General features: G+C 42.6%; 8 protein-coding genes across 14 annotated transcripts; 5 read left to right on the top strand and 3 right to left on the bottom strand.

Moving 5' to 3' along the window:
* Nucleotides 1-45,751: 45,751 nt before the first annotated feature.
* Nucleotides 45,752-61,920, bottom strand: LOC124147696. Its single transcript, XM_046518436.2, has 9 exons — nt 61,832-61,920; nt 57,144-57,353; nt 55,080-55,171; nt 53,836-53,947; nt 53,305-53,399; nt 52,326-52,384; nt 51,655-51,732; nt 49,022-49,106; nt 45,752-48,420 (listed from the first exon to the last, which is right to left on the bottom strand). The coding sequence occupies exons 2-9, from the start codon at nt 57,322-57,324 to the stop codon at nt 48,199-48,201; spliced, it is 924 nt and encodes a 307-aa protein (XP_046374392.2). The 5' UTR covers nt 57,325-57,353; nt 61,832-61,920; the 3' UTR covers nt 45,752-48,198.
* A 7,170-nt stretch (nt 61,921-69,090) lies between these two features.
* On the bottom strand, nt 69,091-105,833 carry LOC124147694. Of its 5 annotated transcripts, none has more exons than XM_048380705.1 (10): nt 105,682-105,833; nt 95,086-95,444; nt 94,473-94,630; nt 93,116-93,207; nt 90,415-90,526; nt 76,784-76,881; nt 75,641-75,702; nt 75,090-75,167; nt 73,951-74,035; nt 69,091-72,861 (listed from the first exon to the last, which is right to left on the bottom strand). In XM_048380705.1, exons 2-10 carry the CDS (start codon nt 95,436-95,438, stop codon nt 72,652-72,654), a joined length of 1,248 nt encoding a protein of 415 aa, XP_048236662.1. In that variant the 5' UTR covers nt 95,439-95,444; nt 105,682-105,833; the 3' UTR covers nt 69,091-72,651. The 5 variants fall into 5 exon arrangements, with proteins under 5 accessions (XP_048236662.1, XP_048236661.1, XP_048236663.1 ...); XM_048380704.1 differs by lacking the exon at nt 105,682-105,833 and adding an exon at nt 103,688-104,020; XM_048380706.1 differs by lacking the exon at nt 105,682-105,833 and adding an exon at nt 103,794-104,020.
* LOC124147693 (serine-protein kinase ATM-like) lies at nt 101,978-213,303 on the top strand. Of its 3 annotated transcripts, none has more exons than XM_048380700.1 (59): nt 101,978-102,074; nt 118,600-118,689; nt 119,864-119,992; nt 122,428-122,572; nt 123,354-123,518; nt 124,092-124,257; nt 126,143-126,305; nt 128,417-128,521; nt 129,583-129,659; nt 134,169-134,229; nt 135,610-135,764; nt 137,648-137,755; nt 139,364-139,498; nt 140,403-141,009; nt 148,519-148,851; nt 149,525-149,774; nt 150,743-150,963; nt 151,852-151,934; nt 152,694-152,852; nt 153,581-153,650; nt 154,284-154,426; nt 155,619-155,727; nt 156,409-156,579; nt 156,969-157,129; nt 158,059-158,311; nt 158,978-159,072; nt 159,309-159,435; nt 160,838-161,052; nt 161,557-161,659; nt 162,035-162,271; nt 162,821-162,956; nt 164,328-164,586; nt 165,460-165,607; nt 166,846-167,034; nt 167,485-167,665; nt 168,800-168,884; nt 170,085-170,219; nt 170,592-170,807; nt 171,458-171,560; nt 173,368-173,513; nt 174,489-174,590; nt 176,559-176,675; nt 183,129-183,354; nt 186,439-186,597; nt 186,854-186,976; nt 187,635-187,828; nt 188,968-189,178; nt 196,730-196,843; nt 197,259-197,423; nt 198,977-199,121; nt 201,446-201,528; nt 202,059-202,199; nt 204,299-204,415; nt 204,883-205,029; nt 206,665-206,833; nt 207,006-207,092; nt 207,729-207,843; nt 210,128-210,351; nt 211,937-213,303. In XM_048380700.1, exons 2-59 carry the CDS (start codon nt 118,618-118,620, stop codon nt 212,119-212,121), a joined length of 9,240 nt encoding a protein of 3,079 aa, XP_048236657.1. In that variant the 5' UTR covers nt 101,978-102,074; nt 118,600-118,617; the 3' UTR covers nt 212,122-213,303. The 3 variants fall into 3 exon arrangements, with proteins under 3 accessions (XP_048236657.1, XP_048236658.1, XP_048236656.1); XM_048380701.1 differs by lacking the exon at nt 101,978-102,074 and adding an exon at nt 115,611-115,749 and having other exon boundaries at nt 167,485-167,659; XM_048380699.1 differs by lacking the exon at nt 101,978-102,074 and adding an exon at nt 115,611-115,749.
* LOC124147695 (c-Myc-binding protein-like) lies at nt 110,015-115,441 on the bottom strand. The gene is made up of 5 exons (XM_046518432.2): nt 115,325-115,441; nt 114,395-114,467; nt 113,994-114,042; nt 112,509-112,638; nt 110,015-111,369 (listed from the first exon to the last, which is right to left on the bottom strand). Exons 1-5 carry the CDS (start codon nt 115,337-115,339, stop codon nt 111,322-111,324), a joined length of 315 nt encoding a protein of 104 aa, XP_046374388.1. The 5' UTR covers nt 115,340-115,441; the 3' UTR covers nt 110,015-111,321.
* Nucleotides 213,304-217,277: 3,974 nt separating the features above from the next.
* On the top strand, nt 217,278-228,325 carry LOC124147692 (cytochrome P450 27C1-like). The gene is made up of 10 exons (XM_046518422.2): nt 217,278-217,399; nt 219,210-219,393; nt 220,386-220,608; nt 221,665-221,846; nt 222,343-222,541; nt 222,843-223,017; nt 224,803-224,969; nt 225,472-225,553; nt 226,286-226,498; nt 227,074-228,325. Exons 1-10 carry the CDS (start codon nt 217,388-217,390, stop codon nt 227,188-227,190), a joined length of 1,554 nt encoding a protein of 517 aa, XP_046374378.2. The 5' UTR covers nt 217,278-217,387; the 3' UTR covers nt 227,191-228,325.
* A 1,331-nt stretch (nt 228,326-229,656) lies between these two features.
* LOC124147642 (acetylcholine receptor subunit delta-like) lies at nt 229,657-230,250 on the top strand. Its single transcript, XM_046518320.2, has one exon. It carries the CDS (start codon nt 229,657-229,659, stop codon nt 230,248-230,250), a length of 594 nt encoding a protein of 197 aa, XP_046374276.1.
* Nucleotides 230,251-244,142: 13,892 nt separating this feature from the next.
* LOC124147641 (neuronal acetylcholine receptor subunit alpha-6-like) lies at nt 244,143-244,862 on the top strand. The gene has a single exon (XM_046518319.2). The coding sequence runs from the start codon at nt 244,143-244,145 to the stop codon at nt 244,860-244,862; it is 720 nt and encodes a 239-aa protein (XP_046374275.2).
* Nucleotides 244,863-263,577: 18,715 nt separating this feature from the next.
* LOC125371950 (neuronal acetylcholine receptor subunit alpha-6-like) lies at nt 263,578-264,171 on the top strand. The gene has a single exon (XM_048380653.1). The coding sequence runs from the start codon at nt 263,578-263,580 to the stop codon at nt 264,169-264,171; it is 594 nt and encodes a 197-aa protein (XP_048236610.1).
* The last annotated feature ends 24,187 nt before the right edge of the window (nt 264,172-288,358 follow it).

The following is a 288,358-nucleotide window of genomic DNA, read 5'->3' as shown; positions in this document are numbered from 1 at the left end:
GGAGGAGGAGGAGGACACGGAGGTGGTGGCCATGGAGGAGGAGGAGGACACGGAGGTGGTGGCCACGGAGGAGGTGGTCACGGAGGAGGTGGTCATGGAGGTGGTGGTCATGGAGGCGGACACCACGGTTAAAAGATTCAAGGATCATCATATTCACATCAAATGCTGGACATTTGATATCATATTTGTCGATTGCACTCACCATGCTGCATCCATCCATTCTGTCTATTTCTCAACGAGTACAAATAAAGCTGTGATTTATATTGTAAATATATCTTTGGTTATATTTTCTTCAAGTACAATCAAATTCAAGATTGTATGAGCTAGTTTCCCTACTTACTTTTCAGTGTCCTGCATAGTGATTGTCACTTTGGAATCATTGCCCACAAAGGTTAGGAACCTCGGAGGCCTGACAATAAACCTATACACATGTTGAACAAAGCAACTAGACTGTTTCTGTCCGAAAATGCATGAAGTCCCATTTAGTATCGTACTATTATTATGGCCTCTAAACGTCCACCTGGCTTATAATTACAGCCGTGTGCATGTCCAAATAAAACTGTGGCACGTGCCTCAATGCACTCATGCAATGCCGATAGAATTAAGAGCTTATACAGTTGAGCAGCGCTCCACCAATACAACGGCACGTTCTCAAGAGAAAGCCCACTCTAAACCAAAACCAATTGGTTTGTTTTCTGTTTTTTCAAAAGTCCAGCGCAATATGAATGGTCAAGGAGCAGATTCACTCTAAGATAGACTAGGCCCGAGGCCACAGTTACGTCCCCTAAGTTTTACCATGACCCGGAAGGTAAATAGGAGAATATAGTCCCCTGTTTGAATGGGTTGTTGAGTCTGTGCCAGATATGTTTGGAGTGACTTGTGATTGCTTAAATGCAAGATTGGACATTGTTTTGTGTTGGTAATTTGTTTTGATCCAAAATGTGTGCATGATATTGACTCGAACTTCCTATGATTTGACCCCCAGTTGAAGGCCGATGGGTGTGTTTCGGCTCGATACTTCCAGTGACCGTTGTTGACAGCGTTTACTTGGAAGTCGAGCTGGTGGACCCAGACTGGTATTTTGCTGTTCAAATGATAAGTAACAGGTTAGTCAGCATGGGCGATATTAATCAGTATGAGTTGGCATGCCACTGTAGATAGCAAAGAATGACGAATAATTGTTCTCTGAGGCCAGATGAATGTTCATCTCTGGTGCTGTAGTTTGGTGGGTGGGTGTGGGTAATGGTTGGCAGGAAGGGGCTCATACATGGGTAATAGATTGACGGTTGAAGCCCCTAGTGCCTGTCATAAACTACCACCACATCCATGTTCCTGCGGAGACAGTGGTTTCATCAGGTATTCGTGTGATGGATAAGTATATCCTGTCCACATGTGGTGTTCGAAAGCTGAGATTTTACCACTCTTTAGAAAATGTTCATGCATTTCATCATTGATTAGTGTTTGGGCCAGTTACGAAATAGCATAAAATGTGACGTGAACTTTCTCACCCAAACACTCCCAAACACACACATATACACACACGAGATAAACTTAGATGGAAGAGTTCCTTTTAAAAGTAATATGGGCAGGGATGACATGATTTCCCTGTGTTCATTCATATGTTATAGGCCAGAAAACCAAAGAGCGTATATCATCAGCTTTCACCCTGTTTCATTGTAGAAAGTAATGAGACTTTGAAATTATTAGGGCAGGTATTCAAACTTTGAAATATATCACACACTTGAAAAATCCAACTTCACATAAAGTTTGATTATGAATAGATGAATAATTAGCTTCCCACAACCTCTGTTTTTAAACACGTATTTGACATACGTTGATAAACGTCCTTTGACTCCAAGTCATGGTAGCTTAGTGGACTCAGTACTTGCACCCAACGAAATTCTAAAGGTCAGCATTTATCCTTCATTTAAAATATTCTATCTCCATTCAAGTTTTTCACAAAACGGTCTGTAGCTGTAATTGCATTGGATGAACCACTAAATCTATCATGCTTCCCGGCAGTGAGATAGCCACAGGGTGCCAGGTTAGGTCACAAATACACAGTTTGCATTTAATAATTATGCAGGAAGATATGCATAATACAGAGAGGCAGGTGACAATGTCCCATGTGATATTACATAATAGAGATTCATTCTTCACGCTCTAAAGTTGTAAAAACTCTCATTGGAATTTTATTTACTCAAATCTTCCAATGTGGGCATTTACATTCAACATCCTGATTTCCTGTACCACATGTATATAAGGCGGTGTGAATCCCAAAAGCGACATTCAAATTGTTTATTCTCTCGTGGATAAACAGCGTAACTGACAGGATGCGCCTTCTTAACGTTGCAGTTGTTGTAGTCTTGGGTAAGTGTGCCTTATCTGATGAGAATTCGCAATCTTAAACTTTGTAATAATCAACTTTATTAGCTCTTGCTGAGTTTTAAGTGGCTTTTCGATTTGCTGACAACGTAATGAATAGGATAGTTTCTACCATGGTCTAAACTGTATCAGGAATGGTGGACGGATTTTGTGTGTGTGTGTGTGTGTGTATCCTGTCATATATGACCACTTATGTATTGTTGTTTCTTTACATTCTTCACAGTCTTCCTTGGCTCCGCCCTTGGTGGCCATGGTGGTGGTGGTGGCGGCCATGGAGGCGGAGGCCACGGAGGCGGAGGCCATGGAGGTGGCGGCCACGGTGGTGGTGGTCACGGAGGCGGCGGTCACGGTGGCGGAGGTCACGGAGGTGGTGGCCATGGAGGAGGAGGAGGAGGAGGACACGGAGGTGGTGGCCATGGAGGAGGAGGAGGACACGGAGGTGGTGGCCACGGAGGAGGTGGTCACGGAGGAGGTGGTCATGGAGGTGGTGGTCATGGAGGCGGACACCACGGTTAAAAGATTCAAGGATCATCATATTCACATCAAATGCTGGACATTTGATATCATATTTGTCGATTGCACTCACCATGCTGCATCCATCCATTCTGTCTATTTCTCAACGAGTACAAATAAAGCTGTGATTTATATTGTAAATATATCTTTGGTTATATTTTCTTCAAGTACAATCAAATTCAAGATTGTATGAGCTAGTTTCCCTACTTACTTTTCAGTGTCCTGCATAGTGATTGTCACTTTGGAATCATTGCCCACAAAGGTTAGGAACCTCGGAGGCCTGCCAATAAACCTATACACATGTTGAACAAAGCAACTAGACTGTTTCTGTCCGAAAATGCATGAAGTCCCATTTAGTATCGTACTATTATTATGGCCTCTAAACGTCCACCTGGCTTATAATTACAGCCGTGTGCATGTCCAAATAAAACTGTGGCACGTGCCTCAATGCACTCATGCAATGCCGATAGAATTAAGAGCTTATACAGTTGAGCAGCGCTCCACCAATACAACGGCACGTTCTCAAGAGAAAGCCCACTCTAAACCAAAACCAATTGGTTTGTTTTCTGTTTTTTCAAAAGTCCAGCGCAATATGAATGGTCAAGGAGCAGATTCACTCTAAGATAGACTAGGCCCGAGGCCACAGTTACGTCCCCTAAGTTTTACCATGACCCGGAAGGTAAATAGGAGAATATAGTCCCCTGTTTGAATGGGTTGTTGAGTCTGTGCCAGATATGTTTGGAGTGACTTGTGATTGCTTAAATGCAAGATTGGACATTGTTTTGTGTTGGTAATTTGTTTTGATCCAAAATGTGTGCATGATATTGACTCGAACTTCCTATGATTTGACCCCCAGTTGAAGGCCGATGGGTGTGTTTCGGCTCGATACTTCCAGTGACCGTTGTTGACAGCGTTTACTTGGAAGTCGAGCTGGTGGACCCAGACTGGTATTTTGCTGTTCAAATGATAAGTAACAGGTTAGTCAGCATGGGCGATATTAATCAGTATGAGTTGGCATGCCACTGTAGATAGCAAAGAATGACGAATAATTGTTCTCTGAGGCCAGATGAATGTTCATCTCTGGTGCTGTAGTTTGGTGGGTGGGTGTGGGTAATGGTTGGCAGGAAGGGGCTCATACATGGGTAATAGATTGACGGTTGAAGCCCCTAGTGCCTGTCATAAACTACCACCACATCCATGTTCCTGCGGAGACAGTGGTTTCATCAGGTATTCGTGTGATGGATAAGTATATCCTGTCCACATGTGGTGTTCGAAAGCTGAGATTTTACCACTCTTTAGAAAATGTTCATGCATTTCATCATTGATTAGTGTTTGGGCCAGTTACGAAATAGCATAAAATGTGACGTGAACTTTCTCACCCAAACGCTCCCAAACACACACATATACACACACGAGATAAACTTAGATGGAAGAGTTCCTTTTAAAAGTAATATGGGCAGGGATGACATGATTTCCCTGTGTTCATTCATGTGTTATAGGCCAGAAAACCAAAGAGCGTATATCATCAGCTTTCACCCTGTTTCATTGTAGAAAGTAATGAGACTTTGAAATTATTAGGGCAGGTATTCAAACTTTGAAATATATCACACACTTGAAAAATCCAACTTCACATAAAGTTTGATTATGAATAGATGAATAATTAGCTTCCCACAACCTCTGTTTTTAAACACGTATTTGACATACGTTGATAAACGTCCTTTGACTCCAAGTCATGGTAGCTTAGTGGACTCAGTACTTGCACCCAACGAAATTCTAAAGGTCAGCATTTATCCTTCATTTAAAATATTCTATCTCCATTCAAGTTTTTCACAAAACGGTCTGTAGCTGTAATTGCATTGGATGAACCACTAAATCTATCATGCTTCCCGGCAGTGAGATAGCCACAGGGTGCCAGGTTAGGTCACAAATACACAGTTTGCATTTAATAATTATGCAGGAAGATATGCATAATACAGAGAGGCAGGTGACAATGTCCCATGTGATATTACATAATAGAGATTCATTCTTCACGCTCTAAAGTTGTAAAAACTCTCATTGGAATTTTATTTACTCAAATCTTCCAATGTGGGCATTTACATTCAACATCCTGATTTCCTGTACCACATGTATATAAGGCGGTGTGAATCCCAAAAGCGACATTCAAATTGTTTATTCTCTCGTGGATAAACAGCGTAACTGACAGGATGCGCCTTCTTAACGTTGCAGTTGTTGTAGTCTTGGGTAAGTGTGCCTTATCTGATGAGAATTCGCAATCTTAAACTTTGTAATAATCAACTTTATTAGCTCTTGCTGAGTTTTAAGTGGCTTTTCGATTTGCTGACAACGTAATGAATAGGATAGTTTCTGCCATGGTCTAAACTGTATCAGGAATGGTGGACGGATTTTGTGTGTGTGTGTGTGTGTGTGTATCCTGTCATATATGACCACTTATGTATTGTTGTTTCTTTACATTCTTCACAGTCTTCCTTGGCTCCGCCCTTGGTGGCCATGGTGGTGGTGGTGGCGGCCATGGAGGCGGAGGCCACGGAGGCGGAGGCCATGGAGGTGGCGGCCACGGTGGTGGTGGTGGTGGTGGTGGTCACGGAGGCGGCGGTCACGGTGGTGGAGGTCACGGAGGTGGTGGCCATGGAGGAGGAGGAGGAGGAGGACACGGAGGTGGTGGCCATGGAGGAGGAGGAGGAGGACACGGAGGTGGTGGCCACGGAGGAGGTGGTCACGGAGGAGGTGGTCATGGAGGTGGTGGTCATGGAGGCGGACACCACGGTTAAAAGATTCAAGGATCATCATATTCACATCAAATGCTGGACATTTGATATCATATTTGTCGATTGCACTCACCATGCTGCATCCATCCATTCTGTCTATTTCTCAACGAGTACAAATAAAGCTGTGATTTATATTGTAAATATATCTTTGGTTATATTTTCTTCAAGTACAATCAAATTCAAGATTGTATGAGCTAGTTTCCCTACTTACTTTTCAGTGTCCTGCATAGTGATTGTCACTTTGGAATCATTGCCCACAAAGGTTAGGAACCTCGGAGGCCTGCCAATAAACCTATACACATGTTGAACAAAGCAACTAGACTGTTTCTGTCCGAAAATGCATGAAGTCCCATTTAGTATCGTACTATTATTATGGCCTCTAAACGTCCACCTGGCTTATAATTACAGCCGTGTGCATGTCCAAATAAAACTGTGGCACGTGCCTCAATGCACTCATGCAATGCCGATAGAATTAAGAGCTTATACAGTTGAGCAGCGCTCCACCAATACAACGGCACGTTCTCAAGAGAAAGCCCACTCTAAACCAAAACCAATTGGTTTGTTTTCTGTTTTTTCAAAAGTCCAGCGCAATATGAATGGTCAAGGAGCAGATTCACTCTAAGATAGACTAGGCCCGAGGCCACAGTTACGTCCCCTAAGTTTTACCATGACCCGGAAGGTAAATAGGAGAATATAGTCCCCTGTTTGAATGGGTTGTTGAGTCTGTGCCAGATATGTTTGGAGTGACTTGTGATTGCTTAAATGCAAGATTGGACATTGTTTTGTGTTGGTAATTTGTTTTGATCCAAAATGTGTGCATGATATTGACTCGAACTTCCTATGATTTGACCCCCAGTTGAAGGCCGATGGGTGTGTTTCGGCTCGATACTTCCAGTGACCGTTGTTGACAGCGTTTACTTGGAAGTAGAGCTGGTGGACCCAGACTGGTATTTTGCTGTTCAAATGATAAGTAACAGGTTAGTCAGCATGGGCGATATTAATCAGTATGAGTTGGCATGCCACTGTAGATAGCAAAGAATGACGAATAATTGTTCTCTGAGGCCAGATGAATGTTCATCTCTGGTGCTGTAGTTTGGTGGGTGGGTGTGGGTAATGGTTGGCAGGAAGGGGCTCATACATGGGTAATAGATTGACGGTTGAAGCCCCTAGTGCCTGTCATAAACTACCACCACATCCATGTTCCTGCGGAGACAGTGGTTTCATCAGGTATTCGTGTGATGGATAAGTATATCCTGTCCACATGTGGTGTTCGAAAGCTGAGATTTTACCACTCTTTAGAAAATGTTCATGCATTTCATCATTGATTAGTGTTTGGGCCAGTTACGAAATAGCATAAAATGTGACGTGAACTTTCTCACCCAAACACTCCCAAACACACACATATACACACACGAGATAAACTTAGATGGAAGAGTTCCTTTTAAAAGTAATATGGGCAGGGATGACATGATTTCCCTGTGTTCATTCATGTGTTATAGGCCAGAAAACCAAAGAGCGTATATCATCAGCTTTCACCCTGTTTCATTGTAGAAAGTAATGAGACTTTGAAATTATTAGGGCAGGTATTCAAACTTTGAAATATATCACACACTTGAAAAATCCAACTTCACATAAAGTTTGATTATGAATAGATGAATAATTAGCTTCCCACAACCTCTGCTTTTAAACACGTATTTGACATACGTTGATAAACGTCCTTTGACTCCAAGTCATGGTAGCTTAGTGGACTCAGTACTTGCACCCAACGAAATTCTAAAGGTCAGCATTTATCCTTCATTTAAAATATTCTATCTCCATTCAAGTTTTTCACAAAACGGTCTGTAGCTGTAATTGCATTGGATGAACCACTAAATCTATCATGCTTCCCGGCAGTGAGATAGCCACCCGGTGCCAGGTTAGGTCACAAATACACAGTTTGCATTTAATAATTATGCAGGAAGATATGCATAATACAGAGAGGCAGGTGACAATGTCCCATGTGATATTACATAATAGAGATTCATTCTTCACGCTCTAAAGTTGTAAAAACTCTCATTGGAATTTTATTTACTCAAATCTTCCAATGTGGGCATTTACATTCAACATCCTGATTTCCTGTACCACATGTATATAAGGCGGTGTGAATCCCAAAAGCGACATTCAAATTGTTTATTCTCTCGTGGATAAACAGCGTAACTGACAGGATGCGCCTTCTTAACGTTGCAGTTGTTGTAGTCTTGGGTAAGTGTGCCTTATCTGATGAGAATTCGCAATCTTAAACTTTGTAATAATCAACTTTATTAGCTCTTGCTGAGTTTTAAGTGGCTTTTCGATTTGCTGACAACGTAATGAATAGGATAGTTTCTGCCATGGTCTAAACTGTATCAGGAATGGTGGACGGATTTTGTGTGTGTGTGTGTGTGTGTGTGTGTATCCTGTCATATATGACCACTTATGTATTGTTGTTTCTTTACATTCTTCACAGTCTTCCTTGGCTCCGCCCTTGGTGGCCATGGTGGTGGTGGTGGCGGCCATGGAGGCGGAGGCCACGGAGGCGGAGGCCATGGAGGTGGCGGCCACGGTGGTGGTGGTGGTGGTGGTGGTCACGGAGGCGGCGGTCACGGTGGTGGAGGTCACGGAGGTGGTGGCCATGGAGGAGGAGGAGGAGGAGGACACGGAGGTGGTGGCCATGGAGGAGGAGGAGGAGGACACGGAGGTGGTGGCCACGGAGGAGGTGGTCACGGAGGAGGTGGTCATGGAGGTGGTGGTCATGGAGGCGGACACCACGGTTAAAAGATTCAAGGATCATCATATTCACATCAAATGCTGGACATTTGATATCATATTTGTCGATTGCACTCACCATGCTGCATCCATCCATTCTGTCTATTTCTCAACGAGTACAAATAAAGCTGTGATTTATATTGTAAATATATCTTTGGTTATATTTTCTTCAAGTACAATCAAATTCAAGATTGTATGAGCTAGTTTCCCTACTTACTTTTCAGTGTCCTGCATAGTGATTGTCACTTTGGAATCATTGCCCACAAAGGTTAGGAACCTCGGAGGCCTGCCAATAAACCTATACACATGTTGAACAAAGCAACTAGACTGTTTCTGTCCGAAAATGCATGAAGTCCCATTTAGTATCGTACTATTATTATGGCCTCTAAACGTCCACCTGGCTTATAATTACAGCCGTGTGCATGTCCAAATAAAACTGTGGCACGTGCCTCAATGCACTCATGCAATGCCGATAGAATTAAGAGCTTATACAGTTGAGCAGCGCTCCACCAATACAACGGCACGTTCTCAAGAGAAAGCCCACTCTAAACCAAAACCAATTGGTTTGTTTTCTGTTTTTTCAAAAGTCCAGCGCAATATGAATGGTCAAGGAGCAGATTCACTCTAAGATAGACTAGGCCCGAGGCCACAGTTACGTCCCCTAAGTTTTACCATGACCCGGAAGGTAAATAGGAGAATATAGTCCCCTGTTTGAATGGGTTGTTGAGTCTGTGCCAGATATGTTTGGAGTGACTTGTGATTGCTTAAATGCAAGATTGGACATTGTTTTGTGTTGGTAATTTGTTTTGATCCAAAATGTGTGCATGATATTGACTCGAACTTCCTATGATTTGACCCCCAGTTGAAGGCCGATGGGTGTGTTTCGGCTCGATACTTCCAGTGACCGTTGTTGACAGCGTTTACTTGGAAGTAGAGCTGGTGGACCCAGACTGGTATTTTGCTGTTCAAATGATAAGTAACAGGTTAGTCAGCATGGGCGATATTAATCAGTATGAGTTGGCATGCCACTGTAGATAGCAAAGAATGACGAATAATTGTTCTCTGAGGCCAGATGAATGTTCATCTCTGGTGCTGTAGTTTGGTGGGTGGGTGTGGGTAATGGTTGGCAGGAAGGGGCTCATACATGGGTAATAGATTGACGGTTGAAGCCCCTAGTGCCTGTCATAAACTACCACCACATCCATGTTCCTGCGGAGACAGTGGTTTCATCAGGTATTCGTGTGATGGATAAGTATATCCTGTCCACATGTGGTGTTCGAAAGCTGAGATTTTACCACTCTTTAGAAAATGTTCATGCATTTCATCATTGATTAGTGTTTGGGCCAGTTACGAAATAGCATAAAATGTGACGTGAACTTTCTCACCCAAACGCTCCCAAACACACACATATACACACACGAGATAAACTTAGATGGAAGAGTTCCTTTTAAAAGTAATATGGGCAGGGATGACATGATTTCCCTGTGTTCATTCATGTGTTATAGGCCAGAAAACCAAAGAGCGTATATCATCAGCTTTCACCCTGTTTCATTGTAGAAAGTAATGAGACTTTGAAATTATTAGGGCAGGTATTCAAACTTTGAAATATATCACACACTTGAAAAATCCAACTTCACATAAAGTTTGATTATGAATAGATGAATAATTAGCTTCCCACAACCTCTGCTTTTAAACACGTATTTGACATACGTTGATAAACGTCCTTTGACTCCAAGTCATGGTAGCTTAGTGGACTCAGTACTTGCACCCAACGAAATTCTAAAGGTCAGCATTTATCCTTCATTTAAAATATTCTATCTCCATTCAAGTTTTTCACAAAACGGTCTGTAGCTGTAATTGCATTGGATGAACCACTAAATCTATCATGCTTCCCGGCAGTGAGATAGCCACAGGGTGCCAGGTTAGGTCACAAATACACAGTTTGCATTTAATAATTATGCAGGAAGATATGCATAATACAGAGAGGCAGGTGACAATGTCCCATGTGATATTACATAATAGAGATTCATTCTTCACGCTCTAAAGTTGTAAAAACTCTCATTGGAATTTTATTTACTCAAATCTTCCAATGTGGGCATTTACATTCAACATCCTGATTTCCTGTACCACATGTATATAAGGCGGTGTGAATCCCAAAAGCGACATTCAAATTGTTTATTCTCTCGTGGATAAACAGCGTAACTGACAGGATGCGCCTTCTTAACGTTGCAGTTGTTGTAGTCTTGGGTAAGTGTGCCTTATCTGATGAGAATTCGCAATCTTAAACTTTGTAATAATCAACTTTATTAGCTCTTGCTGAGTTTTAAGTGGCTTTTCGATTTGCTGACAACGTAATGAATAGGATAGTTTCTGCCATGGTCTAAACTGTATCAGGAATGGTGGACGGATTTTGTGTGTGTGTGTGTGTGTGTGTGTGTATCCTGTCATATATGACCACTTATGTATTGTTGTTTCTTTACATTCTTCACAGTCTTCCTTGGCTCCGCCCTTGGTGGCCATGGTGGTGGTGGTGGCGGCCATGGAGGCGGAGGCCACGGAGGCGGAGGCCATGGAGGTGGCGGCCACGGTGGTGGTGGTGGTGGTGGTGGTCACGGAGGCGGCGGTCACGGTGGTGGAGGTCACGGAGGTGGTGGCCATGGAGGAGGAGGAGGAGGAGGACACGGAGGTGGTGGCCATGGAGGAGGAGGAGGAGGACACGGAGGTGGTGGCCACGGAGGAGGTGGTCACGGAGGAGGTGGTCATGGAGGTGGTGGTCATGGAGGCGGACACCACGGTTAAAAGATTCAAGGATCATCATATTCACATCAAATGCTGGACATTTGATATCATATTTGTCGATTGCACTCACCATGCTGCATCCATCCATTCTGTCTATTTCTCAACGAGTACAAATAAAGCTGTGATTTATATTGTAAATATATCTTTGGTTATATTTTCTTCAAGTACAATCAAATTCAAGATTGTATGAGCTAGTTTCCCTACTTACTTTTCAGTGTCCTGCATAGTGATTGTCACTTTGGAATCATTGCCCACAAAGGTTAGGAACCTCGGAGGCCTGCCAATAAACCTATACACATGTTGAACAAAGCAACTAGACTGTTTCTGTCCGAAAATGCATGAAGTCCCATTTAGTATCGTACTATTATTATGGCCTCTAAACGTCCACCTGGCTTATAATTACAGCCGTGTGCATGTCCAAATAAAACTGTGGCACGTGCCTCAATGCACTCATGCAATGCCGATAGAATTAAGAGCTTATACAGTTGAGCAGCGCTCCACCAATACAACGGCACGTTCTCAAGAGAAAGCCCACTCTAAACCAAAACCAATTGGTTTGTTTTCTGTTTTTTCAAAAGTCCAGCGCAATATGAATGGTCAAGGAGCAGATTCACTCTAAGATAGACTAGGCCCGAGGCCACAGTTACGTCCCCTAAGTTTTACCATGACCCGGAAGGTAAATAGGAGAATATAGTCCCCTGTTTGAATGGGTTGTTGAGTCTGTGCCAGATATGTTTGGAGTGACTTGTGATTGCTTAAATGCAAGATTGGACATTGTTTTGTGTTGGTAATTTGTTTTGATCCAAAATGTGTGCATGATATTGACTCGAACTTCCTATGATTTGACCCCCAGTTGAAGGCCGATGGGTGTGTTTCGGCTCGATACTTCCAGTGACCGTTGTTGACAGCGTTTACTTGGAAGTAGAGCTGGTGGACCCAGACTGGTATTTTGCTGTTCAAATGATAAGTAACAGGTTAGTCAGCATGGGCGATATTAATCAGTATGAGTTGGCATGCCACTGTAGATAGCAAAGAATGACGAATAATTGTTCTCTGAGGCCAGATGAATGTTCATCTCTGGTGCTGTAGTTTGGTGGGTGGGTGTGGGTAATGGTTGGCAGGAAGGGGCTCATACATGGGTAATAGATTGACGGTTGAAGCCCCTAGTGCCTGTCATAAACTACCACCACATCCATGTTCCTGCGGAGACAGTGGTTTCATCAGGTATTCGTGTGATGGATAAGTATATCCTGTCCACATGTGGTGTTCGAAAGCTGAGATTTTACCACTCTTTAGAAAATGTTCATGCATTTCATCATTGATTAGTGTTTGGGCCAGTTACGAAATAGCATAAAATGTGACGTGAACTTTCTCACCCAAACACTCCCAAACACACACATATACACACACGAGATAAACTTAGATGGAAGAGTTCCTTTTAAAAGTAATATGGGCAGGGATGACATGATTTCCCTGTGTTCATTCATGTGTTATAGGCCAGAAAACCAAAGAGCGTATATCATCAGCTTTCACCCTGTTTCATTGTAGAAAGTAATGAGACTTTGAAATTATTAGGGCAGGTATTCAAACTTTGAAATATATCACACACTTGAAAAATCCAACTTCACATAAAGTTTGATTATGAATAGATGAATAATTAGCTTCCCACAACCTCTGCTTTTAAACACGTATTTCACATACGTTGATAAACGTCCTTTGACTCCAAGTCATGGTAGCTTAGTGGACTCAGTACTTGCACCCAACGAAATTCTAAAGGTCAGCATTTATCCTTCATTTAAAATATTCTATCTCCATTCAAGTTTTTCACAAAACGGTCTGTAGCTGTAATTGCATTGGATGAACCACTAAATCTATCATGCTTCCCGGCAGTGAGATAGCCACAGGGTGCCAGGTTAGGTCACAAATACACAGTTTGCATTTAATAATTATGCAGGAAGATATGCATAATACAGAGAGGCAGGTGACAATGTCCCATGTGATATTACATAATAGAGATTCATTCTTCACGCTCTAAAGTTGTAAAAACTCTCATTGGAATTTTATTTACTCAAATCTTCCAATGTGGGCATTTACATTCAACATCCTGATTTCCTGTACCACATGTATATAAGGCGGTGTGAATCCCAAAAGCGACATTCAAATTGTTTATTCTCTCGTGGATAAACAGCGTAACTGACAGGATGCGCCTTCTTAACGTTGCAGTTGTTGTAGTCTTGGGTAAGTGTGCCTTATCTGATGAGAATTCGCAATCTTAAACTTTGTAATAATCAACTTTATTAGCTCTTGCTGAGTTTTAAGTGGCTTTTCGATTTGCTGACAACGTAATGAATAGGATAGTTTCTGCCATGGTCTAAACTGTATCAGGAATGGTGGACGGATTTTGTGTGTGTGTGTGTGTGTGTGTGTGTATCCTGTCATATATGACCACTTATGTATTGTTGTTTCTTTACATTCTTCACAGTCTTCCTTGGCTCCGCCCTTGGTGGCCATGGTGGTGGTGGTGGCGGCCATGGAGGCGGAGGCCACGGAGGCGGAGGCCATGGAGGTGGCGGCCACGGTGGTGGTGGTGGTGGTGGTGGTCACGGAGGCGGCGGTCACGGTGGTGGAGGTCACGGAGGTGGTGGCCATGGAGGAGGAGGAGGAGGAGGACACGGAGGTGGTGGCCATGGAGGAGGAGGAGGAGGACACGGAGGTGGTGGCCACGGAGGAGGTGGTCACGGAGGAGGTGGTCATGGAGGTGGTGGTCATGGAGGCGGACACCACGGTTAAAAGATTCAAGGATCATCATATTCACATCAAATGCTGGACATTTGATATCATATTTGTCGATTGCACTCACCATGCTGCATCCATCCATTCTGTCTATTTCTCAACGAGTACAAATAAAGCTGTGATTTATATTGTAAATATATCTTTGGTTATATTTTCTTCAAGTACAATCAAATTCAAGATTGTATGAGCTAGTTTCCCTACTTACTTTTCAGTGTCCTGCATAGTGATTGTCACTTTGGAATCATTGCCCACAAAGGTTAGGAACCTCGGAGGCCTGCCAATAAACCTATACACATGTTGAACAAAGCAACTAGACTGTTTCTGTCCGAAAATGCATGAAGTCCCATTTAGTATCGTACTATTATTATGGCCTCTAAACGTCCACCTGGCTTATAATTACAGCCGTGTGCATGTCCAAATAAAACTGTGGCACGTGCCTCAATGCACTCATGCAATGCCGATAGAATTAAGAGCTTATACAGTTGAGCAGCGCTCCACCAATACAACGGCACGTTCTCAAGAGAAAGCCCACTCTAAACCAAAACCAATTGGTTTGTTTTCTGTTTTTTCAAAAGTCCAGCGCAATATGAATGGTCAAGGAGCAGATTCACTCTAAGATAGACTAGGCCCGAGGCCACAGTTACGTCCCCTAAGTTTTACCATGACCCGGAAGGTAAATAGGAGAATATAGTCCCCTGTTTGAATGGATTGTTGAGTCTGTGCCAGATATGTTTGGAGTGACTTGTGATTGCTTAAATGCAAGATTGGACATTGTTTTGTGTTGGTAATTTGTTTTGATCCAAAATGTGTGCATGATATTGACTCGAACTTCCTATGATTTGACCCCCAGTTGAAGGCCGATGGGTGTGTTTCGGCTCGATACTTCCAGTGACCGTTGTTGACAGCGTTTACTTGGAAGTCGAGCTGGTGGACCCAGACTGGTATTTTGCTGTTCAAATGATAAGTAACAGGTTAGTCAGCATGGGCGATATTAATCAGTATGAGTTGGCATGCCACTGTAGATAGCAAAGAATGACGAATAATTGTTCTCTGAGGCCAGATGAATGTTCATCTCTGGTGCTGTAGTTTGGTGGGTGGGTGTGGGTAATGGTTGGCAGGAAGGGGCTCATACATGGGTAATAGATTGACGGTTGAAGCCCCTAGTGCCTGTCATAAACTACCACCACATCCATGTTCCTGCGGAGACAGTGGTTTCATCAGGTATTCGTGTGATGGATAAGTATATCCTGTCCACATGTGGTGTTCGAAAGCTGAGATTTTACCACTCTTTAGAAAATGTTCATGCATTTCATCATTGATTAGTGTTTGGGCCAGTTACGAAATAGCATAAAATGTGACGTGAACTTTCTCACCCAAACACTCCCAAACACACACATATACACACACGAGATAAACTTAGATGGAAGAGTTCCTTTTAAAAGTAATATGGGCAGGGATGACATGATTTCCCTGTGTTCATTCATGTGTTATAGGCCAGAAAACCAAAGAGCGTATATCATCAGCTTTCACCCTGTTTCATTGTAGAAAGTAATGAGACTTTGAAATTATTAGGGCAGGTATTCAAACTTTGAAATATATCACACACTTGAAAAATCCAACTTCACATAAAGTTTGATTATGAATAGATGAATAATTAGCTTCCCACAACCTCTGTTTTTAAACACGTATTTGACATACGTTGATAAACGTCCTTTGACTCCAAGTCATGGTAGCTTAGTGGACTCAGTACTTGCACCCAACGAAATTCTAAAGGTCAGCATTTATCCTTCATTTAAAATATTCTATCTCCATTCAAGTTTTTCACAAAACGGTCTGTAGCTGTAATTGCATTGGATGAACCACTAAATCTATCATGCTTCCCGGCAGTGAGATAGCCACAGGGTGCCAGGTTAGGTCACAAATACACAGTTTGCATTTAATAATTATGCAGGAAGATATGCATAATACAGAGAGGCAGGTGACAATGTCCCATGTGATATTACATAATAGAGATTCATTCTTCACGCTCTAAAGTTGTAAAAACTCTCATTGGAATTTTATTTACTCAAATCTTCCAATGTGGGCATTTACATTCAACATCCTGATTTCCTGTACCACATGTATATAAGGCGGTGTGAATCCCAAAAGCGACATTCAAATTGTTTATTCTCTCGTGGATAAACAGCGTAACTGACAGGATGCGCCTTCTTAACGTTGCAGTTGTTGTAGTCTTGGGTAAGTGTGTCTTATCTGATGGGAATTCGCAATCTTAAACTTTGTAATAATCAACTTTATTAGCTCTTGCTGAGTTTTAAGTGGCTTTTCGATTTGCTGACAACGTAATGAATAGGATAGTTTCTACCATGGTCTAAACTGTATCAGGAATGGTGGACGGATTTTGTGTGTGTGTGTGTGTGTGTGTGTATCCTGTCATATATGACCACTTATGTATTGTTGTTTCTTTACATTCTTCACAGTCTTCCTTGGCTCCGCCCTTGGTGGCCATGGTGGTGGTGGTGGCGGCCATGGAGGCGGAGGCCACGGAGGCGGAGGCCATGGAGGTGGCGGCCACGGTGGTGGTGGTGGTGGTGGTGGTCACGGAGGCGGCGGTCACGGTGGTGGAGGTCACGGAGGTGGTGGCCATGGAGGAGGAGGAGGAGGAGGACACGGAGGTGGTGGCCATGGAGGAGGAGGAGGACACGGAGGTGGTGGCCACGGAGGAGGTGGTCACGGAGGAGGTGGTCATGGAGGTGGTGGTCATGGAGGCGGACACCACGGTTAAAAGATTCAAGGATCATCATATTCACATCAAATGCTGGACATTTGATATCATATTTGTCGATTGCACTCACCATGCTGCATCCATCCATTCTGTCTATTTCTCAACGAGTACAAATAAAGCTGTGATTTATATTGTAAATATATCCTTGGTTATATTTTCTTCAAGTACAATCAAATTCAAGATTGTATGAGCTAGTTTCCCTACTTACTTTTCAGTGTCCTGCATAGTGATTGTCACTTTGGAATCATTGCCCACAAAGGTTAGGAACCTCGGAGGCCTGACAATAAACCTATACACATGTTGAACAAAGCAACTAGACTGTTTCTGTCCGAAAATGCATGAAGTCCCATTTAGTATCGTACTATTATTATGGCCTCTAAACGTCCACCTGGCTTATAATTACAGCCGTGTGCATGTCCAAATAAAACTGTGGCACGTGCCTCAATGCACTCATGCAATGCCGATAGAATTAAGAGCTTATACAGTTGAGCAGCGCTCCACCAATACAACGGCACGTTCTCAAGAGAAAGCCAACTCTAAACCAAAACCAATTGGTTTGTTTTCTGTTTTTTCAAAAGTCCAGCGCAATATGAATGGTCAAGGAGCAGATTCACTCTAAGATAGACTAGGCCCGAGGCCACAGTTACGTCCCCTAAGTTTTACCATGACCCGGAAGGTAAATAGGAGAATATAGTCCCCTGTTTGAATGGGTTGTTGAGTCTGTGCCAGATATGTTTGGAGTGACTTGTGATTGCTTAAATGCAAGATTGGACATTGTTTTGTGTTGGTAATTTGTTTTGATCCAAAATGTGTGCATGATATTGACTCGAACTTCCTATGATTTGACCCCCAGTTGAAGGCCGATGGGTGTGTTTCGGCTCGATACTTCCAGTGACCGTTGTTGACAGCGTTTACTTGGAAGTCGAGCTGGTGGACCCAGACTGGTATTTTGCTGTTCAAATGATAAGTAACAGGTTAGTCAGCATGGGCGATATTAATCAGTATGAGTTGGCATGCCACTGTAGATAGCAAAGAATGACGAATAATTGTTCTCTGAGGCCAGATGAATGTTCATCTCTGGTGCTGTAGTTTGGTGGGTGGGTGTGGGTAATGGTTGGCAGGAAGGGGCTCATACATGGGTAATAGATTGACGGTTGAAGCCCCTAGTGCCTGTCATAAACTACCACCACATCCATGTTCCTGCGGAGACAGTGGTTTCATCAGGTATTCGTGTGATGGATAAGTATATCCTGTCCACATGTGGTGTTCGAAAGCTGAGATTTTACCACTCTTTAGAAAATGTTCATGCATTTCATCATTGATTAGTGTTTGGGCCAGTTACGAAATAGCATAAAATGTGACGTGAACTTTCTCACCCAAACACTCCCAAACACACACATATACACACACGAGATAAACTTAGATGGAAGAGTTCCTTTTAAAAGTAATATGGGCAGGGATGACATGATTTCCCTGTGTTCATTCATGTGTTATAGGCCAGAAAACCAAAGAGCGTATATCATCAGCTTTCACCCTGTTTCATTGTAGAAAGTAATGAGACTTTGAAATTATTAGGGCAGGTATTCAAACTTTGAAATATATCACACACTTGAAAAATCCAACTTCACATAAAGTTTGATTATGAATAGATGAATAATTAGCTTCCCACAACCTCTGTTTTTAAACACGTATTTGACATACGTTGATAAACGTCCTTTGACTCCAAGTCATGGTAGCTTAGTGGACTCAGTACTTGCACCCAACGAAATTCTAAAGGTCAGCATTTATCCTTCATTTAAAATATTCTATCTCCATTCAAGTTTTTCACAAAACGGTCTGTAGCTGTAATTGCATTGGATGAACCACTAAATCTATCATGCTTCCCGGCAGTGAGATAGCCACAGGGTGCCAGGTTAGGTCACAAATACACAGTTTGCATTTAATAATTATGCAGGAAGATATGCATAATACAGAGAGGCAGGTGACAATGTCCCATGTGATATTACATAATAGAGATTCATTCTTCACGCTCTAAAGTTGTAAAAACTCTCATTGGAATTTTATTTACTCAAATCTTCCAATGTGGGCATTTACATTCAACATCCTGATTTCCTGTACCACATGTATATAAGGCGGTGTGAATCCCAAAAGCGACATTCAAATTGTTTATTCTCTCGTGGATAAACAGCGTAACTGACAGGATGCGCCTTCTTAACGTTGCAGTTGTTGTAGTCTTGGGTAAGTGTGTCTTATCTGATGGGAATTCGCAATCTTAAACTTTGTAATAATCAACTTTATTAGCTCTTGCTGAGTTTTAAGTGGCTTTTCGATTTGCTGACAACGTAATGAATAGGATAGTTTCTACCATGGTCTAAACTGTATCAGGAATGGTGGACGGATTTTGTGTGTGTGTGTGTGTGTGTGTGTATCCTGTCATATATGACCACTTATGTATTGTTGTTTCTTTACATTCTTCACAGTCTTCCTTGGCTCCGCCCTTGGTGGCCATGGTGGTGGTGGTGGCGGCCATGGAGGCGGAGGCCACGGAGGCGGAGGCCATGGAGGTGGCGGCCACGGTGGTGGTGGTGGTGGTGGTGGTCACGGAGGCGGCGGTCACGGTGGTGGAGGTCACGGAGGTGGTGGCCATGGAGGAGGAGGAGGAGGAGGAGGACACGGAGGTGGTGGCCATGGAGGAGGAGGAGGAGGACACGGAGGTGGTGGCCACGGAGGAGGTGGTCACGGAGGAGGTGGTCATGGAGGTGGTGGTCATGGAGGCGGACACCACGGTTAAAAGATTCAAGGATCATCATATTCACATCAAATGCTGGACATTTGATATCATATTTGTCGATTGCACTCACCATGCTGCATCCATCCATTCTGTCTATTTCTCAACGAGTACAAATAAAGCTGTGATTTATATTGTAAATATATCTTTGGTTATATTTTCTTCAAGTACAATCAAATTCAAGATTGTATGAGCTAGTTTCCCTACTTACTTTTCAGTGTCCTGCATAGTGATTGTCACTTTGGAATCATTGCCCACAAAGGTTAGGAACCTCGGAGGCCTGCCAATAAACCTATACACATGTTGAACAAAGCAACTAGACTGTTTCTGTCCGAAAATGCATGAAGTCCCATTTAGTATCGTACTATTATTATGGCCTCTAAACGTCCACCTGGCTTATAATTACAGCCGTGTGCATGTCCAAATAAAACTGTGGCACGTGCCTCAATGCACTCATGCAATGCCGATAGAATTAAGAGCTTATACAGTTGAGCAGCGCTCCACCAATACAACGGCACGTTCTCAAGAGAAAGCCCACTCTAAACCAAAACCAATTGGTTTGTTTTCTGTTTTTTCAAAAGTCCAGCGCAATATGAATGGTCAAGGAGCAGATTCGCCCTAAGATAGACTAGGCCCGAGGCCACAGTTACGTCCCCTAAGTTTTACCATGACCCGGAAGGTAAATAGGAGAATATAGTCCCCTGTTTGAATGGGTTGTTGAGTCTGTGCCAGATATGTTTGGAGTGACTTGTGATTGCTTAAATGCAAGATTGGACATTGTTTTGTGTTGGTAATTTGTTTTGATCCAAAATGTGTGCATGATATTGACTCGAACTTCCTATGATTTGACCCCCAGTTGAAGGCCGATGGGTGTGTTTCGGCTCGATACTTCCAGTGACCGTTGTTGACAGCGTTTACTTGGAAGTCGAGCTGGTGGACCCAGACTGGTATTTTGCTGTTCAAATGATAAGTAACAGGTTAGTCAGCATGGGCGATATTAATCAGTATGAGTTGGCATGCCACTGTAGATAGCAAAGAATGACGAATAATTGTTCTCTGAGGCCAGATGAATGTTCATCTCTGGTGCTGTAGTTTGGTGGGTGGGTGTGGGTAATGGTTGGCAGGAAGGGGCTCATACATGGGTAATAGATTGACGGTTGAAGCCCCTAGTGCCTGTCATAAACTACCACCACATCCATGTTCCTGCGGAGACAGTGGTTTCATCAGGTATTCGTGTGATGGATAAGTATATCCTGTCCACATGTGGTGTTCGAAAGCTGAGATTTTACCACTCTTTAGAAAATGTTCATGCATTTCATCATTGATTAGTGTTTGGGCCAGTTACGAAATAGCATAAAATGTGACGTGAACTTTCTCACCCAAACACTCCCAAACACACACATATACACACACGAGATAAACTTAGATGGAAGAGTTCCTTTTAAAAGTAATATGGGCAGGGATGACATGATTTCCCTGTGTTCATTCATGTGTTATAGGCCAGAAAACCAAAGAGCGTATATCATCAGCTTTCACCCTGTTTCATTGTAGAAAGTAATGAGACTTTGAAATTATTAGGGCAGGTATTCAAACTTTGAAATATATCACACACTTGAAAAATCCAACTTCACATAAAGTTTGATTATGAATAGATGAATAATTAGCTTCCCACAACCTCTGTTTTTAAACACGTATTTGACATACGTTGATAAACGTCCTTTGACTCCAAGTCATGGTAGCTTAGTGGACTCAGTACTTGCACCCAACGAAATTCTAAAGGTCAGCATTTATCCTTCATTTAAAATATTCTATCTCCATTCAAGTTTTTCACAAAACGGTCTGTAGCTGTAATTGCATTGGATGAACCACTAAATCTATCATGCTTCCCGGCAGTGAGATAGCCACAGGGTGCCAGGTTAGGTCACAAATACACAGTTTGCATTTAATAATTATGCAGGAAGATATGCATAATACAGAGAGGCAGGTGACAATGTCCCATGTGATATTACATAATAGAGATTCATTCTTCACGCTCTAAAGTTGTAAAAACTCTCATTGGAATTTTATTTACTCAAATCTTCCAATGTGGGCATTTACATTCAACATCCTGATTTCCTGTACCACATGTATATAAGGCGGTGTGAATCCCAAAAGCGACATTCAAATTGTTTATTCTCTCGTGGATAAACAGCGTAACTGACAGGATGCGCCTTCTTAACGTTGCAGTTGTTGTAGTCTTGGGTAAGTGTGTCTTATCTGATGGGAATTCGCAATCTTAAACTTTGTAATAATCAACTTTATTAGCTCTTGCTGAGTTTTAAGTGGCTTTTCGATTTGCTGACAACGTAATGAATAGGATAGTTTCTACCATGGTCTAAACTGTATCAGGAATGGTGGACGGATTTTGTGTGTGTGTGTGTGTGTGTGTGTATCCTGTCATATATGACCACTTATGTATTGTTGTTTCTTTACATTCTTCACAGTCTTCCTTGGCTCCGCCCTTGGTGGCCATGGTGGTGGTGGTGGCGGCCATGGAGGCGGAGGCCACGGAGGCGGAGGCCATGGAGGTGGCGGCCACGGTGGTGGTGGTGGTGGTGGTGGTCACGGAGGCGGCGGTCACGGTGGTGGAGGTCACGGAGGTGGTGGCCATGGAGGAGGAGGAGGAGGAGGACACGGAGGTGGTGGCCATGGAGGAGGAGGAGGACACGGAGGTGGTGGCCACGGAGGAGGTGGTCACGGAGGAGGTGGTCATGGAGGTGGTGGTCATGGAGGCGGACACCACGGTTAAAAGATTCAAGGATCATCATATTCACATCAAATGCTGGACATTTGATATCATATTTGTCGATTGCACTCACCATGCTGCATCCATCCATTCTGTCTATTTCTCAACGAGTACAAATAAAGCTGTGATTTATATTGTAAATATATCTTTGGTTATATTTTCTTCAAGTACAATCAAATTCAAGATTGTATGAGCTAGTTTCCCTACTTACTTTTCAGTGTCCTGCATAGTGATTGTCACTTTGGAATCATTGCCCACAAAGGTTAGGAACCTCGGAGGCCTGCCAATAAACCTATACACATGTTGAACAAAGCAACTAGACTGTTTCTGTCCGAAAATGCATGAAGTCCCATTTAGTATCGTACTATTATTATGGCCTCTAAACGTCCACCTGGCTTATAATTACAGCCGTGTGCATGTCCAAATAAAACTGTGGCACGTGCCTCAATGCACTCATGCAATGCCGATAGAATTAAGAGCTTATACAGTTGAGCAGCGCTCCACCAATACAACGGCACGTTCTCAAGAGAAAGCCCACTCTAAACCAAAACCAATTGGTTTGTTTTCTGTTTTTTCAAAAGTCCAGCGCAATATGAATGGTCAAGGAGCAGATTCACTCTAAGATAGACTAGGCCCGAGGCCACAGTTACGTCCCCTAAGTTTTACCATGACCCGGAAGGTAAATAGGAGAATATAGTCCCCTGTTTGAATGGGTTGTTGAGTCTGTGCCAGATATGTTTGGAGTGACTTGTGATTGCTTAAATGCAAGATTGGACATTGTTTTGTGTTGGTAATTTGTTTTGATCCAAAATGTGTGCATGATATTGACTCGAACTTCCTATGATTTGACCCCCAGTTGAAGGCCGATGGGTGTGTTTCGGCTCGATACTTCCAGTGACCGTTGTTGACAGCGTTTACTTGGAAGTCGAGCTGGTGGACCCAGACTGGTATTTTGCTGTTCAAATGATAAGTAACAGGTTAGTCAGCATGGGCGATATTAATCAGTATGAGTTGGCATGCCACTGTAGATAGCAAAGAATGACGAATAATTGTTCTCTGAGGCCAGATGAATGTTCATCTCTGGTGCTGTAGTTTGGTGGGTGGGTGTGGGTAATGGTTGGCAGGAAGGGGCTCATACATGGGTAATAGATTGACGGTTGAAGCCCCTAGTGCCTGTCATAAACTACCACCACATCCATGTTCCTGCGGAGACAGTGGTTTCATCAGGTATTCGTGTGATGGATAAGTATATCCTGTCCACATGTGGTGTTCGAAAGCTGAGATTTTACCACTCTTTAGAAAATGTTCATGCATTTCATCATTGATTAGTGTTTGGGCCAGTTACGAAATAGCATAAAATGTGACGTGAACTTTCTCACCCAAACACTCCCAAACACACACATATACACACACGAGATAAACTTAGATGGAAGAGTTCCTTTTAAAAGTAATATGGGCAGGGATGACATGATTTCCCTGTGTTCATTCATGTGTTATAGGCCAGAAAACCAAAGAGCGTATATCATCAGCTTTCACCCTGTTTCATTGTAGAAAGTAATGAGACTTTGAAATTATTAGGGCAGGTATTCAAACTTTGAAATATATCACACACTTGAAAAATCCAACTTCACATAAAGTTTGATTATGAATAGATGAATAATTAGCTTCCCACAACCTCTGCTTTTAAACACGTATTTGACATACGTTGATAAACGTCCTTTGACTCCAAGTCATGGTAGCTTAGTGGACTCAGTACTTGCACCCAACGAAATTCTAAAGGTCAGCATTTATCCTTCATTTAAAATATTCTATCTCCATTCAAGTTTTTCACAAAACGGTCTGTAGCTGTAATTGCATTGGATGAACCACTAAATCTATCATGCTTCCCGGCAGTGAGATAGCCACAGGGTGCCAGGTTAGGTCACAAATACACAGTTTGCATTTAATAATTATGCAGGAAGATATGCATAATACAGAGAGGCAGGTGACAATGTCCCATGTGATATTACATAATAGAGATTCATTCTTCACGCTCTAAAGTTGTAAAAACTCTCATTGGAATTTTATTTACTCAAATCTTCCAATGTGGGCATTTACATTCAACATCCTGATTTCCTGTACCACATGTATATAAGGCGGTGTGAATCCCAAAAGCGACATTCAAATTGTTTATTCTCTCGTGGATAAACAGCGTAACTGACAGGATGCGCCTTCTTAACGTTGCAGTTGTTGTAGTCTTGGGTAAGTGTGCCTTATCTGATGAGAATTCGCAATCTTAAACTTTGTAATAATCAACTTTATTAGCTCTTGCTGAGTTTTAAGTGGCTTTTCGATTTGCTGACAACGTAATGAATAGGATAGTTTCTACCATGGTCTAAACTGTATCAGGAATGGTGGACGGATTTTGTGTGTGTGTGTGTGTGTGTGTATCCTGTCATATATGACCACTTATGTATTGTTGTTTCTTTACATTCTTCACAGTCTTCCTTGGCTCCGCCCTTGGTGGCCATGGTGGTGGTGGTGGCGGCCATGGAGGCGGAGGCCACGGAGGCGGAGGCCATGGAGGTGGCGGCCACGGTGGTGGTGGTGGTGGTGGTGGTCACGGAGGCGGCGGTCACGGTGGTGGAGGTCACGGAGGTGGTGGCCATGGAGGAGGAGGAGGAGGAGGAGGACACGGAGGTGGTGGCCATGGAGGAGGAGGAGGAGGACACGGAGGTGGTGGCCACGGAGGAGGTGGTCACGGAGGAGGTGGTCATGGAGGTGGTGGTCATGGAGGCGGACACCACGGTTAAAAGATTCAAGGATCATCATATTCACATCAAATGCTGGACATTTGATATCATATTTGTCGATTGCACTCACCATGCTGCATCCATCCATTCTGTCTATTTCTCAACGAGTACAAATAAAGCTGTGATTTATATTGTAAATATATCTTTGGTTATATTTTCTTCAAGTACAATCAAATTCAAGATTGTATGAGCTAGTTTCCCTACTTACTTTTCAGTGTCCTGCATAGTGATTGTCACTTTGGAATCATTGCCCACAAAGGTTAGGAACCTCGGAGGCCTGCCAATAAACCTATACACATGTTGAACAAAGCAACTAGACTGTTTCTGTCCGAAAATGCATGAAGTCCCATTTAGTATCGTACTATTATTATGGCCTCTAAACGTCCACCTGGCTTATAATTACAGCCGTGTGCATGTCCAAATAAAACTGTGGCACGTGCCTCAATGCACTCATGCAATGCCGATAGAATTAAGAGCTTATACAGTTGAGCAGCGCTCCACCAATACAACGGCACGTTCTCAAGAGAAAGCCCACTCTAAACCAAAACCAATTGGTTTGTTTTCTGTTTTTTCAAAAGTCCAGCGCAATATGAATGGTCAAGGAGCAGATTCGCTCTAAGATAGACTAGGCCCGAGGCCACAGTTACGTCCCCTAAGTTTTACCATGACCCGGAAGGTAAATAGGAGAATATAGTCCCCTGTTTGAATGGGTTGTTGAGTCTGTGCCAGATATGTTTGGAGTGACTTGTGATTGCTTAAATGCAAGATTGGACATTGTTTTGTGTTGGTAATTTGTTTTGATCCAAAATGTGTGCATGATATTGACTCGAACTTCCTATGATTTGACCCCCAGTTGAAGGCCGATGGGTGTGTTTCGGCTCGATACTTCCAGTGACCGTTGTTGACAGCGTTTACTTGGAAGTCGAGCTGGTGGACCCAGACTGGTATTTTGCTGTTCAAATGATAAGTAACAGGTTAGTCAGCATGGGCGATATTAATCAGTATGAGTTGGCATGCCACTGTAGATAGCAAAGAATGACGAATAATTGTTCTCTGAGGCCAGATGAATGTTCATCTCTGGTGCTGTAGTTTGGTGGGTGGGTGTGGGTAATGGTTGGCAGGAAGGGGCTCATACATGGGTAATAGATTGACGGTTGAAGCCCCTAGTGCCTGTCATAAACTACCACCACATCCATGTTCCTGCGGAGACAGTGGTTTCATCAGGTATTCGTGTGATGGATAAGTATATCCTGTCCACATGTGGTGTTCGAAAGCTGAGATTTTACCACTCTTTAGAAAATGTTCATGCATTTCATCATTGATTAGTGTTTGGGCCAGTTACGAAATAGCATAAAATGTGACGTGAACTTTCTCACCCAAACACTCCCAAACACACACATATACACACACGAGATAAACTTAGATGGAAGAGTTCCTTTTAAAAGTAATATGGGCAGGGATGACATGATTTCCCTGTGTTCATTCATGTGTTATAGGCCAGAAAACCAAAGAGCGTATATCATCAGCTTTCACCCTGTTTCATTGTAGAAAGTAATGAGACTTTGAAATTATTAGGGCAGGTATTCAAACTTTGAAATATATCACACACTTGAAAAATCCAACTTCACATAAAGTTTGATTATGAATAGATGAATAATTAGCTTCCCACAACCTCTGCTTTTAAACACGTATTTGACATACGTTGATAAACGTCCTTTGACTCCAAGTCATGGTAGCTTAGTGGACTCAGTACTTGCACCCAACGAAATTCTAAAGGTCAGCATTTATCCTTCATTTAAAATATTCTATCTCCATTCAAGTTTTTCACAAAACGGTCTGTAGCTGTAATTGCATTGGATGAACCACTAAATCTATCATGCTTCCCGGCAGTGAGATAGCCACAGGGTGCCAGGTTAGGTCACAAATACACAGTTTGCATTTAATAATTATGCAGGAAGATATGCATAATACAGAGAGGCAGGTGACAATGTCCCATGTGATATTACATAATAGAGATTCATTCTTCACGCTCTAAAGTTGTAAAAACTCTCATTGGAATTTTATTTACTCAAATCTTCCAATGTGGGCATTTACATTCAACATCCTGATTTCCTGTACCACATGTATATAAGGCGGTGTGAATCCCAAAAGCGACATTCAAATTGTTTATTCTCTCGTGGATAAACAGCGTAACTGACAGGATGCGCCTTCTTAACGTTGCAGTTGTTGTAGTCTTGGGTAAGTGTGTCTTATCTGATGAGAATTCGCAATCTTAAACTTTGTAATAATCAACTTTATTAGCTCTTGCTGAGTTTTAAGTGGCTTTTCGATTTGCTGACAACGTAATGAATAGGATAGTTTCTACCATGGTCTAAACTGTATCAGGAATGGTGGACGGATTTTGTGTGTGTGTGTGTGTGTGTGTATCCTGTCATATATGACCACTTATGTATTGTTGTTTCTTTACATTCTTCACAGTCTTCCTTGGCTCCGCCCTTGGTGGCCATGGTGGTGGTGGTGGCGGCCATGGAGGCGGAGGCCACGGAGGCGGAGGCCATGGAGGTGGCGGCCACGGTGGTGGTGGTGGTGGTGGTGGTCACGGAGGCGGCGGTCACGGTGGTGGAGGTCACGGAGGTGGTGGCCATGGAGGAGGAGGAGGAGGAGGAGGACACGGAGGTGGTGGCCATGGAGGAGGAGGAGGAGGACACGGAGGTGGTGGCCACGGAGGAGGTGGTCACGGAGGAGGTGGTCATGGAGGTGGTGGTCATGGAGGCGGACACCACGGTTAAAAGATTCAAGGATCATCATATTCACATCAAATGCTGGACATTTGATATCATATTTGTCGATTGCACTCACCATGCTGCATCCATCCATTCTGTCTATTTCTCAACGAGTACAAATAAAGCTGTGATTTATATTGTAAATATATCTTTGGTTATATTTTCTTCAAGTACAATCAAATTCAAGATTGTATGAGCTAGTTTCCCTACTTACTTTTCAGTGTCCTGCATAGTGATTGTCACTTTGGAATCATTGCCCACAAAGGTTAGGAACCTCGGAGGCCTGCCAATAAACCTATACACATGTTGAACAAAGCAACTAGACTGTTTCTGTCCGAAAATGCATGAAGTCCCATTTAGTATCGTACTATTATTATGGCCTCTAAACGTCCACCTGGCTTATAATTACAGCCGTGTGCATGTCCAAATAAAACTGTGGCACGTGCCTCAATGCACTCATGCAATGCCGATAGAATTAAGAGCTTATACAGTTGAGCAGCGCTCCACCAATACAACGGCACGTTCTCAAGAGAAAGCCCACTCTAAACCAAAACCAATTGGTTTGTTTTCTGTTTTTTCAAAAGTCCAGCGCAATATGAATGGTCAAGGAGCAGATTCGCTCTAAGATAGACTAGGCCCGAGGCCACAGTTACGTCCCCTAAGTTTTACCATGACCCGGAAGGTAAATAGGAGAATATAGTCCCCTGTTTGAATGGATTGTTGAGTCTGTGCCAGATATGTTTGGAGTGACTTGTGATTGCTTAAATGCAAGATTGGACATTGTTTTGTGTTGGTAATTTGTTTTGATCCAAAATGTGTGCATGATATTGACTCGAACTTCCTATGATTTGACCCCCAGTTGAAGGCCGATGGGTGTGTTTCGGCTCGATACTTCCAGTGACCGTTGTTGACAGCGTTTACTTGGAAGTCGAGCTGGTGGACCCAGACTGGTATTTTGCTGTTCAAATGATAAGTAACAGGTTAGTCAGCATGGGCGATATTAATCAGTATGAGTTGGCATGCCACTGTAGATAGCAAAGAATGACGAATAATTGTTCTCTGAGGCCAGATGAATGTTCATCTCTGGTGCTGTAGTTTGGTGGGTGGGTGTGGGTAATGGTTGGCAGGAAGGGGCTCATACATGGGTAATAGATTGACGGTTGAAGCCCCTAGTGCCTGTCATAAACTACCACCACATCCATGTTCCTGCGGAGACAGTGGTTTCATCAGGTATTCGTGTGATGGATAAGTATATCCTGTCCACATGTGGTGTTCGAAAGCTGAGATTTTACCACTCTTTAGAAAATGTTCATGCATTTCATCATTGATTAGTGTTTGGGCCAGTTACGAAATAGCATAAAATGTGACGTGAACTTTCTCACCCAAACACTCCCAAACACACACATATACACACACGAGATAAACTTAGATGGAAGAGTTCCTTTTAAAAGTAATATGGGCAGGGATGACATGATTTCCCTGTGTTCATTCATGTGTTATAGGCCAGAAAACCAAAGAGCGTATATCATCAGCTTTCACCCTGTTTCATTGTAGAAAGTAATGAGACTTTGAAATTATTAGGGCAGGTATTCAAACTTTGAAATATATCACACACTTGAAAAATCCAACTTCACATAAAGTTTGATTATGAATAGATGAATAATTAGCTTCCCACAACCTCTGTTTTTAAACACGTATTTGACATACGTTGATAAACGTCCTTTGACTCCAAGTCATGGTAGCTTAGTGGACTCAGTACTTGCACCCAACGAAATTCTAAAGGTCAGCATTTATCCTTCATTTAAAATATTCTATCTCCATTCAAGTTTTTCACAAAACGGTCTGTAGCTGTAATTGCATTGGATGAACCACTAAATCTATCATGCTTCCCGGCAGTGAGATAGCCACAGGGTGCCAGGTTAGGTCACAAATACACAGTTTGCATTTAATAATTATGCAGGAAGATATGCATAATACAGAGAGGCAGGTGACAATGTCCCATGTGATATTACATAATAGAGATTCATTCTTCACGCTCTAAAGTTGTAAAAACTCTCATTGGAATTTTATTTACTCAAATCTTCCAATGTGGGCATTTACATTCAACATCCTGATTTCCTGTACCACATGTATATAAGGCGGTGTGAATCCCAAAAGCGACATTCAAATTGTTTATTCTCTCGTGGATAAACAGCGTAACTGACAGGATGCGCCTTCTTAATGTTGCAGTTGTTGTAGTCTTGGGTAAGTGTGCCTTATCTGATGAGAATTCGCAATCTTAAACTTTGTAATAATCAACTTTATTAGCTCTTGCTGAGTTTTAAGTGGCTTTTCGATTTGCTGACAACGTAATGAATAGGATAGTTTCTACCATGGTCTAAACTGTATCAGGAATGGTGGACGGATTTTGTGTGTGTGTGTGTGTGTGTGTGTATCCTGTCATATATGACCACTTATGTATTGTTGTTTCTTTACATTCTTCACAGTCTTCCTTGGCTCCGCCCTTGGTGGCCATGGTGGTGGTGGTGGCGGCCATGGAGGCGGAGGCCACGGAGGCGGAGGCCATGGAGGTGGCGGCCACGGTGGTGGTGGTGGTGGTGGTGGTGGTCACGGAGGCGGCGGTCACGGTGGTGGAGGTCACGGAGGTGGTGGCCATGGAGGAGGAGGAGGAGGAGGACACGGAGGTGGTGGCCATGGAGGAGGAGGAGGAGGACACGGAGGTGGTGGCCACGGAGGAGGTGGTCACGGAGGAGGTGGTCATGGAGGTGGTGGTCATGGAGGCGGACACCACGGTTAAAAGATTCAAGGATCATCATATTCACATCAAATGCTGGACATTTGATATCATATTTGTCGATTGCACTCACCATGCTGCATCCATCCATTCTGTCTATTTCTCAACGAGTACAAATAAAGCTGTGATTTATATTGTAAATATATCTTTGGTTATATTTTCTTCAAGTACAATCAAATTCAAGATTGTATGAGCTAGTTTCCCTACTTACTTTTCAGTGTCCTGCATAGTGATTGTCACTTTGGAATCATTGCCCACAAAGGTTAGGAACCTCGGAGGCCTGACAATAAACCTATACACATGTTGAACAAAGCAACTAGACTGTTTCTGTCCGAAAATGCATGAAGTCCCATTTAGTATCGTACTATTATTATGGCCTCTAAACGTCCACCTGGCTTATAATTACAGCCGTGTGCATGTCCAAATAAAACTGTGGCACGTGCCTCAATGCACTCATGCAATGCCGATAGAATTAAGAGCTTATACAGTTGAGCAGCGCTCCACCAATACAACGGCACGTTCTCAAGAGAAAGCCCACTCTAAACCAAAACCAATTGGTTTGTTTTCTGTTTTTTCAAAAGTCCAGCGCAATATGAATGGTCAAGGAGCAGATTCGCTCTAAGATAGACTAGGCCCGAGGCCACAGTTACGTCCCCTAAGTTTTACCATGACCCGGAAGGTAAATAGGAGAATATAGTCCCCTGTTTGAATGGATTGTTGAGTCTGTGCCAGATATGTTTGGAGTGACTTGTGATTGCTTAAATGCAAGATTGGACATTGTTTTGTGTTGGTAATTTGTTTTGATCCAAAATGTGTGCATGATATTGACTCGAACTTCCTATGATTTGACCCCCAGTTGAAGGCCGATGGGTGTGTTTCGGCTCGATACTTCCAGTGACCGTTGTTGACAGCGTTTACTTGGAAGTCGAGCTGGTGGACCCAGACTGGTATTTTGCTGTTCAAATGATAAGTAACAGGTTAGTCAGCATGGGCGATATTAATCAGTATGAGTTGGCATGCCACTGTAGATAGCAAAGAATGACGAATAATTGTTCTCTGAGGCCAGATGAATGTTCATCTCTGGTGCTGTAGTTTGGTGGGTGGGTGTGGGTAATGGTTGGCAGGAAGGGGCTCATACATGGGTAATAGATTGACGGTTGAAGCCCCTAGTGCCTGTCATAAACTACCACCACATCCATGTTCCTGCGGAGACAGTGGTTTCATCAGGTATTCGTGTGATGGATAAGTATATCCTGTCCACATGTGGTGTTCGAAAGCTGAGATTTTACCACTCTTTAGAAAATGTTCATGCATTTCATCATTGATTAGTGTTTGGGCCAGTTACGAAATAGCATAAAATGTGACGTGAACTTTCTCACCCAAACACTCCCAAACACACACATATACACACACGAGATAAACTTAGATGGAAGAGTTCCTTTTAAAAGTAATATGGGCAGGGATGACATGATTTCCCTGTGTTCATTCATGTGTTATAGGCCAGAAAACCAAAGAGCGTATATCATCAGCTTTCACCCTGTTTCATTGTAGAAAGTAATGAGACTTTGAAATTATTAGGGCAGGTATTCAAACTTTGAAATATATCACACACTTGAAAAATCCAACTTCACATAAAGTTTGATTATGAATAGATGAATAATTAGCTTCCCACAACCTCTGTTTTTAAACACGTATTTGACATACGTTGATAAACGTCCTTTGACTCCAAGTCATGGTAGCTTAGTGGACTCAGTACTTGCACCCAACGAAATTCTAAAGGTCAGCATTTATCCTTCATTTAAAATATTCTATCTCCATTCAAGTTTTTCACAAAACGGTCTGTAGCTGTAATTGCATTGGATGAACCACTAAATCTATCATGCTTCCCGGCAGTGAGATAGCCACAGGGTGCCAGGTTAGGTCACAAATACACAGTTTGCATTTAATAATTATGCAGGAAGATATGCATAATACAGAGAGGCAGGTGACAATGTCCCATGTGATATTACATAATAGAGATTCATTCTTCACGCTCTAAAGTTGTAAAAACTCTCATTGGAATTTTATTTACTCAAATCTTCCAATGTGGGCATTTACATTCAACATCCTGATTTCCTGTACCACATGTATATAAGGCGGTGTGAATCCCAAAAGCGACATTCAAATTGTTTATTCTCTCGTGGATAAACAGCGTAACTGACAGGATGCGCCTTCTTAACGTTGCAGTTGTTGTAGTCTTGGGTAAGTGTGTCTTATCTGATGAGAATTCGCAATCTTAAACTTTGTAATAATCAACTTTATTAGCTCTTGCTGAGTTTTAAGTGGCTTTTCGATTTGCTGACAACGTAATGAATAGGATAGTTTCTACCATGGTCTAAACTGTATCAGGAATGGTGGACGGATTTTGTGTGTGTGTGTGTGTGTGTGTGTATCCTGTCATATATGACCACTTATGTATTGTTGTTTCTTTACATTCTTCACAGTCTTCCTTGGCTCCGCCCTTGGTGGCCATGGTGGTGGTGGTGGCGGCCATGGAGGCGGAGGCCACGGAGGCGGAGGCCATGGAGGTGGCGGCCACGGTGGTGGTGGTGGTGGTGGTGGTGGTCACGGAGGCGGCGGTCACGGTGGTGGAGGTCACGGAGGTGGTGGCCATGGAGGAGGAGGAGGAGGAGGACACGGAGGTGGTGGCCATGGAGGAGGAGGAGGAGGACACGGAGGTGGTGGCCACGGAGGAGGTGGTCACGGAGGAGGTGGTCATGGAGGTGGTGGTCATGGAGGCGGACACCACGGTTAAAAGATTCAAGGATCATCATATTCACATCAAATGCTGGACATTTGATATCATATTTGTCGATTGCACTCACCATGCTGCATCCATCCATTCTGTCTATTTCTCAACGAGTACAAATAAAGCTGTGATTTATATTGTAAATATATCTTTGGTTATATTTTCTTCAAGTACAATCAAATTCAAGATTGTATGAGCTAGTTTCCCTACTTACTTTTCAGTGTCCTGCATAGTGATTGTCACTTTGGAATCATTGCCCACAAAGGTTAGGAACCTCGGAGGCCTGACAATAAACCTATACACATGTTGAACAAAGCAACTAGACTGTTTCTGTCCGAAAATGCATGAAGTCCCATTTAGTATCGTACTATTATTATGGCCTCTAAACGTCCACCTGGCTTATAATTACAGCCGTGTGCATGTCCAAATAAAACTGTGGCACGTGCCTCAATGCACTCATGCAATGCCGATAGAATTAAGAGCTTATACAGTTGAGCAGCGCTCCACCAATACAACGGCACGTTCTCAAGAGAAAGCCCACTCTAAACCAAAACCAATTGGTTTGTTTTCTGTTTTTTCAAAAGTCCAGCGCAATATGAATGGTCAAGGAGCAGATTCGCTCTAAGATAGACTAGGCCCGAGGCCACAGTTACGTCCCCTAAGTTTTACCATGACCCGGAAGGTAAATAGGAAAATATAGTCCCCTGTTTGAATGGGTTGTTGAGTCTGTGCCAGATATGTTTGGAGTGACTTGTGATTGCTTAAATGCAAGATTGGACATTGTTTTGTGTTGGTAATTTGTTTTGATCCAAAATGTGTGCATGATATTGACTCGAACTTCCTATGATTTGACCCCCAGTTGAAGGCCGATGGGTGTGTTTCGGCTTGATACTTCCAGTGACCGTTGTTGACAGCGTTTACTTGGAAGTCGAGCTGGTGGACCCAGACTGGTATTTTGCTGTTCAAATGATAAGTAACAGGTTAGTCAGCATGGGCGATATTAATCAGTATGAGTTGGCATGCCACTGTAGATAGCAAAGAATGACGAATAATTGTGCTCTGAGGCCAGATGAATGTTCATCTCTGGTGCTGTAGTTTGGTGGGTGGGTGTGGGTAATGGTTGGCAGGAAGGGGCTCATACATGGGTAATAGATTGACGGTTGAAGCCCCTAGTGCCTGTCATAAACTACCACCACATCCATGTTCCTGCGGAGACAGTGGTTTCATCAGGTATTCGTGTGATGGATAAGTATATCCTGTCCACATGTGGTGTTCGAAAGCTGAGATTTTACCACTCTTTAGAAAATGTTCATGCATTTCATCATTGATTAGTGTTTGGGCCAGTTACGAAATAGCATAAAATGTGACGTGAACTTTCTCACCCAAACACTCCCAAACACACACATATACACACACGAGATAAACTTAGATGGAAGAGTTCCTTTTAAAAGTAATATGGGCAGGGATGACATGATTTCCCTGTGTTCATTCATGTGTTATAGGCCAGAAAACCAAAGAGCGTATATCATCAGCTTTCACCCTGTTTCATTGTAGAAAGTAATGAGACTTTGAAATTATTAGGGCAGGTATTCAAACTTTGAAATATATCACACACTTGAAAAATCCAACTTCACATAAAGTTTGATTATGAATAGATGAATAATTAGCTTCCCACAACCTCTGTTTTTAAACACGTATTTCACATACGTTGATAAACGTCCTTTGACTCCAAGTCATGGTAGCTTAGTGGACTCAGTACTTGCACCCAACGAAATTCTAAAGGTCAGCATTTATCCTTCATTTAAAATATTCTATCTCCATTCAAGTTTTTCACAAAACGGTCTGTAGCTGTAATTGCATTGGATGAACCACTAAATCTATCATGCTTCCCGGCAGTGAGATAGCCACAGGGTGCCAGGTTAGGTCACAAATACACAGTTTGCATTTAATAATTATGCAGGAAGATATGCATAATACAGAGAGGCAGGTGACAATGTCCCATGTGATATTACATAATAGAGATTCATTCTTCACGCTCTAAAGTTGTAAAAACTCTCATTGGAATTTTATTTACTCAAATCTTCCAATGTGGGCATTTACATTCAACATCCTGATTTCCTGTACCACATGTATATAAGGCGGTGTGAATCCCAAAAGCGACATTCAAATTGTTTATTCTCTCGTGGATAAACAGCGTAACTGACAGGATGCGCCTTCTTAACGTTGCAGTTGTTGTAGTCTTGGGTAAGTGTGCCTTATCTGATGAGAATTCGCAATCTTAAACTTTGTAATAATCAACTTTATTAGCTCTTGCTGAGTTTTAAGTGGCTTTTCGATTTGCTGACAACGTAATGAATAGGATAGTTTCTACCATGGTCTAAACTGTATCAGGAATGGTGGACGGATTTTGTGTGTGTGTGTGTGTGTGTATCCTGTCATATATGACCACTTATGTATTGTTGTTTCTTTACATTCTTCACAGTCTTCCTTGGCTCCGCCCTTGGTGGCCATGGTGGTGGTGGTGGCGGCCATGGAGGCGGAGGCCACGGAGGCGGAGGCCATGGAGGTGGCGGCCACGGTGGTGGTGGTGGTGATGGTGGTCACGGAGGCGGCGGTCACGGTGGTGGAGGTCACGGAGGTGGTGGCCATGGAGGAGGAGGAGGAGGACACGGAGGTGGTGGCCATGGAGGAGGAGGAGGACACGGAGGTGGTGGCCACGGAGGAGGTGGTCACGGAGGAGGTGGTCATGGAGGTGGTGGTCATGGAGGCGGACACCACGGTTAAAAGATTCAAGGATCATCATATTCACATCAAATGCTGGACATTTGATATCATATTTGTCGATTGCACTCACCATGCTGCATCCATCCATTCTGTCTATTTCTCAACGAGTACAAATAAAGCTGTGATTTATATTGTAAATATATCTTTGGTTATATTTTCTTCAAGTACAATCAAATTCAAGATTGTATGAGCTAGTTTCCCTACTTACTTTTCAGTGTCCTGCATAGTGATTGTCACTTTGGAATCATTGCCCACAAAGGTTAGGAACCTCGGAGGCCTGCCAATAAACCTATACACATGTTGAACAAAGCAACTAGACTGTTTCTGTCCGAAAATGCATGAAGTCCCATTTAGTATCGTACTATTATTATGGCCTCTAAACGTCCACCTGGCTTATAATTACAGCCGTGTGCATGTCCAAATAAAACTGTGGCACGTGCCTCAATGCACTCATGCAATGCCGATAGAATTAAGAGCTTATACAGTTGAGCAGCGCTCCATCAATACAACGGCACGTTCTCAAGAGAAAGCCCACTCTAAACCAAAACCAATTGGTTTGTTTTCTGTTTTTTCAAAAGTCCAGCGCAATATGAATGGTCAAGGAGCAGATTCGCTCTAAGATAGACTAGGCCCGAGGCCACAGTTACGTCCCCTAAGTTTTACCATGACCCGGAAGGTAAATAGGAGAATATAGTCCCCTGTTTGAATGGGTTGTTGAGTCTGTGCCAGATATGTTTGGAGTGACTTGTGATTGCTTAAATGCAAGATTGGACATTGTTTTGTGTTGGTAATTTGTTTTGATCCAAAATGTGTGCATGATATTGACTCGAACTTCCTATGATTTGAGCCCCAGTTGAAGGCCGATGGGTGTGTTTCGGCTCGATACTTCCAGTGACCGTTGTTGACAGCGTTTACTTGGAAGTCGAACTGGTGGACCCAGACTGGTATTTTGCTGTTCAAATGATAAGTAACAGGTTAGTCAGCATGGGCGATATTAATCAGTATGAGTTGGCATGCCACTGTAGATAGCAAAGAATGACGAATAATTGTGCTCTGAGGCCAGATGAATGTTCATCTCTGGTGCTGTAGTTTGGTGGGTGGGTGTGGGTAATGGTTGGCAGGAAGGGGCTCATACATGGGTAATAGATTGACGGTTGAAGCCCCTAGTGCCTGTCATAAACTACCACCACATCCATGTTCCTGCGGAGACAGTGGTTTCATCAGGTATTCGTGTGATGGATAAGTATATCCTGTCCACATGTGGTGTTCGAAAGCTGAGATTTTACCACTCTTTAGAAAATGTTCATGCATTTCATCATTGATTAGTGTTTGGGCCAGTTACGAAATAGCATAAAATGTGACGTGAACTTTCTCACCCAAACACTCCCAAACACACACATATACACACACGAGATAAACTTAGATGGAAGAGTTCCTTTTAAAAGTAATATGGGCAGGGATGACATGATTTCCCTGTGTTCATTCATATGTTATAGGCCAGAAAACCAAAGAGCGTATATCATCAGCTTTCACCCTGTTTCATTGTAGAAAGTAATGAGACTTTGAAATTATTAGGGCAGGTATTCAAACTTTGAAATATATCACACACTTGAAAAATCCAACTTCACATAAAGTTTGATTATGAATAGATGAATAATTAGCTTCCCACAACCTCTGTTTTTAAACACGTATTTGACATACGTTGATAAACGTCCTTTGACTCCAAGTCATGGTAGCTTAGTGGACTCAGTACTTGCACCCAACGAAATTCTAAAGGTCAGCATTTATCCTTCATTTAAAATATTCTATCTCCATTCAAGTTTTTCACAAAACGGTCTGTAGCTGTAATTGCATTGGATGAACCACTAAATCTATCATGCTTCCCGGCAGTGAGATAGCCACAGGGTGCCAGGTTAGGTCACAAATACACAGTTTGCATTTAATAATTATGCAGGAAGATATGCATAATACAGAGAGGCAGGTGACAATGTCCCATGTGATATTACATAATAGAGATTCATTCTTCACGCTCTAAAGTTGTAAAAACTCTCATTGGAATTTTATTTACTCAAATCTTCCAATGTGGGCATTTACATTCAACATCCTGATTTCCTGTACCACATGTATATAAGGCGGTGTGAATCCCAAAAGCGACATTCAAATTGTTTATTCTCTCGTGGATAAACAGCGTAACTGACAGGATGCGCCTTCTTAATGTTGCAGTTGTTGTAGTCTTGGGTAAGTGTGCCTTATCTGATGAGAATTCGCAATCTTAAACTTTGTAATAATCAACTTTATTAGCTCTTGCTGAGTTTTAAGTGGCTTTTCGATTTGCTGACAACGTAATGAATAGGATAGTTTCTACCATGGTCTAAACTGTATCAGGAATGGTGGACGGATTTTGTGTGTGTGTGTGTGTGTGTATCCTGTCATATATGACCACTTATGTATTGTTGTTTCTTTACATTCTTCACAGTCTTCCTTGGCTCCGCCCTTGGTGGCCATGGTGGTGGTGGTGGCGGCCATGGAGGCGGAGGCCACGGAGGCGGAGGCCATGGAGGTGGCGGCCACGGTGGTGGTGGTGGTGGTGGTGGTCACGGAGGCGGCGGTCACGGTGGTGGAGGTCACGGAGGTGGTGGCCATGGAGGAGGAGGAGGAGGAGGACACGGAGGTGGTGGCCATGGAGGAGGAGGAGGACACGGAGGTGGTGGCCACGGAGGAGGTGGTCACGGAGGAGGTGGTCATGGAGGTGGTGGTCATGGAGGCGGACACCACGGTTAAAAGATTCAAGGATCATCATATTCACATCAAATGCTGGACATTTGATATCATATTTGTCGATTGCACTCACCATGCTGCATCCATCCATTCTGTCTATTTCTCAACGAGTACAAATAAAGCTGTGATTTATATTGTAAATATATCTTTGGTTATATTTTCTTCAAGTACAATCAAATTCAAGATTGTATGAGCTAGTTTCCCTACTTACTTTTCAGTGTCCTGCATAGTGATTGTCACTTTGGAATCATTGCCCACAAAGGTTAGGAACCTCGGAGGCCTGCCAATAAACCTATACACATGTTGAACAAAGCAACTAGACTGTTTCTGTCCGAAAATGCATGAAGTCCCATTTAGTATCGTACTATTATTATGGCCTCTAAACGTCCACCTGGCTTATAATTACAGCCGTGTGCATGTCCAAATAAAACTGTGGCACGTGCCTCAATGCACTCATGCAATGCCGATAGAATTAAGAGCTTATACAGTTGAGCAGCGCTCCATCAATACAACGGCACGTTCTCAAGAGAAAGCCCACTCTAAACCAAAACCAATTGGTTTGTTTTCTGTTTTTTCAAAAGTCCAGCGCAATATGAATGGTCAAGGAGCAGATTCGCTCTAAGATAGACTAGGCCCGAGGCCACAGTTACGTCCCCTAAGTTTTACCATGACCCGGAAGGTAAATAGGAGAATATAGTCCCCTGTTTGAATGGGTTGTTGAGTCTGTGCCAGATATGTTTGGAGTGACTTGTGATTGCTTAAATGCAAGATTGGACATTGTTTTGTGTTGGTAATTTGTTTTGATCCAAAATGTGTGCATGATATTGACTCGAACTTCCTATGATTTGAGCCCCAGTTGAAGGCCGATGGGTGTGTTTCGGCTCGATACTTCCAGTGACCGTTGTTGACAGCGTTTACTTGGAAGTCGAGCTGGTGGACCCAGACTGGTATTTTGCTGTTCAAATGATAAGTAACAGGTTAGTCAGCATGGGCGATATTAATCAGTATGAGTTGGCATGCCACTGTAGATAGCAAAGAATGACGAATAATTGTGCTCTGAGGCCAGATGAATGTTCATCTCTGGTGCTGTAGTTTGGTGGGTGGGTGTGGGTAATGGTTGGCAGGAAGGGGCTCATACATGGGTAATAGATTGACGGTTGAAGCCCCTAGTGCCTGTCATAAACTACCACCACATCCATGTTCCTGCGGAGACAGTGGTTTCATCAGGTATTCGTGTGATGGATAAGTATATCCTGTCCACATGTGGTGTTCGAAAGCTGAGATTTTACCACTCTTTAGAAAATGTTCATGCATTTCATCATTGATTAGTGTTTGGGCCAGTTACGAAATAGCATAAAATGTGACGTGAACTTTCTCACCCAAACACTCCCAAACACACACATATACACACACGAGATAAACTTAGATGGAAGAGTTCCTTTTAAAAGTAATATGGGCAGGGATGACATGATTTCCCTGTGTTCATTCATATGTTATAGGCCAGAAAACCAAAGAGCGTATATCATCAGCTTTCACCCTGTTTCATTGTAGAAAGTAATGAGACTTTGAAATTATTAGGGCAGGTATTCAAACTTTGAAATATATCACACACTTGAAAAATCCAACTTCACATAAAGTTTGATTATGAATAGATGAATAATTAGCTTCCCACAACCTCTGTTTTTAAACACGTATTTGACATACGTTGATAAACGTCCTTTGACTCCAAGTCATGGTAGCTTAGTGGACTCAGTACTTGCACCCAACGAAATTCTAAAGGTCAGCATTTATCCTTCATTTAAAATATTCTATCTCCATTCAAGTTTTTCACAAAACGGTCTGTAGCTGTAATTGCATTGGATGAACCACTAAATCTATCATGCTTCCCGGCAGTGAGATAGCCACAGGGTGCCAGGTTAGGTCACAAATACACAGTTTGCATTTAATAATTATGCAGGAAGATATGCATAATACAGAGAGGCAGGTGACAATGTCCCATGTGATATTACATAATAGAGATTCATTCTTCACGCTCTAAAGTTGTAAAAACTCTCATTGGAATTTTATTTACTCAAATCTTCCAATGTGGGCATTTACATTCAACATCCTGATTTCCTGTACCACATGTATATAAGGCGGTGTGAATCCCAAAAGCGACATTCAAATTGTTTATTCTCTCGTGGATAAACAGCGTAACTGACAGGATGCGCCTTCTTAATGTTGCAGTTGTTGTAGTCTTGGGTAAGTGTGCCTTATCTGATGAGAATTCGCAATCTTAAACTTTGTAATAATCAACTTTATTAGCTCTTGCTGAGTTTTAAGTGGCTTTTCGATTTGCTGACAACGTAATGAATAGGATAGTTTCTACCATGGTCTAAACTGTATCAGGAATGGTGGACGGATTTTGTGTGTGTGTGTGTGTGTGTATCCTGTCATATATGACCACTTATGTATTGTTGTTTCTTTACATTCTTCACAGTCTTCCTTGGCTCCGCCCTTGGTGGCCATGGTGGTGGTGGTGGCGGCCATGGAGGCGGAGGCCACGGAGGCGGAGGCCATGGAGGTGGCGGCCACGGTGGTGGTGGTGGTGGTGGTGGTCACGGAGGCGGCGGTCACGGTGGTGGAGGTCACGGAGGTGGTGGCCATGGAGGAGGAGGAGGAGGAGGACACGGAGGTGGTGGCCATGGAGGAGGAGGAGGACACGGAGGTGGTGGCCACGGAGGAGGTGGTCACGGAGGAGGTGGTCATGGAGGTGGTGGTCATGGAGGCGGACACCACGGTTAAAAGATTCAAGGATCATCATATTCACATCAAATGCTGGACATTTGATATCATATTTGTCGATTGCACTCACCATGCTGCATCCATCCATTCTGTCTATTTCTCAACGAGTACAAATAAAGCTGTGATTTATATTGTAAATATATCTTTGGTTATATTTTCTTCAAGTACAATCAAATTCAAGATTGTATGAGCTAGTTTCCCTACTTACTTTTCAGTGTCCTGCATAGTGATTGTCACTTTGGAATCATTGCCCACAAAGGTTAGGAACCTCGGAGGCCTGCCAATAAACCTATACACATGTTGAACAAAGCAACTAGACTGTTTCTGTCCGAAAATGCATGAAGTCCCATTTAGTATCGTACTATTATTATGGCCTCTAAACGTCCACCTGGCTTATAATTACAGCCGTGTGCATGTCCAAATAAAACTGTGGCACGTGCCTCAATGCACTCATGCAATGCCGATAGAATTAAGAGCTTATACAGTTGAGCAGCGCTCCATCAATACAACGGCACGTTCTCAAGAGAAAGCCCACTCTAAACCAAAACCAATTGGTTTGTTTTCTGTTTTTTCAAAAGTCCAGCGCAATATGAATGGTCAAGGAGCAGATTCGCTCTAAGATAGACTAGGCCCGAGGCCACAGTTACGTCCCCTAAGTTTTACCATGACCCGGAAGGTAAATAGGAGAATATAGTCCCCTGTTTGAATGGGTTGTTGAGTCTGTGCCAGATATGTTTGGAGTGACTTGTGATTGCTTAAATGCAAGATTGGACATTGTTTTGTGTTGGTAATTTGTTTTGATCCAAAATGTGTGCATGATATTGACTCGAACTTCCTATGATTTGACCCCCAGTTGAAGGCCGATGGGTGTGTTTCGGCTCGATACTTCCAGTGACCGTTGTTGACAGCGTTTACTTGGAAGTCGAACTGGTGGACCCAGACTGGTATTTTGCCGTTTAAATGATAAGTAACAGGTTAGTCAGCATGGGCGATATTAATCAGTATGAGTTGGCATGCCACTGTAGATAGCAAAGAATGACGAATAATTGTTCTCTGAGGCCAGATGAATGTTCATCTCTGGTGCTGTAGTTTGGTGGGTGGGTGTGGTTAATGGTTGGCAGGAAGGGGCTCATACATGGGTAATAGATTGACGGTTGAAGCCCCTAGTGCCTGTCATAAACTACCACCACATCCATGTTCCTGCGGAGACAGTGGTTTCATCAGGTATTCGTGTGATGGATAAGTATATCCTGTCCACATGTGGTGTTCGAAAGCTGAGATTTTACCACTCTTTAGAAAATGTTCATGCATTTCATCATTGATTAGTGTTTGGGCCAGTTACGAAATAGCATAAAATGTGACGTGAACTTTCTCACCCAAACACTCCCAAACACACACATATACACACACGAGATAAACTTAGATGGAAGAGTTCCTTTTAAAAGTAATATGGGCAGGGATGACATGATTTCCCTGTGTTCATTCATATGTTATAGGCCAGAAAACCAAAGAGCGTATATCATCAGCTTTCACCCTGTTTCATTGTAGAAAGTAATGAGACTTTGAAATTATTAGGGCAGGTATTCAAACTTTGAAATATATCACACACTTGAAAAATCCAACTTCACATAAAGTTTGATTATGAATAGATGAATAATTAGCTTCCCACAACCTCTGCTTTTAAACACGTATTTCACATACGTTGATAAACGTCCTTTGACTCCAAGTCATGGTAGCTTAGTGGACTCAGTACTTGCACCCAACGAAATTCTAAAGGTCAGCATTTATCCTTCATTTAAAATATTCTATCTCCATTCAAGTTTTTCACAAAACGGTCTGTAGCTGTAATTGCATTGGATGAACCACTAAATCTATCATGCTTCCCGGCAGTGAGATAGCCACAGGGTGCCAGGTTAGGTCACAAATACACAGTTTGCATTTAATAATTATGCAGGAAGATATGCATAATACAGAGAGGCAGGTGACAATGTCCCATGTGATATTACATAATAGAGATTCATTCTTCACGCTCTAAAGTTGTAAAAACTCTCATTGGAATTTTATTTACTCAAATCTTCCAATGTGGGCATTTACATTCAACATCCTGATTTCCTGTACCACATGTATATAAGGCGGTGTGAATCCCAAAAGCGACATTCAAATTGTTTATTCTCTCGTGGATAAACAGCGTAACTGACAGGATGCGCCTTCTTAACGTTGCAGTTGTTGTAGTCTTGGGTAAGTGTGCCTTATCTGATGAGAATTCGCAATCTTAAACTTTGTAATAATCAACTTTATTAGCTCTTGCTGAGTTTTAAGTGGCTTTTCGATTTGCTGACAACGTAATGAATAGGATAGTTTCTACCATGGTCTAAACTGTATCAGGAATGGTGGACGGATTTTGTGTGTGTGTCTATCCTGTCATATATGACCACTTATGTATTGTTGTTTCTTTACATTCTTCACATTCTTCCTTGGCTCCGCCCTTGGTGGCCATGGTGGTGGTGGTGGCGGCAATGGAGGCGGAGGCCATGGAGGTGGCGGCCACGGTGGTGGTGGTGGTCACGGAGGCGGCGGTCACGGTGGTGGAGGTCACGGAGGTGGTGGCCATGGAGGAGGAGGAGGACACGGAGGTGGTGGCCATGGAGGAGGAGGAGGAGGAGGACATGGAGGTGGTGGCCACGGAGGAGGTGGTCACGGAGGAGGTGGTCATGGAGGTGGTGGTCATGGAGGCGGACACCACGGTTAAAAGATTCAAGGATCATCATATTCACATCAAATGCTGGACATTTGATATCATATTTGTCGATTGCACTCACCATGCTGCATCCATCCATTCTGTCTATTTCTCAACGAGTACAAATAAAGCTGTGATTTATATTGTAAATATATCTTTGGTTATATTTTCTTCAAGTACAATCAAATTCAAGATTGTATGAGCTAGTTTTCCTACTTACTTTTCAGTGTCCTGCATAGTGATTGTCACTTTGGAATCATTGCCCACAAAGGTTAGGAACCTCGAAGGCCTGCCAATAAACCTATACACATGTTGAACAAAGCAAATAAACTGTTTCTGTCCGAAAATGCATGAAGTATCGTACTATCATTATGGCCTCTAAACGTCCACCTAGCTTATAATTACAGCCGTGTACATGTCCAAATAAAACTGTGGCACGTGCCTCAATGCCCTTATGTGAATCCCAAAAGCGATAACATTTGTCCTTCATTTTATAAATTCTCTCTTCATTCAAGTTTTTGACAAAACGGTCTGTAGCTGTAATTGCATTGGCTGAACCACTAAATCTATCATGCTTCCCGGCAGTGAGGTAGCCACATGGTGCCATGTTAGGTTACAAATACGGTTTGCATTTAAGAATCATAATATTTAGTTTTGTGAGTGGAAGAAGACTTTCACACCGACCGACACACACACACATTCTCTCTCCCTCTCTCTCTCTAGTACATATAATGAATTAACTACAAGAGAGTTTGTAACAAGATAAAACTTTGAAATGAAAACGTTCAAACATGAGGTTATAGTCGCTTGCACACAGTAAACATAGTAATCACATGCAAGTGATTTTGTGACAAGCATGTACGTGTTTGTCAACAAAACATTAGTAGAAATAAGGTGTCTAATTGGCCTGTGCTTGTCAGCATGATTACTAAGGTTCGATTTCCTTCTTTGGTACAACCAGGAAGTCTGTTCTTTTTTTACCCACTGTGAATTTGCTAGAATAGCAGTTTGATAGCAGTATGAAAAAGCTAGAGTTAGGGAATCAGCTCGCTCAGAGAGGTACCACTGTACACTACCAACCCACACAAGACCTTAGTGAATAAACAATCATTTTATTAAACAGCCACAGAATGAATCTAATATTTAATCAAACAACAGAAATGTTTACAATGAGCACGTTTACAATCAGTCATAGAAGTACATATATGCGAGGTACCCGACATAGAATCATTACACAAAAATACATACTACATCAGTCACGACACATATCCCAAGGTACACAACGTAATGCAGCAGTGTACATATGATAGACACACTAATACATTACCTGGGCATTTAAGCAAGCTAATTCTGGTTCAGCCACTATACATATTCAAGAAAGTAAACAACGTAATAAACTTAACAGAATTGGCCTAATGTATTCACCGCAGTATTATTAATGGGAATAGCTCGGATAAAAAAAGTATGACATTTTCATTTACCAAATATATTTGCATGCGTTGCCAAGGGTATAAGCATATAGTTCAGATTTAACATCGTACAAGATGGTAACGTTTGAGTGAATAAACAATCAGTTTATTAGACAGTCCGGATTTATACTTATTCTAGCTTCTACAGATAATCTCATTTTCTGATTAAACTGACGATAATTATAAAGTTATTATTATGAACTTTAATGGCGCAATCTCTACACAAATATATAATATAGTTTGATCGAAGCATTGATGATAAAAGTGTTTATGAGTGAAGTGGCGTAAGAATAATAGCCCACCAGTTACTAGTATGCCATGAATGTATAGGTGGTAGGTGTGATGATGGTGAACGATAAACAGCTGCAGATACAGATAAAGTTATTAACGTCTTAGATTTGTTTGCCTAACTCTATCTGACCAGCACAACGAGAGATACTGGTCCTTGATCATGTCCGAAATGTGTTATCAGTTTGACCCTTGGCAGGTTTAAAATACTGGAACATGGTCTGCAAGTTTGTGATATTCTCTATTTCCAATCCTTAATATGTGGCCTGTAAAGTGATACAATATTTGTGAAACTTTGTCCATTATCCCTATGTTAATAGCAACATAACATTTTCCCACTCAGCCCAACTCTCTGACAGGATGTCTACTTGATATAAACATGAATTTCATTAATGATGCTGTCCACACAACAATATGAATATGGAAAACCTTTGAGTGGAATACTTTAAAAGAAAAGTCATTGCGACTGCTTGAATAGGTTCAGGTTTTGAACATACATTCACACCTGATTTAAGATTTCAATATCGCTTTTCGGGGCGGTCGGGTAGCCTAGTGGCGTAAAACCATATTCACTCACTCAATATCGCTTTGCCTTTATGTAGGTGAGTGTAAAAACTGATGTGCATGCTGTGTAAATCAGGGTAGTGGATTTACGCAAAGTGTGCGCAAATCATAAATATGTCAACAATAATCACATCAGGGTTGCTTATATAATCATTAACACAAAATACTGTACACAACATTAAGGAATCCGTGACATCATTCAGCGCAATACACAAGCCCCGCCCATCCTTTAAGCCAATCAGGAAACAGTAATCCGTCAGTGAGCGTGGCCAGATGGTTTATGGACACATACATGCTCAAAACTGCTTTTTTAGCAAAACAAATGCCACGGAGTCAACTGCATATTTTTGATAAAGGTTTAAGAATTCACAGACTGCATCACGAACTTACACCTGAGGCCAGGAAACACGATTCGACTTCCCGTGGATCGATTCACATTTTAATTCATATTAACCTTTCGTTATGACTACTCGGGCTTGATTACATTACCGCCTATCAAGAAACAAATTGCTAAATCGTGCAAGTTAAACAAAAACTGGCTAACAGCAATCGAAATAGGAGAATTTGTCATAAAACGGCGTAAATTAACTATCGCAAAATATATGGCTATAGATATACCACTATGAAATTGTGACATTTTAACCATAGTAATATAGCAATATGAAAGATGGATGGTCCTTGTCTTTTTTGTAGTTGTATAACTGAGGTTGGCGTATTGCGGTACCCACACAATTTATTACAGCCATTTCCAGTGCGTCGAGCTATTGAAATTAGGTGATTATGCCAATAATCCCCGCGACTTTCAACTGACAGTAGGAGCATGTATATTTGTATATAAATTTGCATCCATTAAATGGATTCACAACCAAACAAAGCGTTCAATTATATGAACTTGAACGTTCAAATGAACAGTTGGCATACACATTGTACCGTGCACGTGCATCTGATTCATTTGTCAAACTAAATGGGTACAATGTGTGAAGCACATTTCTTGTGTCCTCCGCCGTGAAATAGCTGGAAAGGTGTTCAAAGCGGAGTAAAGCCTTACTCACACACCCATCTGTCAAAACTGGTTACAACAATTGACATTGATTGCGAATGACTTAAATATGCGGTAACATAAATCCGTAGCCAAGACACATTATGAGAACAACACTAATCAGGTGAGAATGAGTTCTACCACGTACCATCAAATCTACAGTGTAACAGTTTTTTCTCGTGTTTATCGAGCGGGGCACTTGTAACCGTTGATAATCTGGTTGTAGGGCAGGCCTGGGCAGATGATGGAACAACGGACGCCATTTTCTGGATTCTCTGATTCGGAGGCAATGACCTCTTGGCACAAACAATTGTTTACCAGGTCCGGCAGACTGCTGAAGTGACGACCTTTGAACTCCAATTCCAGACTGAAAGGGTGCATGGTCACAGCCTCGTCAGGGTGACCCTGCGTGAAAAACAGTACGTCAGAAACAGGTCGTCAGAAACAGAAACATGGCACCAGAGGATGTAAGGAACTTAAAGATTATTTAGAAAAATCAATCCTAGTTATACCATTCATATGAATGGTAACGAATGATTGGCCATGTCCGGACCAAGGTTAGAAAAGATACCCAGCATATATTACTTGTTGATGCGACTAACGTTTGTGGTCAGATTCAGTGACTCTGTTCATTGCGTCACGGTACCCCGACCAGGGCGGTGCTTACATCAACCAGTGTTTTGTCTGGCCCAAACTTCATTATTCGTAGGCTGACGTTATACAGTCGGAATATTTCTGACTACAGTGCGAGGTAAGAACAACTGATTGGGGATGAAGATAGGTCTGTCCTGCAGTCACTATATATTGTTGCCTTTTTATAATAAACACTAACATGTTCCAGAAACAAACTAAAAAACATCATTTGTCCTCGGGTGTTTCCAAAACAAACATTCTTTGGCTCCGTTCACAGAAAAAATCCTGTTATGAAGCAATAATTGAAAGAATATCCTGCCTCCGACAAAAATGTCCCAAAAGATCCAGCAGTCAGTTGCCTTGACGACCCTACCTTGATTTGGAAGTGTTCGATGGTGTTGTCCAGCATCACCAGGCCAAGGGCAAAGCACCCAGCGTCCCCTTCTGTCACACTCATTCTGAGACGTTACAAGAAAGGACATGTCAGAGGTCTCGACAAACAACATGTACGTGAAGGCGTAGTGTATGCGATCACTGAACCAATGCAGGCGTCTAACAGCTGCCACTGGCTTTAATGTCAGTCATAAGCCTTCGCAGGGCAAAAGAGCATAACCAAAACAAACTGAATACGCCAAATTAATTATTCCTAAATGTATGTACAATTAACAATGCATGAAAAAAACATAGATTAATTGAAATACGTACTGCCTTTTGAATATGTTTTTATCTGAATTTTATCATTTTCTTAAATCGGAGAACAAATACTTCTAATGGCTTTGTAACATAATGTTAAATTTGCACGTAGAAGTTGTAACTACAAATTGATACTGAAGTAACGTCTATATTACAATGATAGCATTTCACCTACGGGGTAGGTGAGCATATATATATATATATATATATATATATATATATATATATATATATATATATATATATATATATATACTGATCAGCATTGAAAACGCACCACCATGAAAATGGATGTATTTTTATCCGCGCGTAAGTCATATGAAAATATATAAGTGAATGAGTAATATACGACGTTCTGGACGAAGCATGAAGAAGAACAGCTCTTCAAAACACTTTCCTAATTTTTTTGTGAGCGACATCGCAAAAACGGAACAAATTGCGTGCACATCATGGAAAACGTGTTTTGTTTTACGGCAAGCATGCAGAATAGGGCTATAAAAGACAGACTTTTAAAAGCCACATCACTTGTTGCTGCAGACGTAAAGGGTACTGACACAAGAAAATCCAAGATTAACAGCAGAGGAACGTGAACGTGCCTTGGGCACGCTTCAAGTTGGTACGTCAAGTAGAGTCGTTGCACAACGGTTTCAATGCCATCATTCAAAAGTCCTCAGGCTACTGAGCAGATACCAGCAGACAAGAACCACCAGAGATCGATCACGTCCGGGTCAACGTCGTGTAACTACACCACGTCAGGATCGCCATATTGTTCGTCGGCATCTTCGTGATCGTACACTTCCGGCTACCAGGACTGTAGCAACCGTACAAGGCCGCCGGAGTTTGATCAGCGCTGACACCGTACGTCGACGTCTACGCTACGTGCTCGACGTCCATATGTTGGACCCATACTCACTGATCGACATCGAAATGAACGTCTGCGTTGGGCCAAAAGGCATCGTCATTGGAGATTGCGGCAGTGGCATGGTGTGCTGTTCTCTGATGAGTCCCGTTTTCATTTACGGAATGCTGACGGTCGACTGCGAGTGTGGCGTCGACGTGGAGAACGTTACCACAATGACTGCGTTGTACAGACAGATCGATGGGGGGAAGGGAGTGTCATGGTGTGGGCCAGCATCAGTCATAGCCATCGAACAGAGCTCCATGTTTGTCGTGGAAGAGTTAATGCCCTTTACTACAGGAATAACATATTGGCAAATCACGTCATCCCATTCTTTCATCGGCATCAGGATATGCACACCTTCCAGAGCGCACACAGCACGGCTAACCACCCGAACACGGCCATTTTCAATTACACCTTCGACTTTCGAGGAGTGCTCGCAAGCGATCTAATAAGTGTCGTGAGTTTGGTTTTGCGATCAATATTCCAGCAATAAACACCAGAAATTGGGGATGGGGAATCGAACCTAGGACCTCAGAGTGACGAGCGAACGCCTTTACCCAACGGACCTCATGTTAGGACACACCGTGAAGGTTCCTAGTTAGAGCAGGCCCTCTGCAACGTATACGGAGCGTAAGATGCGACTACATGGATCGGATGGTACGGCTTGGCCACTTGCTTTGATTACGTGTCATTGAACCCTGTCGGCGGGTTTGTTGCTCTAAATATCGATTGTCTGGTCGATTATATGGATTGTCTGATCCAGAATGGATTATTTACAGACCGCCGTCATTCAGCTGGAATATTGTTGAGTGCGGCGATGAACAACAAAGAAACAAACGAAATATGTGGGAAAAAAATAAAACATTTTTGTCACGAAGAGTTAGTGAGTTGGGTGTAACGACACTTTCACCAGTATTCCAGTTATATCACGGCTTAATTTGGGAGGAAAGCTCGAAGTGAGGAAGGTCTCAGACTAGACTAACATCTAGTTTCTGAAATGAACATATCGTTACATAACAGTTGTTCAGTTATCTTAATAAAAATATAATTAAAGGGAGACCAGTGACTCTCATTTTCAGATGCAGTAATCTAGACTTGCCAAACATTATAGACTTGTATGGGCTGTATTTGATATATATTTGTATCAGGGCCTGTAAGACAGACTAGTCTCAGACGTTTACCTCTTTGGTGAAACCTACCACATGGGTATGGTGTTGTCATACCAAGGAACATAATCTGGGCGAGTCGGGATTCGAACCCACGAACATAAATTCCCGGCGTGCCCAAGAGACGTAACTCTGCACCGCGAATTGCGGCGCCTAATGAGACGAATGGCGCACCTGTTCCCCCTGTTATAAAGAGTCACTATTCGGCTGCTTTGGGGGTGGACCTGATATGGATGTAGCATCTACCTGATGAGGAACGTCCCTGGTTTCTGGTCCTTCAGCTTTGTCTCCGCCTCCGAGCGTGTCATGTATCCCCCGAACCAGCTGACAATGAGAGACAAGTCAGAGATTGTTGTTCAAATCAGAAAGAAGAATGTCATCTCAAGGGGAGAGCTACAAACGTACACACTGGAATAAGCATGTGGTGATTCGTGGCTCCAAAAGCCTCAACAACTAATGAGGTTCAAGTGGTTGCAGTGTGTGAGCTGGCTGACCTGGGTCATCGTGGCCCAACGGCATGACTTGCTCATGCCATCAACCATCGGGTTACATGTCACAATACCTTAATGGCCTATTTCCAGTCCGTCATCTTTGACGTTAAACCACTCAATAACTAAGACTCGCTTAAGTATGCATGATACTTTCGAGTGGTCGTTCGCTCAAAGAACTTATATACTATTCAAAACAAGTTAATTAAGGACCACCAAGTTCTCTTATATTCCAAGTTCATCGTTCATGCTATGACATTTTAACTGCAATAATATGAAAGAATCAGGAGGTCCTTAACTATTTTGAATAGTATAGTTCATGTGTACAGTGAACGCCGTGAACACAAGCCCATACTTCCTCCAGTGTATCATATCTCCATTCTTGTATTTACAATAAGAGAATGGAACGTTCATGTCCTTAGATCATACCATATCTTGGACTTCTTGTCTTTAGATTTCTGGAACGAGTTTTCGACAAGTTGTTCTATCTGAAAGAAACAAACACTATCCTTGATACAACTACCATTTCTTTACAAATAATAAAACATTTTCATTTGCACAATCTTGATGGAATGTGCATCTTAGCTCAACAGTTAGCAAAGCCGTGCATTGGGAGACTATTGCCAGTAGGACAGGACACAGGGCCCCGTTTAACGAAGCAATCGTAGCGCTGAGTCGATCGTAACTCCAATACTGTAACACAAACTGACGTAAAGCTATGATCGCTTTGTGGAACGGGACCGCAGATGTAACCGTCACGCATTGCATCAACATTGTCATCACTTGCTCACCCTCGATTATCCAGTTTAAAGCAACAACGATGAGTCTGCTTTATGGAGTCATCGAGGTTTCGGGGCGGTCGGGTAGCCTGGTGGTTAAAGCGTTCGCTCGTCACGCTGAAAACCCGGGTTCGATTCCCGACATGGGTACAATGTGTGAAGCCCATTTCTGGTGTCCCCCGCCGTGATATTGCTGGAATATTGCTAAAAGCGGCGTAAAATCAAACTCACTCACTCACTCACTCATCGAGGTTTCAGTGAACAGTCATGTCTTTAGGATCATACCATCTCTTGGAAGCCTCTGTTGCCAATAGGAATATACATAAAGTACAGGACAGTTGTAAACGTCATGCATTGCTTTTAGAATTTGACCGTTACTTGCTCAACATCGATTATCCAGTGTATCATATCACCATTGTGTGTTGATATATACCCTGTACCAATTCGCAACAATATTAATATTATTACTTTCGTGAATTCGAAATACGCGATGGTACAAATAGCCGTCCAATCATATTCCACTCACAAGCGACAATCCAAGTGTGCGAATTTATTGGAGATGGTAACCTTAATTCCTAAAAGAGGCTATGGTAGCGAGATATGATACACTTGATTATCGAGGACATTACCTGTTTGACCACCACACATCTGTCCTCCTCTGCTCTGAACGGACCGAAAAATCTTATCAGTCTGAGGAAATCTTCAACAGCTATCTCTCCAAGATCTGAAACGACAAAACAGTACATGAGACAGAGCTGATAGACATAAGATTACAAAAAAGATTAAAACTGTAATAACGTCCGCCCGGAGAGCGGAAGGTCTGGGGTTCGATCCCCGCCCGCATCATACAAAATGACGTTTCAAGATACCTGTTGTTACCCAGCCTGGCGCTCGGCATTAAGGGGCTAAAACAATGACTGGTTCTCTAGGAGACAATATACTGTGTCTGAGTGGGGTATTCATGTTAAACTGCGACATGATACGTTCCCTAGTGGGTAAGCACTATAAAATTTCCATAGTCCTGACTAGTACAAGCAGACACACACACACAAACCCCACTTCACTTCACCTCACCCCACAATAAGCGAATCAAACGGGACGCAACTCTGGGTGAAGTGATGCTGGAATGGTTGGTTTTAACTGCGCCATTGTTGAATTACCTTGATACTCCACACCGAGGAGACATTTAAAGATGTTCATCACTCGCTTCTTAACTAGCGCCTGTTCTTCAGGGAAGTCCTCTCGAAATGTGTCTATGAAATCTTTCCAGATCTAAAACAGGTTATAACAATATCATCATTTGATTCTTGTTTAACGCCGCACTAAGCAATATTTCAATAATATGACGATGAATGGAAATAATCAAGTCAGGACCAGACAATCCAATATTTCTTAATATGAGTAACTTAATAATACGGAGAACGATGACACGCAAGGAACAAAGTCAGCGACCCTGATGACCAGCAGGTTTGGAAGGAACCTATTCTTACCCTTCAATCCCATGTGTGCACAGTGTCATAACGTTGCACGTGTAACTATAGGCAACAGAAATGTATGTACGCATGCAGCTGTATACTGTACGGTTTGACTCCTACTCTTAAACAAGAAGCACAGGGAAAGTCGAGAAAGACTAGGCCCCTCAAACCCGGTGCTTGTCAAAGAAGGTTATTGAGACCCGGTGTTGATTAAAACAAAGCGATCGTAGCGATACTCCCATAGTATGATGCAGACCAACAGCGCAACGACCACTTCGCATATGAATCCAACGATCGAGCTCAGTGCGTCATAATTAGCGCTGAGACTGTTGTACGTTTATGTTAAACGGTCGTTAAGGCGGAGTTGAGACTACGATCGCTTTTCGAAACGGAGCCGGTCCTGACTGATCTATTTACAGACCGCATTGATCAGGGTGCCGTTGTACAAAGCGGTCTTAGCGCTAAGAGGATCATAACTCCAATACATTGCTATTGTTATATTGCTATAACATTGACTTCATCACTGTCCTGCAAGGATCTTCCGACACAACATCAACTGGCTTTGTACATACAACATGCGTTTCCAAGTGAATTGTTACCTTGACTTTGTATCTTATGAAATATGTTATGTAACTCCATGTATATGGGCCTGTGGCCTTTCATACAATAAAGAATTGAATTGAATTGAATACCTTAACATAGGTTTACGACAGTCGTGGCGCTGATGTTTTAATACAGTAGTGATTAGTAACGAGTATACTCAGAACTCGCTTCTCTGTGAGAAATGAAATGTTTAACTAACTTAATAACCGAAAGCGGCAATTGATAAACAATGATAAAAATCGAAGACTTTCTTGTTTAGAGCTACCATGGTTGCAGCGGCATAACGGACATCACCAGGGATACAGAAGGCAACACTAGGTTCTCACCCTCCTGCAACACACGCTGCTCGGAATCCTCTCCCAGAAGGTCCTGCTCTCCGGGCACAGGAACATCTCCTCTGCCAGAGTACACTTCCTACCTGGAGAAGACAACAAACTACATGTAAACTGCCGGACACAGGAACTTCCCCTCTGCCAGAGTACACTTCCTACCTGGAGAAGACAACCAACTACATGTAAACTGCCGGACACAGGAACATCCCCTCTGCCAGAGTACACTTCCTACCTGGAGAAGACAACCATCTACATGTAAACTGCCGGACACAGGAACATCTCCTCTGCCAGAGTACACTTCCTACCTGGAGAAGACAACCAACTACATGTAAACTGCCGGACACAGGAACATCTCCTCTGCCAGAGTACACTTCCTACCTGGAGAAGACAACCAACTACATGTAAACTGCCGGACACAGGAACATCTCCTCTGCCAGAGTACACTTCCTACCTGGAGAAGACAACCAACTACATGTAAACTGCCGGACACAGGAACTTCCCCTCTGCCAGAGTACACTTACTACCTGGAGAAGACAACCAACTACATGTAAACTGCCGGACACAGGAACATCTCCTCTGCCAGAGTACACTTCCTACCTGGAGAAGACAACCATCTACATGTAAACTGCCGGACACAGGAACATCTCCTCTGCCAGAGTACACTTCCTGCCTGGAGAAGACAACCAACTACATGTAAACTACCGGACACAGGAACATCCCCTCTGCCAGAGTACACTTCCTACCTGGAGAAGACAACCAACTACATGTAAACTGCCGGACACAGGAACATTTCCTCTGCCAGAGTACACTTCCTACCTGGAGAAGACAACCAACTACATGTAAACTGCCGGACACAGGAACTTCCCCTCTGCTAGAGTACACTTCCTACCTGGAGAAGACAACCAACTACATGTAAACTGCCGGACACAGGAACATCTCCTCTGTCAGAGTACACTTCCTACCTGGAGAAGACAACCAACTACATGTAAACTGCCGGACACAGGAACATCCCCTCTGCCAGAGTACACTTCCTACCTGGAGAAGACAACCAACTACATGTAAACTGCCGGACACAGGAACATCTCCTCTGCCAGAGTACACTTCCTACCTGGAGAAGACAACCAACTACATGTAAACTGCCGGACACAGGAACATCCCCTCTGCCAGAGTACACTTCCTACCTGGAGAAGACAACCAACTACATGTAAACTGCCGGACACAGGAACATCTCCTCTGCCAGAGTACACTTCCTACCTGGAGAAGACAACCAACTAAACTGCCGGGCACTTGAAAATTGGATTTGACCAACACATTAGAAACGTGCATATAAAAGCGTTACTAGGCTCTAAACAGTTACCGAAACACGGCAAACTTAAGGTTCAAAATAGAACTGTGATACCCGTGTCAAATACATCACCATCGAATAACCATTTCTTGTTTGTTTCCTTTTTACCCATCATAAAACATGGACACAGTAAACTGTTGCCGAAACACTGTAAACTCAAGGTCTAAAATAGAACTGTGAAACCCGTGTCAAATACATCCACATCGAATAACCATTTCTTGTTTGTTTCCTTTTTACCCATCATAAAACATAGATGTGTACTTGTTTATGCCCTGCAGTTTATGTGAAATTTGAATTTACTAGGATTTAAACAAACGTATGTTAAAGGCATGTTATACTCTCCATTTTAAGAAAATACCTAATTAGCTAATTAGCAAGTATCTCATTAACTAAATCATATCATTTAGATTATCCGGATTTATTGTATTCTTTTCACTTCTTTGGACATTCTTACCCCATAGTCAACTAAGGGACCACATTTTGCATGAAGAGTTGCGTCCCTTAGATGTGCCAGGAACCTATGATTATGTGTTGGAATCCCAGATTCGCCCTGATTATGTTGCCAGGTTCATGAACATTATACCCGTGCTCGCGGGTTTCACCAAATTGGTAAACATCTAATTATCTTGTGCTTTCCTTCCACGTAAGGCTGACACGCCGTCATATAACTGTAATGCTGTTCAAAGCGGCGTTAAACCAACTCTCTCACTTACATGGGGTCTCGGTGATGCTGCCGAATCCAGATTCTACGACGGACTGACCCAGCGACCAGCTCCTGTCCGACATGTCCGAGGCGTCGTCCCACTGAGCTGCCAGCTCCTCGCTCATCATCCTCCGGTATGCCGAGTCGTCTGGCTCGGCGTTATCCGCCCCCTCCTGGAATCCGTCGGCCATTGTGCAGTAGTCGAGCTGGGATAGTATAGCTGCAAACAAACAAACAAGATATATTTCACAATAGAATTAAAAACAATAATACATTATTGTGACAATGTTACCAAAGTCGGATTTTGCTGTGTGGTATTGCGCCCCTTAGTCGCACCAGGATCCGCTGATCAGATCCCAGGATCGTGCACATCTACGACTTGCTTCACTGTTGACCTTCGTGCTACCAGGTGTCTTACTCCCTGGTCCTACATTGATGTGACACGCCGTGAGATAACTGAAATATGTACAAAGTGATGCAGACACCAGCCCATTCGTTGGAGGGGTTGCATGTTTGCACACTCTACTGCTAACACATGCCAAAAATCCCAACGATATCCCCATATCTAACATATTTAGCCAGGTCGTTGAGTTTAACGCCGCTCTCGACGTGTTAACTCCCCAGGGAGATAAGAATGAATATCGAGTTAACGGATAATAATAATGTATCGCCAAGGGCATTCACTTGGATTAAAATGGACCTGTTTTCCTTTTGTAATAATGAATACACAATTGAAGAAGGAAATTTGAGATTACAACACACATTTATATTGCTCAGTGAGGAAGGACATTTGAGATACAACCCACATTTATATTGTTCAGAGCGCCGTTAAACAACAAACAAACAAAACGTGTTATCGAAGGATGAGGCTTGTTATAATACAAATATCTTCTTCCTTGTTCCGTTTTGTGAGACCCGGGAAATAGTGTTTCTCGTACTAAGCAATCACCCCCAGCATAATATATATATATATGCTATAGTATTATAGTATTATCAACATGTGTCTAACGGCAAATCGGCTTCATCTTGATGACAGAAAGTGTGATAGTTCCAAACTATTCCTGAATATTTGACGTGTTTTGATGACACATCGTAATGTCCGTCCAAACACAATCTGTATAGCTGATCAAGGAAGTTTAATTTTTGTTTCGTCGATTCAGGAAGTTGTCAAGTGTTTCTGTGTTTTTTATTGAAACTAAGTAGGTTTAATTGCAGTGTGCAGTTCAGTGGGGACGATTGTGGCGTCCAGCTTGAACAAAACTGAAACATTGTCTCGGGGTCAGTGTAACCATTAACAGCGGGTTGACGCACACCATGGCACAATGTGTCAGCAGTCAAACTGTGGTTGAACGACACCCTTTGAACGGTGCAATCTCGCTCGGACTGTCAATAGGCCCGAGCTTCACTCGCCTCGAAGTTCAAATGATGTGATCACTTACCTGGTAGTAACTGTGAAAACAACGTTTTCCTGTTTTGGCAGAAATGCTGGTTAGTTTAGGTATCACCATGAGACGCCAATGTATGTATATATGTTTGTGATCTATAAATATACTCAGGGATATCCTAAGTATGTGACGTCACGTTACGCACGGCGTGTCACTAGATGGAAATCCCTTTCATCACTCGGCATGGTACGAGTTGGTCCCGAATGTAGGAAAATAGTACATGTATGGTGGATAAACGATGAACGTATTCACGTAGGCGTTCTTTAATTCCCACATACACTTGTACGGGGGAAATTGATGCTCTCCAATTCCGTGTGAAGTTCGCGAACAAGTGAGGAGATATTTGATGTTTTCCCAATTAAAGATCAGACAAATGTTCAATTTCGGATCGCTGACTGCTGGCTTGATAAAGGGAGATATGTGAATCGAATTCGTGCCCATCTTGTGTAAAAGTTTCCTGGCTTTGTTGTCTTTTCGAGCTGACGTGGATAAGCATTTCACATTCACAGCCCTCTTCCTTGGAGGGGGCAGACGCATTAACTATTTCAGGGATGAGTGAGTAAGGTTTTACGGCGTTTTTAACAATATCACTGAAGAGGACACCTGGCTGGGGACTCGAACCCACGCCTTTGGCGTGACGAAAGAACACCTAAACCACAAGGCTACCCCACAAGTAAAACAGGAATGAAGTGTATGTTTGCTATTTTCGCAACTTGAGTTGGCGCAAAATTCGATTAGCGAGGATCTGGTGGCTACAGGGTGCCACTCTACCCGTAATGGTATTCCCTTGATCGCTTGTCCTAGACGCGATCATAACTGGGCCACTGTTTGATAACTGAAATGGTGCGACGCAAAACAACATGCATTCATTCATTCACCTTGTGGGATAGGTCTTCAGCAACCCATGCTTGTCGTAAAAGGCGACTATGCTTGTCGTAAGAGGCGACAAACGAGATCGGGAATATTGCTGAGTGTGGCGTTAAACAACAATATAACAAACAAACCTACCCACTGATTCATTCCAGGTAATACCCACGCAACCATCTTATTCCGAAGTATTCAAGATAACCACACACATCTGTAACTTGACTTGTCCTGTGGCCATGAGTGATTTACGCGTCATACCCGTCATTGCTCTGTCGAATATTGACGTCTGGGTGTGGATAGAAGCCTGCGCACGAGTGATGGTCTATCTGTACGTTTGACAGACCATTAACACACAATCGTAGTGAATACAAAGGCCAGCTCTCACTATCCATAACATTCATCCTGTTTGATTCTCTCTAATTTGGTTAATGAGAACACATCCACCATCCTCATAATATTGAGAAATGCAGAACAGCATGTTAAACGTATTGCAGAAAATGGTTGACTGATAACTTCGGAGCATCAAATAGAACGACTTGACCTAAATACATTAAAAGGTGTTTTTTTAACATAATACTCATCCACATTGCCAACAATGTTGGAGGGATTTTGTCAAGGTTTCGCAGAAGTCCTTCTCTTGGTTGTCCCAAAATGTCTACTGCTGCTATAACGTCATTGTTCGAGTCGAAATGGGTTCTGTCAAGGGCTTTCTTTCAGGAGCCAGAGATCAGGAAAATAAGGTTCTGTGCTGAAGGAAATCAAAGCCACACTCGAGGATTGTAGCCATTTCAATGACCGGTTTGTACACTGGCGCATTGTTCTGATGGAAGAGCGCACATTTTCTCAGCTTCCCACGTCTCTTAGTCTTATTTCGTCACCCTCGACATCCCAGAGCAAAGAGGCCATAACCCTTTCGGCTGATGGAATGTCTTTACCTTCAATGGTGGTTGTGATGTCAAATGCTCCCTTGCTCAGAGCAGGAGCTAGGTTATCACGAGACTGGTGCGTTTTCATCAGTTATTGGAGGCTTTGGAAACCACCGAGCTGATACTTTTTCATTCTCAAAGTTCTGTGATAATAGAAAGTACTCTCTCCTGGGAAATGCCAACTGAGCTAGCAATATGACATCATATCGTGGATTCTCTGGATCATTTTTGGTGTCGCTGACGTCAGAAGCCTTGCAGAACGGGGGTCGTCTTCAAGACTCTCCCTCATTCAGGTGGCATCTGAAGGGTCATCCTTCCCTAGTGGTGTAGTCATATCTTATGTATGGCCTTTGAGGTTCATCCCTTTTTCTGCAAGTACTTGATCACTTCACGCCCAAATGTCACCCCTGCTCATTTTGCTAAATTGTCACATCGAAACAATTTGCTCATTTGACTCACGAATTTTGGGGAATACATCTATGACACCATGTAATGTCCAAAATATTTCACAATTACGCAATTCCTTATATGTGAGGCTCAGAACTTATCACTCAACCCTCGTAGAGCCAAGGTACTGTTGCTCACGCGATACACTCAGAGGGTGCTTACAGTTAACGGCAGTGACATATTTATCAAGCAAGTATATGACGTGTGGCTGCTATGGCGATAATACACTTTTGAAAAATCTATGTATTCTATTTCTAAATTATTTAGTATATGTGTTGTTAGTAATAGATCTCAAGATACGTGTACATGATTTTTGTCACTTAAACCATTGGTCCAGGTGAGCTAAAACATGATGGTTAAAAATGAAAGGATCCCGCAGGAATAAGGTTCATCTGAAGACAAATCTCTGACATTAATATCATACCGGACATACTGTGTTTCAGATGTGAGTGAGTAAGGAGCTTCTCACATTTTACTCGTGTGGGGAACGAACCTAAGACTTCGGCGTGACGAGCGAACGTTTCAACCACTAGGCTACCCCACCGTCCCCCGGGTACATGAATAATGTATACAGTTCTAGTTATAAATGTATAGATACACAACTCAAGGGTTTCGGAATAAGAAACAGTCAAACACCTTTGTGTCAAACGTATGTAAGTCTCGGAGTAAAAGCTTGGTCTCTGCGTATTCCTTATTTATTTACAGTAAAGTACGTTTATAACGAACACGCTTATAACGAACTGACCGATATAACGAACTTATTTTTTAGTCCCGACCATTTGTTGTATAAATGCTGTATATATGCCTATAACGAACTACGGTTATTACGAACTAAAATTAGTTGTCCCTTGGAGTTCGTTATAACCGTAGTTTACTGTATCAGTTTCGGTTCTGTCGAACCTCGGATACCTCGAAGTCCCTTCAAAAAGGTGTTTGACTGTGTATGAAATGCATCATAACTCACATAACACATTTGACATAACATACAATTGATAAACAAAATTAATCCTTACTTGTAAAACTTGTGATGAACAGCTTAAGCCAAATCAAACACCGGCCACAAACACCACAGGTGTTGTATAACAGGCGAGTCACAATGACATATCTGGTTATGCACACAAAAGCTATGGAAAAGATTGTGTCGTAAGGAAAAAAATCATGCATGGCTGTGTCGGGCTACATGGGCATTGATAAAACAATGAAGATAAGGTTCCGTGAGCTAGTCCTATCCTTAAACCTCGTTTAACGATCTCAGCGTATCTGCAGATAGTGTAACATCCGGGTAGAGATTATTGTATTATTCAACACAGTCTTTGACAGAGTGACCTTTTCGCATTCGGAAACATTCGGTTTATTCCGCAACTCCATCCATCCTTGGGCAGCAATGACGTGTTGATACTGCAGGGTTACGGTGTAAGCCGAATTTACCTATCGATCACCCAGGACAAACTGAATGAGTGAATGAGTGGGGTATTACTCTGCTTATAGCAATGCTCCAACAGTATCACGGCGGGGGACACCAGAAATGGGCTTCACACAATGTACCCATGTGAGGAATCGAACCCGGGCCTTCAGCGTAACGAGCGAACGCTTGTACACTTAGGCTACCACCGTCTCCACATAGTCTGTACAAAGTGTCGAGTGAATTGAGGACATGTTTATTGTATAAACGACATAGAATGCACAGTTCATGTTGAGCAGTATTCACACAGGGTATCGACTGCCAGATTGTGTCGTGTTAAAATATATAGTCACGTGAACTAGTGAAACTAGTGGATCCCGTTCCAGTATGGATTCCTCCAAGAGTGGATCTTGCGTTAGACTATGGCAACGTCTTTACCTTAAGGTGTTAAGTTGTCCGTGGGCATTATTTAAGTTTCACCAAAACTGCATGTAAAATTATGATAAATAAAGCAGAGAATATACTCTTTCGGACAATGTAAAGACATGCATATCTTACCCGATGAATATGGCCGAAATATTGACTCGAAATAAAGATGTAGGTCTTCGTTACAGTCGGTTCTTGTGAGTGGGCTGCGTGTGGTAGCCACCATGAGAGGGAAAATAAAGTGGTGAAAATATGTTTAACCTTATCGTAAATAGAATTCAATAATGCTCTCGTCCACAGGCAGAATGTGTTGATCCTATGAGGTCATATTACAGTTTATCTCTAAGTTGTTATATGGCAGTGTATTTTATTGTTGAACAGTGATTCTGTTGGGATTCGGTAGACGTTCATTGCATTGTGTTTGGACAGTAGTCAGTCGTCAGGAAGTTACTACTATATTTAGATGCTAGTGTGGTGTGTAAACTTCCGGTCCGGTATATCGCGGACAGTGATAGTATGTTATGAAAACACGCTAGTCATCTGCAATTAATGCTAAACGATTGCTCGGTTATCTGTAGGAAGTATTCCTCCTTGGCACGGGGCTGCAGAGGTCGAAGGCGCTACAATTCTCTGCCTAAGTAGCGTTCCTTAATCGTGACAGGATCCGCATGTTTTGGGTTCGAATCCCATATATATTTGTCCTGATTATGATCATTGATTTTCAACACATTTCCCTGCTCGTTAGTTTCACAAAGTGAAAGATATACGACCTACACCATCATGGGATTCCATCCCCTGTTACGCTGACACACGTCGGATGAATGAAATACTGTTCTAAGCGGCGTCTTCACGGCTCCAGCTGCTATTACATGTTTACATGATTACCTTATACATTCTGCCATGAGGTGAAATGGGGTTTAACGTTTCGTTCAATAATATAACACTTGTACAACGACGTGCATGTGTGTGTGTGTGTGTGTGTGTGTGTGTGTGTGTGTGTGCTTGTACTAGTCCGTACTATACAGTATACTGTCTCAGAGCCGACCAGACTTTGTTTTTACCCTTTAATGCCAGGGACGTTGATGCCTACTTAGAGCTTGAAACCATTGTCCGCATGTTGTGGCAAGCCCGGTCACCAGGCTTCAACCCTTTCGAACACATGTGCAACGAGCTGCAGATCGCCATCTCACGACTCCCTGTCCTTCCAGCAATTCTACAGGAACTCGGCAATGTCGTTACTGAAGAGTGGAACAATCGTCCCTTGGCAACCTAACAGACACTTACTGAGAGAATGAGACGACGGTGATCGCATTTCGTGGATCGCAAACTGAGAGATGAATTTGTTTCATGATTTTTTTACGTTTCGGTTTCTTGATAACCTGTAACTCCCCTATTACAATTGGAATCAAAGAAGAGGGCAAGGCGGGCGAGTCGTCTAAGGCGCAGCAATTGGCTGTTCGGCTACGCCCGAAACCTACGATCGTGGGCTCGAATCCCGGTTCGCAGAGATTATGTTTTTGGGTTTATCAGCACCATACCCGTGTTCGTGGGGTTCACCGAAGTGGTAAACATCTGAGACCGGCATCACTTTGGTGTTTCCTCCCACATTAAGCTGACACGACGCGAAATACAGTTCAAAGTGAGTGAGTGAGTGAGTATAGTTTTACGCCGCTTTTAGCAATATTCCAGCAATATCACGGCGGGGGACACCAGAAATGGGTTTCACACATTGTACCCATGTCGGGGATCGAACCCGGGTCTTCGGCGTGACGAGTTAACGCTTTAACCACTAGGCTACCCGACCGCCCCCAGTTCAAAGAGGTGCTACACCCAACTCTCTTACTCACTCACTGATTCAAGGGAGCAACTGACAGTTATAAACATTAGTCTAGTTGCAGTATTTATATACGCACTATTTTGCCGTGATATAACTGGAATACTGTTAAAAGCGGCGTTAAACCCAACTCACACACTCAACTGCTATGCCCTACTCGTCTTCAAGGACAGAAATACCGTGTCCTTGACCCTGCCTATACGCTGCAGCATCATCTTCCGTCACACTCTGTTCAAACGCCGCTATCTCTTCGTCTCAGAATTGTCACCGACATGTCCAGTTTGGGTATGGACAGTCTTCGAGCGAGGAACGTCAGTGTGGTTTTGTGTGTTAGCTGACTGAGCGAAATTATAAGTTTGATTTGTTTGCGTAGCCTTGTCTTTCGTTTCCCCCTCAAGCATACTGTTAGTATTGAACGCCATCTAGAATGATTGTATGAAAGAAGACATTACCGAATGCATACGTTTGTGCGCGATAACAAGCTTAAGAAGCTAATGCAGAAGAAGGAGAAGCATATCACCACCACCCCACCAACCACCACCGCTCCCCTCCACACACACACACACACACACACACACACACACACATGCCGTAACCGGGTTAGCGAAGCGTCATACAATGTATATGCAATCGCCTGTTAGTCTAAATCGGCCCCTACCACACCAGTTGATACTATACTGCCTGCAACTTACATGTACGAGTACTTCAGAATGTTTTCTTCAATCTCCTGTTCCCTGTAAGCTTCTCTTGTCTCAAAATTATTCTAACTTCGGACCTAGTTCGCAATTCGAATAATCTCCGAACGCAGATCGGATTTCTCCGAGAATCAATCCAAAGCGATTTGAAAAACCATATATCGATCTTCACAGTGCGTTAAGTTGGTGAATGACAGACACATGACCTGTTGTTACGAATGTAGGGATTGGGTTAACGCCGTAGAAAGATACGTTCTCAGATTACCAGGATGTGTGAATGACTTCCGGGTACGTGTGCATATTCGTTATTGTCCGACAGTATGACACCGCAGTGGAAACAACAACCCTTCCCTTATGTCTAACAACTGTTTATCTCGAATCAATCGGGCAATCCAGTGTTGTACTTGTGAGGTCAGGTGAAATGGAATGTAACGTCACGCGTCGCGTTGCTGTTTGTACTAGTCCGGATTTAAAATGTCGGTTTTATAGTGCTAGTGCCTGAAATATCATGACACAGTATACTGACTCCAAGACGGCTAGTCCTTGTTTTATCCTCTTAAAGCCGAGCACCAGTCAGGGAAACAACAAGTACCATATTTTGTATGACGCGGCCAGGGGATCGAACCACCGACCTTCCGCTCTCCGGCATACGCTCTATCCACCTGACAATTCGGTCTGTTACACATGTACACATTTCCTGAAGCATTTAGTAGCATGAGTGAGTGAGTATGATTTACCCAGCTGTATTTCAGCTAAATCGCGACAATAAATATCAGGAAGGGGTCCCAACATTGTACGCAGTTGAAACCCAGCCGGGTCTTCGGGATGACGAGCTGCGCATTAACCACCAGTCTACCCCGCAGCCACTATATCACAACCTTGGTGGAGAATTATCTTTCATCACATTGCATAACTTGGACTTATAGTTCCAGAATGGAAATTAATTCATCCATTTAGAAAGAGAGTGGAGTAGAGCTGATGGCGAATTTGAATCCACACGGGACATTTACAACATCACATGACTTAAGTTTCTTGGCAGGGGCAAGGGTAGTCAAATGCTTTAAAGAGTCGCAATTTGCATTCATTCGTCTCAGGCGATTCGCTGTGCAGAGTTGCGTCCCTTTGGGTTCGAATCCCGGTTCGCCCCGATTATGTTTCTAAATTTGTCAGCACCATACCCGTGCTCGTGGGTTTCACCGAAGTGGTAAACGTCTGAGACCTGCGTCACTTCGGGCGTTCCTCCCACATTAAGCTGACACGCCGTGATATGACTGGAATAGTGTTAAAAGCGGCGTTAAACCCAAGTTACTCACTCACTCATTTCTTGTAGCCGTTGATGATCGTCAAATGACGAGAGGGTGCCGCCCTTTGCTCAGTTTCCAATACGGTTTGCATACCATGCTTGTTGAAGACGTCCGGCACTACAGTTGTGAAACTTGCATCATTCCGAAACTGCCTTCCTTGTGTATTTAGATGACTATTAACCAAATAACAAGCCAAACAAACAAATTCCTGTTTCAGTTTCATCAATCAAAACGTATCAAGTGACAACTCATTTAAATACCAAATGACGAATATGAACTTTACATCACGAACCCGAGTGAACTTTCACGGGAGATAACTCTTGCGTCCTTCGCTACATGAGCCCCATATCTATTCCCATTCCAAGGTTTCGAAATCGTAACATGATTAATGAATTTCCGAGAATTTGATGAGACTCGAAATGACTTTGAAGGATGCAAATAACGTTATCTGCATCCTACGTTATGGAGTGAATTATTCGACATTGACCATGCCGTGGCCTATTGTATTTCAGAAAATATAGAATAGAAAGTACTTGCATTTCTGTTTATTTAAACATTTGTTTATAACATTTCATATATGGTCTACTTTATCTTACAATTCCCGATATGTTGTTATTTGTTCAGTTTTAGGTTTATTTAGTAATCGTATAGTAAACATGGTGTAAGATGTAAAACTGGGAATGAATTGAAACATATAGTGTTCATATTGTTTGTAAACATGATGGTATTAATTTAACATTTGGGGGAAATTTATTTTATTGTAAATTTATTTTGTTTGCCGTTTATTTTTTCAAATACGGTTGCGGTAGCAAAGATAGGGAGCACTCGAACCTACAATTCGCCATGCAGAGTTGCATCCCTTTGGAGTGCTAGGAACCTGTGGTCGTGGGTTCGAATCCCGGTTTGCCTTGATTATGTTTGTCTAGGTTTGCACAACACCTGTGTGGTAGGTTCCATCAAAGTGGTAAGTATCTAGACCTGCATCACTTCGGGCTTCTCGCTATATCAAGCTGACGCGCCATGATATACTTCAAAGCAGCGTAAAACCCCACTCATGTACACACTCACTCCAAGACCGCCTCCGTGGTCTAGTGGTAGAGCGGCCGCCCGAAGAGCGGGAGGTCCGGGGTTCGATCCCCGGTCGCGTCATACCAAAAGACGTTACAAGATGGTACCCTGTCTGACGCTCGGCATAATGGGCTAAAACAAGGACTGGTCAGCTCGGAATCAGTATACTGTGTCTGAGAGGGGTATTCATGTTAAACTGCGCATGGTATCTCAGTGTGCTAGCACTATAAATCCGAATCAGTCCGGGCAAGTACAAGCAACCACACACACGTGCAATCACGTTGCTATATAAGTGCAATAATCTTGGTGGGAGCGACGTTAAACCCCACCTCACAGAAATCCCTTGTCATCTTGCCAGTAGTTGACTCATAACACGTGTACACTTTTAGCTAATTTGAAGATGAGTTGTTTTTTATAATACCTCAAACAAATGTATGTACGCCGGAATATGACTGATATTTCATCAACTTCCGTGTATGTGTCAGCAAAGGGATAAACAATGAAATATATCTTTAAAGATTTGGTTAAATAATACTGCTTTATTTCACATGGCTGTATGTCGTGACAAAAATGCTTTTTATGATAAATTGGAATAAAATATCACCATCGCCACCGTATACCACGACAACAGGACATGTCATGATTTCAAACAAAGTTCAAGAGATGTTTATCAACATACAGTAAGCTACGCTTATAACGAACGCGCTTATAACGAACTGACTGATATGACGAACGTATTTTTTAGTCCCGGCCATTTGTTGTATATATGCTGCATATATGCTTATAACGAACTACGGTTATAACGAACTAAAATAAATGTTCCCTTTGATTGGTTTGCTGTTAACAATAACACCGGGTGGTTTTGATACCAAGATAAAATTTTGATTTCCTCCTCAAATAACATTAAGGGCGAGATGTGATGCATCCCCGTGTCGCACAACACATGTCAAACTTGTTGTTGTTTTGTAAGTTACAGGATGTGACACCTAGAAGTTTAATTTCAGCAACACAACCAGGATGAGGGATTGTTGGAAGCCTGGGGGAACGTGCAACCACGCCTTCGCCCTTGACCCAAGAAGATTTGTCACCAGCTGGTTTACTGTATGTCTTTAACGTTATGTTGTTTTTTTGTTTGTTTGTTGTGTAACGCCGCACTCAGCAATATTCCAGCTATATGACGGCGGTCTGTGAGATACTCGAGTCTGAACCAGACAATCCTGGGCCTTACATCATGAGAATCAATCTATGCAATTGGGATACGATGGCATGCATCAACCAAGTCGGCGAGCCTGACCACCCGATCCCGCCAGTCGTCTCTTACAACAAGCAGGGGATGCTGAAGACCAGTTCTTACCTGGATCTTTTTGTATGTGTGCGTCCGTAGCAAAACGGCACGGGTCCGTGAAGATCCGGGGTAGAATAGGTCTTCAGCAACCCATGCTTGCCGTAAAAGGCGACTATGCTTGTCGTTAAAGGCGACTAACGGGATCGGGTGATCAGGCTCGCTGACTTGGTTGATGCATGTCATCGATCCCAATTACGTGGATCGATGCTCATGATATTAATCGCTGGATTGTCTGGTCCAGACTCAATTATTTACAGACCGCCGTCATACAGCTAGAATATTGCTGAGTTCGGCGTTAAACAACAAACAAACAAACAGAACACGTGCATTGCTATTGTGTAAATATTACAGAAACGGTTTCCAGATAACATCTAAACTCAGTCATTTTCACAATTAAGTCTTACCTCTACATATTGTATTTAATAAGTCAAAAACTTGAAGTTCACATGAACACGTGATTTCTGAAGGTTTCCCTTATTTTAATTTTTTTCTAACGTAATGCAGATCTACTGGACCGACCGGGGACTTTATCACACCCTGCCCATTACACTACAACGCGCTGTAACTCTTGTCATCTTCAGCGACACGCAGTGTAAATCACACATATTGTTTGCAGACAACAACTAACAAGAAACACATCGTGATGTATGCATGTGACGTTTCCCACAGCAGTGGAAAGAAACAACAGGCTTGCAAATAAATATCGCATGAACAATACACAATGACGACTGATTGTGCATACAAATAAATACTATAGAATTGTAAAACACATGGAAATAATTGTAAAGAAAACACATATCCGTTAGCTTTATAATAATTACATAAACATTGATTCCTCCTTCCAAATATCCCGCTCCACCTGTCCAGCAATATAGTTTTTTGATGATGGTTAATATTTTTCAGACTTATATATCCTACATTTATCCACATTTCCTTTTTTTTAAATGTGACAAACTGCATGCACATGTAGTATAAAAATATAGTGCAACGGCACTGTAGCTCACATGATATGTAAAAACCGTTCTTAAAACAAAGACAGCCACTGAACATATGGGCGGTGGTATTCACATGTGGTCTGCATAAAAGCTGATGACTAACACTGAAGATGTTATGATGTCATCACAAGAGCAAACATACATGCCAAAGGTGAGCTCCCTCAGTCTGGCAATTTCGAAGGAAAGGCATTTTACAGAGTAAAAACATTATGTATGTAGAGGGAATTGAATGGTCTGAGTTTTTAATATAAAGACCTTAATAACTGTTGAACCCCACAAGTAACTAAATTATACCACATTATATAACAATCTGATCAGAAAAGTTTGCAATGGCCATGAATAGCTTTTTCGATATGACATCTTTGCCCGTCACACTGGAATTTGGTATCAAATCTTTTGAACAAATGGAGCGGTCATCCTTTCAGCACGTCAAATTTCAGCGTAACTACTTTCTGAGGAGATGACGTTTACCGTGTGAGGAAACGTGTTTTGAGAGAATTTAGGAATGTGGTCAAAATGGAAAGGCCAAATAAAGGTCAAAAGGTCAAAATGTAAAGTATATTGCGGTTATAAGTGTTATGTTGTGTCCCTCTACGTATACACATACACCAAATGACATTACATTTTGATTGCTGAGTAATAGCCGTGGCGACGATATTGAAAATTGAAAATTGGATTCGAACCTCTTGGAAAATTTTGGGTACCATCATTGGTGGGAGCAAGTATGTGAAGTTTCAGCTTCCTTGGACCAGTTGTTTCGGAGAAGAGGTTTACGACGGACGCTGGACAAATAGGCCACAACATAAAGTCCCTTGATTGAAGTCAGGTGAGCAAAAATATCCTGAACAGAACTCTTACTTTACATATATGTATGCGAGCCTGGGAAATAGATTCCTTTTGATTTCATAGTAAAATGACGATGCACAATCTGGGGCACAGTATAGGACGGTAAACGGTGACACTGTCAATGGTCATGCCAACATAAAGAAAGGTAACATAACTTGTGTTGCACACACCGAAAATACACACAAAGCATAGAATTACATGATATAATTCACAGAGCGTTTCCCAACAGAATAGCTCACCTGAACACAGATGGTGAAGAGTGCATCATAATCTCAGCGGTGTATATATAATAACACAAGATAAGGATTTGGGGATTTCATATGAAAACTGAAATGGTTCATGGCTTCTATTGAACATAAAGTTTATGTCCCGAGTGAATATTTTTACCGATTGAAAAATGAAAATTATTTCACAAGCAAACTGAAAAAAATTCACGAGCGACATAAACTTGATGTAAAATTGAGTGAAATATTCTATTTCTACAGTCTTGATCTTTGGGTGACATAGAAGTTCACTGGTGGGTACGGGGGTGCATGTTAACTGCCCCTCTGCCGAGTCAAGGTATTATGTGCATCCCTCCCCTCCATCTGAAGCTGGCTATGTAACTAATGACAACATGGTATGAGTGATCACTTGGTTACTGATGTGCTAAAAGTCTCAAGGAACATTGCCACAAGTGTGATGAAGAAGCTTATGATTATACTTCCTTGCCATAAGGTATCTAAAGATACACAAATACATGTAACTCAGACATAATTTCAAATTAAATTTCTACTTGGTAATAAATACATTATACCCATGTAAACTGTCTGACTGAGTATGGTTTTACGCCGCTTTTAGCAACATTCCAGCAATATCACGACGGGGGACACCAGAAATGGGCTTCATACATTGTACCCATGTCGAACCCGGGTCTTCGGCGTGACGAGCGAACGCTTTAACCACTAGGCTACCCCGCCCCTACCCATGTAAACCTTCATTCATAATGTAAAACTTTCATCTTTAATTTCTCAGAAAAAACATCCCACGTTCCTGTATCTTTATCATAGTTTTGAAAGTGATGTTTTTTATGTGTTTTTTCCCCCACTTATTATGTCATTATTATAATTTGTATATGTAGTGGTATGAGGATCTCGGTATCCTTATCAAACGTCGAGTAGTATGAATGGAAGAGCGATGGTAATGCTGATGAGTTTAAATTAATGCATCTTTAAAGCGCAAGAAGAGCATCAGTGATTTTTTTCAGACAACAAATATATTCATTAAACTTGCCATGATTTCATTCACCATGAATAACAGGCTTTGCCTTCCTGATTGACAAACATTTATATGTGTGCTCGTTTCTATCTACATGACAAAATATGGTATTATGTTATGCATTATTTTTGTCACTATATGGGAGATGAAAATAATATTGTAACAAATGTCATATTTGGGATAACAATTTCGCGTACTTCTTAGGTTGCGTCCTATCCGAAATTCGAGCCCACACCGCCAGAATGTAACATTTGTTACTTTGGACACTTTGTAAATGACACTGTTTGAAAATGATACTATTTTCATGTCACGTGATGCATTCCACAGAAATATCATTTGTTTACATTTAACGTTGGCTCGTTTTAAACGATTTCGCTTGCAAATGTTAGACTGATATCATAGATAAGTTTGTCTAAAACGAATGAGAAATGCGAATCTTCCTATGAGTTGAGCTTTTCCAAAGAAACAAACAACATGGTCAAGAGTAGCTCAATGCAAATACTTGAAACAAGCTTCCTCAAACTTCTTTTGAAGACAGTTCAGCTACGGTATTATGTAATTATCGGGTGTTCTTTAACTTCATTTGAATAGTATACAGTGGATAATCTCAAGCATGGGAATATATGGTTCAGACAATGACGTCCATTTCTGTAGCATTCCTTCATATCTTGTAGCCGTTGATGATCTGGTTGTATGGTAGGTCGGGACATACCCTGGAGCACCTTGTTGCGATCTCTTCCTCATCTTCTCCTGATATTTCTTCCGTTAAGAGGAACTTGTTGACTAGTTCTGGTAAACTAGAAAAGCTTCTATCGCGGAAAGTGAGATTCAAGTTGAATGGGTTGGAATGAATGGCCTCTGATGGATGTCCCTGGAATGAACGATGTTGGTCAAATTTTAACGTCACAGCAAAGTGCAAAACAGCCTCCTACTCGCGGCTAGCTAAATATTGGTTGGGCCAAAGATTCTGAAAATGAACGTGGCTACTGAGGTTATAACGGTGATTTTTGTATGTACACTTCTTAGTTGATCAAAATATAAACAAAATGTCTTCCGTGTCCGTAGATCAATACACCCATCAAAATGGAAAACAATAAATGAATCGAGGCTGCGAGATCAGATTTATCCCCTTCATAATATTTGATTCATGATTTGCAATTTGGGGTTCATTATTCATACCTTCGCAGAATAGAATTTCTGTAAAAAAAACTGTTGCATATTAAAGCTTGTGAAATTTGAAACTGTCAATTAACTTTAAATGCTAGCAATATGTTGCTACAGTCATCAGTTTCCTATCTATATCAAGAAGTCCTGTGTATGGTCGAGTCTGGACAAGACAAAATCAACTAAAGCTAGTGGTTAACATTATCAGCATCAGGGATACGATGACACATCGGACCAGCATATCCAGTTTAGTCCCTGTTGACAAGCACTGGATTGCTGACGAACTGTTGTAACCTGATATGTCCACCAGGTCAATCAGAGTGTCAGAGAGTGAGAATGGTTTTACGCCGCTTTAAGCAATATTCCAGCAATTGTACGGCGGAGAACACCAAACATTGGCTTCACAGATTGTACCCATGTGGGGAATCGAACCTGGATCTTGGGCCTCAACGAACGAACCATGTAACTACGTATCTACATAAACCGACTAAATGGATCAATAGGAGGCGACTAATGGGATCAGATGATCAGGCTTGCTGACTTGGTTGATGCATGTCATCGTATCCAATTTGCGTGGATCGATGCGCGTGAAGTCAATCACTGGATTGTCTGGTCCAGACAAGGTTACTTGCAGACCGCCGTCATATAGCTGGAATATTGCTGATTACGGCGTTAAAAAACACACAAGACATAATTCCCTCTTCACACACAAATATTTGAAGCCTATGACACGATTATGATGACATATAAAACCAGGCAGAAAAAGACCACACAACATCTTGTAGCCATTAGTTACCTGTATGAGAAAGTGAGAGATTGTGTCGTCCGTCATGACAAGAGATAGTGAAAAACTCCCCGATTCGCGTTCACTCCCGCTCATTCTGTAAGGTGATCAAACGGCATATCATGTTGAAGCATCACCATTTAATCAAACGAAAACCATTAACACAAAGTTATTGAAACATGCAATCTAACTTTTTGGTTATGTTTATGAGGTGTGCACGTATAACCAGAGCCTAATTTGTCATAGTCCGAGTGAGTGAGTGATTATGGTTTTACGCCGCTTTTAGCAATATTTCAGCAATATTACGGCGGGGGACACCAGAAATGGGCTTCACACATTGTACCCATGTCGGGAATCGAACCCGGGTCTTCGGCGTGACGAGCGAACGCTTTAACCACTAGGCTACCCGACCGCCCCCATAGTCCGAACATTGGTAGCAAGATATTGTTATGGTATATGAATTAACACTGGATGAGTGAGTGAGTGAGTGAGTTGGGTTTAACGCCGCTTTTAACGGTATTCCAGTTATTTCACGGCGTGTCAGCTTACTGTGGGAGTAAAGCCCCAAGTGATGCAGGTCTGAGACGTTTACCACTTCGGTGAAACCCACGAGCACGGGTATGGTGCTGATAAACCTAGAAACATGATCGGGGCAACCGGGATTCGAACACACAATCACAGGTTTCTGGCGTGCCCAAGGGAGGCAACTCTGTAAAGGCGAATCGCGGCGCCTTAGACGACTGGGCCACCGGTGCCCCCCGGGGTGGATGAGATGGCGCTGTGACTGTTAACCTTCTATAACTAGCGCCTGACAAGGCAGCTAGGGTTGTATACTACCCGGGGAGATTAGAACAAAAATCGGGTGCACACTTATCCACTGGTGCAGGTAATAATATTAGCGCACCCCGTGGAGTTTACCGCAATATAAGTACACACATTGTTATTACTATTTATATTAGTCAACAGACGTTATATGTGGAAAATATATTGAGTACTCTGCGCTCCGAGACAATCGAAGTGTCGATATTGGAATCACTAGACGTTGTCAACGGTGCCGAGACGATAATGTTACATTTATCAAATGTGTTCTGGATATCATGAGTGTGTTCACCTTGCTCCTATCATTGGTATATAATAATCTGATAGCTCACCGAATCAAGAACGTGCCAGGTGGTTTTCCTTTCAATTTGTTTTCTGCATCCTCTGTTTTCAGTTGCCCAGCGAACCAGCTGGAAGAGGGATGGAATTAGTCTTGGTATTGGCTTCACATTTGGTATTGGGACACTGTGACAATATGTTTTATCTAAATCTGCTGAAATAGATTCTATAGGTCGTAAGTGGCATAGGAATGATGACAATTATATAAATGGATCACTGAAAACATATGATGACACCAGGTGTTCTTGATAATGACCGCCTCCTATGTCTGGTGGATAGAGCGTTAATCCGCACAGCGGATCCGGACCGCGTCATACCAAAAGATGGCACTTGTGGTCACCATTCATGGCGCTCGGCAAAAAGGGGATTCAAGAAGGACTGGTCGGCTTGGAGTATATTGTGTATCAGTGCATGTACATGCACGTCACCACATACGTTCGTCAAACTACGTGACGTCAAACGCCATTTCATCTCACTTGTAATCTTGATGAACGACGTTATCTATGTACATCTCTAACCCTACATACAGACGTGGTGCTCCTACCAGCTCTTTTTCCTCTTGTCTCTAGGATCTTTGATCAGTGAGTGTTGAACCAAGTCTTCCAGCTACAACACGAGAAACACATCATGAACAGTTGTAGTAAATTGCCAAGCAGAATAAGGTATATACTCAGCCCAAAATTGCAAACGTTATCAAAACGCGAAAAAACAAAACGTTACTTGGCTGAAAACAGCCGAAATACATTACCATCGAAAAATCATTTCCTGTTTGTTTCATTTTCAGACACCATCAGACATAGGTGTATACTATTTTTTTCCCGTCAGTTTATATTAGTTATGTTCATCAATGGTAGTTTTACGCTGGGTAGTTTACGCTGTGTTAGGAGGTACCATGTTTTCGTTCCTGTAATACTGGTATGGATATTGAGCGGTTTTACGCCGCTTTCAGCACATCTTCCCCAGGCAAGGGCGTTCACTGACTAAAGAAGTGCAGAGTCCACCCTCTTCGAACTAGGCTGGAATTTCCAGGCTCGATCGTAGCGCCACCAGTGGCTATTACGAGTTATGCACCTTCTAAGTCCCTCCAACTGACCAATCAGATTCCACCTCTCGTATTACTTGCATTTGCTTCAAACAAATTGGCGGCACCCTGTCAAGACGATCTGATCGATAAACAAGACCTATATTATAATAAAACGGGTCTTACCTCGTGAAATGCATCAAATCACTTGAGCACCTTGATGACAAACATAAAAAGATTTACAAAAAGGCTGTCGACACCCATTTGACGGTACACGTGCTTTGCAAAACCGGCAGTCGACCGAAATCTGCACGTTAAAATCCACGTTGTTTGCGGACCGGATGCCCAGTTCGTCACGCGATTTTGATTGGACTATGCACAGACTCCGGAATTCCTAGTTCGGCAAGGGTGGAACCGGACATTTATAGTTAGTTGACGCCCTTGCCTCGGGAACATTCCAGCAATATCATGGGAATTGGCTTCACAATGTGCTCAAGTTGGGAAACGAACCCGGACATTCGATGTGACCAGAGAACGGCTGAAGGCGTCACCACCGCTTTTAATGTGATATAGAGGTTGGAAACATGATGAATGTCAAACCTCATCTCAAACTGAGAGTGAAAGTTCTCTCGTATCATCCAACATAGGGCAACACCAAACTGATACCTGTTTCAGGACCACGCATCTGTCGTCTTCGGCTCTGAAGGGACCGATGAATTTGATCACCGTCAGAAACGCTTGGATGTTCACCTTATCAAGAGATTCTGAAATAAACATTCATCTGAAATATGAGACTTGATTATTTATGCGTTGGGTCATCATTGACATACATGGGGCACTGGGAACCTATTTAGTCCTGGAATTCCCATGAGATGACATACAAAGAACACTGAGAACCTATTCAGTCCTGGAATTCTGATGAGATGACATACATGGGGCACAGGGAACCTATTCAGTCCTGGCATTCCCATGAGATGACATACATGGGGCACTGAGAACCTATTTAGTCCTGGAATTCTCATGAGATGTCACACATGGGGCACTGAGAACCTATTCTGATCTGGAATTCCCATGCGATGACATACATGGGGCACTGGGAACTTATTCAGTCCTGGAATTCCCATGAGATGACATACATGGGGCACAGGGAACCTATTCTGATCTGGAATTCCCATGAGATGACATGCATGTGGCACTGAGAATCTGTTCTACTCTTGAATTAATTCTCATGCGATGACATACATGGGGCACTGAAAACCTATTCTGATCTGGAATTGTCATGTGATGACATACATGGGGCACTGGGAACCTATTCAGTCCTGGAATTCCCATGAGATGACATACATGGGGCACTGGGAACCTATTCTGATCTGGAATTCCCATGAGTTGACATACATTCGGCACTGAGAACCTATTCAGTCCTGGAATTCCCATGAGATGACATACATGGGGCACAGGGAAGCTATTCTGCCCTGGAATTCCCATAACATGACATACATGGGGTACTGAGAACCTGTTCTGCTCTGGAATTCCCATGCGATGATATACATGGGGCACTGAGAACCTATTCTGCCCTGGAATTCCCATGAGATGACATACATGGGGCACTGAGAACCTATTCTGCCCTAGAATTCCCATGAGATGACATACATGGGGCACTGAGAACCTGTTCTGCTCTGGAATTCCCATGAGATGACATACATGGGGCACTGAGAACCTATTCTGCCCTGGAATTCCCATGAGATGACATACATGGGGCACTGAGAACCTGTTCTGCTCTGGAATTCCCATGAGATGACATACATGGGGCACTGAGAACCTATTCAGTCCTGAAATTCCCATGAGATGACATACATGGGGCACTGAGAACCTATTCTGCCCTGGAATTCCCATGAGATGACATACATGGGGCACTGAGAACCTGTTCTGCTCTGGAATTCCCATGATATGACACACATGGGGCACTGAGAACCTATTCAGTCCTGGAATTCCCATGAGTTGACATACATGGGGCACTGAGAACCTATTCTGCCCTGGAATTCCCATGAGATGACATACATGGGGCACTGAGAACCTGTTCTGCTCTGGGATTCCCATGAGATGACATACATGGGGCACTGAGAACCTATTCAGTCCTGAAATTCCCATGAGATGACATACATGGGGCACTGAGAAACTATTCTGCCCTGGATTTCCCATGAGATGACATACATGGGGCACTGAGAACCTATTCTGCACTGGAATTCCCATGAGATGACATACATGGGGCACTGAGAACCTTTTTTGCTCTGGAATTCCCATGAGATGACATACATGGGGCACTGAGAATCTGTTCTGCTCTGGAATTCCCATGAGATGACATACAAGGGACACTGAGAACCTTTTTTGCTCTGGAATTCCCATGAGATGACATACATGGGGCACTGAGAACCTGTTCTGCTCTGGAATTCCCATGAGATGACATACAAGGGACACTGAGAACCTATTCAGTCCTGGAATTCCCATGAGATGACATACATGGGGCTCTGAGAACCTATTCTGCTCTGGAATTCCCATGAGATGACATACATGGGGCACTGAGAACCTATCCTGCCCTTGAATTCCCATGAGATGACATACATGGGGCACTGAGAACCTATTCAGTCCTGGAATTCTCATGAGATGACATACATGGGGCACTGAGAACATATTCCGCTCTGGAATTCCCATGAGATGACATACATGGGGCACTGAGAACCTATTCTGCTCTGGAATTCCCATGAGATGACATACATTGGGCACTGAGAACCTATTCAGTCCTGGCATTCCCATGAGATGACATACATGGGGCACTGGGAACTTATTCAGTCCTGGAATTCTCATGATATGACACTCATGGGGCACTGAGAACCTATTCAGTTCTGGAATTCCCATGAGATGACACACATGGGGCACTGAGAACCTATTCTGCCCTGGAATTCCCATGAGATGACATACATGGGGCACTGAGAACCCTTTCTGCTCTGGAATTCCCATGAGATGACATACATGGGGCACTGAGAACCTGTTCTGCTCTGGAATTCCCATCAGATGACATACAAGGGACACTGAGAACCTATTCAGTCCTGGAATTCCCATGAGATGACATACATGGGGCACTGAGAACCTATTCTGCACTGGAATTCCCATGAGATGACATACATGGGGCACTGAGAACCTATCCTGCCCTGGAATTCCCATGAGATGACATACATGGGGCACTGAGAACCTTTTCAGTCCTGGAATTCTCATGAGATGACATACATTGGCACTGAGAACCTATTCTGCTCTGGAATTCCCATGAGATGACATACATTGGGCACTGAGAACCTATTCAGTCCTGGCATTCCCATGAGATGACATACATGGGGCACTGGGAACCTATTCAGTCCTGGAATTCTCATGATATGACACTCATGGGGCACTGAGAACCTATTCAGTCCAGGAATTCCCATGAGATGACACACATGGGGCACTGAGAACCTATTCAGTCCTGGAATTCTCATGATATGACACACATGGGGCACTGAGAACCTATTCAGTCCTGGAATTCCCATGAGATGACATACATGGGGCAATGAGAACGTATTCAGTCCTGGAATTCTCATGATATGACACACACGGGGCACTGAGAACCTATTCAGTCCTGGAATTCTCATGATATGACACACATGGGGCACTGGGAACCTATTCAGTCCTGGAATTCCCATGAGATGACACACATGGGGCACTGAGAACCTATTCAGTCCTGGAATTCTCATGATATGACACACATGGGGCACTGAGAACCTATTCAGTCCTGGAATTCTCATGATATGACACACATGGGGCACTGAGAACCTATTCAGTCCTGGAATTCTCATTAGATGACATACATTGGGCACTGGGAACTTATTCAGTTCTGGAATTCCCATGAGATGACATACATGGGGCACTGAGAACCTATTCTGCCCTGGAATTCCCATGAGATGACATACATGGGGCACTGAGAACCTTTTCTGCTCTGGAATTCCCATGAGATGACATACATGGGGCACTGAGAACCTGTTCTCCTCTGGAATTCCCATGAGATGACATACAAGGGACACTGAGAACCTATTCAGTCCTGGAATTCCAATGAGATGACATACATGGGGCACTGAGAACCTATTCTGCCCTGGAATTCCCATGAGATGACATACATGGGGCACTGAGAACCTATCCGGCCCTGGAATTCCCATGAGATGACACACATGGGGCACTGAGAACCTATTCTGCTCTGGAATTACCATGCGATGACATACATGGGGCACTGGGAACTTATTCAGTCCTGGAATTCCCATGAGATGATATACATGGGGCACAAGGAACCTGTTCTGATCTGGAATTCCCATGAGATGACATGCATGGGACACTGAGAATCTGTTCTACTCTGGAATTAATTCTCATGCAATGACATACATGGGGCACTGAAAACCTCTTCTGATCTGGAATTGTCATGTGATGACATATATGGGGCACTGGGAACTTATTCAGTCCTGGAATTCCCATGAGATGACATACATGGGGCACAGGGAACTTATTCTGATCTGGAATCCCATGAGATGATATACATGGGGCACTGAGAACCTATTCAGTCCTGGAATTCCCATGAGATGACACACATGGGGCACAGGGAACCTATTCTGATCTGGAATCCCATGAGATGACATACATTGGGCACTGAGAACATATTCAGTCCTGGAATTCCCATGAGATGACACACATGGGGCACTGAGAACCTATTCAGTCCTGGAATTCCCATGAGATGACATACATGGGGCAATGAGAACCTATTCAGTCCTGGAATTCCCATGAGATGACACACATGGGGCACTGAGAACCTATTCAGTCCTGGAATTCCCATGAGATGACATACATGGGGCACTGAGAACCTATTCAGTCCTGGAATTCTCATGATATGACACACACAGGGCACTGAGAACCTATTCAGTCCTGGAATTCTCATGATATGACACATATGGGGCACGGAGAACCTATTCAGTCCTGGAATTCTCATGATATGACACACATGGGGCACTGAGAACCTATTCAGTCCTGGAATTCTCATTAGATGACATACATGGGGCACTGGGAACTTATTCAGTCCTGGAATTCCCATGAGATGACATACATGGGGCACTGAGAACCTATTCAGTCCTGGAATTCTCATGAGATGACACACATGGGGCACTGAGAACCTATTCTGCTCTGGAATTCCCATGCGATGACATACATGGGCACTGGGAACTTATTCAGTCCAGGAATTCCCATGAGATGACATACATGGGGCACAGGGAACCTATTCTGATCTGGAATTCCCATGAGATGACATACATTGGGCACTGAGAACCTATTCAGTCCTGGAATTCCCATGAGATGACACACATGGGGCACTGAGAACCTATTCAGTCCTGGAATTCCCATGAGATGACACATATGGGGCACAGGGAACCTATTCTGATCTGGAATCCCATGAGATGACATACATTGGGCACTGAGAACATATTCAGTCCTGGAATTCCCATGAGATGACACACATGGGGCACTGAGAACCTATTCAGTCCTGGAATTCCCATGAGATGACATACATGGGGCAATGAGAACCTATTCAGTCCTGGAATTCCCATGAGATGACACACATGGGGCACTGAGAACCTATTCAGTCCTGGAATTCCCATGAGATGACATACATGGGGCAATGAGAACCTATTCAGTCCTGGAATTCTCATGATATGACACACACAGGGCACTGAGAACCTATTCAGTCCTGGAATTCTCATGATATGACACATATGGGGCACTGAGAACCTATTCAGTCCTGGAATTCTCATGATATGACACACATGGGGCAATGAGAAGCTATTCAGTCCTGGAATTCTCATTAGATGACATACATGGGGCACTGGGAACTTATTCAGTCCTGGAATTCCCATGAGATGACAAACATGGGGCACTGAGAACCTATTCAGTCCTGGAATTCTCATGAGATGACACACATGGGGCACTGAGAACCTATTCTGCTCTGGAATTCCCATGCGATGACATACATGGGCACTGGGAACTTATTCAGTCCTGGAATTCCCATGAGATGACATACATGGGGCACAGGGAACCTATTCTGATCTGGAATTCCCATGAGATGACATGCATGGGGCACTGAGAATCTGTTCTACTCTGGAATTAATTCTCATGCGATGACATACATGGGGCACTGACAACCTATTCTGATCTGGAATTGTCATGTGATGACATACATGGGGCACTGGGAACTTATTCAGTCCTGGAATTCCCATGAGATGACATACATGGGGCACTGGGAACTTATTCAGTCCTGGAATTCCCATGAGATGACATACATGGGGCACAGGGAACCTATTCTGATCTGGAATTCCCATGAGATGACATACATTGGGCACTGAGAACCTGTTCTGCTCAGGAATTACCATGCGATGATATACATGGGGCACTGAGAACCTATTCTGCCCTGGAATTCCCATGAGATGACATACATGGGGCACTGAGAACCTATTCTGCACTGGAATTCCCATGAGATGACATACATGGGGCACTGAGAACCTGTTCTGCTCTGGAATTCCCATGAGATGACATACATGGGGCACTGAGAACCTATTCAGTCCTGAAATTCCCATGAGATGACATACATGGGGCACTGAGAACCTATTCTGCACTGGAATTCCCATGAGATGACATACATGGGGCACTGAGAACCTGTTCTGCTCTGGAATTCCCATGAGATGACATACATGGGGCACTGAGAACCTATTCTGCCCTGGAATTCCCATGAGATGACATACATGGGGCACTGAGAACCTGTTCTGCTCTGGAATTCCCATGATATGACACACATGGGGCACTGAGAACCTATTCAGTCCTGAAATTCCCATGAGATGACATACATGGGGCACTGAGAACCTATTCTGCCCTGGAATTCCCATGAGATGACATACATGGGGCACTGAGAACCTTTTCTGCTCTGGAATTCTTATGAGATGACATACATGGGGCACTGAGAACCTATTCAGTCCTGAAATTCCCATGAGATGACATACATGGGGCACTGAGAAACTATTCTGCCCTGGATTTCCCATGAGATGACATATACATGGGGTACTGAGAACCTATTCTGCCCTGGAATTCCCATGAGATGACATACATGGGGCACTGAGAACCTTTTCTCCTCTGGAATTCCCATGAGATGACATACATGGGGCACTGAGAACCTGTTCTGCTCTGGAATTCCCATGAGATGACATACAAGGGACACTGAGAACCTATTCAGTCCTGGAATTCCCATGAGATGACATACATGGGGCACTGAGAACCTATTCTGCCCTGGAATTCCCATGAGATGACATACATGGGGCACTGAGAACCTATCCTGCTCTGGAATTCCCATGAGATGACATACATGGGGCACTGAGAACCTATCCTGCTCTGGAATTCCCATGAGATGACATACATGGGGCACTGAGAACCTATTCAGTCCTGGAATTCTCATGATATGACACACACGGGGCACTGAGAACCTATTCAGTCCTGGAATTCCCATGAGATGACATACATGGGGCACTGAGAACCTATTCTGCCCTGGAATTCCCATGAGATGACATACATGGGGCACTGAGAACCTATCCTGCTCTGGAATTCCCATGAGATGACATACATGGGGCACTGAGAACCTATCCTGCTCTGGAATTCCCATGAGATGACATACATGGGGCAATGAGAACCTATTCAGTCCTGGAATTCTCATGAGATGACATACATGGGGCACTGAGAACATATTCTGCTCTGGAATTCCCATGAGATGACACACATGGGGCACTGAGAACCTATTTAGTCCTGGAATTCTCATGATATGAAATACATGGGGCACTGAGAACCTATTCAGTCCTGGAATTCCCATGAGATGACACACATGGGGCACTGAGAACCTATTCAGTCCTGGAATTCTCATGATATGAAATACATGGGGCACTGAGAACCTATTCAGTCCTGGAATTCCCATGAGATGACATACATGGGGCACTGAGAACCTATTCAGTCCTGGAATTCTCATGATATGACACACATGGGGCACTGAGAACCTATTCAGTCCTGGAATTCCCATCAGATGACATACATGGGGCACTGAGAACCTATTCAGTCCTGGAATTCTCATGATATGACACACACGGGGCACTGAGAACCTATTCAGTCCTGGAATTCTCATGATATGACACACATGGGGCACTGAGAACCTATTCAGTCCTGGAATTCTCATGATATGACACACACGGGGCACTGAGAACCTATTCAGTCCTGGAATTCTCATGATATGACACACATGGGGCACTGAGAACCTATTCAGTCCTGGAATTCTCATGATATGACACACATGGGGCACTGAGAACCTATTCAGTCCTGGAATTCTGATTAGATGACATACATGGGGCACTGGGAACTTATTCAGTCCTGGAATTCCCATGAGATGACATACATGGGGCACTGAGAACCTATTCTGCCCTGGAATTCCCATGAGAGACATACATTGGGCACTGAGAACCTTTTCTGCTCTGGAATTCCCATGAGATGACATACATGGGGCACTGAGAACCTGTTCTGCTCTGGAATTCCCATGAGATGACATACAAGGGACACTGAGAACCTATTCAGTCCTGGAATTCCCATGAGATGACATACATGGGGCACTGAGAACCTATTCTGCCCTGGAATTCCCATGAGATGACATACATGGGGCACTGAGAACCTATCCTGCCCTGCAATTCCCATGAGATGACATACATGGGGCACTGAGAACTTATTCAGTCCTGGAATTCTCATGAGATGACACACATGGGGCACTGAGAACCTATTCTGCTTTGGAATTCCTATGAGATGACATACATGGGCACTGGGAACTTATTCTGTCCTAAAATTCCCATGAGATTATATACATGGGGCACAGGGAACCTATTCTGATCTGGAATTCCCATGAGATGACATGCATGGGGGACTAAGAATCTGTTCTACTCTGGAATTAATTCTGATGGGATGACATACAGGGGCACTGAAAACCTATTCTGATCAGGAATTGTCATGTGATGACATACATGGGGCACTGGGAACTTATTCAGTCCTGGAATTCCCATGAGATGACATACATGGGGCACAGGGAACCTATTCTGATCTGGAATCCCATGAGATGACATACATTGGGCACTGAGAACCTATTCAGTCCTGGAATTCCCATGAGATAACACACATGGGGCACTGAGAACCTATTCAGTCCTGGAATTCCCATGAGATGACATACATGGGGCAATGAGAACCTATTCAGTCCTGGAATTCTCATGATATGACACACACGGGCACTGAGAACCTATTCAGTCCTGGAATTCTCATGATATGACACATATGGGGCACTGAGAACCTATTCAGTCCTGGAATTCTCATGATATGACACACATGGGGCACTGAGAACCTATTCAGTCCTGGAATTCTCATTAGATGACATACATGGGGCACTGGGAACTTATTCAGTCCTGGAATTCTCATGAGATGACACACATGGGGCACTGAGAACCTATTCTGCTCTGGAATTCCTAGCGATGACATACATCTGCACTGGGAACTTATTCAGTCCTGGAATTCCCATGAGATGACATACATGGGGCACAGGGAACCTATTCTGATCTGGAATTCTCATGAGATGACATACATGGGGCACTGAGAACCTATTCAGTCCTGGAATTCTCATGAGATGACACACATGGGGCACTGAGAACCTATTCTGCTCTGGAATTCCCATGCGATGACATACATCGGCACTGGGAACTTATTCAGTCCTGGAATTCCCATGAGATGACATACATGGGGCACAGGGAACCTATTCTGATCTGGAATTCCCATGAGATGACATGCATGGGGCACTGAGAATCTGTTCTACTCTGGAATTAATTCTCATGCGATGACATACATGGGGCACTGAAAACCTATTCTGATCTGGAATTCTCATGTGATGATATACATGGGGCACTGGGAACTTATTCAGTCCTGGAATTCCCATGAGATGACATACATGGGGCACAGGGAACCTATTCTGATCTGGAATTCCCATGAGATGACATACATTGGGCACTGAGAACCTATTCAGTCCTGGAATTCCCATGAGATGACATACATGGGGCACAGGGAAGCTATTCTGCCCTAGAAATTACCATAACATGACATACATGGGCACTGAGAACCTATTCAGTCCTGAAATTCCCATGAGATGACATACATGGGGCACTGAGAACCTGTTCTGCCCCGGAATTACCATGCGATGATATACATGGGGCACTGAGAACCTATTCTGCCCTGGAATTCCCATGAGATGACATACATGGGGCACTGAGAACCTATTCTGCACTGGAATTCCCATGAGATGACATACATGGGGCACTGAGAACCTGTTCTGCTCTGGAATTCCCATGAGATGACATACATGGGGCAATGAGAACCTATTCAGTCCTGGAATTCCCATGAGATGACATACATGGGGCACTGAGAACCTATTCTGCCCTGGAATTCCCATGAGATGACATACATGGGGCACTGAGAACCTGTTCTGCTCTGGAATTCCCATGAGATGACATACATGGGGCACTGAGAACCTATTCTGCCCTGGAATTCCCATGAGATGACATACATGGGGCACTGAGAACCTGTTCTGCTCTGGAATTCCCATGATATGACACACATGGGGTACTTAGAACCTATTCAGTCCTGGAATTCCAATGAGATGACATACATGGGGCACTGAGAACCTATTCTGCCCTGGAATTCCCATGAGATGACATACATGGGGCACTGAGAACCTTTTCTGCTCTGGAATTCTTATGAGATGACATACATGGGGCACTGAGAACCTATTCAGTCCTGAAATTCCCATGAGATGACATACATGGGGCACTGAGAAACTATTCTGCCCTGGATTTCCCATGAGATGACATACATGGGGTACTGAGAACCTATTCTGCCCTGGAATTCCCATGAGAGGACATACATGGGGCACTGAGAACCTTTTCTGCTCTGGAATTCCCATGAGATGACATACATGGGGCACTGAGAACCTGTTCTGCTCTGGAATTCCCATGAGATGACATACAAGGGACACTGAGAACCTATTCAGTCCTGGGATTCCCATGAGATGACATACATGGGGCACTGAGAACCTATTCTGCCCTGGAATTCCCATGAGATGACATACATGGGGCACTGAGAACCTATCCTGCCCTGGAATTCCCATGAGATGACATACATGGGGCACTGAGAACCTATTCAGTCCTGGAATTCTCATGAGATGACATACATGGGGCACTGAGAACATATTCTGCTCTGGAATTCCCATGAGATGACACACATGGGGCACTGAGAACCTATTCTGCTCTGGAATTCCCATGAGATGACATACATTGGGCACTGAGAACCTATTCAGTCCTGGCATTCCCATGAGATGACATACATGGGGCACTTGGAACCTATTCAGTCCTGGAATTCCCATGATATGACAGTCATGGGGCACTGAGAACCTATTCAGTCCTGGAATTCCCATGAGATGACACACATGGGGCACTGAGAACCTATTCAGACCTGGAATTCCCATGATATGACACACATGGGGCACTGAGAACCTATTCAGTCCTGGAATTCCCATGAGATGACATACATGGCGCACTGAGAACCTATTCAGTCCTGGAATTCCCATGAGATGACACACATGGGGCACTGAGAACCTATTCAGTCCTGGAATTCCCATGAGATGACACACATGGGGCACTGAGAACCTACTCAGTCCTGGAATTCTCATGATATGACACACATGGGGCACTGAGAACCTATTCAGTCCTGAAATTCCCATGAGATGACATACATGGGCACTGAGAACCTATTCTGACCTGGCATTCCCATGAGATGACACACATGGTGCACTGAGAACCTATTCAGTTCTGGAATTCTCATGAGATGACACACATGGGGCACTGAGAACCTGTTCTGCTCTGGAATACCGATGAAATGACATACATGGGGCACTGAGAACCTGTTCTACTCTGGAATTCTCATGCACTGACATACATGGGGCACTGAGAAACTATTCTGACCTGGAATTCCCATGAGATGATATACATTGGCACTGAGATCCTATTCTGCTCTGGAATTCCAATGCGATGATATACATTGGCACTGAGAACCTATTCTGACCTGGAATTCCCATGAGATGACACACATGGGGCACTGAGAACCTATTCAGTCCTGGAATTCTCATGATATGACACACACGGGGCACTGAGAACCTATTCAGTCCTGGAATTCTCATGATATGACACACATGGGGCACTGAGAACCTATTCAGTCCTGGAATTCCCCTGAGATGACACACATGGGGCACTGAGAACCTATTCAGTCCTGAAATTCCCATGAGATGACATACATGGGCACTGAGAACCTATTCTGCTCTGGAATTCCCAAGAGATGACATATACATGGGGCACTGAGAACTTATTCTGCTCTGGAATTCTCATGCACTGACATACATGGGGCACTGAGAACCTTTTCTGACCTGGAATTCCCATGAGATGATATACATTGGCACTGAGATCCTATTCTGCTCTGGAATTCCAATGCGATGATATACATTGGCACTGAGAACCTATTCTGACCTGGAATTCCCATGAGATGATATACATGGGGCACTGAGAACCTATTCTGACCTGGAATTCCCATGAGATGACACACATGGGGCACTGAGAACCTATTCTGCTCTGGAATTCTCATGCACTGACATACATGGGGCAATGAGAACCTATTCTGACCTGGAATTCCCATGAGATGATATACATTGGCACTGAGAACCTATTCTGCTCTGGAATTCCCATGCGATGATATACATTGGCACTGAGAACCTATTCAGTCCTGGAATTCCCATGAGATGACATACATGGGGCACTGAGAACCTATTCAGTCCTGGAATTCCCATGAGATGACATACATGGGGCACTGAGAACCTATTCTGCTCTGGAATTCCCATCAGATGACATACATGGGGCACTGAGAATCTATTCTGACCTGGAATTCCCATCAGATGATATACATGGGGCACTGAGAACCTATTCTGACCTGGAATTCCCATGAGATGACACACATGGGGCACTGAGAACCTATTCTGCTCTGGAATTCTCATGCACTGACATACATTGGGCAATGAGAACCTATTCTGACCTGGAATTCCCATGAGATGATATACATTGGCACTGAGAACCTATTCTGCTCTGGAATTCCCATGCGATGATATACATTGGCACTGAGAACCTATTCAGTCCTGGAATTCCCATGAGATGACATACATGGGGCACTGAGAACCTATTCAGTCCTGGAATTCCCATGAGATGACATACATGGGGTACTGAGAACCTATTCTGACCTGGAATTCCCATGAGATGATATACATGGGCACTGAGAACCCCACGGGAAGACATGCTGTAGCGGAACACATCTGCCCCGAAATCTACACAAGGAATAAGGTAGCTCTGTGGCTCACCTGATTTTCTTTTATTTTATTATTAAAGATCAAATTGAATTATCATTTATTCTAAATTAAAATATTACAGATAGAAAAGGATCAGCACATAAATATGAAACTATATGTGGTATAACAATCACAAAGGACATTTTCAACATGTCGTCAATGTCGAAACAGTAAATCGGCATTCTGTGATTAAATCACATGCATGAAGTCTTTGGTCATACGCAAAACAATTCCAGGTTCCGAATTAACGAGATATCGAAGATACAGCATCACCACTTCACTGACGTATTACGACAAAGATCATAGCATGGTTCATAATCCAGCTACGGAAGAGCTCGTCCAAAACATTTCTTCATATGAAATGTCACAGTGATCAACACGTATATACTGGAAAATATATGCCGCCGTAGCAGTCGAAGTATCTAGAGCCTTGTGGCGTGTGAGGAGGGACTGAAATGTCAGACCACGTAAGTTAATGATAGCATTTCACACACGTTTATCGGGATACCAGCTACTACCATGGCTACTGACTATGGAGGCCCAGTGGTTTAGGCGATTTCCGGCTGCTTGTCTTGGATCGAACTCCAAATTGACCCGATGCAGGAAGTGTTAAACGTTAAACGTCTATAATTTAACTGAACAATGCTCAAAGCAGCTTTTAACCCAACTCACTCACTCACTCACTCACCACTCACTCCCAACAGAGACTTCATGAAAGGCATAACACGGGCCTTTCCCCCTCTCAGCACTGGGTCTTGGGGAAATGTTGCTTTCAGTTTTTCTTTGAAGTCTGTCCAAACCTGAAAGAGATATCACCTGATATGAACGAATAAACGTATGGTAGTGTTTCACGGAAGCCTGTTAATCGTTGCCCTCGTTTGGGTATAAATTATTAAATTAACGAGAAATATTGTTTCCATTGGTGAAACTTTACAATACTGAAAAGAAATGAGAGGAATTTTAGTATCGCCAATAAAAAATGAAACAATTTAGCTCGTTCACAACAAACACATGACATACCGGGTCACAACAAACACATGAAATACCCTTTCACAATATACACATAACATGCCATTTCTCAACAACAACATAACATGCCATTTCTCAACAACAACATAACATACCCTTTCACACCAAAATCATAACACACCCTTTCTTAGCAACCACACACACACCCTTTCACAGCAAACTCATAATACACCCTTTCGAAACAAATACATAACACACCTTTTCACAGCAAACTCATGACACCCTTTCACAGCAAACTCATGACACCCTTTCACAGCAAACTCATAATACACCCTTTCAAAACAAACACATAGCAGAGCCTTTCACAGCAAACACAGAACACACCCTTTCACAACAAACACATAACACACCCTTCACAACAAACACATAACACACCCTTTCACACCAAAATCATAACACACCCTTTCACAGCAACCACACAACACACCCTTTCACAGACTCACAAACTCATAATACACCCTTTCAAAACAAACACATAGCAGAGCCTTTCACAACAAACACATAACATACCCTTTCACAGAAGCACATAGCAGAGCCTTTCACAGACTCACAAACTCATAATACACCCTTTCAAAACAAACACATAGCAGAGCCTTTCACAACAAACACATAACATACCCTTTCACAGCAAGCACATAGCAGAGCCTTTCACAACAACCACACAACACACCCTTTCACAGCAAACACATAACACACCCTTCTCAACAAACACATAACACACCCTTTCACACCAAAATCATAACACACCCTTTCACAGAAGCACATAGCAGAGCCTTTCACAGACTCACAAACTCATAATACACCCTTTCAAAACAAAAACATAGCAGAGCCTTTCACAACAAACACATAACATACCCTTTCACAGCAAGCACATAGCAGAGCCTTTCACAACAACCACACAACACACCCTTTCACAGCAAACTCATAATACACCCTTTCAAAACAAACACATAGCAGACCCTTTCACAACAACCACATGACATACCCTTTCACAACAACCACATGACATACCCTTTCACAGCAATCACATGACATACCCTTTCACAACAAACTCATATTACACCCTTTCAAAACAAACACATAGCAGACCCTTTCACAGCAACCACATGACATACCCTTTCACAACAACCACATGACATACCCTTTCACAACAACCACTTGACATACCCTTTCACAGCAACCACTTGACATACACTTTCACAACAACCACATGACATACCCTTTCACAACAACCACATGACATACCCTTTCACAACAACCACTTGACATACCCTTTCACAGCAACCACATGACATACCCTTTCACAGCAACCACTTGACATACCCTTTCACAGCAACCACATGGCATACCCTTTCACAACAACCACATGACATACCCTTTCACAACAACCACATGACATACCCTTTCACAACAACCACATGACATACCCTTTCACAGCAACCACATGACATACCCTTTCACAACAACCACATGACATACCCTTTCACAACAACCACATGACATACCCTTTCACAACAACCACATGACATACCCTTTCACAACAACCACATGACATACCCTTTCACAACAACCACATGACATACCCTTTCACAACAACCACTTGACATACCCTTTCACAGCAACCACATGACATACCCTTTCACAACAACCACATGACATACCCTTTCACAACAACCACATGACATACCCTTTCACAACAACCACTTGACATACCCTTTCACAGCAACCACATGACATACCCTTTCACAGCAACCACTTGACATACCCTTTCACAGCAACCACATGGCATACCCTTTCACAACAACCACATGACATACCCTTTCACAACAACCACATGACATACCCTTTCACAACAACCACATGACATACCCTTTCACAACAACCACTTGACATACCCTTTCACAGCAACCACATGACATACCCTTTCACAACAACCACATGACATACCCTTTCACAACAACCACATGACATACCCTTTCACAACAACCACATGACATACCCTTTCACAACAACCACATGACATACCCTTTCACAACAACCATATGACATACCCTTTCACAACCACATGACATACCCTTTCACAACAACCACATGACATACCCTTTCACAACAACCACATGGCATACCCTTTCACAACAACCACATGACATACCCTTTCACAGCAACCACATGACATACCCTTTCACAACAACCACATGACATACCCTTTCACAACAACCACATGACATACCCTTTCACAACAACCACATGACATACCCTTTCACAACAACCACATGACATACCCTTTCACAACAACCACATGACATACCCTTTCACAACAACCACATGACATACCCTTTCACAACAACCACATGACATACCCTTTCACAACAGGTGTCGCTTCTGATGGTGTACCAGAAGTCCCTGCTGTCGCTGCACAGAAACAGCCTGTCCACAACTCGACACTTGTCACCTGGAAAACAGAGTAGGGGTTGTTGTACTGACAGGAACTCAATACAACCATGCAAACATCATGAACTGCAAAACCAAAGATAGCACTGACTCATACCATTACAAAACCTTTGACAGTTGGTATAACCTTAACAGCAGTATGTGTCACACATTATAGTGATGCGACATTATGGGTGGTTACAGCTCGGTTCAGCCACACGCCTTAAAAAAAGTTGATATGATACTATAAAGTGGTTCATCGGAGAACATTGTTAATAAGAATATCAAAACACAAATTCCGTCTTGAGTTACGTATTATTTATGCGGACATCACACAGATTCAGATTTAATTGGTTTTGAAGAAATAGGAATGAATAGATAAAGGGCCAACGCAAACCAAACTCAACCCAAGGCAATCTACTTAGATCAGTCTGTAAGAACGTTTAGAATTAACGTCATCGACTGATTCCACAATAACGTCGATTGTATATGTAACATACCCGTATTATGCTGTATTATATAACGCACGTTATTGTGTTAATATTACATATAAACTGACGTCCAAACGAAACGACACCAAGACGTTGAGAGACGATTGAAGCAAAGCGAAAACATGTTGGAAGTCAAAACATTTAATGAGAGTGGCGTTCGAGCATCATGTGAACAACATTTCACTCCACATAACCAGAAACGTTAACAATGACACAAAGATACAGGGGGTCAAATGAGATTATTCACATTGGCAAGGTCAAACAGATGTGTAGCAACAAACATGTGAGTCACGGCAAAGTCATAAATCACCGGTTTAATATTGAGTGTGTCCAGCAATACATGCCACAATACGTCGCCGCTGCGATGACGTCAAACGCTTGATGACGTTAGCGAGAATCCGTTGTCATGTCTCGAGCTGTCGGAGTTTTAGAATAATCTGTGTCGGTAATGTTCAGTGTGAGTGATCTGATCGTGCAGCCGTAATTCATTCATAAACAAACACTCTCGTTAAAAGGAGCTGGGTCCGGGGTAGAATAGGTATTCAGCAACCAACGTTTACCGTAAAAGGCGACTATGCTTGTCGTAAAAGGCGACTAACGGGATCGGGTGGTCATGCTCACTGACTTTGTTGATGTTGACTTTGGATCTATGCTCATGATCTGGTCCATACTCAGTTATTTACAGACCGCTGTCATATAACGGGAATATTGCTGAGTGTGGCATTAAACAACAAAGAAATAAAGACCTAATGACATAAACGAAATGTCAATGACAGCGTTTGAAGTCCCTGCTTACATGATCTGGGCAGGCTGGAGGACAATGATGACACACTCAAGGAACTGCTGCAGCTTCTGGGCCTCTCAATCACACACAGCTCGCTGGCGGCCTGTTGGAGGTATTCCGTCTCCGTGCTGTCGGAACTCTGCAGAGGGGTCCTCTTCCCACCCTGGGCCCTGTAACAGCGGTACATACTAGATGTATACCACACTGGTAATTAATCAATTTGTAGTCAGGAAGAGGAAATGCCTTCAGACAGTTTAAAAATGCATTGAAAATATCATACTCACACACGCACTCAACCACTCACTCACTCACTCACTCAACCACCAACACACCCACCCACTCACTCACTCACACTTTGATTGTCTTCAAAGCTCCAAACTGGAGTTTAGGGTTAACTTGCACAAAGCGATCTTACAGCGATTGTAACTCCTATACTTTAACATAGACTTAGGTAGTCCTTGTGCTGAAGCCGCTTTGTGCAAGTTGGCCCTGTAACAGAGACTTTCGATAAGATCAGCTTTTCTTGGTATCTTAACACTACGACTGTCGTAAATCTACGTAAAATTATAAGGTAACGATTACTTTGACGCTTTGTGGAACGGACCCTGGTAAGTAGAATATTTACGCGTTCGGGTTGTGTAGTGCAACCTCGCTGAACACCCCGTCAGGCCGTGCACCCTGACGGTCCGCAAGGCCCCCATATCCTTCCGCTCCCAGCCGGCCTTGCTCAGTTGCTACTTCCGCCAACTCCCCATCAGCGTCCAGCCCCGACCCAACAGAAGCAACTTCCTTGGGCACTGTGGCGTCTGTGCCATCACCAGTAGGGATGGGGACCTGGACTGGGGGGTCTGATATAGTGCTGAACTCCCGTAAATTGGGTAACGGCTGATTCTGTTCTAAACTTGTGTGTGTCTGACTGGATTGTTCTTTTGTTCCTTTCTGTTCTTTGTCCTGGGCACAGTCAGTGCTGCTAGCCATCTAGACCTGTAAAATAGTGTGAAACATATACTCAGTGCCCATCAGCTGGAAATTGAGCGAGGAAGATATATCAACCAGCCAAGTTTGTTTGTTTGTTGTTTAACGTCACACTCAGCACTATTCCAGCTGTATGGCGGTAATCCAGTAATTGACATCATGTACATCAATCTTCGCAGATGGCATACGATGACCCGCATCAGCTAAGTCTTTGTGGATGCATCTCATTGTGTGTGTGTGTGTGTGTGTGTGTGTGTGTGTGTGTGTGTGTGTGTGTTGTTTAACGCTGCACTCAGCAATATTCCAGCTATATGACGGCGGTCTGTAAATAATCGAGACAATTCAGTGATTGACATCATGAGCATCGATCCACGCAACCGGGATGCGATGACACGCATCAGCCAAGTCAGCGAGACTGACCACCCGATCCCGTTAGTGGCCTCTTAGAACAAGCATGGTCGCCTTTTACGGCAAACATGGGTTGCGTGAGCCAATGAAATTTGCCTGCTTCATGATAGTTCATGAAAAGTTGACAACGCATGCCAATACAACCCTGTGTAATTAGTGCTGATTGAATGCGCGACCGGAGATCAACATGCATCTTAGAGAAGATAAGAAAGATTACATCTGATAAGTTCTGGTTCCAAATGCAGACCTTAGGTAATCTCGCCCGAGCGTATTTGATATCGAACATATCCACACTCATATCAAATATATCAATACTTATATCAACTACATCAACACATATCCATTATATCAACACTTATATAAAATACATCATCACTTATATCAAATACATTAACACTTATATCAAATACATTTACACTCTTATCATATAAAACAACACTCATATCAAATACATCATCACTTATATCAAATACATTTACACTTATATCAAATACATCAACACTCATATCATATAAAACAACACTCATGTCATATATATCAACACTTATATCAAATACATTAACACTCATATCATATACATTAACACTCATATCATATACATCAACACTTATATCAAATACATCAACACTTGTATCAAATACAACACTTATATCCAATATATCAACACAAATCGATAAAAGTTTAAAACTCTAAGTCTAGCCGAAACTTTTATCGACGAGTGTCGCTATATTTGATATCGATAAATGTTTAAAACTCCTCGGCAAGGAAACGAGGTTGAGGTTATGTTCATCGTCCAAGATCATTATTCCAACTCTTCTCCCCGGATATGCTCTTGATCTCACCCAAGCATATCTCCCGTGGAAGCCAGTTTTTGATGATAACGTACTGTATCATGTACCAGCCAACATAGAGACGGTCATATCACAGGGGGTCTAATAACCCGTATCACACCCCCTACATGGATGATATAGCTTTTCAATGGGCGATCGATATCAGCCCGGGCGGTAAGAAATTGGAGTTACGTCCCTTAGTGCGTCGTCTGCTCGGCCAGCTTTCCCGTGACGCTGTCTTCCGAACAAGGTGAAAATGTATTGCATTTAGTTGCAAATAGATACATTTTACAATTTGATATTATGGTATATGATAAAAGGTTATTATATGCCAGTTTTCATTTCATATCCCATATCAACCCTCGACCCCCACATCAGGCCGAGGGCCGAAGGCTAGTCTGTCCTACAGACCCTGATACAAATATATCAAATACAGCCCATGCAAGTCTATAATGTTTGGCAAGTCTAGATTACTGCAGTATCTGAAAATGAAGAGAGTCTCTGGGCTCCTTTCTATTATATTTTTTTATTAAGATAATTTAACAATTGTTTTTGTTTTGTTTTGTTTTTTTCTGTACGATATGTTCATTTCAGAGACTAGATGTGAGTCAAGCCGAAGGCCAGAGGGGCCATACGGGGGTCGAGGCTTGATATGGGGTATGATATGAAAAATGTCATATAATAACCTCTAAGTATTGCTTCGTCCTCTCCCGGAGTTTAAAAGGACCAGGCATCTTCACTGGTCCATAAACTATAGATATACTAGGCTACTCCAACGAAGTTAACGACCGTCCGATTCTTTCATACCATAAAGACCATCTGTCATCTCCTGTCCTGGCAGATTCACTATAGTAATATGAAAGAATCAGATGGTGTCATGTCATGACAGATTAGCGATAGTAATATTAAAGAATCAGGTGATCCTTTACTTCTTCTGAGTAACATATATGGTTTCTAAACGGGGTTAATTCATTTTTGATTTAGCTGTACCCGTCCATAAGAGAAAATACCATATCTTTCCCGCTGTTGTATTCCTCGTGGGTGCGTCTGTGCAAGAGATTCTAGGAACATATTTGTCATGACGTATGGGGTGTATTCATGTGGCGATTTCATATTATAATTTAATGAATGCTGTCTTAATCCAATGTGGTGTAATCTTAAACGTTTCCCAATGGAAATATTGAAAGCGTTCGGTTTTACAAGGAGCTCAAACGACGAGAGCAATACCGTACTTACCTTGGCTATCTAGTTCAGTAATGGATTCAAATACAAGTAACAGAAACGACGCTTAACAATGTGCACATCTTCCGCGAGGGTAGAACAGGTCCACAGGTATTCCTGTGTCCAAACTAAAGAAGATCTGGACCCTGTTCCACAAAGCGATCGTAGCGCTAAGATGATCGTAACTCCCATACTTTAACATAGACTTACGACCGTCGTAGCGCTGCAATCGCTTTGTGGAACGGGGCCCTGGAGGTTTAACTTTGTGCGACATGGCAAATCGTGTGTCATCCTCCCTATGATCGTTGCTCATTCCAACACTCGTTTGTCTGGTTTGGTTTGTCTGACCCAGACTCGATAATTACCTGATACAGATGAAATATTTGTTAGTCCCGAGTAAACAACATCCATCATTTACTCCTAAAATAAATATCAACACATCATACGAGAGATGAGTTGCACTATTAACTACTTAACAACCGAACATTTCCTGTGTGAACTACATCGTAAAAAATGCAACATTCTTCAAGTACACTCTCGTGGAATACGGACACCATGACAAGAAGAACACTTCGAAGGCAGCACTCTCGTAATGCTAATCACACACGGGTAAATAGTATAAATCTTAGAACATTCCGAAAAGACGTCACACGTAGTGAAACACGTGACAAGTATTACTCTTGTTCACGATTAATTACTTCAGTTACTGGCGGAAACTCCTTAAAATGAATTCATCGAGATACCCTAAGAAATGTTACAATGTGATGATATTATACGATACGAATGGAAATACTAATTGGGTAATTTAGACGAAAAAAATGTTATTCAATAGTGGTTTGGGAAATGTTTGGTATGATCAATTTGTACAATCCGAAAGTGTTAAAAGATATTTATCTGCAATCGTGGTCATTTTCGTTGACATTATCGAATATATTGTTTTATATTATAGAATGTTGAAAATTCATATATACACTGAACAGTATATGTTTTATGTAAATATAAAAAAGTACCCTATTCATTGGCAAGATTCCGATATTCATCCCATGATTTATGCATCGAGAGTGGGAGATACACAAAAACTCCAAGGTCAGAAAGATTAGGTAAAATGTGTAATAGGCAAGATATAGAGGATGAATATCACTTTATACTTGTATGTCCATAGTACTCCACTGTGAGAAAAAGATATATTCCTGTATACTACTTTAATGATTTAAATATTGTTAAACAGTCTAGATAAATTAATAATGCAAAACTTAGCCATGTACATATTCCACGCACTGTTATATGGAACCAAATCTGTAAATAATAGTTAAAATTGTGTGCAACATCTCTGTCACATGTACTATAGGCCTTGGGCCTCTTGAGTACTTGAATAAAGATTGATTGATTAATTACTTGTATTATGGTTATCAAATAACCCTCCACAGATATATAAATAAAGTTCTCCGCAACCTGTTGCAAATAGTGGACTCAACCAAGTCATTTCTTGGAAATCAATATGAACTCTCCCAATGGAGGGGTGACATCTTGTAGAAATAAGGATACAAAGTGCTGAACTTATCTATTTCTACACAAACTTGATTTCATAAAAGGATTATATTAGTAATTTTTAAGTTGTACTCGTGTATCGGTAGGTTTGAAATAACTCCCCAGTAACAGAACAGTAATACAGTCAGAATGACTTTCTCTTCACCCCGAAACTACGACATTCTTGGACTTACTTCCGCTACCCTTCACAGTCATAATTGTTCACAGTGACAGTGATATTTACAAATTTGCATGACCCCAGAGGACAATCCGGATCTGGGGGAAATAAGAAATAAATAACCATGAAGTTAGACAGCAGAGTAGACCCGTCAGAGTCACCGATGCTTCAGTGTCATGCTAGTATTGGGATATAACCTGCTGTGTTTCGAGATTTGGGGTCGTATCACTGTAGATTCGATACTGGTCCTGTTATTTTCAATTTGGATATATGATTGGTTTCGTCTGGTTCGACGTCTGGTATTTTGTCACCTCACTGCGAGTGCTAACGTCCATAAAATGTTGTCGACATCGCCGCGGACTGAATTGCGGGTGATCTTGTGTACTTCCAACCCCCCGCCTCAAAACCAAACCTGCCTCTGAAACATCTACTGAATCATACATCTACCAAATCCCCCTCCGAAATAGGCTCGTAGTGAGTCGCTACGTTCAACCCACATTTAAAAAGATAATCGTTCAATTAAATAAATAAAGAAATCTAATAAAAGACATCGTTCCCACAAACAAACTCTTGGTCCTGCAACATCATGGTTGATGTATGGTCATGCATATCGGTCACGAAAAGGTGTCATAAATAAAGGGTTGTTTTAACACTTTGCTATTGTTTTGTTTTATAAACGTTATCAGTTGTATGCAAACGCTATGCAATGTCGTCAAGTGTTGTCATCTCCAATTCACACCGATCAGGGTTAAGGCCTAGAAGACATAAATCATCGCCAAAAACTTATGATAATGTTCCGATAATGAATGTTTGCAGTTCTGACATTTTTAATGGATCGATATCCAGGCTAGTGAAGTATTCACACACACAGTTTCTGTGTGAAAAGGTTTAATTTAGCGGATCGTGTGGTAAGGTTTGCTGACCTGGTTGATGCATGTCAAAGTATCCCAACTGCGTGGATCGATGCTCGTGATGTCAATCACTGGAATGACTCAATTATTTACAGACATATAGCTGGAATAGTGCTAAATGCGGCGTAAACAAAACACACACATACACACGACAATGAGATGGGGTTGTCTACTATTCACATTCCTGGTGTCTAGAAGCTGATGCTTTGTAAGAAGACACAGACATGATGATCCAGAGTGGATGTTGAAAGGATATGATTTCAGATTAAGAGTACATTTCTTGAACCTACAATGAATTATTTGCATCAAGGTTAAAACATCAGGTTCAATGCTATGTTGCCTGGCAACCACACCCTTATGCTTTTGTAATACATGTAGATGCTTTCTCCATGACTTTGAATGCATTGAAGCTGTATATCTTCTGTCGCTTCAGGCTGATTGACAGAGTCCTGAACAAGATGAGACAAGACAAAATAACAAAAAAACTACGTCCAATTTACGGCGGCATGAAGGAACAAACAAACAAACAAACATGGGCCGCGAGGACCACAGACATGCTAAAAGTAGGTCCCCATGCAGCAACCTATGCTGGTAACGTGGGGCGACCAAATGGATCAGTGTACAGGCTCGGGTGCTTTTTTTATTTATGTGTCATCGTTCCCCAACTCGATCACTCACAGGCGCCGGTAACAACACACAACGCCCACTTGCTAAATAACTAAAACCTTTGGAGGATCAAGAGGATGTGGGGGGATGCCATAACTATGCATGAGGCCCCCGCACGCCCCTCCACCCACTTCCAAAATCCTACTAGATCCGCCTCTATAAACAGGATATTGCAAGGCAGATTTGGTATATTTGAAATGATCCGAGCTTCCTGATTCGAGCTCGTATCTATAGACAGTAATTGTGTTCTGGCAGTACCATGTGTCAACAGCGAGAATGTCCCCTCTGCATGCGTTTCCTAAACAATGGCTTGTAAAAGGAGAATGGGAGTGTTCAAGTATGACGCGTCTCATAGCTCCAACAATATGCGACCTATATACTCAACGAGAACACAAGTTCTCAGGTCGAAGTAAAATTACTTCAATTCAATATTGCACTGATGAAAACGGGTGTAATAATCACAACAAGCGTCACATCCATGCATGCATAAATAATATGGTTGTCTGATGGCCTCCGCTTGACTAAAGATTTACTACGCCGTGCATTCGTGCCAGAACGTTAGACAGTTGAAACTTTGAAACGATACACACAACCCTAATACTACTACTAGGCATGTATAATATCATTTTCACCTACCTAATTGAGGTCAAAGTTCCCCAAATAGAGACACAACAAATTCGTCTCGACCAGAGCCGATGATCTATATCTGCTGTCGCTCAGCCAATCACGCACAGTTCCTGGAAACGCGCTCTCTTGGGGAACTCCCGGATATGATTATATATAGTATCTGGGTTTTTCCGTATTTACTTTCGGAAAGAAGACCATCAGTGTGCCTGTTATTGAAACTCTGCCATTCCTATACGTGTCCCCTCTTCACTGATAGCTGCAGAGAAGCGAGGTATGTATGACGACACATTATGTTGTTTGTTACTGCAACGTGGCATGTTCTATGCACGTGACCTGTGTCCCCCTTCACTGGCACAGTCAGCGGCTGAACACACACACACCTGTACACGTCACACCATGCTCTCGGACGTGATGATATTCTTAGCATGGGAATCTTTTCTGTTTCACTGATATTATCAGCACTGGATTCCACCTGTGGTTGTTTATGAAACATTTCTAAAGAAAGATAGACATATCGTATATCCTCTAATAAGCGCGCCGGTATGATTTATTCTGTGAACAAGCTTGCAACCTTGGCGGGTAATGGAGGCCCGGCGGTGATTAGAGGCCCGGCGCTTAAAATTTCAACTACGGTGTTGCAGCTGGAGTCACTAAAAAAATTAACAAACAATTAAATTTTACATCATCAATTTAACTATGTCTTAAGGGGTGTGTGATAGAATGTATTAGGAAGGTATGTGTAACAATGAGACTAATGATGAATGTATTTAATTGTATATGTATATTTTATTGACCTAAGTGACCAGGTGGGAAATAAATGTAATGTTTATTGATGTATGTAAACGTGACACAAATAAAATAATTTATTTATTTGATATGACTATTATATATTCTAGGGAGAAGTAACTTAAATAAAGCATACCCGGGGCAAGGCTGAGATCACTCTTGGGTGACATGGGCCCAGGCTGAGATCACTCTGCAATGACTTGGACCTAGTTTTAGATCACACTAGGATGACATGGGCCGAGGCTGAGCTCAAACTAGAGTGACATGGGCCGAGGCTGAGCTCAAACTAGAGTGACATGGGCCCAGGGCGAGATCACTCTGCACTGACTTGGACCCATGCTGAGATCACACTAGAGTGACATGGGCCCAGGCTGAGATCACTCTGCAATGACTTGGACCTAGTTTTAGATCACACTAGGATGACATGGGCCGAGGCTGAGCTTTAACTAGAGTGACATGGGCCGAGGCTGAGCTCAAACTAGAGTGACATGGGCCCAGGGCGAGATCACTCTGCACTGACTTGGACCCATGCTGAGATCACACTAGAGTGACATGGGCCGAGGCTGAGATCTCTCTGCACTGACTTGGACCCACGCTGAGATCACACTAGTGTGACATGGGCCCAGGCTGAGATCTCTCTGCACTGACTTGGACCCATGCTGAGATCACACTAGAGTGACATGGGCCCAGGCTGAGATCACACTAGAGTGGCTTGGACCTAGGATGTGATCACACTAGAGTGACTTGGGCCGAGGCCCAAATCACTCCCCGGGCTCAATTCACTCCTCCTAGTATCTCAAATGTCTGTAGTTGATTGTATGTTTGTGTGTACATTTTTAGCTTTACAACGGAGACTTGTGGCTTGTGAGATTGTGTGTGCGTGTGTAACACCAGCAAGCCATATTTGTTATTCAGCGCTTATTAGAAGAATTACGGTATTATATTTACATCTCGCCTCAATGCGAACATTACTATCTATACACAGTGTGTGTGTGTGTGTGTGTGTGTGTGTGTGTGTGTGTGTGTGTGCGCGCGTGTGTGTGCAGAGACACAGACGGAGAGTAATGAGTGACGAAAAGAATAACGGTAGCAACTGACCTCCAAAGTACAAGGTATGTTCATCGGTACTTCATCCATATCATCCATAAACAACTTATCAAGCTGTTGCACAAAGACCTCTCATGTCCATGTAACGCGGGTTTACCTTGCGAGTGGAGCTGTGCTGGGGCACTTCCTCTGTCGGCTCCTGTTGTGTGTGTACTGTGACGATTATAAGGGGGAACACTGAGAAGTGTAGGTTTCACAGTCGAACTCTGTGGGTGTTGCACGGTCGACTTACGTTGTTGTACAGAAATACGTTGTGCAATCAAGTTACAGTTGACACAAAGTTATAAATAAGTAAACAGTTCACATTCCAGACAGGCAGTATGTAACGCAACGGGATAGACTGGCCTGGGGCTCTATTGAAATAAAGAAACGTTTTATCCCTTCTTGATCAGCAAGTGGTGTCGAATCATATTTGGACAATAGGAGAAGGGTTTTATGTGAACAGGCGCTCCAGTAAATAACATTGACTGGGTTTTATATTGTCAGTGGTACACCGTCATTCAAGCGGGAAATGTGGTCAGGTTGATACCGTGAAATACGTGTAATTCGGTGTTCATTTTTAACTGAGGGCAGAGGTGGCCCAGTCGTCTAAGGCGCCGCGATTCGCTGTGCAGACTTGTGTCCCTTGGCACGCCAGAAACCTATGATTGTGGGTTCGAATCCCGGTTCGCCCCGTTTATGTTTCTAGGTTTGTCAGCACCATACCCTTGCTAGTGTGTTTCATCGAAGTGGTAAAAGTCTGAGACCTGCATCACTTCGGGCTTTCCTCCAACATTAAGCTGACACGCCGTGATGTAACTGGAATACTGTTAAAAGCGGCGTTAAACCCAATTCAGTCACTCACTCTTTTTAACTTGATGTTATGTTTTTTTCAGTGTTCTGTTTAATGATGTTCGGCTTTTTAATTGATGTTCTGTTTAAATCGATTCTGTGTTTAATTCTGTTCTTTGAAATCGGTTTTCTGTTTAATTCAGTGGTTGTATGTTCGGTGTTATGTACTGTTTATTTGGAGTTTTGCTTAAGTCGATGTCAACTCGTTCTGTTGACATGAATGTACTTTTTGTACTCGGTGTTCAGTATCTGATCATTGCATTGATTTTCACTTTAACTCTTTTACACGCCTTACAATGCCTTTATTAGTCATCACGTTCTTGATCGGTGTTATATTTGACCGGCGGTGTTTTATTTGACCGTCGGTGTTATGTTTGACCGTCGGTTGTAACGTTTCACCGTCGGTGTTTATCTCTATGTTTGAAACCTGTTGAAATTCTGGGCTAGAATTGGTCCCAACTAACCCAAGATGGTCGTAAGAGGCGACCATGTATCTGGAATATTGTTAACTGCGCCGCTGAACAGCATACAAACAGAGCAAACAAACAATATCGGTGATTGATCTTTGTCGCGAATATTGCCAGTCATTGTGAATCATTGTAACACTGACTTGGAACACAAACCATGATTTGACTTATGCCATTGTGCCTGGTATGTTAGGTGTCGGCGGTTTGATTGCTTTTTTGATAGTCTGTTTGATACTGGAAAAAAAAATCTATTTTGTCCTGAATGTATAGAAAATAATACACGCTGGATATACATAAAAATATGTTTTTGGTGCCCCAAAAATTGTTTCGCTCCTTTTCATAAAGATGTATGTCAGCAATGAAAGAAAAGGCAGTCGGTCACGAAAAAGTCCAGCCATTAATTGACCTAAAGAATTTACTCTTAGTATCAGCAACAGTCGTGATGTTCTAGTAGGGTTTAAGTTCTCACAGTGGAATCATGGTGCACTGTACAAGTGAGTAATTGGACTTAACGCCGCTTTGAATAATAATTGAGTTTTGTCAGTGTACGAGACTCTATTTGATAATAATGTAATTGTAGCTCCGCTTCTGCTTTCCACACTACCACGGGTAGCTGTCAACCGTGATATAACGGAACAATACTGTTCAAGGCGACGTTAAACCCAACTAACTCACTCAGCCACTCACCTTAATTTAAGTCCTGACCAAGAACGCGCACATCCTCTCTCTTGTCAGGTAGTATGACAACAACTCGTAGCTGTTTTTAGTATCTGCCTATTCACCTGCGTAAACTACCAGCATTGATATCGAATGACAAATTCCCTGTTCGTCATGTTCACACATTCAGCGCTTACGTCAGCGCGGACTGGGGGATGGTAATACAGGACACAAGCTGAAAGAAGTCAGTTGAGTGGAGCGCCGCTTTGAACACAGGCAATAAAGAGATAATATATGAAGGGCACAGACTGCAATAAGTTGGAGGTAATAATAGTCTCATGATCATACCATGAATAACTTAACGCTGTTGAAAGCAGGTTTACACTCAAACCCCATCTTACCTGTACCAATTTAATCAGGAAACCAAACCTGTCAGACCATTACTGTCGGGAGCGTCTTCACATACTGTATGTGTGTGTGTGTACAAATGTTTTTATACAAATGTTTTTGGCTTATCAGCAACTTGTTTATCAACAACTACAAGAGTTGCCGATAGAAGTGAATACAGACTATAGTGACCTTGCAATGTCTGTCTACCCATTCTGATATAAGTCTAAATACGCAACTAAACAACAATCAATATCATCCTGACTGAGATAGTTATGCTCTTTTTTAGAAAACAATATAGTCGGCGATATCCATATGCTCTACTTCTTGGTCTGAGAGATAGGGTTGATCACAAGGCCTGTGGCGACGTGAACAGTTATACCCCGCTACGTAAACAGTAATCATCACAATAGACAATCGATCTCTCTCACATCACGGGGTGTTCATCACACGAGCAGGTAACGACAACATGCGTACGTCGTAAGACACGAGTTCAGTATTTAGCAATTTCAAAACAGTTATTCTTGTGCTGAAAGTGTTGATAATCTGAAGCTAGTAACATCTCATAAGGAAGAAATGTTAAAGTTGGATTTCATAGCTTGTTTCACTGATATTAACATGCGGCGACCATTTCTGAAGTTGTGAGCCGTTTTAAGGGAGCTAACTCTTGAAGCCTTCGTCTCGTTCAACGCCGTTGTTCATGTCTGTACAATGTGTGTGCCGAACTCACACGGTCGCGATTCCTTTTCCTCCACGTTTAAAGCGGGGAAAGTAATAGTAAATAAGATAATGTTCAGAGCAGGCTACACATCATTCACGTTGTATGTTGTGTGATGTGAGGAGGCATGCGTGGGTATATTAACGTCCTGGGAGATCCGGGGAAGAATGTCTTCAGCAACCCGTGCTTGTCGTAAGAGGTGACGATAAAGGGATCGGATGGTCAGACTTGGCGACTTGGTTGATATATCTCATCGCGCGCGCGCGCGTGTGTGTGTGTTGTTTAACGCCGCACTCAGCAATATTCCAGGTATATGACAGCGGCCTGTAGATAATCGAGTGACATGCATCAACCAAGTCAGTGAGCCTGACCACTCGATCCCGTTAGTCGCCTCTTACGACAAGCATGGGTTGCTGAAGACCTGCTCTACTCCGGAATCTTCACGGGTCCCTGCAGCGTGCTCGAATATTTATTGGCAGCCGTCGCATGGACCATTGTTGAATACAGCTTCAAACAAAAATCGTATTCAATGTTTAGAGAAAAAGGGGCGTAAAATAGGCTAATTTTTAATAAGAACGGTTACATAACTTGCTATCTCCAGCCAGCTGTTACCTTCCTACAATGTGCAATAGAATTAAGGTGTTATTTTCAGTTGTCTTATGCTCAAATACATATATCTTAATTAAATGACAATAAATGTTCCTTCCAAATAACACAATTTTGTATTTTTTGTCAGTTGAAGTGTTATCACATCTGTAATGTTTCATGTGATTTAATTTATAATTTGTTTATATGTTAAATGTCTCCCATAACCCTGAATGGGTGGCCATGTTTTATCTTGTGGCGTAATGTATTTTTGTGACCATGGGTGAGACAAAAATAAACAATTTTTCTTCTTTCTTCTGTAATTGTTTATTGACAAGTCAAACTGACTTATAACAAATCAGTTGAGTAACATGTTAATGCAAGATTATGATAAGTGGTCTACATATATTTCCTGAATTGATTATATGCTTTTAAAAATAATGGTGTTTGAAATAACGTGATGTGAAATAGGATTTAACGTAGCGTCCAAGATTATTGCACTTATATAGCGACGTGCATGCACGTGTGTGTGTCTGCTTGTACTAGTCCGGACTGATGCCGATTTATAGTGATGGCTCACTGAGATACTATCCCGCAGTTTAACATGGATACCCCAGTCAGACACAACACACTGACCCCGAGTCCACCAGTCCTTGATTTAGCCCTTAATGACGAGTACTATCTTATAACGTCTTTTGTTATGACGCGGACCTTCGCTCTCCGGGCGGACGCACTAACACTAGACCACGGAGACAGTCTTGAGATAACGAGGTTCGGCTGTATATAACAGGAGGTGAGGTGAGACTGTTACCTCCTTTAGCACGAGAATAAATATTTACAGGGAAAAGATGAACAGTGATCGAGTTCGGTTAAAAGCTGCTTTGAACCGTTTTCCAGTTATATCAGGGCGTGTTGACCAGCATAAGGTGGGAGGAAAGTTCAAAGTGATGCAGGTCTCAGACGTTTACCACTTTGGTGAAACCCAGGAGCATGGGTATGGTGCCGACAGACCTAGAAACATAATCTGGGCATATCAGGATTTGAACTTACGATCACAGGTTTCTGGTGTGTCTAAGGGACGCAACTCAGCGAAGGGTTGGTTGTTTGGTTGGTTGGTTTGTTGTTTAACGCCGCATTCAGCAATATTAAAGCTATATGACGGCGGTCTGTAAATAATCGAGTCTGAACCAGGCAATCCAGTGATTAATTTCACGAGCATGGATCCACGTAATTGGGATCGATGACATGCATCAACCAAGTCAGCGAGCCCGACCACCCGATCCCGTTAGTCGCCTTTAACGACAAGCATACTCAGCGAAGGCACTTACACAACTGGGCCTATGCTCCTAAAAGATGAAAGAAACATTTACTCCAGAGCATCGGTTTTTGTTTTTCTGTTTGTTTGTTGTTTAACACTGCACTCAGCAATATTCCAGCAACATGACGGGGTCTCTGAATAAACAAGTCTGGACCAGACACCCCAGTGATTGACATCATGCGTATCGATCCACACAGTTGGGATACGATGACGTGCATCAACCAAGTCAGTGAGCCTGGCCACACGATCCCGTGTGGCTTCCTAGAACAAGCATAATTGCTGAAGACCAATTCACCACCCTGATCCTTAGTGTATAATGAATTGATGGTGACTGCTAGCCATTGGTCCAAGATTACTAGCATGGAATAACAGGGATCAGGCATGCTATATTTCATACAAATCAAAGGTGATTCTGGGATTATGATAGCTTTCATAAATTGTCTTATATATACAGATGTTCAATTCTTTGGCTATTTTGTCTTTCTGAACTATGGGGACTTTAAAATGTCACAAACATCAACCAAAGCTTATTTAACTGTTGGCTGTTGGTGTTATAAGTACTTTGAATGCTTATTTCAAAGCAGCGACCTTGACCTTCAATATCAAGAAATCATTTGCCACAAAAATCACCTTCAAATACATACATTGGCTTAAGAAAATGCCAACTCTGACAAGTAACCGTGGGGGTTCGTCAACTGTTAAAAAAACACTGTGAAATTTATACCAACAAGTTTAAGTGCCATCAGAGAGGGAAAATCCATCACATAAGCTCACACTGACAATGACAAGGTGATCTGAAAACCCAGATGCCAACTGATACAAAAATCCTTTTAGAAGAAAATTAAGTCCACCATTTGTGCACCCAGTTGGTGATGAATCTCTACTCAATGACAACTGCTTTTTGTTGATTTCTGGTCTCACCTCATGACTTTTTGGTATCACATGTCACATGGTTCATAATTGGTTGGTGTGAGTCTATGAGTACAGTTTTATAAAGCTTTTATTCCAGCAACTTCACCACAAGGGACACCATAAATGAGCTTCACACATTGCACCCATGTGGATAATCAAACCCAAGCCTTGGGCATGACAAGATCCCACAATTTGTTGGAAACATCCAAGTTGGGATAAGCAAACACCTCATGTTCCAAGTTATGTTAAAGTAGTGAGTGAGTTTGGTTTCACTCCGCTTTTAGCAATATTCCAGCAATATCACGGCGGGGGACACCTGAAATGGGCTTCACACATTGTACCCATGTCGGGAATCGAACCTAGGTCTTCGGCGTGACGAGCGAACGCTTTAACCACTAGGCTACCCGACCGCCCCTATGTTAAAGTAAAAAGAACAATGAGTCTGAAGTATTCTTTAATGGAACAAACTTGTTGACAATGTACATAAACAGCATAAGTTACTAACAATGGCTAACCAGCGCCTACTACTACCACTGTAACACTTGAACAGTTAAATAATTAGCTGGTAAGAAAGAAACCACCTCAGTATTCAATGCACAACATTAGCATTCTGAGTGCCTCGCCATTTTCAAGAGACCAACCTTTTCAACAGGTAACCATGGTAACATAAGATAAAAACACATTTTGATGGAACACAATCGTAAACAGAAATTGAATCTCTTTCATAATAAGGGGGTGTTCACTTTGAGACATTAAATAATTTAGGCCACAACAAATTAACTATTTGTTCTTTGGAATGTGTTTTCTTGCCAGTTATTGTTTGATTATGACAAAGCAACTGCATTCAAGTACTTCTTCAATGAACCCAAAATTGAGGATAATAAATGGACCTATGAAATACTCTGCTTAGGATAGATGACATTTTTTTTAGCTTTTGAAAAAAAGAATTTGTTGCCATTTAAACAGAAACTGTAAATCACCACTTCATGAAAAAAGAGTGAGTAGTGTTTCAGCCAGTATTAGCAATATTCCAGCAATAAAATTATACTATCTGGCAGGGGACAACAGAAATTGGCTCATCACATTGTACCCATTCGGGGAATCGAAACCAGGTTTTTTGTGCCAAGAGCAAATGCCTTAACCACTAGGCTACCAAGCCACATTGTGAAAAAAGATCAAAGGAACAAATAATCATTTATTGTGGCCCTGACATCCTTCCCTACAGAATATAAAAAGAAAAGAAAATATACCTTAACAATCTTCCAAAGAAAATATGCATTTGTTCACACAAAATATGTACCACAAATAAAAATGGAATCTCAGAGACATTTCAGATATCACAAAGAAATATTGACCATAGATACTTTACTTCTCAAACTTAACCAAATTTATTTACCTTTGCCTGCTCAAACCATGAGACCAAAGCAATGTAAACAACCATGAAACACAAACATCTTGTTCATCCTAGCCAAACAGAGCTCAAAGAGAGAATATATTGCCATTTAGTACTTATTACAACCATTCGGTTGAAAATGCTATTACTGTTGAATAGAAGATACAGCATATTTCCACTTGTGTCAACAGACTGTCATGAGGAGCATGATGGAAGCAGTCATGTAGCCGTATCAAGATGCTGGAACAGTGGCGACTGCAGATGGAATGATTTAATGTTATATACATCTATGTACATTGTTCACTGTACACATATATATATAATCTGGATGGACAGATGGAAGGATGGATGGACTGGCTAGTTTTCCGGCGCCTCCTGCTCTGCTTGTGGCTCATATTGCTGCATCTGTAAAATAAACATTTTTACACTGATATTTTTCTGAGAGAATGGGTTTGTTTTTTTGTTTATAAGGCTATTTACTCGGCAATATTTCAGCTATATGACAGTGGCCTGTAAATAATCGAGTCATCGATATTGTGAGTAACGGTCCATGCCATCGGGGTACGAGGATACGCTATCTTACTAAGTCAAATGCCTGGCCACCTGATCCATTTGGTGGCCTCTTAAGACCAGGATAGCTTGCTTAGGCCCTACTCCTGTTAATATTACACATTCCAGCTATATGACAGTGTCCTGTAAATGTTTGAGTCTGGACCAGACAATCTAGTAATAGACACGAGCAAAGATTCGCGTCTTCAGGACAGATAACATGCAATCAACCAAGTTTCAGAGCATAACAACCTGTTGCCAAGTTGCATCTAATAACAAGCATAGATTGCTGGGGACCAATTCTAACACAGAATATAGTGGTAAGGTGTCAGTACGATGAATAGTATAAATGTCCAGTATATCCTTATCTAGGCTGTTTCAATGCATGAAACATGCAGTCAGCTGCTAAAATCCACTCTGTTGAGTTCTCAAATGTCAATGAGACTATTTACCAATAATAACTTCAGTACCAAACTTGATTCAGCATGTGATTCAAGCAGGTCATTCTGAATGTAAACCATAGCTCCATAAGTAACCCAAGCCTATCTCCAGCAAGCACTGAGACTCACAAGACCTGCTCAGATTCATTTCAACAGTCATACTTGCTATATGACGGCGGTCTGTAAATAATAGAGTCTGGACAAGGCAATTCAGTGATTAATATCATGAGCAACGATCCACGCATTTGGGATCGATGACATGAATCAACCAAGTCAGCGAGCCTGACCACCCGATCCCGTTAGTCGCCTTTTATGACAAGCATAGTCACCTTCTACGGCAAGCATGGGTTGCTGAAGACCTATTCTACCCCTGAATCTTCACGGGTCCATAATTGTAATTGTAATGACAGTGCAGTTCTGTTTATGCCAGAGAAAGAGATTGTAGAATTTGAGTCTACTTTCAGGACTAACAGCTATTGATCCTTGTAATTTTTCATATTAAGCCTTAATTCTGAACACAAGTCTACCATTATCCACGCACGGCTCCCTACCCACCTTAGATTTGAGTTCATTGTTCTCTTCCTGGAGCTGCTCACACTTAGTCCTCAGTTCAGACACCTCGAGCTTGAGGGCTTCTACATCAGCTGTATCTGGACCAGCTGCTCCGATATGCTGACGCAAGAAGCTGTACTGTCAAGGACCATAACCACATGTTGCAGTGGGGGAGTGGGCACAAGGGGCACCTGTACCATGGCCTCTATTCCAGCTACATAATGGAATCTCAGACAAAACAAAGGGTTGACACTGGTCAACATTATCAAGGTACAATGACTCCAAGACCAGTTTAGCCCCCAAAGTTTGTCTACCCCAGCGGTGACCCATTCAATGTATGCTACTCAAAAGAAAATAAGAAGCCGGTGGGCCTTAACTTCTTTTGAGTGGCATATAAAGGTTCACAAGCATGCTTGCTTATGTGACAAATATCTGTCAAATTAGATCCATTTGTAATGGAAACAAGTTATGATCAGAAGAGAACATAACACGTATGCAAGAAGGGTCCTGTTAATCGTACAAGTGACCATCTGAGAGAGGACCACAGATTTCTGTCAATGGTCCATGGAATTCTGTATGTGGCACAAAAACATCCCTACAAGTGTTATTTATGAAAATAATAATCAACAACAGTTATTGATCATTATAATAGTTATTGAATGACATGAAAATTCATATAAACATAATAAACAGTCAAATTTGGAGAAAAATGTGTGACTGATGATGAACTGAACTTGAAAGAATTTGTGTAACCATGGCAACCCATATTCTGGGTGGACAATCTATAACCAAAAGAAAGGAGTGAGTAAGTTGGGTATAACACCGCCTTTAACAGTATTCCAGTTATATCACGGTGTGTCAGCTTAATGTGGGAGGAAAGCCCGAAGTGATGCAGATCTCAGATGTCTACCACTTCGGTGAAGGGGGCACAGGTGGCCCAGTCGTCTAAGGCGCCGTGATTTGCTGTGCAGGGTTGCGTCCCTTGTGCACGCCAGAAACCTATGATTGTGGGTTCGAATCCTGGTTCGCCTCGTTTATGTTTCTAGGTTTGTCAGCACCATACCCGTGCTCGTGGGTTTCACCGAAGTGGTAAATGTCTGAGGCCCGCATCACTTCGGGCTTTCCTCCCACATCAAGCTGACACGCTGTGATATAACTGAAATACTGTTAAAAGCAGCGTTAAACCAAAACTCACTCACTCTGGTGAAACCCACGAGCACAGGTATGGTGCGGATAAACCTAGAAACATAATCTGCGAACCGGGATTCGAACACACAATCATACGTTTCTGGCGTACCCAAGGATCGAAACTCTGCACAGTGATGCACGGCGCCTTAGACGACTGGGCCGTTTTTCACCAATAAAAGGATGCTATTTACAAATATATTCCATTCAACCCTTGACCCTGGTTACTTCAAAATCAAATTTCACTATTCCATATTAGCAATGTTAACTGGTATAAACAGTTCCTCTGATGAGAAAGGATACTCAAGAGCATTGTTTGGTTTCTCTGGCTCTTCATAAAGTCCAACAAGAACTGTGAAAAAAAGAACATGTTTGTAAATAAGAGCAAGTATGAAAAAAATAATCAAATGAACAATGAATTGTTCATTTGCTATGGTGACCATGATAAAGTTTAAACATTGCCACTAAATCTGATCACACAGAAGACCCACTACAAACTCTAAACAATCATATTTTACATGGATACAGTATGTGTCATGACCAACACAATATTCAATTCCTTTGACATTGTTAGAACATGCAGAATTGATAGTATGATAGTAAAATGACACTTGAAGTAACATGACTATACTGCCACGTATCTGTCATGTCTACAGTACCCATAGCATCACAGCACATGCTCCCATATAAGCATTAATGCTTACCTTTTGTGAGAGCGTCCAAGACACCTGCCTTTTCCAGGTATTTCCTGAACTCCTCTCTCTTGGAATCAGCTGCCTGGCAACCAAATACTTCTGGTTATTGTGAGCTTAGTATTTGTAGTAATGGTTACCATAATTCATCTCTACCACCATGATCACTAAGGCAGGGTGAGCTTACTAAATATTCTCACACACACACACACATGAATACTCTACTCGTTTAATATTTATTTGTTGTTGTTAATTAGATTTGCAATTAGATCTAACACATTTGGGAGATGCGTCACTTACAGTCTTTTAGCAATTCATTAGCAATAATATATTCATCATACAGCTTAAAGCAATGTATTTACTGTCTAAAATGCGAGGAGAGATCACAGTTTGTATTCTCTCAAACAGGTGCTTCAGTTGTCATGTCATATATCATGCTTATATGTATGCAGAAGTACACCGTCTACACATCTCATATTTCTGTTGTCTGAAGCACCTTTTCCTGTCAGTCACAAATTGAATTTCCAGACATAAAATACTGTATAACAGTAACATCTGTAAATTTGAAGAAAAAACCCGATATACCTCATAGTTCACCAAGATATATTTGACATGCAACAGTTAGCCTACTGGTATACTGCAGAGGCCCATTAGTTACCATTACGTTGTCGGTTCTTCTTATGGTTAATATTAACCAAACTATAAAACAGCTTGTACGTTAACAGCTACAACTACAGTAGTGGAAGAGCATGAACTCCAACATTACTCATTTGGTCGAAAATGTGTTTTAGAATAAAAACGTGGTAGCCTAACCTAGAGCTGTAAAAATATTTAGATGGTGGTCACGAAACTTGCAGTTAAATTACCAGAGAATAGCTTTCGAATCTATATCTCTTTTCAAGAAACTGTAAATGATTATATCGTGTACAAATACAAACTTACCCTGTAGGTGGTCATTGTGATGGAACGGAGTCCTGAAGAAATGTGATAGATATTAGCGACGGCGAAAGATTTTCAACAACTTTCAGGTTGCTACAGCGATAATGCGCATGACCGGAACTTGAAGGTTTTTTGTGATAAAAATATGATTATGCTTATTTTGTATTTTGTCATATAAAACATATTATAAGATCATTGAAATATGTTTTGTATAACATCACGATAAAAATGTGAATGTTTTTAATGTTACATTTTACAAAGGGAGATAACCGTAAATTTACCGCCATATTTGAACATGTGGGATTGTTTACAAGAGCTTGTCAAAAACGAAAATGGATCTGACAGATATTGATGTGGCACCCTCCTACCTGATGCTAGGATGTGTCAACATCTGAAGGGCAGACGGTCGCATATCATTTTTCTCTTGGGTATAATCTTTTCTCTTGTTTCATGACAATAAGTCTAACTTGACCCATCTTGTGTTGACAGATAAACTGATAATGCAACTGGGAAATCAGTGTATCAACAAATGATCAATGTATATGTAGGTATATTCCTATCATCTTTATAGCTTTAGGTTACAATGTCGTTTTTCTGGCGCATCTTACTAGTGCGAAATTTAACATTATTAGTCCACTAGTCCTTGTGATGATTACATATATAGATCTATAGCAAAACCTTCAAAATGGTAAATTTCTACTAGTCCTTATGATACCTTAACTATTGGGAAGTTTGGCCACGACTACAGGACTAGTGCCAATTTCTAAAGCCTGACTGTGGCTCTCGCTTCGCAGATATTGCTTGCTTCTTTGATCCTTAGGGTTAGTTGTGTTGTGGTGTGGTAGGTTACCCCCAACTCTATCCTTAGCCCTTGGATCCCCTTTCTGATCAAACACCTCTTCACAATTCTTAGGGCTAGGCATACCTTTACGATCCTTAATAGGGTTAGGTCTCAATTAGGGTAAGGGATGTCAATCTCTTTTATCAAATTAATCCAATGTAATTAAAGGAAAATCTGTACAATTTGTGCCCCCAATTTTTATTTAATTTTGAGTTTCACAGAGAAAATGGCCACTGTGCATACACATGAAAGTATAAATTTGGGCGCTGATGCAAGGGTGGCCCAGTCGACTAAGGCGCCATGATTCGCTGTGCGGAGTTGCATCACTTGGGCACACCCAAAACCTATGATTGTGGATTGGATTCCCGGTTCGCCCTGATTATGTTTCTAGGTTTGTCAGCACCATACCCGTGCTCGTGGGTATCACCGATGTGGCAAACGTCTGAGACCTGCATCACTTCAGGCTTTCCTCCCACATTCAGCTGACACGCCCCGATATACCTGCAATACTGTTAAAAATGACGTTAAAACCCAACTCACTCACTCTTCCCGAGGCAAGGGAGTTAACTGACTACAAAAGTCAAGTTTCCACCCTTGCTGAACTAACCTGGAGTATTGGAGTTATATTTTGGCTGGTCCAATGAATCTATTGATAGTCCAATCAGACTGTTGTGACAAAATCAACATCCGGTTCGTAAACTGCTTTGCAGATATCGGTTAATTTGATTTGATTCACTTAGCGAAGTAAGACCTGTTTTATTGCAATACAGATCTTGAGTATCAATCTGTTGGGTGCCGCCATTTTGTTTGAATCAAATGCAATGAATCTGATTAGTCAATGGGAGTGACATGAAAGGGACATAACTCGTAATAGCCACTATCCAGAAATTCCAACCGTGTATGGCAAGGGTGGAAACTGGACTTCAACAGTCAGTTAACTCCCTTGCCTTGGGCAGACAGTCTATCATTTCTGGCCACTGACCACTTATTGTCATTTTCTTGTGTTATATTTATGAAATATCAAAGTATAAAAGAAGTATAATAATAAAAATAATATCAGCTGTAGTACTAAGTTCGATTCTTTTGAGACAAGGAGTAAATACCCTCATTTCAGTGTATGGAAAATGTTTGTTTGATTTTTACCTCGCTGGGAGTGAATGTAAGAACAGTGGAAACAGAGCGTCCCCATTGTCTATAACTCTAACCTAGTTAAGCCTCTTAACCTTGACATTTTTCATAAACATGATGAACTCTGTCATCACATTGTTGTTATTTATTAACATTAATGAATAAGTATGTTTCACAAACCAAGATTCACCAGAATTGACTCTCCATTATGCCTATCATTCACTATAGTGTCATAATCTTTACAGGTTATGCATATCGGTTCATATTGGAGAAACAGTGCTGTAATAAATGACAATAAATGTTGTATATCAAACCTCCATTCACAGAAAACAAAATTGTCCATATCCATTTTATTTTTTTGGCATACACTTCTGCTACATTAGTGCACAGCAATAACAAAGTAACAGAAATATAAAAGTACAAAATAGTCATACTGACAAGATGATAAAGGAGATAACTGTTGTTGTTTATGAAATATAGGAGAGTGAGAAATGAAAAGACAGGACATGTGATATTCCTTGTCTGTGTTTTATTTCCGCCATGTGCTTAATGAGAATGTTCCAGCAAGAATCAGTTTTGCAAGTTACCATGGTTTAGATTTTGGAAATATGAGCCCACCTTCTCATGAACATGAACAAAGTTATTCAGTTCATCGTTTTCACTTGCTACAGTAAGATGTTGGTATAGTGACAATCCTGTACACATCATACACTTTGTTTTGGCAGACACTTCATTGAAAACTAGCCCGTGAAGATCCGGTTAGAATAGGTCTTCAGCAACATATACCATAAACTTGCCATAAATGGTGACTGTGCTTGTCGTAAGAGGCATTAATGGGATCGGGTGGTCAGGATCGCTAATGCATGTCATTATATCCCTATTCTATGGATTGATGCTCATGATGTCAATCACTGGATTGTCTGGTCCAGACTCGATTATTTACAGACTGCCTTCATAAAGCTGGAATATTGCTGAGTGCGGTGTTAAACAACAAACAAACAAACAAATCATTGAAAACTATTATCCTTTCTTTTGAATAACATGAATAAATGTTACATCACATGATCATCTGTAAACAGTGTTCCAAAGACGTTATAAGCAACATAAGGTTTGAGTAAAAACAAGATTTTTTTCTATAAACAACTAGCTTTCTAACTGATCCTTCTAATCAGTAGTTGCTTAAGGAATGTACCTTACTTATGCTTTAGGTCAGGACAGACTTTCTGTTTGGTATGCAGATTGTTTTACCCATCAGTTCTTTTCGTTTTCTTTTTTCACCTTTCACCAACATGTCAAATTCAATATTCAGATCAGCTGCTGACCGTCCATGATGGACAACCTGTCAGATCTGATGAGCTGCTGTCGCGGCCTGGACACGGACAAGGTTACAGAAAGGAAAGTAGGTGGACAAAAGGATTCCTCAACCAATCATTAGACCCGTGAAGATCCGGGGTAGAACATTTCTTCAGCAACCCATGCTTGCCGTAACTGGCCACTATGCTTTTCGTAAGAGGTGGATAATGGGTGGTCAGGCTGTGTTGATGCATGTCATCGTATCCCAATTGTGTGGATCGATGCTCATGATGTCAATCACTGGATTGTCTGGTCCAGACTCGATTATTTACAGACCGCCGTCATATAGCTGGAATATTGCTGAGTGTGGCATTAAACAACAAACATATCTGCAACATGTGCTCATATTTTCAATTTTCTTGTATGGTTTCCAGGGCAGACGGGTCCCAGTTACCCCATGCTAGTCACTATGCTAGTTGCAAGAGCTTATCTCAATGAACATGGGGTGATAAATGTGGATGACCTATGATGTGGATTGTATGATGGCACCCTTCTGGTGCAACAGGCCATATCAGGATTCTGGGTTAGAATAGGTCCCCAGAAACCTAAGTTGGTCGTAAGAGGTGTTAAATTGATCGGATCGTCAGAATCAGTGACTTGGTTGATTGCGAGTTATGTTAGCCATGGGCAGTGAGGTCTTCTCACAATATTGATCACACGATTGTCTGGTCCAGACTCGGGCATTATAGGCCGGTGTCATATAGCTGGAATATTGATGATTGCAGGTTTTGAACAACAAAAACAAACTAACAAAGCCTAGCCCACACTGTCCATAATTAAATCAGGGCCAGGCAAACTTGCATTGATAGCACGAGCAATGATACACACTATCACATCACAGTGACATTCAGCGTGGGCAAACATTGTCATACCCAGATCTGCATTAGTTCTCTCTCACGAGGGGTGTCGGGCGACCAAGTAGTTAAGTGTTCACTCGTAACGCCAAAGACACGGATTCGATTCCCAACATTGCTACAGTGTGAAGCCCACTTCTGTTTTTCCCCACAGGAATATTGCTGGAATGTCGGTGGAATGTTGCAGGAAGTTACATAAAACCATACCCACTTACTCTCTCACTGTACCTTATGACAAGCATGGGGTACGTACTGGAGACCTGTTCTGCTCCAGATTCCCCTGTGCGTATAACAATTGACCATTGGGTGATCAGGATAGTGATTTGTAGGCAGTATTGGTAAATATATCCTTTTCTTTCATTTCAGAAAAGTGTTGAGAAGCTGAGACAGTTGCTCGATAAAAATTCTGTGATCAAGAGTTTGGACCGGAACACAGATGAAAAATGTGCCAGGAACAATAATCGCCTCATAACATGGGATGATGTCTTCATGAAGGTATGTGAGATAACCATATACATTGGGTAAACGTTACTGGCTCTTATAGATTGCCATGAATCGATATTTCACGTTATGAATAAGCTGTGATACATCATATCTGAACAGTCTGTTAATGTGAATTTGAAAATAAATTACATGTTTGCTGTGAAATGTCTTTTTTTTTCTCTCGTGAATTGTTATTATTTTTGTTATCGTTTTTTATGTTGAAAACCGAAATATTAAGCAGTAGATTTGGGGGACAGTTGCCTAAATATATCAAGAAACACCCATGATTGTCTTCTGACGCCCAGGATGATCCATCTGACAAGTTGTCGCCAAGTTTATATGTTGCTTAAGAATTGACCTTCACTTTGTGTGAGTTCATTGGAGTATGAACCTTCATAGAGTGAGGGCCAAACTGTATGAACGTCGGAACTTGCGACAACGTTCATACAATGTTGGGCCATCACTCTATGAAGGTTCATACTCCAATGAACTCGCACAAAGTGACAGTCAATTCTTATGATTTTTTTTCACAATTTCTTACCTCAAAGGATGTAGGCCAAGATCTAAACACAATTTTGTTTAGTACGCGTGACTTCATGTTTACACTGACAGCTATACAACAACCAGGTATATCGCGGAATAAAATAGTTCCTAAAAAAGAGAGGTGACATGAGCGTATGGATGCACAACTTGCTCTTCAGAAACATCTTACACCATGTACACAACACATGTGTTCAAATATCACCATTAGATGAGAAAGGTCTGTAAAGAACTACCTCAGTAAGTCAGTCAAAATGGCCGACACAATGAACATTACGGGAGAGATTTCCGAAGTTGTTAATGAACCTGTGGCGGTTACATGTGTTAGTCATCATTGATCAACTGACCGATCATTGAAAGGTGATTATTGATGCGTCAAACAGACGCTAAGGTAAATTCGTAGATTGCTGGAGACGGTCACTGTCAGCCTAGACACGGATCGAGTCGATACTGACGATAGTTTGGATGTGCATTTCTTCGTTTGTTCATTAGGATGGGCCGTAGCGAGGATATTTGTCAACAATCATGCAGTCAAGCTCTCTGACTTTTCTCAATGCATACTGAAACACTGAGACCAAGATTGAAGGTTCTAAATGATCAGAAGGAACGCTTTTGTGGAAGTAGTCCGTTAGTGTTTACATCATTTCAAGAACACATTCTCGTGAAAACGTATGAACGTCAAATTGTGTCATTCATACACTTATGAACGTCAATATTGCGGTAATGTGACCCACCTCTCGTCCAATGGAAGAGCTGTTTATCCTGTAAACGTCAAATAAAAAGATTATAATAAAATGAGATACTTTATACATGCAAAATCATAAACTTGCTAATATTAGGTTTAAGTCACTATCAAATTGATAAGTAGAAATGAATTAATCCTTGTCTCTATGAAATATGAACATATTTACGAGATAACTATCCGTATTTGTGAAATGTGAAATTAGTAAAGTTCCACAGCACTCTGTAAATTAATTCCTGTGTTATGAGGTGATGAGGTTATGTGCAATGGTTAACCCCGAAATCGGTTTGTACAGATTTAAACTATGAAATCTGTGAATGACCACACAAGAATAAAGCTAGAAAAATAATAGTCTTGGGTCTCAGGCACCGCCAGCATCATCATAAAGTTTGCCACATGTTTCGTTTTTATTTTCATTTAAAAATATTTTTAAAACATCCTTAAATATTCCAAGTCCAACGGTAGTCAAATGCTGTATTCCAGTATTTACTCGTCAATGAATACATTTATGTAGGGAGGCCCTTTCCCAGGTTGATTGTACTCATTTGTTTTATGGTTACACAACTACTTATTTGGTTACGTACTAGTTTGAGCAACAACAACAACAGCAGCAACAACAAAAATATGTCGCCTGCCCGCACTATTTTTTCAAAAACCATTGCCTGAAAATACACTGCCTGCCCACACTATATTTTTAAAAAACATTGCCTGAGAACCAATTCTGAAAGTGCACTCATGAATGTCCAAAATTTTATCACTGCCGAAAGTCTTGAAACAGGATTGTCTCATTGTGTATAATAGTGTTGGAAGTTGGCAGGAATTCAGTGTTCACATAAGTATTGTTGATATGAATGATGTTTATCTGAATGCATTGGGTAAAGGGAAGTAACTCAGTTCTTTTGCTATGATTTTTACTAACTCGGTTTAAACTACAGACACCATGGACACATGAATGAATGTCGTTGAGATAAATTTGTTGTCAACTGATCCCTTGGGGCATACGGTGTGATGTACCCTGTGTGTGAGTCTATGTACCCTGAGCCGTGAGGCTCACACACTGAGTACAACACACCTTATTATGCCTCAAAGTGAGTTTGACAAATCAGAGAGCAGAACTGCTAACCCCATATGAGCCAGTATACCGAGATGGTATGTGTGTCTGCAGGGCGTGGTGTTGTACATCCGTCTGGAAACTGCAGCTCTTCAGAAGGCCAAAGAGAGTGTCAGTGCAGCAGCCAAGCTCAATAAGGAGAAGAAGAAGCAAGAGATTAGTGGATTCTTCAAGTTCTTTGTCAGAGTGGCTGATAAACGTGAGTTTCCTGGTACAGGGGTTGACTTAGCTGCTGGTCCTTTGGCCATGGGTGAGGGCTGGGATGATACACTAACTGTGAAATCCGATATGTATCACGATACCTTGCTCACGATCCGATACATATGATGATACTTGCATGTGCTTTTATGTGTGGTGCGTAAGCCATCTTTTTCACTACTCATTTTGCTAGTAATTAGTGTTTGGTCAACATATATTAAAGAATATTTTCTTTGCATGCGACTCTGATAGATACTTGTATCTAGAAGTAAATAATCGGTGTATTATTCCACTAATACCATGTACCAGCAGAGGACTTGCTGTTATTTAAAAGCCATTTACCCAGTTGACCTGTCAAAAGTCTATATATGCATACATACTTGTACATATTTAGAAAGTGTGAGACCAGTGAAGATCTGGGGTAGAATAGATCTTCAGCAACCCATGCTTGCTGTAAAAGGCGACAAACAGGATCAGGTGGTCAGTCTCGCTGACTTGGTTGATGCATGCCATCGATCCCAATTTCGTGGATCGATGCTCATGTTGTCAATCACTGGATTGCCTGGTCCAGACTCGATTATTTACAGACCGCTGTCATATAGCTGGAATATTAATGAGTGCGGAATTAAACAACAAACCAAACAACCAAAAAAGAAACTGACATCATCCATAGTTTTCGGAGGTTCATGACATTTTCTTGTGTGGATCTTTATTGCTGGATTCATCTGTGCTCGATGATGGAATGAAGTCCATGTCACCGCTGATGTAAATGACTGATGCAGGTGGGCCTCGCCTGAAGTGTTCCAATGTCCTGAGTCACATCAACGAGATCCTGGAAGACGACTACACCTGCGCTGCCTATGGGTTGGATTACAGCACCATCCTGCTGAAGAATGTCCTGCCTGTCCGCAAGTATTGGGTCGACATCAAGTCAAGATCCTGGCATGGTGAGTTCCTTATAGCCTCTTTATGTTGTGAATCAGATTCCTGGAGACCTTGAGGGCTCCCTGAGTTGGGATTTCTGAATAATGGCAAGGTGAGTACCTTGACATTGAAAGTGAGAATCATGGCAAGGAGAGCTCCTTGATGTTGGAGGTAGGATTCCTGACAAGGAGATCTCCCTGAGGTTGGAGGTCAGAATCCTGACCAGGAAAGCACCTTGAGGCGGGCGGCCAGTTTACTTTTAAGCTGAGCTGCTTGAGGTGAGAGGTCAGAATCCTGACAAGTAAAGCACCTTGAGGTGGGAGGCCAGTTTACTGGCAAGCAGAGCTGCTTGAGGTGAGAGGTCAGAATCCTGACAAGTAAAGCACCTTGAGGTGGGAGGCCAGTTTACTGGCAAGCAGAGCTGCTTGAGGTGAGATGTCAGAATCCTGACAAGAGCACATTGAGGTTGGAGGTCAGAATCCTGAGGTAGGGTATGCTTCTTTGATGTTTTATCAAGTATTGTTACCAAATGTATTAAGTGTGGCCAAAATGTCATCATAATCAGCAATATTGACCAGCTTTTTCATCCCCACCAGACTTGCTTCTGCGGTACTGTCGTCTGTACCTGGACCCCGACTGCAGCATCGACCGAGTGGTCCTCGTCAGACTTGTCCGTACCATCATCAGCGGAGTGGCAAGACAGTGTGATCTGCTGCACAGAAACATGCTGGGCTTCTTTACTGAAGTCTTCAAGAACATAAGGTAGGGCTGCCCTCAAGAACATAAGGTAGGGCTGCCCTCAAGGACATAAGGTAGGGCAGCTTTAAAGAATATAGAATAGGGCGGCCCTCGAGAACATAAAGTGGGGCTGCCCTTAAGAACATAAGGTAGGGCTGCCTTCAAGAACATAAGATAGGGCTGCCCTCAAGAACATAAGGTAGGGCTGCCTTCAAGAACTTAAGATAGGGCTGCCCTCAAGAACATAAGATAGGGAGACCTTCAAGAACATAAGATAGGGCTGCCCTCAAGAACATAAGGTAGGGCTGCTCTCAAGAATATAAGGTAGGGCGACTTTAAAGAATGTAAGAGAGGGCGACCCTCGAGAACATAAGGTAGGACGGCCTTCAAGAACATAAGGTAGGACGGCCTTCAAGAACATAAGGTAGGGCTGCCTTCAAGAACATAAGGTAGGACGGCCTTCAAGAACATAAGGTAGGGCTGCCTTCAAGAACATAAGGTAGGGCTGCCCTCAAGAACATAAGGTAGGACAGCCTTCAAGAACATAAGGTAGGGCTGCCTTCAAGAACTTAAGATAGGGCTGCCCTCAAGAACATAAGATAGGGCGACCTTCAAGAACATAAGATAGGGCTGCCCTCAAGAACATAAGGTAGGGTGGCCTTCAAGAATGTAAGAACCGTATACACTTGATACTGTGCCTGTGAGTGGTATGTAGTTGTTACCTGTGTACACCTGTGCTATTATATGCTCATAGTTTCCATGTTGTAAGGACTGAGGGTTGGGTGGTGACAAGGTGCAACCTAGCCGATTGTGTGTCATTTCTACATGTCATGGATCTTTGCTACCATCTTGGATAGGATTCAAAAGCTTACAGATTGTGATTTTTTCACGTTAACCTGGTTAAGGAAGAAAGCATGCTATATGAATGAGTGAATGATGTCATTGGTTTGTTTGTTTGTTTGTTTGCAATCTCATTAAAATCAGATCTGAGTTCTTGCTATCGCTAAACAAAGATCTGAGGACATCCCATTACGGCTTACGTCAGAGCGACCTTTCATACGACCAATCAAAGCATCGCTTACCCGATCATGAAAGTGACAATCGGAATGTGTTTTCTAACCTTGGACACATTAACACCGGGTATTCCGATCGACAGTTACAGCCCTTACGACTGATTCCGTGAAAATTATCGTCTCTCTCTCTCGCTTCCGTGGGATAAACATTTGAATGGAGGAGTATGTGGAAAGCACTGCCATACAATTGCAACCATATGTTAGACATTCCAGAATGTTCTTTTGTTCAGTTTTTCAATATTTTAATCGAGAACTGTGTCAACATATTTTTCAAGCGTAACCTAAAATGGAAGTTGCCAGGTTGAAACGAGTGCCGTAAAGCTGTTTTCTAATTGGCTGATGTCGACTTCTTGTTAGTCGTTTCAGTAGTCGGTTAAAGTTAGTGAAACGTTGCTCTGACATGACTCGTAATTGGATGTTCTCAGATCTTTGTTTAGCGGCATCAAGAACTTAGATCTGATTTTAATGAGATTGGTTTGTTTGTTGTTTAACACAACACTCAGCACTATTCAAGCTATATGATGGCAGTTTGTAAATAATCGGGTCAGACAATCCAGTCATTGACATCATGAGCATTGATCTACGCATTTAGGACATGATGACATGCATCAACCAAGTCAGCGAGCCCTACCACCTGGTCACCTTTCTTGCATCTTACAACGAGCATAGTCGCCTCTTGCGATAAGCATGGGTTGCTGAAGACCTTCACGGGTATTGTCATGAGTAATGGTTGTTGACTGACATTGATTGGTTAAACCTTCAGTAGGTCCAGCATGGATTATATATGTAGGTGATACCAGCGGTGTCACTTGTGTTATTGTTTGTGTGTTTCCCAGACAGGAACCTCGGACCCAAGTGCTGGAGCATCTGTTGTCAGCACTGAATGTGTTCGTCAGGAAGATAGCACCAAGCTGCAGGATCCAGATCTGTAAACTGGGAGAGACCATCTTCATCAACCTCCTGTATCTGTGGAACAACAGGCCCACCGACCTCATCAAGGTACATCATAATGATTCATCTCCGAGGCATGTCGGGTAGCCTAGCGGTTTAAGCGGTCGCTCATCATGCCGAAGACCCGGGTTCCCCACATAGGTACAATGTGTAAAGCCTATTTCTGGTATCCCCTGCTGGAATATTGCTAGAACTGACGTAAAACCATAATCACTCACTCACTAATAGTGAGGAGCCCATTCCTATGGTCACCTGCTGTGCTGTGGCTGCTATATCACTACTAGCAACATTAAACTCAAGTCACTCACTGATTCATCTCACCAAAACAATCAAATAAATGTGAGTGGACTTTGCTCGCATAAATTCAACTTGATTAATTGATGAAATGGCCTCACTGCACACTTTAAATAGCGGAAATACCAACTTGAATATAGAAACAGATAACTATATATTTCCACATCACGGTATCTTGAGAACAATATGTCATTCAAACACTAGAAATGACATAATGGACATCCATTGAGTTATCATTGCTGGGGTGAGGACTTCTACTCACTCGTGTCAAACTAGGCATCAGTGAGAACTCCAGACAGTCCAGTCAAGACAGGCCACCCACGGAACACAGTGTTTCATCAAAGGTCGAAATGACCCAGCATGTATGGATATTCTTCATCACACTTATACTCAGATCTACACCTTTTTACTTGTCGTCTGCCTTCCAGTTTGTTGCATTTATTTGGAGGCGCATTAATATCATTGTATCCTTCTATGTCTTACCACTTCCGTCGTTATTGTTTGTGGGAACTACATCAAAATTGTGCTCAGGAAATTCTATATTTTCTAAGCTTTACATAAAAAAGATAATTTTTAGTGTATGTGTGATTTGATTGTACTAGATGTGTGTGTTTTGTAAGTAGGCATGGTTCGTGGTATTCACATTCCAGGACTTGATTTGCCTATATAAAACATGCACAAGTGCAACCTATTATTGAAAAATGCAACCTACCGGTAACATTTATGTCTACTTGCACCAAGTATATGTTAACACAATCCACACAAAATCTATCTTTGAACACACTCAATACTTTTCTAAAGTTTATTGACCATACTCTATCACTTCTCCCTGCAGTGTGGGATTTGTCATGCTTTCTCAGGCTTGACGTGTTGGTAAGTCAAGATCATATGAAAATTTTCCTGTTACATTTTACAGCAGGCCGGCCAATGTTTTAACTGTGATAAATGTATGAGAAACAGGGTGCAACCTGGTTTTTGTCTGGTGCAACCTGGTTTTCATGTCAACTTGTACTTGGTGCAAATTAAATCAAGTTCCTTTAATCGAGCCCTGCGTTGTTATGTAGGTATTACCTACAGTTTTATTGTTGGACCTCAGAGGCGTTAGTGAAACTGTTTTGTTTTGGCCGCGGAGAGAATGGTCATGAGTAAGTTATCCTCCAATCTGGAAAAGTAAGCTCTTGTTATCTTTCCAATTTATTACATAGTTTGAGCATCACTTCTGACAAAAGTACGGAAACATATATTATGTTCAACTTAAAACTATCTCTAGAATATACATAGTTTTAGATGCTTCTTTCACTCTTCCTTTTACTCTATTTGTGTTCGTCTAGGGAACCTTTCTGAATTGTAATTTCATCCAGGGGACCGGGGATACATTCTGTAGTACCCTACACGACAATCACTCTTTCAGCATCACTATTTGTCTCACCATCAGGATGAGATTGTGGAGTTCTTGGAGTTTTATGAGTAACTGGTGTGTGTTCCTCAGGATGAGATTGTGGAGTTCTTGAGTTTTATGAGTCACTGGTGTGTGTTCCTCAGTATGAGATTGTGGAGTTCTTGAGTTTTATGAGTCACTGGTGTGTGTTCCTCAGGATGAGATTGTGGAGTGTTTGGAGTTTTATGAGTAACTGGTGTGTGTTCCTCAGGATGAGATTGTGGAGAGTTCTTGAGTTTTATGAGTAACTGGTGTGTGTTCCTCAGGATGAGATTGTGGAGTTCTTGAGTTTTATGAGTAACTGGTGTGTGTTCCTCAGGATGAGATTGTGGAGTGTTTGGAGTTTTATGAGTCACTGCTGTGTGTTCCTCAGGATGAGATTGTGGAGTTCTTGGACTTTTATGAGTAACTGGTGTGTGTTCCTCAGGATGAGATTGTGGAGTTCCTGAGGCTACAGATGCAGGCCCATCACCCAGGGGGAGTGAAGACGCCCGAGACTGGGGAGTTCACCCTGGACAAGGAGCTGTGGAGGGTGAGTGGGAAGACCAAGAGATAACCTCAGTTGCAAGCTCCAGATTTTACATATCAACATTATGAGTTCTAGGAGTATCACGAGGGGTACATGTGGTTTATGCGTCCTGCGTGAGACTTGATATCACGAGGTAGATGCGAAAACCACATGTACCCCTCGTGATACTGCAACAACAAATTTATCTTACTGACATGTTTTAATTTGACATTGTAAATGAATTAAAACAATTCAAAATTGATAGAAAACAGCGATTGAGCCGACGTTAACTTTTGCTATGTCACGTGACTTTCATTGACTCAGAAAAAGCGTGCGGCTTTTTACTTCGAAGCAGAGTATCAGGGATTTACTCTCCTCAGAAATCCATGCATAGCCTGTCTGGTTTGTCACTGGCTGTAAGGGATTTATTCTTCCACTGAGAAATTTATGAAACTCCTAGGTGGGCTACATAGTACTTTATCAAGATCATGTGAACCAGTCAGATCTCATCATTCTGACATTGACAAAGTATGTTTCTTACTGTTTTAATAATATTTACTGTGTTAGATAACTGTGATTAACATGCTGAATGCTGACACTAAATATAGCACTGACATCTGCGATTCTCTTTTATACACTACTCAACATTTGCTAAGGTCCACACCTTTGACTAAAGATGGATATTTGGTCCTAAGCAATTGTTGAGTAGTATATTAAAGAGAATCAATTTATCTTTACATGAACAGTGAAGAGTTAACTATTTTGTGCTGAGACACCAACCCAAACTGATAATAATAGTACAGTGTATTATAACTGGTTAGTTCCTCTCCTGATAGTGCCGGGCCTAGATTGATGATTGACAGACTGGGGGCACAGGTAGCCCAGTCGTCTAAGGCGCCGCGATTCACTGTGCAGAGATGCGTCCCTTAGGCACACCAGAAACCTATGATTGTGGGTTCGAATCCCAGTTCGCTGACCTCTCAACCACTGTCACTGACCACTCAGCCACTGTTGCTGATCACTCAACCACTGTCACTGATCACTCAGCCACTGTCACTGACCACTCAACCACTGTATGTTTTCAGAGCCACCTACGGAAGTTGTATGAAGTGATGTACACGGACCTGCAGGAGATGGGAGGACGGAACAGGTTCACAACTGGGTGAGAAGCAGCCTCACACTGACCACATCCTTCTCCTTGTGTGAAGAGCTACTCGCATTCAACAGTTACAAACGCCCTTGTGTTGAACTTTGATGTGTCAAACTTATCGTTGTCTCGAAGTAAAAACTTGTTCCCTGCATATTCCTGTCAAGCCTCGGATAACTCGAAGTATTTAAGTAGTTCCCTTCAACTTCAACACAATGGTGTTTGACTTTCAATATTTATTAATTATGATATTTATTTTTTACTTAAATTGCATTACATGTTGCATGGTGCTCTTACTAATGAAGTCATGAAATGAATGACAATCTATCAGTGTCTTCAGTAACTCTTTTGCCCAACATGACCTCCATGACTCTTGTGACATCTGGTGTCGGAAGACACGCCCCCTATATCTATGTCATTATTCTCTTCTTTGCTGACTTAGCAGGACATATATCTTACCTGGTTTTTTTGTAAGATTCTATTCTTGAATTTCAGTTGTGCAGTTGGCATGTTATCCATCCTCTTTTTCCCGGATGTGCGTCCCTCTGTTATACAGACTTCCTGACCTATATCAGGGTCGTGCCCAGAGGAAATGACAACAGGCATTTTGAAAACTTTCAGGTCACTCCTCCGCCTCATCACCTCGACTGACAACCAAGCCCAGGCTTAAAACATCGACCAAGTCTCCAAGATGCTGTGCCTGATTGGACAACTCCAAACACTGTCTGCTGAGGTGGCAGTAGTTACAACGACGTACAACTCACCGGACAGGTTCAGCCACTTGCCAGTTAGGAGCAGCCACTCATCGGCCATGCACAGCCACTCACTGACCAGGTGCAGCCACTCACTGACCAGGTGCAGCCACTCACCGACCAGGCACAGCCACTCACCGACCAGGTGCAGCCACTCATCGGCCATGCACAGCCACTCACTGACCAGGCGCAGCCACTCACCGACCAGGTGCAGCCACTCACTGACTAGGTGCAGCCACTCACTGACCAGGTGCAGCCACTCACCGACCAGGTGCAGCCACTCACCGACCAGGTGCAGCCACTCACTGACCAGGTGCAGCCACTCACCGACCAGGCGCAGCCACTCACCGACCAGGCGCAGCCACTCACCGACCAGGCGCAGCCACTCACCGACCAGGCGCAGCCACTCACCGACCAGGCGCAGCCACTCACCAGGCGCAGCCACTCACCGACCAGGTGCAGCCACTCACCGACCAGGTGCAGCCACTCACCGACCAGGCGCAGCCACTCACCGACCAGGCGCAGCCACTCACCGACCAGGTGCAGCCACTCACCGACCAGGCGCAGCCACTCACCGACCAGGTGCAGCCACTCACGGAGCAGGTGCAGCCACTCACCGACCAGGCACAGCCACTCACTGACTAGGTGCAGCCACTCACCGACCAGGTGCAGCCACTCATCGGCCAGGCACAGCCACTCACTGACTAGGTGCAGCCACTCACCGACCAGGCACAGCCACTCACTGACTAGGTGCAGCCACTCACCGACCAGGTGCAGCCACTCACCGACCAGGTGCAGCCACTCATCGGCCAGGCACAGCCACTCACCGACCAGGTGCAGCCACTCACCGACCAGGTGCAGCCACTCACTGACTAGGTGCAGCCACTCACCGACCAGGTGCAGCCACTCACCGACCAGGTGCAGCCACTCACCGACCAGGTGCAGCCACTCATCGGCCAGGCACAGCCACTCACCGACCAGGCACAGCCACTCACTGACCAGGCACAGCCACTCACTGACCAGGTGCAGCCACTCACTGACCAGGTGCAGCCACTCACTGACCAGGTGCAGCCGCTCACTGACAAGGCGCAGCCACTCATCGGCCAGGCACAGCCACTCATCGGCCAGGCACAGCCACTCACTGACCAGGTGCAGCCACTCACTGACCAGGTGCAGCCACTCACTGACCAGGTGCAGCCACTCACTGACCAGGCGCAGCCACTCACTGACCAGGTGCAGCCACTCATCGGCCAGGCACAGCCACTCATCGGCCAGGCACAGCCACTCACTGACCAGGTGCAGCCACTCACTGACCAGGTGCAGCCACTCACTGACCAGGTGCAGCCACTCACTGACCAGGCGCAGCCACTCACTGACCAGGTGCAGCCACTTACTGACCAGGTGCAGCCACTCACTGACCAGGCGCAGCCACTCATCGGCCAGGCACAGCCACTCATCGGCCAGGCACAGCCACTCACTGACCAGGTGCAGCCACTCACTGACCAGGTGCAGCCACTCATCGGCCAGGCACAGCCACTCATCGGCCAGGCACAGCCACTCATGGGCCAGGCACAGCCACTCACTGACAAGGTGCAGCCACTCATCGGCCAGGCACAGCCACTCATCGGCCAGGCACAGCCACTCATCGGCCAGGCACAGCCACTCACTGACCAGGCGCAGCCACTCATCGGCCAGGCACAGCCACTTACTGACTAGGCACAGCCACTCACTGACCAGGTGCAGCCACTCACTGACCAGGTGCAGCCACTCACTGACCAGGTGCAGCCACTCACTGACCAGGCGCAGCCACTCACCGACCAGGCACAGCCACTCACCGACCAGGAGCAGCCACTCATCCACCAGGTGCAGCCGTTCCTGTCAGGCACTCATTGGGATCCCATCGATCGTCACCATCTAGGCACATCAGTCTAGAGGCAACTGTTTGTTACACCTCCCCTGGGGCACCATATGGTTGCTCTTGCAATATTTCTGACTGTCATCCCTGGACTCTGAATTGAGGACTCTTCCCCATTTGTTTGTGTGCTGACATCATCCCATACGTCTATGGACGCATGCCTAGAAGTCCATCTGATGAGAAACAACAGCTACAGTCAGTGTTGTCCTGGCATCTCAGCCAAATTGGTTATCTGAGTGACCACCTTCTCCATACTTTGGCCTCACTGACCCTCTTCAGGAGACAGATCCTTGCATCAAGGCATGTTTGGTTAACCAACCTTGGACTGCATCTACCCTTTTTAGTAACCCCACCCCCACCCCCAAAACCACTCCAACTCCAAGATTGTCACATATGTCCAGATGGCATTAGCCTGTCCTCAGTCTGTTCATCAGTGGCAAGTGCTACTTGGCCTCCTCACAGCAGCACAGGACCTCACAGTCAGGGGGAGACACAACATTAGACTTCTACAACTGTGTCCGGCACCTTACTTACAGAGCAAGCAAGACTGGACCATGATCACATTCTCAGACCACCTATGTCAACACCTCGACAGGTGGCTGATCCCATCGAAGGCCTTAGAAGTTCAAAGCGACCCTCACAGCCACCGCCTGCATCCGTCCCCAGAACAGTTCATGCCTGGGTCACATGCATGAGAGCTGGGGCCTGGCCACAGCTATGGCTCTCCACAGAATCTGTTCAATCCAGACCATCATGCAGGGTGCTTTTGGAGCTCTTCCACTGTCTTCACGAGCCATTACCTCCAGGATGTGTCCGTAGAAGATGTGGATGACGTACATAGTTTTGGGATGTTGGTGATCGCCCAGTAGATCACCAACGCCAAGAAACGCTGGTAAATTGCAATGCAGCCTACCCCCATACCCCCTTGGTCAGACTGCTCCAAGGTTTTTACCCTATTTACTGGGTTGCCATGACAGCGTGATTTCGGATTTCTGTTACCCAGCGATTGACCTTGGGTCTCCTTCGAGCACCGAAAGTTGTCTTGTTGTTCACGTTTGCTACTGTTGCAGGCTTTCCGGGAGTAGTGGAGACTAACCATCTCAGGCAAACCCAGCCTTCTGGACCACTTTACGAGATGCCATGACATGTGACAGCTAGCCTAGTACTGAACTGAACTTCCACAGCACCACTACCGTCGGGTAAAGTGCAATATGTAATGTAAGATAAGTTAAAATATTCCATAATCATATATTATATAATATTATGTTTATTTTATATACTTATCCTGCATTACCCTGCCCTCCCTTGACTGATGTCGTCCTCCCTACTGTACCAGCAGCCCTGAGGGACGTTCGAGGACAATTATGACATATAGAGGGCCTGTCTTCCGACACCAGATGGCACGAGTGTCATGGAAGTCATGTTGGGCAAAAGAGTTACTGATAGATTGTCAATTATTTCCAGTTAGCATTTCGGTAGTAAATAAAATGTGCAATATGTAATGTAGGACAAGTATATAAAATAAACATAATACTCTGGTTATGGAATAATGGTATTTTACTGTTAACATGACCAATGAAGAGAGAAATTTTAATGCCTAGTTTTTTTTACATTATTGAGTGTTAAAATACTATGTTGAACTACCTCTGAATTTAATACATGTTTGTTGAACTTCACACTGACCACTACCATCCTTGTGTTGAGGGCCGAGAGTAGCTCAGGTGTCTGAGGTGGAGCTATTCATTGTTGCTTTCCGTAGATGTCCCAGGATCTTGTGTTTGTGGGTTCGAATATAGTTCCAGATTTAAAGAATAGAAACAATTTATGTGTGTCATGTGGAATTACGTTGTGTTCCAGAACAAGGGAAGCCGTGTTGAAGGCAGCGTATGTGGATCTGGCTGCTGATGTCTGCAACCAGGTATACTGCCATCATGATAGTAAAACGATTCATGTGACAAGAAAATACTCTGAATTTGAAGTGCACGGCAAATAATAGACCAGCCGTTGAACATATTGAAAAGCCCAAGTATCAAGGCTGATAGTCGACCCCATCTCTGCAACAAAATGTCAGGAAAAATTCAAGCCCCTACAGTAATTACAGAGGCTTAAGAAAATATAGGAATTGGTTCTCAAGCAACGGCTTTTGAAAATATAGTTTGGGCGGGCGTTTTTTTCTTGGTTGTTCAAAGTATTATGTAACGAAATAAACAGTTGTGTACAATCAACCTGGGAAAGGGCCTCCCTACATAAATGTATTCCTTGATGAGTATATTACTTTAATACAATATTTGACCACTGTACGTTGGACTACCAGTATGTGGTACGCAGGTTAGTCCTGTTCTTTGAGTTTCTGGACTTATGTTTGTAATCCATTATTTTACTTTTATCCAAGATTTTGGATAAAGGACAAGATTTTGTCTACATTAATTTCGGCCCAATTGTGTATGAACAGATCGGCAAATCACATCAACTCACCGTGAACTCGCCTTGAAATTAACATTAGTTGTTTGAGATACATAGTCTTCGGTCTTCCTATCACTGTATGGAAATTTCTTTTCAGTTATGATATTGGCCATGACATTAAGTATTTTCTAAACTAAATGACCCATAGATAGGGGAGAAAATAGCTATTATTAGCTATTTCCAGCTTATTTTACGAGAAAATATACATGCAGTCTTAATCTCTGCGTTGAAACATTGTCCGGCATACAGTTAACAAATACCATGGAATTTGTAAATCATCATGTTTTGTGATGTTTTGTCAGAAATGTTTTCATTGGTTAAATTTGCAAACATCAAAACAAGCACACAAACTCCTATTGCCACCATGACCATAACATTATAGCACAGGAATGTCGTGCGCATGTAAAGGGAAGTAACTGCACGCTATATCTATATTTGTTTGAGACGCAGGGGGAGGGGGGAAAGAGATGGAAATAAAAACGAAATGTGCAGTGCACTGTATGATGATGTTGGCAATGCCTTGAGAACCAAGACTATTTATTTTTTTAGCCTGATGTTACATATTTTCAAAGGTGAATTGTATTGCACTGATAACTTGACTGATAACTTGACTGATAACTTGACTGATAGTGAGCGAGAGGCTTTCATGCATAGTTTTGCATTATTGCATTGTAAGCAATGTTAAAATACCTCTGAATTAAAGAATTTCTTATTTTTGATCATTATTTTGAACAAATTATTTAAAATCCCTGTTAATCTCATTCCTGGCTAACCCGCCATGGTTTTGCTGGAGTACTCCTCGCTCCTCTCACCTTTGTTGTGTTCCCCTCGTCAGCTGTTCACAGAGTCCTCCCAGACCATCGAGGTGACTCAGATGTCCATGCTGGGGGACGGGGACACGCCCAGGAAGAAGAGGAGGCTGGAGAGTGGCTGGACCGTCGTCCGAGACACCATGTACAACACTGGCTGCTCTCACCAAGTCATACCATGGTGCGTAGTGTAGTGTGATTAGTGCTATAGTAAATAGTACCAGCTAGCTTGCGCTATGACGTAGCTGATGATGTCATAACTGACCACATATACTGCGGCCATGATAAGAATAAACTCACGATCATCTGTATCCCCTAGCGATTGTGGTTGTAGGCTAGATACAGAGTAGAGTAGAACATGGATGTAACAAACTACCAGGCACCGGAGAAATCAGTTTGTTATATACGTTGTTCGTTATATACGTTTCCACTTGGAAACGTCCTCTATCGTGGATAAAACAAAACCCAATACACATTATTGCAGCATTTACTTGTATTAGCACTGATCATATCATTCAACTAATAACATTTAGTAACATTCATTCAATAACATTAAATTCATAATATTTTTACAAGATTGTTTTCACGATTTACATACGGGGAGATGTGTAGTTGGTGGTTTTGCTCAGGCCTTGTTTTGCTGACTGCATCCATGAAAATGCGTAGGTTTAATGTTTGTTTTACTGACAGGATTAGTCCAGTTACTTTGTACTGGTAAGATTAACATAAAGCAAGTTGTAACAAGGTTGAATCGTCACAGCTGATTGTGTTGATTCGGCGCGATTGTGTTGATTCTGATTGCATATACCCAATTCTCAGTGACACTTGACAGTGAATGAGATTTCTCAGTTCGCTAAACATGTCACTAAATAAGGTAGTGGTATTTGGGCTTGTCTGTGATCGGTTATCAGTTCACTATTATATACGTTAGTTTGCTGAAGAGATTTTTATATGTACGTAATTTTTATATGATAATATATAGGAGATAAATCAGGGATTTTGTAACAGTTCGTTGTATCCGTTTGTTTGCTCTATTTGTGTTCGTTCTACTGTTGTTCCAAATATGAGAACGATTTGGAAAACATTACACATACACTCTCAGCATGCTCAATATGGTCAAACAAGAAAGATTTTTTAATCAAATATTGAAATATTCATTTATGGAAGTATACACGTAACAAAATGGTGTGCACACTGTGTCAATCAGCGCACAATTCTTTTTAGATTGTTTCCATAAATGCAAGTACATATTGAAGTCAGTTCTTATGAATAAATACGTCAACAGTAATAACCTCACAGAAGGTTTATTTAAACATTAACACAAGAAACTGTAAACAACTGTACAAAATTAGTTACAAATGTGCAATAATACAACACCAGTCCCGCCCATTTTTTTATCATCCAATCAGGAACGGTTGTCTGTAAGTGGGTGTGGCCTGTTTTTTTCTTCAGGTCCTTCAAGATTGCTTTGTTGAATGCCACAGAATCACTTGCAATTTAGATCCATGAAGATCCAGGTTAGAATAGGTCTTCAGCAACCCATCCTTGTCGTAAGAGGCGACTTACAGGATCAGGGGGTCAGGCTCGCTGACTCGATCCAAATTGCGTGGATCGATGCTCATGATGTCAATCACTGTCTGGTCCAGACTGGATTATTTACAGGCTGTTGTCGTATAGCAGGAATATTGCTGAATGCAGCGTTAAACAAACAAACAACACTTGCAATTTCTTTACAACAAAATATCTTTATGTAGGGTGATTTTGCTGGTGTCGTGTCACTTTAGAATTTAAGCGGCTTGTGCACTCAAGATTAAGACTGATCAGTTGGCTTGTATACTGTTGTATTCTGAATGTTACCTGTTGTCAAGATGTTGAGGGGTGGTAGGCTAGCCAAGTGAGTAAACCTTCAGCTCGTCACAACGAATACAAATTGTCTTTTATACATGTGTACTTTGTATGAAGCCAATTCTTGGTGTCCCCAGCTGTGATCGATGTGACTGGAATATTGCATTATTCAGTGTAAATCCCAACTCACTCACTTACACTAGATGTTGGTTTGTTTAGGTTGCAGCTGGTAACACGTCTTGTTGAGAAGTACCCTTCCAGTGTCCCAGAGGATGAGTTACTTCCCTTGCTTCAATGTCTCCACAAGCTGCTGAATGACTGCAGAAGGTGAGGACTAGGGCTGGGACGAGTCCAAATGTACTACACGGGTACCCACCACCCTATTACCCGACCCTACCCGGGTACCCGCTGTAGATATTTAGAGACAGGTACAAAATGTCCGATTTGGAAACGTTTGACTGTAGCCCTGGTAAATTGTACTTAGATACACGTGTAAAAGGATCCGGTCATGCGTACACTGAAGTTTACTGCATGAAGTTTTATCTTCATTCAAACATATAAAAGTCAGAAGGAATGGGTGCATTGTCAGAAAGAAATGGGAACATAAGTGACTTATAGTGTAACCATGAAATTTTAGATAATTTTTGTCATTAAACAATATATCACGTGACTAACCGCGGGTCCGGGTAGTCCTGTAGGTACCCGGGTCCTACTCTGGACCCACCCGACCCAAGTACCCGAGTTACCCGTCCCAGCCCTAGTGAGGACGCATACATGTAGTAACATATAGATCAGCAACTGGTCAGTTGTGAAGATACAATACATGTCAGGATATATAGCAGCTTATATGACACATTAAAACTGATACTTGTCATGTAAAGAGAGACCAGGCGAAATGACTGTACATGCAAGCTTGTATACTGATGTAAGTTCTAGAATGTAGGTCAATCAATCCTAATGGGTAATGTTTAAAATCACACCTGTCATAGTGTCGCACAAGGCGACTAACAGGATCCGGTGGTCAGGCTTGCTGACTTGGTTGATGCATGTCATTGTATCCCTATTGTGTGGGTCGATGCTCATGATGTCAATCACTGGATTGTCTGGCCCAGACTCCATTATTTACGTACTGCCGTCATATAGCTTGAATATTGCTAAGTGCGGCGTTAAACAACAAAGAAACACACAAACAAAAGGCACTATTTACGGGATCTTGTCCTGAAAACGTGAACCATAGCTTGGAGCATTGTCCCTCGTTTAGGAGCATTCTTCAGTCTCAAAGATATAACAGAATGATATACCAAAATATGTGGAGTAACTTGATTATGTTCAGCTTAGGGTCGCTTGGTATACTGTTTGAAAGTAGGGGACACGGGTGGCCCAGTAGTCTAAGGTACCAAAATTTGATGTGCAGAATGGGCACACAAGAAGCCTATGATTAAGTGTCTGATTGCCAGTTTGCCCAATAGTCAATATCTGAGACCTGCTTCACTTCGAGCTCTCCTCCCACATAAACCTTACAGGCTATGATATAACTAGAACACTGTGTAAAGCGGTGTTAAACCCCATTCTCTTTTAGAAAATATTTTTTTACATTTCTTTCTTTACCTTGTACATGAAGTATAGAACCTTGCTAGTGAGTTAACTGTACTCATTTACACCCGGTGTTAGAATTGGTTCTCAGCAAACTATTATGGTCGTAAAGGACGACCAGGTGGTCTGGCGCGGGGATTTGGGTGAGAGCATGTCCTCATACCGCGACAGCCTAGATCAGATGATTGTCTGGTCCAGACTTGATTATGTGCAGGCCGACATCATATAGCTGGAATATTGCTGAGTGCTGCGTTAAACAACAAACACTAACTCCACTTGCATTTCAAATTTGAGAAAGTGACGCCAGTTCAGTGTTAGATGATCCATTTGCCTGTGTTCTAGGAGTGAGATACTCAGGCACATTTTCCAGTGTCTGATTGTATTGGTGAGCAGCTACACATCCTTCACACACATCACCATGGCAACAGTCAACTCAACAAGGGACATCTGGCAGACAATATGGTCGTCAACACTCAGGTAATTGTTGTGACAACCATGATCTATGTTTGTAGCTTGAATTTGACACAGAGAAATCCTTAGCTCACCTGGTTGTTAAACTTAACCTTGCAAGATAATTTTCTGAAAAGGGACAAGCAAAAGAGGTTTGAAATTTGATTTAATTTCGTAGCAACAGTGTTATGCATTGCGTCTTACAATGTTGATATTTGTCCACTAGTGCTTGGTGAATGGTGTGAAAAGAAGTAAAAAATCAAGAAAACATATCTTATTACTGCAGGATTTAAATGGTGTCTGGAATATAGGATCATTTTAATAAATTAGAACATTTGAACCTAATGTGAGTCAGAACTGTGATAACTGTTCTGTATGATTGTTCAATAATGAATTTGCCTTCATTGTGATCCTTCGTCTGTCAACACTAAACCCATGCTTGTGGGTTTCTCACATGTGGTAAATTTCTATGACCAGCAATGTTATATCCCATCTCACTCACACATTTAGCTGACACCATGATATAACTAAAATACTGTCCAAGGCAGTGTTATATCCCATCTCACTCACAGATTTAGCTGACACCATGATATAGCTAAAATACTCTCCAAGGGAATGTTATATCCTATCTCACTCACAGATTTAGCTGACACCATGATATAGCTTAAATACTGTCCAAGGCAATGTTATATCCCATCTCACTCACACACTTAGCTGACACAATGATATAACTAACATACTGTCCAAGGCAATGTTATATCTTATCTCACTCACACATTTAGCGGACACCATTGTATAGCTAAAATACTGCCCAAGGTTTAGCTGACACCATAATATAACTGAAGACCGCCTAAGGCATATAAGATGTTATATCCCATCTCACTCACACATTTAGCTGACAGGTGTTATATCCCATCTCACTCCATGCCAGGTCCATGAGCTCCCACCAGGCTGAAGCAGAGGGCTACCAACAGCCGGGGTTCAACCTCCTCGCTGCCATCGTTCACCAGGAGTTTGTCTGTCCTGAGAAAGACGTTTGGAACCTCTTCCTGCCCAATGTCTCCTCCCCAAACATGGCTTCCATCCACTTCCTGTCCGTCTGTCTCAGTCTTCATGACCTGCCCGAAAACCATCAGCCCAGTATTCTTGGTTCAAACTTCACCGCTGTCAAGGGCTCCTACACCTTGAGAAAGCATCTCTTTGATTGGCTGATTCCAAAAAGAGACGTTTCTGATGTGCCCAAAGTTTGTAAGATTGATCCAGTAGTGATGAGTCAGGTGCTAGTTGCTTTGACTGTCCGAAATCCTGGGTCAGTTATACCTGTTGAGTCGGCATCCGGCGTCCGGCATTGGACAGAGTTGGAGAGGATTTATCTAGAGACATCCTTCGACTGTGAAATGAGGATAGAAAAAGTGTTTCGGGCGTCAGGAGAGAAGGGCGTGAAAGATGAAGTGGCAGTTGTTCCAAGTTTGTTGGAGACATTGAAACAAGTCTTCACAAGAGAAGCGTCCCACTTTCAGACTGTCTTGGAGCCACAGGTAAGTTAGCTGAAGGTGTTAACTAAAAGTTGTGGCCCTTGTGGCGATTCCCATGCAAAATGAGTCACAATGCATCATCCAAGATGGCTAAGTAAGATCAGATGGTCACAATACGTGGACAGGGTGATTCATACCAGTGTTGGGATCCAGCTTAGAAAAGGTTTTGGTACCCCATTGCTGGTCATTGGAGGCAACGAAGTTGGTTTGTGTGGTCAGACAGTGACTTACTACATTTCATCTCTCATCATTGCTCATGCTTAGCCGTTGGTATGACTCGATAATTATGCTCCCGACCTAAAAGGGCGGTGGTATGTAGTTATACAAGGGAATTCTGTCTGTCCGTCCTACCGTCCATCCTTCCATCCGTCCTTCCAAGGACATTTCTTTGTGTGCCTTATAACTTGGAAAAACACTGCATAGATTTTTCCCAATTGGAGGTACAGTTTCTGTACCAATAGGAGAGGTGCAGTGTGAAGTTTGTTTTCAATTTTTGAATTTTCAGAAAAAAAATACAACCATTTTTCACTTAGAATTGTTTTACTGAAACATTTGTGCGACCTAAAACTAGAAATCTACTTCATGGATTCTTTTCAAATTTAGGGAACAGTTTCCACTCGTATAGAAGAGGTGCAGTGCAAAGTTATTCAACCTACTGCCAGTTTTACCTATAGTGTTGTTGGTATCTTGCTATCTCATAGTTACCTTATGAGAGGTACTACTTTCAAGTGAAACTTGCTCAGAGGTTTTACATTTGAATCGTAAGACCTAGTTTTTACATTTGAATCGTAGGACCTAGGTTTCACATTTGAATTGTAAGACCTAGGTTTCACGTTTGAATTGTAAGACCTAGGTTTTACATTTGAATCGTAAGACCTAGGTTTTACATTTGAATCGAAAGACTAAGGTTTTACTGGCAAATTAAATATGCAGCCATTGTATCCAATGTTGTCCAAGACTAGTTAAAAGTCACAATTTTGTTCACATGAATTTACATTTAGTAATGCGTTACCACTGTTATACCGAGGCTGTTGTCTCCCACAACTGCTGCTATAGCGAAATCTACCACAGAGATCTCAATTACCTCATGCAGCACGTGCGTAGCCACCTAGCTGCCATGTGACACCCTTCACTCTTGTCTCCTTTGTCTGCTTAGCAAGACGTGTTTTCTCCTGCTGAAGCGTTCCTTGAAGATTTGGTGATATTTATTATAGTTTATTCTCTAATAAACTGTGCTTTTATGGGGCGTTGCGGTAGCTACGCTTGGTTATAATTTTCCCGCCAAACAGAAAATTTTTCCCGCCCTTTTTTCTATATACTTGAGGGGTTCGCGTATGCACGTTGTGTTTTACGTTTCCCCTGTTCTTGTATGTTTTGGGGGTTAACATAACTTATTTCTTTAATAAAAGTTATATGTGTATGTTATATGTTCACATTGCTCGTTTATTTTCTTGTGAAAATGCTCGTTTGTGAATCATTGTGGTGCGTGCGTTGTAACCATGTTTTGTTCTTTGTTTATAGCAAACAATCAATGTCTGACATGGATATGTCCCCAGTATCCACCCCCTCTACCCCTGCTCCTCGGAGTTGTGGGGTGTGCAGAAAGTTTTTGTCGTCCCGGGATCCCCACGATCGTTGCCCGCGGTGCAGGGTTCCTTGCGGGGACACCCGGTGCACCCTGTGCGAAGGTCTGGGGCCTGCGGAGTTTGAGCGGTACCGGCTGTACGTACAGTCCGTCTCCACCCCTGTGGTTGCCGGTTCGTCCGGTCGGGGTCCCCGTGCGGGTACCACCTCCTCGGCTGCGGCGGATCCCCTTGCGGCCCTCGGGCTGTCTGGGGATTCCGTCGCCGCATTGTTGTCGAAACTTGTGGACTCCAAGCTGGCGGCCTTATCGCAAGATAGGCCGCTGGCTGTTCCGTCCCCGGCCTCTTCGGTGGCCGCGGGTTCGGACGCGGGGTCCACCGGTACGGCGGCGGCTGCCGTGGTTACCGGTCCTTCCCCCGAACCGTTGCTTCCGCTATCGGTTAAGGACCGCGTTGCCATGGTGTATGACCTCTTCGAGGGCATGCCAAAGCCCCTGCCGATACCGCGGGGAATCCACGGTTCCGTGGGTTCCTCCGAGGTATACGACGAGACGTCCGACAAGGCTTTCCCGGCATCAACCTTGCTGCGCGGGATTAAGCCTTCTTTGGAGAAGGCCTTCACGGCCGCCTCCGGTCGGGGTCTCCCGTTACCTCCCCCGTCGTGGAGAAAAGGGTCTTTCCCAGTACATGACCTTGCCTTTCCCGAGGCTGGTCCTTCTGCGGAAGCCCATGTGGAGCGTTTGGGGGTCCGTGCCCCACCGGTTGCCACGGTACCACAAGGTACCTTGCAACAGCTGGACACCCTCGCTCGACACTCCATGCTGGCAATGTCTCACGGAGACACATACCTGGCTGCAGCGGCCAGTCTGGTCGAAGGTTCTCCAACGGACCGAGACCAGCGCATTTACAACTGCTTGCTCGGTTTGAATGCTTCCCTGGAGTACGTTGCCGGGGCTTCGGCCTTTGTTTCCGGCACGTGCCATTTTCTTCGGCGCCAGTCGTATCTGGTTGCTTCAGGGTTGGACGCTGCTAATCAGGAGGTGCTCCTTTTGCAGCCTTGGTCTGCTCGGACCCTGTTTAATAACAAGATCCCTGGGGTTCTGAAGGAACAACAGGCCGCTGTGTCTGCCGAGGCCTCTCAACACACACTGGATCTTGTGGGGTCCTTGCATAGGCGCCTGGGTGCCGCTCCGAAGCGGAGCGCGCCCCAGGATGCTGCGTCCGGCAGGCCTAAGGGGTCGGGTCTTTCTTCCTCCGGGAAGAAGCCCCGCTCTGAGGGCTCCGGTAAGGGTTCTCAGCAGCCCTTTCGCGGGAAGAAGGGGAACTGGGGGAAGCCCAAGTCGTCTAAGGACGGCAAGGGCCCCTCCAGGTGACTCTCATTGGAGGGGTTCGTATGCCGACAGCGCCAACTTCAGTTGGCCCGTAGGCGAACCCGAGTCACTTGGCCCTGGACAGTTGCGCCTGCCGCAGCCCGTCCGGCCCCCCTCTCTTTCCCCAGTCGGAGCCAGACTCCAGACTTACTGGGAGAATTGGGAACAAGTGTTCGACGACCCGTGGGTGGTCAACACGATTCGGTACGGCTATCGGCTCGATCTCAAAGCGAATCCGCCGCTCACCGTTGCCCCGTCGGCAGGTTTCTATTCGGAAACCGATCTTCCCTTCCTCGCCGATGCCATCGGCAGGTTGGTGGAGAAGAGGGCAGTTCGGGAGTTAGCTCTACCAGAAATAACACCGGGGTTTTACTCCAGGATATTTCTCGTTCCCAAGAAGGACAGTGCCGAACTCAGAATGATTCACAACTTGAAATCGTTCAACGAGTTCTACCTGCGCAAACCGCCCAAGTTCAGAATGTTGAGCTTGACGGACCTGAAAGCACTGATCATGCCGGCCGACTGGCTAGCTTCGATCGACCTGAAGGATGCTTATCTGCATGTTCCGATTCACTCGGATCATCACAAGTATCTCAGGTTTGTCTTTCAAGGCAGGCACTACGAGTGGGTTGTACTCCCATTCGGTCTTTCATCCGCTCCCTGGCTGTTCACCCGGTTAACCACCCCCATAGTGGGGTTCCTCCACCGGAGGGGTGTCCGGTACTTCGCGTACCTGGACGACTCGCTAGTAGCAAATCGAATGACGGACACCCTGTCACGCCATCTCGTTTTCGCACGTCGGCTCTTGGAGCAATTGGGGTGGATTGTCAATCTCCCCAAGAGCGAGTTAACCCCTTCTCAGAACTTGCAGTTCCTCGGAGGTCGGTTCAACACGGTGTCCCATCGCCTATTTGTCCCCCCGAGACCGGTGGCACAAAATTCAGGCGATGATTGCCAAAGTCTTAGCGGTGCAACAGACTGTTCACTTTTGGGAACAGCTGTTAGGGCTACTTGTATCAGCCCAGGACTGCACCCAACGGGGTCGTCTCCAACTCCGCCCGCTGCAACGGTTTTTAATCCAGTTGTTAGCAACGGAGGTGAACAGTGCGACCGTCGCCCTCCCGGATCGGCTCCGACCGCATCTGGAGTGGTGGACGCTCCCTTACAATGTCTTATCAGGAGTCTCTATGCGGCCCTACCGGGCCATGTTGAACCTGTATACAGACGCCTCTCTAGTGGGCTGGGGCGCCCATCTAGAGGGGGAGGTGAGTTCGGGGCTGTGGTGCGTAGACGAACTAGGTCTTCACATCAATTGTCTCGAGTTCAAGGCAGTGATCAACGCAGTCAATCACTGGAAGCATCGTCTCGTCGACGCCCGGCTCATGCTGGCGACCGACAACACGACGGTAGTGTCCTATGTGAACAAACTGGGGGGAACCCACAGTCACTCGCTACTCGATCTCACGTTCGAGTTTTACGCTCTGGTGGACAGTGTCCCGTGCCAGATACGCGCCCGTCACATCCCAGGTGTGCGGAACGTACTGGCCGATGCTCTATCGAGGCCTCAGGATCCGAGCCCCACAGAGTGGATGCTGAACCCAGTAGTGTTTCAGTGGCTGTGCGAACGTTTGGGTCGTCCGATGGTCGACCTGTTCGCAACACGGTTCAACAATCAACTCCCGTTGTTTGTATCACCAGTCCCGGACCCAAGGGCCATCGATCACGATGCTCTCGCGTTAGACTGGACGGGCTTGGACGCTTATGCTTACCCGCCGACAGCGTTGATACCACACATTCTAAGCCGGCTTCGAGGAGTTCGCTGTCGAATGTTACTGATCGCGCCCATGTGGCCGAACAGATCGTGGTACCCCGACTTGCTGACCCAGGTCACGCAGTCGCCACTCCCACTGCCTGTGAGACCGGATCTCTTGATCCACCCTCACACCCGTCAGCTTCATCCAAACGCAGGGCAGTTCAATCTGCACGCGTGGATGTTGTCACCGAGCGTCTGAGGAGTAAAGGTTTTTCTCGCCGGGTGTCTCGGGCATACGTTAGTATGCATCGTGATTCTACCCAGAAGGTGTATAATGCACGTTGGGTTATTTTCACGAAGTGGTGTTGTAAACATCACATTCATTCGCCAGATAAGGTATCTGTGCAGGATATTGCTCGTTTCATGTCTCACTTGCGAGAGACCCGGAAACTCTCCGGGGGTTCCATTGCCAACTATGTCTCGTCCGTTGCTACGGTACGGGACGTTGCTATGGGTACCAGTCTCTCCAAAGAGCCGGTGATACGGGGTATTATCAAGGGTTTCAAAAAGCACGATCTTAAGAAGGGCCGCCTTCGGGCACCGGCCTGGGATCTTTCCCTAGTGTTGCAATCACTTACGGAAGCTCCGTATGAACCCTTGCATAGTGCTTCGTTCCGGCATGTGACTTGGAAAACAGCATTTCTCCTCTCCTTTGCCACGGCGGCACGTGTATCCGAAATTCATGCACTCGATGTCGCCAAGGTACGATTCGATAGGGGTGATGAAGGAGCGGTCCGCCTGGGCCTGCTCATGGGCTTCGTCGCCAAGAATCAGAGAGTCGGGCAAACGGAGAGAGAATTCACTGTAAGATCCCTCAAAGAAATCTTACATCCTGCTGATACTGAGGACAGAGCGCTGTGTCCGGTTAGGGCCCTTAAGTATTATCTTAAGGCTTCGAATGAACGTAGACAAGGGCGTGACCGTCTGTTCATATCGTGTAACCCTAATCGCACGGTTGACATAACTCGCAACTCGATTGCGTTGTGGCTTCGTTCTGTCATCAATCTGGCGTACCGGTCTCGGGGGTTACCAGTAGCGGGGTCAAACCCGCACGAGATCAGGGCGCTAGCGGCAACATTTGCCCTACACTCGAATATCTCTGTTCACAGAATATTACGAGGTTGTTACTGGCGTTCTGACTCGGTTTTTGCCAATCATTTCCTCAGAAAGGTTTCTGATGAAGACGTGGAGGGGGTGCACTGTCTTGGGCCGCTGATCGCGGCACAAGCGGTCATCTAGGGGGTGTGTCCAGCGCAATTCCAAACTCCGCAGTCGTCAGTCCTTGCACGGTGGTCAATCTGGGTCGTCTCCAATGTTCCCACGCCGTGGGTACAGGAGTGGGGGTCCTGCAAACCAGCGCACTCACACCACAGGTGAGGCGGCTTTTTGTGTGTTTTGTCCTTATTTGTATTTTGACAATTATGCATTTAATTGTCTGTCGTGTATTCCAACCTTGCGATACATGCTTACGAATACTGGAATTAGGTCACGCGCCTAATGCATACTTTAAGTAGGCTTGCTCTGGGATATACGGTCTGAAGGAAATTAATTTCCCTCTTTTCGACTGTTTAACCTGATCTAAGATTTAGCTCACGCGGATACAGTGTTCTCATCCGCTGCGGCGATGAAATACCTATCCAGTGGGGCCGTTTGGAGTCACCAATCGTTTTGGAATTGACGATTGAGCCTTACGGTATGCGCTTGACAGTGCTTTGGTATTCCTATAGGGTAAGGCCTAGCTAGGTGCATGCGCATCGAGTGCTTCCGCCTTGGTGTTTACTTCCGCTGGTCGGAAGGAACGCTAGCAGTCAGGATTCGGGTTGTAGGTGCTCCCCACCGCCTACTGTGGTAGTCAGCCTCGGTATAACAGTGGTAACGTATTACTTAATGTAATTTGTAGAATTTTCCTATTCGGAATATTCTATAAGTAATACGTTACCACTGGGCTGCTGCCCGCCCGTCCGTCCCCCGAGCACTTGCTCACGCAGGAGACAAGAGTGAAGGGTGTCACATGGCAGCTAGGTGGCTACGCACGTGCTGCATGAGGTAATTGAGATCTCTGTGGTAGATTTCGCTATAGCAGCAGTTGTGGGAGACAACAGCCTCGGTATAACAGTGGTAACGTATTACTTATAGAATATTCCGAATAGGAAAATTCTACAAAATTTCATGATGTAAATTGATAAAAGGGTGTTAAATTCAGTTGTCTGCATGCTGCATATGTTTTTTCTCATTTCCACTGCCAACAAATGACAGTTATACAGCAACTATTGCCCCAATGTTTTCATATTCTTTCTGGTATTTCTTGCCTGTAGACGGTTCATACACTCCTCTTTGGTTTGGATGAAAAATGTTAAACCATAAGCATGTAAAGGGATTTTCTTACATTTGATTGTCAAACCAAACAAATATTTTTTGTATTTATGTTTCCATAAACCCCGAAAAATAAGGCCATGCCCACTAACAGACAACTATTTCTTTTTATTGTTTGATAATATTCATAGAATGGGCGGGGCTTGTGTTGCATTTTTGCTCTGAATGAGGTCGCTGATGTTTTATTGTTGTCTACAGCTTGTTGTGTGTTAATGAATAAATAAGCAGTCTGTGAAGTTATTATTTATTAATAAGGATGGACTTCAATATGTTTTTTAGTTTATGGAAACACAAAAAACTGTGTGCTTTCTGTGCAAATTTTCACCACCTTTTGACAAATACAAAATGAGAGATTAATGATCTTTTGTTTCAGCAACAAACTCTGGATCACATCATTACCTGTTCATCAGTGCTTACGAAATGCATCCACCTCGTCCTTGACACAGGAGTTGCCTCCCCTGCCATGCTAGCCGACACAGGTCTCGAGGCCTGCCTGAAGACTCTTTTGAGGAGGATGGCCTCCTTCTTGTCGGACTATGTGAAGAAAGGCGGGAGTGGCCAGATGCTGCCGATCATTCAGATGCTGCAGACCCTCTTCCCCCGAACTGAGCAGAACACTCAAGGATGTTACATGGTTTCGGAGCTGCTCCGATCTCTGCTTCCTGAGAGCTTCTTTGATCTCATGTTTGAAATTGCATTTAGTAAGGTGAGTTATAAATTTGTGTACCTAAATTGGCTTGTGATTGCGTTTGCTGTGTGGAAATATCCTCAAGAACTTATACTGCACTGATAAGGTTTTTTATTCTTGTACTTGTTCTTGGTGTAAAATGTCTTATCTGCATCTGTATAAAATATGACGAATTCGCAATGTGTCTGGAGCATGTCCAAACATGTTGTGTCCAAGGAGATCTTGGAACAGGGCCCGGACTTTTGAAAGTTTCATAGTGGTGATATGAATAAACATTGTATTTAGCGAGCCTTGGCCTTAGCTACATCACAGTTAGACACAGATTTTCAGTATATTAGACTGTTCTTTTGATAATGATAGCAATTATCACTTTAGTTTATCCAGATTTCCTATAGTTAATTCTGACTCGATCGCCGAATGACGAGGGCGACGCCATGTTTGTTTGTGAACACTGAAAGTAGTCCCTACTTGACCTTTGATATTTGCATCTCTATCCGCATATGACCCCAAGGGATATCGTTTTTATCTGTTGGCTTTATCCTGCCGGGAAAACCTACTCAGTATATGATAAAAGAATATATCTGTAATTTATTTTGATATATTTTGCATGAATTCACTGCCAGAGGTATGTGAACTTCTCAGGAGTAAGGTAGAAACACTCTGCTGACTCAAAGGGCATCTAACGTTTCAGCTGCAACGCTCCAACAGCAACTCCAACAACAGCAGCACACAGCTGGGCAGTCTGCGGAGACGGTCAAGCTTCGAGAGGAGGCCGGGCACCAGCGACAGAGGGCGGTCACGGTATAATGACATTGATGAAATGGATCTGGATTTTGAAGACGTGTCTCGTTCGGCTGGAGGTGACGCAGAGGACATGGATTTTGATGAGGTTGACGACATCGGAGACAGTCAGGATTCGGATGAAACACACAACACTCATGGTAGGTAGATCGGGGATAAGTTTGGAAACCTATGTAAAGTTGATAACGGTGGTCCAGGGTGCTGTGGTGAGTCCATTACGGAGTCCTTGTACAACTGTGGAGCTCAGGTGTCATCTGCAGCAGTCTGTCCAATAGTGATGCCAGTCCCATGATCGTGAGTTCGAATCTTAGATTTTCTTGATTGTGATTCTGGATGTGTCAGATGATACACTGAACCTTTGTTCATAACTACATTTGACCCAACCCATTTCATGTCAAACTGCGGCATGGTATCTCAGTGGGCTAGCACTATAAAACCAGCAATATTTTGGACTACCGGTAGTATAAGCAGCCGCAGACATGAACACACGCACATGAACACACACACATGAACAGACACACCCACACAAAATAATCTTGAACGTGATGTCAAACCCCATTTTACCCAATCTCATTAAAATCAGATCTTTGTTCTCGCTACCGCTAAACAAAGATCTGAGGACATCCCATTACGAGTCATGTCAGACCGACCTTGCGCGAACTTTGACCGACCTATGGAATGACCAATCAGAAGGCAGCTTTCTCGTGCTTTACGGCACAAATTTCAAATTGGCGACTACGCTTCGAAACATATTTTGACAAATTCTCGATTACAAATTGTGGACATTCTGGAATGGCTAATACATGGTCTAGATTGTAAGGATTCAATCGTTAAACCCGTAAACCGTTCAGAATACACCATGTTAAAGTTTTCGAGATTGCATGACTAGAAATCACATTCCGACTGTCACTTTCATAATCTGGTAAGCGACGCACTGATTGGTCGGATGAAAGGTCGTTCTGACGTGACCCCTAATGGGATGTCTTCAGATCTTTGCTTAGCGGTAGCGAGAGCTAAGGTCTGATTTTAATGAGATTGCATTTTAACACACCTCATCTTTATGTGTAGCTGCATGTGCATTAGTTCCCTCAACGTGATCTCTCCTCAGGGTGTCCGAGCCTGGTGAGTGAGGAGGGACTGACCGAGACTTGCAAGCAGCGCCTTGAGGTGGTGAGACTCTTGTGCCTGTGCTGTAACTATGAAAGCAGCGTGGCGCCCTCTGGTGTACCATACAAAGCGGAGATCGAGACCTCCTTCATCAAGAACAAGCTGGCCGAGCTTCTAGATGGTGACATGTTTGATACAGGGAGGGCTGTGGATCTGTTGAGTGTGAGTATCTAGCAGACTCCAACTTTCATCCTTTTCATCTTTTATTAGTATTAAATATATTTTAAAAAATTTAATTGAGATTCCCAGGCAGCACACCAGGTCACCAATTCACCATGCTTATCATGAGAGCTAGTTTTGGGGGATATAGACTAGTAGTATGTCATCATGCCATGACAATATGGATTGTTGGCCATGCTATCAGCCTCTTTGTGTGTAGGATTTTATGTGGGTCTTAGCAATATTCCAGCAATATCACGGTGGGGGACACCAGAAATGGGCTTCACACATGGTACCCATGTGTGGAATCAAACCTGAGTCTTTTGTGTGACCATCGAACACTTTAACCACAAGGCTACCCACTGCCCCCTTCAGCCTATGGAATGTTGTCCATGCTATCAACCACTGATTCCCGGAACCAGACTTTGTTTACAGGTTGACGTGATATCTTTAGCAGCTGCATAAAACAATATGCACTCACTTTCTCAAGGGAATCAGTTTGTTATTTGTTGTTTAAACACCGCACTCAGCAATATTGCAGCTATATCACGCCATTCTGGACCATACAGTCCAGTGATTGACATCATAAGCATCGATCTACGAAATTGGGATACAATAACATGCATCGACCAAGTCAGCGAGCCTGACCTGATCCTGCAAGTCGCCTTTTATGACAAGCATGGGTTGCTGGAGACCAATTTTAACCTGAGTCTTACAGGCGGAGATAGAGAAGTATGAGTTTGGGGATCATGTTTGATTCTTGATTTTGAAAAATGAGGGTTTGAATCATGTTCTAATAGCTTACTGTTTGGTTATGGTGTTTATGGTTTTGTTATCAAAACTGCAGTGGGTAAGAGATTCCTATTGAAATGCTCTTGTTTTCTGTTTTAGATGGATGCCATGGTGAGAGCCTTGACAACACAGTACCATAACGTCTCTGATAGAGATTTGGAAAATATGGTCGATGCTGTCAGGTAGATGTCACATTTGTTACTTCAGTTTTTAGCTATATGTATGATGTTTCTTTAAAATGCTGTGAATTTTATTTGAAAAAGGTACATTTTGTTTCTTGAAATGGGATGGATGTCAAATGGTAAATACATGTGTGGGAGTTGTAATTTCAAAACCACAAATCCATGTGACCTGAGAGAAAACAGACAGAAGAGTATCATGTTAACATTTAACTCACCTTATATGGGGTACTCAACAGATTTGGTACGGCTTAGGTGTAGATAATGTAACAAGTGTAACATGTGCCTTATGTGTAAATTGTAATGCTGATTAGATCAGAATTTCCAGATTTGACTACAGTAAACTACAGTTATAACGAACACGCTTATAACGAACTGACGGATATGACGAACTTACCTTTTGGTCCTGACTATTTGCTGTAGTTATGCTGTATATATGCTTATAACGAACTACGGTTATAAAAAACTAAAATTAGTAGTCCCTTTGAGTTCGTTATAATCGTAGTTTACTGTAATTTACACGGGATCCATACCAGTTTCTACAGCTATTTTCCATAAATGCAAAAAGTCAATTCTTAATTATTTAATTAAGGAAAGGAGACAAACCATTTTTTTAGTTCATCTTTCATATCTAATGAACTGTTTTTGGGGGGTTCCTCAGGCAAATTATTTTTTTCCACATATGTTTTTCCCAAACAATATTGATCTTCTAACTGCAGCCTCTCACTGAATGTTAGTGGCCTATGTTGATTCTCATTTTAGACGCGTGATCGTCTCACAGCGGCATGACCAGGAAGTGTGTTGTCTCTGTCTTGACCTCATCACCCAGCTGGCACCCCATCTCACTGACCCTGACAACCTGCCCTCCAGGGTGAAGAAGGATTGCAGGGAGATAACTCTGAAACTCCTCAGTGCCTTCTGGTCAGTAAACATCAAGTTTTAAGCGCTTTCTCTCACACATATCATCAGCAACTAATCTTTTTGGGATTCTGGGGCAGAATAGTTCCCCAAATGACTTTTCTGATATTTCTTTAATACAACCAACTCTATTTAAATATTGTATTTTTTCGCCCACCGACATTGTAAGAACGATACAAAATTCTGTTAAACAACCGTAAAGCTTAATGTGGGAGGAAAGCCCCAAGTGATGCAGGTCTCAGATGTTTACCACTTCGGTGAAACCCACGAGCACGGGTATGGTGCTGACAAACCTAGAAACTGGGATTCGAACCCACAATCATTCAAAGGTTTCTGGCGTGCCCAAGGGGCGCAACTCTGCACAGCGAATTGCGGCGCCTTAGACGACTGGGCCACCCAAGTCCCGCATGCAATATGAGGGTCTTGTAAATTAAGTATTGAAATGGTGGTAGTGGTGTAGTGTATTGTACATTTTCATAATTACTTTAGATACTAGAATGAATCAATGATCATGTGGACAGTGGTCATGATTGATAGATGAAATAACAGACACCCTTCTCAACTGCTCTTGATGCTCTGTAGCTACAATGAATATCATTGTGCATCCTTTGGGACGCAGTATATTTTTATTCTGCTTCAATTGTCAACATCTGCATGTACTGGTCGCACGTTTGTGCATCAAGTAAATTTCTGCTGTGGTGTTTTATGGCAGCTGTGATGCTCTGTTTTAGCAAACTGCGCAGTGAGTATGCAGCAGCAGTCAGACTGTCCATGGCCAAGTGTATGCGGGGGTTCATGCAGGTAACGTCAAATCTCATTTCAGTCTGTGTCCAAAAAAATTGTCTCTATTTGCCCAAACATATCATATGGTATTTTATTTGCTCATCTTTCTAGACCAAACAAAATGTTAATAGTGGCTGAAGTCACAGACTGTATTTTGCTTCGTATCTTCTTGAGATGAGGTTGGTGGGGTAACCTAGTGGTTACAGCGTTCGCTCGTTACGCCGAAGACCCAGGTTCGATTCCCCACATGGGTACAATGTATGAATCCCATTTGTGGTGTCCCCCGCCATGATATTGCTGGAATATTGCTAAAAACGGCATAAATCTGTACTCACTCACTCCTTGGAGATGAAATACGTTTGAATGTTGCGTTCAAGATTATTGCCCTCCTCTAGCAATAAGTGACAACATACTCACTCCGAGCCGACCTATCCTTGTGTTATCCCCTTTAAGCTGTATGGCAGGCAGGGTCAAAAGTAGTACCGTCTTTTAACGTCTTTTGGTATGACATGGCCTGGGATCTAACCACTGACCTTCTTCTCTCCAGGCAGAAACTAAGAAGATTTGATGTATTGTCAGGTGACAGTTAGATGAAACTATTTTGCATTTATGATTGTCAGTGTAATACATTGGGTGCATTATTTGTTGCAGTGTGATCCCACCGATGAGTGGAGCGTCTTGACGATGAAGAAGGATGAAGACGAGGCTGATGAGAGCATCTCGACAGAGTTTCACAACTGTCTGCTGGACACATGCCATGTGACCTGTTTGTATGTGGCAGAGGCTCTGCAGAAGTGAGTTCTCCACCTCCAGTACCTTGAAGATCCGGGTTAGAATAGGTCTTCAGCAATAAATGCTGGCTGTAAAGGGTGATGATGCCTGTCGTAAGAGGCGACTAACGGGATTGGGTGGTCGGGCTCGCTGACTTGGTTGATGCATGTGATCGTATCCTAATTTTATAGATAGATGCTCATGATATCAATCACTCGATTGTCTGGTCCCGACTTGATTATTTACATATGGCTTGAATATTGCTGAGTGATGCGTTAAACAGCAAACAAACAAACATCTCCAGCTTTATACTACCCATTGCTGCTCATGCCCTATAGCCTGCTGCTATGTAAGCCGTAATTTATAGCAGGGGTGCCATGTTTCACCAATGTACTGTGCATCATTATTCATAGAAGATACAATACGTGATGCATCTGCCCATGTTTCGATACAAAATTTGGCTACTTTGCCTAGTGTTGCTTTGCCTCCTATCACAATACAAAATGGTAAATCTGATTGCAAATACAGGATGGAAATTAGCACTAGGCCGCTAGTCTTGACCAGTTTTGTTAATGTTAAACGTATCCTTAGGGCTAGTAGAACATTTTGTGGGGTATTGCCTTTATGTTATCACTGTTCTTGTACATGTCCTTGGTTCATTTCCATCCCTGAAAATACTTTGTAGTACATGCCTAAATTACCATATATCGCCACCTGTAAGGCAACCCCTGTTGGTGGCAACAACCCCCTGTTAGCCACATTGAACATGGAGAATATCACACCCAAAATGTTCAGATAAAGTACCACAATAGCATTGTATCGTTACTTAAGTATATTGATATGTATTGAAGCTTGAAGTAGTCATGTAGTCAGTTGTATTAGGGTTTGAGAGAATGAATGTTGTTTAACTCTACAGTAAGCATGTTTCGTCTATGTCAATGTGACCTGTGATCAAGTCTGGACCAGGGAAACATGATGCCCATCTTTGGATTGTCTGGTCCAGACTTGATATATTTACAGCTTGCCGTCATATAGCTCTAATATTGCTGAGTGAGGCATAAAACAACAAACCATCATAGCCTACTTGAGATCTGTTCTACCCAGAATCCCCACGGGGATGTACACGGTGGACGCCGGGAGTTATGTCTATCGTGTCCACTACTTATATATTTGTGGTCACTAGTGGTCATCTCCAACTCTTACCTTTGACTGCAGCCTGTTTGTGATTCCCTCCAAGGATGGCCTGCAGCCCAAACCTGCTCAGCAGCAGCATGCAGCCTTCGACCTCCTCTACCAGGACTGTAACGAGCTGATGATATTCAAGGTACAGGATGTCTGTGTGCTGGCTGTCAGTGGAATTAATATCTGCATTTGTTTCCTAACATATGGGGTCGATGGGGTAGCCTAGTGGTTAAAGCCGGCGCTTGTCACGCCTACGGCCCGGGTTCAATTCCCCAGATGGGTACAATGTGTGAAGCTTATTCTGGTATCCCCCACCATAAAGCCTTACTCACTCCTTACAGACATTTGCAGTGTTCCTTCTAGAGCATGCCTCTCATTTATAACACCAGAATTATCACTGTATCACACCATCCATTGATGCAACCATTCACCCAACCATCCATCATCCAACCAACCAACGATCCATCCATCCATTCATCAATCTAACCATTCTTCCAACTATCCATCAACCAACCTACCAACCAACCAACCCACCCTCCCTCCCTCTCTCCCTCAATACATTGATGCAACCATTCACCCAACGATACGTCCATCCATCCGTCAATCCAACCATTCTTTCAACTATCCATCATCCTACCAACCAAACAACCATCCATCCCTCAATACATTGATGCAACCATTCATCCACCCATCCATTTATTCATCAATTCTTGAATCTGATTATCAATCCATCCATCCATCCATCCATTTCCCATCCATCCATCCATTCATTCATTGTCCATCCATCCATCTATTCCTTTGTCCCTTGTTTCCTGGTGTGTAGGAGAGGAAGTCGGTTGAGCGCCAACAGGATGAGGTGCAGTGCCGCACCTCGACTCTACTGACCGTGCTGGCCACGGTGGCCTGCAGCAGCCCGGTCAGCGAGAAGAAGTCCATGTTTGCCCTGTGCCAGCTCATCAAGGAGAAGGGCATCGCCGTGGACAAGGTGCTCAAGGTCGGTCATATTTAATGCAGTACCATAAGAATAAGTGTTCATTTCATTTGATTGTTGTTTAACACAGCACAGCAATATTCCAGCTACATGACAGCAGTGTGTAAATAATCGAGTCTGGATCCCGTTAGTGGTGTGTTACAACAAGCATAGTCACCTTTTCTTCACTGGCCTAAGAATAAGTTACGTAAGGTTGTGCCGTTAGATGGAAATTGATTGGAGTTCAAAAACTGAAATAAATCTACAAGTGCTTTCACTAGAAGATTGTAAATGAATTGACTCTGTATTGTAAGTTTTAAATGATTTCCTGCAGAAATTAGTTTTAAGTGGTACCAAGTTATGAAGGAGTAGCATTCCTTCCTAATGCATATGCATATTGCTGCTTGTGGCAGGTGCTGCGGAAGGTGAGTGTGTTGCTAGGCTACACGGATGTGACGCAGTACATCTGTAGCCACCTGCCGTATCTCCTCAACCAGTGGCTGGAACTGGAGTACCCTCTCTCGGAGTTTCCCTACAGTTTACTGGGTGTAGACAGCTTAGTAACGTTCTTCAGGTATGTGGACATCTTGCATTTAACCCTTTGAAAGCATTTGTTCTTGTAGAAAGATCTTTGGCTTTGGGATTGTTGTTCATTTCACAAATTGCACCCATGTGGGGAATCGAACCCTGGTCTTTGTTATGACCAGCAAACGCTGTAACCACTAGACTACCCCACAGCCCCTATTTCTTCAGAAAACCTTGTTTACACATGAAACATGCATCAAACTGGTGCCTTTTGCTCTTCAGATATTTTTGTTGATATTTTGTGTTTAAAAGTCAACAAAATAGACTAAAGTTCAAATGAAGTTCAGCATAAATCATATACCATTCAATATTTTTTTAATGAAACTTTGTAAGCACATAAAATATACATCATACAACACTATTGAAATTCCAGATTAATATAGGTCCGCAGCAACCTACGCTTGTCATGAGAGGCGAGTGAGTGGATTGGGTGGTCATGCTTGGGGACTTGGTTCATTATGTGACATCGTACACTGATAGAGCGGGATGTTGCTCATGATGCAGTGTTTGGTAAAAACAAGCACAGCATCATTCAGAAAATTCTTTTTTTGAAATATGACATATACTTCTGGGAATTAGACCATGATTTGTTACAATTCTGTTTATGTACGATTCTGTTATTTGCGGTTTTGAAATTTATTTGAAAGCTTTTCCAGTATCAGTGGGTGGATGGTTGGTTGGTTGGACGATGGATGGTTGGGTGAATGGTTGCATCAATTGATGGTGTGATGTAGTGATTATAAATGAGATATGGAAATGGCATCATATTGCTGATGCTACTTTAACAGTGTAGTAGATATAAATGGTCAACTATTATACCGATGTAATTATAAGTCCAGACTATATCAGTGCAATAATCTTAAAACCCCATTTCACCTGACGTCTTGTAGTAAATACCTGTGTGTGAACTCTATGCAGGTCGTATGGCAATGTATTGGTGCCTGGGCTGTTCATGCACGGCCTGCTAGAGGACATCCAGGCGTTGGCCTCAGACACTGAGCAGGGCTGGAAGCAGGTCATCATCGACAGCATCCCCAACATCGTCATCCACATCCTGCCGCTCTTTGCAGCCTCCACGTCAGAGGAGGTCGCCAGTGACCGAGAAGTGAAGAAGAGAACCAATCTAGCTTCGAGGCGTTATGACATGTTGGAGAAGGAGGTGACGAGTGAGGTGGGATATGCTACACACACAGACACAGACAGACAGACAGACACACACACACACACTCTCTCTCTCTCTCTCTCTCTCTCTCTCTATCTAAACAAGAACTTGTTTGAAGTTGATAGTAAAGTATGAGTGAAATGGGGATGCTGTTCTCTTTGAAACTGATGGTTGGGATGGGACATCAAACATCCGGATGACCACGCCCCCCAACCCAAACCTGTAACAAATATTTGGGGATCTATCTGAATACAGTCATTTCCACAAGTGTGGGGGGGATTTAACAAGTGTGGGGGTCATTTAACAATTTGGGGGGTCATTCTTGGAATAGAGTGACTCTCACCTGTGGGAAATACCTGCGTATATGCGCTTCCAAAATTGTGTTGGTATTTTACCTGTGGGGGCATGGTGTCCCAATTGTCTAAGGTGGTGTAATGTGCTGTGTTGAGTTCCTGTTGGTGTGCTAGGATACTCTGATTATGAATTTTGGTTTGTTGGCGCCATACCTGTGCTCGTGGGTTTCCTCCCTCATTAAGTTGTTTTTCAGAGCTTGACACATATAATTTTAAATGTATTTTATCGAGACAAAACATCAATATCATGTCATGGGATATGTTGAAATATTTTTAGATTTTGTCAGCCAATAACTTGATGCTAGTGGCTGTTTGGTTTCAGGTGATAGACCGAGAGATTCATGCTAACCTGGACGTCATCATCGTTAACATCCTCATGTGTCTACACGGAACTGGAAGTGACGAGGCAGACGGCAGGTACAGTACCAGCTGTAATAAATATCTAGAAAGTGTGGACCGAGTGCTTACAGTGTGGGTCCTAGCTATGCTTGCACAAGCTAATGGTTTCAGCCTTGGGGTGCCTGGCCCAGGCTCAATTATTTAGCCATTAAACTCACTCACTCACTCAGTTCATCATAGTAAAGACATTTATTTACAGGCTGGAAAAGTGCGAACTGATTATGAAAGGACAGTTACTCACTGTCTTGTTTCAGCTGCTGCCCGGACCCCAACCCCCCAAGCTACAACAGCTACATCATCAAGTCCACGCTGGACTATCTCACCAACAGCTTCTCCGGCAGCGCAGCAAGGTCCCTGGTGTCTGTACTGGCTAAAACACAGGTGCGTCTGTCAGATCAATTGTGTCTGTACTGGCTAAAACACAGGTGCGTCTGTCAGATCACTTGTGTCTGTACTGGCGAACACACAGGTACGTCTGTCAGGTCTCTGGTGTCTGTACTGGCTAAAACACAGGTACGTCTGTCTGATCACTTGTGTCTGTACTGGCTAAAACACAGGTACGTCTGTCAGATCACTTGTGTCTGTACTGGCTAAAACACAGGTACGTCTGTCAGGTCCCTTGTGTCTGTACTGGCGAACACACAGGTACGTCTGTCAGGTCTCTGGTGTCTGTACTGGCTAAAACACAGGTACGTCTGTCTGATCACTTGTGTCTGTACTGGCTAAAACACAGGTACGTCTGTCAGGTCTCTGGTGTCTGTACTGGCTCAAACACAGGTACGTCTGTCTGATCACTTGTGTCTGTACTGGCTAAAACACAGGTACGTCTGTCAGGTCCCTTGTGTCTGTACTGGCTAAAACACAGGTTCGTCTGTCTGATCAATTGTGTCTGTACTGGCTAAAACACAGGTACGTCTGTCAGGTCCCTTGTGTCTGTACTGGCGAACACACAGGTACGTCTGTCAGGTCTCTGGTGTCTGTACTGGCTAAAACACAGGTAGGTCTGTCTAATCACTTGTGTCTGTACTGGCTAAAACACAGGTAGGTCTGTCTGATCACTTGTGTCTGTACTGGCTAAAACACAGGTACGTCTGTCAGGTCCCTGGTGTCTGTACTGGCTAAAACACAGGTACGTCTGTCTGATCACTTGTGTCTGTACTGGCTAAAACACAGGTACGTCTGTCAGGTCCCTGGTGTCTGTACTGGCTAAAACACAGGTACGTCTGTCAGGTCTCTGGTGTCTGTACTGGCTAAAACACAGGTACGTCTGTCAGGTCTCTGGTGTCTGTACTGGCTAAAACACAGGTACTTTTCATTGCAGTGGAACTTGACTTACGATATTTGACATAATGAGTGGTCACAGTTTGTTGGTCTCTTCTGTTTTGACTGAGTCAAGCTTCCAATTGGATTAAAAAGATACGATCATAGTAATAACTGCAGACAGGGAGGAAATCGGTGTGTGTTATCATGTTGTTTGTTGGTGCAGGTCACTTGATACGTCTGATGTGTTACTTGATTGTTGCCTTCGGTCTTAAGCTTTGAATCAGAAACATGGTTGAGGGTAAGAGAAATGGATATGATCAGTGAAATCAAGCCACACTTAGAATCTGATGATGATGTGACCGTGATGATGATCATGGTGGTGATGTTGGTGTTGGAGGTGGTGATGGGTAAGACGATGATGATGATGATGATGACGGTGATCATAATGATGATGTCAATGATGATGGTGATGATGATATCTGGGGTGATGCTGATGATGGTGATGTCCTTGGTTTTTCAGGACTCTATCCAAAGAGTGCTCCTGAAGCTGGCTACTAGTCTTTCGACAGAGCATCGTATCCAGGAAAAGCGCCGAATTCTGACAATGTACCAACTGTTTGTTGAGATGCTTCTCCCGGAATTTGCCAGCACCCTTTGCGGCAGCTGGGGCTTCATTTTGAGGGATGTCATCCATAGGCTTGTGCATGTGATCAAGGACATCAACACGCAACACAGGTACCGTCAGATATGTACCTTCAGGAACTGAGACAGATGTAGAAAATATTTTTGGCAGATAGTGCCTGAGAGATTGATCGAATAATTGGTTAAACAATCAGTATGGACATTAAAATGATTATCGATTGCCTGCTTAGCTAATTGCTAAAGAAATTCCATGTATACAGTTTACTGTTTCGCAATTAAATAATAGTCTTGGTTCTCAGGCACCGCCTGCATCATAAAGTCTGCTGCACATTTCGTATTTATTTCCATTTTTAAAAAAATCCCCACTGTCTATTAATAATAGATTTGACAGCTGTGATTATTTATATGAATATTTAGGTATTATCCAGCACATATACTGGAGTAGATGTCAAAGTCTTTGAGTAGGGGGATGACCTCCATCCTCTGTCTGTGGGTCATCAAAGGATGGACAGGTGCCAGAGCCCAATGAAGGCGGGAGGGAATGTTTAGCGTCCACCTTAAGAACTGAAGCTAACATGACAATTTTGTTTTTTCCAGAGACATCTTTGTGAGTGACCATGCTTCGAGGCTGTCCATGATGGAGACATGTATTGGTCTGCTGCATAGCATCAGTACAGTGGCCCTAGAGAGTTGTCCAGAGGTAGGTTATCTCCCTTTGAGTCGGGGCAGACTTTGGCCTTTAGTAAATTGAAACGGCTTCACTTTCTCTCTTGTTCAGATTAATCAGAACCCTGGGAAGACCCGGTGTACCAGGCTAAACCTTCCACTGGCCTGTTCTTCCTGTTGTTTAGCCAAGACCAGTTCTTCCCCAGGGTAAGACGGGATAAAGCAAGGTCTGGTTGCCACGGATTCAGAATACTGTGTCTGAGTGGAGTGTACATGTATGCTAAACTCAGGCATGTTATCTCAGTGGGCTTAGCACTGTAGTACAAGCAGATAGGAGGGAATGCAATGTTAAAACCCATTTCACCTCCACCATCACCGCCGTGTTAATCTCACTGCCTTTCCTCCCCAGGAGCTGGGCAAGTACCTGGACTGTATTGTAAGTACGACCCTCCCGTTGATGAGGCGGCGTGGACCCCTCCAGGACAGCAGCCAGACGCTGCTCAATTTGCTGATCATGGAGAACGCCGGTGCCCTCCGCGGCGCCATTGGCCAGCTGGACACATTCCCTGAGGAGTATGAGTTCAGTAATTACAGGAAGGTTCACAGAAAGCTCCAGAAACACGCAGGGAGAGGCTCTTTGATACAGGTTTGTTGACCTGTAAAATAAATGCAAATGTGTTCGGAAATCTGATTGGTTTAAAAACATTGTTAATTGGGATTGGATCCTGGAAATATCTTATCATGACGTCATAGCATTCCAGAGTGTCATCATGTCAGTCTAACAACTGGGAGTTCATATAGAGACAGAGGGCTATAGAAAACTACTGATAACTTTCGTAGTTTACAATGTTGAAAACGCCACATATTCCAAAAGAAGTTTCCTGCCATCAAATATTCAATAACACTCGCAAATCAGAAAACACATCGAGAATCTTTGATAAATGTTTAATGACATGTCATACAGCACATGAAAACTACAGGAACTACTACCAGTTTATTCATGACTGTGTCTGCTTCCTCCGGATGTAGCCTCGTGTCCCTTGACGTCAAAGACCGTATGTGGATTTGTTAGTACAAATGGTGCTAAACCATATTTCTCCTCTCTATTACTACCAAACCTGGATTTGTACACCCGATTCCATTTATATTGTCTCAAGTCTTCAACCAGTCAGCAGTTGTTGTTGATATTCGTCAGGAGATGCAACATACTGTGAAGGTCCTCCAAGAGAAGCAGACAGTCACTGAGGGCTGCACACAAACTCTCCTCTCTCTCAACTCCCTCTTCTGCCAGAGTCGATCGGAGCTTCGCACTTTAACAACAGATTCACAGAGTAAGTCATGCAAAACTTTCAAACTGTCACTGGTTTCAAATCATTATGTATATGTAGCAGGGCAATGAATGAGTGATAGGCAAACACACGCTACGGATGAGAGACGTTATATTTTGCCAATGGATGTTTCATGTATGTATCACACCCCTGTGGGTGAGACATTGGTGTCTTCCCGACTAGTGCCGCAACTTATCATTCCAGATATCTGATTTTAGATGATTTTACTTGCCAACAAATGTGTGCAGACTGAGAACATGCAGTGAGACAAAGGGTCAACTTTGAGGTTAGCTTGGCCAATCAGTTGAGCATGTCATGGCTTGGGTTTGTTAAGGCTAACAACATGAAGGACACATTTGGTACATTTAATCTATCTTAACCAATAATTAAACAAAAAAGTTGACCACTTAAAAGCAGACACTAAAGGTGAATAAAATAAATATGTACAATGTTGTATCTGCCACATATACTACTCAAAAGATGTTAAGCACCCCTCAATTCTTTGAATTTTACTATTCTTAATTGTCATGCAATGACAGATTAACTATTGTTGCAACGTAGCATCATATTACTATTGTAATATGAAAGAATCGGGTGGTCTTTGACTTCTTTTGAGTAGTATATATTGTTGCATTGCTTAAGCAACCAGTAGGAATGTGATGTTGCTGCTATGTTGAGTACAGCGCACATTCTACCCGGATGTTCACAACCAAATATTCTGTTCATTGAAACTTGTAAAGAAAACATGGGTTTTCAGTGAAGCCTCAAAATGGTAAGTTGCATCAAATATGTTGCATGTTGATGCATGTCTTCGTGTCCCAATTGCGTGGATCGATGCTCAAGACATCAATCATGGGATGGTCTTGTCCAGAATCAAATATGTTCAGCTCGCCTTCATATAGCTGGAATATTGCAGAGTGCGGCGTTAAACAACAAACAAACATGCATTTTAGTGATACTCTATGCTGATTGGTCAGTTGAAGTCATATGACGACACAGTGCTTCATTTTAAAAAATAAATGACATATGACATCCACTTTTCATGATGTTTAATTGATAACAATACATCATCTGAATAACAGGCTTCCTTCAGTGAAGTTTCTCTGTGGGGTTGACATTTCAAACAGTTTATATTCATTTTCCTTAATAATATGTCAATGAGTAAATGTCAGTGGATTAACACCTTTCATTCACTCAAGACAGATATTTCCTTGTAATTAGCTCGTTGGTCAATCTCTCCATTGTGTTGAAAATTTTGTTCCAGCTGATTACATTCCTCACATCAAGCTGACACACTTCCAGGTTCCATAATTATTGTTCAGTGCAGTGTTAAATCAAACTCATCACTGATCATCCTGAATGGCTTCATTTCAGACTCAACTGATGGTCCTGTTCTGTGTCAGCTGGTCTGTGAGTTACTCCACTTGACACAGTCACCTTGCCACCAGGTGGCACTGGAAGCTGCATCCTGTCTTGGAATCATTGGACCAATTGACCTCTACACACTGTCCCTCCCGAAGAAGTGTCCCCAGCCCGGACTACAGGACTCCTTGGAAGCATACCAGGACAACTCGGATGGCCAGAAGTACTGCCGGATCTTCCACTGTCTCAACCAGTATCTTGTTGATCCTTGGTGAGTTCGGGCAGTCGGGTAGCCTAGTGGTTAAAGCGTTCGTTCATCACGCCGAAGACCTGGGTTCGATTCCCGACATGGGTACAATGTGTGAAGCCCATTTCTGGTGTCCCCCGCCTTGATATTGCAGGAATATTGCTAAAAGCGGCGTAAAATCATACTCACTCTCTCTCTCTCTCCCTTGGTAGAGTTCTCCCTGCAGATTTGTTTTGTTTGTTTAATTGTTGTTTAACGCTGCACTCAGCAATATTCCAGCTGCATGATGGTGGTCTATAAATAATCAACTCTGGACTAGACAATCCAGTGATTAACATCATGACCATCGATCCTCGTAATTGGGATACGATGACTTGCAGCGATCAAGTCAGCAAGCCTGACCACTCGATCCCATTAGTTGCCTCTTGCAACAAGCAAATTCGCCTATTTCTCTAATCCGGATATTCTCGGGTGTCTCCTTGCAGATGGCAATGGGGAAGCCTAACCTCATCACGCGAAGGCGCGGAGTTCGATTCCCTACATGGACACAATATGTGTACATCTCTGGTGCTGGAATATTGCTAAAAACGGTGTTAATCCAAACTTACTAACTCTTTCAGTAGATTAAGCTGAAAGGATAGTATGCAGTACAAGCAGTGCTTTATTATGAATTGCCTTCGCAAGGATTCTTCAAGTCTTCATTTAGAAGTGGGAGGAAGATGAATACATGCCACTTCTTTTTTTTATGGATAGCAACTTCTTTTATTCTTTGTATGACGTTTCAGAGATACTTCTTGCTCCTTCATACAAAGAGTAATAGAAGTTGCTGTCCATATAAAAGTGTCATGTGTTCGAGGATTCTTCAGTTTGACTTGAGAGCCTGCCTATATGTTGCAGCATCACGGTAGTGCAGAGGTCTGGCGAGGTCCTCAAGTCCATGCTGGCCACAAGGCTTGGCGTAGAATTCAGCAACGACTACAAGGCCAAACTAGCTGACAAAGACTATCTCTTCAACTATCTGCATCCTTTCAAGTGCAAGAAGAAGGTATGGTGCTGATGCTACTGTAGGAAGTCAGGTGCTTCATGTCGTGGGAAAATGTAGATAGTTTAATTGGTTACGTTTAAAGGTCAGTCGGAATGGAATTGAACATCACATAACAACAAGACAATACATTTAGTGTCTTGTAGATATTGTATCTTACCACCTGATTTGATGTATTCATACATATGTTTTTTTGTCTGAAAAGGCTTAAATCGGGGGTATCAATTAGAAAATTGATACCTCATTTGAACTATTCAGAATCAAACTATCTTCAATGTCATGGTAGAATTATTAATCATGCTTCAATGTGATATTCCTTGGGTAAATTAGGTATAAAATACAACTTTTAGTTTGCACATTACAATAAGGAGTTGGGGAAATATACTTTGATGTCATTTTTCATTGTTATGTGTTAAGCTAGTGATGTTGTAAGATGTGTGAGGGCGTGGTGCTTCTAACTAACCTCCTTAACTTTCTTCCTTGAGTGCATCAGGTATTCATGGTGATAGGCCAAAATGAATATGGAAGAATCGTTCTGAAGTCTTTTTTAAATGAAGCATGAAAGCTGATTCTGGTTATGTGAATGTGATGCAAACATGGTTATAGTTACTAAACCCATTGTATTTGGGGTATTGGTGTCTGGGAGGTTGGAATCTAAATTTTCCCTCTTTATGATCCTGGGCGGTGGGGTAGTCTAGTGGGTAAAGTGTTCACTCGTCACGACAAAATTTGATACTCTACATGGGTACAATGTGTGAAGCCCATTTCTGGTGTCCCCAATCGTGATATTGCTGGAATATTAGTAAAAGCAGCGTAAAAACTTACTCACTCACTCACTCACTCACACTTTATGATCCTTGGTTTATTGTGTCTAACCCATGCTGGTTGGTTTGACCAGAGTGATAAACATCTACATGAGGTAGAATGGGGGCCAGCAGCCGTTTTGAGCTCTACAAGATCCATGGTTTCATGAATGAGTTAGGATTTATGCCGCTTTGATCAGAATTTAGTTATGTCCTCGCATGGGAGAACAGCCCATTGTAAAACAGATCATTGCTGTTTATGAATTTGAAGTCCACAATAATGTTGATGTGAAACCAGGGATTATAACAACAGGTCAAATTAGTTATAGAACCATGATCAGCAGATCCTGGCATGGCTATGGGAGACAACTCGTCTCACTTATTGGTTGTCCTTGATGCCAGGACATGGTTGAGAATGTGATTGATGCTGTGTTTCAGCCTGTGGCTAGTGAAGCGTCTACAGGGAATCTGGAGAGGTTCTTCCAGACAGTCAACTCGGATAGTCTGTGGGTGCCAGAACATGGAGACCACAGACGCTGGGTGACGGACCTGACATGTGCACTCCTCAACAGCGGCTCTGTCACCGACGACCTGCTGCGTCTGCTCTCGCCCATATGTGAACTCAGGGTAAGATAGGAACAAGAAGGAGGCTGTTCTCCAGAGGATAGCTTCAATCCACACTAACAGTGATTTTCATGAGTCAGGGTTGCATCACTCTCAGGCTCTACATTAAGATTTCATTCTGGTCTGTTTTCTTTTCTACAAATTTTCCATTATTCATAACTTTGTGATGCTTCTTCTACAATGATTTATAGTCTTTTTCCAGACTGCTCTTTGGCACCAGTTCGGCCTCAAGTCTGCACCAAATGTCTATAAAAATTGCAAAGAGAAATTACAAATGTCCCAATTCATGTTATATAGTAATATCTAATGTTAGAGCTTTGCAGAGGTGACATGTTTGAGCAAGATAACAATTTTTCCCAAATTGCCTACTCTGGACAGTTAGTTTGGCATCCTGGATTAATCCCTGATTTAGGCAGTTGTGATAACTGATATCTGCATAACTTGTTGGCACAGCCCGAGTTCTGTGAGATGGTGCTGCCGTTCCTTGTCCACAACATCCTGGTAGCAGGCATCGACGATCATTGGGAGGTGGTGTCAAACAGGATCTCGGGCTTCTTCCAGACTCACTGTGAGACCGTGTGTGGAGGAGCAGGGAGGGGGGCCTCTTCCGGGGACAGCAAGTCTATGAGTGAGTGTAAGTTGTGGTGGAGCAGGGAGAGGGGCCTCCTCCGGGGACAGCAAGTCTAGGAGTGAGTGTAAGTTGTGGTGGAGCAGGGAGAGGGGCCTCCTGCGGGGACAGCAAGGCTATGAGTGAGTGTAAGTTGTGGTGGAGCAGCGTAGTGGTTACAACAGCATGCCATTCTTGTCATGTGTACATTAACAGTAAATTAATGAAATGCAAGTGTTTCCCTGGCATTAGGCAAATCACACAAATTTCATTTCCCTAGTTTCCATAACCCCATAAAGTTGAACTACGCCCACTAACGGACTGCTCTTTGCTGATTGGCTGATTATAGAATCTGCAGGCTTGTGGTACATTATTGCGCTAATGATGTGACTGATTGTGTAATGTCATCTACATGTAGTACATGTGTTAATGATTAAATAAGCAGCCTGAAATAATATTGAAGTGTTTAAAAAATATAAGAATTGGTTCTCAGGCAATGAGTTTTGAAAATATTGTGTGGGCAGGCAGTGTTTTTTTCTATTTTTTTGCTTGTTCAAACTAGTATGTAATCAAATAAACAGTTGTGTATCATCAACCTCCCTACATAACCAAGTATACAAACTCCTATTGCTGCCATGACCATTACAAAAGATGCGCAATAATACATTGTACGTGTCAAGGTAAGTAACTGGAAGCTTTGGAGCGCATTGTTTTGGGTTTTTTTCTTAAAAAAATAAAATGAAAATATAAATGTAATGTGCGGCACAGACTTTATGATGATGCGGGCGGTGCCTGAGTATCAAGACTATTATTTTTTTAGCCTTATTTGTAAAATTCAGATCAATATGTTTTTGGGTTCATGGAGGTATAAATGTAAAAACAGGTGTGCATATGGATTGTCATATTGTGCAAACATTTGTTTACATTTATATATACCTCCATAAAATGCAAAAAAATATTGAAGTCATTTCTTAAATACTTATTTTTTGTATGTTTATTTTAATATACACATGTCTCAGCTTTTTCAGACGATCTAAAGTATTCAGGTGTTAGACTGGTTTAAATATAGATCTTTAACGTGTTAGTGAGGGTAGGGTGGTAGTAGGAACAGTCCTATAGACGAGAGTGACTTAGGCCTTGCCTTGGTGATTTATTCTGCAGCTGGCGTGTGTTGCAACAAGGAGTCAGTACAGACCATGCTTCACGTGGTGCAGTACCTGCGCCAACAGAAAAGACCAAGGCGAGGGTGAGACAAGATATTCACAAACTTATACTGACTGCCATCACACTATCTTTGCTTTGTGTCTCAAATGATTGCAAAATCGTCTCCCTCGGAAATCGTCATCCTAAGACAAAAAATATTGTTGATAGGATGTATGAAATGAGTTCAAGTGGAGTGAGATTAAATACCATGATTTTATTTGATTGTTTATGCTGTTCATCTATAGAACAAATATGCTACTGTGTAGACAGATGTTTGTGTGTTGTGACAACCTAGTGCCACTATGTTGATCTGTGTTTGTGTGTTGTGACAACCTAGTGACACTATGTTGATCTGTGTTTGTGTGGAGTGACAACTTAGTGCCACTATGTTGATCTGTGTTTGTGTGGGGTAACAACCTAGTGACTCTATGTTGATCTGTGTTTGTGTGGAGTGACAACCTAGTGACTCTATGTTGATCTGTGTTTGTGTGGGGTGACAACTTGGTGACACTATGTTGATCTGTGTTTGTGTGGAGTGACAACCTAGTGACTCTATGTTGATCTGTGTTTGTGTGGGGTGACAACCTGGTGACACTATGTTGATCTGTGTTTGTGTGGAGTGACAACTTAGTGCCACTATGTTGATCTGTGTTTGTGTGGAGTGACAACCTAGTGACACTATGTTGATCTGTGTTTGTGTGGAGTGACAACCTAGTGACTCTATGTTGATCTGTGTTTGTGTGGAGTGACAACCTAGTGACTCTATGTTGATCTGTGTTTGTGTGGGGTGACAACCTAGTGACTCTATGTTGATCTGTGTTTGTGTGGAGTGACAACCTAGTGACTCTATGTTGATCTGTGTTTGTGTGGAGTGACAACTTGGTGCCACTATGTAGATCTATGTTTATGTGGTTGACAACTTGGTGCCACTATGTAGATCTATGTTTATGTGGTTGACAACTTAGTGCCACTATGTATATCTGTGTTTGTGTGGTTGACAACTTAGTGCCACTATGTTGATCTGTGTTTGTGTGGGTTGACAACTTGGTGCCACTATGTTGATCTGTGTTTGTGTGGGTTGACAACTTGGTGCCACTATGTTGATCTGTGTTTGTGTGTTGTGACAACTTAGTGCCACTATGTATATCTGTGTTTGTGTGGTTGTCAACTTAGTGCCACTATTCAGATCTATGTTTGTGTGGTTGACAACTTAGCGCCACTCTATAGATCATTTGTGTGACAGGCGGAAGGTCCTGACCCCCTGGGATGACAACTTCTGGCTGCAGTTGAACTACTTGGAGGTGGCGAGGGCGGCCCTCTACTGCTCCGCTCCGTTCACCGCCATTCTGTACGCAGAGATATGGTCCGACTCATGCAGGTCAGAAACTTCTTCCAGAATAGTATATGTCCCCCTGTCGTAATCAGCCTCTCACAACAACATGGGATAATCACATCAACCACTGGTTTGTCTGGCACAGACTAAATTATTTACAGGTTGTAATGTCAGGAATGTTGCTGACTGCTGCTTAAAACAAACAAACAAACAAACAGAAACTTCTTCAGAAAATGTTCAGTTATCACAATTAATTATTTCGGGATATTGCACATACTTGCAACTTGAGTGGGGAATAAATGACCGCCTCTTTCTGAGCAGCATCTGATGTCCCATGTTCTATGTTCTATCATATCAACCTGAAGCACTATAAGCACAGGTTTTGTTTTTCAATATCATCTTATTCTTTTCTTTCAGTGAGGATGACAAGGATTCATCGTCGGGGAGTCGGTCTCAGCGATTGTCGCAGCCAGTGAGCCAGGACCAGCGTCTCGACACACTGAGTAGCATCACATCCTCCTCCAGTACCCAGCTGAATGTCCAGGAGCTCTTGCTGGAGGCGTACCAGATTGTCGGGGACCCTGACGGGGTGTACGGGTGTGGGGCTGGGAGGCTGGCAGACTCCACGTCTAGGTGAGCAGAGTGGGGGACACTGACGGGGGCCTCCAGATTGTCGGGGACCCTGACAGGGTGTACGGGTGTGGAGCCGGGAGGCTGGTGGACTGTACTTCTAGGTGAGCAGTGTCGGGGACACTGGCTGGGGGTACCCGATTGTCGGGGACCCTGACAGGGTGTACGGGTGTGGAGCCGGGAGGCTGGCAGACTCCACGTCTAGGTGAGCAGAGTGGGGGACACTGACGGGGCCTCCAGATTGTCGGGGACCCTGACAGGGTGTACGGGTGTGGAGCCGGGAGGCTGGTGGACTCAGCGTCTAGGTGAGCAGTGTCGGGGACACTGACGGGGTGTACAGGTGTGGGGGACACCTATGGGTGTATGGATAGGGGGACACTGACGGGGTGTATGGGATGGAGGACACTGATGGGGTGTACGGGTGTGGGGCTGGGAGGTTGGCAGACTCCACATCTTAGTGAGAAGTGATGAGGAGATGAGGTGTCTGGGTGACACTGATTGGCACAGGTGTGGAGGGTCCTGGTGTTGGGGTCTAACATTGGAACATATATGAATAGACTCTAGTTTAGGATGGTCAGTCTATAATAGTGGTGAGGGTTGGATGTTCAGAGGGCTTGTGGAGTCTGGCTGACACGATGGCTTTCTGTTCCTAGGATTAAAACTTACCTTCATGAGAACAGACTTGAGAAGGCGGTGGTTACCTTTGACATCGGAATGAAGATGGGACAGCCAACAGAGGACATGGGCCTCTTAAAGGTGAGAGATTCCTGCGCCAGTTGTAAAAGAGGTAATATGTCTGTATCCTTTAGAAACAGGTTGTCATGGTGCTTTTGGGGAGCAGACTCACTCAAGAAACATTCTCACCTTAATTGAGGCTTTTATGTAGCTGAGTAGCTAAAGCATTTTCGTATCAAACAGAAAAGCCAGGTTTTATTCCCAAATTGGAGACAAAAGGCGAAACCAATTCCTGATGCCCCCTGCCAAGATGTGAAGTATATTTTACTTCAAAAATGTTAAAGAACACCCAATTCTTTCATATTACTATAGTTAATCTGTCATGGAAAAATGAAAAAAATCAATGTTCTTTTACTTCTTTTGAGTAGTATACATTTACTAAACCTGCATAAAACCCATCTTCCCAAAGCAAGCCTGTCCACTAGCCTATATCAAAGCCTAGTTTCTACCCTTGCCACATCAAGACCACTTTTCTTGGCTCAACCCTGGTGCCACCTTGCGTTGATCACGAGTTGTGCCCCTTGTAATGAAAACGCGATGTCCAATCGCTTTTCTTATGTCGAAAAACTTCACAAAGTTGGCGACTACAAAAGGCAACGACTTAGTCGATCTGATAATTAAAACATTCACGATTTCATCCCTGACACAAAAACATAGACAATCATTGGGGGGTTTAAAAGATGAAAAAGACATATTCATGTCAACAATGACAGGCAGTGGTAAATCACTTTCATACGATTGTTTCTAGTCATGGATGTTGATTTTGTGGAACGTTCTCTGATTGGAATATCAATATGTGCGATAGTCCAATCATGTTTAGCACAGGAAAGTGGGCTGGATGTGGCAAGGAAGGAAACAAGACTTTGATAAAAAGGCTAGAGGACACTCTTGCCCCGGGAAGCTGCATAAAACCATACTTACTTCAGTTTGGAATTACCTTAGTCAAGTAATGGAACAAGTGATAACATCAGGGCCCTGTTCCACAAATGGATCTTAGCGCAGTGATGATCGTAAGACTGTGTTAAAGTATGGGAGTTATGATCACCTTAGTGAGTGAGTGAGTTTGGTTTTACGCCGCTTTTAGCAATATTCCAGCAATATCACGACGGGGGACACCAGAAATGGGCTTCACACATTGTACCCATGTCGGGAATCGAACCCGGGTCTTCGGCATGACGAGCGAACGCTTTAACCACTAGGCTACCCGACCGCACTGATCACCTTAGCACTAAAATCACTTTGTGAAATGGGATCCAGATCAATTGAAACTTCCTCACCTACCAAGTGGGGATATAGGGGCAGATAAGGACCACATTCTACAAGTGGTCTCAGCACTACAACTGTCCTAAGTTAATGTTAAAGTATGGGAGCCCTGGTCATCTTGGTGCTAAGGTTACTTTGCGGAATAGGTCCCCAGTAGGTCATCTTGAGCTGGGTAATATGGATCAGCTGGTTACCATGTGTCACCTGGGTTATATAGACAATAATTTACGAGTGACAAGGAATGGCGGATTATCTGTCCTGAGTGAAATTGTGAAACTTGTCATGAGACTTGTTGTGGAAAATGATGAATGAACATGATGAATGGGAAAAGTGGTTCAGGATTTCTAAAACAGCCAACCGGATTTAAGTGACTGCTGTAACCTCCTGTGGATGTTACAGCAAAAATACTACCCTGCATCTCCCTTCCCATCTGTGTAATAAATGTGAGTCATCATTCCCCATTAGTATTGAATGTTGCAGATGCAATCTACTATTTTTTTCCTGGCTCAGACTCATTTTCTTCAAAAGCCACATCGATATGAAACATCCTCCCCTTCGTTTCCAGACCTTGCAGAGTTTCGGAGCTGACTACCTGCTGGAGCTGTGTCTGACGGGGAAGGTGGGTGAGACGGGGCTCTCCCCCGCCCTGCAGGAGGTGCAGTATGAGGCGGCATGGAGGGCGGGGCAGTGGAACCTTGATGTGCCAGCCAGGTACGTTCATGTTGAGCCTTGCTGTTCATGTTCATGCAATGTTTGGTGTGGGAATCTAATGGCAGTGGAGTCTCGATGTGCCTGTCGGGTATGTACATGTAGGTGTCTGTCAATAAGGGTGGATCAAATGAATTGTCAAAGTCTGTTGGTCAAGCAAGTCTTTAAAAATATCAGGATTCCTAAAATCTCTTTGTTATTTTTTTTTCAACTTTTGTATATTTCAGGAAAAATGACTTTTAAAAATGATGGGGATATTTAACTGAGAATTAACCTGCTTTCTTTGTGTACCTGGGCCCATGCATGACAGATTAACTATAGTGTAAGGTGAAATGTGGTTTGACGTCGCGTTATTGCACCATATGCATATATCCATGTGGCTGATTGTACTAGTCCGGACTAATGCCGATTTTATAGTGCTAGCCCACTGAGATGCCATGCCGCTGTTTAACATGAATACCCCACTCAGACACAGTATACTGGCTCCAACCTGACCAGTCCTTGTTTTAGCCCCTTAATGCCAATCACCAGACAGGGTAACAACAAGTACCATCTTTTAACGTCTTGGGGTATGACACTGTCTGGGCTCGAAATTCTTGCTGGGCAGATGCTCTATCACTAGACCACGGAGCAGTCTTAGCATTAGTCATATGAAAGAATCGTGTGGTCATTAACTTTGTCTTTGTAGTGTATTTTATCTGCAGTAATTTCAGTGAGGTTTACAGTATCAGAACGTTACACTTACCATGTTAAATTAGTGATGCCTTAAGTTTGTCAGTGTGTTGGTGGGGCGGTCGGGTAGCCTAGTGGTTAAAGCGTTCGTTCATCACGCCGAAGACCCGACGTTTGATTCCCGACTTGGGTACAATGTGTGAAGCCCATTTCTGGTGTCCCCCCGCCGTGATATTGTTGGAATATTGCTAAAAGCGGCGTAAAACCATACTCTCTCACTCACTCACTCAGTGTGTCGGTTCCCAGGGTTGGTGCTGAGACAGGGTTCCATCAGAAACTCTACTGTGCCATGGATGCTCTCAAGGACGATCAGCTGAAACTGGCTCAGGCCTCGATACACAGTGCAAGGTGGGTAACGGGAATTATCTTTTTCTAAGTGTGATTATAGTTTTTGCTTATATATAGCTTTATAAATTGTACGTAATGGTAGAAAATATGGAATAGACTTATCCATTTGTCTGTCATAATCAAATATCTAAATAAGATTGTATTTGTAGTCAGGTATTGAAATGTGTCTTATTTTTTCAAGGTTTTCTGCCATTGATTGAGACCATGTTTCTAGTGTCTTGTTGATATGTGATATTTATGTGACATGTTTCTGTGACAGGCAGAGCACCCTTCAGGTTATCGACACTCACCTGGAGAGTTGCCGTAGCGTGTATCAGTGTCTTGTTGATATGTGATATTTATGTGACGTGTTTCTGTGACAGGCAGAGCACCCTTCAGGCTATCGACACTCACCTGGAGAGTTGCCGTAGCGTGTATCAGTGTCTTATTGATATGTGATATTTATGTGACATGTTTCTGTGACAGGCAGAGCACCCTTCAGGCTATCGACACTCACCTGGAGAGTTGCCGTAGCGTGTATCAGTGTCTTATTGATATGTGATATTTATGTGACGTGTTTCTGTGACAGGCAGAGCACCCTTCAGGTTATCGACACTCACCTGGAGAGTTGCCGTAGCGTGTATCAGTGTCTTGTTGATATGTGATATTTATGTGACATGTTTCTGTGACAGACAGAGCACCCTTCAGGCTATCGACACTCACCTGGAGAGTTGCCGTAGCGTGTATCAGTGTCTTGTTGATATGTGATATTTACCGTATTTTCTTGAGTATAGTGCGCACCCATGTATAATGCGCACCCCCCTCTAGCGGGTTCAATATTTTGGAAAAAAAGAAATTTGAATATTATATTATATTATAAGTCCGGCAAACGAACGGGTGCTGAGAACTTCGTCAGTACAAATTCGAAATTTGAGATAAAAAATCACCAGACATGTTTATTTACCGTTTAAATAGTATTTATTGTTCTGCTAGGCATTGTTTTATATTTAGGGATTAAGATTACCTTGCGTATTTTCTCGTAAACTAAGCTGGAAACAGCAATCAGCTGTACACACGTTTTCTTGGAATCGACCGGTGATTCGGTCAAGACACACCCAATGATATAACTTTATAAGATTTTTAATGCAAGGATCGGCAACAATTGTATCTGAAACTATTTTATTTATCAGGAATAATATATTCCATTATTTTCTTAATTATATGCAACCTTTAATAAACATATTTAAAATAATAATAACCCTAAGCGAAGCAGCTGATCGCTATTCCCGGGTATTATTTTTTACATGGAACATGTCTGACCAGTCACCGTCAAGGCTCACGCGCACATGATCACGTGATCGCGAGAATTTCATGTTGACATAGAATCGTCAAACAAAAACAAATATGACTTTTAATGAGTCAAAGTATTTCATTTATGATATATGTATCCATTCTCTGTCAACTAAAGTTTGTTTCAAGGCGTCAATAGCGGTATTCTGACCGTGGTTGCTGTTAATAACGGTGAGTTGTGCGATCTTCCAATCGCTTCACACACGATTTCGCCGAAATTAATAAAAACAATATTATAAGGAATTTTGAATAAAATCAATGACATAAGTTACAAACATAAGTTCAGATATACAAAGAACACTTTTTATAGCCAGACAGTGTAATTACATAATTATTTTGCGTACTTCAGTATGGATTTGTTGACATGGTATTCCCGGTGTTTTGTGCTCACAGTAATGTCTTTCCATGGGGGAAAAAAACATCCAAACTCATAATTCGTGTATAATGCGCACCCCCTTCTACAATGCTGTGTTTTTTCGAAAAAAAGTGCGCACTATACTCAAGAAAATACGGTATGTGACATGTTTCTGTGACAGACAGAGCACCCTGCAGGTTATCGACACTCACCTGGAGAGTTGCCGTAGCGTGAATCAGTGTCTTGTTGATATGTGATATTTATGTGACATGTTTCTGTGACAGACAGAGCACCCTGCAGGTTATCGACACTCACCTGGAGAGTTGCCGTAGCGTGTATCCAGTGCTCAGCAGGCTTCACAGCCTCTTCCATCTTCAGCAGATGGTGGACGCTGTTGTCAGGTAAGTCCATCATCCCAGGTGGCGGTGATGTTTGTGGGGTTAAATTACATTAAGTAATACGTTACCACTGTTATACCAAGGCTGTTGTCTCCCACAACTGCTGCTATAGCGAAATCTACCACAGAGATCTCAATTACCTCATGCAGCACGTGCGTAGCCACCTAGCTGCCATGTGACACCCTTCACTCTTGTCTCCTTCGTCTGCTTAGCAAGACGTGTTTTCTCCTGCTGAAGCGTTCCTTGAAGATTTGGTGATATTTATTATAGTTTATTCTCTAATAAACTGTGCTTTTATGGGTCGTTGCGGTAGCTACGCTTGGTTATAATTTTCCCGCCAAACGGAAAATTTTTCCCGCCCTTTTTTCTATATACTTGCGGGGTTCGCGTATGCACGTTGTGTTTTACGTTTCCCCTGTTCTTGTATGTTTTGGGGGTTAACATAACTTATTTCTTTAATAAAAGTTATATGTGTATGTTATATGTTCACATTGCTCGTTTATTTTCTTGTGAAAATGTTCGTTTGTGAATCATTGTGGTGCGTGCGTTGTAACCATGTTTTGTTCTTTGTTTATAGCAAACAATCAATGTCTGACATGGATATGTCCCCAGTATCCACCCCCTCTACCCCTGCTCCTCGGAGTTGTGGGGTGTGCAGAAAGTTTTTGTCGTCCCGGGATCCCCACGATCGTTGCCCGCGGTGCAGGGTTCCTTGCGGGGACACCCGGTGCATCCTGTGCGAAGGTCTGGGGCCTGCGGAGTTTGAGCGGTACCGGCTGTACGTACAGTCCGTCTCCACCCCTGTGGTGGCCGGTTCGTCCGGTCGGGGTCCCTGTGCGGGTACCACCTCCTCGGCTGCGGCGGATCCCCTTGCGGCCCTCGGGCTGTCTGGGGATTCCGTCGCCGCATTGTTGTCGAAACTTGTGGACTCCAAGCTGGCGGCCTTATCGCAAGATAGGCCGCTGGCTGTTCCGTCCCCGGCCTCTTCGGTGGCCGCGGGGTCCACCGGTAAAGCGGCGGATCTCTTGGCGGCCCGTGTGCTGTCCGGGGATTCCGTCGCTGCATTACTTGCATAACTTGTGGACTCCAAGCTGGTGGCCTTATCTCAGGATAGGCCGCTGGCTGTTCCGTCCCCGGCCACTTCAGTGGCCGCGGGGTCCACCGGTACGACGGCGGCTCCCGTGGTCACCGGTCCTTCCCCCGAACCGTTGCTCCCGCTATCGGTTTAGGACTGCGTGGCCATGGTTTATGACCTCTTTGAGGACATGCCCCGGCCGGTACGCGGGGAATCCACGACTGTGGGTTCCTCCGAGGTATACGATGAGTCTTCCGACACGGCTTTCCCCGCATCGACCTTGCTGCGCGGTTTCATGCCTTCCTTGGAGAACGCCTTCGCGGCGGCCTCCGGTCGGGGTCTCCCGTTGCCTCCGACGTCGTGGAGAAAGGGTTTATTCCCGGTACATGACCTTGCCCTTCCCGAGGCTGGTCCTACCACGGAGGCCCATGTTGAGCGGTTAGGTGTCCGTGCCCCACCGGCTGCTACGGTAACGCAAGCTACCTTGCACCAGCTGGACGCCCTCGCTCGGCACTCCATGTCTCACGGAGACACTTACTTGCTGCAGCGGCCCGTCTGGTCGAAGGTTCTCCCACGGACCGTGACCAGCGCATTTACAACTGCCTGCTCAGTTTAAATGCTTCCCTGGAGTACGTTGCCGAGGACTCTCGGCACACACTTGCTCTTGTTGGGTCCCTGCATAGGCGCCTGGGTGCCGCTCCTAACCGGAGCGCGCCCCAGGCTGCTGCGGCCTGTAGGTCTAAGGGGTCGGGTTCTTCTTCCTCTGGGAAGTAGCCCCGCCCTGAGGGCTCCGGTATGGGCAATCAGCTGCCTTTTCGCGGGAAGACGGGGAACTGGTGGAAGCCCAAGTCGTCGACGGACGGCAAGGGCCCTTCCAGGTGACTCTCATTGGAGGGGTTCGTATGCCGACAGCGCCAACTTCGGTTGGCCCTTAGGCGAACCCGAGTCACTTGGCCCTGGACAGTTGCGCCTGCCGCAACCTGTCAGGGCCCCCTCTCCTTCCACAGTGGGAGCCAGACTCCAGACTTACTGGGAGAATTGGGAACAAGTGTTCCACGACCCGTGGGTGGTCAACACGATTCGGTACGGCTATCGGCTTGATCTCAAAGCGAATCCGCCGCTCACCGTTGCCCCGTTGGCAGGTTTCGATTCGGAAACCGATCTTCCCATCCTCGCCGATGCCATCGGCAGGTTGGTGGAGAAGGGGCAGTACGGGAGTTAGCTCTACCAGAAATAACACCGGGGTTTTACTCCAGGATATTTCTCGTTCCCAAGTAGGACAGTGCCGAACTCAGAATGATTCACACGTCCGCTCCCTGGCTGTTCACCCGGTTAACCACCCCCATAGTGGGGTTCCTCCACAGGAGGGGTGTCCGGTACTTCGCGTACCTGGACGACTCGCTAGTAGCAAATCGAATGACGGACACCCTGTCACGCCATCTCGATTTCGCACGTCGGCTCTTGGAGCAATTTGGGTGGATTATCAATCTCCCCAAGAGCGAGTTAACCCCTTCTCAGAACTTGCTGTTCATCGGAGGTCCGTTCAACACGGTGTCCCATCGCCTCTTTGTCCCCCCAGACCGGTGGCACAAAATTCAGACGATGATTGCCAAAGTCTTAGCGGTGCAACAGACTGTTCACTTTTGTGAACAGCTGTTAGGGCTACTTGTATCAGCCCAGGACTGCACCGCACGGGGTCGTCTCCAACTCCGCCCGCTGCAACGGTTTTTAATCCAGTTGTTAGCAACGGAGGTGAACAGTGCGACCGTCGCCCTCCCTGATCGGCTCTGACCGCATCTGGAGTGGTGGACGGTCCCTTACATTGTCTTATCAGGAGTCTCTATGCGGCCCTACCGGGCCACGTTGACCCTGTATACAGACGCCTCTCTAGTGGGCTGGGGCGCCCATCTAAAGGGGGAGGTGAGCTCGGGGCTGTGGTGCGTAGACGAACTAGGTCTTCACATCACTTGTCTCGAGTTCAAGGCAGTGATCAACGCAGTCAATCACTGGAAGCATCGTCTCGTCGACGCCCGGCTCATGCTGGCGACCGACAACACGACAGTAGTGTCCTATGTGAACAAACTGGGGGGAACCCACAGCCCCTTGCTACTCGATCTCACGTTCGAGTTTTACGCTCTGGTGGACAGTGTCCCGTGCCAGATACGCGCCCGTCACATCCCAGGTGTGCGGAACGTTCTGGCCGATGCTCTATCAAGGCCTCAGGATCCGAGCCCCACAGAGTGGATGCTGAACCCAGTAGTGTTTCAGTGGCTGTGCGAACGTTTGGGTCGTCCGATGGTCGACCTGTTCGCAACGCGGTTCAACAATCAACTCCCGTTGTTTGTATCACCAGTCCCGGACCCGAGGGCCATCGATCACGATGCTCTCGCGTTAGACTGGACGGGCTTGGTCGCTTATGCTTACCCGCCGACAGCGTTGATACCACACATTCTAAGCCGGCTCCGAGGAGTTCGCTGTCGAATGTTACTGATCGCGCCCATGTGGCCGAACAGATCGTGGTACCCCGACTTGCTGACCCAGGTCACGCAGTCGCCACTTCCACTGCCTGTGAGACCGGATCTCTTGATCCACCCTCACACCCGTCAGCTTCATCCAAACGCAGGGCAGTTCAATCTGCACGCGTGGATGTTGTCACCGAGCGTCTGAGGAGTAAAGGTTTTTCTCGCCGGGCGTCTCGGGCATACGTTAGTATGCATCGTGATTCTACCCAGAAGGTGTATAATGCACGTTGGGTTATTTTCACGAAGTGGTGTTGTAAACATCACATTCATTCGCCAGATAAGGTATCTGTGCAGGATATTGCTCGTTTCATGTCTCACTTGCGAGAGACCCGGAAACTCTCCGGGGGTTCCATTGCCAACTATGTCTCGTCCGTTGCTACGGTACGGGACGTTGCTATGGGTACCAGTCTCTCCAAAGAGCCGGTGATACGGGGTATTATCAAGGGTTTCAAACAGCACGATCTTAAGAAGGGCCGCCTTCGGGCACCGGCCTGGGATCTTTCCCTAGTGTTGCAATCACTTACGGAAGCTCCGTATGAACCCTTGCATAGTGCTTCGTTCCGGCATGTGACTTGGAAAACAGCATTTCTCCTCTCCTTTGCCACGGAGGCACGTGTATCCAAAATTCATGCACTCGATGTCGCCAAGGTACGATTCGATAGGGGTGACGAAGGAGCGGTCCGCCTGGGCCTGCTCATGGGCTTCGTCGCCAAGAATCAGAGAGTCGAGCAAACGGAGAGAGAATTCACTGTAAGATCACTCAAAGAAATCTTACATCCTGCTGATACTGAGGACAGAGCGCTGTGTCCGGTTAGGGCCCTTAAGTATTATCTTAAGGCTTCGAATGAACGTAGACAAGGGCGTGACCGTCTGTTCATATCGTGTAACCCTAATCGCACGGTTGACATAACTCGCAACTCGATTGCGTTGTGGCTTCGTTCTGTCATCAATCTGGCGTACCGGTCTCGGGGGTTACCGGTAGCGGGGTCAAACCCGCACGAGATCAGGGCGCTAGCGGCAACATTTGCCCTACACTCGAATATCTCTGTTCGCAGAATATTACGAGGTTGTTACTGGCGTTCTGACTCGGTTTTTGCCAATCATTACCTCAAACAGGTCGCTGATGCCGTCGTGGAGAGTGTGCACCGCCTTGGCCCGCGGATCGCGGCGCAAGCGGGCACCTAAGGGGTGTGCCCAGCGCAATTCCGAACTCTCAGGCGTCTGACCTTGCACGGTGGTCAATCTGGGTCGACTCCATTGTTCCCACTGCCGTGGGTACAGGAGTTGGGGTCCCGCAAACCAGCGCACTCACACCACAGGTGAGGGCTGCTTTTTGTGTGCTTTGTCCTTATTTGTATTTTGACAATTATGTCTTTAATTGTCTGTCGTGTATCCCAACCTTGTGATGCATGCTTACAAATACTGGAATTAGGTCACGCGCCTAATGCATACTTTAAGTAGGCTTGCTCTGGGATATACGGTCTGAATGAAATTAATTACCCTCTTTTCGACTGTTTAACCTGATCTAAGATTAAGCTCACGCGGATACAGTGTTCTCATCCGCTGCGGCGATGAAATACCTATCCAGTGGGGCCGTTTGGAGTCACCAATCGTTTTGGCAATGACGATTGAGCCTTACGGTATGCGCTTGACAGTGCTTTGGTATTCCTATAGGGTAACGCCTAGCTAGGTGCATGCGCATCGAGTGCTTCCGCCTTGGTGTTTACTTCCGCTGGTCGGAAGGAACGCTAGCAGTCAGGATTCGGGTTGTAGGTGCTCCCCACCGCCTACTGTGGTAGTCAGCCTCGGTATAACAGTGGTAACGTATTACTTAATGTAATTTGTAGAATTTTCCTATTCGGAATATTCTATAAGTAATACGTTACCACTGGGCTGCTGCCCGCCCGTCCGTCCCCCGAGCACTTGCTCTCGCAGGAGACAAGAGTGAAGGGTGTCACATGGCAGCTAGGTGGCTACGCACGTGCTGCATGAGGTAATTGAGATCTCTGTGGTAGATTTCGCTATAGCAGCAGTTGTGGGAGACAACAGCCTCAGTATAACAGTGGTAACGTATTACTTATAGAATATTCCGAATAGGAAAATTCTACAAAATAGATTCCTTGTTTCTGTGGGGCGCTGGTGGCAAGCTGATTGGTGGAACTGTGTTTGTTCGCGTCTTTATTATGCCTGTCATGGGTTTAAATGCCCAATTTCCCTCAATCAGGATACTTGGTCTGCCATCACTATCCCATGCTTGTCGGCTCCACAAAGTGGTAAATGTTTACAACCTAAAATTGTTTGTCATTTTGTCACAAGTCGTGGGGATTCTTGGTTAGAATAGGACCCATCAATCTTTATATGCAGGTTGTAGTGAGTTTGTACATTTAATGCAGTTTTGAACAGTATTGCAGTTATATCACGGCGTGTCATCTTAATGTGGGAGGAAAACCCAAAGTGATGCAGGGCTCAGATGTTTTCCACTTTGGTGAAACCCACAAGTATGGTTCTGACAAACCTAGAAATATATTCGAAACCGGGATTCAAACCAACAATCATAGATTTATCGCATGCCCAGGGGACGCAACTCTGCACAGTAAATTAAGGGTCTTTAGATGACTGGGCCACCCGTGGCCCCTGCAAGTTGTTAGATGCGACTTTATGGATCAGGTGGGCTGGCTGTAACACAGCTGTGGCACAAAACATCATTCACTCACTTTCTCATTCACCATTCCAGATGGAACTAGACTAAATAGGTCACTTTCATGTACAACCGAAAATTGCTGCTAGTAGCCTGGAACTTGAAAAGCCCAAGACATCCTCTTCACTTTTTAAAAATTATTGCTTCCATTTCCCTTGCAGCCCCGACCCTGATGTACTGACGACACTACTGGAGAAACTGACAGAGGAACAAGAACCGGTGAATGAGTTCGAGTTTCTGCAGCCAGTGTGGGACGTGAAGTGTGCTGCTCTTAAGATCCTGGCCAGGAAATACCAGCAGAGAGATAATGGAGTGTCTGTGTCAAGTGTCCTGTGTCAGCAGCTGCAGAACATGGCCAAGTTTGCAAGGAGGGAGGGCAGGTACCAGGTGAGCTAAAGCAGATGTAGACGGGATGTCTGTGATAGATGCTGTATCCGGAGGGAGGGCAGGTACCAGGTGAGCTAAAGTAGATGTAGATGGGATGTCTGTGATAGATGCTGTATCCGGAGGGAGGGCATGTACCAGGTGAGCTACAGCAGATGTAGATAGGATGTCTGTGATGGATGCTCTATCAGGATGGTGGGCATGTACCAGGTGAGCTAAAGCAGATGTGGATGGCATGTCTCAGATGGATGCTGTATCAGGATAGAGGGCAGGTACCAGGTGAGCTAAAGTAGATGTAGAAGGGATGTCTGATGGATGCTGTATCAGGATGGTGGGTAGGTACTAGGTGAGCTAAAGTAGATGTAGATGGGATGTCTGTGATGGGTGCTCTATCAGGATGGTGGGCAGGTACTAGGTGAGCTAATGTAGATGGGATGTCTGTGATGGATGCTGTATCAGGAGGGTGGGCAGGTACCAGGTGAGCTTAAGTAGATGTAGATAGGATGTCTGTGATGGATGCTGTATCCAGAGGGTGGGCAGGTACTAGGTGAGCTATAGTAGATGTAGATATGACGTCTGTGAGGGATGCTGTATCCGGAGGGAGGGCAGGCACCAGGTGAGCTAAAGTTGATGTAGATGGGATATCTGTGATGGATGCTGTATCGGGATGTTGGGCAGGTACTAGGTGAGCTAAAGAAGATGTAGATGTGATGTCTGTGATGGATGCTGTAACGGGATGGTGGGCAGGTACTAGGTGAGCTAAAGTAGATGTAGATGTGATGTCTGTGATGGATGCTGTATCCAGAGGGTGGGCAGGTACCAGGTGAGCTAAAGTTGATGTAGATATGATGTCTGTGATGGATGCTGTATCCAGAGGGAGGGCATGTACCAGGTGAGCTAAAGCAGATGTGGATGGCATGTCTCAGATGGATGCTGTATCAGGATAGAGGGCAGGTACCAGGTGAGCTAAAGTAGATGTAGAAGGGATGTCTGATGGATGCTGTATCAGGATGGTGGGTAGGTACTAGGTGAGCTAAAGTAGATGTAGATGGGATGTCTGTGATGGGTGCTCTATCAGGATGGTGGGCAGGTACTAGGTGAGCTAATGTAGATGGGATGTCTGTGATGGATGCTGTATCCGGATGGAGGGCATGTACCAGGTGAGCTACAGCAGATGTAGATAGGATGTCTGTGATGGATGCTCTATCAGGATGGTGGGCATGTACCAGGTGAGCTAAAGCAGATGTGGATGGCATGTCTCAGATGGATGCTGTATCAGGATAGAGGGCAGGTACCAGGTGAGCTAAAGTAGATGTAGAAGGGATGTCTGATGGATGCTGTATCAGGATGGTGGGTAGGTACTAGGTGAGCTAAAGTAGATGTAGATGGGATGTCTGTGATGGGTGCTCTATCAGGATGGTGGGCAGGTACTAGGTGAGCTAATGTAGATGGGATGTCTGTGATGGATGCTGTATCAGGAGGGTGGGCAGGTACCAGGTGAGCTTAAGTAGATGTAGATAGGATGTCTGTGATGGATGCTGTATCCAGAGGGTGGGCAGGTACTAGGTGAGCTATAGTAGATGTAGATATGACGTCTGTGAGGGATGCTGTATCCGGAGGGAGGGCAGGTACCAGGTGAGCTAAAGTTGATGTAGATGGGATGTCTGTGATGGATGCTGTATCGGGATGTTGGGCAGGTACTAGGTGAGCTAAAGAAGATGTAGATGTGATGTCTGTAATGGATACTGTAACGGGATGGTGGGCAGGTACTAGGTGAGCTAAAGTAGATGTAGATGTGATGTCTGTGATGGATGCTGTATCCAGAGGGTGGGCAGGTACCAGGTGAGCTAAAGTTGATGTAGATATGATGTCTGTGATGGATGCTGTATCCAGAGGGAGGGCAGGTACCAGGTGAGCTAAAGTTGATGTAGATGGGATGTCTGTGATGGATGCTGTATCCAGAGGGTGGGCAGGTACTAGGTGAGCTAAAGTAGATGTAGATGGGATGTCTGTGATGAATGCTGTATCCAGAGGGAGGGCATGTACCAGGTGAGCTAAAGTTGATGTAGATGGGATGTCTGTGATGGATGCTGTATCGGGGAGGTAGTGTCTGTGTCTGGGTTTGATTTGTATTTGGGCAATTTGCATTGTAGAGTATCCCCAGCCGTTTAACACAGCTTCAGTCTGAAGCTTTAATTATTTTCTTCTTTGCCATGCTGCTGTTTTTATCCCCCGCCGCGCGAAAGCGCGAAGCAGGGGATATAGTATTCACGACCGTCCGTCCGTACGTCCGTACGTCCCACCTGTTTGTTGCCGCGATATCTCAAGAACTAAACACTGGATTGTCTTCATATTTAGAACTATGGTGTATATACAGACTCCGCAGACACCAGTCGGTTTTGGTGACCTTGACCCCATTTTCAAGGTCCCAGCAGGCATATCTGCTTTTGGAGTTGGAAAGCGGTGTTGCCGCGATATCTCAAGAACTAAACACTGGATTGTCTTCATATTTGGAACTATGGTGTATATACAGACTCCGCAGACACCAGTCGGTTTTGGTGACCTTGATCCCATTTTCAAGGTCACAGCAGACAAATCTGCTTTTAGAGTTGGAAAACGGTGTTGCCGCGATATCTCAAGAACTAAACACTGGATTGTCTTCATATTTGGAACTATGGTGTATATATAGACTCCGCAGACACCAGTCGGTTTTGGTGACCTTGACCCCATTGTCAAGGTCACAGCAGGCAAATCTGCTTTTGGAGTTAGAAAACGGTGTTGCCGCGATATCTCAAGAACTAATCGCTGGATTGTCTTCATATTTGGAACTATAGTGTATATACAGACACCGCATACACCTGTCAGATTTGGTGACCTTGACCCCATTTTCAAGGTCACAGCAGGCAAATCTGTTTTTGGAGTTGGAAAACGGTGTTGCCACATTATCTCAAGAACTAATCGCTGGATTGTCTTCATATTTGGTACTATGGTGTACAGGCGGGGGATATTTCGTCACTCTGTGACAAATACTTGTTTATATTTCGAAACATCTTGAGTCATTATTTAAAGAGAAACGTTTGTCTTCAGGTTGCAGAACGAATCATTGCCGAGTTGCGACAACAGGAGAATGAGGACAGGGGATTCAAGTTGCAGCTGGAGATCGAGGAGGCCAGACTCTACTGGGCCCGCGACGAGCAGAACACTGCCAAACACCTCATGAAAAGTCTCATTGGAAAACTGGAGAAGGTTTAAATAAGATCTTCATTATGATATTTGAAAGCAGACCAGTACTTTCATAACAGTATGTTTTCAACCTTATTCACTGACTGCTTTCTTGTTCATTCATGAGAGGCTTTCAGTTGGCGATGTTGATGGGAATATTCTAATGAAACCAAATTGTTGTGTCAAGTTGTTTCCCATTTTTAAATAGTGGAATTAGAGTGAACTATTACACTACAGATGTTTTACTGATTTCAGCTGAACAAGTTTTCCTTGTTTTCAGATCCAAGATGAGTGCTTTGAAGCAGTGAGATTGCTTCCTCAAGCCCTGGGCACGTATGGCAACTGGCTGGCGGAGACCCGTACCGAGAACCCGAGTGTCATCCTAGAGAACTACCTGGAGAAGGTGGGACAGACCACATCCAACAGTGGAAGGCCATTTTATCTATAGGCCAGACTTTTTTATAACATGGTTTATGAATGAGTTTTGTTTTGTTCTGCGGACTCATTTACTGTTTCTATCAATATAAGTGAATTATTTAAAATGCTATGATTAAAATCTGTTTAAAATTTATGTAAAAACTAATGAAAATTTTGAGGAAATATATAAAAATAATTTATTTATTTTTTACATTTCCTTGTGACTTACCACCCTGAATTTTTCAGCTAAAGACTGTAAACCTACAAAATAAGACTCTAATCATCATTGTTTTATGAAATTGTCATATCATTATTACTAAATTAAGAGCCCTGATCCCCTTACTCACTCACTCACCCAACAACTCAACCGTTCTCACTCATTCAACCACTCACTCAACCACTCACTCACCTGTCCACTTACCCACCCCCTCACTCACTCACTCACTCACTCACTCACTCACTCTATCACTCACCCACTCACTCACTCACTCACTCACCCAACAACTCAACCGCTCTCACTCATTCAACCACTCACTAACTCAACCACTCACTCACCTGTCCACTTACCCACCCCCTCACTCACTCACTCACTCACTCACTCGCTCTATCACCCACCCACCCTACTGTACTGACTGCTGCTGCAGACGGTGGAGCTACTGGAGAGCTCGTCGGACGGGGACATGATGGAGGCGTACCTGTCCCTTGCACAGTTTGTGGACACCCAGTACCAGAACATCGTCAACTACATGAAGTCCTCCACGTTCGAGGCCAAGCAGGCGCTCATGAAGAAGGCCAAGATGGACTACGAGGCTTACAAGTACCACCTGTCTGACAAGGAGTGAGTGCTGCAGCTAGAGGACATGAAACTGTGTGGATAACAATTTTTTCACTGTTTGTAGCATTTCAAGGCTACTTCTTCCTTCATTAGGGGCACGGGTGGCCCACTTGTCTAAGGGGCTGCAATTCGCTGTGCAGAGTTGCGTCCCTTGGGCACGCCAGAAACCTATGTCTGGATAAACATATTTTGGGATTAATGAAAGGGTATTGAGTTATGTCTATTCAAGAAGTTCCTGCAAATGTTCAGTGGGCTGGGGTTTCAGTCTAAACAGCTCTGGACTAATTATTGGGTGTCCTTGTAATTGGTTTGAGTGAATTGCATGGTTTTGTCTGAGTCTATCATGGTGGAAGTGAGATCTGAGGTGCCATCCCTCATGAAGTAGTCTCCCCTCTTGATTTTCAGTACGCCAACCACTGTGTTCAGGCTCTGTTGTGGGTCAGTGTGATACATTTAGAATAATGTCTGTCACTGGCCAAAGAAGTATGCAATGTTTAGTGGCATGACAGGGCGGTCGGGTAGCCTAGTGGTTAAAGCGTTTGCTCGTCACGCAGAAGACCCGGGTTCGATTCCCGACATGGGTACAATATGCGAAGCCCATTTTGGTGTCCCCTGCTGGGATATTGCTGTAATATTGCTAAAAGCGGCGTAAAATCAAACTCACTCACTCACTCACTCACTCACTCACTAGTGGCATTACACAAGACCAGTGCATTTCAAATACCCCTAGTAGCCTATGTAGCTCTAGTTATCAGTCTTCCATGTCACAATGTTTCAAGCAGTTTTCATGACTCCTGTCAGGGCTAAAAAAATGTGCAGGGTGAGAAAGAGGTAAACAAACGCTTGTTCTACAGGGCTAGTACATATTTCAATCATATTAATTCATCACTAATTGTTTTAATCAAAATATGCAGGATAGTTTAGAATCTAAAATATGTTATCTTACCTTGTACGAAATACATGTTGCTTTATATCATAGACGGCATACTTTGCAATTGAAAGTGCAAAACAAGTTTTTAAAGGGAGGTTAATTATGTTTTTGTTTTTTTAGGTAAGCGACTTGTTACTGCAGCTCATATGACAAAGCGAACGTAAATGATTTTATGAGGGAAATATTAATGTTTACCTGTGTTTTGTTTCAGTCGTTACCTGCGTGCCCTGGACAAGCAGGGGGAGATTGACGAGCGGGAGGTGGTGGCCCTGGAGGATGACAGACACAAGTTCCTCCTGAAAGCGGTGGAGAACTACATCAAGTGTCTCAAGGCAGGGGACAAGCATGACCTGCGGACGTATCGCCTCACTTCCCTCTGGTTCGACAACGCTGCTTCAGAGGAGGTTAACCAGCTTCTAAATGTGAGTAGCTGTCCATCATGGAAGTTCTGTGTTTTCTACACATCTTTTGTGTGTATTGTTATGGGGGTGATCTGATTACAGTAAGCTACGGTTATAACAAACTCAAAGGGACCACGAATGTTAGTTTGTTATAAGCATTATATACAGCAAATGTCCAGGACCAAAAATAAGTTTGTAATATACATCAGTTCGTTGTAAACATGTTTAGTAAACGTAGTTTACTGTATATGTCTTTCAGTATCTGTTTTATTATCCAGTTCAGAGCTGCAGATAAGCATCAAAACCTAATTACTTTCACTTAACTTGTGTACAGAAACGCATGCATTAAATGAAAACTCAAATATATAAAATTACATTAAGTAATACGTTACCACTGTTATACCGAGGCTGTTGTCTCCCACAACTGCTGCTATAGCAAAATCTACCACAGAGATCTCAATTACCTCATGCAGCACGTGCGTAGCCACCTAGCTGCCATGTGACACCCTTCACTCTTGTCTCCTTCGTCTGCGTAGCAAGACGTGTATTCCTCCTGCTGAAGCGTTCCTTGAATATTTGGTGATATTTATTAAAGTTTATTCTCTAATAAACTGTGCTTTTATGGGGCGTTGCGGTAGCTACGCTTGGTTATAATTTTCCCGCCAAACGGAAAATTTTTCCCGCCCTTTTTTCTATATACTTGCGGGGTTCGCGTATGCGCGTTGTGTTTTACGTTTCCCCTGTTCTTGTATGTTTTGGGGGTTAACATAACTTATTTCTTTAATAAAAGTTATATGTGTATGTTATATGTTCACATTGCTCGTTTATTTTCTTGTGAAAATGCTCGTTTGTGAATCATTGTGGTGCGTGCATTGTAACCATGTTTTGTTCTTTGTTTATAGTAAACAAACAATGTCTGACATGGATATGTCCCCAGTCTCCACCCCCTCTACCCCTGCTCCTCGGAGTTGCGGGGTGTGCCGAAAATTTTTGTCGTCCCGGGATCCCCACGATCGTTGCCTGCGGTGCAGGGTTCCTTGCGGGGACACCCGGTGCACCCTGTGCGAAGGTCTGGGGCCTGCGGAGTTTGAGCGTTACCGGCTGTACGTACAGTCCATCTCCATCCCTGTGGTGGCCGGTTCGTCCGGTCGGGGTCCCCGTGCGGGTACCACCTCCTCGGCTGCGGCGGATCCCCTTGCGGCCCTCGGGCTGTCTGGGGCTTCCGTCGCCGCATTGTTGTCGAAACTTGTGGACTCCAAGCTGGCGGCCTTATCGCAAGATAGGCCGCTGGCTGTTCCGTCCCCAGCCTCTTCGGCTGCCGTGGTTACCGGTCCTTCCCCCGAACCGTTGCTTCCGCTATCGGTTAAGGACCGCGTGGCCATGGTTTATGATCTCTTCGAGGACATGCCAAAGCCCCTGCCGATACCACGGGGAATCCACGGTTCTGTGGGTTCCTCCGAGGTGTACGACGTGACGTCCGACAAGGCTTTCCCGGCATCAACCTTGCTGCCCGGGATTAAGCCTTCTTTGGAGAAGGCCTTCACGGCTGCCTCCGGTCGGGGCCTCCCATTACCTCCACCGTCGTGGAGAAAAGGGTCTTTCCCGGTACATGACCTTGCCTTTCCCGAGGCTGGTCCTTCCGCGGAAGCCCATGTGGAGCGTTTTGGGGTCCGTGCCCCACCGGTTGCCACGGTACCACAAGGTACCTTGCAACAGCTGGACACCCTCGCTCGACACTCCATGCTGGCAATGTCTCACGGAGACACATACCTGGCTGCAGCGGCCAGTCTGGTCGAAGGTTCTCCTACGGACCGAGACCAGCACATTTACACACTGCTTGCTCGGTTTAAATGCTTTCCTGGAGTACGTTGCCGGGGCTTCGGCCTTTGTTTCCGGCACGTGCCATTTTCTTCGGCGCCAGTCGTATCTAGTTGCTTCAGGGTTGGACGCTGCCAATCAGGAGGTGCTCCTTTCGCAGCCTTGCTCGGACCCTGTTTAATAACAAGATCCCTGGGGTTCTGAAGGAACAACAGGCCGCTGTGTCTGCCGAGGCCTCTCGGCACACACTGGATCTTGTTGGGTCCTTGCATAGGCGCCTGGGTGCCGCTCCGAAGCGGAGCGCGCCCCAGGATGCTGCGTCCGGCAGGCCTAAGGGGTCGGGTTCTTCTTCCTCCGGGAAGAAGCCCCGCTCTGAGGGCTCCGGTAAGGGTTCTCAGCAGCCCTTTCGCGGGAAGAAGGGGAACTGGGGGAAGCCCAAGTCGTCTAAGGACAGCAAGGGCCCCTCCAGGTGACTCTCATTGGAGGGGTTCATATGCCGACAGCGCCAACTTCGGTTGGCCCTTAGGCGAACTCGAGTCACTTGGCCCTGGACAGTTGCGCCTGCCGCAGCCCATCAGGCCCCCCTCTCCTTCCCCAGTGGGAGCCAGACTCCAGACTTACTGGGAGAATTGGGAACAAGTGTTCGACGCCCCATGGGTGGTCAACACGATTCGGTACGGCTATCGGCTGGATCTCAAAGCGAATCCGCCGCTCACTGTTGCCCCGTCGGCAGGTTTCTATTCGGAAACCGACCTTCCCTTCCTCGCCGATGCCATCGGCAGGTTGGTGGAGAAGAGGGCAGTTCGGGAGTTAGCTCTACCAGAAATAACACCGGGGTTTTACTCCAGGATATTTCTCGTTCCCAAGAAGGACAGTGCTGAACTCACAATGATTCACAACTTGAAATCGTTCAACGAGTTCTACCTGCGCCAGCCGCCCAAGTTCAGAATGTTGAGCTTGACGGACCTAAAAGCACTGATCATGCCGGCCGACTGGCTCACTTCGATCGACCTGAAGGATGCATGTTCCGATTCACCCAGATCATCACAAGTATCTCAGGTTTGTCTTTCAAGGCAGGCACTACGAGTGGGTTGTACTCCCATTCGGTCTTTCATCCGCTCCCTGGCTGTTCACCCGGTTAACCACCCCCATAGTGGGGTTCCTCCACCGGAGGGGTGTCCGGTACTTCGCGTACCTGGACAACTCGCTAGTAGCAAATCGAATGACGGACACCCTGTCACGCCATCTTGTTTCCCACGTCGGCTCTTGGAGCAATTGGGGTGGATTGTCAATCTCCCCAAGAGCGAGTTAACCCCTTCTCAGAACTTGCAGTTCATCGGAGGTCGGTTCAACACGGTGTCCCAACGCCTCTTTGTCCCCCCAGACCGGTGGCACAAGATTCAGGCGATGATTGCAAAAGTCTTAGTGGTGCAACAGACTGTTCACTTTTGTGAACAGCTGTTAGGGCTACTTGTATCAGCCCAGGACTGCACCGAACGGGGTCGTCTCCAACTCTGCCCGCTGCAATGGTTTTTAATCCAGTTGTTAGCAACGGAGGTGAACAGTGCGACCGTCGCCCTCCCTGATCGGCTCCGACCGCATCTGGAGTGGTGGACGGTCCCTTACAATGTCTTATCAGGAGTCTCTATGCGGCCCTACCGGGCAACGTTGAACCTGTATACAGACGCCTCTCTAGTGGGCTGGGGCGCCCATCTAGAGGGGGAGGTGAGCTCGGGGCTGTGGTGCGTAGACGAACTAGGTCTTCACATCACTTGTCTCGAGTTCAAGGCAGTGATCAACGCAGTCAATCACTGGAAGCATCGTCTCGTCGACGCCCGGCTCATGCTGGCGACCGACAACACGACAGTAGTGTCCTATGTGAACAAACTGGGGGGAACCCACAGTCATTCGCTACTCGATCTCACGTTCGAGTTTTAAGCTCTGGTGGACAGTGTCCCGTGCCAGATACGCGCCCGTCACATCCATGGTGTGCGGAACGTACTGGCCGATACTCTTTTGAGGCCTCAGGATCCGAGCCCCACAGAGTGGATGCTGAACCCAGTAGTGTTTCAGTGGCTGTGCGAACTTTTGGGTCGTCCGATGGTCGATGGTTGTATCATCAGTCCCGGACCCGAGGGCCATCGATCACGATGCTCTCGCGTTAGACTGGACGGGCTTGGACGCTTATACTTACCCGCCGACAGCGTTGATACCACACATTCTAAGCCGGCTCCGAGGAGTTCGCTGTCGAATGTTACTGATCGCGCCCATGTGGCCGAACAGATCGTGGTACCCCGACTTGCTGACCCAGGTCACGCAGTCGCCACTTCCACTGCCTGTGAGACCGGATCTCTTGATCCACCCTCACACCCGTCAGCTTCATCCAAACGCAGGGCAGTTCAATCTGCACGCGTGGATGTTGTCACCGAGCGTCTGAGGAGTAAAGGTTTTTCTCGCCGGGCGTCTCAGGCATACGTTAGTATGCATCGTGATTCTACCCAGGAGGTGTATAATGCACATTGGGTTATTTTCACGAAGTGGTGTTGTAAACATCACATTCATTCGCCAGATAAGGTATCTGTGCAGGATATTGCTCGTTTCATGTCTCGATGGCGAGAGACCCGGAAACTCTCCGGGGGTTCCATTGCCAACTATGTCTCGTCCGTTGCTACGGTACGGGACGTTGCTATGGGTCTCTCCAAAGAGCCGGTGATACGGGGTATTATCAAGGGTTTCAAACAGCACGATCTTAAGAAGGGCCGCCTTCGGGCACCGGCCTGGGATCTTTCCCTAGTGTTGCAATCACTTACGGAAGCTCCGTATGAACCCTTGCATAGTGCTTCGTTCCGGCATGTGACTTGGAAAACAGCATTTCTCCTCTCCTTTGCCACGGCGGCACGTGTATCCGAAATTCATGCACTCGATGTCGCCGAGGTACGATTCGATAGGGGTGACGAAGGAGCGGTCCGCCTGGGCCTGCTCATGGGCTTCGTCGCCAAGAATCAGAGAGTCGGGCAAACGGAGAGAGAATTCACTGTAAGATCACTCAAAGAAATCTTACATCCTGCTGATACTGAGGACAGAGCGCTGTGTCCGGTTAGGGCCCTTAAGTATTATCTTAAGGCTTCGAATGAACGTAGACAAGGGCGTGACCGTCTGTTCATTTCGTGTAACCCTAATCGTACGGTTGACATAACTCGCAACTCGATTGCGTTGTGGCTTCGTTCTGTCATCAATCTGGTGTACCGGTCTCGGGGGTTACTGGTGGCGGGGTCAAACCCGCACGAGATCAGGGCGCTAGCGGCAACATTTGCCCTACACTCGAATATCACTGTTCACAGAATATTACGAGGTTGTTACTGGCGTTCTGACTCGGTTTTTGCCAATCATTACCTCAGAAAGGTTTCTGATGAACACGTGGAGGGGGTGCACCGTCTTGGGCCGCTGATCGCGGCACAAGCGGTCATCTAGGGGGTTTGTCCAGCGCAATTCCAAACTCCGCAGTCGTCAGTCCTTGCACGGTGGTCAATCTGGGTCGTCTCCAATGTTCCCACGCCGTGGGTACAGGAGTGTGGGTCCTGCAAACCAGCGCACTCACACCACAGGTGAGGCGGCTTTTTGTGTGTTTTGTCCTTATTTGTATCTTGACAATTATGCATTTAATTGTCTGTCGTGTATTCCAACCTTGTGATACATGCTTACAAATACTGGAATTAGGTCACGCGCCTAATGCATACTTTAAGTAGGCTTGCTCTGGGATATACGGTCTGAATGAAATTAATTTCCCTCTTTTCGACTGTTTAACCTGATCTAAGATTTAGCTCACGCCGATACAGTGTTCTCATCCGCTCAGCCGTTTGGAGTCACCAATCGTTTTGGCAATGACGATTGAGCCTTACGGTATGCGCTTGACAGTGCTTTGGTATTCCTATAGGGTAAAGCCTAGCTAGGTGCATGCGCATCAAGTGCTTCCGCCTTGGTGTTTACTTCCGCTGGTCGGAAGGAACGCTAGCAGTCAGGATTCGGGTTGTAGGTGCTCCCCACCGCCTACTGTGGTAGTCAGCCTCGGTATAACAGTGGTAACGTATTACTTAATGTAATTTGTAGAATTTTCCTATTCGGAATATTCTATAAGTAATACATTACCACTGGGCTGCTGCCCGCCCGTCCGTCCCCCGAGCACTTGCTCTCGCAGGAGACAAGAGTGAAGGGTGTCACATGGCAGCTAGGTGGCTACGCACATGCTGCATGAGGTAATTGAGATCTCTGTGGTAGATTTCGCTATAGCAGCAGTTGTGAGAGACAACAGCCTCGGTATAACAGTGGTACCGTATTACTTATAGAATATTCCGAATAGGAAAATTCAACAAAACAGCACACGTAAATACCCAATGAAGTTTTTTCAGCATGCGTACAAAGGAGCTAATTTCCGAAACACAATTACGAGCTAATCTACTTTCCGACTCAAGCCTATATATTTAGAAGAGTTGTCATTGTTATATACATCTAAAACATTATTTCATTTTTTATTATCCCCCGTCCGTACGTCCCACCTGTTTGTTGCCGCGATATCTCAAGAACTAAACACTGGATTGTCTTCATATTTGGAACTATGGTGTATATACAGACTCCGCAGACACCAGTCGGTTTTGGTGACCTTGATCCCATTTTCAAGGTCACAGCAGGCAAATCTGCTTTTGGAGTTGGAAAACGGTGTTGCCGCGATATCTCAAGAACTAATTGCTGGATTGTCTTCATATTTTGAACTATAGTGTATATACAGACACCGCATACACCTGTCAGATTTGGTGACCTTGACCCCATTTTCAAGGTCACAGCAGGCAAATCTGTTTTTGGAGTTGGAAAACGGTGTTGCCACAATATCTCAAGAACTAATCGCTGGATTGTCTTCATATTTGGTACTATGGTGTACAGGCGGGGGATATTTCGTCACTCTGTGACAAATACTTGTTAAATGTTAAAATGTTCACTCTTTGGGGAAATACCCATAGAGTGATGAATAGATGAGTGAAAAAATATTGTTACCCAATGAAAAATGTAATAACCCAATTAAAATAGAAACCCTAGAGTAAAAACCCAGTTGCTCAAAAAGTTATCTGGAGCTGTGCCAGAAGGCCAGGGGGTTATGGTGAGTGACTGGGCTGATGGCTGTCACACTGGTTTGCTTGGCCCAGATTTTACTGGCAACAACATTCCTTCTTTCTCTATTTTAATTTGCACCATTGTGAGGAATCCGTTGAAACAGGGCTACTTTACAATGCTGATTTGCCTGCCACATCTGATCAGACAATTGAATACTGCTGCAAAATTTCTGATCCCAGACTATATTGTATTAAACTTTTGTAACCAGTGTTTGAAATAAATGCCTCCAGTGGGCCTATGGTAGGTAGTTCTTCTTATGTATCAATTTGTTGGTCACAATAAGCTGCAGTTGTCTAAATGAGTGCCTGAAGAGTTTAGTCAGGGCCTGCAGCTTCTGTAGCCTGGCATTTGCTTATTTCTAACATTGCTTGTAACCCCACTCACTCATGAACAATGATCCTGTCACTATTTTGTGATTCTTTTTCCAGAGCTCACTTCTCAGCCCTTTCAACTTTCATCTGAATCTTGTGTGTCCAGAGCCACATCCATGCTATCAATCTGTACTAGTTGTTCTAACATGCCACTGCCTTTGTCCCTTCTGTAGTCCGTGATCCATGACACCATCACTATCTCATGACTCTCGTGTTTCAGAGCAACATCGACGCCATCAAGTCGTACAAGTTTCTGCCCCTGATGTACCAACTGGCCGCCAGGATGAGTGTAAAGGAGACTCACTGTTCCCTCTTCCAGCCCACGCTCGCCAAGGTAACAGATTTATCTCATGTCAACATATATTTTGTTATATGTCAAAATTTCATACCAAAATATTTGCTCTAATGAGAAAGCAGAATTTGTTGTTTTTAGAAATGTTTTGAAAGATAACACTGTTATTTATTCTGCCTCCGCTTCACTTCACATGATCTGGTTGTGTCGCCAACTGGGTAGTGCTTTCATTGCTCATGCAAATGGTCTGGGTTTGATCCCAATCTGTAAATTTGGTTTTGTTCATAAAAACATAGTGAGGATGATATGGTCTCAGTCATTGGTTTGCCTGACCTAAGTCAGTTATCTGCTAGCCTCTGTGATATAGCTGAAACGTTGCCAACTGGCGTAAAACAACATCTGTGTGACCGTTGTTTCTGCTGTAAACATAACATATGTATCAAGTGGTGTTGTGTAGATCCTGGAGACTGCCGCTGTGGACCACCCACACCATGCGGTGTCCGTGATCATGGCCCTGGCCCACGCCAACAAGGACATGGAGCTGCTCACACAGGCCCGGGCAGGACGAAGCAGGGCGGGACAACTCGGCAGGACCGTGTCTGACGCACAGCAGCTGGAGGAGGTAGGTGTGATGTGGACATGTGTACAGGATTGCCAGGAGGAGGTGGGAGTGATGAGGTCTGTGTACAGGAATGTTTAGAGGAGATGGGAGTGATGTGTCCTTTGAACAGGAATGTTTAGAGGAGGTGGGAGTGATGTGGACATGTGTACAGGAATGTTTAGAGGAGATGGGAGTGATGTGTCCTGTGAACAGGAATGTTTAGAGGAGGTGGCAGTGATGTGGTCTGTGTACAGGAATGTTTAGAGGAGATGGGAGTGATGTGGACATGTGTACAGGATTGCCAGGAGGAGGTGGCAGTGATGTGGGCTGTGTACAGGATTGTCAGGAGGAGGTGGGAGTGATGTGGGCTGTGTACAGGATTGTCAGGAGGAGGTGAGTGATGTGGGCATGTGTACAGGATTGCCAGGGGGAGATGGGAGATATGTGGGCTGTGTACAGGATTGTCAGGAGGAGGTGAGTGATGTGGGCTGTGTACAGGATTGCCAGGGGAGATGGGAGTGATGTGGGCTGTGTACAGGATTGCCAGGGGGAGATGGGAGTGATGTGGGCTGTGTACAGGATTGCCAGGAGGAGTTGGAAGTGATGTGGGCTGTGTACAGGATTGCCAGGGGGAGATGGGAGATATGTGGGCTGTGTACAGGATTGCCAGGAGGAGGTGGGAGATATGTGGGCTGTGTACAGGATTGTCAGGAGGAGGTGAGTGATGTTGGCTGTGTACAGGATTGCCAGGGGGAGATGGGAGTGATGTGGGCTGTGTACAGGATTGCCAGGAGGAGGTGGGAGTGATGTGGGCATGTGTACAGGATTGCCAGGGGGAGATGGGAGTGATGTGGACATGTGTACAGGATTGTCAGGAGGAGGTGAGTGATGTGGGCTGTGTACAGGATTGTCAGGAGGAGGTGGCAGTGATGTGGGCTGTGTACAGGATTGCCAGGAGGAGGTGGGAGTAATGTGGGCTGTGTACAGGAATGCCAGGAGGAGGTGGCAGTGATGTGGGCTGTGTACAGGAATGATTGGAGGAGGTGGGAGTGATGTGGACATGTGTACAGGATTGCCTGGAGGAGGTGTGAGTGATGCGGGCTGTGTACAGGATTGCCAGGAGGAGTTGGGAGTGATGTGGGCTGTGTACAGGATTGCCAGGAGGAGGTGGGAGTGATGTGGGCTGTGTACAGGATTGCCAGGAGGTGGTGGGAGTGATGTGGGCTGTGTACAGGATTGCCAGGAGGTGGTGGGAGTGATGTGGGCTGTGTACAGGATTGCCAGGAGGTGGTGGGAGTGATGTGGCCTGTGTGCAGGATTGCCAGGAGGTGGTGGGAGTGATGTGGGCTGTGTACAGGAATGTTTGGAGGAGGTGGAGACATTTTAAACCCGCATACACAGGATAAAACCGAGGGGCATCAGCCCCAAGGATAAGGGGTTTAAATATCATAAAAACCCAAGGGGAAGTGTTTCTATGGGATATAACCCAACTGGACAACAATCGGATGACATCACTTGAGGTTTTTTAGTTCTAGTATTGCTAGTTCCTACCCTGTGTTCCATGTGTGTTGCAGGACCGTGTACAGGCTGCCAAGAACATGATCGACACCCTGAAGGAGAACGGGAAAGTGTCACAGATAGTGCGCCACATGGAGGTGTTGTCGGTAGCCTACATCGAGCTGGCCAACACCAACGTGGAAAAGTATAAGACAGAGAAAAGTGAGTCAGCAAGTTCTGAATATATTGCTTCAGTAGGTGTGTCTGCCTGTGAAGATTCAGGTTAGAATAGGTGACCTTGTTGTCGAAATAACGAGATCAGGTGATCAGGCTCAGTGACTTGGTTGGTGCATGTCATTGTATCCCAATTGCGTGGATCGATGCTCATGATGTCAATCTCTGGATTGCCTGGTCCTATTTTTTACAGACCACCGTCATATAGCTGAAATATTGCTGAGTGCAGTTTTAAACAGCAAACAAATAAACAAATAAACAAACAAACAGTAGGTGTGTCATGTGCATTCAGTGGCAGGATTGGTACCAAGTATCCCAAACTTATTATGAGGTCCAGCTAATGAGCCAGGGTTGTTACAATGTGTGACCTGGCTGATTGTGTGTCATTGTACGCTGACAACATGGATTGTAGTTCGTTCAGCAGTAGAAACTGGCACTTTTAGCCCTCTAATCCTTATCATGATAACATAGAGCAAAACCCTTAAAAATGGCAAATGTCTACTGGTCCTTATCATACCTTAACCATTGGGCAGTTTGGCAAGGACTATAGGACTAGTGCCAATTTCTAATGCTCTTCATGCTGTCAACCACTGGCTGGATTGTTAACAGGCTATTGTGATGTGGCTGGAATATTGTTGATGGTTAACAGGCTATTGTGATGTGGCTGGAATATTGCTGATTGTTAACAGGCTATTGTGATGTGGCTGGAATATTGCTGATTGTTAACAGGCTACTGTGATGTGGCTGGAATATTGCTGATTGTTAACAGGCTATTGTGATGTGGCTGGGATATTGCTGATTGTTAACAGGCTATTGTGATGTGGCTGGAATATTGCTGATTGTTAACAGGCTATTGTGATGTGGCTGGAATATTGCTGATTGTTAACAGGCTATTGTGATGTGGCTGGAATATTGCTGATTGTTAACAGGCTATTGTGATGTGGCTGGAATATTGCTGATTGTTAACAGGCTACTGTGATGTGGCTGGAATATTGCTGATTGTTAACAGGCTATTGTGATGTGGCTGGAATATTGCTGATTGTTAACAGGCTATTGTGATGTGGCTGGAATATTGCTGATTGTTAACAGGCTATTGTGATGTGGCTTGAATATTGCTGATTGTTAACAGGCTATTGTGATGTGGCTTGAATATTGCTGATTGTTAACAGGCTATTGTGATGTGGCTGGAATATTGCTGATTGTTAACAGGCTACTGTGATGTGGCTGGAATATTGCTGATTGTTAACAGGCTATTGTGATGTGGCTGGAATATTGCTGATTGTTAACAGGCTATTGTGATGTGGCTGGAATATTGCTGATTGTTAACAGGCTATTGTGATGTGGCTTGACTATTGCTGATTGTTAACAGGCTATTGTGATGTGGCTGGAATATTGCTGATTGTTAACAGGCTATTGTGATGTGGCTGGAATATTGCTGATTGTTAACAGGCTATTGTGATGTGGCTTGAATATTGCTGATTGTTAACAGGCTATTGTGATGTGGCTGGAACATTGCTGATTGTTAACAGGCTATTGTGATGTGGCTTGACTATTGCTGATTATTAACAGGCTATTGTGATGTGGCTGGAATATTGCTGATTGTTAACAGGCTATTGTGATGTGGCTGGAACATTGCTGATTGTTAACAGGCTATTGTGATGTGGCTTGACTATTGCTGATTATTAACAGGCGATTGTGATGTGGCTGGAATATTGCTGACTGATTCTGGCGTGTGGTTCTGCTGAAGAGATTAGTTATGCCTTGTTTTATGGAAGTAAATCTGGACTATTTTACTCATTTGAAAATATCATTGCTTATTGGAAGGATAAATTAAATCTTTTTGTAAATGTGAATCTTGATATTCTCAATATTTTTGTAATTTAAAGTGAAATTTGCCTCGCATGTATTTGGTTTGTGGATAGTAATGACTTATGTTTATTAGCAGATAGCTTAGTTTATTTTGGGGAAAAAAAGTTTTATAAGTATACAATGCACATTGACACATTCCGAAACCATAAGGGGCGGTGCGGTAGCCTAGTGGTTAAAGCGTTTGCTTGTCAAGCTGAAGACTCGGGTTTGATTCCTCACATGGGTACAATTTGTGAAGCCCATTCCGTGATATTGCTGGAATATTGCTAAAAGTGGCATTAAACCATACTCACTCATGCATGCACGCCTTCACTCGCTCACCCAGTACCAGAACATAGTCAACTACATGAAGTCAGTTTGGGATTTCCTCCCACATCAGGCTGACATGACATGTAACTGCAATACTGTTAAATACTCTTATCCCAACTAACTCACCCTTTCAGAGCCCATACCTCTCCCCTCCTCCCTGATGTTGGCGAAGATGAAGAGCCTCTATGATGTTGCTCTACCTACACTGGAGGCCAAGGTCAGGGTCGTGTGGATTCACTTGAGATGAGATTGGTATTCGGACTGTAACCAACTTTGCAGCCTCCTCCCATTTTATGTTACATTTATTCACGCCCCCCGCAAATACACGGATCATTTTTTCATTGTTTCATGACAACCCACTCCCCACCCATCCCAATACATGTAACGTTTTTTTCATTTTTACATGACCCCCCACCAAATACATGTAACAGTTTTTCATGACCCCTCATCTTTCCTACCTTATTATGAATGACCAGTCCCTAAATAATATCCAAAATTATACTATTTTTAAAATATAAAGCTGTGTCACCTTTTCATTGGATGTCATCATATCCAGACAGGATGGGACATTGCTCATGACATCAACCACTGATTTGTCTGTTTTACTTCGATTAATAACTGCTGTCATATAGCTGGGATATTGCGGAATGCAACATTAAACCGCATTCACACACTCAAACGCATTATTCAAGTGACAATCACAAGTTTGTAAACATGTTATCTTCTGAACTGATGTGCCTGTGGCAGGTTGACCCAGCTGGGGAATACAGAGACATCGTGAGTGTGGGAGGGTTCGGCAACACCTTCCGACTGGCTGGAGGGATTAACCTGCCCAAGATCATTACCATCATTGGCTCGGACGGCATAGAGCGACGGCAGCTCGTCAAGGTAGGTGTAGTGACCCAGGAAGATCTGGGTTAGAATATGTCTTCAGCAACCCATGCTTGCTGTAAAAGGCGACTATGCTTGTCTAACGGGGTTGGGTGGTCAGGCTTGCTGACTTGGTACATGTATGTCATTGTATCCCAATTGCGTAGATCAATGCTCATGATGTCAATCACTGGAATGTCTGGTCCATACTCGATTATTTTCAGACCGCCATCATATAGCTGGAATATTGCTAAGTGCGGTGTTAAACAACAAACAAACTAACAAACCAATAATCCCCATGTTTACCTGGGCAGGACAGATGCCATGGCTATTCCCTATGTGCCATACCCACTACAGTTGATTTGAGTGATGTGATTGTTATACGGTCTGTGTCTGATTGGAGTGATGTGATTGTTGTATGGTCTGTGTCTGATTTGAATGATGTGATTGTTGTATGGTCTGTGTCTGATTTGAATGATGTGATTGTTATATGGTCTGTGTCTGATTGGAGTGATGTGATTGTTGTATGGTCTGTGTCTGATTTGAATGATGTGATTGTTATATGGTCTGTGTCTGATTTGAATGATGTGATTGTTATATGGTCTGTATCTGATTGGAGTGATGTGATTGTTGTATGGTCTGTGTCTGATTTGAATGATGTGATTGTTATATGGTCTGTGTCTGATTGGAGTGATGTGATTGTTGTATGGTCTGTATCTGATTTGAATGATGTGATTGTTATATGGTCTGTGTCTGATTTGAATGATGTGATTGTTGTATGGTCTGTGTCTGATTTGAATGATGTGATTGTTGTATGGTCTGTGTCTGATTTGAGTGATGTGATTGTTGTATGGTCTGTGTCTGATTTGAATGATGTGATTGTTATATGGTCTGTGTCTGATTGGAGTGATGTGATTGTTATATGGTCTGTGTCTGATTTGAATGATGTGATTGTTATATGGTCTGTGTCTGATTTGAATGATGTGATTGTTATATGGTCTGTGTGTGATTTGAATGATGTGATTGTTGTATGGTCTGTGTCTGATTTGAATGATGTGATTGTTGTATGGTCTGTGTCTGATTTGAATGATGTGATTGTTGTACGGTCTGTGTCTGATTTGAATGATGTGATTGTTGTACGGTCTGTGTCTGATTTGAATGATGTGATTGTTGTATGGTCTGTGTCTGATTTGAATGATGTGATTGTTGTATGGTCTGTGTCTGATTTGAATGATGTGATTGTTGTACGGTCTGTGTCTGATTTGAGTTATGTGATTATTGTATGGTCTGTGTCTGATTTGAATGATGTGATTGTTGTACGGTCTGTGTCTGATTTGAATGATGTGATTGTTGTATGGTCTGTATCTGATTTGAATGATGTGATTGTTGTATGGTCTGTGTCTGATTTGAATTATGTGATTGTTGTATGGTCTGTGTCTGATTTGAATGATGTGATTGTTGTATGGTCTGTGTCTGATTTGAATGATGTGATTGTTGTATGGTCTGTGTCTGATTTGAATGATGTGATTGTTGTATGGTCTGTGTCTGATTTGAGTGATTTGATTGTTATATGGTCTGTGTCTGATTTGAATGATGTGATTGTTGTATGGTCTGTGTCTGATTTGAATGATGTGATTGTTGTATGGTCTGTATCTGATTTGAATGATGTGATTGTTGTATGGTCTGTGTCTGATTTGAATTATGTGATTGTTGTATGGTCTGTGTCTGATTTGAATGATGTGATTGTTGTACGGTCTGTGTCTGATTTGAATGATGTGATTGTTGTATGGTCTGTGTCTGATTTGAATGATGTGATTGTTGTATGGTCTGTGTCTGATTTGAGTGATGTGATTGTTATATGGTCTGTGTCTGATTTGAATGATGTGATTGTTGTATGGTCTGTGTCTGATTTGAGTGATGTGATTGTTATATGGTCTGTGTCTGATTTGAATGATGTGATTGTTGTATGGTCTGTGACTGATTTGAGTGATGTGATTGTTGTATGGTCTGTGTCTGATGTGAATGATGTGATTGTTGTACAGTCTGCGCCAGGATGTGACTGTTATATGGTCTGTGTCTAATATGAATATATGACTGTTACACTGGGTGTCTGCCAGGGCCGCGACGACCTGCGTCAGGATGCAGTAATGCAGCAGGTGTTCGGGATGGTCAACAGCCTCCTCAAGAAGAACCCTGAGACCAAGAAGCGTTGCCTCAGAATCAGGATGTACAAGGTAAACTGCTTCCCCTCGATTCCTATACATATGACTTTCCTGTATAAATGAGCAGATGTTAGGTTGTAGGGTGATATGAAATAAATGTTTAGTAAATGTTAGTATCTTAGCTACACATTTCAGAGAGTTGAGACGTTTCATGTTTCTGTGTTAATATCTCAGCTTCACATTTCAGAGAGTTGAGACGTTTCATGTTTGTCTGTTAATATCTCAGCTTCACATCACAGAGAGTTGAGACGTTTCATGTTTGTCTGTTAATATCTCAGCTTCACATTTCAGAGAGTTGAGACGTTTCATGTTTCTGTGTTAATATCTCAGCTTCACATTTCAGAGAGTTGAGACGTTTCATGTTTGTCTGTTAATATCTCAGCTTCACATTTCAGAGAGTTGAGACGTTTCATGTTTGTCTGTTAATATCTCAGCTTCACATCACAGAGAGTTGAGACATTTCATGTTTGTGTGTGCAGGTTGTGCCCCTGTCCCAGCGGAGTGGCGTTCTGGAGTGGTGTGAGGGGACCCAGCCACTGGGGGAGTATCTCATCGGTTCCAAAGGGGCCCATCCCAAGTACCGACCCCACGACATCACAGCCCTCGATTGCCGGAAGCTACTCTCTGTAAGATAGTTACCAGGTCCTTTTATATGTAGGGGCAGACCCTTCAGTGTCCTGGGGCCAGGGATTATTATAAAAATATATAATCTCTTGCCGAAAATGCTGGAATCAAATAATTTGTATCCTGTTTTGCAACATATAAATCATTCAGTGGACATGCTAGATGTTCTAAAAGTAATGTATAGTATGACTCTATATTATTGCGGTATCGGTAAATCTCGTAATCCACATCCCCAGTCAGCTGTTTACTTTTGCAAATCTAAGCATATTTCGTTGCTTGATTGAATACAGGTCTCGTTGCGGTATGACACGGTTACTTGTAAGTAACTTTTTCATGATCGTTTCTAGAATGTTTTTGAAGTGGGACTTCCCCTCCCTATGTTAGAAAAGAACCCATTTATTTGGATGATGTCACTTGATCCAACCTAGTTCGTATGCATACTGATTATGCATAATCAAAACAGGAAGTGATGTAATCCACATATTCCACAAAATAGTGATACCGCAATAATATAGAGTTGCCTGCCCATGAGACTCTAATGAAAGATACTTTGTTTAAGGAACTCCGTAAAGACAATCTGCATCGATCGATCATCATTAATGTGTCATAAAAGTTTAACAAAGAACAAGGAACATATTGCGCATGTTATATTTACTTGGTTAGTAAGCGTGTGCCATTACAATCCATTAAAATGAACTACCACTATAATATTGTGTACCATACTATTGTGGGTCCCCAACAGTTGTTTAGCTGCCCCTTTCATAGAAGATAATTTTCTTACTGTTCAAAGATCCTGTAAATCCCAGCCCCCAGAATATTAAATGGTCGGCCCCTAAAACAATTCTGTAGACCTGTGAAGATCAGAGGTAGAATAGGTCTTCAGCAACCCATGCTTGCCGTAAAAGGTGACTATGCTTGTCGTAAGAGGTGACTAACGGGATCAGATGGTCAGACTCACTGACTTGGTTGATGCATGTCATTGTGTCCCAATTGCCTTGATTGATGCTCATGATGTCAATCACTGGATTGTCTGGTCCAGACTCGATTATTGACAGACCGCCGTCATATAGCTGGTAAATTGCTGAGTGCGGCATTAAACAACAAACAAACAACCATTCTGTTAGGATGTAGGTCTCAATGACAGCCTGTGACTGCTGGAAGCTTCTTTCCGTAAGATAGTCACAACTTATCCTGGGTTAGATAGGTCCCCAGTAATTGATCTGAGCCAGCGAAACTCAGGATGAGGCTCTGTAACTCTCTTCTTATTGTAAACATCTACGCTATATTGCTGATTTTGCCATCAAACAACATTCACTCGCGTAACCATCTTGTCAAGAGTACCATGATATTGCAGTCTCTGACTGTAGGCAGGCAGTTGCTGTGGAAACCATTCCAGTCAGGGTACACTTTGAAAGTACAGTCTGAACATCAACACTGGGATGCAAGAAGCATATTTATCAATATAAATGAGGGCACAATGATACCACATCACATCAGATTACCGGATGCATATAAATGCCCCAATGAACAATTTGGGCTTGTGATATGTAAGCGTTACCCATGGTTTTTTTCTACATACATGTAATATGAAATGTGTTTGTGTCCAGTATTTGCTGAATGTTTTTGCTTGTGTGCAGGGAGTGCGTGACCCAGCAGATGTCCGGAACAAGCTGAAGGCCTACAGGGAGGTGTGTCAGAAGTTCAAGCCAGTGTTCCGCCACTTCTTCATGGAGAACTTCTCAGACCCTGCCACATGGTTTGAGAAGAGGCTGGCTTATACCAGGAGCGTGGCCACCAACTCCATAGGTCTGTCTGCCCATTCAGCGTGTTAACTTTCTCAGATTCATAGGGAGTACTACTTTGCTACTTTTCAAACATAATAAAAGAATCCTATTCTGCCTGAGATTTCAAGGCATAATGTCATGCAGACCACACGGTACATAGCCCCAAACATTCAACTCTACCTTTGATCTTGCAGTGGGCTACATTCTCGGTTTGGGCGACCGTCACGTCATGAACATCCTCATTGACTGTAACTCCGCAGAACTCATCCATATTGACCTTGGTGAGTATTGACATTGCGAGTGCACTTCATACTGACGCTGGTCTTATGCTCCAATTGAAACTGCTTAGTGGTTAAGGTATCCACTTTGGAAGGTTGTCATGTATATGTCTCGTCATCTTGAGGGACCTACCATTGGATATCTCTGGAAGCGGGCGTCTGGGATTTTGTCTTGAAACTCAATATATTTTCAGTTACAGCTGCCAAACAAGATATGTTAATTAAATAAAACTATGAGCCTGAATATTTTTTGGACAAAAAACATTAAGCAAAAATCTTTTTTTTTGTGGCTGACAATTTCATTTTGGCAACAGCCTGATGCATAAATATTTTTTTGAAACAATTTTGGCAACAATTTGTCTTTTGGGATAAAAATCCCCTCCCCCCCCCCGAGGTGTCATGATGAAAATGTGTTAAATCATTAATGTTGAAAGAAGTTTACCAGCATTAGAAATTTGAACTAGTCCTATAGTCCTTGACAAACTGCCCAATACTTAAGGTATCACAAGAACTAGTAGAAATTTGCCACTATTAAAGGTTTGGCTATATGTTGCCAGTTTTAGGACTAATGAACTAGAAATGTCAGTTTCTATCGCTGGGTTTTAGATTGTTTGTATTCTTATTTGTCACATTTTACAGGGATTGCATTTGAGCAGGGTAAGATACTGCCCACCCCTGAGACAGTCCCATTCCGCCTGACCAGGGACATCGTGGACGGCATGGGCATCACTGGCGTGGAGGGCATCTTCAGAAGGTCAGTCAGCCAATCAGGTCACTGTGTTGACCCCATGGGGAACATGGGGTAGATGGTCCCTAGCAATCTGTGCTTGTCGTAAGAGGCGACTACATCGCTCAGGTAGTCAGGCTCGGTGACGTGGTTGATAGTTTTTTTACAGTTTGCCATCATATAGTTAGAATTTTGCTGAGTGCAGCATTAAACAAAAAACAAACAAACACAGTATTGGCACTGGAGAAAATGGGAGATAACAATGAAGGCATTGTTCCTATTGTGTTTTGTCCATGTCCTAGTGAGGTGAGGTGAAATGGGGTTTAACGTCGCGTCCAAGATTATTGCATTTATATAACGACGTGCATGCACGTGTGTGTGGCTGCTTGTACTAGTCCGGACTGATGCCGATTTTATAGTGCTAGCACGCCAAGATACAGTTTAACATGCAGTTTAACATGAATACCCCACTCAGACACAGTATACTGACTCCGAGCCGACCGGTCCTTGTTTTAGCTCCTTAATGCCGAGCGTCAGACAGGGTAACAACAAGTTCCATCTTTTTACATATTTTGGTATGATGCGAACGGGGATCAAACCCTGGACCTTCCGCTCTCCAGGTGAAGGCTCTACCACAAGACCACCGAGGCAGTCCCATGTCCTCGTAGAAAATGATCATGGCACTTAACAATTGTTACCAGCTCTCTTGGGAATATACATATTTTCTTCCAGATTCAATATTTTGTTCCGTATCAAAGTGAGGTAGGCATGTTGACTACAGCATGCAAAGCCATGAAGGCATGGCTAGGTATGTGTAGAAATATTGAAATTTCCTCTGATTATGTAGGATAGATGGTAGCATTTACGTGGTTAATAGCTCCTTGCCGATATGTAGTTCGCATGGGACAGCACGTTTCAGATCTTGCCCCACGTGCGGGCACGTGCGTTGTCGACTGCATGCCGATTTAGTGTTTACAGTCGTGGGTTGCATGGTAAGAGCGCTCCGATTGGTTGGTGACAGACTGGATTAGCCAGTGGCTGCACCGTTTAGACGTGTTGACCCAGAGGTTACGTGTCCTTGCGAGTATATAAGAGATTGGCGCGAATGCTCTCATTGTCTTGCATAATCGGGAAGATCATTACAGGTGAGGGAGACCACACCAATTACCGTGTTCGGAGGACAAACAATTCCCCAATCCCTAGTGATTTTAGGCAATAAAGATCTAAATTATGTGGCAACTTTAGAATTACTGGGTAAATTGTTATAGAGCTGTGTTGGACGGGTGGATTTAATCAGGAAATAATGTAAGCTATGTGATGTAGCTACATTGACCGATTGTGTTCGGAGGTTTGGAAGGGTGGTTTGTTTTCATAGACTGTGTTAAGGATGCTGTAGGGATTAAAGTGGGTTAGTGAGGGGTTTGTTCGTTTGCTTTAGGCTGCTTTTGAGTTTATTTTGAGGGTATAAGTAAGTAGGATTTTTGGGTTAATAATGTAAATTTTAGTTAGGAATAGGATTGATTGATTTGTAATTGTTGTTGAGTTCGTATTTATATTTTGTTACAGTTGTTTTTTTATGTTTTGTTTATTTTTCTGTAATAAACTGTTGAAACTTGATTATATTTTGTTGTGAATCACCTCCCTACATCCAACGAACTGAGGTCGTAAAGGACAGACAGAGGGACCATAGACACCTTTTTTAGTATTTTCGGCATTAATATCTTCTGAATAAAAGAAACACAACGCAAAGTCATGGTGTCCTAAAGTGCCCAAAGCCTGTCCTGTTACATATGTAAGAACCTAAGCTATACTGAATAAGTATTGATCATGAATATTTTGGGGGGCATATTTTTGTAGTGAAGAGTTTCCTTTAATGTGTACGGTATATAAATATATTTCATGATCCCAAACATATTTGTTCAAGATGTTTGGAAGGGAGAGTCATGTCAGATATTCTGAAAAGAATAAAAAACCTTCATATATTTTCTCTCTTAGGGCCAGTGCTTTAACCTGAGTTTACTGTTACCGTTAGTCCATGCTCATTTTAGGGTCCATCCCTCAATTAAGGCGTGACCCTTATTCTTTTCGTACAGAGATAAAGCAAGGGTTGAGGAGGGAACTTACTTTAGTAATCTTCATGGTATTCATATGTTATGGGGAGAAGTCATTAGCTGTAGCTTACATGACTGTATTAGAGGTGTGGCTTATGCTTCAAAGTCTTGCCAGTAGACCCGATCTAAATTGGCTGATCATAGAGGAAATATGGACATTTCCTTCCTTCTTGACTCTCTTCTTGACTGTTTTGTTGCAGATGTTGCGAGAAGATGATGGAGGTGATGCACACCAACCAGGAGTCGCTGTTGATGATCCTGCAGGTGCTGTTGTACGACCCCCTGTACGCCTGGTCCTTGTCTCCCCAGCAGGCCCTCAACATACAGAACCGGAGGGGTGCTGGAGACATGGACAGCACTGACCTCAACTCCACCGCAGCCAACATGGCCGCCACTGACATGGGACATCAGTCCGAGAGATCAGGTGATAGGAATAGCAGTTGATATGGGTTGATATTGTGTTTGAATCCCATATTTGCCAGATTATTGCCTTGGTTTCTGAGTACCGAGATCATGCTTGTGGGTTTCTCCAAAGTTTTTGGTTTTGACCTGATTCACTTTGGCTTTCCTCCTACAGTAAACTGTTTGTTTGTTTGTTGTTTAATGCCACATTCAGCAATGTTCCAGTTATAACGGCAGTCTGTAAATAATCGAGGCATTCCAGTGATTGACGACGTGAGCATCGATCTACACAATTGGTATACGATGACATGCATCAACCAAGTCAGCGAGTCTGACCACCTGATGCCGTCAGTCACCTCTTAAGACAAGCATGGGTTGCTGAAGACCAATATTGACCCAGAATCTTCATGGGACTACAGTTAACTGACATGCCGTGACATGTAATTGATGGAGGACTCCTGCGTGTGCTTGGATATAAAGCGACAGTTGCGAGACAAAAGGTAGATCTGAAGCAGAGCCGTTGTTCTCGTAACTGTTTCTCTATATCCTGATTAAGTACTGTCCAGAGGTGCCAACCATTATGATTTTGCCGTAATAATTCTGATTTTGATTTTAAAATGACGGCATAATGATGATAATGTCAACTATTCTAAAAAAATTCAATCTGTTTTAAAACAGTATACCTTTACAAGTTTACGCATCAAATTGCATGTGTGTTGCTTGTCTTGAAGTGCGCTACAGGGAGCTTGGAACTAATATTACATTTTTGATTTGAAAACATGTGATGAGTAAATTGTAAATGTAAATGACATGTGAACTCAGTTCTACGAAAACTGGCAATGATGTCGCTTGCAATGGTCGATGGCAGTAGTAATTTGAAATGAAAAACAGACGAATTAACTTTGCTGGGTGGAAGGGGCATTACCAAATAAGTAAAATTACTGAAAACTGCTTTTGTGGTAAACGTTTCAATCCTGCATTACTTTGGGCTTTCCTCCATCAAGCTGAGAAGACGGGATATAACTGAGATACTGCTCATAGTGGCATGAAACTCCCTCACTTAGTGATATCTTTGTGCCTGTATGTGCATCTTCCCGAGACAAGGGAGTTAACTGACTATGAAAGTCCAGTTTCTACCCTTACCGAACTAGGCTGTAGTTATGGAGTTAAATATTGGCTGGACAAACGAGTCAATTCAAAATCAAATCAAAATCACGTAACGAAGTCAACATCCTGTTCATAAACTGCAGTGCAGATTTTGGTCATTTGCAGGATTTGACACTGCATCAACTGATATTTTCCAAATCTTTTCATGTTTTTGATTAAGGTGCTCGTGATTTGATGCACTTCACGAAAAGTAAGACCAGTTTTATCACAATATAGATTTGGATTATCAATCAGATCATTTTGACTGGGCGCCACCATTTTGGTTAAAGCAAATGCAAGTGATATGAGAGGTGGACATTACTCATAATAGCCACTGGTGGCGCTACAATCGAGCCAAGAAATTCCAGCCTTGACGGGCAAGGGTGGAAACTGGACTTTTACAGTGGGTTAACTCCCTTACCTCGGGAACATGTTGTATGTGTTGGTTTTGTCTGTTGTAGTTGAAAGTCAGGAGCAGGTGAACAAGATGGCTGAGCGAGTGTTGCTACGGTTACAGCAGAAGCTGCAGGGTATTGAAGACGGCATCCAGCTGAGTGTGTCGGGCCAGGTGAACAACCTCATTCAGGAAGCACGGGACCCAAACAATCTGTGCAGGCTCTTCCCGGGGTGGCAGCCGTATCTGTAGATACAATTCGGGAATACTCGGAAGCATGTCAGCAGTTCCTGGTGTGACAGCTTGCAGTGGAAACAGACTCAAACTGTCCACAGCGATTTTGGCCCAAAGATGATCATACTCCATACAGTAACATAGGCCTATGGTAGTTGTTGCATCCAGATGGATTCGTCAAATGGGGCCCCTGCCTGTGGTTACTTGAGGAAGTGGAAGTTTCGGTTTACACAAGGAGAGCGACAAACAATCTGTGTAGACTCTGGGTGTTCAAACTAGGAATGTACAGACTTCAGAAGTAGTTGAATATTTGCAGATTTATCTTTGCCAAAGATTTATCGTGCCAGGCCAAGATTTGGTCTCATGACCCAATATTGAAATTGAAAGTTTCATACTGCAAGTAATGATGTTGTTGTTGTTTTGACTTGTGTTTCACTGATGAAAAGGACCAATAAAAAGGAAACATCTGACCATATGAAAATAAGGGCTTTAAGAATTTCCGATTTTTTTATGAAGTGATATTTTTTTCTTGATTAGCCTGCCACAGATAAAATGCATGGCTTTGAAGACTTCACTGTAGTGTATTAGGCAAATGAAGAGACTCTCTGCCAATTGGTTTGTTCTTTGCATGGAAGAAGTGTGTTTTTTAGCATAACACTATTAGGTTAAGTAACTCAGAAATACTAATCCTTGAACAATGGAACATTGTCCTTGAATCTTGAAGTATTTAAGTCTATAAGTACTTAAAGAGTACTGTTATTCTTTTCCAAAGACGTACATGATTCTCTCCACCAATCCAAAGACTTGGGATCCAAACTATCTGCCTTAGTTTCCTTGGTATGTTTGACTTAGTAATCCTTATATATAAAGGGAGACAAGTATTGTATATAAAGGGAGATAAGCAGGGTGTGTGCAGTTAGATACATAGGGTGTGTACAGGGAGGTATTGTGTGTTTTAACAAGGGAGACAAGTATTTTGTGGTAAGGGGAGATAAGTATGGCGTGTAAATGTGATACTAAGTAATCACAGAGTAAGCATTTATGTGGTGTCTTTTATATAATGCATCTGTGACTATACTTGTGATATCAATCATTGATTTTAACGGACCCGTGAAAATCCGGAGTAGAATAGGTTTTCAGCAACCCATGCTTGCCGTAAAATGCGACTGGCGGGATCATGTGTTCAAACTCGCTGACTTGGTTGATGCATTTGTATCCCAATTGCAAGGATCGATGCTCGTGATGTCAGTCACTGGATTGTCTGGTCCAGACTCGATTTTTTACAGACTGCTGTCATATAGCTGGAATATTGCTGAGTGTGGCACTAAACAACAAACAAAATTGATTTTATTTAAGAGAGGTTTTTGTGTCCTTCACAGATATTTTTAGTCATTTTTAAAAGCACATTATTTACTATGAAACTCTTGCAGTGGATTTCTTTACTAGTTGCCAAACTAAAGAGTATTCCCTTGCAGCAAGATTCATGAATGAACTACCAGTATGTTGGAAATGAGTGTTGGAAATGTTACATAACATTCCTGCATGCAAAGCAATTGCAGAACAGTGAAGTTGCTGCCATGTTTTTTCAGATTTCAAAATAGATTTATAGTTTGCATGTTGGCATGCTGTCATTGTCCGACAAACAAAGTGATTTCATTGGTTGATGTATTTTCAGAGATGCTACCATACATCGTGCATCTTGTCAATCATTTTACAGACTCATCTCATTGTTACTCATCCTCAAACACATGATCTCCCCCATATGTGATTGGGAATGATTCAGTATGGTTTCGGCATGTAAATATTTTTGTAGCGTCAAACAAAGTGATTTCATTGGTTGATGTATTTTCAGAGATGCTACAATACATCGTGCATCTTGTCAATCATTTTACAGACTCATCTCATTGTTACTCATCCTCAAACACATGATCTCCCCCATATGTGATTGGGAATGATTCAGTATGGTTTCGGCATGTAAATATTTTTGTAGCTGACATGTTTATGTGTTTAAGTTTTTACGGTGAAAAAGATCGTTCCTGTGATGTGATAGTTTGTTATAACCGCAGTTTGTTATATACATTTCGACTGAATTTCCTTTCTAGTCGTCGCATTTAAAGACAGAATTTATCCACTTCAAAGGCCTTTGCAATCCTTGATTCACTATTGTTAATAGAGGGTGTAAATTGAGGTCAGGGTGTCAGTACTTAATCCAGTTAATATCTAGCCTTCAATTGTTTATTGCCATTTTGAAGAGCTGTGCATGGTGACACATGAGTAGCTCAGAGATGAACAGTTTGTTATAAACATAAGCATTGATGGTGACATAGGACATGTGTGATCACAAAGTGAGTTTCCCTATATCAATTATTTCATTAAAAGCTTATTCTTTATATCCATTTGTTTTTTTGAAAAAATATACGACCAAGAAATAGTGCATTATATCCATCAGTTCGTTGTAAGCGTGTTCGTCATTAATGTTGTTTACTGTATGGCGGGAAGAACATTGACTTCCACTTCGATCTCAATAGACCGCATCCTTGGTCTAGTCGATAGAGCGTTTGCCCCGGACGCGTCATATCGCAAAAGATGTTAAAAGATGGTAATTGTTGTTACCCTGCCTTGTGCTCGGCATTGATTGGATAAAACAAGGACTTGTTGACTTGGAGTCAGTATACTGTGTCTGTGTAGGGTATCCATGTTAAACTGTGGCATGGTATCTCACTGGGCCAGCACAGTAAATCCAGCATTAGTCTGGACTAGTACAAGCAGCCACCACGCATGTCGCTATATCAGTTCAATAATCTTGAATGCGACGTTAAACACTATTTCATCTCAGCTTTAGGTTAAGATGTTGATTGTGCAGTAATGTAGTGCTACTTGTGTACGTGTTGAGTAACCTGACTGATACATTTCATCTATAACATTAAACACAGGTGTCAGTGTATGTGGAAATTCTGAGTTCGAACTGGTCCCATGCATCCTGTGCTTGTTTTGGATATTAATTCATTGTTTTTTGAGGCCACCTAACAGTTTGTTTTGATCTTTTTGTCAAATAGTCACACAAACAATGCAAATTAATGGAAGCTTCTTATTCATTGAAAAACATAGTGATAAATCATTGACATACATTCAGAGTTATCTGCCCTTTCTGCCGAGATAAGGCCACAAACCTGATCTGCGTGTGACCAGTGTCTGTGAAATGTAGCAACTCAACACATACTTTAAACCTTGAAATTGTTCCATTAAATCACGTTTCCAATATTTGAATTATGACAATTGTAAACCATTTATTCAACTGAAAGTTTATTTTATTTCAAATATGAAATAGTATGGTTAATTAAATTGACATAGTGGAAAGAATCCCTTCTGTGGCTATGGTCTTAAAATTTTGAACCATAACTGGTAATATTATTCAAATTAATCTGAACTTAGGTCTGTTTGTTTCAGTAAAGATTTTAATTAGGAAGTGAAATATGCAGAATTTTCAATCTCATTTAAATCAGATCATAATGCTCGCTACCACTACACTTCATTGTGGTAGCATGCACAAATATGTAATTTTAATGAGATTGAATTCTCCTTTATTAAATTAAACTGAAAGAAATTTGTTTAGTGTTCATTTGTATTGTTAATTTCCCACTATCCTGTGAATGTGATCATGTAAATAATTTAGAAAAATGTCATGTTATGACTGCATCCAGCTCTTGTATGATAGATGTCATGAATGCATGTATATATATATATATATCAAGAGGCACCTTAATGCATGTATGTTTGACATTATTCACTTTCCTTCATGTGAATGTTTGGAATTAAACAATAAAACAATGAATTGGAAAAGGTCAATAATTATCTGGTTTTATTGTTGAGAAAGTTTGCAAATAAGGAACATATGTTCATGTTATTTTGATGTTTTTTTATGTTTATATTGCTCTAAGGCACTGCAGTTAGATGTATGCAGAGTTATGTCCCTTACGTGTGCCTGGATCCTGTGACAGTGGTACAAATACCCCATTTTGCCTTATTATGGCCATTGGTTTGTCAGCATCATGCATAAGGGCTTTCATCCCATGTTAGCTTGCAGATACCTTGCAATAGCAGAACTAGTGTTCTAAGCTTGGTAAATAAATTGTTTCAACAGCATTTGATTGGTTAACTAAACAGTTTTGTCTGTGTTTATTTCCATTAACCAAAACAAATTGGGCCACGCCCACAAACGGCTACTATTTCCTGATTGGCTGAAAATAGTATGGAAGGGCTTTTGTTGCATAATTGTTGCTGAACGATTTTTACTGATTTCCTAATGTTGTTTGTAAACAGTTTGTTTGTGTTAATAATTATATAAGCAGCTGTGAACTTGTTGTGTTTTTGTTGTTGACGTATTTATTTATAAGAATTGATTTCACTTTGATGTTTATCTTTATGGAGTCACAATCATGAACAAAACAGTGTGCACGCTTTGCATAAATCCGCCATCATTCATATAAAGTTATTGAAGTCAATTCATAATTTAACTTTTAGATACAAATTAACACCCTGAATAAACCCAACTCACTGTTGACCGCCGCCGTGGCCTAGAGGTGGAGCGTCCGCCCAGAGAGCGGAAGGTCCGGGGTTCGATCCCCGGCCGCGTCATACCAAAAGACGTTAAAAGATGGTACTTGTTGTAACCTGTCTGGCGCTCGGCATTAAGGGGCTAAAACAAGGACTGGTCGCCTCGGAGTCAGTATACTGTGTCTGAGTGGGGTATTCATGTTAAACTGCGACATGGATCTCAGTGTGCTAGCAATATAAATCGGCATCAGTCCGGACTAGTACAAGCAGCCACACACACACACACGTGCATGCACGTCGCTATATAAGTGCAACAATCTTGGACGCGACGTTAAACCCCATTTCACCTCACCTCACCTCATTACCCAGTCAGCTAAAGTGCTGCAAATTCCCTGTGCCCTTTGACATGCCAGAATCCTATAAAGTGATTACTCTCTCCCACATGGACCAAACACACTGACTCATGCACGAGGGCATTGGCTGCAATTTTGTACAACCTGCCTGAACCTATTCATGCATTAAGCACTGCAAGCCACAACCGCTCGCTCACAATGGCACTTGTTTATCTGGAAAGGTCTTCTATGTGATAAACCGAGTTACCTCCCTTACATCGTGGACAATACAAGGCAAAACACAAATTGGGTCACAACAGCTCTGTTTATTTGACCTAGGTATCGTAGAGATTTCGCAACCCGAGGCTTGGTCTGAATACACCTTGTAATTATACGTCATGGCGTTTTTGGTGAGTATGCTTACTATTGCAGTGTAGGACAGGGTGTACTTCCGCATTTTATAGATATCCATAGACGACAGGACCATGCAACGAATAATAATAACTAACAAACTCGCAGACGAGGCTGTTAGTTCAACGCCTGAGGTACAACGTGCCTGCAGGGAGGTCTGGATGATACCGTATTTCTTCTAACAGTCGGCGTCTGTAAAGGCCGACTAATGACTTTTCCCATAAGGGACATTACATTTGAAAAGCATAACTTTTTTTAAACTATAATTATTAAATTATCCGACCCTTCTCAGATAGGGATAAGGTTAAAGTATAAGCGGTACGATGGGAGTTAATTCGGCCCAGCTCGCGTTTCAATGCGAACGTAGCAAAGCGACTGTCGTAAGTCTAAGTAAGGATAAAATATATGGATGAACAACTTAATTACAATTAGGAGCGACGTTTCGGTGAAGGTTCTAGCACAGTTATCAAGTGTAGTGCACATCACTTGCTTGATAACGGTGTTAGAACCTACACTGAAACGTCGCTCCTAATTGTAATAAAGAAGTTGTTCATCCATATATCTTATCCTTACTTTGTACTTCAACTTCTAAATGCCTCTCAAAGAAGTTGTCGTACGTCTTTCCCAAATTTAAAGGGACTCGACGTCGACCTCTGAAGCTTTGTTGTAAATAATAGCCGATAACCCCGTGCATTCCCGGCTCTGCCGACCGGACTTTTCCTGATATAAGCAGGATAAAACTGCGATCATATGTACAATTCAGGTAGTTCGATGCTACCCATGAAGAAGTTTCGAAGCCTAGACTATGCCCTTGAAAGGGATGACAGATAACTGTTTGCCAACCAGAAAGCAGTGAACGATTATCGCAATGCTGTCTCCAATCTAGTTGGAGTGTGAATTGTGTAAATGGAAATGTTAAAGTTGAAAAAAGACAATATTTTATTTCACTTGTTTATTTTTATATTATAAAGTAAACGAGTGCTGGTTGTACGGATGTATTGCTTAAACAACCACGTTGGGGATTATCCCTTGGTCAGCTGCTGGTCAAGTAGGATGCCGCCGTTTATGGTACCCCAACAGGATGTTAATCGTCAAAAGCTCGTAACAGATATTTTGTTCTTTTAATTATTCATAATGTCAAGATCAAAGGTCCGTTTTACACACTCAGCAATGAATGTAATCTAATTTTTGTAGGATTAACAGAAATAGCAACACTATAAGATTGACCGCTTCCTGACGTGTCTGTACATCTGCCAAGCACCTGCCAAGCATCACAACAATTGTCACACATCGCGGCACCGTTGCGCCGGTAGCTTCAGGCCACACCCCAAATAGTTTTGATTTGGAATCCAATTACGGAGCGTGTAATTTCAGCACATTCACTTTGCCATTTAAATAATCTCTACGAATATTATATTTTTTCTCTCGGGAATTGACTTTATATATCTTGACAAATGATTTTCTCAGTTATTTCTTTCACTTTACTTGTCCTTTAAAGTATGGGAGTTAGCGCTAGGATCGCTTTGTGAAACGAGGCGCTGTTGTTAATCGAGTAAATATAGGAGTTGCATTTACTAGCGAGTGAGAAGCAAAGTTCAACAGGGTGTGTACACGTAGCTTATAAATACAAGCCGATCCTCAATTAGATAGAACGTCTGCAGGGAGAGCCAAAAGGTCGATCTCCGACAAACACATACACACACACACACACACACACACACACACACACACACACACAAACACCCTTCAATTAAGGCTTTTGTCTTCAGTGAGAACATTTAAGGGTTTGATACTGAAATGATTCCCCAGAAAGCACTGGTGCGCTTACCAAGCGTCTCGGCTCCAAGGAAGGCGTGCGTACGATTGACGAGTAACGTCACTTCCGGTGGACCTGTCAACGCAGAAGAGGTAAAGCCCTTCGACCAGATTCCAGGGCCCTCGGGAAAATACCTGTGGCCAGTTATAGGACCTGCCTTCCACTTCAAGCCTCTGGGTAAGTTCACATCATGTATGCAGTGCCTTCCAGCATTATTCCAGTCATATATCAAGAATGACACAGGAATGGGCCAAGAATGGGAAACACAATCTCTCTCTTGGTTTGACTGGTAACGCTTTATCCACAACGCTACCCGACCGCCTCATACCCCTTATGAATATCTTCCCGAGGCAAGGGAGTTAACTGACTACAAAAGTCCAGTTTGCACCCTTGCCGAACTACGCCGGAATTACGAGGTTTGATCGTACCGCCACCAGTGGCTACTACGAGTTATGTCCCTTTTACTGACCAATCAGAATCCACCGCCCATATCTCTTGCATTTGCTTCAAACAAAATGGTGGTGCCCAGCCAAGACGATCTGATAGATAATCAAGAACTATATTGTAATAAAACGGGTCTTACCTCAAGAAGTGCATTAAATATTTTGAGCACCTTGATTAAAAAAGGGAACAGATTTGTAAAGTATCTGTCGACGCCCAGTTGACAGTACACACGGTTTGCAAATGCTCCAGTCGATGGAAATCTGCACGTTGAAATACATGTTGTTTAAGAACCGGTTGTCTAAATCGTTTCGCGATTTTGATTGGACTATGCATAGAGTCGTTAGTCCGGTCAAAATGTGACCCCGGAATTCCATCCAAGGTGGAAAGTGGACTTTTACAGTCAGCTGGCTCCCTTGGCTCAGGAAGATGTTTATGAAAGACCCACGAGGATTTCTTTTGTAGAAAATTCCCTTTTATTAGCATATGATTGTCTTAAAAGCGATGCAATCAGGTTCCAGTGGACACAAGGGTCAAATTGGTTGAATATCCTGATTTCGCATTGATTATGTTACTAGGTTTGACACCAGCTCATGGGCTTCACCAAAGTGGTAAACGGCCAAGATCTGCACACTTTGAGCTTTTCTCCAACATCAAGTTGACATGGCGTGATATAACTGAAATACTGTTCAAATCGGCGTTAAATCAAACTCGTTTCCACCCTCCAGGCAAACTGTCCTCCGAGAGGCCTGACCTGCTGTTCACGCGGCTGCACGAACAGTACGGGAGTATCGTGCGGGTCAAGTTAGGACCGTGGTTCTTGCTCTTGGACAAGCCGGAGGATATGGAGGCAGCTCTCCGTTGCGAGGGAAAGTATCCCGACCACTTCCAGATAGACATCATGATGTACTATTACCAGAAAAACAAGAAAGTAAAACCACTTTCCCTGTCGTAAGTTGAAATTGAGTTCGGTTTTATGAGTTGATAGATTTCACCCAACCTGTTTCGACCCGTGAAGATCAGGAATAGAGTTGGTCTTCAGCAACCCATGCTTGTCGTAAGAGGCGACTAACTAGATCGAGTGGTCAGGCTCACTGACTTGGTTGATGCATGTCATCGCGTCACAATTGCGTCGATCGATGCTCATGATGTTAATCGCAGGATTGTCGGATCTAGATTCGATTGTTTACACAGACCGCCGTCACATAGCTGAAATACTGCTGAGTGCGGCGTTACACAACAAACACGTTTTATCCCGATGTGAGTGTATATGACATTGGACCGCCTCTGTGGTTTAGTAGATAGAGCGTCTGCACGGAGAGCGGAATGTCGGTGGTTCGATCTCCAGTCGCAATATACCCAAAACGTCAAATGATGGTTCTTATAATTGTTATTACCCTGCCTGGCGCTTGGCACTCGGGGGATAAAACAAGGACTGGTCGGCTCGGAGTCAGTATACTGTATCTGAGTAGGATATTCATGTTAAACTGCGGATGGGTATCTCAGTGGGCTAGCACTGAGACAGTCCGGACTAAACTGTCGGGCAAGAGAAAGTATACTCTATAAAATTGGATTCGACCAAAATATACAAATGTTATCAAAACGTTACTAGGCTGAAAAGAGTCGCCGAAACACTGCAAGGTCCAAAACATAACCATGATACCCGTATCAAATACATCTCCATAGAACAACATTTCTTATTGATTTCATTTTTAGCCACAATCAAAAATGGGTGTATACTTTCCTTTGCGCGACAGCCACACAAACGTGCATGCACATCGCTATGTGTGTAATAATCTTGAAACCCCTTTTCATCTCACCTGACCTCGATCGCCTCCGTGGTCTAGTGGTAGAGCATCCACCCGGAGAGCGGAAGTTTCGATCCCCGGTCGCGTTATGTTGTTCAAAGATGTACTTTTATGTTACCCTGGCGCTGGGCATATTGGACGCAACATTAAACCCCATTTCATCTCACCTCACCCTATATGACATTCTGGTTGGTGCCAGGAGCGGACCCGAGTGGCATGCTCTACGTTCCAAGGTACAACAGCTATACACTCGCCCTCGTGCCGCGCTCTACTACCTCCCCTCACAGAACATGGTGGCCGACGACATGGTGAAACACTTCACAGGGAAAAAGCGGTCTCCCGAAGAGGTCAATGATGTCATCTCAAGATATGTCACAGAAGGTACTTTACTGAACTTGTATGGCCAGTCTGAGCCACAGCAAACTGCGCAGCAGCAAATATATAAAACATCAACGCTAGAGAATAACCAAAGAAGGTCTCGATTTTAGGCCGAAACAGATTCGATTGAGCTCAAAAGGTAAAATAGCCGTGGAAACTATTGAATTGATCTCTGAAGATCAAAATACATGTGTTAAGCTCACAGCTTATCAGAAGTTGTGTTTTTGTGGTAATTATTACAACATCTCGTCAGATTTCTCAGCATACCAACTTTATCTTAAAGGTTGTCATCGACCGCTCATTCCAAGCGCTGCATAATCATAAAACTTAGCTAAAATTATCATGCTATTTTAGGGTCAGGGGTAGTTTTAGATCCCGTGCACAAAAGAAGGAAATTCCACTGTGACGTAATAGGTCACGTGTTACTTTAGGTCTTCCAGCCTTCGGGTATCGCTCGATGGCTTTAATCGCTTTTATGCTTTCTTTGTCTATCTACCAGGTATCTGCGCAATATTCTTCAACAAACGACTGGGCTTCCTAGCTCAATGTGCTGATTACCACGACAACCAAAAGCGGTTTATTAGGGAGGCCAATAACCTATTTATAATCATGAGCAAACTGTATGCCCTTAACCTCCACCGACTCTTTCCAACCAAGGATTACAAAACGCTGGAGACTGCACTCAACTTCTTGACTGGGTAAGTGCCGAGAGACATGTTCCGACGCCATTAAAGCCATCTTCCCGAGGCAAGGGTGGAAACTGGACATTTCGAGTCAGTTAACTCCTATGCCTCAGGAAGATGCATTAAAGCGAGCTTACTCTGCAGGCAATCGTCCACTCGGCATATTTCGCTACCTACTTGATATGAAACTGTAGGTATTGAAATATTTTATTTCACACATTTCGGGTTTGAATTGGATATTTGTCTGTGCCATCTAAGGACACTGGGTAGTCCCAGATCCAGCATGACTGATGTTTCCGTCCATTATGTTCCCCAGGGAGTCCAGACGGTACGTGACGGAAGCTAACGAAGAGATAGCGAGGAGGGAGAAGGAGGGTACACTAGACCCGAATGACCCCAACCTGCTGATGGCCATGTTGGCGTCCAGAAAACTGACCATGGAAGAAATCTACAATGTCATGACAGAGAATATATATGCCGGGACGGATGCAGTGAGTGAAAGCTGTTCTTGAGATTGTGCATTCCCGACCTAAAATGCTGTGTCATACATTCACTATACGACGACCCGTGAAGATCCTGGGTAGAATAGGTCTTCAGCAACCCATGCTTGTCGTAAAAGTCGACTATGCTTGTCGTAAGGGGCGACTAACGGGATCGGGTGGTCAGGCTCGCTGACTTGGTTGATGCATGTCATCGTATCCCAATTGCATGGATCGATGCTCATGATGTCGATCACTGGATTGTCTGGTCCAGACTCGATTATTTACAGACCGCCCACATATAGCTGGAATATTGCTGAGTTCGGCGTTAAACAACAAACAAACAAACATTTGTGTCCCAATTGTGTGTCCTAATTGCGAATTTGTCTATAACATTCCAATAGTGAGTAAGTTAGGTTTTACGCCGCTCAATATCACGGCGGCGGACACAAGAAATGTGCTTCACACTTTTTACACATGTGGGGATTGGAACCCGGGCCATCGCCCCGACGAACGAACGCTTTAACAACTGAACTACCCCCACTGCCTCTCGAATTCCTTGGTACTGGTGGACGACTGTTAGTGAGTTGGGTTTCAGCAGCGTGGGACTACAGGAATGTGAACGCAATTTGTAACCATGTTGAGAATCGATCGTTGATATAAGGCGTGATGAGACAGCACATTCCCTACTGGTCGTACTATTTTAATAGTCAACACAATAACGGCGCTGTATTCAGCCCTGGCCCAAGGTAGTGGGACTGAACTCTTAGCATGGCAACACCTGTGTATGTCTGGTAAGACAAAAATCCCAGTGTCTCATTTTAATTGCAAGAGCCGACAACCATGGAGATCGTGTGGTGAGGCCCTGTGAAGAGGGGCGGTCGGGTAGCCTAGTGGTTAAAGCGTTCGCCCTTCACGCCGAAGACCCGGATTCGATTCCCGACATGGGTACAATGTGTGAAGCCCATTTCTGGTGTCCCCCGCCGTGATATTGCTGGAATATTGCGAAAAGCGGCGTAAAACCATACTCACTCACTCACTCCCTGTGAAGAATGAGTGTCAAGGCGCCCCGATGGCGTAAGACACTGCTTTTGACTTCAGTCCTTGGCGTCTCTGGTTCCTATGCTGTACGACCGCCGTAATAAGGCTGGATTTATGATAACTCGATATCGGTTTTAAAACCAATCACTCACTGAGCATGATAAAAAACTATATCCTTATGCTGGTTTGCCAGCACCGAGAATAATATTCTATAGAAGTGGTAAGGAGAAATGGGGTTTAACGTCGCGTTCATACTTTAATATGATAACAATTGATACTTTATCAACGATACTTGATTTCATATTTTAAAACGACAGGCTTAGAGCAGTTGCCCTTAAATATCTAAAATATGCATATCATCATTATTTTGTACAACAGGGGCAAGTCGTTTGGCGGAGTCTCTGTCCAAGCCTATTTTAAACCATGTTTGCGTGTGTGTGTGTATATGTGTGTGTGTGTGTGACTGATTGACCTTGTGCCGGTTTCATAGTGCTAGCCCCTGAGATACCGTGCCGTAGTATAACATGGATACCCCGAACACCCCACGCCATACTAACTCCAGGCCGACCAGTCCTTGGTTAATTCCCTTAATGCCGAGCGCAAGCAGGGAAACAACAAATACCATCTTTTAACCCCCGACATTCCGTTCTTCGGGCAGACGCTCTATCCACTAGATAACGGAGGCTTTATCCTTTCCATATAAAGCATGGCATGGTAATATATTCCCAGAACCTGACACGTCCACCTTGTTTGCAGACATCGAGGACGTTGATGTTGTTCCTGTACAACCTTGCACGGTATCCAGACAAGCAGCAGGTGCTGTACCAGGAGATCAAGTCTGTAGTCGGGTCAAGCGACGAGCTCACAGAGCAACACATCAACGCCATGCCTTATCTCAGGGCCAGCTTCAAGGAATCCATGAGGTACACATCTATTCCATGTTCTTGTAACGGGGCGGTGGGGTCGCTAGTGGTTAAAGCCCGGCTTCGACTCCCTAAATGGGTACAGCGTATGAAACCTATTCCTGGAGTCCCTGACCGCCTCCGTGGTCTAGTGGATAGAGTGCCCGGAGGGCGGAAGGTCAGTGGTTTGATCCACGGTTGCGTCATACCAAAAGACGTTGAAAGATGGCATTTGTTGTTACCCTGCCTGGCGCTAGGCCTTAAGGGGATAAAACAAGGACCAGTCGGCTAGGAGTCAGTATATTGTGTCTGATTGGGCTATCCATGGTAAACTGCATGGGATCTCAGGGACTGCACTATGAATCTGGCATCAGTCGGACTGGTACAATTAGCATCTCATACATACATACGCACTTCGCTAGATAAGTGCAACAATCTTGAATTGGACGTTTGTTCCTATTCCACCACACCTCACCTCACCTCACCTCACTGCATATCACCTCGACTGTCTGTTGTTTCACAGGATGATCTTCATCATCCCAACAGGCCCGTCAAGGATACTCCCAGAGGACTCCATCATCGGCGGTTACAGGATACCAAAAGGGGTAAACAGTCTTTTATGTGAGTGAGTTTAGTTTAACGCCGCTAACAACACTTCAGTCATATCACGGCGAGTCAGCTGGATATGGGAGGAAAGCCCCAATTGATGCGGGTCTTTGAAACCAACTAACACGATATGGTGCGGGCAACCCGGAAACACAATCAGGGCGAACCTTTTGATCAAAAGTTTCTGGCACTCCCAAGGGACGCAACTCTGAAGTATCTCATCGTAGAATCATTGCCAATAATTAAGACGTGTGAAGCCCATAGTAGAAAATATTCGAGTCAACTATTACCCAGTCTAATTACACCGAATCACATGTTACTGTGTCATTTATAATACGCAGCTAAGTTGCGAATGTACCCGTGAAGATCCGGGTTAGAAAAGGCCTTCAGCAACTTCCCGAGGCAAGAGCGTTTACTGAGTTAAAAGTCCAGTTTCCACCCTTGCCGAACTTGGCTGGAAATACTTGGCTCGACCGTAGCTCCACCAGTGGATATTACCAGTTATATCCCTTCTAAGCCTCTCCTGTTAACCAATCAGATTCCATCTCTCGTATCACGTGCATTTGCTTCAAACAAAAGGGCGGCGCCCAGTCAGGACGATCTGATCGATAAACAGGATCTATATTGTGATAAAAGCGGTCGTACATCGTAAGATTCGTCTTAAATGAACCAAATAACGTGAGCACCTTGATTAAGAACATGGTAAGATTTGAAACATATCAATGTTACAGACCCATATCACACTGAGCTGTCCCCGACTCCTCAAAGATGAAAAATATTTCGAAAATCCCAACTCGTTTCTTCCCGAACGTTGGCTGCGAGGGTCAAGCGGACAGAGAGAGAATCATATACCAAGTATAGCACTCCTGCCGTTCGGGTTCGGGCCTAGAATCTGCCTTGGGAGACGATTTGCTGAACAGGCCATATATTTGGCTATCGTGAAGGTAATACGGTATTACAAAGTCGACTCAAAATATGCTAAAGAACACCTGATTTTTTTTATATCACTATGGTTAATCCGTTAATGGCCATGTCAGAGTAACTATTGTCCTACCTTTACAAAAAACATCTGTGAAAAATTTGTGTAACATGTTTTAATGACCCCTCCAAAATAACAAATGTCAAGTCCCTAAGTAATGGTTAAATTTATATAATAATTATATCGTGTCATTTTTTCAATCTGCCAAGACTCACCACAGGTCCAGTCGACAGGCTCTGTGGCTCGGATAACTACTTGTCAATCGAGGGGTCACCAGTGGCTATTTACGAGTTATGTCCCTTCCACGTCCCTCCTATTGACCAATGAGATTCCACTTTTCATATCACTTGCATTTGCTTCAGAGAAAATGGCGGCGATAGACAATCAAGACCTATTTTGTAGTCGAGACTCGATTATTTCAACCGGAATATTGTATATGTTTAATAACTCTCACTTCTGTCTGTTTCGCTTATTTCCCATTATTTCAAATGACGTGTGCCGGATTTTGTTAAATTATATTTGGGATAATTCTGGTTTCAGCTTTTGTCCCAGTTTCAGTTATCCGTACGGCCAGAGGATCAAAATGTGGACATCATATACCGCATCTTCGCCACACTCAACAGGTCCGTTGACATCACATTCACCAGGAGGTACTGAAGAAGGAACTAGTTATTTGCTGTTTCATGGAGGAACTACTTCGAGCTACACTGCAGCGTAGCATGTTTTAGAGTCTGATACCCAACATTATAGTTGAAACTAACAATTCATGGCTACCATAATTATCCAAAAGCTGGCACAATTTCCCATGATGTTTTCATGTTGATAAATGCCATACTTAAATCAGGCCCTGATATCTAAGATATCTCATATGTTGTATATGAAAATGTCACACCACTTTTGGGGCATCGCTGATTGGCTACTCACCAAATAAAGCCGGAGTCGGCCTTTTAATTACCAGCTCGTCCTCAAAGTAACAACATCAAACAAAGTCAGGAGAAATGACATATTAATTGCATTCGTTGCGGCAATACAATGTTGAACGAGTTTCCGACATTCGTGATCTGATTAAAATGGTTTGGCCCCTCGATACTATGTCAGACATTTTGAAGTTAATCCGAATCAGGCCTACCAATGAAAAGTGACAGACTGCAACAAAAAATGTCATATGTACAATACACAGGGAATCGGCAACAGAAAACAAGGAGAATGTAACCTAAAACTAAGAAACATCATCATAAATCTGAGAGCAGCTGCCGAAAACATGGAAACAGGACCACTGAAACACGGCAACCTCCCACACTAGGCATGCGCAGAGCAAAAGGGATGCTGACTGCCATGTCACGAGGATTAACAAACAGCGAGTACATTTACATATTACATATTTACATATTACAGTGCGAATAAAGAGGATAGTGCTCTCAGCCTGATGATGCTGTTTCTTGGTTTTTAGTGTTTAGATTCCGCTCCAGAAAGATTTCGTGCGGATGTGACATTCAGGGGCATGCTCGTCAGCCATTGGATAAAACAGTTACATGATTTGCACTCGACAGTGTAATTAAAATATCAGCGAGCCATCCCACGACTCGGGGGCTCCGCCCTCTGGTGCCGAGAGCTCGCTGAAGATTTGTATGTACACAGTTTTCGTACCACCATGTAACTAACTGTATTGTAACTTTTGTGATTTCCAAACTGAAAACCAGAGGTTAACCTGGCAATTGGCCCGTACATAACAAAATTGTGAAATCAGTAAGCCACACAAGATCCTGAAAAAGCAATAAACGATATCCAAACACACAGTTTTAGGTTTACCATAAAAACAGGCAACACAAGGGGTCAAATACGTGGCAGCAACCATATTTAATGATAACGCACTAACGAATGTCCAGATATTCGACCACCGGACTTCTGCAGCAATCAGTTTCTGCTGATCCGCTTGACCGGATGTATCTTGGAGACATGGACGCCACATACAATCCAGATCAAGATTTTGTCATCCTCTCATATTAACCCTTCATTTCCCGACATGGGTACAATGTGTGAAGCCCATTTCTGGTGTTCACCGCCGTGATATTGCTGGAATATTGCTCAAAGCAGCATAAAAACCATACTCTCTCACTATAATATACTGGTTATCATACAATGGACACTGCCGTTAGATCTATTTAGTAATCATTGGGGAAAGGGTTTTGTAGCTTTTATTTACTTGTGATGTATTGGCGCAAATATTTCATAGACAATAAATAGAGAAAAAACAATTGAGAGCGAAATATCTATATTGATCTATGTCATATGTCTATACCTCTCTTGCTTCCTTGACACTGAGTAAATATTTTCTACGGTACCTAATTGAACCATGTTATAGATGAACAGTTAGGCATCAAGTGCAATAACATAATTCTTCTAAAACGTTCATATTGACACGCATTAAAGCCATTTAAACCTTTGCTAATTTCAGAGTGTTAGTTTCTGTTTAATGTCACCTCCATAGCAACAGACACTGATGATACATCAATATAGAAGACCCTAAGAACGCATCATTCACTAGACACGCCTGGACTGATACATACGCCTGAGAAGATGTTGAACGTCAGGAACGTTATTATCTTGACATGCATACTGCAAGTTATACCATGGAGAATATGTTTCAAATCTGACGGAGAAGTTATTGACACAATCTTAAAAGGCTACAAAGCCCACCACAAACCAAGTAATGTAGTTAACATTACGTTTTCGGCAGGATTCCTCTCTGTACAAGAACTAGATAACAAAAAGCAGTTTCTGAGCAGCACTATGTGGATGGTCTTGTCGTGGTACGACCATCGAGTTGTTTGGAATACTTCGTCGAGCTCCCAGAAAAGAATTCTTGCAGATTCAGACAAATTCTGGAAACCTGAATTGGTTACAGAAAATAGTATCAAGGGACACGAGCTACTACGTAATGGAGCGTCTCTGCTGGTTACCAGTCAAGGAAATATTAGATGGGTTGTCACAGGAAAAATGGAAACCAAGTGCCCTATCAACATTTACAAGTTTCCCTTTGATACCCAGACTTGTTCAGTTATAATACGTGGGTGGTTCGGTTTCTATAATAAAATCCATCTCTCCAGTGAAAAAGATCTTGGAATGAAACGATTTGAAGAGAACAGCGAGTTTGAAATTTTCCCTGAAGATATTACTAACATCGACGGTGGAATAGATGGACGGGTAATACGTATAACCTTCCATTTAAAAAGACGTCCTCTCTTCTACATCTTCACCATCCTGCTTCCCGTGGTCCTCCTCTACTTCCTCAATACCTTCGTGTTTCTGCTGCCCTCAGAGAGCGGAGAGAAGACCAGCATGGCCGTGTCTGTCCTCCTCAGCTTCCAGCTGTTTCTGTCCATCATCAGGGACTCCCTGCCTGAGAACTCTCTCACCGTCAGCCTCTTCAGCCTCTACGTGTCTCTGGCCAACTTCACAAGTGTTGTCATCGTCGTTGTCAACATCCTCCTCCTGAAAATGAAAGGTAAGCCACCACCGAAATGGATCTTAAGAATGTGTAAGAAGGACTCTGCATCAAATCAAGTTGACGTTCCAAATGACAATGTGGAGGATGACGAGAAGACAAGGCCAGAGTGGGCAGATATTGAAACTAAACTAAACAAGACCTGTTTTGCATGCTTCTTTGTGTTTAGTAGTAGTGTAACAGCTGTGATTCTTGGGATGCTGACGAGATAAAGAGGACCTCGCCTGGCCTATCATATCTTTTTCCAACGACCGTAACTTTGAATAATTCTCTGTTCCTTTTAAGTGTATATAGTAAAATGGTGAATAGCTAACGAGTGTTGATACCAGGATCATGTATGTATATTTTCGGCAAGATGACAATTTGCTTCTCTAGAAGTTAACGGTCAGACAAGACATCAAGTGAACAATGATTTGTGGTATAAATTTGAAAATATTAAACATCAGAACACGAGAAATAATCTCGAGTATCTCGAGTATCTGCGGAATTATGAATCGATTGGGCGTACAAAGCAAAATGGCGATGAAATTATATACTAAACCGCAAAAGAAACGTCACCATGGATAGATATATGAGAAACCTTATTTGTCCAAACACTGTCAACATACTTTGAGATATAGTAAAAAGATGAAACTTGGCAAAACTGATCATCAAGGTTGAAATTAAAATGTCAAATGTTCTTAAAGTGAAACACAACTCTAGTCTCTGAGAAACTGTCATCAGAAGTCCGTACCTCGTGTGCCTGCCATGTTCATTGATGACTGCCGTGCAACATCGATACATGGATGGATGAGGCGATTGATGAAGGCCATAGGCGCTTGAGCCCACACTCTGAGCCCACAATCTCCGGGGTAGAATAGGTCTTCGGCAACCCATGCTTGCCGTAAGAGGCGACTATGCTTATCGTAAGAGGTGACTAACGAGATCGGGTGGTCAGGCTCGCTGACTTGATTGATGCATGTTTTCGTATCCTAACTGCGTGGATCAATGCTCATGATGTCAATCACTGGATTGTCTGGTCCAGACTCGATTATTGACAGAACGCCGTCATATAGCTGGAATTGTCCTTAAACAGAAATCAATGCAAACAAACAAAACAAGCGCAGAGATTTAACTGCCGAGTGAGTGAATGAGTGCATCAGCCATCTTGCAGCTACTGGTGACGTTACAAACAAAGAGAATCGCGTAAGAAATATAAAATGAAAAATCAACTCTCTTAAATTTGCCCTGAGCTTAAAACATTTCATTTTGGCACAGATCTACATTACTAACTGGTACGGTTGACAACAATGTGCATGTGCATTTTGGGCTTGAACTGGTCCTTAGCAAACTTTCTTTATGTGAGATGACGCAGTGAATCGTGTGGTCAGACTCGATGACTTGGTTAAAAGCATATCTGATCTAGACTAATCTATTTACAGCCTGCAATCATATGGGGATTGTAGCCTCATTACTGAAGCTTGTTTGGACTTCTTACCTTTCAGTGTAATTATAATAAATTTATTTTATTAATGTAGCAAAATTATGTATCCATAACGATTGTACGATTTAATTATTAGTTTTTCATTTGTTTGTGTCGCCTTAACGTTTCTTTGGATTTTAGCTTGAAGTGATTCCTGGTAACATTGTTCAGGAAAGTAAATTTAAATGATTGTGTAAAGCCCATATCTATCCATTTATATCATGTTCCCTCATGTTCCTTCATGTTCCAAAAAGTGCCATAAGGATGATTCTGAGACTGGCGCATTGGCAAATGAAACGGAATGATCCCTAAACTGACGTGGAAGACCCCTCCGTTTATACAGCTGTATATGACAGCCAATTATTGTTTGAACAAACTCGAACGACATGGCTCTACTTGTGTTTTTGACAGATGTAAGTTGTGTACTACTTTGGAATGCAACTGCGGGGACAATATCTTGTCGATAGTGTTTTGCCACCAGTTAGTGTTTGATATGGCTTTGGGTTTTCTGTTGCCCAACTGCCCCGTTGTCCACAATTTAATACCCTCCTCTTCTGTCAGGGACTTAAATTTGTTTAGTAAGGTACCTTTACCATCTCCGTGGTTTTGTCTTTGTTTTAACGAGACTGGTGACGAATACGGGAGCATCCATGTTGTCATCGATGCTGATGTTATAATATCACTAATAATAGATCCAAAACAATTCCAGTGTTTATACTGTTTTAATGACGTGTTTATGAATATTTTTGTGTGAAAATATATGTCTTGTGTTATGTTTAGATTAATTTGTTTTCTTAAAGCAACAAAGAGTCTTGTTCTGAGGAGATCGTTCTGTTTGCAGTATTTTGTAACAAACATCTATGAATGAAATTTCTATAAACTATATGTTGTTTATCTCGTACCCAATAATATCCCAGCTACATTTCGGCGAGAGTAAATGAAGGACCAGAGAAACCAGTGGCTGATATCATGAGCACTGCCCAGGCTGTGTTGTACGAAGACACGCTAACAAAGTTAACGAGCCTGGCCATCCGATCCATTGAAATGCCCCTTGCAAGCGTAGGGTGCTTGTACCTTATATATATAATCTGAAATTCCTTCGCACACAGCTTCGTATCTAGACAAATTTGTTTATGGCATCATTTTAATGGAATGCTACACCTACAATTAGTCAATATCATATTAAATATCTGTAAAGTGTATTTATTTGAATCCAACTTACTTTCAAGTACAAAAACATGCTCAGTGAGAATTACTTATAATAGTTATGTTTTTATGGGTAATATTTTAAATTAATGACTGTTCTCAAAGCTGGGCTATGATCAACAGCGACTCAATTTCAGTTATTATTGAAACCTGTTCTGCCACGGAATCCCATTAGGGATGCTGAAAAAGTACCACAAGTTAGTATGTTTAGTTTTACACCCTATTTAGCACTATTGCAACAGAACAACGGTTGGGGACACCAGAAATAGCCTCGCAAATTGTCCCCTTCCGGGTACTGGAACTTTTGACGTGACGAGCGCACGCTTTAACCACTAGGCTACCTTACGACCGTGTTAGATGAGGTTGATTGGCGATTTACAGCTACAGAACAATCCAACAGTGTTTGTTTGGTTAACGCCGCGCACATCAATATTCCGGATAGATGATGGCTGTCACTAAATAACTGAATCCAAACCAGATGTAATGAGAGTCGAGCCAAGTGGCTGTACTGGCGAGGGAGTCCTTGATATTTTTATACAATTGACGTTTGATACACTGGATAATTGAGGATGTCGCCTTTTGTACTTGGGGTAACACTAAAATAGTTTTGAGCCAGAGTCTTCATCTAGACGGGCAAACACTCGAACCACTAGGCTACCTTTCAATCTTTATTCAAATATTGAATATGTGCCGTACCATTCCCTCAAATGTATGTTATATTTGAAAGCTACACAATGGGGCTTTACAATGTCTCCCTACAGCGTGTATAGGGATAGATTCCATCTTGTTTCCACAGCAACGCCAAACAAATGATATAATTGAATGCAAAGACCATCATTCCTGGCATGGTTTGGCGTGTACAAATAATGATATTTGAGCATCAGCAGAAAGCTTTTCATGAAAAGTCAAAATATGGATTTGAAAAAGGAAAAATTAACCAAAGGCACCTGTAAACGTTGGTAATAGTGACAGTGTGCAAAGTTTCGTGTATTTATTTCGGACGGGAAGTTGCTTAAAATATTGGAACACGTTTCTATAGCACAACGTCTCCAAGGAATTCAGGTGATAAGTTCTCCAAGTTAAAGGAAGTTTAGTTTCTTTAACGCCACACTCAGCAATATTTCAGCCACAGGATGGCGGCCTACAAAAAACGAGTCCGGATAAGACAAACCAGTGATCGATATTGTGAGCAAAGATCCACGCCGTCGGGGTACGATGACACACAATCAACCAAGTTGATCCATTTGGTCGCCTCTTCCGGCCAGGATAGGCTGCTGGGGACGTATAATTCTATCCCGGAATCCCTCCCGGTAGGTATAGACAATGTCACCTGTTCAAAAAGAAGCCACACGAGTTACAACAATTTAAAGACAATCATGGAGTACATATTTTCTACCGGAATATAATTAAACCATGTTTGAGATTCAAAGGTGCGAGTACACTATGTACCTTCATAATGGCATTGACTAAAGCTAATTCGAAGCTGTAAGGGAATTAGTTTGGGTTTAGTGTCATGTCAGTAGAAACATAGTTACATTGATCCTATTGTCTGAATACCGAAGCACCTAAGAATCTAAGGTTATATCTTGACATGCATACTGCAAGTTACACCCAGGAGCCTACGTTTGAAGTCAAACAGAGAACAGGTGAGGTGAGGTGAAATTGGGTTAAACGTCGCGTCCAAGATTATTGCACTTCTATAGCGACGTGTATGTACGTGTGTGTGTTTGTCTGGCTGCTTGTACTAGTCCGGACTGATGCCGATTTATAGTGCTAGCTCACTGAGATACCATGCCGCAGTTTAACATGGATACCCCACTCAGACACAGTATACTGACTCCGAGCCGACCAGTCCTTGTTTTAGCCCTTTAATGCCGAGCGCCAGACAGGGTAACAACAAGAACCATCTTCTAACGTCTTTTGGTATGACGCGGCCGGGGATCGAACCCCGGACCTTCCGCTCTCCGGGCAGACGCTCTACCACTAGACCACGGAGGCGGTCTCAAACAGAGAACAGACACAATCTCAAAAGGCTACTTAACCCATCTCAAACCCAGTAGTGTAGTTGACAAATATTAAGATGACTGTTACATAACTATGATTTCATATGTCATACTTTTAGCAGGAGCCGATGAAATGGGGATCGGGTGGTCCAGAATACACTGTATCCTTATTAGGAATCGAACAAGGGTCTTTACGTTTTGTTTGTTTGTTTGTTGTTTAACGCCGCACTCAGCAATATTCCAGTTACATGACGGCGGTCTGTAAATAATCGAGTCTGGATCAGACAATTGAACGATTGACAACATGAGCATCGAGACACGAAATCGGGATACGATCACATGCATCAACCAAGTCAGCGAGCCTGACCACCCGATCCCGTTAGTCGCCTTTTACGGCAAGCATGAGTTGCTGAAGACCTATTCTACCCCGGATCTTCACGGACCGGGTCTTTCCGTGATGTAGCCTTTGGGAAGAAGTGAATCAAAGAAACAAATCATGACAACAGTAGTATAACCGTGATACAGCTGGTATAAAAATAAAAACAGCGGTGAAAACTATATGAATGGATCACTGCAAACATAAAACATATTGTGTCTTTGTGGGTAATTGCCATTGTTTATTTGTCTGTGTCCGCCAGCAGTGATAGGGCCGGGGATATATATGATGACATCAGGGCCCACTTGCACAAAGCGATCTGAGCACTAAGATGATCGTAACTCCCGTACTTTAACATAGGCTTATGATAGTCTTAGCGCTAAGATGGCTTTGTGCAAGTGGGCCCTGGTGTTTACGAAAAGGGTTAACATGTCCCGCCTGACCAAAAGCCCCTTTAACACACTCACTACATGAAAAATAAGCCTGTTGCCTGACGCCGCACAGCAGTAGGTCTACTGCCGTACTGCAGCGGCCTGTACACACTACAGTCTTGACCAGACAATCAAGTGACATGATAGCTAATTTTGTTAAAAATGATAGCTTAATTTGCAATAACCTCTGCTGTGTACAAGTGCAGAGATACTGATCTTCTAACGGGTGAAAAGCTGAAACCAGAATTATCTTAATCGTCATATTACATAATCCGATACACATCATGGGAAACAATATATAATTTGTGGAACAGACGGTACATCATAAATATAAAGAGCCTAATACCGCCACATACACTGTACTGTTTTTAAGGAGCTAGGTGAGATGAACGTCGCGTACAAGATTATTGAATTGCATATATTGACACGATATACTGTCTCCGAAACGGTCTTTTTGTAAGTCGCTGCCGGAGATCGATCCATCGAACTTCCGCCTCTGGATAGACGCTCTAGACCACGGATGCGGTCTTGAGGTACTGCTACATATGGTGTATGACTTTTACGACATATTTCTGAAACTCCACGGATCAACTAGTGGTTGACAGGAAAAGTACCTTGAGAATGAATTCAAGTCCTAGGAGTAACGGTGAGAGTGGTGAGGTGAAATGGGGTTGAACGTCGCCTCCAATTTATTGCACTGATATAGCGATGTGCATGCACGTGTGTGTGGCTGTTTGTACTAGTCCGGACTGATAACGATTAATTGTGCTCGTCAACTGAGATACCATGCCGTAGTTTAACATGAACACACCACTCAGACACAGTATCCTGACTCAGCCGATCAGTCTTTGTTTTAGCCCCCCCCCCCCCCCCCCCCAATGCCCAGCACCAGACAGGGTAACAACAAGTGCCTTCTTTTACCGTCTTCTTTTAGTGTTCATAGTTACTAGAATCTCTTATATTTCATGACCTGCGTCATAAATACAGATTCCGGGGTAGAATAGGTCTTCAGTAACCCATACTTGCCGTAAAAGGTGACTATGCTTGTCGTAAAAGGCGACTAACGGGAACGGGTCGTCAGGTTTGCTGACTTGGTTGATGCATTTGCAGACCGCCGTCATATAGCTGGAATATTGCTGAGTGCGGCGTTAAACAACAAACCAACCAACCATAAATACGAATTTGGCGTCGAAATGATGCGTACATTTCAAACGTTGGTCATATGGGCCTTTGATCACGAGTTCATTTCCTAACATACATACATTTGGGAAACACTGTCTCTTCGTGTGGTGTAAAATGGATTAACATTTCCTGCTTGTCTTTGTCAAAAGCCTCATAACTGTTTGTAACCGGGTATAAACAAGACATAACTCGGTACGGGGATTAAAACAAGTATAACTGCGTACGGGGATAATACAAAATAATTTGAAATATGTTATCCATTTGATCGAAAATTACCTAGCACATACAAATCATTTTGCACACGTGTAATAAACCTTAGATGACATCATCCGCATGCGGAACTACAATTGTCATTCATAGATGTTTACTACAAAATGCTACGGAACAGAACAATCTCATCAGAACGAGACCATGTGTTTCCTTTAAATAGGTGAGGTGAGGTGAAATTGGGTTTAACGTCGCGTCCAAGATTATTGCACTTATATAGCGACGTGCGTGCACGTGTATTTGTGTGTGTGGCTGCTTGTACTAGTCCGGACTGATGCCGATTTATAGTGCTAGCTCACTGAGATACCATGCCGCAGTTTAACATGAATACCCCACTCAGACACAGTATACTGACTCCGAGCCGACCAGTCCTTGTTTCAGCCCCTTAATGCCGAGCGCCAGACAGGGTAACAACAAGTACAATCTTTTAACGTCTTTTTGTATGACGCGGCCCGGGATCGAACCCTGGACCTTCCGCTCTCCGGGCGGACGCTCTACCACAAGACCACGGAGGCGGTCCCTTTAAATAGGAATTTAATCTAAATATGATACAAGACATATATTTACACAACATATTTATCCATAAACATGTTATTAAAACAGTACAAACATTGATATTGTTACTTATCCATTTTTAGTGATACAAATACAATATTACCATCGTCGCCGACGACAACAAGGATGCTCCCATACCCGTTAACAGTCTCGTTAAGACAAAGAGCAATAAAGGCACATTATTAAACATATTAAAGTCCTGACAGAAGAAGAAGGTATTAAATTGTAGTTATCGTGGCAGTTGGGTAATAGTAAATCCAAAGCCATAATACACACTCACTAGTGGCAACACACTATCCATAAAGAACTTGTCCACGTAGTTACATCCATCACTAACACAAGTGCAGCCAGGTCGTACGAGTTTGTTCAAATAATAATTGGCTGTCATATACAGCTGTATAAACGAAGGGGCCTTCCTCGTCAGAATCCTTTCGTTTCATTTCATGAGCCAGTCCCTAAACGTAGACGCATGGCTAAATTAACCGTTTTCAGTGATCTGTCTGATGAGTAGACAGTCCATATGCACTCCTTGTTCCTGTTCGAATAGTTCTTGTTTAATAGAATATTGTATAGTTAGTCTTCACCTGTCGTCCGACTAAGGGTGAGATCATTTGAACTTTTTCTAAAAAACTAATCAAACCCTCATTTACTTTAAAATTTACATATGCCTCGCATTGCAGGAAAAAATAATGTATTCTTTTTCTTCAGTGTATCTAAATACTGAGGGCAAGTTAACGTAAATGTGACTTAGGATTCAACTGGACATAAGAGAACATCGTTATATGATTTATGGGCACACACGTGTCAACAAAATCAACCAGGCGAAAACGAGACCCATTAGCAAGGAGAGTCGAGTAAGGGACAAAACTCCCATTTCTAATAACCTACCAAGCAAACCTGCGTTGGCGTGACAGTCTTTTTAACTTCCTTTCTGAGTTGAAAGCGCGAAACACAGCCCAAAATCATGTGAAGGAATGACACATGATCAGCATGTTATCATAGTATCAAGGTATATATGTAATAGACATGCACTGAAACAAAAGTGGAGAAAACAGTCGGTAGACTGACCTGCAGGGATTATTCTTTCCCCACAAACTTATTATTACTGAAAGTTAACGGGGAATATCGTCGAGCTCCTGATATTCTGACTGTTGGATTGGAGGAGTGAGGATAACAAGAGGAATCTGTGATGACAATATACCTATTTCAGTCCTGCTTGCCGTCAAAAGCGACTATGCTTGTCGTAAGAGGCGACTAACGCATGTCACCGATCTCATTTGCCTGGATCGATGCTCATGATATTAATCACAGGATTGGCTGGTCCAGACTCGATTATTTACAGACCGCCGTCATATAGCTGGAATATTGCTGGGTGTGGCGTTAAACAACAAACCAAACAACCAACCTTTTTCAGTCTTATGTGCCAAGAAGTTATTTATGGGAACCTTATATGTCACAGAATCCCAACAGGGTAATGCAAAGGCGCCACATGCCAGTACGTTTGGTTTTATGCCACATTTAGCTATATACTAGCAGTATCGTGGCTGGGGATACCAGAAATAATTTCGCGCATTGGTCTCATGTGGGTCTTGAACGTGTGACGTGAACGCTGTAACCACTAGACTTCCTTTCCGCCCGTGTTAGATGAGATTGATTGGCGATTTACAGCTACAGAACAATCCAACAGTGTTTGTTTATATGTTTATTGTTTAATGCCGCACTCAGCAATATTCCATCAATATGACGGGTGTCAGTAAATAATCGGGTGTCAACCAGACAATCCAATGATTGACGTCATGAGCATCGATCTACGCAATTGGGATACGATGACGTGCATCAACCAAATCATGAGCCTGGCCACCCGATCCCGTTAGTCGCCTCTTACTCTCATTGGGTGATGACTAACCGTTGCTCCAAAAGTGGTTCTCAATCCAAACCACAAACACAATCATATTGCACGTTAACTTCTGTTAATTGCAAAATGGTGTAAAATGCTTGTACTTCTGGCTTCATTTGAAGTGTACATATAATGATATTTGACAATATCAGCCAAAAGCTTTTCACGAAACGTCAACATTAAGATTTGAAAACACCCATTTAACCAAAGGCTCCTTAAAACTTTCGAAATTGTGACGGTGTGCAAAGTTTCGATGTATATTTCGGACGGGAGTTTGCTTCAAAACCATTATGGAACACGGTTCTATAGCACAATATCGCCGAGGATATAAGGAGAAAATGTTACAAAAAAATTGAATGTTAAAGGTTCTTTGGATTGTTTTACGCCTCACACAGCAATATTCCAGTTATATGACGCTTGCCTCGTAGAGAATCGAGTCTGGGTGAGATAAACCAGTGATCAATAGTGTGAGCAACGATCTACGCTGTCGGGGTGTGGTGGGCATTCAATCACGCAAGTCACTGGCGCTTCACCACCCGAACTATTTGTTCACATCTTACAGCCAGCGTAGGCTGCTGGGGTCCTGTAATTCTAACCCGGAAGATCCACAGTTATGTATAAACAATGTCACCTGTTCTAAGAGATGCCATAACAACTCATAGACAATCAATACAAAACAACGGATGACTTGGCAATATTCATATTGATCTATGTGGGCTCCTGTCATAAATCTGTGTGTGTGATAACATTGAGTAAATATTTTCCACGGGATCTTATTGAACCATGTTTTTGATTGACAGTTTGAAGTGCAATATGTACCGTCATATTGACATCCATTAAAGCTATGTCGAAGCTGTCAGGGCATTAGGCTGTGTTTAATGTCATCACAACAGAAAATACATTGCCTAAATACAGAAGCACATGAGAATGCATAATCCATACGAAACGCCTGGAATTAAACACACTCCTGAGAAGACGTTGAACGTCAGAAAGGTAGGTTATTGTCTGGACGTGCATACTGCACGTTACACCAAAGAGCATACAGAGAACAGACAGGGCTTTGGAAGGTTACAAAAACCATCACAACACGAGTAATGTAAATACGAGCAACTGTCAGATCACTGTTCCATTCCTATGATTTCAGGACTGAAACGATGATGGGATTGTGTGGCAGGAGTCGGCTGAACCCATGATCGAATAGTGTGACAGGAACATGGGTCCAACCTGGGTCTTTGTGTGATGGTTTGGTTTGTTGTTTAACGCCGCACTCAACAATATTCCAGCTATATGACGGCGGTCTGTAAATAATCGAGTCTGGACCAGACAATCCAGTGATTTATATCACCAGCATCGATCGCAATTGGGATCGTTGACATGCATCAACCAAGTCAGCGAGCCTGACCACCCGATCCCGTTAGTCGCCTTTCACGACAAGCAAAGTCACCTTTTACGGCAAGCATGGGTTGCTGAAGACCCATTCTACCCCGGAATCTTCACGGGTCTTATGTGTTAGTAGATTCAGTTATTAGGGTTCAGGATTAGGTTAACCATGAAAAGATTAGTATCATAAAAAGGTTGTGAGAAGTGAATCAAGCAAATCATGGCAAAAGTAACCGTGATACAGCTGCTGTATCATTGACTGCAACGCCAAACATTCACTCACTTGGGAATTTCAGACTCATCCAAATAAATGTCACACTGCTGGATAGGATCCATCGTTAACGAAACCATGACAACTGAATTCTTGTATTGTGTTAACATTTCCGGGTTATTTGTATTACAAGAATATCTATAACTTATTACTGTTCCCACTGGCAAAACAGGCAAAATAGTGGTCAACATTATATAATTGTAATCCCCTCAATGCCGAGCTCCAGGCAGGGTAACAACAAGTACCATATTTTTAGGTATTTAGGTATGATGCAGTTGGGGATCGAACCACCAACCTTCCGGTCTCAGGGCAGACGCTCTATCCACTAGACCATGGGGGCGATCTTGAGGGATTTTCTAGTGTGTGTTTTTCAAATAACTAGATGTAGTTAAAATGAACATATATCACGTTTAAACAACAATCTGAAAAGACGTCTCCAGTTCTCCATCTTTGAACTGGCTATCTCACACTCAGCTAAGATTTGTCACAATACATAAGAGCACATTCATATAAAGGCTCTTAGAACAACGTTTAGTTAAGTTTCAAGAGTAACTCTAAGAGAAACGTTTCAAGCAAATTTCCATTATATCTAAGATAAACCTGTCCTATCCATAGAAATATTAGTACTTTAAAATCATAACTTAAAAGGTAACACTAAAATCATGTGTCATGTGACTCCCTAACACGCACCTGTTCTGGATTAAAGTTTAAAAGATAATAATTATACGAATTTCTTCATAGGTAGATAGATAGGTTGTACACTATTGTCCTGATTATGTTTTTAGGTTTGTCAGCGCAAACCCGTATTTGTGGATGTCCCAAAAATTGTAAACGTCTAAGACCTTTATCGCTTTGCTCCAACACCAATATAAGGGAAATACTGTTGAAAGCGACACTGAACCTAACTCAATAAAAAAATGTTTATTAACATGTCCTGCCTGTCTCGATCACCTACCTGGTATCAACTGTCTGACCCCAGAGACCATTTGTTTCACAATTAAAATATCGTCCCAGTATGTTTGACCGTAGTACTACACCTGAGACTTTGTGTTAGAAACACTTTTTACATTCAATGATCTGCAGTTCCGGCTACGGATCCCCTACATTGCCTTTAGACACCACTTGAATAAACTGAATAAATACATTTTAAAATGGAAAATGCATTGAGTTTTGCACAGAAACAAGTGTTGAAAAGAAACTTTATTCCAGTTGAGCTGGCGCTGAGATCGCCATAGGACTTGCAACTTCCCAACACTGCATACAAAAACATTCAACATATATAACTCACTATAAACCGGCAGACGTAGTTAACGTTTCAATAACTGCAGGTCTCCTTTCTGCAGGAACCAGATGTCAAACAATAGTTTCTCAGCGTCACTTTGTTGATGGTCATTTCGTGGTTCGATCCAAGACTATCGTGGAATGTTTCAGTAAGCTCACGGGAATGACGTTTTGCTGATTCATAGTTTCTGGACATCCGGAATAGTGTCAATGGCAACGAGAGATTATATGATTATCTTGTGGTTATCACCTTTTAAGGTCTTTTGGTATTATGCATCCGGGTTTCGCACAACCAACCTTCTGCTCTCTGGGCAGATGCTCTGTCCTCTAGACCATGGAGGTGGTCCTTTTAAATATTGAAACATACTGAAAATAGCATAACATGATAATGATAAAGCGCATGATATATTACCATTATCAACGGATGAGTATTTATACATACTGAATTCGCACCTCCACAGATAGTGTACAAGCAAAAGTACCTGTTAGGCACAAGAATGTTTGCACACATTATCATCTCATACATGTTATATCATGAGCCCAATCACTGCTGGGTGAACAGAGAAAGATGAACAATGTCATTTGTCAAGAAGTTTAACTTCAGCTTTGTGTATGTAGATGATCTGATATCGTTCAATAATTGTCAAATAGCTAATTCCTTTCCACTGATTTACCCACTTGATCTAGAACTAAAACAGATCATTGAAACCGCCTCATTGCTTTTATATTAAAATATATGCATAAAGATTCAGAGAGACAAACAACTATCCACAAGACATGTATGACAAGAGGGATGACGTCAGTTTGCCAACAGTCATGTTTCCCTTTACGTCGTGCAGTAACTCAGCAGCCTTTGGTGTTTACATTTCGTGACCTTTGAGGTACAATCAAGCTTAGACTGAAGGTGTCAGTAAAGCTTTCAAAAGCGTAATCGTAATCATACAATGGACTTAAGGGTAGAGATCTGTAATAATATTGGAAAAGGATTTTGTAGCTTAAATTAATATGCAATGTTTTAGCACAAACAAATCAAAAGCAATCAATAGAAGAAGAAAAGATGGGAACGAAAAATTCATATCGATCTATGAAAAGTCGTTATATACTTCTCTTGGTTGCATAACACTGATTAAATATTTCCTTCAGTGCCTAATTGAACCATGTTGTAGATTCACTGTTCATCAAGTGCAATTTCGTAATAACCCTGAAACGTTCATATTGACTTGCATGAAAGCCATTTCGTGGTTTGTTTAATTCAGAGGATTATATTGTGTTTAATGTCATCTCCATAGAAACAAACACCGATGACATTGCATAAATACAGAAGAACGCATCATTCATTAGCAACGCCTGGACTTACACATACGCCTGAGAAGATGTTGGCTGCCAGGAAGGTTGTTATCTTGACATGTATACTGCAAGGTATACCATGGATCGTGTGTTGTACATCTGACGGAGAAGTCGCTGACACTATCTTAAAAGGCTACAAAGCCCATCACAAACCCAGCAATGTAGTTAACATAACTACCGAAGCAACATTGTTATCTGTACAAGAACTGGATAACAAAAAGCAGTTTCTCAGCAGCACCATGTGGTTGGTCTTCTCGTGGTACGACCATCGAGTTGTTTGGAATAATTCGTTGAGCTCACAGAAACGAATTCTTGTAGACTCACACAAATTGTGGAAACCTGAATTGATTATAGGAAATAGTATTAAGGGACAAGATCTACTGCAGAATGGAGGGTCTCTGTTGGTTACCAGTCATGGAGATGTTAGATGGTTTGTCATAGGGGCAATGGAATCCAAGTGTCCTATCAACATTTACAAGTTTCCCTTTGATACCCAGACTTGTTCAGTTATAATACGTGGATGGTTCGGGTCCTACAATAAAGTACATCTCTCCAGTGAAACAGATGTTGACATGAACCTATTTGAAGAGAATAGCGAGTTTGAAATTTCCACTGAAGATATCACTAACATTGATGGTGAAAACGATGGACGGTTAATACGTATAACCTTCCATTTGAGACGACGCCCTATGTTCTATATCTTCAACATCCTGCTCCCCGTGGTCCTCCTCTACTTCCTCAACACCTTCGTGTTCCTGCTGCCCTCACAGAGCGGAGAGAAGACCAGCATGGCCGTGTCTGTCCTCCTCAGCTTCCAACTGTTTCTGTCCATCATCAGGGACTCCCTGCCTGAGAACTCTCTCACCGTCAGCCTCTTCAGCCTCTACGTGTCTCTGGCCAACTTCACCAGTGTTGTCATCGTCGTTGTCAATATCCTCCTTCTCAAAATGAAAGGTAAGCCACCACCGAAATGGATCTTAAGAATGTGTAAGAAGGACTCTGTTTCAAACCAAGTTGATGTTGTAAGTGGCAATGTGGAGGATGAAGAGCAGACAAGACCAGAATGGGCAGATATTGAAACTAAACTAAACAAGACCTGTTTTACATGCTTCTTTGTGTTTAGTAGTAGTGTAACAGCCGTGATTCTTGGGATGCTGACAAGATAAAGAGGATACGCGTGTATCCCCTTTGCTTACAATGTCTATTTCCTGTGACTGAATAATTCTTAGTTCATTTTTAGTTTATGAATATGAAATGGTAATAGCAAGGGAAGTTTGATATTATGTATGTATTTTAGACAAATTGCTTCTCTAAAAGAGGCAAATTTAATGAACGAACAAGACATCAAGTGACCAATGATTTGTGGTATAAATTTGAAAATATCTTAAGTCAATACCAGAGTAATGAGTCTCGAGTATCGGCCGAAACAAGCTTCCATTTGGCGTTCAAGGCAAAATCTTGATGGAAATTATACTGACTCGCTTTGAAAACGCACCAACATGAAGCCATGAAAATATCATGATGGTAGTAAAAGAACAACAAACATACGCCATGGTTAGGACTTGAGGAGGCTCCAAAACTGTTGACAGGTTTGATAGCCGTTATGAGTCGTCACCAAAACGCAAAACAGTACTCAAAAACACGTTATTACGAAAAATGCCCTTTTAGTGCAGAAATGGAGTATAAAGGGGTGGCATTCAAAGGCTACCTGCAGTATTGCCGTGGCCGCGGAATAGCACTGAGGACGCAATATCGAGACTGACACCTAAGGAACGGGAAAATGCCGTCATTCTGTCGTAGGCCTGATTCCGCTCCCAAGGCACCGAAATGCACGCCCTCAGTGGTCGCTTGGGCACAGACAATGGTTACTTTGACGCTGGCATGGCGTTCTCTTCTCTGACGAATCCAGATTTCACCTCAGGAACGCCGACGGACGATTGTGTTATGCAGACTGATCGATGGGGCGATGGTTTGGGTCGATATCAGTTTTCGGCACAGAATACAGTTCCATGTATGCACAGGTCGTGTAAATGAAGTTTACTGCAGGCACGCTATTTTAAAACGTCACGTTGGCCTCTGTTTCCATCAACACCAAGAGCTGCATACTTTTCAACAGGTCGCCAGGGCACATACAACACGTGCTTCTATGGATTTCCTGGCACAAAATAACGTACCTGTTATGCCATGCCTTGCATTCTACCGATCTATCGCCAATGGGAGCCTTGTGGGACTTCCGGGAAAGCACATTGCATGTCAACCTCAAATCGCCAACGAAGGCGACCTCGCACTTGTCCTGCAACGTGAGTGGTGTAGGATACCACCAACTGCTATCCAGAGACTGACAGTGAGTATGAGAAGGCGTTATGTGGCATGCATTGCAACCAGGGGCGGTCATACCCGGTATTGACTACCTGTGTGTTCCTTGTTCTCTACATTAAAATTGTGTACTTTCCAATGACACTTGTCATCACTAATGTGGTACTAAGTTATCTGAGTGTGATTGTAGTACACAGCCAACACCATATACAAATTTGGTTTAGCGTCAATTTCAATTTTTACATATGAATAGATCACTGAAAATTAATGATGAGACAAGCTGTTTGCGAAAAATTTGCATTTAGAAGGTTATTACTGTTTTGTCATCCAACCATACCACTGCCATACGTCTACGGCCTGTAAACAATAGAGTCTGGAGCAGACAATCAAGTGATAGCGAGTCAAGACCATAGAATACAGTGACACGACTTACTAATTTAGTTGAAACTGAAAACAATAGGTTAACTTTGAATAACTTCTCCTGTGTGCAAATGCTGTTTGTAATCTATCATTTTTATGACCAACACCTCATTTTCCGAGGACGCCTCCAATAGTGTCATTACGGTGAAAATGCGTTATAATTTCAATTATTAAAGACTTGTAGAAATCCCATAGAGTTTGAAATCACGCAAATTCGTTCCATGTGTTTAAACACTATGGTGCTTTCAGTAAATTGGTGGATGTGATAAGGTCGCGTGGAAGGTCGCGTATGGATATTGTAACCCCGCTTGATATTGAAACCAATTACGACTTCAAGCAGTGCTCATATAGAAATAGTGCCTAATACATAGACTCCTTTCGTCGGTATTCAAATAATAACTCAGAAACGTGTCACTTGAAATTTCAATTTATCGATGCAAATGTAAGAATAACGCTGTGTTCAAACATATTTACATCATTTGAAGTAAAACCTTCAAACACTTTCAAAACACTAAGCCAAGACGACTGCAGTAGGTCGGACATCAGGTTTTTTTATCAGGTGAAGGCTAACATAAAGATATTCTTTGAACAAGAACTTTTCGAACAAGAACAAGGAACTGAGGCGAGTGCATATGGACTGTCTACTCATCGAACAATTCACTGAAAGCGGGAAATTTAGCAATGCGTCTAGGTTCAGGCACTGGTTCATTGTCAAATGAAACGGAAGCATTCGTGGAATTACAAAAACTGACGTGGAAGAGCTCTTCTTTTATACAGCTGTATATGACAGCCAATAAGTGTTTGAACAAACTCGAACGACATGGCTCTATTTGTGTTTTTGACAGATGTAAGTTGTGTATTTGTCTGTGTTTTAACGAGACTTTTGACGTGTATGGGAGCATTTATTTGTCTGTGTTTTAACGAGACTTTTGACGTGTATGGGAGCATCCATGTTTTCGTCTGTGACAAAGCTTATATTGTATTTGAATCACTAATAATAGCTCAATAACTATTGTAATGTTAACTGTTTTAATTTCGTGTTGATGAATAAATGTTTTGTGTTAATATATGTCTTGTGTCATATTTAGATTATAGTGTTATTTGAGAGAAACAAACCATCTTGTTCTGAGGAGATTATTCTGTTTCGTAGAAGTTTGTAGTAAACAACTATGAATGAAAAATGTAGTTCCATATTCGGATGAGGTCACCGAGGTCACGGTCATCTTGGGTTTATTTCACATCTGCAACATGTAATATGTGCTCGGTTATTTTCCAACATAAATTATGAATAATTGATTTTGTATTATGCCTGTACCTAGTTATAACTTGTTTATCCCTGTATCCAGTTACATTTTGTTTATCCCGATACCCAGCAACATCACAGCTATATTTTATTTATCCTTGTACCCACTTATATTTTGTTTATCCCCGTACTTACCAAACTCACAGCAAAAGATCGGTACCATTAAATAATGGAACCTGGATCAGAGAAATCAGAATTCATCAAATATCTGTAACTTGTTTTTATGTTTGTCACATTTAGCACCATTACTGGAGTGTCATGGCTAGGAAACCAGAAATTGGGACTTGAACTTGTGCCATCAACGCTTTAACCACTAGGCTACGTTACCGCCTGTGTCACATGAGGTAGATTGGCAATTTGACTTACACGGAACAATCTAACAGTGTTTATTTATTTATTTGTTTGTTTTAAAACCCGCAGCGCTCAGCAAAGTTCCAGCTCTATAACGACAGTCAGTCTATAATCTACCAGGTCACAGATCCTGTAAACATATAGCATGTAGGCATGTGTAATATAGCTGTCCAGCCAAGAATCAGCCTACCGTGACTACAGTCACACATGCCAAGCGAGGTTGCTGGACTTAGGAAACAGGTTAATTACCAAGTTAGTCTAAGCGGGAAAGTAGACGATGATAGGTGGTATAAATTATTATCTTGTTCTGAACAGGCTATTGACTGGTTAACTCTAAAGTACACAGAGTTGCTGCATGACCATTCATGACAACCCATCATGTGTTATGGTCCAGGAGCCAAGTGGTGTAAACGTGCAGGCCCTACAAAGTCAGAGAACTATAACTGACAGGAAATAGTTGGTACTGGGCTGCGCAGTAAGCATCAACAACTTGTTTACGTCCTCTACGGTGTAAACTCTGGGCCGCCAGGTCTAAAGGCCAAGGCTCTGTTACCCCTAAAATACAGAGACAGATGGTAGACTATAACAGACAACGTGGACAGAGACAGAAAGAACTTGGGAAGACCAACAAGCAAACGTCACCAGCAGCATACAGTGAATCGGTCCCGAGTGAGAGCCAGAGCTAGAGTGAGAACCCAAACCAGAACCAGAGCCAGAGCTATTTGTACTCCAGTTTATAAACCTTTTATTCCTGAACAAAGAAACTCGTTGTGTTTCTCATGGGGTGCTGACTAACCGTGGTTCCCAGTGTGGTTATCAATCAAAACAACACACACAATCATATTGCACGTTTTCTTCTGTGAACTACACGTCAGTGTAAAATGTTTCTTGTATTTGGCCTGTAGTCGTCTTCCACTCTTGAGGATCTTGTCGAGCTTGTGCTGAGTAGCAGACCACCGCATCCTCGTGAAGTCACCAATATGCGCCGAGTGCAGGAGTGAAGGGTTTAGTGTGAAATAACACTTTTAGTTAGAGTGAGTGAGGGTGTTTTTTTGCGCCGCTTTTGTTAATATTCCAGCCATATCACGTGGGCAATAGATCCCGAGTCTTCGGCGTGACAAGCCAACGCTTCAACCACTAGGCTACCCCGCCGTACCCGGTAATAATAAGAAACAAGAGAGTGAAATGACTGTCACAATAACAGCCTTGATTACCCAGGGCATAACGTCTCCATCACTTCTAATACATATCCTGGATCCGACACTATTGCTTAGTTTTGAGTCCAGTACAATTGATCTGTGCTGAACTCTTGTTTGACCTGAGGTGTAGTGAAGTGTGTGTGTGAATGCTTGTACTAGTCTGAACTTTAACAGGATTTAACTGCTCGCTCAATGACATATCATACCACTCCCACACAGTTTGATGTCTCTTTTGATACCCTGGATAATCGAGGATGTCGCCTTTAGTACTTGAGACAAAGTCAAGTTTGGTGCAATATTTCATCAATTTGACAGGCAGTGCCGCTACAATAGCTTCGAACCAGAGTCTTCAGCTAGACGTGTAAACACTCGAACCACTAGTTCAAGCTTTATTCAAATATAGAACATGTGTCGTACCATTCCATAAAATGTATGTTATATTTGAAAGCATCACAATGGGGCTTTTCAGCGTCTCCCTACAGTATGCATCGTATATTAGTTCCATTTAAGCTAATTTAAGGCATCTGTGAACTTTTGAAATTGTTTCGGTGTGCAATGTTTCGTATATATATTTCGTACGGGATTTTGCTTAAAAAACATAATGGATCACGGCTCTATTGCAGAATGTATGCAAAGAATTAAGAATATAATCTGACCATGTTAAAATATGTTTAGTTCATTTCATGTCGCACTCATCAATATTCCATCTGTATAAAAGAGGTCTTGAAATAATCGAAAAGAACCAGTGATCGATATTTTTGAGCAACGATCGAAGCTGTTGGTTTACGAAGGCTAGCAATCAACCAAGTCACCAAGGCTGAGCACTCGATTCTTTTGTTCGCCTTTTGTGGCCAGCACAGGCTGCTGAGGACCTATAATTCTAACCCGGAATCGCCATGAGTAGGTATGCATGATACTACCTGCTCAAAGAGACACCACATGATTTACAACAATTCAAGAACAAGAATTACCAAAACGACCGAGAGAGCAATATTATATGTCCGAAGATTAAATAAATACTTTCTACGAGAACTCATCGAACCATGTTTTAGATTCACAGATTCAAGTACAAAATATTGACATTACTTTAAGCTATTTCGAAACTATCAGAGAATATTGCCGTGTCTCGTGTCATCTTGGTAGAAACATACATTGGTCATATGGCTAAAGACACAAACACCAATGAACGCCTACTTCATCAGAAACGTCTGGAATCACATACAGGCCTGAGAAAATGGTAAAAAGGTTATTATCTTGACATGTAAACTGCAAGTTTAGCTTAACTATCAATTATTAAGATGAATGTTACACGACAATGCTTTCATACTTGTTACAGGAGCCGATGAAATGGGGATCGGGTGGTCCAGAATGCACTGTATCCGTGTGGGGAATCGGACAAAGGTCTTTGCGGGATAGCAGCCTTTGGAAAGTAGGACCCTGACAGGTTCACAACATAAAACTAGTCACGAAAAATGTTGTAAGAAATGAATCAAGCAAATCATGGCAATAGCATAATTATGATGCGGCTGCTTTATCGTTGACTGCTACGCAAACTATTCACTCACTTGGAATTTTCATACTCATCAAAAATAATGTCACAATGCTGGATAGGATCAATCGTTAATGAAAACCCAAATTCTGGTGTTGTGTTCACATTGTCGATTAACTTATATAACTAAAAAATCCAAATTCCATTACTGGTGTATGTAATGCACTATATTTACCGAACAATATCCAACCTGCTTTTATGAGGTCTTTGCAAATATACCTATAGCTACTAATTTGCCTAATTTCAGGCGGGAGATAAACGGTATATCAGTTCTACGACCAGAGAAACAGATTCCATTGGGCAAAGGGCAATAGGCAAAATTGCGGTGAAAACTATATGAATGGATCACTGGATCAAACAAAACATATTGTGTTTCTGTGGGCCATTGACCTTGTGAGTTTGTCTCTGTCCACCTAGCAGTGATTGGGCCTAGGATAAATATGATAACATCAGGTGTTTGCGAAAAGAGTAAGCATGTAATGCCAAACCGAAAATCCCTTAAACACGCACAAATTGCAAAACAGGTCAGTGTTTGTTGCCTGACGTCGTACAGCAGTAGATCTCCTGCCATAAATGCAGCGACATGTAAATCAGCCAGTCTTGACCAGACAAGTGACACGGCAGCGCATTTACTAATTTTGTTAAAAACGATATGTTAATCTTCAATAACCTCTGCTGTGTACAAGTGCAGAGATTCTGATCACGGGGAGAAAAGCTGAAACCAGAATTATCTTAACTATTATTTTACGTAATCCGATACTAAGACACAGTATACTGACTCCGAACCAATTAGTCCTAGTTTTATCTTCTTAATACCGAGCCCCCGCCAGGGCAACAACAAGTACCAACTTTTAACATCTCTATCCACTAGACCACTAGACCACGAAGGCGGTTTTTGATGAACTACTAAATGTAGTGGTTTCCTTTCACAACATATATTATTGAAACTCGTGACATTTTAGTATTTTCCTACATCGGATTTGCTCACAATGACAAACTTTAAAAACTTTTCAGATCAGGAGATGGTTTGGGCATTTTCAGTCAGATCTAAGTAAATGCGGGTTATTTTGATACCAAGCGTTATATGAAGAGAATAGAAATGTCACAAAGACAAATCTGGACTTGGATTTTAAGGAACCTATCATACGTATAGGAATTCATTTGAAAGGAATACAAGATAATTTTGCACTCTCATTTTCAGAAATGACTGAGAGTAGATGTGGTTAAAATGAACATATATTATGTATTCTCATCCATCTGAAAAGACGGTCTTTCACATCCTCGGCATCCTGCTGCCCGTTGTTCTCATTCGTGTTCACACAACCCTCACAGAGCGGATGTAAGATTTACAACACTTAGCTACGAATTGTTACAATTCTTAAGAGCACATTCATAAGAAAGCTCGAGGAACAACTTTTAGTTTTTAGTTCTAGGGGTAACTGTGAGAGAAACACTTCAAGGGAATTTCAAGCCGATTTCCGCACCTTGCACGCTAAAAACCTATGATCGTGGGTTCTAATTCAAGATCCGCCCAACTTTGTTTGTCAACACCAACCCGTGTGTATTGGTTTCTCCAAACTTGTAAACGTTTGAGACCTGTATCACTTCGGGCTTTCCTCCAACATCAATATAACTGAAATTCTCACTAACTCACTCAATACCACAGGACCAAAAGCCGGATTTTACTCCATTACAACAAACGCAAATACAGTGGGACATTGCAATATTTACGGACCTCTGTCATACATATTCATAGTCACATGATTGCTCTTTTATTGACCTGAATACAAATTTGGCGTCGAACTGATACGTACATTTCAAACATTGGTCATATGGGCTTAGCATCATGCGTTCATTTCCTTAAATACATAAAGTTTGGAAATACTGTGCCTTCATTAATATGTCCTGTTTGTCTTTATCACCTGCCTCATCAACTGTTTATAACCGAACATAAACAAAATATAATTGGGTAGGGGGATAATACAAAATATTATTGAGTTTGGGATAAATATAGAATACTAAAAGAGCTCCCGTGTAATACCAATTTTATGAAACGAGTGAAAAGTTCTGGTATCTGACGAGATAAAGCGTGTCAGATAACACAACTATTCACGAGTTTCATAAAATTGTTTTTTAATCGGAGCGAGTTTAGCATTGTATTTATTACTTGGCAATGCTATTTATAACGTTTTTAGAATTATACTGTTGAGTGTAATTGGCTGACACCAACACGAACCACATAATCCTATTCAGTATAACAGAATAATACTTCAAACACGTCAAAAGATGAAATGTATGTATTTAATACCATGTAACAGCCCACCTTTAGAATTCAGGTGTCTGTTCCAAAAAGTTATCTTGGCGCTTAGGTTGTCGCAACTCACATACTTTACTTAGACCAACGACTGTCGTTGCGCTAAAATACGATCGCATTGTGGAACGGGTCATTGCACCTCAAAGTTTACAATCACGTCACAATACCCGATGACGTAATTTGAGGAATTTTGTTGCAAGATCCATCGGCGAAACAATGCCATGTAACGCCAACCTAGCAACAATGTTGCTGGGGTCATCGAGTGTGCATAAGTTACTCTCACTGATGTATCATCTCCACACGCAATGTCGCTGAATAAGTCAAAGGATGTGAAAACTTTCAATATTTTTTCGCGAAACGTGTTCCGAGAGTACATAAGCACGCGTTTTGGCATTACAAAATGTGTAATACAGCTGTATGTTTATTAAACGGGTGATCTCTTCACGGGCAAGGAATAATACAAAATAATTAACAAATTATTGTCCATATGGTCGAAAATAATCAAACATATAAAAATGTTGGTGCACATGTGAAATAAACCCCAGATAACTTTGCCCTCTATGACTTCGTCCGAACTACTTTTTTCATTCATAGATGTTTACTACAAAATACTATTGAAAACAGAACAATCTAATCAGAACAAGACAATTTGTTTCTTTCAAACATACTCTAAATATGACACAAGACATATATTTACACAAAACATGTATTCTTAAACACGTAATCAAAACGGTTCAAACATTAAAATTGTTATAGATCTATTATTAATGATACAAATACAACGTTAGCACCGTTGCCGACGACATCATGATGCTCCCATACCCGTTAACAGTCTCGTTAAAACAAAGACCAATAAAAGCACATTACTAATCAAATTTATGTCCCTGACAAAAGAAAAAAGTATTAAATAATGGTCATTTGGGTTGTTGAACAATAGGAAAACCAAAGCCATAATAAACACACTATCCACAAAAAACCTATCCCCGTAGTTACATCCCAAAGTAGTGCACAACTCCCATCTGTCACAAACACGAGTGGAGCCATGCCGTCCGAGTTTGTAAACATAGGGTGATGACTAATTATAACCATGGCTCCCAACGTGGTTCTCAATCCAAGCCACATACACAACCATTTTGCACGCTGAAGCCCCAACATCCGTACATCCGCAGTAAATGTTTTACGAATAAGGGGAAATGTGATTGTTATTTATAGTAACCCACGTGTCTCAATCTAAAATACATGCGGTAATCGACAACACGTGAACACCGTTATGCACATCATCGTAGTTAATAAAATAACATTGTTAAACCTTCTTAAATCATTATAAAACAATGTACCTTCCTTAACACGAGGAAAATGGCGACCTAGTGCTTCCAAATCCGATCCCACATGTTGTAAGTTTTTCCTTTGAGAACTTTTAGTCTCGGCCTGGCGTCTAGGGTTTCTAACATCCGTGACATTTTTTTATGGCATTGTTGGTCCATTTACAGGTTCATTCCAGTCTAATACGGCTATTTTCTTCCGAGTACGATCAACATCAATATTAATATGAGAAAGTATTATTGTTGTTTGTTGTTTTTTTGTCACAAGATTAAGGTTCCCTGCGCCGTGAAAAGTTTTGATTTTCTTCGCTTGTTCATAAATGAAATCAGTCTCGTCTCTGTTTTCGGCTGAAAAAGGTTGTTTTTTCCTGTGGCGAAGTTTCCTTTTCTATTCTCTTCGAATTGCTTCGTTCCACAGCTTCTTGATTGTCTTCGAATATGTTCTCTTAATCCCGTTAACATCAGCTAACATTCTAGCAATTTCTGCCATCTTTTACAATAGTGGTCACTCTATAAAGAGATTGCATAAAATTAGCAGAAAACAAATAGAGAAAAGCGGGAAATTGGGCGTGGTTTATGTAAACCATAGAGATGTGACAGGTGTGTTTCGCTTTGATGAAAGTGCTTAATTTTGAGACTTTTGATAGAACCTAACTTCAGTTGCATCTATTGTTTCGTTCATCACAAGTTTTGTTAATATTGAACAACATTGGTCGATTTTGATTGTTTGAATGCAATGAATGCCATTAACCATCAAGACAAACACACCCCATCCAACCCGACTTATATAAGACTACCCACCAAAGTTTGGGTCACACGACATAAGAAATAGCTGACCAAACAACGCGCTACCAATATTTTGAGGGTTGAAGTTTTGATTTATGACGACCAGACATGAATACATATACTTATTTGTGATGTGAAATGTTACCAATTCTTGTTAACAAATGAAGAATTCCCGAATTCGCTACAAACCTTATATTCATCAACCATTTTCATGAGGTTTAATATATCTCTTCTCCAATGAGTTCTTCCAAATTCTATCGGTTTCTTAAGGCTATCACAACGTAGTAAATTTTGACAGGTCGCTGTCAGGAATGTGCATATCGTTTTTGCCGCCCGTGTGTGACAACATTCCCTCAGAGATGGGTTGGCCGAGGCACCGCCCCTCACGACAGACATAGTGGAGTTCGCAGGACTATTTACAAGAACTATTGATCGATGTTGGACAGACGAAATGCATGGAGGAATCCTAGGTATCTTTCGAAGAAGACAAGACTCGTGACCGTTTGCCCGAAACTGTTGTTAAGTTTGCTCTGGGAAATTATGCCCGATTGTGAATTAAACCATATTCCAAACATTACTAATCGGGGTTATGGTAGTTCGCAAAACTATATACACGAACTATTGGACAAGGTTGGACAGAATAAATTTAATGAAGGAATTTAAGGAATACTCGAGATATCTTTCCAAGACTGTTGACTCGTGACTGTTCGACGAAACTGTTGATGATAATTCGGCCTAGTGTGCGCTGAGAAATTAAGCCCCATTGTGTTTTGAACCATATATGCGCTCGTGGATTTAAATATTCCAAATATTAAGTTTATATGGAACCTGATATTTATATGGAACATGATGAATATGCGAAATAAGTTAAAAGGTAAGACGTCTCCGGAAGTATACATGTACATCGATTATTCATAACATAACATGCATATTTCCATAAACAAGCACTGTCTATAGATTTCAAATTGATCTTTTTATTTGTAGACAGTGAATCTAGAATTAAAATTTATATTTTTAATCAGTTTATTGAATTGTTTATTAGCATGTCCATAGATGAGTGAGTGAGTTTGGTTTTACCCCACTTTGAGCAATATTCCAGCAATATCATGGCGGGGGACACCAGAAATGGCCTTTACTCATTGTACCCATATCGGGATTTGAACCCAGGTCTTCGGCGTGACGAGTGAATGCTTTAACCTCTAGGCTACCCGACCGCCATGTCCATAGATGATATATCTATGAATGAATAAACTACATATAATCGACATTATGACCATTATTTATTTTACAAAAAAAAAATTAAAATCCCTTTCACGATGACTTTACCTGTCGTGTTTGTACGTTTGGCCCATAAATGTAAAAAAAACTGGAGCAAACTGTTATCAGGTTTCTGTAGCCAAATCAGATTTATTCTATTTGGCGTTCTCTTGTCAAAAGTTGTTGGGTCTGGATCGTTTTCGAAGATTGAACCTGCGGATATGACAATGTTAATCAAAATAGTCTCCATTCTGACATTTTCAATGAAATATTCTTTACAACATACCTGCATAAAACAATCGAATACTGTATATTAGTATGTGTTCATTGCGATATTGAAACTTAACGTCTTTGTAATAAATTTGGTATTTTTGTGGCAGTTTCGTTGCAACAGACACTTCGAGAAGCCAAGTGTGAGTTCGCCACGTGGTTTACTATAATTAGATATGCTCGCGCAGTAGATGTCAGCTGACCGAAGGTTAACTCCGCCCACTTCTGTTGTGCAACGTTGTTTCACAGACGACTGGATTGTTTACAACAAAAATATCAGATCGAATGTAATGAATTTAGATATCGTTTGTCTTTCGTTACATTGACTGGTGACCCGTGAAGATTCTGGGTAGAATAGGTCTTCAGCAACCCATGCTTGCCGTAAAAGGCGACTATGCTTGTCATAAGAGGCGACTAACGTGATCGGGTGGTCATGCTCGCTGACTTGGTTTGATGCATATCATCGATCCCAGTTTCATGGATCAATGCTTACGTAGTTAATCACTGGATTGTCTGGTCATGACTCGATGAGTTACAGACCGCCGACATATAGCTGGGATATTGTTGAGTGTGGCGTTAAACAACAACCAGCCAACATTGACTGGTGTAGTCTGCCAAGGTTTGAATGTGAAAGTTCTCTCGTTCTTTAGTTATTCAAGATTTCCGGTCACCTATAACTCGCTGACTGATCACCACAACGTCTGGCAAACTCTCAAGTCTCGCACAATACCGCGCTATTTACAGTCCGGTTGGGACTTTAACTTCTGTCAAGTGCACCATGGTGTAAAATGCTTCTTGCCATTCTGACTTGGTGCACATGAGGTGATATTTGAGTTTCAGCCAAAAGCTTTTCACGAAACATCAACATAAGGATTTGAAGAAAACCTATTTAACCAAAGGCACCTGTAAACTTTTGAAATTGTGAAACAGTGTGGAAGTTTCATGTATATATTTCGTACGGGATTTAGCTTCAAAAACATAACTGAACATGGTTCTATAGCACAACATCTCCGAGGAATTGAGTAGATAATTGCAAGTAAGTTCAGTTTGTTTAACGCCTAACACAGCAATATTAACAGCTATATAACGCTTGTCTAGAAAGGAATCTGTCTGGATGAGACAAACCAGTGATCAATAGTGTGAGCAACGATCTACGCTGTCGGGATGCGGTGGCATTCAATCACGCAAGTCATTGACACTTAACCACCCGAAATATTTGTTTATTTTTTACAGTCAGCACAGGCTGCTGGGGTCCTGTAATTCTAACCCGGAAGCCCCACAAGGATGTATGAACAATGTCACCTGCTCTAAGAGATGCCATAACAATTCATAGACAATCAATACAGAACAACGGATGACTTGGCAATATTCATATTGATCTATGTGGGCTCCTGTCATAAATCTGTGTGTGTGATAACATTGAGAAAATATTTTCCAAGGGATCTAATTGAACCATGTTTTTGATTGACAGTTTGAAGTGCAATATGTACCGTCATATTGACATCCATTAAAGCTATGTCGAAGCTGTCGGGGCATTAGGCTGTGTTTAATGTCATCACAACAGAAAATACATTGATCACATTGCCTAAATACAGAAGCACATGAGAATGCATAATCCATACGAAACGCCTGGAATTAAACACACTCCCGAGAAGACGTTGAACGTCAGAAAGGTAGGTTAGTGTCTGGACGTGCACACTGCAAATCACACCAAGGAGCCTACAAGGGACAGACAGGACTTTGAAAGGGTACAAAAACCATCACAAAACGAGTCATGTAAATACGACTAACTGTCAGATCGCTTTATCATTCCTATGATTTCGGGACTGAAACGATGATCGGATTGTGTTGTCAGGAGTCGGCTGAAACCATGATCGGATAGGATCCTGTGACGGGAACATGGGTCGAACCTGGGTCTTTGTGTGATAGTAGATTCAGTAATTTAGGATTAGGTTAACCATGAAAAAATTAGCATAAACCATGTGAGAAGTGAATCTAGCAAATCATTGCAATAGTAACCGTGATACAACTGCTGTATCGTTGACTGCAACGCAAAACATTCACTCACTTGGGAATTTCAGACTCATCCAAATAAACGTCACACTGCTGGATAGGATCCATCGTAAATGAAACCACGACAACTGAATTCTGGTATTGTGTTAACATTTCCGGATTATTTGTATAATAAGAATATCTATATCTTATTACTGTTCCACCTGGCAAAACAGGCAAAATAGTGGTCAACATTATATAATTGTTATCCCCTCAATGCCGAGCTCCAGGCAGGGTAACAACAAGTACCATCTCTCTAGGTATTTAGGTATGATGCGGTTGGGGATCGAACCACCGACCTTCCGGTCTCAGGGCAGACGCTCTATCCACTAGACCATGGGGGCGATCTTGAGGGATTTGCTAGTGTGGTTTTTTTTCAAATAATTAACTAGATGTAGTTAAAATGAACATATGTCACGTTTGAACAACAATCTGAAAAGACCAGGGCCCACTTGCACAGAACAATCTTAGTTACAATCGATCTTAGGCGGCTACAATCAACTTTACAATCACCCTACAATTGTCCTATTCCACTTGCACAAACCGATCTTCACGCGATTGTAAGACGGCTTGGATTTAAGATCGCGATCTTAACTAAGATTGAAATCTTCAATGGTGGAGGTACAAATATCTTAAACTAGACTCCTGTCTATGGTTGTCTGCAAACGCGCAAATCTTGCTGCGCATACAACGTGTAGAACCGGTTACGACATACAACACGTACCTCCCTCCACGCACCTTGCACAGTTGAAAGGTCTCAACTATTTGAAGGAAACTATAATTAGAATGTTGGCATATAGATTTAGTGACATTCTTATTATTGAAAGTAAAAAAAGAAAATAATAATAGATCTCTATGTCCAAATAACATAGCAGGTAAATGTATGATCGTCATCTATTTGGGGAGCTTTCCGTAAAATCCTAAATACATGTATATCCTTCATGTTTTAGTTTTGCCGCTATTACAAAGGATGTTATGACAACCTTTTCAAAACACAGTAAGACGGGAGATTTCAAGAATGCATGTACGGGAAATAAGAATAATGTTTCACGAAAGAAGTTGTTTAATATATATTCATTTGGTATTAATTATATTTTTTAAAAAGTGTGAATTTTACTTTTGCTATTTATGGGATATTTTACACAAATTTCAAATGTCTCATCATGTGTATTTGCTTGTTTGATGAATATTTGTATTAGTTTCTTATAAATTCAGATATTACAACCGCTCGTGACTGTCCCACTCGATTTTGGATATAAACGTATGATTTTGCACTTCAACTTGTGTTTACTTGTAGATTATTTAATGATAAACTAAAGACAAAATAACTGACACGAATGTGACCCAAAAGATATACAAGGGGAGCTCGGCGGTTCTACAACATTAATACACTAACTGGGCAAGGAAGATTCTACGATACTTATACAAAGGGAAACCACTCCCATCTAGAATATAAACTATGATTAGCTGCCCTTGATTTATCTTAAAGGTCACGGACGTTACAAATCGCTTGCAGACGACTTAGGTTTTATCCTTCCCTTGATAAGGTATGTTGTTTTAGACTTCTTTCAGCATTGACACGGGTGGGAATAGTACTTTTAACTATCGACTCGATAGTTATGTGGTTCACTATCGCAATTAACGATATTTTTGACGTTAAATCTGTGGTGCGGTCTTCGTGTTGTTTAAGTGTCGATTCGAATCATAAAATCTAACAAAATAAATAGGCAGTGTTTGATCGTAAAGCAGATTATTAATGTGAAACTGGCCCTGTCTTGCACGCCATTTTGTCAGGGACTACAACGATCTTAGCTACTTAAGATTGGTCTGGACCAATTGTAAGTTTCGATTGTAGCTTACAATGATCTTAACTTACAATCGCTTTGTGCAAGTGGATGACAATTGTAGCGTAAGCCTAAGATCGCGATCTTAAGGATTTACAATAATTGTAGCGCTAAGATCGCTTTGTGCAAGTGGACCCAGTTCTCCATCTTTGAACTGGCAATCTCACACTCAGCAAAGATTTGTCACAATACATAAGAGCACATTCATATAAAGGCTCTTAGAACAACGTTTAGTTAAGTTTCAAGAGTAACTCTAAGAGAAACATTTCGAGCAAATTTCCATTATATCTAAGATAAACCTGTCCTATCCATAGAAATATTAGTATTTTAAAATCATAACTTAAAAGGTAACATTAAAATCATGTGTCATGTGACTCCCTAACACGCACCTGTTCTGAATAAAAGTTTAAAAGATAATAATTATAAGAATTTCCTTCATAGGTAGTTGATAGGTTGTACACTATTGTCCTGATTATGTGTTAAGGTTTGTCAGCGCAAACCCGTGTTTGTGGATGTCCCAAAAATTGTAAACGTCTAAGACCTTTATCACTTTGCTCCAACACCAATATAAGGGAAATACTGTTGAAAGTGACACTGAACCTAACTCAATAAAAAAATGTTTATTAACATGTCCTGCCTGTCTCGATCACCTACCTGGTATCAACTGTCTGACCCCAGAGACCATTTGTTTCACAATTAAAATATCGTCCCAGTATGTTTGACCGTAGTTTTACACCTGAGACTTTGTGTTAGAAACACTTTTTACATTCAATGATCTGCAGTTCCGGCTACGGATCCCCTACATTGCCTTTAGAAACCACTTGAATAAACTGAATAAATACATTTTAAAATAGAAAATGCATTGAGTTTTGCACAGAAACAAGTGTTGCAAAGAAACTTTATTCCAGTTGAGCTGGCGCTGAGATCGCCATAGGACTTGCAACTTCCAAACACTGGAGACAAACACATTCAACATATATAACTCACTATAAACCGGCAGACGTAGTTAACGTTTCAATAACTGCAGGTCTCCTCTGTGCAGGAACCAGATGTCAAACAATAGTTTCTCAGCGTCACTTTGTGGATGGTCATTTCGTGGTTCGATCCAAGACTATCGTGGAATGTTTCAGTAAGCTGACGGGAATGAAGTTTTGCTGATTCATAGTTTCTGGACATCCGGAATAGTGTCAATGGCAACGAGAGATTGTATGATTATCTTGTGGTTCTCACCTTTTAAGGTCTTTTGGTATTATGCATCCGGGTTTCGCACAACCAACCTTCTGCTCTCTGGGCAGATGCTCTGTCCTCTAGACCATGGAGGTGGTCCTTTTAAATATTGAAACATACTGAAAATAGCATAACATGATAATGATAAAGCGCATGATATATTACCATTATCAACGGATGAGTATTCATACATATTGAATTCGCACCTCCACAGATAGTGTTTAAGCAAAAGTACCTGTTAGGCACAAAAATGTTTGTACACATTATCATCTTATACATGTTATATCATGAGCCCAATCTCTGCTGGGTGAACAGAGAAAGATGAACAATGTCATTTGTCAAGAAGTTAACTTCAGCTTTGTGTATGTAGATGATCTGATATCGTTCAATAATTGTCAAATAGCTAATACCTTTCCACTGATTTACCCACTTGATCTAGAACTACAACAGATCATTGAAACCGCCTCATTGGTTTTATATTAAAATATATGCATAAAGATTCAGAAAGACATACAACTATCCACAAGACATGTATGACAAGAGGGATGACGTCAGTTTGCCAACAGTCATGTTTCCCTTTACGTCGTGCAGTAATTCAGCAGCCTTTGGTGTTTACATTTCGTGACCTTTGAGGTACAATCAAGCTTAGACTGAAGGTGTCAGTAAAGCTTTCAAATGCGTAATCGTAATCATACAATGGACTTAAGGGTAGAGATCTGTAATAATATTGGAAAAGGATTTTGTAGCTTCAATTAACATGCAATGTTTTAGCACAAACAATTCAAAAGCAATCAATAGAAGAAGAAAAGATGGGAACGAAAAATTCATATCGATCTATGAAAAGTCGTTATATACTTCTCTTGGTTGCATAACACTGATTAAATATTTCCTTCAGTGCGTAATTTAACCATGTTGTAGATTCACTGTTCATCAAGTGCAATTTCGTAATAACCCTGAAACGTTCACATTGACTTGCATGAAAGCCATTTCGTGGATGGTTTAATTCAGAGGATTATATTGTGTTTAATGTCATCTCCATAGAAACAAAGATCGATGACAATGCATAAATACAGAAGAACGCGTCATTCATTAGCAACGCCTGGACTTACACATACGCCTAAAAGGATGTTGACTGCCAGGAAGGTTATTATCTTGACATGTATCCTGCAAGGTATACCATGGATCGTGTGTTGTAAATCTGACGGAGAAGTCGCTGACACTATCTTAAAAGGCTACAAAGCCCATCACAAACCCAGCAATGTAGTTAACATAACTACCGAAGCAACATTGTTATCTGTACAAGAACTGGATAACAAAAAGCAGTTTCTCAGCAGCACCATGTGGTTGGTCTTCTCGTGGTACGACCATCGAGTTGTTTGGAATAATTCGTTGAGCTCACAGAAACGAATTCTTGTAGACTCACACAAATTGTGGAAACCTGAATTGATTATAGGAAATAGTATCAAGGGACAAGATCTACTGCAGAATGGAGGGTCTCTGCTGGTTACCAGTCATGGAGATGTTAGATGGTTTGTCATAGGGGCAATAGAAACCAGGTGTCCTATCAACATTTACAAGTTTCCCTTTGATACCCAGACTTGTTTAGTTATAATACGTGGATGGTTCGGGTTCTACAATAAAGTACATCTCTCCAGTGAAACAGATGTTGACATGAACCAATTTGAAGAGAATAGCGAGTTTGAAATTTCCTCTGAAGATATCACTAACATTGATGGTGAAAACGATGGACGATTAATACGTATAACCTTCCATTTGAGACGACGCCCTATGTTCTATATCTTCACCATCCTGCTCCCCGTGGTCCTCCTCTACTTCCTCAACACCTTCGTGTTCCTGCTGCCCTCACAGAGCGGAGAGAAGACCAGCATGGCCGTGTCTGTCCTCCTCAGCTTCCAACTGTTTCTGTCCATCATCAGGGACTCCCTGCCTGAGAACTCTCTCACCGTCAGCCTCTTCAGCCTCTACGTGTCTCTGGCCAACTTCACCAGTGTTGTCATCGTCGTTGTCAATATCCTCCTTCTCAAAATGAAAGGTAAGCCACCACCGAAATGGATCTTAAGAATGTGTAAGAAGGACTCTGTTTCAAACCAAGTTGATGTTGTAAGTGGCAATGTGGAGGATGAAGAGCAGACAAGACCAGAATGGGCAGATATTGAAACTAAACTAAACAAGACCTGTTTTACATGCTTCTTTGTGTTTAGTAGTAGTGTAACAGCCGTGATTCTTGGGATGCTGACAAGATAAAGAGGATACGCGTGTATCCCCTTTGCTTACAATGTCTATTTCCTGTGACTGAATAATTCTTAGTTCATTTTAACTTTATGAATATGAAATGGTAATAGCAAGGGAAGTTTGATATTATGTACGTATTTTAGACAAATTGCTTCTCTAAAAGAGGCAAATTTAATGAACGAACAAGACATCAAGTGACCAATGATTTGTGGTATAAATTTGAAAATATCTTAAGTCAATACCAGAGTAATGAGTCTCGAGTATCGGCCGAAACAAGCTTCCATTTGGCGTACAAGGCAAAATCTTGATGGAAATTATACTGACCCGCTTTGAAAACGCACCAACATGAAGCCATGAAAATATCATGATGGTAGTAAAAGAACAACAAACATACGCCATGGTTAGGACTTGAGGAGGCTCCAAAACTGTTGACAGGTTTGATAGCCGTTAAATGAGTCGTCACCAAAACGCAAAACAGTACTCAAAAACACGTTATTACGAAAAATGCCCTTTTAGTGCAGAAATGGAGTATAAAGGGGTGGCATTCAAAGGCTACTTGCAGTATTGCTGTGGCCGCGGAATAGCACTGAGGACGCAATATCGAGACTGACACCTAAGGAACGGGAAAATGCCGTCATCCTGTCGTAGGCCTGATTCCGCTCCCAAGGCACCGAAATGCACGCCCTCAGTGGTCGCTGGGGCACAGACAATGGTTACTTTGACGCTGGCATGGCGTTCTCTTCTCTGACGAATCCAGATTTCACCTCAGGAACGCCGACGGACGATGCGCGGGTGTGGCGTCGCCGTGGCGAACGTCATTACGATGATTGTGTTATGCAGACTGATCGATGGGGCGACGGAAATGTGATGGTTTGGGTCGATATCAGTTTTCGGCACAGAATACAGTTCCATGTATGCACAGGTCGTGTTAATGAAGTTTACTACAGGTACGCTATTTGAAAACGTCACGTTGGCCTCTGTTTCCATCAACACCAAGAGCTGCATACTTTTCAACAGGTCGCCAGGGCACATACAACACGTGCTTCTATGGATTTCCTGGCACAAAATAACGTACCTGTTATGCCATGCCTTGCATTCTACCGATCTATCGCCAATGGGAGCCTTGTGGGACTTCCGGGACAGCACATTGCATGTCAACCTCAAATCGCCAACGAAGGCGACCTCGCACTTGTCCTGCAACGTGAGTGGTGTAGGATACCACCAACTGCTATCCAGAGACTGACAGTGAGTATGAGAAGGCGTTATGTGGCATGCATTGCAACCAGGGGCGGTCATACCCGGTATTGACTACCTGTGTGTTCCTTGTTCTCTACATTAAAATTGTGTACTTTCCAATGACACTTGTCATCACTAATGTGGTACTAAGTTATCTGAGTGTGATTGTAGTACACAGCCAACACCATATACAAATTTGGTTTAGCGTCAATTTCAATTTTTACATATGAATAGATCACTGAAAATTAATGATGAGACAAGCTGTTTGCGAAAAATTTGCATTTAGAAGCTTATTACTGTTTTGTCATCCAACCATACCACTGCCATACGTCTACGGCCTGTAAACAATAGAGTCTGGAGCAGACAATCCAGTGATAGCGAGTCAAGACCATAGAATACAGTGACACGACTTACTAATTTAGTTGAAACTGAAAACAATAGGTTAACTTTGAATAACTTCTCCTGTGTGCAAATGCTGTTTGTAATCTATCATTTTTATGACCAACACCTCATTTTCCGAGGACGCCTCCAATAGTGTCATTACGGTGAAAATGCGTTATAATTTCAATTAATAAAGACTTGTAGAAATCCCATAGAGTTTGAAATCACGCAAATTCGTTCCATGTGTTTAAACACTATGGTGCTTTCAGTAAATTGGTGGATGTGATAAGGTCGCGTGGAAGGTCGCGTATGGATATTGTAACCCCGCTTGATATTGAAACCAATTACGACTTCAAGCAGTGCTCATATAGAAATAGTGCCTAATACATAGACTCCTTTCGTCGGTATTCAAATAATAACTCAGAAACGTGTCACTTGAAATTTCAATTTATCGATGCAAATGTAAGAATAACGCTGTGTTCAAACATATTTACATCATTTGAAGTAAAACCTTCAAACACTTTCAAAACACTAAGCCAAGACGACTGCAGTAGGTCGGACATCAGGTTTTTTTATCAGGTGAAGGCTAACATAAAGATATTCTTTGAACAAGAACTTTTCGAACAAGAACAAGGAACTGAGGCGAGTGCATATGGACTGTCTACTCATCGAACAATTCACTGAAAGCGGGAAATTTAGCAATGCGTCTAGGTTCAGGCACTGGTTCATTGTCAAATGAAACGGAAGCATTCGTGGAATTACAAAAACTGACGTGGAAGAGCTCTTCTTTTATACAGCTGTATATGACAGCCAATAAGTGTTTGAACAAACTCGAACGACATGGCTCTATTTGTGTTTTTGACAGATGTAAGTTGTGTATTTGTCTGTGTTTTAACGAGACTTTTGACGTGTATGGGAGCATTTATTTGTCTGTGTTTTAACGAGACTTTTGACGTGTATGGGAGCATCCATGTTTTCGTCTGTGGCAAAGCTTATATTGTATTTGAATCACTAATAATAGCTCAATAACTATTGTAATGTTAACTGTTTTAATTTCGTGTTGATGAATAAATGTTTTGTGTTAATATATGTCTTGTGTCATATTTAGATTATAGTGTTATTTGAGAGAAACAAACCATCTTGTTCTGAGGAGATTATTCTGTTTCGTAGAAGTTTGTAGTAAACAACTATGAATGAAAAATGTAGTTCCATATTCGGATGAGGTCACCGAGGTCACGGTCATCTAGGGTTTATTTCACATCTGCAACATGTAATATGTGCTCGGTTATTTTCCAACATAAATTATGAATAATTGATTTTGTATTATGCCTGTACCTAGTTATAACTTGTTTATCCCTGTATCCAGTTACATTTTGTTTATCCCGATACCCAGCAACATCACAGCTATATTTTATTTATCCTTGTACCCACTTATATTTTGTTTATCCCCGTACTTACCAAACTCACAGCAAAAGATCGGTACCATTAAATAATGGAACCTGGATCAGAGAAATCAGAATTCATCAAATATCTGTAACTTGTTTTTATTTTACTCCATCTTCACTTTCAAATACAAAAGAATTAATGCTCAGAGAAAATAAGGTCATATTCCAATGGGCAATATTTTACTTGAATTGCTGCTCTCAAAGAGTATGGCCTGGAACCGATATGACCAGCAACGACTCAAGCCGTCGAGTTGTGATGGGCCAAAATTAGCTATGTTTGACATCGTTACCACAGTCTACGTATTTCAGTCTTATGAATCGTCATATGGGTGCAATATTGCCGATGCAATGTAAAATTGTAACTCATTCACTCAGTCACTCAGAAGTTATTTATGGGAACCTGTTCTGTCACGGAATCCACACAGGGTGACGCAAGAGCGCCACATGTCAGTACTTTTGTTCTGTTTGTCACATTTAGCACCATTACTGGAGTGTCATGGCTAGGAAACCAGAAATTGGGACTTGAACTTGTGCCATCAACGCTTTAACCACTAGGCTACGTTACCGCCTGTGTCACATGAGGTAGATTGGCAATTTGACTTACACGGAACAATCTAACAGTGTTTATTTATTTATTTGTTTGTTTTAAAACCCGCAGCGCTCAGCAAAGTTCCAGCTCTATAACGACAGTCAGTCTATAATCTACCAGGTCACAGATCCTGTAAACATATAGCATGTAGGCATGTGTAATATAGCTGTCCAGCCAAGAATCAGCCTACCGTGACTACAGTCACACATGCCAAGCGAGGTTGCTGGACTTAGGAAACAGGTTTATTACCAAGTTAGTCTAAGCGGGAAAGTAGACGATGATAGGTGGTATAAATTATTATCTTGTTCTGAACAGGCTATTGACTGGTTAACTCTAAAGTACACAGAGTTGCTGCATGACCACTCATGACAACCCATCATGTGTTATGGTCCAGGAGCCAAGTGGTGTAAACGTGCAGGCCCTACAAAGTCAGAGAACTATAACTGACAGGAAATAGTTGGTACTGGGCTGCGCAGTAAGCATCAACAACTTGTTTACGTCCTCTACGGTGTAAACTCTGGGCCGCCAGGTCTAAAGGCCAAGGCTCTGTTACCCCTGAAATACAGAGACAGATGGTAGACTATAACAGACAACGTGGACAGAGACAGAAAGAACTTGGGAAGACCAACAAGCAAACGTCACCAGCAGCATACAGTGAATCGGTCCCGAGTGAGAGCCAGAGCTAGAGTGAGAACCCAAACCAGAACCAGAGCCAGAGCTATTTGTACTCCAGTTTATAAACCTTTTATTCCTGAACAAAGAAACTCGTTGTGTTTCTCATGGGGTGCTGACTAACCGTGGTTCCCAGTGTGGTTATCAATCAAAACAACACACACAATCATATTGCACGTTTTCTTCTGTGAACTACACGTCAGTGTAAAATGTTTCTTGTATTTGGCCTGTAGTCGTCTTCCACTCTTGAGGATCTTGTCGAGCTTGTGCTGAGTAGCAGACCACCGCATCCTCGTGAAGTCACCAATATGCGCCGAGTGAAGGAGTGAAGGGTTTAGTGTGAAATAACACTTTTAGTTAGAGTGAGTGAGGGTGTTTTTTTGCGCCGCTTTTGTTAATATTCCAGCCATATCACGTGGGCAATAGATCCCGAGTCTTCGGCGTGACAAGCCAACGCTTCAACCACTAGGCTACCCCGCCGTACCCGGTAATAATAAGAAACAAGAGAGTGAAATGACTGTCACAATAACAGCCTCGATTACCCAGGGCATAACGTCTCCATCACTTCTAATACATATCCTGGATCCGACACTATTGCTTAGTTTTGAGTCCAGTACAATTGATCTGTGCTGAACTCTTGTTTGACCTGAGGTGTAGTGAAGTGTGTGTGTGAATGCTTGTACTAGTCTGAACTTTAACAGGATTTAACTGCTCGCTCAATGACATATCATACCACTCCCACACAGTTTGATGTCTCTTTTGATACCCTGGATAATCGAGGATGTCGCCTTTAGTACTTGAGACAAAGTCAAGTTTGGTGCAATATTTCATCAATTTGACAGGCAGTGCCGCTACAATAGCTTCGAACCAGAGTCTTCAGCTAGACGTGTAAACACTCGAACCACTAGTTCAAGCTTTATTCAAATATAGAACATGTGTCGTACCATTCCATAAAATGTATGTTATATTTGAAAGCATCACAATGGGGCTTTTCAGCGTCTCCCTACAGTATGCATCGTATATTAGTTCCATTTAAGCTAATTTAAGGCATCTGTGAACTTTTGAAATTGTTTCGGTGTGCAATGTTTCGTATATATATTTCGTACGGGATTTTGCTTAAAAAACATAATGGATCACGGCTCTATTGCAGAATGTATGCAAAGAATTAAGAATATAATCTGACCATGTTAAAATATGTTTAGTTCATTTCATGTCGCACTCATCAATATTCCATCTGTATAAAAGAGGTCTTGAAATAATCGAAAAGAACCAGTGATCGATATTTTTGAGCAACGATCGAAGCTGTTGGTTTACGAAGGCTAGCAATCAACCAAGTCACCAAGGCTGACCACTCGATTCATTTGTTCGCCTTTTGTGGCCAGCACAGGCTGCTGAGGACCTATAATTCTAACCCGGAATCGCCATGAGTAGGTATGCATGATACTACCTGCTCAAAGAGACACCACATGATTTACAACAATTCAAGAACAAGAATTACCAAAACGACCGAGAGAGCAATATTATATGTCCGAAGATTAAATAAATACTTTCTACGAGAACTCATCGAACCATGTTTTAGATTCACAGATTCAAGTACAAAATATTGACATTACTTTAAGCTATTTCGAAACTATCAGAGAATATTGCCGTGTCTCGTGTCATCTTGGTAGAAACATACATTGGTCATATGGCTAAAGACACAAGCACCAATGAACGCCTACTTCATCAGAAACGTCTGGAATCACATACAGGCCTGAGAAAATGGTAAAAAGGTTATTATCTTGACATGTAAACTGCAAGTTTAGCTTAACTATCAATTATTAAGATGAATGTTACACGACAATGCTTTCATACTTGTTACAGGAGCCGATGAAATGGGGATCGGGTGGTCCAGAATGCACTGTATCCGTGTGGGGAATCGGACAAAGGTCTTTGCGGGATAGCAGCCTTTGGAAAGTAGGACCCTGACAGGTTCACAACATAAAACTAGTCACGAAAAATGTTGTAAGAAATTAATCAAGCAAATCATGGCAATAGCATAATTATGATGCGGCTGCTGTATCGTTGACTGCTACGCAAACTATTCACTCACTTGGAATTTTCATACTCATCAAAAATAATGTCACAATGCTGGATAGGATCAATCGTTAATGAAAACCCAAATTCTGGTGTTGTGTTCACATTGTCGATTAACTTATATAACTAAAAAATCCAAATCCCATTACTGGTGTATGTAATGCACTATATTTACCGAACAATATCCAACCTGCTATTATGAGGTCTTTGCAAATATACCTATAGCTACTAATTTGCCTAATTTCAGGCGGGAGATAAACGGTATATCAGTTCTACTACCAGAGAAACAGATTCCATTGGGCAAAGGGCAATAGGCAAAATTGCGGTGAAAACTATATGAATGGATCACTGGATCAAACAAAACATATTGTGTTTCTGTGGGCCATTGACCTTGTGAGTTTGTCTCTGTCCACCTAGCAGTGATTGGGCCTAGGATAAATATGATAACATCAGGTGTTTGCGAAAAGAGTAAGCATGTAATGCCAAACCGAAAATCCCTTAAACACGCACAAATTGCAAAACAGGTCAGTGTTTGTTGCCTGACGTCGTACAGCAGTAGATCTCCTGCCATAAATGCAGCGACATGTAAATCAGCCAGTCTTGACCAGACAAGTGACACGGCAGCGCATTTACTAATTTTGTTAAAAACGATATGTTAATCTTCAATAACCTCTGCTGTGTACAAGTGCAGAGATTCTGATCACGGGGAGAAAAGCTGAAACCAGAATTATCTTAACTATTATTTTACGTAATCCGATACTAAGACACAGTATACTGACTCCGAACCAATTAGTCCTAGTTTTATCTTCTTAATACCGAGCCCCCGCCAGGGCAACAACAAGTACCAACTTTTAACATCTCTATCCACTAGACCACTAGACCACGAAGGCGGTTTTTGATGAACTACTAAATGTAGTGGTTTCCTTTCACAACATATATTATTGAAACTCGTGACATTTTAGTATTTTCCTACATCGGATTTGCTCACAATGACAAACTTTAAAAACTTTTCAGATCAGGAGATGGTTTGGGCATTTTCAGTCAGATCTAAGTAAATGCGGGTTATTTTGATACCAAGCGTTATATGAAGAGAATAGAAATGTCACAAAGACAAATCTGGACTTGGATTTTAAGGAACCTATCATACGTATAGGAATTCATTTGAAAGGAATACAAGATGATTTTGCACTCTCATTTTCAGAAATGACTGAGAGTAGATGTGGTTAAAATGAACATATATTATGTATTCTCATCCATCTGAAAAGACGGTCTTTCACATCCTCGGCATCCTGCTGCCCGTTGTTCTCATTCGTGTTCACACAACCCTCACAGAGCGGATGTAAGATTTACAACACTTAGCTACGATTTGTTACAATTCTTAAGAGCACATTCATAAGAAAGCTCGAGGAACAACTTTTAGTTTTTAGTTCTAGGGGTAACTGTGAGAGAAACACTTCAAGGGAATTTCAAGCCGATTTCCGCACCTTGCACGCTAAAAACCTATGATCGTGGGTTCTAATTCAAGATCCGCCCAACTTTGTTTGTCAACACCAACCCGTGTGTATTGGTTTCTCCAAACTTGTAAACGTTTGAGACCTGTATCACTTCGGGCTTTCCTCCAACATCAATATAACTGAAATTCTCACTAACTCACTCAATACCACAGGACCAAAAGCCGGATTTTACTCCATTACAACAAACGCAAATACAGTGGGACATTGCAATATTTACGGACCTCTGTCATACATATTCATAGTCACATGATTGCTCTTTTATTGACCTGAATACAAATTTGGCGTCGAACTGATACGTACATTTCAAACATTGGTCATATGGGCTTAGCATCATGCGTTCATTTCCTTAAATACATAAAGTTTGGAAATACTGTGCCTTCATTAACATGTCCTGTTTGTCTTTATCACCTGCCTCATCAACTGTTTATAACCGAACATAAACAAAATATAATTGGGTAGGGGGATAATACAAAATATTATTGAGTTTGGGATAAATATAGAATACTAAAAGAGCTCCCGTGTAATACCAATTTTATGAAACGAGTGAAAAGTTCTGGTATCTGACGAGATAAAGCGTGTCAGATAACATAACTATTCACGAGTTTCATAAAATTGTTTTTTAATCGGAGCGAGTTTAGCATTGTATTTATTACTTGGCAATGCTATTTATAACGTTTTTAGAATTATACAGTTGAGTGTAATTGGCTGACACCAACACGAACCACATAATCCTATTCAGTATAACAGAATAATACTTCAAACACGTCAAAAGATGAAATGTATGTATTTAATACCATGTAACAGCCCACCTTTAGAATTCAGGTGTCTGTTCCAAAAAGTTATCTTGGCGCTTAGGTTGTCGCAACTCACATACTTTACTTAGACCAACGACTGTCGTTGCGCTAAAATACGATCGCATTGTGGAACGGGTCATTGCACCTCAAAGTTTACAATCACGTCACAATACCCGATGACGTAATTTGAGGAATTTTGTTGCAAGATCCATCGGCGAAACAATGCCATGTAACGCCAACCTAGCAACAATGTTGCTGGGGTCATCGAGTGTGCATAAGTTACTCTCACTGATGTATCATCTCCACACGCAATGTCGCTGAATAAGTCAAAGGATGTGAAAACTTTCAATATTTTTTCGCGAAACGTGTTCCGAGAGTACATAAGCACGCGTTTTGGCATTACAAAATGTGTAATACAGCTGTATGTTTATTAAACGGGTGATCTCTTCACGGGCAAGGAATAATACAAAATAATTAAAAAATTATTGTCCATATGGTCGAAAATAATCAAACATATAAAAATGTTGGTGCACATGTGAAATAAACCCCAGATAACTTTGCCCTCTATGACTTCGTCCGAACTACTTTTTTCATTCATAGATGTTTACTACAAAATACTATTGAAAACAGAACAATCTAATCAGAACAAGACAATTTGTTTCTTTCAAACATACTCTAAATATGACACAAGACATATATTTACACAAAACATGTATTCTTAAACACGTAATCAAAACGGTTCAAACATTAAAATTGTTATAGATCTATTATTAATGATACAAATACAACGTTAGCACCGTTGCCGACGACATCATGATGCTCCCATACCCGTTAACAGTCTCGTTAAAACAAAGACCAATAAAAGCACATTACTAATCAAATTTATGTCCCTGACAAAAGAAAAAAGTATTAAATAATGGTCATTTGGGTTGTTGAACAATAGGAAAACCAAAGCCATAATAAACACACTATCCACAAAAAACCTATCCCCGTAGTTACATCCCAAAGTAGTGCACAACTCCCATCTGTCACAAACACGAGTGGAGCCATGCCGTCCGAGTTTGTAAACATAGGGTGATGACTAATTATAACCATGGCTCCCAACGTGGTTCTCAATCCAAGCCACATACACAACCATTTTGCACGCTGAAGCCCCAACATCCTTACATCCGCAGTAAATGTTTTACGAATAAGGGGAAATGTGATTGTTATTTATAGTAACCCACGTGTCTCAATCTAAAATACATGCGGTAATCGACAACACGTGAACACCGTTATGCACATCATCGTAGTTAATAAAATAACATTGTTAAACCTTCTTAAATCATTATAAAACAATGTACCTTCCTTAACACGAGGAAAATGGCGACCTAGTGCTTCCAAATCCGATCCCACATGTTGTAAGTTTTTCCTTTGAGAACTTTTAGTCTCGGCCTGGCGTCTAGGGTTTCTAACATCCGTGACATTTTTTTATGGCATTGTTGGTCCATTTACAGGTTCATTCCAGTCTAATACGGCTATTTTCTTCCGAGTACGATCAACATCAATATTAATATGAGAAAGTATTATTGTTGTTTGTTGTTTTTTTGTCACAAGATTAAGGTTCCCTGCGCCGTGAAAAGTTTTGATTTTCTTCGCTTGTTCATAAATGAAATCAGTCTCGTCTCTGTTTTCGGCTGAAAAGGTTGTTTTTTCCTGTGGCGAAGTTTCCTTTTCTATTCTCTTCGAATTGCTTCGTTCCACAGCTTCTTGATTGTCTTCGAATATGTTCTCTTAATCCCGTTAACATCAGCTAACATTCTAGCAATTTCTGCCATCTTTTACAATAGTGGTCACTCTATAAAGAGATTGCATAAAATTAGCAGAAAACAAATAGAGAAAAGCGGGAAATTGGGCGTGGTTTATGTAAACCATAGAGATGTGACAGGTGTGTTTCGCTTTGATGAAAGTGCTTAATTTTGAGACTTTTGATAGAACCTAACTTCAGTTGCATCTATTGTTTCGTTCATCACAAGTTTTGTTAATATTGAACAACATTGGTCGATTTTGATTGTTTGAATGCAATGAATGCCATTTACCATCAAGACAAACACACCCCATCCAACCCGACTTATATAAGACTACCCACCAAAGTTTGGGTCACACGACATAAGAAATAGCTGACCAAACAATGCGCTACCAATATTTTGAGGGTTGAAGTTTTGATTTATGACGACCAGACATGAATACATATACTTATTTGTGATGTGAAATGTTACCAATTCTTGTTAACAAATGAAGAATTCCCGAATTTGCTACAAATCTTATATTCATCAACCATTTTCATGAGGTTTAATATATCTCTTCTCCAATGAGTTCTTCCAAATTCTATCGGTTTCTTAAGGCTATCACAACGTAGTAAATTTTGACAGGTCGCTGTCAGGAATGTGCATATCGTTTTTGCCGCCCGTGTGTGACAACATTCCCTCAGAGATGGGTTGGCCGAGGCACCGCCCCTCACGACAGACATAGTGGAGTTCGCAGGACTATTTACAAGAACTATTGGTCGATGTTGGACAGACGAAATGCATGGAGGAATCCTAGGTATCTTTCGAAGAAGACAAGACTCGTGACCGTTTGCCCGAAACTGTTGTTAAGTTTGCTCTGGGAAATTATGCCCGATTGTGAATTAAACCATATTCCAAACATTACTAATCGGGGTTATGGTAGTTCGCAAAACTATATACACGAACTATTTGACAAGGTTGGACAGAATAAATTTAATGAAGGAATTTAAGGAATACTCGAGATATCTTTCCAAGACTGTTGACTCGTGACTGTTCGACGAAACTGTTGATGATAATTCGGCCTAGTGTGCGCTGAGAAATTAAGCCCCATTGTGTTTTGAACCATATATGCGCTCGTGGATTTAAATATTCCAAATATTAAGTTTATATGGAACCTGATATTTATATGGAACATGATGAATATGCGAAATAAGTTAAAAGGTAAGGCGTCTCCGGAAGTATACATGTACATCGATTATTCATAACATAACATGCATATTTCCATAAACAAGCACTGTCTATAGATTTCAAATTGATCTTTTTATTCGTAGACAGTGAATCTAGAATTAAAATTTATATTTTTAATCAGTTTATTGAATTGTTTATTAGCATGTCCATAGATGAGTGAGTGAGTTTGGTTTTACCCCACTTTGAGCAATATTCCAGCAATATCATGGCGGGGGACACCAGAAATGGCCTTTACTCATTGTAGCCATATCGGGATTTGAACCCAGGTCTTCGGCGTGAGGAGTGAATGCTTTAACCTCTAGGCTACCCGACCGCCATGTCCATAGATGATATATCTATGAATGAATAAACTACATATAATCGACATTATGACCATTATTTATTTTACAAAAAAAAAATTAAAATCCCTTTCACGATGACTTTACCTGTCGTGTTTGTACTTTTGGCCCATAAATGTAAAAAAAACTGGAGCAAACTGTTATCAGGTTTCTGTAGCCAAATCAGATTTATTCTATTTGGCGTTCTCTTGTCAAAAGTTGTTGGGTCTGGATCGTTTTCGAAGATTGAACCTGCGGATATGACAATGTTAATCAAAATAGTCTCCATTCTGACATTTTCAATGAAATATTCTTTACAACATACCTGCATAAAACAATCGAATACTGTATATTAGTATGTGTTCATTGCGATATTGAAACTTAACGTCTTTGTAATAAATTTGGTATTTTTGTGGCAGTTTCGTTGCAACAGACACTTCGAGAAGCCAAGTGTGAGTTCGCCACGTGGTTTACTATAATTAGATATGCTCGCGCAGTAGATGTCAGCTGACCGAAGGTTAACTCCGCCCACTTCTGTTGTGCAACGTTGTTTCACAGACGACTGGATTGTTTACAACAAAAATATCAGATCGAATGTAATGAATTTAGATATGGTTTGTCTTTCGTTACATTGACTGGTGACCCGTGAAGATTCTGGGTAGAATAGGTCTTCAGCAACCCATGCTTGCCGTAAAAGGCGACTATGCTTGTCATAAGAGGCGACTAACGTGATCGGGTGGTCATGCTCGCTGACTTGGTTTGATGCATATCATCGATCCCAGTTTCATGGATCAATGCTTACGTAGTTAATCACTGGATTGTCTGGTCATGACTCGATGAGTTACAGACCGCCGACATATAGCTGGGATATTGTTGAGTGTGGCGTTAAACAACAACCAGCCAACATTGACTGGTGTAGTCTGCCAAGGTTTGAATGTGAAAGTTCTCTCGTTCTTTAGTTATTCAAGATTTCCGGTCACCTATAACTCGCTGACTGATCACCACAACGTCTGGCAAACTCTCAGGTCTCGCACAATACCGCGCTATTTACAGTCCGGTTGGGACTTTAACTTCTGTCAAGTGCACCATGGTGTAAAATGCTTCTTGCCATTCTGACTTGGTGCACATGAGGTGATATTTGAGTTTCAGCCAAAAGCTTTTCACGAAACATCAACATAAGGATTTGAAGAAAACCTATTTAACCAAAGGCACCTGTAAACTTTTGAAATTGTGAAACAGTGTGGAAGTTTCATGTATATATTTCGTACGGGATTTAGCTTCAAAAACATAACTGAACATGGTTCTATAGCACAACATCTCCGAGGAATTGAGTAGATAATTGCAAGTAAGTTCAGTTTGTTTAACGCCTAACACAGCAATATTAACAGCTATATAACGCTTGTCTAGAAAGGAATCTGTCTGGATGAGACAAACCAGTGATCAATAGTGTGAGCAACGATCTACGTTGTCGGGATGCGGTGGCATTCAATCACGCAAGTCATTGACACTTAACCACCCGAAATATTTGTTTATTTTTTACAGTCAGCACAGGCTGCTGGGGTCCTGTAATTCTAACCCGGAAGCCCCACAGGGATGTATGAACAATGTCACCTGCTCTAAGAGATGCCATAACAATTCATAGACAATCAATACAGAACAACGGATGACTTGGCAATATTCATATTGATCTATGTGGGCTCCTGTCATAAATCTGTGTGTGTGATAACATTGAGTAAATATTTTCCAAGGGATCTAATTGAACCCTGTTTTTGATTGACAGTTTGAAGTGCAATATGTACCGTCATATTGACATCCATTAAAGCTATGTCGAAGCTGTCGGGGCATTAGGCTGTGTTTAATGTCATCACAACAGAAAATACATTGATCACATTGCCTAAATACAGAAGCACATGAGAATGCATAATCCATACGAAACGCCTGGAATTAAACACACTCCCGAGAAGACGTTGAACGTCAGAAAGGTAGGTTATTGTCAGGACGTGCACACTGCAAATCACACCAAGGAGCCTACAAGGGACAGACAGGACTTTGAAAGGGTACAAAAACCATCACAAAACGAGTCATGTAAATACGACTAACTGTCAGATCGCTTTATCATTCCTATGATTTCGGGACTGAAACGATGATCGGATTGTGTTGTCAGGAGTCGGCTGAAACCATGATCGGATAGGATCCTGTGACGGGAACATGGGTCGAACCTGGGTCTTTGTGTGATAGTAGATTCAGTAATTTAGGATTAGGTTAACCATGAAAAAATTAGCATAAACCATGTGAGAAGTGAATCTAGCAAATCATTGCAATAGTAACCGTGATACAACTGCTGTATCGTTGACTGCAACGCAAAACATTCACTCACTTGGGAATTTCAGACTCATCCAAATAAACGTCACACTGCTGGATAGGATCCATCGTAAATGAAACCACGACAACTGAATTCTGGTATTGTGTTAACATTTCCGGATTATTTGTATAATAAGAATATCTATATCTTATTACTGTTCCACCTGGCAAAACAGGCAAAATAGTGGTCAACATTATATAATTGTTATCCCCTCAATGCCGAGCTCCAGGCAGGGTAACAACAAGTACCATCTCTCTAGGTATTTAGGTATGATGCGGTTGGGGATCGAACCACCGACCTTCCGGTCTCAGGGCAGACGCTCTATCCACTAGACCATGGGGGCGATCTTGAGGGATTTTCTAGTGTGTTTTTTTTTCCAAATAATTAACTAGATGTAGTTAAAATGAACATATATCACGTTTGAACAACAATCTGAAAAGACCAGGGCCCACTTGCACAGAACAATCTTAGTTACAATCGATCTTAGGCGGCTACAATCAACTTTACAATCACCCTACAATTGTCCTATTCCACTTGCACAAACCGATCTTCACGCGATTGTAAGACGGCTTGGATTTAAGATCGCGATCTTAACTAAGATTGAAATCTTCAATGGTGGAGGTACAAATATCTTAAACTAGACTCCTGTCTATGGTTGTCTGCAAACGCGCAAATCTTGCTGCGCATACAACGTGTAGAACCGGTTACGACATACAACACGTACCTCCCTCCACGCACCTTGCACAGTTGAAAGGTCTCAACTATTTGAAGGAAACTATAATTAGAATAATGGCATATAGATTTAGTGACATTCTTATTATTGAAAGTAAAAAAAGAAAATAATAATAGATCTCTATGTCCAAATAACATAGCAGGTAAATGTATGATCGTCATCTATTTGGGGAGCTTTCCGTAAAATCCTAAATACATGTATATCCTTCATGTTTTAGTTTTGCCGCTATTACAAAGGATGTTATGACAACCTTTTCAAAACACAGTAAGACGGGAGATTTCAAGAATGCATGTACGGGAAATAAGAATAATGTTTCACGAAAGAAGTTGTTTAATATATATTCATTTGGTATTAATTATATTTTTTAAAAAGTGTGAATTTTACTTTTGCTATTTATGGGATATTTTACACAAATTTCAAATGTCTCATCATGTGTATTTGCTTGTTTGATGAATATTTGTATTAGTTTCTTATAAATTCAGATATTACAACCGCTCGTGACTGTCCCACTCGATTTTGGATATAAACGTATGATTTTGCACTTCAACTTGTGTTTACTTGTAGATTATTTAATGATAAACTAAAGACAAAATAACTGACACGAATGTGACCCAAAAGATATACAAGGGGAGCTCGGCGGTTCTACAACATTAATACACTAACTGGGCAAGGAAGATTCTACGATACTTATACAAAGGGAAACCACTCCCATCTAGAATATAAACTATGATTAGCTGCCCTTGATTTATCTTAAAGGTCACGGACGTTACAAATCGCTTGCAGACGACTTAGGTTTTATCCTTCCCTTGATAAGGTATGTTGTTTTAGACTTCTTTCAGCATTGACACGGGTGGGAATAGTACTTTTAACTATCGACTCGATAGTTATGTGGTTCACTATCGCAATTAACGATATTTTTGACGTTAAATCTGTGGTGCGGTCTTCGTGTTGTTTAAGTGTCGATTCGAATCATAAAATCTAACAAAATAAATAGGCAGTGTTTGATCGTAAAGCAGATTATTAATGTGAAACTGGCCCTGTCTTGCACGCCATTTTGTCAGGGACTACAACGATCTTAGCTACTTAAGATTGGTCTGGACCAATTGTAAGTTTCGATTGTAGCTTACAATGATCTTAACCTACAATCGCTTTGTGCAAGTGGATGACAATTGTAGCGTAAGCCTAAGATCGCGATCTTAAGGATTTACAATAATTGTAGCGCTAAGATCGCTTTGTGCAAGTGGACCCAGTTCTCCATCTTTGAACTGGCAATCTCACACTCAGCAAAGATTTGTCACAATACATAAGAGCACATTCATATAAAGGCTCTTAGAACAACGTTTAGTTAAGTTTCAAGAGTAACTCTAAGAGAAACATTTCGAGCAAATTTCCATTATATCTAAGATAAACCTGTCCTATCCATAGAAATATTAGTATTTTAAAATCATAACTTAAAAGGTAACATTAAAATCATGTGTCATGTGACTCCCTAACACGCACCTGTTCTGAATAAAAGTTTAAAAGATAATAATTATAAGAATTTCCTTCATAGGTAGTTGATAGGTTGTACACTATTGTCCTGATTATGTTTTAAGGTTTGTCAGCGCAAACCCGTGTTTGTGGATGTCCCAAAAATTGTAAACGTCTAAGACCTTTATCACTTTGCTCCAACACCAATATAAGGGAAATACTGTTGAAAGTGACACTGAACCTAACTCAATAAAAAAATGTTTATTAACATGTCCTGCCTGTCTCGATCACCTACCTGGTATCAACTGTCTGACCCCAGAGACCATTTGTTTCACAATTAAAATATCGTCCCAGTATGTTTGACCGTAGTTTTACACCTGAGACTTTGTGTTAGAAACACTTTTTACATTCAATGATCTGCAGTTCCGGCTACGGATCCCCTACATTGCCTTTAGAAACCACTTGAATAAACTGAATAAATACATTTTAAAATGGAAAATGCATTGAGTTTTGCACAGAAACAAGTGTTGCAAAGAAACTTTATTCCAGTTGAGCTGGCGCTGACATCGCCATAGGACTTGCAACTTCCCAACACTGCATACAAAAACATTCAACATACATAACTCACTATAAACCGGCAGACGTAGTTAACGTTTCAATGACTGCAGGTCTCCTCTGTGCAGGAACCAGATGTCAAACAATAGTTTCTCAGCGTCACTTTGTGGATGATCATTTCGTGGTTCGATCCAAGACTATCGTGGAATGTTTCAGTAAGCTGACGGGAATGAAGTTTTGCTGATTCATAGTTTCTGGACATCCGGAATAGAGTCAAAGGCAACGAGAGATTATATGATTATCTTGTGGTTATCACCTTTTAAGGTCTTTTGGTATTATGCATCCGGGTTTCGCACAACCAACCTTCTGCTCTCTGGGCAGATGCTCTGTCCTCTAGACCATGGAGGTGGTCCTTTTAAATATTGAAACATACTGAAAATAGCATAACATGATAATGATAAAGCGCATGACATATTACCATTATCAACAGATCATTATTCATACATATTGAATTCGCACCTCCACAGATAGTGTACAAGCAAAAGTACCTGTTAGGCACAAGAATGTTTGTACACATTATCATCTTATACATGTTATATCATGAGCCCAATCACTGCTGGGTGAACAGAGAAAGATGAACAATGTTATTTGTCAAGAAGTTTAACTTCAGCTTTGTGTATGTAGATGATCTGATATCGCTCAATAATTGTCAAATAGCTAATTCCTTTCCACTGATTTACCCACTTGATCTAGAACTAAAACAGATCATTGAAACCGCCTCATTGCTTTTATATTAAAATATATGCATAAAGATTCAGAGAGACAAACAACTATCCACAAGACATGTATGACAAGAGGGATGACGTCAGTTTGCCAACAGTCATGTTTCCCTTTACGTCGTGCAGTAATCCAGCAGCCTTTGGTGTTTACATTTCGTGACCTTTGAGGTACAATCAAGCTTAGACTGAAGGTATCAGTAAAGCTTTCAAAAGCGTAATCGTAATCATACAATGGACTTAAGGGTAGAGATCTGTAATAATATTGGAAAAGGATTTTGTAGCTTCAATTAACATGCAATGTTATAGCACAAACAATTCAAAAGCAATCAATAGAAGAAGAAAAGATGGGAACGAAAAATTCATATCGATCTATGAAAAGTCGTTATATACTTCTCTTGGTTGCATAACACTGATTAAATATTTCCTTCAGTGCCTAATTGAACCATGTTGTAGATTCACTGTTCATCAAGTGCAATTTCGTAATAACCCTGAAACGTTCATATTGACTTGCATGAAAGCCATTTCGTGGTTTGTTTAATTCAGAGGATTATATTGTGTTTAATGACATCTCCATAGAAACACACACCGATGACATTGCATAAATACAGAAGAACGCATCATTCATTAGCAACGCCTGGACTTACACATACGCCTGAGAAGATGTTGACTGCCAGGAAGGTTATTATCTTGACATGTATACTGCAAGGTATACCATGGATCGTGTGTTGTAAATCTGACGGAGAAGTCGCTGACACTATCTTAAAAGGCTACAAAGCCCATCACAAACCCAGCAATGTAGTTAACATAACTACCGAAGCAACATTGTTATCTGTACAAGAACTGGATAACAAAAAGCAGTTTCTCGGCAGCACCATGTGGTTGGTCTTCTCGTGGTACGACCATCGAGTTGTTTGGAATTATTCGTTGAGCTCACAGAAACGAATTCTTGTAGACTCACACAAATTGTGGAAACCTGAATTGATTATAGGAAATAGTATTAAGGGACAAGATCTACTGCAGAATGGAGGGTCTCTGCTGGTTACCAATCATGGAGATGTTAGATGGTTTGTCATAGGGGCAATAGAAACCAAGTGTCCTATCAACATTTACAAGTTTCCCTTTGATACCCAGACTTGTTTAGTTATAATACGTGGATGGTTCGGGTTCTACAATAAAGTACATCTCTCCAGTGAAACAGATGTTGACATGAACCAATTTGAAGAGAATAGCGAGTTTGAAATTTCCACTGAAGATATCACTAACATTGATGGTGAAAACGTTGGACGGTTAATACGTATAACCTTCCATTTGAGACGACGCCCTATGTTCTATATCTTCAACATCCTGCTTCCCGTGGTCCTCCTCTACTTCCTCAACACCTTCGTGTTCCTGCTGCCCTCGCAGAGCGGAGAGAAGACCAGCATGGCCGTGTCTGTCCTCCTCAGCTTCCAGCTGTTTCTGTCCATCATCAGGGACTCCCTGCCTGAGAACTCTCTCACCGTCAGCCTCTTCAGCCTCTACGTGTCTCTGGCCAACTTCACCAGTGTTGTCATCGTCGTTGTCAATATCCTCCTTCTCAAAATGAAAGGTAAGCCACCACCGAAATGGATCTTAAGAATGTGTAAGAAGGACTCTGTTTCAAACCAAGTTGATGTTGTAAGTGGCAATGTGGAGGATGAAGAGCAGACAAGACCAGAATGGGCAGATATTGAAACTAAACTAAACAAGACCTGTTTTACATGCTTCTTCGTGTTTAGTAGTAGTGTAACAGCCGTAATTCTTGGGATGCTGACAAGATAAAGAGGATACGCGTGTATCCCCTTGGCTTACCATGTCTATTTCCTGTGACTGAATAATTCTTAGTTCATTTTAAGTTTATGAATATGAAATGGTAATAGCAAGGGAAGTTTGATATTATGTATGTATTTTAGACAAATTGCTCTCTAAAAGAGGCCAAATTTAATGAACGAACAAGACATCAAGTGACCAATGATTTGTGGTATAAATTGGAAAATATCTTAAGTCAATACCAGAGTAATGAGTCTCGAGTATCGGCCGAAACAAGCTTCCATTTGGCGTACAAGGCAAAATCTTGATGGAAATTATACTGACTCGCTTTGAAAACGCACCAACATGAAGCCATGAAAATATCATGGTGGTAGTAAAAGAACAACAAACATACCCATGGTTAGGACTTAAGGAGGCTCCAAAACTGTTGACAGGTTTGATAGCCGTTATGAGTCGTCACCAAAACGCAAAACAGTACTCAAAAACACGTTATTACGAAAAATGCCCTTTTAGTGCAGAAATGGAGTATAAAGGGGTGGCATTCAAAGGCTACCTGCAGTATTGCTGTGGCCGCGGAATAGCACTGAGGACGCAATATCGAGACTGACACCTAAGGAACGGGAAAATGCCGTCATCCTGTCGTAGGCCTGATTCCGCTCCTAAGGCACCAAAATGCACGCCCTCAGTGGTCGCTGGGGCACAGACAATTGTTACTTTGACGCTGGCATGGCGTTCTCTTATCTGACGAATCCCGATTTCACCTCAGGAACGCCGACGGACGATGCGCGGGTGTGGCGTCGCCGTGGCGAACGTCATCACGATGATTGTGTTATGCAGACTGATCGATGGGGCGACGGAAATGTGATGGTTTGGGTCGATATCAGTTTTCGGCACAGAATACATTTCCATGTATGCACAGGTCGTGTTAATGAAGTTTACTACAGGTACGCTATTTGAAAACGTCACGTTGGCCCCTGTTTCCATCAACACCAAGAGCTGCATACTTTTCAACAGTTCGCCAGGGCACATACAACACGTGCTTCTATGGATTTCCTGGCACAAAATAACGTACCTGTTATGCCATGCCTTGCATTCTACCGATCTATCGCCCATGGGAGCCTTGTGGGACTTCCGGGACAGCACATTGCATGCCAACGAAGGCGACCTCGCACTTGTCCTGCAACGTGAGTGGTGTAGGATACCACCAACTGTTATCCAGAGACTGACAGTGAGTATGAGAAGGCGTTGTGTGGCATGCATTGCAACCAGGGGCGGTCATACCCGGTATTGACTACCTGTGTGTTCCATGTTCTCTACATTAAATTTGTGTACTTTCCAATGACACTTGTCATCACTAATGTGGAACTGAGTTATCTGAGTGTGATTGTAGTACACAGCCAACACGATATACAAATTTGGTTTAGCGTCAATTTCCATTTTTACCTCTGGTGCGATTTCAATGCGTCTCAGTATATATGAATAGATCACTGAAAATTAATGATGAGACCAGCTGTTTGCGAAAAAGGTAATCACGTTCTGATCTATCAATAGCATCCACCACTCACACAATTTGCATTTAGAAGGTTATTACTGTTTTGTCATCCAACCATACCACTGCCATACGTCTACGGCCTGTAAACAATAGTCTGGAGCAGACAATCCAGTGATAGCGAGTCAAGACCGCAGAATCAATTGACACGACTAACTGATTTAGTTGAAACGGAAAACAATAGGAAAACTTTTAATAACTTCTCCTGTGTGCAAATGCAGAGATCCCGCTGTTTGTAATCTATCATTATTATGACCATCACCTCATTTTCCGAGGACGCCTCCAATAGTGTCATTACGGTGAAAATTCGTTATAATTTCAATTATTAAAGACTTGTAAAAATCCCATAGAGTTTTTGAAATCATACAAATTCGTTCCAAGTGTTTAAACACTATGGTGCTTTCAGTAAATTGGTGGATGTGATAAGGTCGCGTGGAAGGTCGCGTATGGATATTGTAACCCCGCTTGATATTGAAACCAAATTACGACTTCAAGCAGTGCTCATATAGAAATAGTGCCTAATACATAGACTCCTTTCGTCGGTATTCAAATAATAACTCAGAAACGTGTCACTTTAAATTTAAATTTATCGATGCAAATGTTAGAATAACGCTGTGTTCAAACATATTTACATCATTTGAAGTAAAACCTTCAAACACCTTCAAAACACTAAGCCAAGACGACTGCAGTAGGTCGGACATCAGGTTTTTTTATCAGGTGAAGGCTAACATAAAGATATTCTTTGAACAAGAACTTTTCGAACAAGAACAAGGAACTGAGGCGAGTGCATATGGACTGTCTACTCATCGAACAATTCACTGAAAGCGGGAAATTTAGCAATGCGTCTAGGTTCAGGGACTGGTTCATTGTCAAATGAAACGGAAGCATTCGTGGAATTACAAAAACTGACGTGGAAGAGCTCTTCTTTTATACAGCTGTATATGACAGCCAATAAGTGTATGAACAAACTCGAACGACATGGCTCTATTTGTGTTTTTGACAGATGTAAGTTGTGTATTTGTCTGTGTTTTAACGAGACTTTTGACGTGTATGGGAGCATTTATTTGTCTGTGTTTTAACGAGACTTTTGACGTGTATGGGAGCATTTATTTGTCTGTGTTTTAACGAAACTTTTGACGTGTATGGGAGCATTTATTTGTCTGTGTTTTAACGAGACTTTTGACGTGTATGGGAGCATTTATTTGTCTGTGTTTTAACGAGACTTTTGACGTGTATGGGAGGATCCATGTTTTTGTCTGTGACAAAGCTTATATTGTATTTGAGTCACTAATAATAGCTCAATAACTATTGTAATGTTAACTGTTTTAATTTCGTGTTGATGAATAAATGTTTTGTGTTAATATATGTCTTGTGTCATATTTAGATTTTAGTGGTATTTGAGAGAAACAAACCGTCTTGTTCTGAGGAGATTATTGTTTCGTAGAAGTTTGTAGTAAACAACTTTGAATGAAAAATGTAGTTCCATATTCGGATGAGGTCACCGAGGTCAAGGTCATCTAGGGTTTATTACACATCTGCAACATGTAATATGTGCTCGGTTATTTTCGAACATGAATTATGAATAATTGATTTTGTATTATGCCTGTACCTAGTTATAATTTGTTTATCCCTGTATTCAGTTACATTTTGTTTATCCCAATACCCAGCAACATCACAGTTATATTTTATTTATCCTTGTTCCCACTTATATTTTGTTTATTTAGGTTTATACCTACCAAAATCAAAGCTAAAGATCGGCACTATTAAATAATGGAATCTGGATCAGAGAAATCAGAATTTATCAAATATCTGTAACTTGTTTTTATTTTACTCCATCTTCACTTTCAAATACAAAAGAATTAATGCTCAGAGATAATAAGGTCATATTCCAATGGGCAATATTTTACTTTAATGGCTGCTCTCAAAGAGTATGGCCTGGGACCGATATGACCAGCAACGACTCAAGCCGTCGAGTTGTGATGGGCCAAAATTAGCTATGTTTTACATCGTAACCACAGTCTACGTATTTCAGTCTTATGAATTTATGGGAACATGTTCTGTCACGGAATCCACACAGGGTGACGCAAAAGCGCCACATGTCAGTACTTTTGTTCTGTTTGTCACATTTAGCACCATTACTGGAGTGCCATGGCTGGGAAACCTGAAATTGGGACTTGAACTTGTGCCATCAACGCATAAACCACTAGGCTAAGTTACCGCCTGTGTCACATGAGTTAGATTGGCAATTTGACTTACACGGAACAATCTAACAGAGTTTGTAAATTTATTTGTTTGTTTTAAAACCCTCAGCGCTCAGTAAAGTTCCAGCTCTATAACGACAATCAGTATATAATCTACCAGGTCACAGATCCTGTAAACATATAGCATATAGGCATGTGTAATATAGCTGTCCAGCCAAGAATCAGCCTACCGTGACTACAGTCACACATGCCAAGCCAGGTTGCTGGACTTAGGAAACAGGTTAATTGCCAAGTTAGTCTAAGCGGGAAAGTAGACAACGATAGGTGGTATAAATTATTATCTTGTTCTGAACAGGCTATTGACTGGTCAACTCTAAAGTACACAGAGTTGCTGCATGACCACTCATGACAACCCATCATGTGTTATGGTCCAGGAGCCAAGTGGTGTAAACGTGCAGGCCCTACATAGTCAGAGAACTATAAGTGACAGGAAATAGTTGGTACAGGGCTGCGCAGTAAGCATCAACAACTTGTTTACGTCCTCTACAGTGTAAACTCTGGGCCGCCAGGTCAAAGGCCAAGGCTCTGTTACCCCTTAAATATCATCATCGAACCATGTTTTAGATTCACAGATTCAAGTACAAAATATTGACATTACTTTAAGCAATTTCGGGACTTTCAGAGAATTTGGCTGTGTCTCTTGTCATCTTGGTAGAAATATGCA

The sequence above is a fragment of the Haliotis rufescens genome, unplaced genomic scaffold (assembly GCF_023055435.1).
Source record: "Haliotis rufescens isolate VD_foot unplaced genomic scaffold, xgHalRufe1.0.p SCAF_32, whole genome shotgun sequence".
NCBI classification, from domain to species: domain Eukaryota; kingdom Metazoa; phylum Mollusca; class Gastropoda; order Lepetellida; family Haliotidae; genus Haliotis; species Haliotis rufescens.
This window is presented reverse-complemented; position numbering and strand designations above follow the sequence as displayed.

Bases quoted from the DNA above. Each gene is read 5' to 3' on its own strand.
- LOC124147641 (XM_046518319.2), top strand. From the start codon at position 244,143: ATGGAATCCAAGTGTCCTATCAACATTTACAAGTTTCCCTTTGATACC.
- LOC124147642 (XM_046518320.2), top strand. From the start codon at position 229,657: ATGAAACGATTTGAAGAGAACAGCGAGTTTGAAATTTTCCCTGAAGAT.
- LOC124147695 (XM_046518432.2), bottom strand. The intron at 114,043-114,394 runs GTAAGCATTAAT...TTTTTTTCACAG, and splicing joins CTTGGACGCTCTCACAAAAG to TTCTTGTTGGACTTTATGAA. The intron at 111,370-112,508 runs GTGGGTAGGGAG...TTTATTTTACAG, and splicing joins ACAATGAACTCAAATCTAAG to ATGCAGCAATATGAGCCACA.
- LOC124147692 (XM_046518422.2), top strand. The intron at 224,970-225,471 runs GTACACATCTAT...GTTGTTTCACAG, and splicing joins AGCTTCAAGGAATCCATGAG to GATGATCTTCATCATCCCAA. The intron at 225,554-226,285 runs GTAAACAGTCTT...TCAATGTTACAG, and splicing joins GTTACAGGATACCAAAAGGG to ACCCATATCACACTGAGCTG.
- LOC124147694 (XM_048380705.1), bottom strand. From the start codon at position 95,438: ATGGCTAGCAGCACTGACTGTGCCCAGGACAAAGAACAGAAAGGAACA. The intron at 76,882-90,414 runs GTGAGTGAGTGA...TGTTTATTTCAG, and splicing joins GTCTCTGTTGGGAGTGAGTG to AATCTCTTGATAAGGTGAAC. The intron at 75,703-76,783 runs GTATCAGTTTGG...CTCGTGTTGTAG, and splicing joins GATGCGTGGTCCTGAAACAG to CTGGAAGACTTGGTTCAACA.
- LOC125371950 (XM_048380653.1), top strand. From the start codon at position 263,578: ATGAACCAATTTGAAGAGAATAGCGAGTTTGAAATTTCCTCTGAAGAT.
- LOC124147693 (XM_048380700.1), top strand. From the start codon at position 118,618: ATGATGGACAACCTGTCAGATCTGATGAGCTGCTGTCGCGGCCTGGAC. The intron at 165,608-166,845 runs GTATGGTGCTGA...GCTGTGTTTCAG, and splicing joins CTTTCAAGTGCAAGAAGAAG to CCTGTGGCTAGTGAAGCGTC. The intron at 207,844-210,127 runs GTCAGTCAGCCA...GTTTTGTTGCAG, and splicing joins GTGGAGGGCATCTTCAGAAG to ATGTTGCGAGAAGATGATGG.
- LOC124147696 (XM_046518436.2), bottom strand. From the start codon at position 57,324: ATGGCCGACGGATTCCAGGAGGGGGCGGATAACGCCGAGCCAGACGAC. The intron at 53,948-55,079 runs GTGAGAACCTAG...AACCTGTTTTAG, and splicing joins GCAGCGTGTGTTGCAGGAGG to ATCTGGAAAGATTTCATAGA. The intron at 52,385-53,304 runs GTAATGTCCTCG...TGTTTCTTTCAG, and splicing joins GATGTGTGGTGGTCAAACAG to ATAGAACAACTTGTCGAAAA.